The sequence below is a fragment of the Glandiceps talaboti genome, chromosome 19, assembly GCF_964340395.1.
Source record: "Glandiceps talaboti chromosome 19, keGlaTala1.1, whole genome shotgun sequence".
In the NCBI taxonomy this organism is placed as follows: Eukaryota; Metazoa; Hemichordata; class Enteropneusta; family Spengelidae; genus Glandiceps; species Glandiceps talaboti.
The window spans coordinates 1,540,056-1,828,413 of NC_135567.1; the positions used below are offsets into that span (position 1 = coordinate 1,540,056).

A 288,358-nucleotide genomic window follows, 5' to 3' on the forward strand; every position below is an offset into this window, starting at 1 on the left:
CTCGGGCCTTCGGCCCTCGACCTCGGGCCTTCGGCCCTCAATTTGCGATTAGACTAGTGTTGCGCAGGATCGGAGTTTAGATAAAACTTTGGGCAAAAAAGGCGCGAGCGACTGTCGACAGTCTAGTAAACAACCTGTTTCTGTACTGCTGATGTGCGATAATAGCGCCCTCAATGGTGATCAATATTTCAACCTATTTCTATATTGCTGATATGTGATACTTTACAATGTCTAATTATTGGCAGTGAATATATTATGGTTGTCTGATTATTACTATGTCAAGTTTTAACAAATAATATTTGACAGATTCAAAACCAAGTTTTAGCTCAATATTTAAACTTTTCACTAGACCTATGGATAATATTAATCATTAATTAACGAATACAATGTCTTTTTATAAGTACTTTACAATTTTTCAGTGAATATATTTTGGGTTATTTGATGATAACAGTGCCTAGTTCATTACAGTTAGTTCACTTAACACTATACTATAAACTACACATAGGATAATTCATTTAAAATCACAGATTTGGATAAAATCTACTGTCTAAAATGTAGTTTAAAAAACTAAATAAATGTTAAATATTTTGTTGTTGTATGTAGTATGAGATGTTACATGTGTGTCCACCAATGGAACCACCCAGAGTGCTACAGTCCAGCACTTTATCAGACTCTACTGGATTTATGGATGTTGTCAAGGAAACCTGTCAACATAAACAATATCCCAATGTATTTGGGATTGGAGATTGTACAAATATTCCAACTTCTAGAACAGCAGCTGCTGTAGGTAAGTATATAGTTATGATATATTTAGATATAGAGTATATAGTTATGATATATTTATATATAGAGTATATAGTTATGATATATTTAGATATACATAGGTTAGTATATAGTTATGATATATTTAGATATACATGGGTAAGTCTATAGTTGTGATATATTTAGATATACATAGATTAGTATATAGTTATGATATATTTAGATATACATGGGTAAGTATATAGATATGATATATTTAGATATACATAGATTAGTATATAGTTATGATATATTTAGATATACATAGATTAGTATATAGTTATGATATATTTAGATATACATAGATTAGTATATAGTTATGATATATTTAGATATACATAGATTAGTATATAGTTATGATATATTTAGATATACATAGATTAGTATATAGTTATGATATATTTAGATATACATAGATTAGTATATAGTTATGATATATTTAGATATACATAGATTAGTAGATAGTTATGATATATTTAGATATACATAGGTTAGTATATAGATATGATATATTTAGATATACATACCCCGATAGGTTCGTATATTCAATTTTGCAATCTGTGTTTTTATCTGCTGTAGCTGGACAATGTGGTGTTCTTGACCAATCATTGAAAGCTGTTATGAAAGGCAAGTCTCCAAAACCACAGGTATGTAATGGTATGAGAGATGTGATTGGTTGAGACATTACAGTAATTAATGTGATTGGTTTAGACATCACAGTAAATTGGTATAGAGAGATGTGATTGGTTTAGACATCACATTAACTACATGTGTATTGTATTATTTGGCAGTCAATTATTCTAAGTATGGGTCATACCTATAGCACCCCCCCCCCCCCCCTTCCATTTTTGTTAGTCCCCGTTGGACGAAGTCCGGGACGGGGACTTATGGATTGGGTTCCGTGCGTCCTTGCGTCTGTGCGTCCGTCCGTCCGCAGCCGTTTCTTGGAGATGCCTTGACCGATTTTTTTCAAACTTGGTACAGGGGCAACATACAATGGCATACATATGCACGTCAATTTGTTTCATGATACGATCCAATATGGCCACCTAGCAGCCATTTTGTTTGTGAATTTTCCATGTCCAAAGCTATAACTCAGACATGCTTGAAGAGATCTCATTCAAAGTTGGTATTAGGACAGTGTTCTAAGACATACATGTGCATATCCATTTTCATCGTGATACGATCCAATATGGCCGCCTGGCAGCCATTTTGTTTGCGAATTTTCCATGTCCAAAGCCATAACTCAGACATGCTTGAACAGATCTCATTCAAAGTTGGTATTAGGACAGTGTTTTATGACATACATGTGCATATTCATTGTTGTTGTGATACGATCCAATATGGCCGCCTGGCAGCCATTTTGTTTGCGATTTTTCTATGTCCAAAGCCATAACTCAGACATGCTTGAACAGATCTCATTCAAAGTTGGTATTAGGACAGTGTTCTATGACATACATGTGCATATTCATTGTTGTCGTGATACGATCCAATATGGCCGCCTGGCAGCCATTTTGTTTGCGATTTTTCTATGTCCAAAGCCATAACTCAGACATGCTTGAACATATCTCATTCAAAGTTGGTATTAGGACAGTGTTCTATGACATACATGTGCATATCCATTTGTTGTCGTGATACGATCCAATATGGCCGCCTAGCAGCCATTTTGTTTGCGAATTTTCCATGTCCAAAGCCATAACTCAGACATGCTTGAACAGATCTCATTCAATGTTGGTATTAGGACAGTGTTCTATGACATACATGTGCATATCCATTTGTTGTCGTGATACGATCCAATATACCTGCCTGGCAGCCATTTTGTTTGCGAATTTTCCATGTCCAAAGCCATAACTCAGACATGCTTGAACAGATCTCATTCAATGTTGGTATTAGGACAGTGTTCTATGACATACATGTGCATATCCATTTTCGTCGTGATACGATCCAATATACCTGCCTGGCAGCCATTTTGTTTGCGAATTTTCCATGTCCAAAGCCATAACTCAGACATGCTTGAACAGATCTCATTCAAAGTTGGTATTAGGACAGTGTTCTATGACATACATGTGCATATCCATTTTCTTCGTGATACGATCCCCCATACCCAACCCATCCTTTATTGTTGTAGGCATGTTCCATGTCCAACAAGCAGACACAACATATCTAAGTCTGTTTGATTTAGGTTCACAAGTGTTGTTGCGTGATCAGAGTAGTGATAATTCCTTAAAACCCAAACATAGCGGGGACTATGTCATTCTCAATGACTTGTTGTTGTTGGATCATAGTATGTATGCCATTCATTCTGGAAGGTTCTCAAAGTACTCAACAAATGTAAATGCAAGGAGCTTGAGATATATATGAACATACCGAAATCAATCTGCCAGGCTGTACATGTGATGAGCCCTTGGCATATGTCCAGACTTACAGTGATTGGTATAATGTCTCTAAAAATTACAAATTGCTGTTTATATTACAGTATGGTGGTTACACTTCATGTCCACTAATTACTGGCTATGTTTATATTACAGTATGATGGTTATACTTCATGTCCACTAATTACTGGCTATGGTAAACTAATTCTTGCTGAGTTTGACTTTAATGGTGATCCATTAGAAACCTTCCCACTAATAGACCAGGGTAAAGAAAGTCGCTTGATGTATCACCTTAAACAAGATGTGATGCCGACACTTTATTGGCAAGCACTCGTCAAGTACGTACTCACCACTATTATTTGTCTATATGTAAATAATGATATCATCAGTTTTTACAAAATAAATGCTTGTCATAAATAGGCAATATTTTAAAAGATATCGGTAGGGACTTGCTGGGCAGGGTTGGACAAAGTAGTTGACACAAGGCAGGGTTGGATAAAGTAGTTGACACTAGGCAGGGTTGGACAAAGTAGTTGACACTGGGCAGGGTTGGACAAAGTAGTTGACACTAGGCAGGGTTGGACAAAGTAGTTGACACTAGGCAGGGTTGGACAAAGTGGTTGACACTGGGCAGGGTTAGACAAAGTAGTTGACACTAGGCAGGGTTGGACAAAGTAGTTGACACTGGGCAGGGTTGGATAAAGTAGTTGACACTAGGCAGGGTTGGACAAAGTGGTTGACACTGGGCAGGGTTGGACAAAGTAGTTGACACTAGGCAGGGTTGGATAAAGTAGTTGACACTAGGCAGGGTTGGACAAAGTGGTTGACACTGGGCAGGGTTGGACAAAGTAGTTGACACTAGGCAGGGTTGGACAAAGTAGTTGACACTGGGCAGGGTTGGACAAAGTAGTTGACACTAGGCAGGGTTGGACAAAGTAGTTGACACTGGGCAGGGTTAGACGAAGTAGTTGACACTGGGCTGGGTTGTACAAAGTAGGTGACACTGGGCAGGGTTGGACAAAGTAGTTGACACTAGGCAGGGTTGGACAAAGTAGTTGACACTAGGCAGGGTTGGACAAAGTAGTTGACACTAGGCAGGGTTGGACATAGTAGTTGACACTGGGCAGGGTTAGACGAAGTAGTTGACACTAGGCAGGGTTGGACATAGTAGTTGACACTGGGCAGGGTTGGACAAAGTAGTTGACACTAGGCAGGGTTGGACAAAGTGGTTGACACTAGGCAGGGTTGGACAAAGTAGTTGACACTAGGCAGGGTTGGATAAAGTAGTTGACACTAGGCAGGGTTGGACAAAGTGGTTGACACTGGGCAGGGTTGGACAAAGTAGTTGACACTAGGCAGGGTTGGACAAAGTAGTTGACACTGGGCAGGGTTGGACAAAGTAGTTGACACTAGGCAGGGTTGGACAAAGTAGTTGACACTGGGCAGGGTTAGACGAAGTAGTTGACACTGGGCTGGGTTGTACAAAGTAGGTGACACTGGGCAGGGTTGGACAAAGTAGTTGACACTAGGCAGGGTTGGACAAAGTAGTTGACACTAGGCAGGGTTGGACAAAGTAGTTGACACTAGGCAGGGTTGGACATAGTAGTTGACACTGGGCAGGGTTAGACGAAGTAGTTGACACTAGGCAGGGTTGGACATAGTAGTTGACACTGGGCAGGGTTGGACAAAGTAGTTGACACTGGGCAGGGTTAGACGAAGTAGTTGACACTAGGCAGGGTTGGACATAGTAGTTGACACTGGGCAGGGTTGGACAAAGTAGTTGACACTGGGCAGGGTTGGACAAAGTAGTTGACACTGGGCTGGGTTGGACAAAGTAGGTGACACTGGGCAGGGTTGGACAAAGTGGTTGACACTGGGCAGGGTTGGACAAAGTAGTTGACACTGGGCAGGGTTGGACAAAGTAGTTGACACTGGGCAGGGTTGGACAAAGTAGTTGACACTGGGCAGGGTTGGACAAAGTAGTTGACACTGGGCAGGGTTGGACAAAGTAGTTGACACTGGGCAGGGTTGGACAAAGTAGTTGACACTGGGCTGGGTTGGACAAAGTAGTTGACACTGGGCAGGGTTGGACAAAGTGGTTGACACTGGGCAGGGTTGGACAAAGTAGTTGACACTGGGCAGGGTTGGACAAAGTAGTTGACACTGGGCTGGGTTGGACAAAGTAGTTGACACTGGGCAGGGTTGGACAAAGTGGTTGACACTGGGCAGGGTTGGACAAAGTAGTTGACACTAGGCAGGGTTGGACAAAGTAGTTGACACTGGGCAGGGTTGGATAAAGTAGTTGACGCTGGGCAGGGTTGGACAAAGTAGTTGACACTGGGCAGGGTTGGACAAAGTAGTTGACACTGGGCACGGTTGGACAAAGTAGTTGACACTGGGCTGGGTTGGACAAAGTAGTTGACACTGGGCAGGGTTGGACAAAGTGGTTGACACTGGGCAGGGTTGGACAAAGTAGTTGACACTGGGCAGGGTTGGACAAAGTAGTTGACACTGGGCTGGGTTGGACAAAGTAGTTGACACTTGGCAGGGTTGGACAAAGTGGTTGACACTGGGCAGGGTTGGACAGAGTAGTTGACACTAGGCAGGGTTGGACAAAGTAGTTGACACTGGGCAGGGTTGGATAAAGTAGTTGACGCTGGGCAGGGTTGGACAAAGTAGTTGACACTGGGCAGGGTTGGACAAAGTAGTTGACACTGGGCACGGTTGGACAAAGTAGTTGACACTGGGCAGGGTTGGACAAAGTAGTTGACACTGGGCAGGGTTGGACAAAGTAGTTGACACTGGGCAGGGTTGGACAAAGTAGTTGACACTGGGCAGGGTTGGACAAAGTAGTTGACACTGGGCAGGGTTGGACAAAGTGGTTGACACTGGGCAGGGTTGAGCAGAGTAGTTGACACTAGGCAGGGTTGGACAAAGTAGTTGACACTGGGCAGGGTTGGATAAAGTAGTTGAAACTGGGCACGGTTGGACAAAGTAGTTGACACTGGGCAGGGTTGGACAAAGTAGTTGACACTGGGCAGGGTTGGACAAAGTAGTTGACACTGGGCAGGGTTGGACAAAGTGGTTGACACTGGGCAGGGTTGGACAGAGTAGTTGACACTAGGCAGGGTTGGACAAAGTAGTTGACACTGGGCAGGGTTGGACAAAGTAGTTGACACTGGGCAGGGTTGGACAAAGTAGTTGACACTGGGCAGGGTTGGACAAAGTAGTTGACACTGGGCAGGGTTGGACAAAGTAGTTGACACTGGGCAGGGTTGGACAAAGTAGTTGACACAGTTTTTGCTAGAATTTAGTTCATTGTTAGAAAGGCTCGTGGTCACGACAAAGCACCTCTACCTTGTTGGAGATTTTAACATTCACATGGATGATTTGCAAGACCCTACCACCAAGAAATTGAAGTATTTATTCGATACCTTCAGTCTTCTACAATGGGTAGCGGAACCAACTCATGTGAAAGGCCACATTTTAGACCTCATCATCTCTAACCAATCAAACTGCATTTCATCAATTTCTGTTGACTCTCAAATAATATCAGATCATAATCCTGTTCATGCTAAGATTATGCTGGAGAAACCACCACTATTACGCCGCAAGATAGTTTACCGCAAAATATCCTCAATCTCAACTGATGATTTCATGAAGGACACTGGATCCGTAACAGATTTCAGACAACCACCATCCGACTTAGACTTTGCCGTATTAGCGTATAATACTCATCTCTCGGAGATTCTGGATAAACATGCACCCTTAAAGCAATGTACAATTACAGTAAGGCCTAATACTAAATGGTATACACCTGAGATTGATGAAGCAAAAAAGAGACGAAGATCAGCTGAGCGTCGATGGCGCAACACAAAACTAGAAGTTCACAAACAAATTTTCCTTGAGAAAGGCAAAGATGTACATCAACTCCTACAGAAAGCAAAGCAGACATACTACAACAAACTGATACTTGTAAACTCAAAACAACCAGAAGACTCTGTTTCAGATATTTTTCCACTCTGTCCAGTAACTCTCAAAAAGATGACCTACCAGATCACACTTCAGTCAACGATATCACTGAGAAATTCAGTCAATATTTTATTGACAAAATAAGAAATATCCGCCTTAACTTTGACAATTCACAACCAACACCTGCATTTGACTCTCTGGAAACCCATACTTCGTCTTCTCTGTCTGTCTTCAACCCAGTGAATGCAGATGATATCAGCAAAATTATTAACAGCACGCCGTCAAAAACCTGTTCCCTCGATCCTATCCCCACATCGCTTCTGAAACAGTGCCAAGAACACTTGTGGACCATTCTGTCTTTCATCATTAACTCATCTCTTACTCATGGTAATGTTCCAGAATCACTCAAGTCAGCCGTCATTAAACCAATTCTCAAGAAATCCTCACTTGATACCAATGTATTCAAGAACTACAGACCTGTCTCCAATCTACCATTCCTTTCTAAAATAATGGAGAAAATCGTTGCAGCCCAACTAACCGCATACCTTACAGCTAATTCATTACTAGAGCCACTACAATCTGCCTACAGGAAACACCACAGCACAGAGACAGCACTCATCCAAGTAAACAACGACATCTGTATAGCACTTGACAAAGGACAATGTGTACTACTTGTTCTTCTAGATTTGTCAGCTGCTTTCGATACAATAGACCACAACATACTCATTTCAAGATTATCAAACCTCGGCATTACCGGCATCCCACTGCAATGGTTTAAATCATACCTACAGAACCGACATCAATCAGTATTGATATCAGGCAACACCTCCAAAGCACAACATCTACAATATGGCGTACCCCAGGGCTCTGTGCTAGGCCCACTGCTATTTTGCATCTACATTTCTCCACTTGCCACCCTATTAAGACGTCATTGAATTTTATACAATATGCTGATGACAATCAACTATATGAAGGCTTTGCTTTGGCTGACACATCCACCACTGTTGCCAAGATGGAGACTGCAGTACTGGACATAAAATCATGGATGACACAAAACAAACTTCAACTAAATGATGGTAAAACTGAGGTACTACTCATTAGGTCTCAGTTTATGCGCATACCCCGTCCCATTGACAGTATAAACATTGGATCATGTTCTGTTGACTTGGTTAACTATGCACGCAATATTGGTGTAACCTTCGATGATAAACACACTCTTAGGAAGCACATTACCATAACATGCAATTCGATCTATTACAATCTTCGAAAAATTGGTCGCATTCGTCACTATCTGACAAGTGAAGCATGTGAAAATCTAGTCCATGCTCTTGTCTCATGCAAACTGGATTACTGTAATGGACTCTTATATGGTTTAGCATCTAAAGACATTACTCATCTACAACACGCTCAAAACACAGTGGCCAGAATTGTTTCACGCCGCAAGAAATCAGATCATATCTCCCCAGTTCTCAAGGATCTACATTGGCTACCAGTCTACTACAGAATACATTACAAAATACTCTTGATGACCTACAAAGCTCTCAACAATGCTGCACCTAGTTACATATCGGATCTGATCAGTTATAAGCATGCTCCACGTGTACTTCGCTCTAACAACAAAGGTCTATTACACATCCCACCCTGCAAACTTAAATCCTATGGTGAACATGCTTTTTCACGAGCTGCCCCGCAATTATGGAACAGTCTTCCGGTTGCTCTGCGTCAATCACCAACCCTGGACAAGTTCAGGAAAGACATTAAGACTCATCTTTTTATGAGAGCATTTTGATAAGAACTATTTTTAGTGTCCTGTAAAGTGCCTTTGAACATTCTGAGTAATGGATTCAGGCGCTATATAAATTGTTTGATTGATTGATTGATTGGGCAGGGTTGGACAAAGTAGTTGACACTGGGCAGGGTTGGACAAAGTAGTTGACACTGGGCAGGGTTGGACAAAGTGGTTGACACTGGGCAGGGTTGGACAGAGTAGTTGACACTAGGCAGGGTTGGACAAAGTAGTTGACACTGGGCAGGGTTGGACAAAGTGGTTGACACTAGGCAGGGTTGGATAAAGTAGTTGACACTAGGCAGGGTTGGACAAAGTGGTTGACACTAGGCAGGGTTGGACAAAGTGGTTGACACTGGGCACGGTTGGACAAAGTAGTTGACACTGGGCAGGGTTGGACAAAGTAGTTGACACTGGGCAGGGTTGGACAAAGTGGTTGACACTGGGCAGGGTTGGACAAAGTAGTTGACACTGGGCAGGGTTGGACAAAGTAGTTGACACTGGGCAGGGTTGGACAAAGTAGTTGACACTGGGCAGGGTTGGACAAAGTAGTTGACACTGGGCAGGGTTGGACAAAGTAGTTGACACTGGGCAGGGTTGGACAAAGTAGTTGACACTGGGCAGGGTTGGACAAAGTGGTTGACACTGGGCAGGGTTGGACAGAGTAGTTGACACTAGGCAGGGTTGGACAGAGTAGTTGACACTGGGCAGGGTTGGACAAAGTGGTTGACACTGGGCAGGGTTGGTCAAAGTAGTTGACACTGGGCAGGGTTGGACAAAGTGGTTGACACTGGGCAGGGTTGGACAAAGTAGTTGACACGGGCAGGGTTGGACAAAGTAGTTGACACTGGGCAGGGTTGGACAAAGTAGTTGACACTGGGCAGGGTTGGACAAAGTGGTTGACACTGGGCAGGGTTGGACATAGTAGTTGACACTAGGCAGGGTTGGATAAAATAGTTGACATTTGCTGTATGAACAGCTATGGTCAGTTAACAATATTACACTGAGCACACATAGGACTGGTTGTTTTAAATTTTAATATATTTTTATTTCCTGTATAAATAATGAGGAACGAGATGACATTATAAAACTAAAAGGAGGGAAATACAGAAAGAAAATAGATCACTTACATCCAAAGATGGTGATCTTCTTTGATAAAAATTCCCTAGTTTTATATTCATTTTAGCACAAATTGATCCAAGGGTAGCCACATCAAACAACCTTATCAGTAGTCTAAGGTACGCCATGACGGGACGCCCTCACACATAGGCCAACCCCTCCCGGTGAGGACGGAACGTCACAACGTATCTTACAGTCAACCTTATCAGTAGTCTGTAAGGTACGCAAAGACGGGGCGCCATCACACATTGGCCAACCCCTCCCGGTGAGGACAGAATGTCACGACGTATCGTATCAGGAGGTTTAGTTTATTACTATGTAATATTTATAATTCTATTGACTTATTCAGTGCTAGGCTATAAATGACAAGGGAAATAATGTGTTTAAACACAAAATGTTTATGATGTATGTAACTAAAAGATAACAAATCAGACTATTAATACACATTACATTATAACTATATTTCGAAGTTATCAAAAATTGATGATTTTTAATTTTTAATCCCGCCGGATGAAGTCCGGGACGGGGACTTATGGATTGGGTTCCGTCCGTCCGTGTGTGCGTCCATCCATCCATCCAGAGTGGTTTCTTGGAGATGCCTGGACCGATTTTTTTCCAAACTTGGTACAGGGGCAACATACAATAGCATACATATGCACATCAATTTGTTTCATGATACAATCCAATATGGCCGCCTAGCAGCCATTTTGTTTGCAAATTTTCCCTGTCTAAAGCCATAACTCAGACATGCTTGAACAGATCTCATTCAAAGTTGGTATTAGGACAGTATTCTATGACATACATGTGCATATTCATTGTTGTCGTGATATGATCCAATATGGCCGCCTAGCAGCCATTTTGTTGGCGCAGTTTTCATGCCCAAAGCCATAACTCAGACATGCTTGAACAGGTTCCCCCAATGACTTGTTTTTTTTAAATAAATATCAAAGTATTCTAAAAAGTGAGTTTATTCTGAATATGGAATTAAACCAATCAAAGGTAAATATATGTAAAAAACAATGTCTGGGAGAGTTTTCTAAACCTGCTATCCTCAAAGCTTCCTGACGGTCCCAGCCACCCCCTCAGTTTTTTGTTAACTAAGACTATTACTTTTACTGAAAACTTTAAAACATTGAAAGTACTAATTTACAAAAAAATATTCCATTTTCTTCACAGAGGCCTTTGGAATGGTCCAGGAATTTGGCGAAAAGTGATGCATTTTGGGATGTCAAAATAGGCAGCATATGACATGTCACTCACGATGTCAGATCATGTCACTCATGATGTCAGATCCTGTCACTCATGATGTCAGATCCTGTCACTCATGATGTCAGATCCTGTCACTCATGATGTCAGATCCTGTCACTCATGATGTCAGATCCTGTCACTCATGATGTCAGATCCTGTCACTCATGGTGTCAGATCCTGTCATCGGACAAATTCTGTATATCATTTAAAGACTAAGAATGCCTTCATCAATCAAATGTCTTCCTGACAATTGAAAATTAAAATACATTTGTCAATTGTATAGAATAGTACAAGTGATGTGATTTTTTATCTGTGATGTTTTAGTACAATTACCTTAACCATAGAATGAAGATGTATGCTTTAAAAGTTTATCATTGCTAGACATAGCCACTGAACAATGGAGTAATGATATACACTGAACAATGGAGTAATGATATACACTGAACAATGGAGTAATGATATACACTGAACAATGGAGTAATGATATACACTGAACAATGGAGTAATGATATACACTGAACAATGGAGTAATGATATACACTGAACAATGGAGTAATGATATACACTGAACAATGGAGTAATGATATACACTGAACAATGGAGTAATGATATACACTGAACAATGGAGTAATGATATTGATTGTAAGTGTGTTCTACATTCTATCATTCACTTGCACTTATTTTGATGCAGGTTTTATTTTCTTCAAAGTAAAGTGGGGGTTGATATGAAACAAAACCATTCGATGGAAATTGACTTGACCCTTAATAAACGTAATGTTAGCCACTTCCAAATCCAATATGGCCACTATTTTTCAAGATGGCTGCCAATTTGTAAGTGCCAATGTAGAATACATTGGGAAATGAGTGTTTGTGGTAACCTCTATAGTGACTAGGTAAAAATACCATGACTACTGACTAGGATACTCACACTTCATGTGATTTAGTTATTATTACATTATTATATGTTGGAGATGAAACAAAACATTTAATACAAATAGAAGACTGATTACCTGATTATCTGTACATGGAATGATTATCTGTACATGGACTTTCTCTATGAAAGTACTGAAAATACTGCAGGCATTCATACAAAGTACTACCACAGAGAATACTGCAGGCATTCATACAAGTACTACCACAGAGAATACTGCAGGCATTCATACAAAGTACTACCACAGAGAATACTGCAGCCATTCATACAAAGTACTACCACAGAGAATACTGCAGGCATTCATACAAAGTACTACCATAGAGAATACTGCAGGCATTCATACAAAGTACTACCACAGAGAATACTGCAGCCATTCATACAAAGTACTACCACAGGGAATATTGCAGGCATTCATACAAAGTACTACCACAGAGAATACTGCAGGCATTCATACAAAGTACTACCACAGAGAATACTGCAGGCATTCATACAAAGTACTACCACAGAGAATACTGCAGGCATTCATACAAAGTACTACCACAGAGAATACTGCAGGCATTCATACAAATATCCTAATTATGCCACACTGGAACTTGCACATCATTGGTACTTTTATAATAAACCCTGAAATGAAATTCACTGCAAAGAAAAGTTCTCAAAATCAAACTTTGCTATTTGTCAGCTTGCTTCTACTCTTCTTGAAATAATAAACGATATTTCAATAAACGATAGTCTTGTTTCTTGTATTTTCCGATAATTGGTGGCCATATCGGATTTGGTGGCCATATTGGATTTGGTAGCCATATTGGATTTGATGGCCATATGTTGATATCATTTTGACATCTATTTCAAGAATTTGTACTGTGGACTATGTCTGAAAAAAAGTACCAGCAAACAGTTTATTTCTGAGATATATTTAATATTAACATTGAATTGGCCATGTGTCATTTAGCTAGTAGTGACACCATCTTTATAAAGCTGTGTCAGTTAGGATACATTAGTAAAATTGGCTGAATAATAAAGTTAGTTCAATTTTTGGATATACACAAGACTGGTATACTCTCAGTTTTATTACATGGTAAATGTGTGCCATGTAGATGGTGTATGCCATGTAGATGGTGTGTGTAGTGCATGCCATGTAGATGGCATGTGAAGTGTATGCCATGTAGATGGTGTGTGTAGTGTATGCCATGTAGATGGTGTGTGTAGTGTATGCCATGTAGATGGTGTGTGTAGTGTATGCCATGTAGATGGCATGTGAAGTGTATGCCATTAGATGGTGTGTGTAGTGTATGCCATGTAGATGGTGTGTGTAGTGTATGTCATGTAGATGGTGTGTGTAGTGTATTCCATGTAGATGGTGTATGTAGTGTATGCCATGTAGATGGTGTATGTAGTGTATGCCATGTAGATGGTGTGTGTAGTGTATGCCATTAGATGGTGTATGTAGTGTATGCCATGTAGATGGTGTATGTAGTGTGTGTCATGTAGATGGTGTGTGTAGTGTATGCCATGTAGATGGTGTATGTAGTGTATACCATGTAGATGGTGTATGTAGTGTGTGTCATGTAGATGGTGTGTGTAGTGTATGCCATGTAGATGGTGTATGTAGTGTATACCATGTAGATGGTGTATGTAGCGTATGCCATTAGATGGTGTATGTAGTGTATGCCATGTAGATGGTGTATGTAGTGTGTGTCATGTAGATAGTGTGTGTAGTGTATACCATGTAGATGGTGTATGTAGTGTATGCCATGTAGATGGTGTATGTAGTGTATGCCATGTAGATGGTGTATGTCATATAGATGGTGTGTGTAGTGTATACCATGTAGATGGTGTGTAGTGTATACCATGTAGATGGTGTATGTAGTGTATGCCATGTAGATGGTGTATGTCATATAGATGGTGTGTGTAGTGTATGCCATGTAGATGGTGTGTGTAGTGTATGCCATGTAGATGGTGTATGTAGTGTATACCATGTAGATGGTGTATGTAGTGTATGTCATATAGATAGTGTATGTAGTGTATGTCATGTAGATGGTGTGTAGTGTTTGCAATGTAGATGGTGTGTGTAGTGTATACCATGTAGATGGTGTATGTAGTGTATGTCATATAGATAGTGTATGTAGTGTATGTCATGTAGATGGTGTGTATAGTGTTTGCAATGTAGATGGTGTGTGTAGTGTATGTCCTGAAGATGGTGTATGTAGTTTATGCCCTGTAGATGGTGTGTAGTGTTTACCATGTACATGGTGTGTGTAGTGTATGCCATGTAGATGGTGTATGTAGTGTATTCCATGTAGATGGTGTGTGTAGTGTATGTCATATAGATGGTGTATGTAGTGTATGCCATGTAGATGGTGTGTGTAGTGTATGCCATGTAGATGGTGGGTGTAGTGTATGTCATGTAGATGGTGTGTGTAGTGTATGTCCTGTAGATGGTGTATGTAGTGTATACCATGTAGATGGTGTGTTTAGTGTATGCAATGTAGATGGTGTATGTAGTGTACATCATGTAGATGGTGTGTGTAGTGTATGTCCTGTAGATGGTGTATGTAGTGTTTACCATGTAGATGGTGTGTAGAGTGTATGCCATGTAGATGGTGTATGTAGTGTATGTCCTGTAGATGGTGTATGTAGTGTATACCATGTAGATGGTGTGTGTAGTGTATGTCATGTAGATGGTGTGTGTAGTGTATGGCATGTAGATGGTGTATGTAGTGTATGCCATTAGATGGTGCATGTAGTTTATACCATTTAGATGGTGTGTGTAGTGTATGCCATGTAGATGGTGCATGTAGTGTATACCATGTAGATGGTGCATGTAGCGTTTACCATGTAGATGGTGTGTGTAGTGTATGCCATGTAGATGGTGCATGTAGTGTATACCATGTAGATGGTGTGTGTAGTGTATACCATGTAGATGGTGTGTGTAGTGTATACCATGTAGATGGTGTGTGTAGTGTATGCCATGTAGATGGTGTGTGTAGTGTATGCCATGTCGATGGTGCATGTAGTGTATGCAATGTAGATGGTGTGTGTAGTGTTTACCATGTAGATGGTGTGTGTAGTGTATGCCATTAGATGGTGTATGTAGTGTTTACCATGTAGATGGTGTATGTAGTGTATGTCATATAGATGGTGTGTGTAGTGTATACCATGTAGATGGTGTATGTAGTGTATGCCATGTAGATGGTGTATGTAGAGTATGCCATGTAGATGGTGTGTGTAGTGTTTACCATGTAGATGGTGTGTGTAGTGTATGCCATTAGATGGTGTATGTAGTGTTTACCATGTAGATGGTGTATGTAGTGTATGTCATATAGATGGTGTGTGTAGTGTATGCCATGTAGATGGTGTGTGTAGTGTATGTCCTGTAGATGGTGTATGTAGTGTATGCCATGTAGATGGTGTGTGTAGTGTATGTCATATAGATAGTGTATGTAGTCTATGTCATTAGATGGTGTATGTAGTGTATGGCATATAGATGGTGTGTGTAGTGTATGCCATGTAGATGGTGTGTGTAGTGTATGTCCTGTAGATGGTGTATGTAGTGTATGCCATGTAGATGGTGTGTGTAGTGTATGTCATATAGATAGTGTATGTAGTCTATGTCATTAGATGGTGTATGTAGTGTATGGCATGTAGATGGTGTGTGTAGTGTATACCATGTAGATGGTGTATGTAGTGTATGCCTTGTAGATGGTGTGTGTAGTGTATGCCATGTAGATGGTGTATGTACTGTTTACCATGTAGATGGTGTATGTAGTGTATGTCATATAGATGGTGTGTGCAGTGTATGCCATGTAGATGGTGTGTGCAGTGTATGCCATGTAGATGGTGCATGTAGTGTATGCAATGTAGATGGTGTGTGTAGTGTATGACATGTAGATGGTGTGTGTAGTGTATGCCATGTAGATGGTGTGTGTAGTGTATGCCCTGCAGATGGTGCATGTAGTGTATGCCATTAGATGGTGCATGTAGTGTATACAATGTAGATGGTGCATGTAGTGTATACTATGTATATGGTGTGTGTAGTGTATGCCATGTACATGGTGTATATCGTGTATGCCATTAGATGGTGCATGTAGGGTATACCATGGAGATGGTGCATGTAGTGTATACCATGTATATGGTGTGTGTAGTGTATACCATGTACATGGTGTATATCGTGTATGCCATTAGATGGTGCATGTAGTGTATACCATGGAGATGGTGCATGTAGCGTTGACCATGTAGATGGTGTGTATAGTGTATGCCATGTAGATGGTGTGTGTAGTGTATGGCATGTAGATGGTGTGTGTAGTGTTTACCATGTAGATGGTGTGTGTAGTGTATGCCATTAGATGGTGTATGTAGTGTTTACCATGTAGATGGTGTATGTAGTGTATGTCATATAGATGGTGTGTGTAGTGTATGCCATGTAGATGGTGTGTGTAGTGTATGTCCTGTAGATGGTGTATGTAGTGTATGCCATGTAGATGGTGTGTGTAGTGTATGTCATATAGATAGTGTATGTAGTCTATGTCATTAGATGGTGTATGTAGTGTATGGCATATAGATGGTGTGTGTAGTGTATGCCATGTAGATGGTGTGTGTAGTGTATGTCCTGTAGATGGTGTATGTAGTGTATGCCATGTAGATGGTGTATGTAGTGTATGCCATGTAGATGGTGTGTGTAGTGTATGTCATATAGATAGTGTATGTAGTCTATGTCATTAGATGGTGCATGTAGCGTTGACCATGTAGATGGTGTGTATAGTGTATGCCATGTAGATGGTGTGTGTAGTGTATGGCATGTAGATGGTGTATGTAGTGTATGCCATTAGATGGTGCATGTAGTTTATACCATTTAGATGGTGTGTGTAGTGTATGCCATGTAGATGGTGCATGTAGTGTATACCATGTAGATGGTGTATGTAGTGTATACCATGTAGATGGTGTATGTAGTGTATGCCATGTATATGGTGCATGTAGTGTATACCATGTAGATGGTGTATGTAGTGTATGCCATGTATATGGTGCATGTAGTGTATACCATGTAGATGGTGTATGTAGTGTATACCATGTAGATGGTGTGTGTAGTGTATGCCATGTAGATGGTGTATGTAGTGTATGCCATTCAGATGGTGTGTGTAGTGTATGCCATGTAGATGGTGTATGTAGTGTATGCCATGTAGATGGTGTGTGTAGTGTATGCCATGTAGATGGTGTATGTAGTCTATGCCATTAGATGGTGTATGTAGTGTAAACCATGTAGATGGTGTATGTAGTGTATGCCATGTAGATGGTGTGTGTAGTGTATGCCATGTAGATGGTGTATGTAGTGTATGCCATTTAGATGGTGTGTTTAGTGTATGCCATGTACATGGTGTATGTAGTGTATACCATGTAGATGGTGTGTGTAGTGTATGGATGTAGATGGTGTGTGTAGTGTATGCCATGTACATGGTGTATGTAGTGTATACCATGTAGATGGTGTGTGTAGTGTATGCCATGTAGATGGTGTGTGTAGTGTATGCCATTAGGTGGTGTATGTAGTGTATGCCATGTAGATTGTGTATGTAGTGTATGCCATGTAGATGGTGTATGTAGTGTATACCATGTAGATGGTGTATGTAGTGTATGCCATGTAGATTGTTTGAGTAGTGTTTACCATGTAGATGGTGTGTGTAGTGTATGCCATTAGATGGTGTGTGTAGTGTATACCATGTAGATGGTGTATGTAGTGTATGCCATGTAGATGGTGTGTGTAGTGTATACCATGTAGATGGTGCATGTAGTGTATGCCATGTAGATGGTGTATGTAGTGTATACCATGTAGATGGTGTGTGTAGTGTATGCCATGTAGATGGTGTGTGTTGTGTATGGCATGTAGATGGTGTATGTAGTGTACACCATGTAGATGAAGTATGTAGTGTATACCATGTAGATGTTGTATGTAGTGTATGCCATGTAGATGGTGTATGTAGTGTATTCCATGTAGATGGTGTGTGTAGTGTATGCCATGTAGATGTTGTATGTAGTGTATGCCATGTAGATGGTGTATGTAGTGTATGCAATATAGATGGTGTATGTAGTGTATGCCATGTAGATGGTGTATGTAGTGTATGTCATGTAGATGGTGTGTGTAGTGTATGCCATGTAGATGGTGTGTGTAGTGTATGCCATGTAGATGGTGTATGTAGTGTATGCCATGTAGATGGTGTATGTAGTGTATGCAATATAGATGGTGTATGTAGTGTATTCCATGTAGATGGTGTATGTAGTGTATGCCATGTAGATGGTGTATGTAGTGTTTACCATGTCGATGGTGTATGTAGTGTATACCATGTAGATTGTGTATGTAGTGTATACCATGTAGATGGTGTATGTAGTGTATGCCATTAGATGGTGTATGTAGTGTATACCATGTAGATGGTGTATGTAGTGTATGCCATTAGATGGTGTATGTAGTGTATACCATGTAGATGGTGTATGTAGTGTATACCATGTAGATTGTGTATGTAGTGTATGCCATGTAGATGTATGTAGTGTATGCCATGTAGATGGTGTGTGTAGTGTATGCCATGTAGATGGTGTATGTAGTGTATGCCATGTAGATGGTGTGTGTAGTGTATGCCATGTAGATGGTGTATGTAGTGTATGCCATGTAGATGGTGTATGTAGTGTATACCATGTAGATGGTGTGTGTAGTGTATGCCATGTAGTTGGTGTATGTAGTGTATACCATGTAGATGGTGTGTGTAGTGTATATAATGTAGATGGTGTGTGTAGTGTATACCATGTAGATGGTGTGTGTAGTGTATACCATGTAGATGGTGTGTGTAGTGTATACCATGTAGATGGTGTATGTAGTGTATGCCATGTAGATGGTGTGTGTAGTGTATGGCATGTAGATGGTGTATGTAGTGTATGCCATGTAGATGGTGTGTGTAGTGTATGGCATGTAGATGGTGTATGTAGTGTATACCATGTAGATGGTGTATGTAGTGTATGCCATGTAGATGGTGTGTGTAGTGTATACCATGTAGATGGTGTATGTAGTGTATGCCATGTAGATGGTGTGTGTAGTGTATACCATGTAGATGGTGTATGTAGTGTATTCCATGTAGATGGTGTGTGTAGTTTATGCCATGTAGATGATGTGTGTAGTGTATACCATGTAGATGGTGTGTGTAGTGTATGCCATGTAGATGGTGTATGTAGTGTATACCATGTAGATGGTGTGTGTAGTGTATACCATGTAGATGGTGTATGTAGTGTATACCATGTAGATGGTGTGTAGTGTATACCATGTAGATGGTGTATGTAGTGTATACTATGTATATGGTGTGTGTAGTGTATACCATGTAGATGGTGTGTGTAGTGTATGCCATGTAGATGGTGTGTGTATTGTATGCCATATAGATGGTGTGTGTAGTGTATACCATGTAGATGGTGTATGTAGTGTATACTATGTATATGGTGTGTGTAGTGTATACCATGTAGATGGTGTGTGTAGTGTATGCCATGTAGATGGTGTGTGTAGTGTATGACATGTAGATGGTGTGTGTAGTGTATGCCATGTAGATGGTGTGTGTAGTGTATGCCATGTAGATGGTGTGTGTAGTGTATGCCATGTAGATGGTGTGTGTAGTGTATGCCATGTAGATGGTGTGTGTAGTGTATGCCATGTAGATGGTGTGTGTAGTGTATGCCATGTAGATGGTGTGTGTAGTGTATGCCATTAGATGGTGTGTGTAGTGTATGCCATTAGATGGTGTGTGTAGTGTATGCCATGTAGATGGTGTGTGTAGTGTATGCCATGTAGATGGTGTATGTAGTGTATGCCATGTAGATGGTGTATGTAGTGTATGCCATGTAGATGGTGTGTGTAGTGTATGCCATGTAGATGGTGTGTGTAGTGTATGCCATGTAGATGGTGTATGTAGTGTATGCCATGTATGCCATGTAGATGGTGTATGTAGTGTATACTATGTATATGGTGTGTGTAGTGTATACCATGTAGATGGTGTGTGTAGTGTATGCCATGTAGATGGTGTATGTAGTGTATACTATGTATATGGTGTGTGTAGTGTATACCATGTAGATGGTGTATGTAGTGTATGCCATGTAGATGGTGTGTGTAGTGTATACCATGTAGATGGTGTATGCCATGTAGATGGTGTATGTAGTGTATACCATGTAGATGGTGTATGTAGTGTATGCCATGTAGATGGTGTGTGTAGTGTATACCATGTAGATGGTGCATGTAGTGTATTCCATGTAGATGGTGTATGTAGTGTATACCATGTAGATGGTGTGCGTAGTGTATGCCATGTAGATGGTGTATGTAGTGTATGCCATGTAGATGGTGTATGTAGTGTATACCATGTAGATGGTGTATGTAGTGTATGCCATGTAGATGGTGTATGTAGTGTATACCATGTAGATGGTGTATGTAGTGTATGCCATGTAGATGGTGTATGTAGTGTATGCCATGTAGATGGTGTATGTAGTGTATGCTATTAGATGGTGTATGTAGTGTATACCATGTAGATGGTGTATGTAGTGTATGCCATGTAGATGTTGTATGTAGTGTATGCCATGTAGATGGTGTATGTAGTGTATGCCATGTAGATGGTGTGTGTAGTGTATGCCATGTAGATGGTGTATGTAGTGTATGCCATGTAGATGGTGTATGTAGTGTATGCCATGTAGATGGTGTATGTAGTGTATACCATGTAGATGGTGTGTGTAGTGTATGCCATGTAGATGGTGTATGTAGTGTATACCATGTAGATGGTGTGTGTAGTGTATATAATGTAGATGGTGTGTGTAGTGTATACCATGTAGATGGTGTGTGTAGTGTATACCATGTAGATGGTGTGTGTAGTGTATACCATGTAGATGGTGTATGTAGTGTATGCCATGTAGATGGTGTGTGTAGTGTATGGCATGTAGATGGTGTATGTAGTGTATACCATGTAGATGGTGTATGTAGTGTATGCCATGTAGATGGTGTGTGTAGTGTATGTCATGTAGATGGTGTATGTAGTGTATGCCATGTAGATGGTGTGTGTAGTGTATGCCATGTAGATGGTGTATGTAGTGTATTCCATGTAGATGGTGTGTGTAGTGTATGCCATGTAGATGGTGTGTGTAGTGTATACCATGTAGATGGTGTATGTAGTGTATGCCATGTAGATGGTGTATGTAGTGTATACCATGTAGATGGTGTATGTAGTGTATTCCATGTAGATGGTGTGTGTAGTGTATGCCATGTAGATGGTGTGTGTAGTGTATACCATGTAGATGGTGTATGTAGTGTATACCATGTAGATGGTGTATGTAGTGTATGCCATGTATATGGTGTGTGTAGTGTATGCCATGTAGATGGTGTGTGTAGTGTATACCATGTAGATGGTGTATGTAGTGTATACCATGTAGATGGTGTGTGTAGTGTATGCCATGTAGATGGTGTATGTAGTGTATACCATGTAGATGGTGTGTGTAGTGTATACCATGTAGATGGTGTATGTAGTGTATACCATGTAGATGGTGTGTGTAGTGTATACCATGTAGATGGTGTATGTAGTGTATACCATGTATATGGTGTGTGTAGTGTATACCATGTAGATGGTGTGTGTAGTGTATGCCATGTAGATGGTGTGTGTAGTGTATGCCATGTAGATGGTGTGTGTAGTGTATGCCATGTAGATGGTGTGTGTAGTGTATGCCATGTAGATGGTGTGTGTAGTGTATGCCATGTAGATGGTGTGTGTAGTGTATACCATGTAGATGGTGTATGTAGTGTATGCCATGTAGATGGTGTGTGTAGTGTATGCCATGTAGATGGTGTATGTAGTGTATGCCATGTAGATGGTGTGTGTAGTGTATACGATGTAGATGGTGTATGTAGTGTATGCCATGTAGATGGTGTGTGTAGTGTATGCCATGTAGATGGTGTATGTAGTGTATGCCATGTAGATGGTGTATGTAGTGTTTACCATGTAGATGGTGTGTGTAGTGTATGCCATGTAGATGGTGAGTGTAGTGTATGCCATGTAGATGGTGTGTGTAGTGTATGCCATGTAGATGGTGTATGTAGTGTATGCCATTAGATGGTGTATGTAGTGTATGCCATGTAGATGGTGTGTGTAGTGTATGCCATGTAGATGGTGTATGTAGTGTATGCCATGTAGATGGTGAGTGTAGTGTATGCCATGTAGATGGTGTGTGTAGTGTATGCCATGTAGATGGTGTATGTAGTGTATGCCATTAGATGGTGTATGTAGTGTATACCATGTAGATGGTGTATGTAGTGTATGCCATGTAGATGGTGTGTGTAGTGTATACCATGTAGATGGTGCATGTAGTGTATGCTATTAGATGGTGTATGTAGTGTATACCATGTAGATGGTGTATGTAGTGTATGCCATGTAGATGTTGTATGTAGTGTATGCCATGTAGATGGTGTATGTAGTGTATGCCATGTAGATGGTGTGTGTAGTGTATGCCATGTAGATGGTGTATGTAGTGTATGCCATGTAGATGGTGTATGTAGTGTATGCCATGTAGATGGTGTGTGTAGTGTATACCATGTAGATGGTGTATGTAGTGTATACCATGTAGATGGTGTATGTAGTGTATGCCATTAGATGGTGTATGTAGTGTATACCATGTAGATGGTGTATGTAGTGTATGCCATTAGATGGTGTATGTAGTGTATACCATGTAGATGGTGTATGTAGTGTATACCATGTAGATTGTGTATGTAGTGTATGCCATGTAGATGTATGTAGTGTATGCCATGTAGATGGTGTGTGTAGTGTATGCCATGTAGATGGTGTATGTAGTGTATGCCATGTAGATGGTGTGTGTAGTGTATGCCATGTAGATGGTGTATGTAGTGTATGCCATGTAGATGGTGTATGTAGTGTATACCATGTAGATGGTGTGTGTAGTGTATGCCATGTAGATGGTGTATGTAGTGTATACCATGTAGATGGTGTGTGTAGTGTATATAATGTAGATGGTGTGAGTAGTGTATACCATGTAGATGGTGTGTGTAGTGTATACCATGTAGATGGTGTGTGTAGTGTATACCATGTAGATGGTGTATGTAGTGTATGCCATGTAGATGGTGTGTGTAGTGTATGGCATGTAGATGGTGTATGTAGTGTATGCCATGTAGATGGTGTGTGTAGTGTATGGCATGTAGATGGTGTATGTAGTGTATACCATGTAGATGGTGTATGTAGTGTATGCCATGTAGATGGTGTGTGTAGTGTATACCATGTAGATGGTGTATGTAGTGTATGCCATGTAGATGGTGTGTGTAGTGTATACCATGTAGATGGTGTATGTAGTGTATTCCATGTAGATGGTGTGTGTAGTGTATGCCATGTAGATGATGTGTGTAGTGTATACCATGTAGATGGTGTGTGTAGTGTATGCCATGTAGATGGTGTATGTAGTGTATACCATGTAGATGGTGTGTGTAGTGTATACCATGTAGATGGTGTATGTAGTGTATACCATGTAGATGGTGTGTGTAGTGTATACCATGTAGATGGTGTATGTAGTGTATACTATGTATATGGTGTGTGTAGTGTATACCATGTAGATGGTGTGTGTAGTGTATGCCATGTAGATGGTGTGTGTATTGTATGCCATATAGATGGTGTGTGTAGTGTATACCATGTAGATGGTGTATGTAGTGTATACTATGTATATGGTGTGTGTAGTGTATACCATGTAGATGGTGTGTGTAGTGTATGCCATGTAGATGGTGTGTGTAGTGTATGACATGTAGATGGTGTGTGTAGTGTATGCCATGTAGATGGTGTGTGTAGTGTATGCCATGTAGATGGTGTGTGTAGTGTATGCCATGTAGATGGTGTGTGTAGTGTATGCCATGTAGATGGTGTGTGTAGTGTATGCCATGTAGATGGTGTGTGTAGTGTATGCCATGTAGATGGTGTGTGTAGTGTATGCCATTAGATGGTGTGTGTAGTGTATGCCATTAGATGGTGTGTGTAGTGTATGCCATGTAGATGGTGTGTGTAGTGTATGCCATGTAGATGGTGTATGTAGTGTATGCCATGTAGATGGTGTATGTAGTGTATGCCATGTAGATGGTGTGTGTAGTGTATGCCATGTAGATGGTGTGTGTAGTGTATGCCATGTAGATGGTGTATGTAGTGTATGCCATGTATGCCATGTAGATGGTGTATGTAGTGTATACTATGTATATGGTGTGTGTAGTGTATACCATGTAGATGGTGTGTGTAGTGTATGCCATGTAGATGGTGTATGTAGTGTATACTATGTATATGGTGTGTGTAGTGTATACCATGTAGATGGTGTATGTAGTGTATGCCATGTAGATGGTGTGTGTAGTGTATACCATGTAGATGGTGTATGCCATGTAGATGGTGTATGTAGTGTATACCATGTAGATGGTGTATGTAGTGTATGCCATGTAGATGGTGTGTGTAGTGTATACCATGTAGATGGTGCATGTAGTGTATTCCATGTAGATGGTGTATGTAGTGTATACCATGTAGATGGTGTGCGTAGTGTATGCCATGTAGATGGTGTATGTAGTGTATGCCATGTAGATGGTGTATGTAGTGTATACCATGTAGATGGTGTATGTAGTGTATGCCATGTAGATGGTGTATGTAGTGTATACCATGTAGATGGTGTATGTAGTGTATGCCATGTAGATGGTGTATGTAGTGTATGCCATGTAGATGGTGTATGTAGTGTATGCTATTAGATGGTGTATGTAGTGTATACCATGTAGATGGTGTATGTAGTGTATGCCATGTAGATGTTGTATGTAGTGTATGCCATGTAGATGGTGTATGTAGTGTATGCCATGTAGATGGTGTGTGTAGTGTATGCCATGTAGATGGTGTATGTAGTGTATGCCATGTAGATGGTGTATGTAGTGTATGCCATGTAGATGGTGTATGTAGTGTATACCATGTAGATGGTGTGTGTAGTGTATGCCATGTAGATGGTGTATGTAGTGTATACCATGTAGATGGTGTGTGTAGTGTATATAATGTAGATGGTGTGTGTAGTGTATACCATGTAGATGGTGTGTGTAGTGTATACCATGTAGATGGTGTGTGTAGTGTATACCATGTAGATGGTGTATGTAGTGTATGCCATGTAGATGGTGTGTGTAGTGTATGGCATGTAGATGGTGTATGTAGTGTATACCATGTAGATGGTGTATGTAGTGTATGCCATGTAGATGGTGTGTGTAGTGTATGTCATGTAGATGGTGTATGTAGTGTATGCCATGTAGATGGTGTGTGTAGTGTATGCCATGTAGATGGTGTATGTAGTGTATTCCATGTAGATGGTGTGTGTAGTGTATGCCATGTAGATGGTGTGTGTAGTGTATACCATGTAGATGGTGTATGTAGTGTATGCCATGTAGATGGTGTATGTAGTGTATACCATGTAGATGGTGTATGTAGTGTATTCCATGTAGATGGTGTGTGTAGTGTATGCCATGTAGATGGTGTGTGTAGTGTATACCATGTAGATGGTGTATGTAGTGTATACCATGTAGATGGTGTATGTAGTGTATGCCATGTATATGGTGTGTGTAGTGTATGCCATGTAGATGGTGTGTGTAGTGTATACCATGTAGATGGTGTATGTAGTGTATACCATGTAGATGGTGTGTGTAGTGTATGCCATGTAGATGGTGTATGTAGTGTATACCATGTAGATGGTGTGTGTAGTGTATACCATGTAGATGGTGTATGTAGTGTATACCATGTAGATGGTGTGTGTAGTGTATACCATGTAGATGGTGTATGTAGTGTATACCATGTATATGGTGTGTGTAGTGTATACCATGTAGATGGTGTGTGTAGTGTATGCCATGTAGATGGTGTGTGTAGTGTATGCCATGTAGATGGTGTGTGTAGTGTATGCCATGTAGATGGTGTGTGTAGTGTATGCCATGTAGATGGTGTGTGTAGTGTATACCATGTAGATGGTGTATGTAGTGTATGCCATGTAGATGGTGTGTGTAGTGTATGCCATGTAGATGGTGTATGTAGTGTATGCCATGTAGATGGTGTGTGTAGTGTATACGATGTAGATGGTGTATGTAGTGTATGCCATGTAGATGGTGTGTGTAGTGTATGCCATGTAGATGGTGTATGTAGTGTATGCCATGTAGATGGTGTATGTAGTGTTTACCATGTAGATGGTGTGTGTAGTGTATGCCATGTAGATGGTGAGTGTAGTGTATGCCATGTAGATGGTGTGTGTAGTGTATGCCATGTAGATGGTGTATGTAGTGTATGCCATTAGATGGTGTATGTAGTGTATGCCATGTAGATGGTGTGTGTAGTGTATGCCATGTAGATGGTGTATGTAGTGTATGCCATGTAGATGGTGAGTGTAGTGTATGCCATGTAGATGGTGTGTGTAGTGTATGCCATGTAGATGGTGTATGTAGTGTATGCCATTAGATGGTGTATGTAGTGTATACCATGTAGATGGTGTATGTAGTGTATGCCATGTAGATGGTGTGTGTAGTGTATACCATGTAGATGGTGCATGTAGTGTATTCCATGTAGATGGTGTATGTAGTGTATACCATGTAGATGGTGTGCGTAGTGTATGCCATGTAGATGGTGTATGTAGTGTATGCCATGTAGATGGTGTATGTAGTGTATACCATGTAGATGGTGTATGTAGTGTATGCCATGTAGATGGTGTATGTAGTGTATACCATGTAGATGGTGTATGTAGTGTATGCCATGTAGATGGTGTATGTAGTGTATGCCATGTAGATGGTGTATGTAGTGTATGCTATTAGATGGTGTATGTAGTGTATACCATGTAGATGGTGTATGTAGTGTATGCCATGTAGATGTTGTATGTAGTGTATGCCATGTAGATGGTGTATGTAGTGTATGCCATGTAGATGGTGTGTGTAGTGTATGCCATGTAGATGGTGTATGTAGTGTATGCCATGTAGATGGTGTATGTAGTGTATGCCATGTAGATGGTGTGTGTAGTGTATACCATGTAGATGGTGTATGTAGTGTATACCATGTAGATGGTGTATGTAGTGTATGCCATGTATATGGTGTGTGTAGTGTATGCCATGTAGATGGTGTGTGTAGTGTACACCATGTAGATGGTGTATGTAGTGTATACCATGTAGATGGTGTGTGTAGTGTATGCCATGTAGATGGTGTATGTAGTGTATACCATTCAGCTGGTGTGTGTAGTGTATACCATGTAGATGGTGTATGTAGTGTATACCATGTAGATGGTGTGTGTAGTGTATGCCATGTAGATGGTGTATGTAGTGTATACCATGTATATGGTGTGTGTAGTGTATACCATGTAGATGGTGTGTGTAGTGTATACCATGTAGATGGTGTGTGTAGTGTATGCCATGTAGATGGTGTGTGTAGTGTATGCCATGTAGATGGTGTGTGTAGTGTATGCCATGTAGATGGTGTGTGTAGTGTATGCCATGTAGATGGTGTGTGTCGTGTATACCATGTAGATGGTGTATGTAGTGTATGCCATGTAGATGGTGTGTGTAGTGTATGCCATGTAGATGGTGTATGTAGTGTATGCCATGTAGATGGTGTGTGTTGTGTATACCATGTAGATGGTGTATGTAGTGTATGCCATGTAGATGGTGTGTGTAGTGTATGCCATGTAGATGGTGTATGTAGTGTATGCCATGTAGATGGTGTATGTAGTGTTTACCATGTAGATGGTGTGTGTAGTGTATGCCATGTAGATGGTGAGTGTAGTGTATGCCATGTAGATGGTGTGTGTAGTGTATGCCATGTAGATGGTGTATGTAGTGTATGCCATTAGATGGTGTATGTAGTGTATGCCATGTAGATGGTGTGTGTAGTGTATGCCATGTAGATGGTGTATGTAGTGTATGCCATGTAGATGGTGAGTGTAGTGTATGCCATGTAGATGGTGTGTGTAGTGTATGCCATGTAGATGGTGTATGTAGTGTATGCCATTAGATGGTGTATGTAGTGTATACCATGTAGATGGTGTATGTAGTGTATGCCATGTAGATGGTGTGTGTAGTGTATACCATGTAGATGGTGCATGTAGTGTATTCCATGTAGATGGTGTATGTAGTGTATACCATGTAGATGGTGTGCGTAGTGTATGCCATGTAGATGGTGTATGTAGTGTATGCCATGTAGATGGTGTATGTAGTGTATACCATGTAGATGGTGTATGTAGTGTATGCCATGTAGATGGTGTATGTAGTGTATGCCATGTAGATGGTGTGTGTAGTGTATACCATGTAGATGGTGTATGTAGTGTATACCATGTAGATGGTGTATGTAGTGTATGCCATGTATATGGTGTGTGTAGTGTATGCCATGTAGATGGTGTGTGTAGTGTATACCATGTAGATGGTGTATGTAGTGTATACCATGTAGATGGTGTGTGTAGTGTATGCCATGTAGATGGTGTATGTAGTGTATACCATGTAGATGGTGTGTGTAGTGTATACCATGTAGATGGTGTATGTAGTGTATACCATGTAGATGGTGTGTGTAGTGTATACCATGTAGATGGTGTATGTAGTGTATACCATGTATATGGTGTGTGTAGTGTATACCATGTAGATGGTGTGTGTAGTGTATGCCATGTAGATGGTGTGTGTAGTGTATGCCATGTAGATGGTGTGTGTAGTGTATGCCATGTAGATGGTGTGTGTAGTGTATGCCATGTAGATGGTGTGTGTAGTGTATGCCATGTAGATGGTGTGTGTAGTGTATACCATGTAGATGGTGTGTGTAGTGTATGCCATGTAGATGGTGTGTGTAGTGTATGCCATGTAGATGGTGTGTGTAGTGTATGCCATGTAGATGGTGTATGTAGTGTATGCCATGTAGATGGTGTATGTAGTGTATGCCATGTAGATGGTGTATGTAGTGTTTACCATGTAGATGGTGTGTGTAGTGTATGCCATGTAGATGGTGAGTGTAGTGTATGCCATGTAGATGGTGTGTGTAGTGTATGCCATGTAGATGGTGTATGTAGTGTATGCCATTAGATGGTGTATGTAGTGTATGCCATGTAGATGGTGTGTGTAGTGTATGCCATGTAGATGGTGTATGTAGTGTATGCCATGTAGATGGTGAGTGTAGTGTATGTCATGTAGATGGTGTGTGTAGTGTATGCCATGTAGATGGTGTATGTAGTGTATGCCATTAGATGGTGTATGTAGTGTATACCATGTAGATGGTGTATGTAGTGTATGCCATGTAGATGGTGTGTGTAGTGTATACCATGTAGATGGTGCATGTAGTGTATTCCATGTAGATGGTGTATGTAGTGTATACCATGTAGATGGTGTGCGTAGTGTATGCCATGTAGATGGTGTATGTAGTGTATGCCATGTAGATGGTGTATGTAGTGTATACCATGTAGATGGTGTATGTAGTGTATGCCATGTAGATGGTGTATGTAGTGTATACCATGTAGATGGTGTATGTAGTGTATGCCATGTAGATGGTGTATGTAGTGTATGCCATGTAGATGGTGTATGTAGTGTATGCTATTAGATGGTGTATGTAGTGTATACCATGTAGATGGTGTATGTAGTGTATGCCATGTAGATGTTGTATGTAGTGTATGCCATGTAGATGGTGTATGTAGTGTATGCCATGTAGATGGTGTGTGTAGTGTATGCCATGTAGATGGTGTATGTAGTGTATGCCATGTAGATGGTGTATGTAGTGTATGCCATGTAGATGGTGTGTGTAGTGTATACCATGTAGATGGTGTATGTAGTGTATACCATGTAGATGGTGTATGTAGTGTATGCCATGTATATGGTGTGTGTAGTGTATGCCATGTAGATGGTGTGTGTAGTGTACACCATGTAGATGGTGTATGTAGTGTATACCATGTAGATGGTGTGTGTAGTGTATGCCATGTAGATGGTGTATGTAGTGTATACCATGTAGATGGTGTGTGTAGTGTATACCATGTAGATGGTGTATGTAGTGTATACCATGTAGATGGTGTGTGTAGTGTATGCCATGTAGATGGTGTATGTAGTGTATACCATGTATATGGTGTGTGTAGTGTATACCATGTAGATGGTGTGTGTAGTGTATACCATGTAGATGGTGTGTGTAGTGTATGCCATGTAGATGGTGTGTGTAGTGTATGCCATGTAGATGGTGTGTGTAGTGTATGCCATGTAGATGGTGTGTGTAGTGTATGCCATGTAGATGGTGTGTGTAGTGTATACCATGTAGATGGTGTATGTAGTGTATGCCATGTAGATGGTGTGTGTAGTGTATGCCATGTAGATGGTGTATGTAGTGTATGCCATGTAGATGGTGTGTGTTGTGTATACCATGTAGATGGTGTATGTAGTGTATGCCATGTAGATGGTGTGTGTAGTGTATGCCATGTAGATGGTGTATGTAGTGTATGCCATGTAGATGGTGTATGTAGTGTTTACCATGTAGATGGTGTGTGTAGTGTATGCCATGTAGATGGTGAGTGTAGTGTATGCCATGTAGATGGTGTGTGTAGTGTATGCCATGTAGATGGTGTATGTAGTGTATGCCATTAGATGGTGTATGTAGTGTATGCCATGTAGATGGTGTGTGTAGTGTATGCCATGTAGATGGTGTATGTAGTGTATGCCATGTAGATGGTGAGTGTAGTGTATGCCATGTAGATGGTGTGTGTAGTGTATGCCATGTAGATGGTGTATGTAGTGTATGCCATTAGATGGTGTATGTAGTGTATACCATGTAGATGGTGTATGTAGTGTATGCCATGTAGATGGTGTGTGTAGTGTATACCATGTAGATGGTGCATGTAGTGTATTCCATGTAGATGGTGTATGTAGTGTATACCATGTAGATGGTGTGCGTAGTGTATGCCATGTAGATGGTGTATGTAGTGTATGCCATGTAGATGGTGTATGTAGTGTATACCATGTAGATGGTGTATGTAGTGTATGCCATGTAGATGGTGTATGTAGTGTATGCCATGTAGATGTTGTGTGTAGTGTATACCATGTAGATGGTGTATGTAGTGTATACCATGTAGATGGTGTATGTAGTGTATGCCATGTATATGGTGTGTGTAGTGTATGCCATGTAGATGGTGTGTGTAGTGTATACCATGTAGATGGTGTATGTAGTGTATACCATGTAGATGGTGTGTGTAGTGTATGCCATGTAGATGGTGTATGTAGTGTATACCATGTAGATGGTGTGTGTAGTGTATACCATGTAGATGGTGTATGTAGTGTATACCATGTAGATGGTGTGTGTAGTGTATACCATGTAGATGGTGTATGTAGTGTATACCATGTATATGGTGTGTGTAGTGTATACCATGTAGATGGTGTGTGTAGTGTATGCCATGTAGATGGTGTGTGTAGTGTATGCCATGTAGATGGTGTGTGTAGTGTATGCCATGTAGATGGTGTGTGTAGTGTATGCCATGTAGATGGTGTGTGTAGTGTATGCCATGTAGATGGTGTGTGTAGTGTATACCATGTAGATGGTGTATGTAGTGTATGCCATGTAGATGGTGTGTGTAGTGTATGCCATGTAGATGGTGTATGTAGTGTATGCCATGTAGATGGTGTGTGTAGTGTATACCATGTAGATGGTGTATGTAGTGTATGCCATGTAGATGGTGTGTGTAGTGTATGCCATGTAGATGGTGTATGTAGTGTATGCCATGTAGATGGTGTATGTAGTGTTTACCATGTAGATGGTGTGTGTAGTGTATGCCATGTAGATGGTGAGTGTAGTGTATGCCATGTAGATGGTGTGTGTAGTGTATGCCATGTATATGGTGTGTGTAGTGTATACCATGTAGATGGTGTGTGTAGTGTATGCCATGTAGATGGTGTGTGTAGTGTATGCCATGTAGATGGTGTGTGTAGTGTATGCCATGTAGATGGTGTGTGTAGTGTATGCCATGTAGATGGTGTGTGTAGTGTATGCCATGTAGATGGTGTGTGTAGTGTATACCATGTAGATGGTGTGTGTAGTGTATGCCATGTAGATGGTGTGTGTAGTGTATGCCATGTAGATGGTGTGTGTAGTGTATGCCATGTAGATGGTGTATGTAGTGTATGCCATGTAGATGGTGTATGTAGTGTATGCCATGTAGATGGTGTATGTAGTGTTTACCATGTAGATGGTGTGTGTAGTGTATGCCATGTAGATGGTGAGTGTAGTGTATGCCATGTAGATGGTGTGTGTAGTGTATGCCATGTAGATGGTGTATGTAGTGTATGCCATTAGATGGTGTATGTAGTGTATGCCATGTAGATGGTGTGTGTAGTGTATGCCATGTAGATGGTGTATGTAGTGTATGCCATGTAGATGGTGAGTGTAGTGTATGTCATGTAGATGGTGTGTGTAGTGTATGCCATGTAGATGGTGTATGTAGTGTATGCCATTAGATGGTGTATGTAGTGTATACCATGTAGATGGTGTATGTAGTGTATGCCATGTAGATGGTGTGTGTAGTGTATACCATGTAGATGGTGCATGTAGTGTATTCCATGTAGATGGTGTATGTAGTGTATACCATGTAGATGGTGTGCGTAGTGTATGCCATGTAGATGGTGTATGTAGTGTATGCCATGTAGATGGTGTATGTAGTGTATACCATGTAGATGGTGTATGTAGTGTATGCCATGTAGATGGTGTATGTAGTGTATACCATGTAGATGGTGTATGTAGTGTATGCCATGTAGATGGTGTATGTAGTGTATGCCATGTAGATGGTGTATGTAGTGTATGCTATTAGATGGTGTATGTAGTGTATACCATGTAGATGGTGTATGTAGTGTATGCCATGTAGATGTTGTATGTAGTGTATGCCATGTAGATGGTGTATGTAGTGTATGCCATGTAGATGGTGTGTGTAGTGTATGCCATGTAGATGGTGTATGTAGTGTATGCCATGTAGATGGTGTATGTAGTGTATGCCATGTAGATGGTGTGTGTAGTGTATACCATGTAGATGGTGTATGTAGTGTATACCATGTAGATGGTGTATGTAGTGTATGCCATGTATATGGTGTGTGTAGTGTATGCCATGTAGATGGTGTGTGTAGTGTACACCATGTAGATGGTGTATGTAGTGTATACCATGTAGATGGTGTGTGTAGTGTATGCCATGTAGATGGTGTATGTAGTGTATACCATGTAGATGGTGTGTGTAGTGTATACCATGTAGATGGTGTATGTAGTGTATACCATGTAGATGGTGTGTGTAGTGTATGCCATGTAGATGGTGTATGTAGTGTATACCATGTATATGGTGTGTGTAGTGTATACCATGTAGATGGTGTGTGTAGTGTATACCATGTAGATGGTGTGTGTAGTGTATGCCATGTAGATGGTGTGTGTAGTGTATGCCATGTAGATGGTGTGTGTAGTGTATGCCATGTAGATGGTGTGTGTAGTGTATGCCATGTAGATGGTGTGTGTAGTGTATACCATGTAGATGGTGTATGTAGTGTATGCCATGTAGATGGTGTGTGTAGTGTATGCCATGTAGATGGTGTATGTAGTGTATGCCATGTAGATGGTGTGTGTTGTGTATACCATGTAGATGGTGTATGTAGTGTATGCCATGTAGATGGTGTGTGTAGTGTATGCCATGTAGATGGTGTATGTAGTGTATGCCATGTAGATGGTGTATGTAGTGTTTACCATGTAGATGGTGTGTGTAGTGTATGCCATGTAGATGGTGAGTGTAGTGTATGCCATGTAGATGGTGTGTGTAGTGTATGCCATGTAGATGGTGTATGTAGTGTATGCCATTAGATGGTGTATGTAGTGTATGCCATGTAGATGGTGTGTGTAGTGTATGCCATGTAGATGGTGTATGTAGTGTATGCCATGTAGATGGTGAGTGTAGTGTATGCCATGTAGATGGTGTGTGTAGTGTATGCCATGTAGATGGTGTATGTAGTGTATGCCATTAGATGGTGTATGTAGTGTATACCATGTAGATGGTGTATGTAGTGTATGCCATGTAGATGGTGTGTGTAGTGTATACCATGTAGATGGTGCATGTAGTGTATTCCATGTAGATGGTGTATGTAGTGTATACCATGTAGATGGTGTGCGTAGTGTATGCCATGTAGATGGTGTATGTAGTGTATGCCATGTAGATGGTGTATGTAGTGTATACCATGTAGATGGTGTATGTAGTGTATGCCATGTAGATGGTGTATGTAGTGTATGCCATGTAGATGTTGTGTGTAGTGTATACCATGTAGATGGTGTATGTAGTGTATACCATGTAGATGGTGTATGTAGTGTATGCCATGTATATGGTGTGTGTAGTGTATGCCATGTAGATGGTGTGTGTAGTGTATACCATGTAGATGGTGTATGTAGTGTATACCATGTAGATGGTGTGTGTAGTGTATGCCATGTAGATGGTGTATGTAGTGTATACCATGTAGATGGTGTGTGTAGTGTATACCATGTAGATGGTGTATGTAGTGTATACCATGTAGATGGTGTGTGTAGTGTATACCATGTAGATGGTGTATGTAGTGTATACCATGTATATGGTGTGTGTAGTGTATACCATGTAGATGGTGTGTGTAGTGTATGCCATGTAGATGGTGTGTGTAGTGTATGCCATGTAGATGGTGTGTGTAGTGTATGCCATGTAGATGGTGTGTGTAGTGTATGCCATGTAGATGGTGTGTGTAGTGTATGCCATGTAGATGGTGTGTGTAGTGTATACCATGTAGATGGTGTATGTAGTGTATGCCATGTAGATGGTGTGTGTAGTGTATGCCATGTAGATGGTGTATGTAGTGTATGCCATGTAGATGGTGTGTGTAGTGTATACCATGTAGATGGTGTATGTAGTGTATGCCATGTAGATGGTGTGTGTAGTGTATGCCATGTAGATGGTGTATGTAGTGTATGCCATGTAGATGGTGTATGTAGTGTTTACCATGTAGATGGTGTGTGTAGTGTATGCCATGTAGATGGTGAGTGTAGTGTATGCCATGTAGATGGTGTGTGTAGTGTATGCCATGTAGATGGTGTATGTAGTGTATGCCATTAGATGGTGTATGTAGTGTATGCCATGTAGATGGTGTGTGTAGTGTATGCCATGTAGATGGTGTATGTAGTGTATGCCATGTAGATGGTGAGTGTAGTGTATGCCATGTAGATGGTGTGTGTAGTGTATGCCATGTAGATGGTGTATGTAGTGTATGCCATTAGATGGTGTATGTAGTGTATACCATGTAGATGGTGTATGTAGTGTATGCCATGTAGATGGTGTGTGTAGTGTATACCATGTAGATGGTGCATGTAGTGTATTCCATGTAGATGGTGTATGTAGTGTATACCATGTAGATGGTGTGCGTAGTGTATGCCATGTAGATGGTGTATGTAGTGTATGCCATGTAGATGGTGTATGTAGTGTATACCATGTAGATGGTGTATGTAGTGTATGCCATGTAGATGGTGTATGCAGTGTATACCATGTAGATGGTGTATGTAGTGTATGCCATGTAGATGGTGTATGTAGTGTATGCCATGTAGATGGTGTATGTAGTGTATGCTATTAGATGGTGTATGTAGTGTATACCATGTAGATGGTGTATGTAGTGTATGCCATGTAGATGTTGTATGTAGTGTATGCCATGTAGATGGTGTATGTAGTGTATGCCATGTAGATGGTGTGTGTAGTGTATGCCATGTAGATGGTGTATGTAGTGTATGCCATGTAGATGGTGTATGTAGTGCATGCCATGTAGATGGTGTATGTAGTGTATACCATGTAGATGGTGTGTGTAGTGTATGCCATGTAGATGGTGTATGTAGTGTATACCATGTAGATGGTGTGTGTAGTGTATATAATGTAGATGGTGTGTGTAGTGTATACCATGTAGATGGTGTGTGTAGTGTATACCATGTAGATGGTGTGTGTAGTGTATACCATGTAGATGGTGTATGTAGTGTATGCCATGTAGATGGTGTGTGTAGTGTATGGCATGTAGATGGTGTATGTAGTGTATACCATGTAGATGGTGTATGTAGTGTATGCCATGTAGATGGTGTGTGTAGTGTATGTCATGTAGATGGTGTATGTAGTGTATGCCATGTAGATGGTGTGTGTAGTGTATGCCATGTAGATGGTGTATGTAGTGTATTCCATGTAGATGGTGTGTGTAGTGTATGCCATGTAGATGGTGTGTGTAGTGTATACCATGTAGATGATGTATGTAGTGTATGCCATGTAGATGGTGTATGTAGTGTATACCATGTAGATGGTGTATGTAGTGTATTCCATGTAGATGGTGTGTGTAGTGTATGCCATGCAGATGGTGTGTGTAGTGTATACCATGTAGATGGTGTATGTAGTGTATACCATGTAGATGGTGTATGTAGTGTATGCCATGTATATGGTGTGTGTAGTGTATGCCATGTAGATGGTGTGTGTAGTGTATGCCATGTAGATGGTGTATGTAGTGTATACCATGTAGATGGTGTGTGTAGTGTATGCCATGTAGATGGTGTATGTAGTGTATACCATGTAGATGGTGTGTGTAGTGTATACCATGTAGATGGTGTATGTAGTGTATACCATGTAGATGGTGTGTGTAGTGTATACCATGTAGATGGTGTATGTAGTGTATACCATGTATATGGTGTGTGTAGTGTATACCATGTAGATGGTGTGTGTAGTGTATGCCATGTAGATGGTGTGTGTAGTGTATGCCATGTAGATGGTGTGTGTAGTGTATGCCATGTAGATGGTGTGTGTAGTGTATGCCATGTAGATGGTGTGTGTAGTGTATGCCATGTAGATGGTGTGTGTAGTGTATACCATGTAGATGGTGTATGTAGTGTATGCCATGTAGATGGTGTGTGTAGTGTATGCCATGTAGATGGTGTTTGTAGTGTATGCCATGTAGATGGTGTGTGTAGTGTATACCATGTAGATGGTGTATGTAGTGTATGCCATGTAGATGGTGTGTGTAGTGTATGCCATGTAGATGGTGTATGTAGTGTATGCCATGTAGATGGTGTATGTAGTGTTTACCATGTAGATGGTGTGTGTAGTGTATGCCATGTAGATGGTGAGTGTAGTGTATGCCATGTAGATGGTGTGTGTAGTGTATGCCATGTAGATGGTGTATGTAGTGTATGCCATTAGATGGTGTATGTAGTGTATGCCATGTAGATGGTGTGTGTAGTGTATGCCATGTAGATGGTGTATGTAGTGTATGCCATTAGATGGTGTGTGTAGTGTATGCCATGTAGATGGTGTGTGTAGTGTATGCCATGTAGATGGTGTGTGTAGTGTATGCCATGTAGATGGTGTGTGTAGTGTATGCCATGTAGATGGTGTGTGTAGTGTATGCCATGTAGATGGTGTGTGTAGTGTATACCATGTAGATGGTGTGTGTAGTGTATGCCATGTAGATGGTGTATGTAGTGTATGCCATTAGATGGTGTGTGTAGTGTATGCCATGTAGATGGTGTGTGTAGTGTATGCCATGTAGATGGTGTATGTAGTGTATGCCATTAGATGGTGCATGTAGTTTATACCATTTAGATGGTGTGTGTAGTGTATGCCATGTAGATGGTGCATGTAGTGTATACCATGTAGATGGTGTATGTAGTGTATACCATGTAGATGGTGTATGTAGTGTATGCCATGTATATGGTGCATGTAGTGTATACCATGTAGATGGTGTATGTAGTGTATGCCACGTATATGGTGCATGTAGTGTATACCATGTAGATGGTGTATGTAGTGTATACCATGTAGATGGTGTGTGTAGTGTATGCCATGTAGATGGTGTATGTAGTGTATGCCATTCAGATGGTGTGTGTAGTGTATGCCATGTAGATGGTGTATGTAGTGTATGCCATGTAGATGGTGTGTGTAGTGTATGCCATGTAGATGGTGTATGTAGTCTATGCCATTAGATGGTGTATGTAGTGTAAACCATGTAGATGGTGTATGTAGTGTATGCCATGTAGATGGTGTGTGTAGTGTATGCCATGTAGATGGTGTATGTAGTGTATGCCATTTAGATGGTGTGTGTAGTGTATGCCATGTACATGGTGTATGTAGTGTATACCATGTAGATGGTGTGTGTAGTGTATGGATGTAGATGGTGTGTGTAGTGTTTGCCATGTACATGGTGTATGTAGTGTATACCATGTAGATGGTGTGTGTAGTGTATGCCATGTAGATGGTGTGTGTAGTGTATGCCATTAGGTGGTGTATGTAGTGTATGCCATGTAGATTGTGTATGTAGTGTATGCCATGTAGATGGTGTATGTAGTGTATACCATGTAGATGGTGTATGTAGTGTATGCCATGTAGATTGTTTGAGTAGTGTTTACCATGTAGATGGTGTGTGTAGTGTATGCCATTAGATGGTGTGTGTAGTGTATACCATGTAGATGGTGTATGTAGTGTATGCCATGTAGATGGTGTGTGTAGTGTATACCATGTAGATGGTGCATGTAGTGTATGCCATGTAGATGGTGTATGTAGTGTATACCATGTAGATGGTGTGTGTAGTGTATGCCATGTAGATGGTGTGTGTTGTGTATGGCATGTAGATGGTGTATGTAGTGTACACCATGTAGATGGTGTATGTAGTGTATACCATGTAGATGTTGTATGTAGTGTATGCCATGTAGATGGTGTATGTAGTGTATTCCATGTAGATGGTGTGTGTAGTGTATGCCATGTAGATGTTGTATGTAGTGTATGCCATGTAGATGGTGTGTGTAGTGTATGCCATGTAGATGGTGTGTGTTGTGTATGGCATGTAGATGGTGTATGTAGTGTACACCATGTAGATGGTGTATGTAGTGTATACCATGTAGATGTTGTATGTAGTGTATGCCATGTAGATGGTGTATGTAGTGTATTCCATGTAGATGGTGTGTGTAGTGTATGCCATGTAGATGTTGTATGTAGTGTATGCCATGTAGATGATGTGTGTAGTGTATGCAATATAGATGGTGTATGTAGTGTATGCCATGTAGATGGTGTATGTAGTGTATGTCATGTAGATGGTGTGTGTAGTGTATGCCATGTAGATGGTGTGTGTAGTGTATGCCATGTAGATGGTGTATGTAGTGTATGCCATGTAGATGGTGTATGTAGTGTATGCAATATAGATGGTGTATGTAGTGTATTCCATGTAGATGGTGTATGTAGTGTATGCCATGTAGATGGTGTATGTAGTGTTTACCATGTCGATGGTGTATGTAGTGTATACCATGTAGATTGTGTATGTAGTGTATACCATGTAGATGGTGTATGTAGTGTATGCCATTAGATGGTGTATGTAGTGTATACCATGTAGATGGTGTATGTAGTGTATGCCATTAGATGGTGTATGTAGTGTATACCATGTAGATGGTGTATGTAGTGTATACCATGTAGATGGTGTATGTAGTGTATGCCATGTAGATGTATGTAGTGTATGCCATGTAGATGGTGTGTGTAGTGTATGCCATGTAGATGGTGTATGTAGTGTATGCCATGTAGATGGTGTATGTAGTGTATACCATGTAGATGGTGTATGTAGTGTATGCCATGTAGATGGTGTGTGTAGTGTATGCCATGTAGATGGTGTATGCCATGTAGATGGTGTATGTAGTGTATACCATGTAGATGGTGTATGTAGTGTATGCCATTAGATGGTGTATGTAGTGTATACCATGTAGATGGTGTATGTAGTGTATACCATGTAGATGGTGTATGTAGTGTATGCCATGTAGATGTATGTAGTGTATGTCATGTAGATGGTGTGTGTAGTGTATACCATGTAGATGGTGTATGTAGTGTATGCGATGTAGATGGTGTGTGTAGTGTATACCATGTAGATGGTGTATGCCATGTAGATGGTGTATGTAGTGTATACCATGTAGATGGTGTATGTAGTGTATGCCATGTAGATGGTGTGTGTAGTGTATACCATGTAGATGGTGCATGTAGTGTATTCCATGTAGATGGTGTATGTAGTGTATACCATGTAGATGGTGTGCGTAGTGTATGCCATGTAGATGGTGTGTGTAGTGTATGCCATGTAGATGGTGTATGTAGTGTATGCCATGTAGATGGTGTATGTAGTGTATTCCATGTAGATGGTGTATGTAGTGTATGCCATTAGATGGTGTATGTAGTGTATGCCATGTAGATGTATGTAGTGTATACCATGTAGATGGTGTGTGTAGTGTATGCCATTAGATGGTGAGTGTAGTGTATGCCATGTAGATGTATGTAGTGTATACCATGTAGATGGTGTATGTAGTGTATGCCATTTGATGGTGTATGTAGTGTATGCCATGTAGATGGTGTGTGTAGTGTATGCCATGTAGATGTATGTAGTGTATACCATGTAGATGGTGTATGTAGTGTATGCCATTAGATGGTGTATGTAGTGTATGCCATGTAGATGTATGTAGTGTATACCATGTAGATGGTGTATGTAGTGTATGCCATTAGATGGTGTATGTAGTGTATGCCATGTAGATGTATGTAGTGTATGCCATGTAGATGTATGTAGTGTATACCATGTAGATGGTGTATGTAGTGTATGCCATTAGATGGTGTATGTAGTGTATGCCATGTAGATGTATGTAGTGTATACCATGTAGATGGTGTGTGTAGTGTATACCATGTAGATGGTGCATGTAGTGTATGCCATGTAGAGTGTGTATGTAGTGTAAACCATGTAGATGGTGTATGTAGTGTATGTCATGTAGATGGTGTATGTAGTGTATACCATGTAGATGGTGTATGTAGTGTATGCCATGTAGATGGTGTGTGTAGTGTATACCATGTAGATGGTGTATGCCATGTAGATGGTGTATGTAGTGTATACCATGTAGATGGTGTATGTAGTGTATGCCATGTAGATGGTGTGCGTAGTGTATGCCATGTAGATGGTGTATGTAGTGTATGCCATGTAGATGGTGTATGTAGTGTATGCCATGTAGATGGTGTGCGTAGTGTATGCCATGTAGATGGTGTATGTAGTGTATACCATGTAGATGGTGTATGTAGTGTATGCCATGTAGATGGTGTATGTAGTGTATGCCATGTAGATGGTGTATGTAGTGTATGCTATTAGATGGTGTATGTAGTGTATACCATGTAGATGGTGTATGTAGTGTATGCCATGTAGATGGTGTATGTAGTGTATGCCATGTAGATGGTGTATGTAGTGTATGCCATGTAGATGGTGTGTGTAGTGTATGCCATGTAGATGGTGTATGTAGTGTATGCCATGTAGATGGTGTATGTAGTGTATGCCATGTAGATGGTGTATGTAGTGTATACCATGTAGATGGTGTGTGTAGTGTATGCCATGTAGATGGTGTATGTAGTGTATACCATGTAGATGGTGTGTGTAGTGTATATAATGTAGATGGTGTGTGTAGTGTATACCATGTAGATGGTGTGTGTAGTGTATACCATGTAGATGGTGTGTGTAGTGTATACCATGTAGATGGTGTATGTAGTGTATGCCATGTAGATGGTGTGTGTAGTGTATGGCATGTAGATGGTGTATGTAGTGTATACCATGTAGATGGTGTATGTAGTGTATGCCATGTAGATGGTGTGTGTAGTGTATACCATGTAGATGGTGTATGTAGTGTATGCCATGTAGATGGTGTGTGTAGTGTATACCATGTAGATGGTGTATGTAGTGTATACCATGTAGATTGTGTATGTAGTGTATACCATGTAGATGGTGTATGTAGTGTATGCCATTAGATGGTGTATGTAGTGTATACCATGTAGATGGTGTATGTAGTGTATGCCATTAGATGGTGTATGTAGTGTATACCATGTAGATGGTGTATGTAGTGTATACCATGTAGATGGTGTATGTAGTGTATGCCATGTAGATGTATGTAGTGTATGCCATGTAGATGGTGTGTGTAGTGTATGCCATGTAGATGGTGTATGTAGTGTATGCCATGTAGATGGTGTATGTAGTGTATACCATGTAGATGGTGTATGTAGTGTATGCCATGTAGATGGTGTGTGTAGTGTATGCCATGTAGATGGTGTATGCCATGTAGATGGTGTATGTAGTGTATACCATGTAGATGGTGTATGTAGTGTATGCCATTAGATGGTGTATGTAGTGTATACCATGTAGATGGTGTATGTAGTGTATACCATGTAGATGGTGTATGTAGTGTATGCCATGTAGATGTATGTAGTGTATGTCATGTAGATGGTGTGTGTAGTGTATACCATGTAGATGGTGTATGTAGTGTATGCGATGTAGATGGTGTGTGTAGTGTATACCATGTAGATGGTGTATGCCATGTAGATGGTGTATGTAGTGTATACCATGTAGATGGTGTATGTAGTGTATGCCATGTAGATGGTGTGTGTAGTGTATACCATGTAGATGGTGCATGTAGTGTATTCCATGTAGATGGTGTATGTAGTGTATACCATGTAGATGGTGTGCGTAGTGTATGCCATGTAGATGGTGTGTGTAGTGTATGCCATGTAGATGGTGTATGTAGTGTATGCCATGTAGATGGTGTATGTAGTGTATTCCATGTAGATGGTGTATGTAGTGTATGCCATTAGATGGTGTATGTAGTGTATGCCATGTAGATGTATGTAGTGTATACCATGTAGATGGTGTGTGTAGTGTATGCCATTAGATGGTGAGTGTAGTGTATGCCATGTAGATGTATGTAGTGTATACCATGTAGATGGTGTATGTAGTGTATGCCATTTGATGGTGTATGTAGTGTATACCATGTAGATGGTGTGTGTAGTGTATGCCATGTAGATGGTGTATGTAGTGTATACCATGTAGATGGTGTGTGTAGTGTATACCATGTAGATGGTGTATGTAGTGTATACCATGTAGATGGTGTGTGTAGTGTATACCATGTAGATGGTGTATGTAGTGTATACCATGTATATGGTGTGTGTAGTGTATACCATGTAGATGGTGTGTGTAGTGTATGCCATGTAGATGGTGTGTGTAGTGTATGCCATGTAGATGGTGTGTGTAGTGTATGCCATGTAGATGGTGTGTGTAGTGTATGCCATGTAGATGGTGTGTGTAGTGTATGCCATGTAGATGGTGTGTGTAGTGTATACCATGTAGATGGTGTATGTAGTGTATGCCATGTAGATGGTGTGTGTAGTGTATGCCATGTAGATGGTGTTTGTAGTGTATGCCATGTAGATGGTGTGTGTAGTGTATACCATGTAGATGGTGTATGTAGTGTATGCCATGTAGATGGTGTGTATAGTGTATGCCATGTAGATGGTGTATGTAGTGTATGCCATGTAGATGGTGTATGTAGTGTTTACCATGTAGATGGTGTGTGTAGTGTATGCCATGTAGATGGTGAGTGTAGTGTATGCCATGTAGATGGTGTGTGTAGTGTATGCCATGTAGATGGTGTATGTAGTGTATGCCATTAGATGGTGTATGTAGTGTATGCCATGTAGATGGTGTGTGTAGTGTATGCCATGTAGATGGTGTATGTAGTGTATGCCATTAGATGGTGTGTGTAGTGTATGCCATGTAGATGGTGTGTGTAGTGTATGCCATGTAGATGGTGTGTGTAGTGTATGCCATGTAGATGGTGTGTGTAGTGTATGCCATGTAGATGGTGTGTGTAGTGTATGCCATGTAGATGGTGTGTGTAGTGTATACCATGTAGATGGTGTGTGTAGTGTATGCCATGTAGATGGTGTATGTAGTGTATGCCATTAGATGGTGTATGTAGTGTATGCCATGTAGATGGTGTGTGTAGTGTATGCCATGTAGATGGTGTATGTAGTGTATGCCATTAGATGGTGCATGTAGTTTATACCATTTAGATGGTGTGTGTAGTGTATGCCATGTAGATGGTGCATGTAGTGTATACCATGTAGATGGTGTATGTAGTGTATACCATGTAGATGGTGTATGTAGTGTATGCCATGTATATGGTGCATGTAGTGTATACCATGTAGATGGTGTATGTAGTGTATGCCACGTATATGGTGCATGTAGTGTATACCATGTAGATTTTGTATGTAGTGTATACCATGTAGATGGTGTGTGTAGTGTATGCCATGTAGATGGTGTATGTAGTGTATGCCATTCAGATGGTGTGTGTAGTGTATGCCATGTAGATGGTGTATGTAGTGTATGCCATGTAGATGGTGTGTGTAGTGTATGCCATGTAGATGGTGTATGTAGTCTATGCCATTAGATGGTGTATGTAGTGTAAACCATGTAGATGGTGTATGTAGTGTATGCCATGTAGATGGTGTGTGTAGTGTATGCCATGTAGATGGTGTATGTAGTGTATGCCATTTAGATGGTGTGTGTAGTGTATGCCATGTACATGGTGTATGTAGTGTATACCATGTAGATGGTGTGTGTAGTGTATGGATGTAGATGGTGTGTGTAGTGTATGCCATGTACATGGTGTATGTAGTGTATACCATGTAGATGGTGTGTGTAGTGTATGCCATGTAGATGGTGTGTGTAGTGTATGCCATTAGGTGGTGTATGTCGTGTATGCCATGTAGATTGTGTATGTAGTGTATGCCATGTAGATGGTGTATGTAGTGTATACCATGTAGATGGTGTATGTAGTGTATGCCATGTAGATTGTTTGAGTAGTGTTTACCATGTAGATGGTGTGTGTAGTGTATGCCATTAGATGGTGTGTGTAGTGTATACCATGTAGATGGTGTATGTAGTGTATGCCATGTAGATGGTGTGTGTAGTGTATACCATGTAGATGGTGCATGTAGTGTATGCCATGTAGATGGTGTATGTAGTGTATACCATGTAGATGGTGTGTGTAGTGTATGCCATGTAGATGGTGTGTGTTGTGTATGGCATGTAGATGGTGTATGTAGTGTACACCATGTAGATGGTGTATGTAGTGTATACCATGTAGATGTTGTATGTAGTGTATGCCATGTAGATGGTGTATGTAGTGTATTCCATGTAGATGGTGTGTGTAGTGTATGCCATGTAGATGTTGTATGTAGTGTATGCCATGTAGATGATGTGTGTAGTGTATGCAATATAGATGGTGTATGTAGTGTATGCCATGTAGATGGTGTATGTAGTGTATGTCATGTAGATGGTGTGTGTAGTGTATGCCATGTAGATGGTGTGTGTAGTGTATGCCATGTAGATGGTGTATGTAGTGTATGCCATGTAGATGGTGTATGTAGTGTATGCAATATAGATGGTGTATGTAGTGTATTCCATGTAGATGGTGTATGTAGTGTATGCCATGTAGATGGTGTATGTAGTGTTTACCATGTCGATGGTGTATGTAGTGTATACCATGTAGATTGTGTATGTAGTGTATACCATGTAGATGGTGTATGTAGTGTATGCCATTAGATGGTGTATGTAGTGTATACCATGTAGATGGTGTATGTAGTGTATGCCATTAGATGGTGTATGTAGTGTATACCATGTAGATGGTGTATGTAGTGTATACCATGTAGATGGTGTATGTAGTGTATGCCATGTAGATGTATGTAGTGTATGCCATGTAGATGGTGTGTGTAGTGTATGCCATGTAGATGGTGTATGTAGTGTATGCCATGTAGATGGTGTATGTAGTGTATACCATGTAGATGGTGTATGTAGTGTATGCCATGTAGATGGTGTGTGTAGTGTATGCCATGTAGATGGTGTATGCCATGTAGATGGTGTATGTAGTGTATACCATGTAGATGGTGTATGTAGTGTATGCCATTAGATGGTGTATGTAGTGTATACCATGTAGATGGTGTATGTAGTGTATACCATGTAGATGGTGTATGTAGTGTATGCCATGTAGATGTATGTAGTGTATGTCATGTAGATGGTGTGTGTAGTGTATACCATGTAGATGGTGTATGTAGTGTATGCGATGTAGATGGTGTGTGTAGTGTATACCATGTAGATGGTGTATGCCATGTAGATGGTGTATGTAGTGTATACCATGTAGATGGTGTATGTAGTGTATGCCATGTAGATGGTGTGTGTAGTGTATACCATGTAGATGGTGCATGTAGTGTATTCCATGTAGATGGTGTATGTAGTGTATACCATGTAGATGGTGTGCGTAGTGTATGCCATGTAGATGGTGTGTGTAGTGTATGCCATGTAGATGGTGTATGTAGTGTATGCCATGTAGATGGTGTATGTAGTGTATTCCATGTAGATGGTGTATGTAGTGTATGCCATTAGATGGTGTATGTAGTGTATGCCATGTAGATGTATGTAGTGTATACCATGTAGATGGTGTGTGTAGTGTATGCCATTAGATGGTGAGTGTAGTGTATGCCATGTAGATGTATGTAGTGTATACCATGTAGATGGTGTATGTAGTGTATGCCATTTGATGGTGTATGTAGTGTATGCCATGTAGATGGTGTGTGTAGTGTATGACATGTAGATGTATGTAGTGTATACCATGTAGATGGTGTATGTAGTGTATGCCATTAGATGGTGTATGTAGTGTATGCCATGTAGATGTATGTAGTGTATACCATGTAGATGGTGTATGTAGTGTATGCCATTAGATGGTGTATGTAGTGTATGCCATGTAGATGTATGTAGTGTATGCCATGTAGATGTATGTAGTGTATACCATGTAGATGGTGTATGTAGTGTATGCCATTAGATGGTGTATGTAGTGTATGCCATGTAGATGTATGTAGTGTATACCATGTAGATGGTGTGTGTAGTGTATACCATGTAGATGGTGCATGTAGTGTATGCCATGTAGAGTGTGTATGTAGTGTAAACCATGTAGATGGTGTATGTAGTGTATGTCATGTAGATGGTGTATGTAGTGTATACCATGTAGATGGTGTATGTAGTGTATGCCATGTAGATGGTGTGTGTAGTGTATACCATGTAGATGGTGTATGCCATGTAGATGGTGTATGTAGTGTATACCATGTAGATGGTGTATGTAGTGTATGCCATGTAGATGGTGTGCGTAGTGTATGCCATGTAGATGGTGTATGTAGTGTATGCCATGTAGATGGTGTATGTAGTGTATGCCATGTAGATGGTGTGCGTAGTGTATGCCATGTAGATGGTGTATGTAGTGTATACCATGTAGATGGTGTATGTAGTGTATGCCATGTAGATGGTGTATGTAGTGTATGCCATGTAGATGGTGTATGTAGTGTATGCTATTAGATGGTGTATGTAGTGTATACCATGTAGATGGTGTATGTAGTGTATGCCATGTAGATGGTGTATGTAGTGTATGCCATGTAGATGGTGTATGTAGTGTATGCCATGTAGATGGTGTGTGTAGTGTATGCCATGTAGATGGTGTATGTAGTGTATGCCATGTAGATGGTGTATGTAGTGTATGCCATGTAGATGGTGTATGTAGTGTATACCATGTAGATGGTGTGTGTAGTGTATGCCATGTAGATGGTGTATGTAGTGTATACCATGTAGATGGTGTGTGTAGTGTATATAATGTAGATGGTGTGTGTAGTGTATACCATGTAGATGGTGTGTGTAGTGTATACCATGTAGATGGTGTGTGTAGTGTATACCATGTAGATGGTGTATGTAGTGTATGCCATGTAGATGGTGTGTGTAGTGTATGGCATGTAGATGGTGTATGTAGTGTATACCATGTAGATGGTGTATGTAGTGTATGCCATGTAGATGGTGTGTGTAGTGTATACCATGTAGATGGTGTATGTAGTGTATGCCATGTAGATGGTGTGTGTAGTGTATACCATGTAGATGGTGTATGTAGTGTATGCCATGTAGATGGTGTGTGTAGTGTATGCCATGTAGATGGTGTATGTAGTGTATGCCATGTAGATGGTGTATGTAGTGTTTACCATGTAGATGGTGTGTGTAGTGTATGCCATGTAGATGGTGAGTGTAGTGTATACCATGTAGATGGTGTGTGTAGTGTATACCATGTAGATGGTGTGTGTAGTGTATACCATGTAGATGGTGTATGTAGTGTATGCCATGTAGATGGTGTGTGTAGTGTATGGCATGTAGATGGTGTATGTAGTGTATACCATGTAGATGGTGTATGTAGTGTATGCCATGTAGATGGTGTGTGTAGTGTATACCATGTAGATGGTGTATGTAGTGTATGCCATGTAGATGGTGTGTGTAGTGTATGCCATGTAGATGGTGTATGTAGTGTATTCCATGTAGATGGTGTGTGTAGTGTATGCCATGTAGATGGTGTGTGTAGTGTATACCATGTAGATGGTGTATGTAGTGTATGCCATGTAGATGGTGTATGTAGTGTATACCATGTAGATGGTGTATGTAGTGTATTCCATGTAGATGGTGTGTGTAGTGTATGCCATGTAGATGGTGTGTGTAGTGTATACCATGTAGATGGTGTATGTAGTGTATACCATGTAGATGGTGTATGTAGTGTATGCCATGTATATGGTGTGTGTAGTGTATGCCATGTAGATGGTGTATGTAGTGTATACCATGTAGATGGTGTGTGTAGTGTATGCCATGTAGATGGTGTATGTAGTGTATACCATGTAGATGGTGTGTGTAGTGTATGCCATGTAGATGGTGTATGTAGTGTATATCATGTAGATGGTGTGTGTAGTGTATACCATGTAGATGGTGTATGTAGTGTATACCATGTAGATGGTGTGTGTAGTGTATACCATGTAGATGGTGTATGTAGTGTATACCATGTATATGGTGTGTGTAGTGTATACCATGTAGATGGTGTGTGTAGTGTATGCCATGTAGATGGTGTGTGTAGTGTATGCCATGTAGATGGTGTGTGTAGTGTATGCCATGTAGATGGTGTGTGTAGTGTATGCCATGTAGATGGTGTGTGTAGTATATGCCATGTAGATGGTGTGTGTAGTGTATACCATGTAGATGGTGTATGTAGTGTATGCCATGTAGATGGTGTGTGTAGTGTATGCCATGTAGATGGTGTATGTAGTGTATGCCATGTAGATGGTGTGTGTAGTGTATACCATGTAGATGGTGTATGTAGTGTATGCCATGTAGATGGTGTGTGTAGTGTATGCCATGTAGATGGTGTATGTAGTGTATGCCATGTAGATGGTGTATGTAGTGTTTACCATGTAGATGGTGTGTGTAGTGTATGCCATGTAGATGGTGAGTGTAGTGTATGCCATGTAGATGGTGTGTGTAGTGTATGCCATGTAGATGGTGTATGTAGTGTATGCCATTAGATGGTGTATGTAGTGTATGCCATGTAGATGGTGTGTGTAGTGTATGCCATGTAGATGGTGTATGTAGTGTATGCCATTAGATGGTGTGTGTAGTGTATGCCATGTAGATGGTGTGTGTAGTGTGACTTTACTATTTTGGTAGAAATAGATGTTAATACTTTGTTAGAATCACACACTGGTGGTAAGATTACTTTGATTGGAACAACTTCCCAACTGGACACCCAAAGTAATACACCCACCAAATATCATGGCAATCAGTTCAGTGGTTTTTGACTTTAAGTCGTTTACACACACACACAGACACACATCCATAGTCACACAAACCCAGTCCCATACACACACTGATATAGACACAAACCCAGTCCCATACACACACTGATATAGACACAAACCCAGTCCCATACACACACTGATATAGACACAGACACAGACACACTTTTGCATGCCTATAGCATTACTGAATCAAATGTACTTCTGAATAAGTTTTGCTAAAAATACTGATTCAGAAATGACTCACAATAGTTTGGTAGAGACTTTAATAAAGATTATAGCAATATATAATGGATTCATAGGTACATGAATAAATTAAATTAATATGTTCACGACAGCTCTACAATGATGATCTCTACAATGACGACCTCTGAGACATTAGCCCCATCTAGACGGCACTAAATATCCTACCAGAGGCAGGACTAAGGAGAGTTTGAACCCTGTGTAGATAGATGTAAACGTGTCCTGAAACCGTCCTAAAACCGTCCTGACTGAGGACACTTTTGAAAGGTTTCCTGAAACCCTGACTTTGTCATATGTACTGTCAGGATGGAGTCAGGAGGGAATGTGTGACATCTACACCGCAGCCTTCCTACATGCAGACACAAACCTATCCTACCTCAGGTAGGACTTGGGACTGCCTCAGGTAGGATGACATACGTCGAGACGGGGCTATTGTCTGATTGGTTGCAGCACAAATTCACTGTTGTGTTTTTCAAAGCAAACAATGGATACAGACTTTACAAGCAGGTGAAGAATTTCTTGTTTATTTCAATTTTTGTCTAAACTGGACAAATTGTGCTGAAATTTTACACACTACTATAATACAGAAAAATGATATCATCTTAGACTTGGAATTCAGATATCCACAAGTATTAAACTGATCTGATACTGACTTCATTTTATTGTTCTCTTCTGATTTGTCCTGATAACAAGCTACCAATGTTTTACTGTAATCAGTAATCTGACTTGATATCTAATCAAATAAATAAATACAAATAAAGTCAGCTCATCAGATGTTATAGCAATATTATGAAATGGGGACATACACATAACTTACAAAGCTGAGATATCATGTCGGGTGTCAAGCGATAAACAAACTAATATTATACCGATAACTTTACTCTAGAAGGCAATGTCTTGTAAGTGTTCATGTATAGCATTGTAATATAGCGGTAACTCTTCTCTAGAAGGCAATGTCTTGTAAGTGTTCATGTATAGCATTGTAATAATAGCTCTTTTGTACACTTCACTTGTCAGTTTTAGGTTTCGTTGTCTTCTTCAAGTGGTGATAGTTGGGTAGAATCTTCATCAGGAAGTCTAACTGTAATGTTTGTTGCTGAAAGACAGAGAGGAAAAACAAACTGATTACAATACTAAGATTAATTTATCTACATTCTGTTTAGAAGTAAACCTCTGTTGACCCAGATATATATATTAACCAATGAAATAACGCCAATAGCACTGTAGCACAACATATTTGGCTGTTGCTATGGGCATGGTCTTGTTGCTAGGCATATTTGTAAACATTTTTTGAATGTTTATTTGCTTGCCTATTAATCACTTATTATTTTTATGATGTATCTGGACGTTGCTAAGGATGTAGTCTTGTTGCTAGGCATATTTGCAAACATTTTTTGAATATCTATTTGCTTGCCTATTAATCACTTATTATTTTTATGATGTATCTGGACGTTGCTAAGGATGTAGTCTTGTTGCTAGGCATATTTGCAGACATTTTTGGAATCTTTCTTCACTTGGCAACCCTTCCTAGTTTTCATCTTGGCAATTTAAACCACAATTTGGCTGTTGCTATGGGTTTGGTCTTGTTGCTAGGCATATTTACATACCCTTTTTATCCTTTATTCACTTACCTACCTATTCCTGTCATCTTTCTAATATGCATCATCATTTTACTGTTGCTAAGGGTGTGATCATGGTTGCTAGGGCCAGTTGTGTCAAAATATTTTGAACAATAACTGCAGATAACACCTCCAGAAATATGCCTACCAAATTTCAGGCCAATTCACAATGTAGTTTTCAAGACATAAGTTTTTGACCAAACTTGAGATTTTTAGACCTGATTTGCATATTACTGATGGGATGATCATGTTGTGACTACACCTTCACCTACACATCCCTACAGGCATCCCTGTTAAATTTCATCCCAATCTGTTTAGTAGTTTTGAAATAATAGATATATGACGACTTGAACATTTTCAGCGTTAATTTGCATATCATTGATGGGATCATTATGTCATGAATACTTCTTAATCTAAACACCAGATACACAAGCTAGGCCATACACTCTAAGACATGACATATACACAAGCTAGGCCATACACTGTAAGACATGACATATACACAAGCTAGGCCATACACTCTAAGACATGACATATACACAAACTAGGCCATACACTGTAAGACATGACATATACACAAACTAAGCCATACACTATAAGACATGACATATACACAAGCTAGGCCATACACTCTAAGACATGACATATACACAAGCTAGGCCATACACTGTAAGACATGACATATACACAAGCTAGGCCATACACTCTAAGACATGACATATACACAAACTAGGCCATACACTGTAAGACATGACATATACACAAACTAGGCCATACACTGTAAGACATGACATATACACAAACTAGGCCATACACTGTAAGACATGACATATACACAAGCTAGGCCATACACTCTAAGACATGACATATACACAAACTAGGCCATACACTGTAAGACATGACATATACACAAGCTAGGCCATACACTCTAAGACATGACATATACACAAGCTAGGACATACACTCTAAGACATGACATATACACAAGCTAGGCCATACACTGTAAGACATGACATATACACAAACTAGACCATACACTGTAAGACATGACATATACACAAACTAGACCATACACTCTAAGACATGACATATACACAAGCTAGGCCATACACTCTAAGACATGACATATACACAAGCTAGGCCATACACTCTAAGACATGACATATACACAAACTAGGCCATACACTGTAAGACATGACATATACACAAACTAGGCCATACACTCTAAGACATGACATATACACAAACTAGACCATACACTGTAAGACATGACATATACACAAACTAGACCATACACTCTAAGACATGACATATACACAAACTAGACCATACACTATAAGACATGACATATACACAAGCTAGGCCATACACTCTAAGACATGACATATACACAAACTAGACCATACACTATAAGACATGACATATACACAAGCTAGGCCATACACTCTAAGACATGACATATACACAAACTAGGCCATACACTGTAAGACATGACATATACACAAACTAGGCCATACACTCTAAGACATGACATATACACAAACTAGACCATACACTGTAAGACATGACATATACACAAACTAGACCATACACTCTAAGACATGACATATACACAAACTAGACCATACACTATAAGACATGACATATACACAAGCTAGGCCATACACTGTAAGACATGACATATACACAAACTAGGCCATACACTGTAAGACATGACATATACACAAACTAGGCCATACACTGTAAGACATGACATATACACAAACTAGGCCATACACTCTAAGACATGACATATACACAAACTAGGCCATACACTATAAGACATGACATATACACAAGCTAGGCCATACACTCTAAGACATGACATATACACAAACTAGACCATACACTCTAAGACATGACATATACACAAGCTAGGCCATACACTCTAAGACATGACATATACACAAACTAGACCATACACTGTAAGACATGACATATACACAAACTAGGCCATACACTGTAAGACATGACATATACACAAGCTAGGCCATACACTCTAAGACATGACATATACACAAACTAGACCATACACTCTAAGACATGACATATACACAAGCTAGGCCATACACTCTAAGACATGACATATACACAAGCTAGGCCATACACTATAAGACATGACATATGCACAAACTAGACCATACACTGTAAGACATGACATATACACAAACTAGGCCATACACTTTAAGACATGACATATACACAAACAAGACCATACACTGTAAGACATGACATATACACAAGCTAGGCCATACACTCTAAGACATGACATATACACAAACTAGACCATACACTCTAAGACATGACATATACACAAACTAGGCCATACACTCTAAGACATGACATATACACAAACTAGGCCATACACTGTAAGACATGACATATACACAAGCTAGGCCATACACTCTAAGACATGACATATACACAAACTAGACCATACACTCTAAGACATGACATATACACAAACTAGGCCATACACTCTAAGACATGACATATACACAAGCTAGGCCATACACTGTAAGACATGACATATACACAAACTAGACCATACACTCTAAGACATGACATATACACAAACTAGACCATACACTGTAAGACATGACATATACACAAACTAGGCCATACACTCTAAGACATGACATATACACAAACTAGGCCATACACTGTAAGACATGAAATATACACAAACTAGACCATACACTCTAAGACATGACATATACACAAACTAGGCCATACACTCTAAGACATGACATATACACAAGCTAGGCCATACACTATAAGACATGACATATACACAAACTAGACCATACACTTTAAGACATGACATATACACAAACTAGGCCATACACTGTAAGACATGACATATACACAAACTAGGCCATACACTCTAAGACATGACATATACACAAGCTAGGCCATACACTGTAAGACATGACATATACACAAACTAGGCCATACACTCTAAGACATGACATATACACAAACTAGACCATACACTCTAAGACATGACATATACACAAACTAGGCCATACACTATAAGACATGACATATACACAAACTAGACCATACACTCTAAGACATGACATATACACAAACTAGGCCATACACTGTAAGACATGACATATACACAAACTAGACCATACACTCTAAGACATGACATATACACAAGCTAGGCCATACACTGTAAGACATGACATATACACAAACTAGACCATACACTGTAAGACATGACATATACACAAACCAGACCATACACTCTAAGACATGACATATACACAAACTAGGCCATACACTTTAAGACATGACATATACACAAACTAGGCCATACACTATAAGACATGACATATACACAAACTAGGCCATACACTCTAAGACATGACATATACACAAACTAGGCCATACACTGTAAGACATGACATATACACAAGCTAGGCCATACACTGTAAGACATGACATATACACAAACTAGACCATACACTGTAAGACATGACATATACACAAACTAGACCATACACTCTAAGACATGACATATACACAAACTAGGCCATACACTTTAAGACATGACATATACACAAACTAGGCCATACACTCTAAGACATGACATATACACAAACTAGGCCATACACTCTAAGACATGACATATACACAAACTAGGCCATACACTGTAAGACATGACATATACACAAGCTAGGCCATACACTCTAAGACATGACATATACACAAACTAGACCATACACTCTAAGACATGACATATACACAAACTAGGCCATACACTATAAGACATGACATATACACAAACTAGGCCATACACTCTAAGACATGACATATACACAAACTAGGCCATACACTATAAGACATGACATATACACAAACTAGGCCATACACTCTAAGACATGACATATACACAAACTAGGCCATACACTCTAAGACATGACATATACACAAGCTAGGCCATACACTGTAAGACATGACATATACACAAACTAGGCCATACACTGTAAGACATGACATATACACAAACTAGGCCATACACTCTAAGACATGACATATACACAAGCTAGGCCATACACTGTAAGACATGACATATACACAAGCTAGGCCATACACTGTAAGACATGACATATACACAAACTAGGCCATACACTCTCAGACATGACATATACACAAACTAGGCCATACACTGTAAGACATGACATATACACAAGCTAGGCCATACACTCTAAGACATGACATATACACAAACTAGGCCATACACTGTAAGACATGACATATACACAAACTAGGCCATACACTGTAAGACATGACATATACACAAACTAGGCCATACACTGTAAGACATGACATATACACAAACTAGGCCATACACTCTAAGACATGACATATACACAAACTAGACCATACACTGTAAGACATGACATATACACAAGCTAGGCCATACACTCTAAGACATGACACATACACAAGCTAGGCCATACACTCTAAGACATGACATATACACAAACTAGGCCATACACTGTAAGACATGACATATACACAAACTAGGCCATACACTGTAAGACATGACATATACACTAACAAGTCATTGAGAATATGATTGGGTTTTAAGGAATTATCACTACTCTGATCACGCAACAACACTTGTGAACCTAACAGACTTAGATATGTTGTGTCTGCTTGTTGGACATGGAACATGCCTACAACAATAAAGGATGGGTCTGGTATGGGGGATCGTATCACAATGAAAACGGATATGCACATGTATGTCATAGAACACTGTCCTAATACCAACTTTGAATGAGATCTGTTCAAGCACGTCTGAGTTATGGCTTTGGACATGGAAAATTTGCAAACAAAATGGCTGCCAGACAGCCATATTGGATCGTATCACGACGAAATGGATATGCACATGTATGTCATAGAACACTGTCCTAATACCAACTTTGAATGAGATCTGTTCAAGCATGTCTGAGTTATGGCTTTGGACATGGAAAATTCACAAACAAAATGTCTGCTAGGCGGCCATATTGGATCGTATCATGACAACAATGAATATACACATGTATGTCATAGAACACTGTCCTAATACCAACTTTGAATGAGATCTGTTCAAGCATGTCTGAGTTATGGCTTTAGACAGGGAAAATTTGCAAACAAAATGGCTGCCAGGCGGCCATATTGGATCGTATCATGAAACAAATTGACATGCATATGTATGCCATTGTATGTTGCCCCTGTACCAAGTTTGAAAAAAATCGGTCCAGGCATCTCCAAGAAACGGCTGCGGACGGACGGACAGATGCACGGACAGACGGAACCCAATCCATAAGTCCCCGTCCCGGACTTCGTCCGGTGGGGACTAACTAGGCCATACACTGTCAGACATGACAGATGTTGTGTATTATTATTTCAGTGTGTCTCATAAACGATTGATGACAGTACTGATTTTATGGTTCGTATCGTTTTGACAGATAATAACTTACTGGTGGTCTTTCAGCTTGAAGTCTCCGATTACAACTACGTCCAAATATTACAGTATTTTCAGATAAAACCTCTTGACTTGTGACTTCACAGTCAGCTCCAATGATACATCCATTACTTAGTTCTGTATTCCTACCAACAACCGCTATAAATAAACACACAATGATACATCCATTACTAAGTTCTGTACTCCTACCAACAACCGCTATAAATAAACATACAATGATACATCCATTACTAAGTTCTGTACTCCTACCAACAACCGCTATAAATAAACACACAATGATACATCCATTACTAAGTTCTGTATTCCTACCAACAACCGCTATAAATAAACACACAATGATACATCCATTACTAAGTTCTGTATTCCTACCAACAACCGCTATAAATAAACACACAATGATACATCCATTACTAAGTTCTGTACTCCTACCAACAACCGCTATAAATAAACACACAATGATACATCCATTACTAAGTTCTGTACTCCTACCAACAACCGCTATAAATAAACACACAATGATACATCCATTACTAAGTTCTGTACTCCTACCAACAACCGCTATAAATAAACACACAATGATACATCCATTACTAAGTTCTGTACTCCTACCAACAACCGCTATAAATAAACACACAATGATACATCCATTACTAAGTTCTGTACTCCTACCAACAACCGCTATAAATAAACACACAATGATACATCCATTACTAAGTTCTGTACTCCTACCAACAACCGCTATAAATAAACACACAATGATACATCCATTACTAAGTTCTGTACTCCTACCAACAACCGCTATAAATAAACACACAATGATACATCCATTACTAAGTTCTGTACTCCTACCAACAACCGCTATAAATAAACACACAATGATACATCCATTACTAAGTTCTGTACTCCTACCAACAACCGCTATAAATAAACACACAATGATACATCCATTACTAAGTTCTGTATTCCTACCAACAACCGCTATAAATAAACACACAATGATACATCCATTACTAAGTTCTGTACTCCTACCAACAACCGCTATAAATAAACACACAATGATACATCCATTACTAAGTTCTGTACTCCTACCAACAACCGCTATAAATAAACACACAATGATACATCCATTACTAAGTTCTGTATTCCTACCAACAACCGCTATAAATAAACACACAATGATACATCCATTACTAAGTTCTGTATTCCTACCAACAACCGCTATAAATAAACACACAATGATACATCCATTACTAAGTTCTGTACTCCTACCAACAACCGCTATAAATAAACACACAATGATACATCCATTACTAAGTTCTGTATTCCTACCAACAACCGCTATAAATAAACACACAATGATACATCCATTACTAAGTTCTGTATTCCTACCAACAACCGCTATAAATAAACACACAATGATACATCCATTACTAAGTTCTGTATTCCTACCAACAACCGCTATAAATAAACACACAATGATACATCCATTACTAAGTTCTGTACTCCTACCAACAACCGCTATAAATAAACACACAATGATACATCCATTACTTAGTTCAGTACTCCTACCAACAACCGCTATAAATAAACACACAATGATACATCCATTACTAAGTTCTGTACTTCTACCAACAACCGCTATAAATAAACACACAATGATACATCCATTACTAAGTTCTGTACTCCTACCAACAACCGCTATAAATAAACACACAATGATACATCCATTACTAAGTTCTGTACTCCTACCAACAACCGCTATAAATAAACACACAATGATACATCCATTACTAAGTTCTGTATTCCTACCAACAACCGCTATAAATAAACACACAATGATACATCCATTACTAAGTTCTGTATTCCTACCAACAACCGCTATAAATAAACACACAATGATACATCCATTACTAAGTTCTGTATTCCTACCAACAACCGCTATAAATATACACACAATGATACATCCATTACTTAGTTCTGTATTCCTACCAACAACCGCTATAAATAAACACACAATGATACATTCATTACTAAGTTCTGTATTCCTACCAACAACCGCTATAAATAAACACACAATGATACATCCATTACTAAGTTCTGTACTCCTACCAACAACCGCTATAAATAAACACACAATGATACATCCATTACTAAGTTCTGTATTCCTACCAACAACCGCTATAAATAAACACACAATGATACATCTATTACTAAGTTCTGTACTCCTACCAACAACCGCTATAAATAAACACACAATGATACATCCATTACTAAGTTCTGTATTCCTACCAACAACCGCTATAAATAAACACACAATGATACATCCATTACTAAGTTCTGTACTCCTACCAACAACTGCTATAAATTAACACACAATGATACATCCATTACTAAGTTCTGTACTCCTACCAACAACCGCTATAAATAAACACACAATGATACATCCATTACTAAGTTCTGTACTCCTACCAACAACCGCTATAAATAAACACACAATGATACATCCATTACTAAGTTCTGTATTCCTACCAACAACCGCTATAAATAAACACACAATGATACATCTATTACTAAGTTCTGTACTCCTACCAACAACTGCTATAAATTAACACACAATGATACATCCATTACTAAGTTCTGTACTCCTACCAACAACCGCTATAAATAAACACACAATGATACATCCATTACTAAGTTCTGTACTCCTACCAACAACCGCTATAAATAAACACACAATGATACATCCATTACTAAGTTCTGTATTCCTACCAACAACCGCTATAAATAAACACACAATGATACATCCATTACTAAGTTCTGTACTCCTACCAACAACCGCTATAAATAAACACACAATGATACATCCATTACTAAGTTCTGTACTCCTACCAACAACCGCTATAAATAAACACACAATGATACATCCATTACTAAGTTCTGTACTCCTACCAACAACCGCTATAAATAAACACACAATGATACATCCATTACTTAGTTCTGTACTCCTACCAACAACCGCTATAAATAAACACACAATGATACATCCATTACTAAGTTCTGTACTCCTACCAACAACCGCTATAAATAAACACACAATGATACATCCATTACTAAGTTCTGTATTCCTACCAACAACCGCTATAAATAAACACACAATGATACATCCATTACTAAGTTCTGTATTCCTACCAACAACCGCTATAAATAAACACACAATGATACATCCATTACTTAGTTCTGTACTCCTACCAACAACCGCTATAAATAAACACACAATGATACATCCATTAATAAGTTCTGTATTCCTACCAACAACCGCTATAAATAAACACACAATGATACATCCATTACTTAGTTCTGTATTCCTACCAACAACCGCTATAAATAAACACACAATGATACATCCATTACTTAGTTCTGTACTCCTACCAACAACCGCTATAAATAAACACACAATGATACATCCATTACTAAGTTCTGTATTCCTACCAACAACCGCTATAAATAAACACACAATGATACATCCATTACTAAGTTCTGTACTCCTACCAACAACCGCTATAAATAAACACACAATGATACATCCATTACTAAGTTCTGTACTCCTACCAACAACCGCTATAAATAAACACACAATGATACATCCATTACTTAGTTCTGTACTCCTACCAACAACCGCTATAAATAAACACACAATGATACATCCATTACTAAGTTCTGTACTCCTACCAACAACCGCTATAAATAAACACACAATGATACATCCATTACTAAGTTCTGTACTTCTACCAACAACCGCTATAAATAAACACACAATGATACATCCATTACTAAGTTCTGTACTCCTACCAACAACCGCTATAAATAAACACACAATGATACATCCATTACTAAGTTCTGTACTCCTACCAACAACCGCTATAAATAAACACACAATGATACATCCATTACTAAGTTCTGTATTCCTACCAACAACCGCTATAAATAAACACACAATGATACATCCATTACTAAGTTCTGTATTCCTACCAACAACCGCTATAAATAAACACACAATGATACATTCATTACTAAGTTCTGTATTCCTACCAACAACCGCTATAAATAAACACACAATGATACATCCATTACTAAGTTCTGTACTCCTACCAACAACCGCTATAAATAAACACACAATGATACATCCATTACTAAGTTCTGTATTCCTACCAACAACCGCTATAAATAAACACACAATGATACATCTATTACTAAGTTCTGTACTCCTACCAACAACCGCTATAAATAAACACACAATGATACATCCATTACTAAGTTCTGTATTCCTACCAACAACCGCTATAAATAAACACACAATGATACATCCATTACTAAGTTCTGTACTCCTACCAACAACTGCTATAAATTAACACACAATGATACATCCATTACTAAGTTCTGTACTCCTACCAACAACCGCTATAAATAAACACACAATGATACATCCATTACTAAGTTCTGTACTCCTACCAACAACCGCTATAAATAAACACACAATGATACATCCATTACTAAGTTCTGTATTCCTACCAACAACCGCTATAAATAAACACACAATGATACATCCATTACTAAGTTCTGTATTCCTACCAACAACCGCTATAAATAAACACACAATGATACATCCATTACTAAGTTCTGTACTCCTACCAACAACTGCTATAAATTAACACACAATGATACATCCATTACTAAGTTCTGTACTCCTACCAACAACCGCTATAAATAAACACACAATGATACATCCATTACTAAGTTCTGTACTCCTACCAACAACCGCTATAAATAAACACACAATGATACATCCATTACTAAGTTCTGTATTCCTACCAACAACCGCTATAAATAAACACACAATGATACATCTATTACTAAGTTCTGTACTCCTACCAACAACTGCTATAAATTAACACACAATGATACATCCATTACTAAGTTCTGTACTCCTACCAACAACCGCTATAAATAAACACACAATGATACATCCATTACTAAGTTCTGTACTCCTACCAACAACCGCTATAAATAAACACACAATGATACATCCATTACTAAGTTCTGTATTCCTACCAACAACCGCTATAAATAAACACACAATGATACATCCATTACTAAGTTCTGTACTCCTACCAACAACCGCTATAAATAAACACACAATGATACATCCATTACTAAGTTCTGTACTCCTACCAACAACCGCTATAAATAAACACACAATGATACATCCATTACTAAGTTCTGTACTCCTACCAACAACCGCTATAAATAAACACACAATGATACATCCATTACTAAGTTCTGTATTCCTACCAACAACCGCTATAAATAAACACACAATGATACATCTATTACTAAGTTCTGTACTCCTACCAACAACCGCTATAAATAAACACACAATGATACATCCATTACTAAGTTCTGTACTCCTACCAACAACCGCTATAAATAAACACACAATGATACATCCATTACTAAGTTCTGTACTCCTACCAACAACCGCTATAAATAAACACACAATGATACATCCATTACTTAGTTCTGTACTCCTACCAACAACCGCTATAAATAAACACACAATGATACATCCATTACTAAGTTCTGTACTCCTACCAACAACCGCTATAAATAAACACACAATGATACATCCATTACTTAGTTCTGTACTCCTACCAACAACCGCTATAAATAAACACACAATGATACATCCATTACTAAGTTCTGTACTCCTACCAACAACCGCTATAAATAAACACACAATGATACATCCATTACTAAGTTCTGTACTCCTACCAACAACCGCTATAAATAAACACACAATGATACATCCATTACTAAGTTCTGTACTCCTACCAACAACCGCTATAAATAAACACACAATGATACATCCATTACTAAGTTCTGTATTCCTACCAACAACCGCTATAAATAAACACACAATGATACATCCATTACTAAGTTCTGTATTCCTACCAACAACCGCTATAAATAAACACACAATGATACATCCATTACTAAGTTCTGTACTCCTACCAACAACCGCTATAAATAAACACACAATGATACATCCATTACTAAGTTCTGTACTCCTACCAACAACCGCTATAAATAAACACACAATGATACATCCATTACTAAGTTCTGTACTCCTACCAACAACCGCTATAAATAAACACACAATGATACATCCATTACTAAGTTCTGTATTCCTACCAACAACCGCTATAAATAAACACACAATGATACATCCATTACTAAGTTCTGTATTCCTACCAACAACCGCTATAAATAAACACACAATGATACATCCATTACTAAGTTCTGTATTCCTACCAACAACCGCTATAAATAAACACACAATGATACATCCATTACTAAGTTCTGTACTCCTACCAACAACCGCTATAAATAAACACACAATGATACATCCATTACTAAGTTCTGTATTCCTACCAACAACCGCTATAAATAAACACACAATGATACATCCATTACTAAGTTCTGTATTCCTACCAACAACCGCTATAAATAAACACACAATGATACATCCATTACTAAGTTCTGTATTCCTACCAACAACCGCTATAAATAAACACACAATGATACATCCATTACTAAGTTCTGTATTCCTACCAACAACCGCTATAAATAAACACACAATGATACATCCATTACTAAGTTCTGTACTCCTACCAACAACCGCTATAAATAAACACACAATGATACATCCATTACTAAGTTCTGTATTCCTACCAACAACCGCTATAAATATACACACAATGATACATCCATTACTTAGTTCTGTATTCCTACCAACAACCGCTATAAATAAACACACAATGATACATCCATTACTTAGTTCTGTATTCCTACCAACAACCGCTATAAATAAACACACAATGATACATCCATTACTTAGTTCTGTATTCCTACCAACAACCGCTATTAATAAACACACAATGATACATCCATTACTAAGTTCTGTATTCCTACCAACAACCGCTATAAATAAACACACAATGATACATCCATTACAAAGTTCTGTATTCCTACCAACAACCGCTATAAATAAACACACAATGATACATCCATTACTAAGTTCTGTATTCCTACCAACAACCGCTATAAATAAACACACAATGATACATCCATTACTAAGTTCTGTATTCCTACCAACAACCGCTATAAATAAACACACAATGATACATCCATTACTAAGTTCTGTACTCCTACCAACAACCGCTATAAATAAACACACAATGATACATCCATTACTAAGTTCTGTACTCCTACCAACAACCGCTATAAATAAACACACAATGATACATCCATTACTAAGTTCTGTATTCCTACCAACAACCGCTATAAATAAACACACAATGATACATCCATTACTAAGTTCTGTATTCCTACCAACAACCGCTATAAATAAACACACAATGATACATCCATTACTAAGTTCTGTACTCCTACCAACAACCGCTATAAATAAACACACAATGATACATCCATTACTAAGTTCTGTACTCCTACCAACAACCGCTATAAATAAACACACAATGATACATCCATTACTAAGTTCTGTACTCCTACCAACAACCGCTATAAATAAACACACAATGATACATCCATTACTAAGTTCTGTATTCCTACCAACAACCGCTATAAATAAACACACAATGATACATCCATTACTAAGTTCTGTATTCCTACCAACAACCGCTATAAATAAACACACAATGATACATCCATTACTAAGTTCTGTACTCCTACCAACAACCGCTATAAATAAACACACAATGATACATCCATTACTAAGTTCTGTACTCCTACCAACAACCGCTATAAATAAACACACAATGATACATCCATTACTAAGTTCTGTACTCCTACCAACAAAAGCTATAAATAAACACACAATGATACATCCATTACTAAGTTCTGTATTCCTACCAACAACCGCTATAAATAAACACACAATGATACATCCATTACTAAGTTCTGTACTCCTACCAACAACCGCTATAAATAAACACACAATGATACATCCATTACTAAGTTCTGTACTCCTACCAACAACCGCTATAAATAAACACACAATGATACATCCATTACTAAGTTCTGTACTCCTACCAACAACCGCTATAAATAAACACACAATGATACATCCATTACTAAGTTCTGTATTCCTACCAACAACCGCTATAAATATACACACAATGATACATCCATTACTTAGTTCTGTACTCCTACCAACAACCGCTATAAATAAACACACAATGATACATCCATTACTAAGTTCTGTATTCCTACCAACAACCGCTATAAATAAACACACAATGATACATCCATTACTAAGTTCTGTATTCCTACCAACAACCGCTATTAATAAACACACAATGATACATCCATTACTAAGTTCTGTATTCCTACCAACAACCGCTATAAATAAACACACAATGATACATCCATTACAAAGTTCTGTATTCCTACCAACAACCGCTATAAATAAACACACAATGATACATCCATTACTAAGTTCTGTATTCCTACCAACAACCGCTATAAATAAACACACAATGATACATCCATTACTAAGTTCTGTATTCCTACCAACAACCGCTATAAATAAACACACAATGATACATCCATTACTAAGTTCTGTACTCCTACCAACAACCGCTATAAATAAACACACAATGATACATCCATTACTAAGTTCTGTACTCCTACCAACAACCGCTATAAATAAACACACAATGATACATCCATTACTAAGTTCTGTATTCCTACCAACAACCGCTATAAATAAACACACAATGATACATCCATTACTAAGTTCTGCACACTGGTCCTCACATTCTACCCTCACCCTCTTCCCTCACATTCTACCCTCACATTCTACCCTAACATTCTACCCTCACCCTCTACCCGCACATTCTACCCTCACCCTCTACCCTCACATTCTACCCTCACCCTCTACTCTCACCCTCTGCCCTCACCCTCTGCCCTCACCCTCTGCCCTCACATTCTACCCTCACCCTCTACCCTCACATTCTACCCTCACCCTCTGCCCTCACATTCTACCCTCACCCTCTGCCCTCACATTCTACCCTAACATTCTACCCTTACCCTCTACCCGCACCCTCTAACCTCACATTCTACCCTCACCCTCTACTCTCACCCTCTGCCCTCACATTCTACCCTCACCCTCTACCATCACATTCTACCCTCACATTCTACCCTCACCCTCTGCCCTCACATTCTACCCTCACATTCTACCCTCACCCTCTACCCTCACCCTCTGCCCTCACATTCTACCCTCACCCTCTGCCCTCACCCTCTACCCTCACATTCTACCCTCACATTCTACCCTCACCCTCTGCCCTCACATTCTACCCTCACATTCTACCCTAACATTCTACCCTCACCCTCTGCCCTCACATTCTACCCTCACATTCTTCCCCCAACATCACCCTCATTCATCAGAGAAAGCCATACCAAACCCAACTGTTCTTACCTTTAGCCTCTACTACATTGTTGTTACCAACTTTGAAAGCTTCACATCCTGACAGCAGTTAAGTTAAGGTATAGCATAACACTAACACCAGACTAACTCAGTGCTAACACTAGGCTGACACTAACACCTCACCAGTATGTGTTAGCAACTGGAAGGGTTAATGTCTGTACCAGTCCTATGTTAACACCAGACTAACTCAGTGCTAACACTAGGCTGACACTAACACCTCACCAGTATATGTTACCAACTGGAAGGGTTAATGTCTACACCAGTCCTATGTTAACACCAGACTAGGTCAGTGCTAACACTAGGCTGACACTAACACCTCACCAGTATGTGTTAGCAACTGGAAGGGTTAATGTCTGTACCAGTCCTATATTAACACCAGACTAGGTCAGTGCTAACACTAGGCTTACACTAACACCTCACCAGTATGTGTTACCAACTGGAAGGGTTAATGTCTACACCAGTCCTATGTTAACACCAGACTAGATCAGTGCTAACACTAGGCTGACACTAACACCTCATCAGTACGTGTTAGCAACTGGAAGGGTTAATGTCTGTACCAGTCCTATGTTAACACCAGACTAGGTCAGTGCTAACACTACGCTGGCACTAACACCTCACCAGTATGTGTTAGTAACTGGAAGGGTTAATGTCTGTACCAGTCCTATGTTAACACCAGACTAGGTCAGTGCTAACACTAGGCTTACACTAACACCTCACCAGTATGTGTTACCAACCGGAAGGGTTAATGTCTACACCAGTCCTATGTTAACACCAGACTAGATCAGTGCTAACACTAGGCTGACACTAACACCTCATCAGTACGTGTTAGCAACTGGAAGGGTTAATGTCTGTACCAGTCCTATGTTAACACCAGGCTAGATCAGTGCTAACACTAGGCTGACACTAACACCTCATCAGTACGTGTTAGCAACTGGAAGGGTTAATGTCTGTACCAGTCCTATGTTAACACCAGACTAGGTCAGTGCTAACACTACGCTGACACTAACACCTCACCAGTATGTGTTAGTAACTGGAAGGGTTAATGTCTGTACCAGTCCTATGTTAACACCAGGCTAGCTCAGTGCTAACACTAGGCTGACACTAACACATCACCAGTATGTGTTAGCAACTGGAAGGGTTAATGTCTACACCAGTCCTATGTTAACAACAGACTAACTCAGTGCTAACACTAGACTGACACTAACACCTCACCAGTATGTGTTAGCAACTGGAAGGGTTAATGTCTACACCAGTCCTATGTTAACACCAGACTAACTCAGTGCTAACACTAGGCTGACACTAACACCTCACCAGTATGTGTTAGTAACTGGAAGGGTTAATGTCTGCACCAGTCCTATGTTAACACCAGACTAGGTCAGTGCTAACACTAGGCTGACACTAACACCTCACCAACAAATAATTAGTAATTACGTTTACTGCATTCAAACCAATGGCATTGTAGCATAACTGTACATTTTTAAGATTGTTTACCCACTTGCTGATTCATACACTAGGTATATGTGTTCATTTGCTGAATGTTTTTCCAGTTGCCTATCCAACCCTGTTGTTATCACGATCATTTGGCTGTTGCTATGGGCATGGTCTTATTTCTAGGCACATTCCATTTTTTGGAATGTTTGTTTACTTGTCTATTACTCCCTGTTGTTATCTTTGTGAAATACACAATTGTTTGGCTGTTGCTATGGGTGTGGTTATGGTTGCTAGGGATATTTGCATATATTTTAAAATGTTTATTCACCTACCTACAGATGTTGTTAATTTAGCAAAATATACTGGCATTTGGTTGTTGCTAAGGGTGTGGTCAGTTGCTAGGGCCAATTGTGTCAAAATGTTTTAAAGAAAATCTGCAGAATAACACCTCTAGAATCATCTCACCAAGTTTCAGTCTCATTGACCAAGTACTTTTTGAGATATAAGCTTTTGACCAAAAATCACATTTTTACACCTTATTTGCATATCATGGATGAGATCATTAACATTATATTTTCTTCATCTATACACCAAGCTGCATCCCCATTAAATTTCAACATAACCTGCTCAGTAGTTTTGGAATTAAATATTTTTGACCAAAAAGACACATTTCTAGCCCTAATTTGAATATTACTGATGAAATCATTGTTATGAACGAATCTTAATTTACACACCTATAAGAACATTCAAACCAAATTTCAGACCAATCTGCTCAGTAGTTTTTTAGTTTAAGTTTTTGACCAAAAATGACATTTTTGACCCATATCACATATCTGTAATGCAATCATTTTACTTTGAACAATTTCCCAACTAGAAAACAACAGTAAAATAAATACATTACTATGACAACAGTGAAAAAGACAAGAATACTACTAATGTGAGGACAATGTTACTATGACAACAAAACATGAAAACTAATGTGAGGGTAATATTGTTACTACGACAACAGTGAAACTGCTATATGAGAAAAGGATACGACATCCAACTTCAAAGACATTGTGAGATCCTATCGTCATGACAGCACTATTTTTATCAATTTTGGCTCCAACTTTCCTGAAGAAAGAAAGAAAGATAAAAAGTATGTTTGTTATATTATAATATTCAGGGTGAGTGATTCCAATTATACCTGGGGATTAGGGTGTGTGGTGCCATTTATACCTGGGGATTAGGGTATATGATTCCAATTATACCTGGGGATTAGGGTGTGTGGTGCCATTTATACCTGGGGATTAGGGTATATGATTCCAATTATACCTGGGGATTAGGGTGTGTGGTGCCATTTATCCCTGGGGATTAGGAATGTGGGATTTAATTAAACCCAGGGGAAAAAGTGAGGTCATTGTGTGTACTTCAGCTGTTTTAGAAGATGAATGTTTTGTAAAACCGGCGTGATATTCCAGGTATGACATTACAAGGAAATACCATTGCAGAGGTGAACAAATCCACTGGTCCTGGGTCTGGGGCTAGCGGGTTTTTGGGGGGCGGACCACACAAATTTTACCATGTCTGGTCCGTTGGACCAGTACCTTACTGTTAATAACTATCTTAAAAAGTCGTCTGAATATACAGATTCATAGGTAAGATTTAATGTTTCACCTTAGCAGGACCTGGGACCACTAATTCTTTCAGCGGGACCACTGAATTTTTTAAGGCACTGGTCCAGGGACCACCAGTTCACAAAATGATTTGTTCACCCCTGCCATTCATGGAAGTAAAGGCATCTTCTTACACTCTGAGTTCTAAGACATTTCATCACTTCATATCATATAAATTTACATGCAATAGACAATAAACAGCATATTAATATTTGTTTAACATTTACTGGTCTATGTAAACATAACACATAATAACAAGTGGACTTACGGATTAATTATGAATGCCTGTTCTTCAATGAGATTACATTCTCCAATTATGATAGGTCCTCCTTCAGCAACTATCCTGGCTTTAGGGTGTATAACAGTCCTTGGTCCTAGTATAAACAATTGTATGTATTTATAGGATGTATAACAGTCCTTGGTCCTAGTATAAACAATTGTATGTATTTATAGGATGTATAACAGTCCTTGGTCCTAGTATAAACAATTGTATGTATTTATAGGATATATAACAGTCCTTGGTCCTAGTATAAACAATTGTATGTATTTATAGGATATATAACAGTCCTTGGTCCTAGTATAAACAATTGTATGTTTTTATAGGATGTATAACAGTCCTTGGTCCTAGTATAAACAATTGTATGTATTTATAGGATATATAACAGTCCTTGGTCCTAGTATAAACAATTGTATGTATTTATAGGATATATAACAGTCCTTGGTCCTAGTATAAACAATTGTATGTATTTATAGGATATATAACAGTCCTTGGTCCTAGTATAAACAATTGTATGTATTTATAGGATATATAACAGTCATTGGTCCTAGTATAAACAATTGTATGTATTTATAGGATATATAACAGTCCTTGGTCCTAGTATAAACAATTGTATGTATTTATAGGATATATAACAGTCCTTGGTCCTAGTATAAACAATTGTATGTATTTATAGGATGTATAACAGTCCTTGGTCCTAGTATAAACAATTGTATGTATTTATAGGATATATAACAGTCCTTGGTCCTAGTATAAACAATTGTATGTATTTATAGGATATATAACAGTCCTTGGTCCTAGTATAAACAATTGTATGTATTTATAGGATATATAACAGTCCTTGGTCCTAGTATAAACAATTGTATGTATTTATAGGATGTATAACAGTCCTTGGTCCTAGTATAAACAATTGTATGTATTTATAGGATATATAACAGTCCTTGGTCCTAGTATAAACAATTGTATGTATTTATAGGATATATAACAGTCCTTGGTCCTAGTATAAACAATTGTATGTATTTATAGGATATATAACAGTCCTTGGTCCTAGTATAAACAATTGTATGTATTTATAGGATATATAACAGTCCTTGGTCCTAGTATAAACAATTGTATGTATTTATAGGATATATAACAGTCCTTGGTCCTAGTATAAACAATTGTATGTATTTATAGGATATATAACAGTCCTTGGTCCTAGTATAAACAATTGTATGTATTTATAGGATATATAACAGTCCTTGGTCCTAGTATAAACAATTGTATGTATTTATAGGATATATAACAGTCCTTGGTCCTAGTATAAACAATTTTATGTATTTATAGGATATATAACAGTCCTTGGTCCTAGTATAAACAATTGTATGTATTTATAGGATGTATAACAGTCCTTGGTCCTAGTATAAACAATTGTATGTATTTATAGGATGTATAACAGTCCTTGGTCCTAGTATAAACAATTGTATGTTTTTATAGGATGTATAACAGTCCTTGGTCCTAGTATAAACAATTGTATGTATTTATAGGATGTATAACAGTCCTTGGTCCTAGTATAAACAATTGTATGTATTTATAGGATATATAACAGTCCTTGGTCCTAGTATAAACAATTGTATGTATTTATAGGATATATAACAGTCCTTGGTCCTAGTATAAACAATTGTATGTATTTATAGGATATATAACAGTCCTTGGTCCTAGTATAAACAATTGTATGTATTTATAGGATATATAACAGTCCTTGGTCCTAGTATAAACAATTGTATGTATTTATAGGATATATAACAGTCCTTGGTCCTAGTATAAACAATTGTATGTATTTATAGGATATATAACAGTCCTTGGTCCTAGTATAAACAATTGTATGTATTTATAGGATATATAACAGTCCTTGGTCCTAGTATAAACATCTCTACAGACACTATACCTAGTGTAACACACTACTTACCTATAGTGACATCTCCTCTGATCTCTGCTTCTACACACACAACAGCTCCTGCACCAATCTTCACACTAAATAAAAACAATAACAGGATATTAAAATAAATAAATAAATGAAATATAAACAAATTCAGATAACAAAAATAAGCTACACTTTCAATGAAACATATGATACAAATATACAAAATGAATACAAAAGAAATACACAATTGTTATCTGATGTTGACTATGCAAATAGTTCAGCGGAACTAGTCTTGTCCATGGCCTGTACATTTTTCTACATTTCAAATTGATAACGGGACGCAGAAGAGAAATGAATCAAAAGTACACACACACACACAGCTCTATATACATACATACATACATACATGCATACACCTCTATATACATAACTTAATAATGTAAAGTGTTCAAAATTGAAACAAATGTACTCAATCATATAAACACACACACATCAATAATACACATGTATGTAAACTCAAAAAATGAAAAGTGCTTATAATACAAGGACAGTACAGACGGAAGTGAGAAGCAATACAAATACAAGTAAATCAAGAAATGTTACTAGTATAATATACTAGTATATGTTATATATCCTATGTACCAAAATCTTGTGTATACCCGCCTTCGACTAGTGTATGGTAATGTATCTTAACATAAGAATACACTAGTATATGGTAATGTATCTTAACATGAGAATAGACTAGTGTGTGGTAATGTATCTTAACATAAGAATAGACTAGTATATGGTAATGTATCTTAACATAAGAATAGACTAGTGTATGGTAATGTATCTTAACATAAGAATACACTAGTATATGGTAATGTATCTTAACATGAGAATAGACTAGTGTGTGGTAATGTATCTTAACATGAGAATAGACTAGTGTATGGTAATGTATCTTAACATGAGAATAGACTAGTGTATGGTAATGTATCTTAACATGAGAATAGACTAGTGTATGGTAATGTATCTTAACATAAGAATAGACTAGTATATGGTAATGTATCTTAACATGAGAATAGACTAGTGTATGGTAATGTATCTTAACATAAGAATAGACTAGTATATGGTAATGTATCTTAACATAAGAATACACTAGTATATGGTAATGTATCTTAACATGAGAATAGACTAGTATATGGTAATGTATCTTAACATAAGAATACACTAGTATATGGTAATGTATCTTAACATGAGAATAGACTAGTGTATGGTAATGTATCTTAACATGAGAATAGACTAGTGTATGGTAATGTATCTTAACATAAGAATACACTAGTATATGGTAATGTATCTTAACATGAGAATAGACTAGTGTGTGGTAATGTATCTTAACATGAGAATAGACTAGTGTATGGTAATGTATCTTAACATGAGAATAGACTAGTGTATGGTAATGTATCTTAACATGAGAATAGACTAGTGTATGGTAATGTATCTTAACATAAGAATAGACTAGTATATGGTAATGTATCTTAACATGAGAATAGACTAGTGTATGGTAATGTATCTTAACATAAGAATAGACTAGTATATGGTAATGTATCTTAACATGAGAATAGACTAGTGTATGGTAATGTATCTTAACATAAGAATAGACTAGTGTATGGTAATGTATCTTAACATGAGAATAGACTAGTGTATGGTAATGTATCTTAACATAAGAATACACTAGTGTGTGGTAATGTATCTTAACATAAGAATAGACTAGTATATGGTAATGTATCTTAACATAAGAATAGACTAGTATATGGTAATGTATCTTAACATAAGAATAGACTAGTGTATGGTAATGTATCTTAACATGAGAATAGACTAGTGTATGGTAATGTATCTTAACATAAGAATAGACTAGTATATGGTAATGTATCTTAACATGAGAATAGACTAGTGTATGGTAATGTATCTTAACATGAGAATAGACTAGTGTATGGTAATGTATCTTAACATAAGAATAGACTAGTGTATGGTAATGTATCTTAACATAAGAATAGACTAGTATATGGTAATGTATCTTAACATAAGAATAGACTAGTGTATGGTAATGTATCTTAACATGAGAATAGACTAGTGTATGTTAATGTATCTTAACATAAGAATAGACTAGTGTATGGTAATGTATCTTAACATGAGAATAGACTAGTGTGTGGTAATGTATCTTAAAATGAGAATAGACTAGTATATGGTAATGTACCTTAACATGAGAATAGACTAGTGTGTGGTAATGTATCTTAACATAAGAATAGACTAGTGTATGGTAATGTATCTTAACAGAATAGACTAGTGTATGGTAATGTATCTTAACATATTCATAAGAATACACTAGTATATGGTAATGTATCTTAACATAAGAATAGACTAGTGTATGGTAATGTATCTTAACATAAGAATAGACTAGTGTATGGTAATGTATCTTAACATAAGAATAGACTAGTGTATGGTAATGTATCTTAACAGAATAGACTAGTATATGGTAATGTATCTTAACATGAGAATAGACTAGTATATGGTAATGTATCTTAACATAAGAATAGACTAGTGTGTGGTAATGTATCTTAACATGAGAATAGACTAGTGTGTGGTAATGTATCTTAACATAAGAATAGACTAGTGTATGGTAATGTATCTTAACATAAGAATAGACTAGTATATGGTAATGTATCTTAACAGAATAGACTAGTGTATGGTAATGTATCTTAACATAAGAATAGACTAGTGTATGGTAATGTATCTTAACAGAATAGACTAGTGTATGGTAATGTATCTTAACATATTCATAAGAATACACTAGTATATGGTAATGTATCTTAACATAAGAATAGACTAGTATATGGTAATGTATCTTAACATAAGAATAGACTAGTGTATGGTAATGTATCTTAACATAAGAATAGACTAGTGTATGGTAATGTATCTTAACATAAGAATAGACTAGTGTGTGGTAATGTATCTTAACATAAGAATACACTAGTGTATGGTAATGTATCTTAACATAAGAATAGACTAGTCTGTGGTAATGTATCTTAACATAAGAATAGACTAGTGTATGGTAATGTATCTTAACATAAGAATACACTAGTGTATGGTAATGTATCTTAACATGAGAATAGACTAGTGTATGGTAATGTATCTTAACATAAGAATAGACTAGTATATGGTAATGTATCTTAACATGAGAATAGACTAGTGTATGGTAATGTATCTTAACATAAGAATAGACTAGTGTATGGTAATGTATCTTAACATAAGAATAGACTAGTGTATGGTAATGTATCTTAACATAAGAATAGACTAGTGTATGGTAATGTATCTTAACATGAGAATAGACTAGTGTTTGGTAATGTATCTTAACATAAGAATAGACTAGTATATGGTAATGTATCTTAACATAAGAATAGACTAGTGTATGGTAATGTATCTTAACATAAGAATAGACTAGTGTATGGTAATGTATCTTAACATAAGAATAGACTAGTGTGTGGTAATGTATCTTAACATAAGAATACACTAGTGTATGGTAATGTATCTTAACATAAGAATAGACTAGTCTGTGGTAATGTATCTTAACATAAGAATAGACTAGTGTATGGTAATGTATCTTAACATAAGAATACACTAGTGTATGGTAATGTATCTTAACATGAGAATAGACTAGTGTATGGTAATGTATCTTAACATAAGAATAGACTAGTATATGGTAATGTATCTTAACATGAGAATAGACTAGTGTATGGTAATGTATCTTAACATAAGAATAGACTAGTGTATGGTAATGTATCTTAACATAAGAATAGACTAGTGTATGGTAATGTATCTTAACATAAGAATAGACTAGTGTATGGTAATGTATCTTAACATGAGAATAGACTAGTGTTTGGTAATGTATCTTAACATAAGAATAGACTAGTGTATGGTAATGTATCTTAACATGAGAATAGACTAGTGTGTGGTAATGTATCTTTACATAAGAATAGACTAGTGTGTGGTAATGTATCTTAACATAAGAATAGACTAGTGTGTGGTAATGTATCTTAACATAAGAATAGACTAGTGTATGGTATATGTATCTTAACATAAGAATAGACTAGTGTGTGGTAATGTATCTTAACATAAGAATAGACTAGTGTGTGGTAATGTATCTTAACATAAGAATAAACTAGTGTGTGGTAATGTATCTTAACATAAGAATAGACTAGTGTATGGTAATGTATCTTAACATGAGAATAGACTAGTCTGTGGTAATGTATCTTAACATAAGAATAGACTAGTGTATGGTAATGTATCTTAACATAAGAATAGACTAGTGTATGGTAATGTATCTTAACATATTCATAAGAATAGACTAGTGTATGGTAATGTATCTTAACATGAGAATAGACTAGTGTATGGTAATGTATCTTAACATAAGAATAGACTAGTGTATGGTAATGTATCTTAACATATTCATAAGAATAGACTAGTGTATGGTAATGTATCTTAACATGAGAATAGACTAGTGTATGGTAATGTATCTTAACATGAGAATAGACTAGTGTATGGTAATGTATCTTAACATAAGAATAGACTAGTGTATGGTAATGTATCTTAACATAAGAATAGACTAGTGTATGGTAATGTATCTTAACATAAGAATAGACTAGTGTATGGTAATGTATCTTAACATAAGAATAGACTAGTGTATGGTAATATATCTTAACATAAGAATAGACTAGTGTATGGTAATGTATCTTAACATGAGAATAGACTAGTGTGTGGTAATGTATCTTTACATAAGAATAGACTAGTGTATGGTAATGTATCTTAACATAAGAATAGACTAGTGTGTGGTAATGTATCTTTACATAAGAATACACTAGTGTATGGTAATGTATCTTAACATGAGAATAGACTAGTGTATGGTAATGTATCTTAACATAAGAATAGACTAGTGTGTGGTAATGTATCTTAACATGAGAATAGACTAGTATATGGTAATGTATCTTAACATGAGAATAGACTAGTCTGTGGTAATGTATCTTAACATGAGAATAGACTAGTGTATGGTAATGTATCTTAACATAAGAATAGACTAGTGTATGGTAATGTATCTTAACATAAGAATAGACTAGTGTGTGGTAATGTATCTTAACATAAGAATAGACTAGTGTATGGTAATGTATCTTAACATAAGAATAGACTAGTGTATGGTAATGTATCTTAACATAAGAATAGACTAGTGTATGGTAATGTATCTTAACATAAGAATAGACTAGTATATGGTGATGTATCTTAACATGAGAATAGACTAGTGTGTGGTAATGTATCTTAACATAAGAATAGACTAGTGTATGGTAATGTATCTTAACATAAGAATAGACTAGTGTATGGTAATGTATCTTAACAGGAGAATAGACTAGTGTATGGTAATGTATCTTAACATAAGAATACACTAGTATATGGTAATGTATCTTAACATGAGAATAGACTAGTATATGGTAATGTATCTTAACATGAGAATAGACTAGTATATGGTAATGTATCTTAACATGAGAATAGACTAGTGTGTGGTAATGTATCTTAACATAAGAATAGACTAGTGTATGGTAATGTATCTTAACATAAGAATAGACTAGTGTATGGTAATGTATCTTAACATAAGAATAGACTAGTATATGGTGATGTATCTTAACATGAGAATAGACTAGTGTGTGGTAATGTATCTTAACATAAGAATAGACTAGTGTATGGTAATGTATCTTAACATAAGAATAGACTAGTGTATGGTAATGTATCTTAACAGGAGAATAGACTAGTGTATGGTAATGTATCTTAACATAAGAATAGACTAGTGTATGGTAATGTATCTTAACATAAGAATAGACTAGTGTATGGTAATGTATCTTAACATAAGAATAGACTAGTATATGGTGATGTATCTTAACATGAGAATAGACTAGTGTGTGGTAATGTATCTTAACATAAGAATAGACTAGTGTATGGTAATGTATCTTAACATAAGAATAGACTAGTGTATGGTAATGTATCTTAACAGGAGAATAGACTAGTGTATGGTAATGTATCTTAACATAAGAATACACTAGTATATGGTAATGTATCTTAACATGAGAATAGACTAGTATATGGTAATGTATCTTAACATGAGAATAGACTAGTATATGGTAATGTATCTTAACATGAGAATAGACTAGTGTATCCTAATTATTGTTATCTATTTAGTTTGTCACATTTGGTAATTTTCTGTTGTGCAGACACTAGGAAAATCTTCAAAATGTTGAAGGTGGGCAGTCATGAGAGAAAATAATCTGGTGCTATATCCATATCATTGAGTCTGAAGATCTCTCATTCGATGCTTCGATAATACCAAGGATCACGGGTACTTGGTTTAGTTTAGTGTGGTTGAATCACAGGGACTGATTCGAGTGTCTGTGCCACGGATAGTCCTGGGATCGGTAGACTACATACATGCTAGATATTAGTATCATGGAAGTAGGGGTTATAGTCCTGGGATCGGTAGACTACATACATGCTAGATATTAGTACAATGGAAGTAGGGGTTATAGTTCCATGTTATTGTTAGTACACTATGATCCATCCACAATGTAAAGTCCATGAATAAAACTCAAAATATTGTTAGTTTTATTTTTCTATAAAAAATATTAAAATATATTGTTAGCTATTTCTATTAGAACGTGAACGTTTTAATCTGTAGCTATATATATTTTCTGATGGTAACAGTATTTTGAATATCGATAAAATATAAAATTTGTATGCATTTACCTTGGTTTGTGTCCGTGAGTCGTCGCCATATTGTAAATTGCGCCCTCTCGACATAAAAAGAGATCGTCGAGTGATGTTCGGCTTTTTTCGGCCACTTCCGGTGATTGTTTCGTCATTAGAGATTTTCGAGTAAACTCAGAGCCAAAGGAGCGGCCGTTTTACCTCATTTGGATGATTGATAAGTGGAAAGAGTCCACGGAGTTGATACCGATGGTGCTTATGTCACATAATACGAACAGTGTAGACCATAATTTTATAGAAAATGAAGAAGAAACGACGAAAAAATCAAGAAGTAGTCTCGAAGCAAGTCAGGGGCTTCCTTTATCCTCAACAAATCTGTAAGTATGGAAGGCTGTTGTTGGCGTTGCGTAAGCAAATTTTGCCACGCAGCCGGGTTTTTCTATGGTATTGAGTGTGACCACTTCAAATTTGAAACAAGACTGGTTTGTCCGGTTGTCTTGTCGGTACGATCCTGCTAAAAACATAGCCTGTTAATGGCGTAAACATTTGTTATTTTCGCCGGATCGTCAAATCGACACAGTTCGCCATTGTTGATGATATCTCGTTCACGTCTTTTCTGACTCAGTGAGGCGACAATTTTTTTCACGATCTAAGCGGAAATACTCCAGATTTTTCCGACGAATTAGGCAAAATCGGTCACTTACATGCTTATAATCAGATCATTTTATTATTAAGCTCTCAATCATCGCCTAAAAAGTTACGTATGTCAAAAAAATTGTTTTGTTTATCTGTGTGTGAGGCGGTGACGGTGACTAGTGTACCCAGTACAGTAGTCAGCTGACGTTATCGTCAATATGCTAATTCTCCCAAGGCGAGGGAGTGGCCGTCCATACAGGAGTTTCATGCAATTATCTCTATCATATCAGAGAATATTGAATAAAGTCCTATCCTACTGTTAAATAACAAAGTGTGAATACGGCTTTTAAAAGGTATCAATAATTAATTAGTGCTGGAACATTTTGTTTTGAGGGAAGTTGAAATCAATATTACAACATATTGTAACTACATTTTCATTGTATTGCATTTAAAGTGAAAACCAGATAATGTCAACAATTGGGCAATCCATGGGAAAACTTGATGATTCGATAAAACACGTTTCACACATTTTTAGTCCTGCTTGCATACGGAGTAAGTTATCCCTTCCTTCTCCGTCCTGCAAAGAGAAAGCTGTAAAACCAGGGCTTACCAGAATTACTGGTAACTAAAGAATTAACACACACTGTGGTTAAATATTTAGCAATAAATCAATTATTTAGTCATTTTACCTCGCCATGGCTACAAAAGTCCCAGTTCAGATGACCAAAAAACCTGAAATCACAAGTTCAATCGTTATTCAATTCCTGTAATTTAAGGCTTCATGCCTCCTTATGTACGATGCCCTATTGGATGTCGCGATCAAATATGGTGACATTTATAAAGTGGGCCATTTAAAATTACAAATGGAACTGGAAAAGATCCGATTGCCTTTTTTTGTTCGGATGTTTAACCCGAATCAAATGCTACAATTCCTGTAATGTAAACGCAAATAGTAGCACCACCTTCAGATCGGAATCGCAAAGTTGGGTGGGTTTTTCTGCTTACTTACCTGCCAAAAAATCAGACATTTCCTAACGCCAGCATTAATTACGGAACCTTCAAGCCCCAAGAAGTATTCAGGAGGTACAGCAATTCCGTCAAATCAGGAAATGTACCAATGCATACAGCATTTTGAAACGGGTAGTACGCTGACATCTTGTCCCAGGAATCAGGAAACATTTGATCTCTGTAAAGACCATGATTCAGTGAATAATTTGGTATATTTTAGCAATGATGAGAATTTTGTGTAATGTAAAATCATGAAATTATTCTCTAGAACCCAATGTTTATGAAAATGTCTTTGTTCCCCTAATTAAACCAATTAATTCCTGCAATTTTATCGACAGTTACACACATTTACTATGTATAATTGTTATTTTTTTGCACACCTAGGGAGCCCAGTAAACACTATCTTATTACCCTTGGTCGAGGGCCTGGGTGGTATTCCTGATGTCCCTACTAATGAGATTGTAGAAACAGAACCTCAGGCAGGCCAAGATGGTTCAATGGTTGAGACACTCTTTGGTGTAAGTATATAATCTACTCTTTTCTACAATTTCTACAGGTTAAGTTTTCATTTTAAAAACCTTTCAATGTCACTATTGTAATATGTGTGGAAACATTTCTAAACATTACATTTGTAATAACTATGTGTAGAAACTTTACTAAACATTACATTTGTAATAACTATGTGTAGAAACTTTACTAAACATTACATTTGTAATAACTATGTGTCTTTATTTGTAGGAGGATTGTCTAGATAACCTGCCTGTGACGTCATTGCGTTTCCAGCACCACCTTACAGATAAACTGTGTGTGTCTTGGGACGCTGTACTGTGGCAATGCAAACTATTGGTGGAATTACCCAAAGGTAATTTACCTGAAGGGAGTAGAGACAGTTTTGTGGCACTGCTAGAGTATGCAGAAGAAAAACTAGCCTGTACTCATGTTATTGTCTGCTTTGACAAGGCAAGGTATGACAGAGGTAAGTTGAACTATTTATTCTAATAACACTCTTCTAATGCCACCAAATTTTGGCTATCTTTGTCCCCATCATGTTAACATGGTATGGTCATGTGACATACTTGGTAAGATCTGGTATAAATGCGTGTACCAGGGATTGCACTAGACTTTGAAATCAGTGAGTCCCAGGGACCCATCACTGCTGAAAATATGGGGTCCTATTTTACTATCATTTATTATCACTCATATCCACAATGTCTTCATAAACATTCATTCATAATAAATCCACACATACACATCATCATATCATGTACACTATGTAAATACCTTTTATTTTGAATGCATGTGTTGTAACTTGTATGTATTCATCAGTACAATGATGCACACTAAAATTACATACTCTCCAATACACATTCCAAGACATACTGTGTTATATATTTAAGACTTCATTCTCACAAACCAGAGCTGTTATTTCTTCCTCGAACTAATGGACGGTGCCATAAAAGAGGCCGTGGTTTGCAACGCTAATTTAGTTATCAACTGGAGGTATAAGAATTACTTCACACATGGAAGTTCCGGTTGACGTTTCACTATGTGATCATGGAGGCGGCCATATTTGTTTACATTCTCACTACTGTAAAAAAACCTCTTGTCAGCATCATCAGGAACTTTACAAAACAGTCTTACAAAACATATAAACATTCATAAAAATGCAGTACTAAAGTTGATTTGTGTTGGTCATGCGTGTAAAAGTCCAAACCCACTATTGAAAGAAATTTCTTCCCTAAAAAATGACAAATTATTGAAATGTGACAAAGTACATTTATTTGTGTTTTGAAATTGAAATTCATCTGTGTTTGTAAACCATTGTACTGACAAAGACTGAAGTGTGCAATCAAATATTTGAGGTCAAATTTTTCAAATTGTGTTTGGAACAAAAGTGAAATTGAGTACTAATTGTGTGTTTGTTATTTATTTTGACAGCTGTATTGGTACGTACATTTATGTTTCTTGGATTCCAGGCCATTCCACCAGGTCATCCTGAAATACCAAACAAACCTGACTACATGTTCCTTGCCTACAAGATAGAGTAACACAGATCTTGTCACATGATTGTCACATGTTATCTCAGTGATATATTAACATCAGAGAATTCAGGATTTTTTAGACATCTTCTGTCTTGAAATAAATGTGTATATACATCCCTTGTATAACCCATGTTGATGTCATTTTACCAAAGTCTTCTTGTTTTTATCTTGTATTAGTTATATCTATCAAAACACCATTAGATGGGCACAATAAAAGCACCATAACAACTTTAACTGGCACAAACTGAGTTTATAAGCTTTTTAATCCATGTCAAAATACTTACAAATAACTTGGATTAAATTATTGTAGTATAATGTTTATGTCAATGTATACCTTCTATGACATTACACTTTGTGTTCTGCTAATGTTAGAATTGTTGATTGCACAGTAGTGAGTGTCTGTATATTCAGATCATTCATAAGTTATATCGTAATACCAGGTCAGTTACTTGCAAGTGATGGTTAAGTATACATCAGTAAGTACAATATTGTGAGTAACTTTGAAATATGCAGAAAAAGTTATAGCCTAAAAACATATAAACTCAGCGTGTGCCAGTTTAAAGGGTGTATGTTAGGGGGTCTAATCCTATTCCTTCCCCTTACCCAAACCCCCTAACTTGATCACATATGTGACATATAGTGTTCACTTGTGAACCAATCAAATTTGGTGTTACTGGTATAGTGTTCACTTATGAACCAATCAAATTTGGTGTTACTGGTTGTTCAGTGGTCTATTCCATAGGCCTATCTATAACTCCCTTTCTTGATGCAGCTAGTTACAAATCACTAAGACTCCCTAGTTTGGTTACATATAGTCACAAATCCTTTTAAACTCTCTAGTTTGGTTACAAATCTCATGTACAAGTCTTTATTTTTTTGCCCATCAGTTTGAGATAATAGGTTAGGGTAAGTTTTTTCATTTCATTATTTTGTAGTTTTGATAAAATCACTTGATTGTCAGTTGTCAATACATGAATGTTAAAATCACATGGTTGTCTGTCAAACAAAAACTACTAATGTCCACTTGATGGGAGAGTGGATGTCTTAGTTTGCATGGGAGAGTGGATGTCTTAGTTTGCATGGGAGAGTGGATGTCTTAGTTTGCATGGGAGAGTGGATGTCTTAGTTTGCATGGGAGAGTGGATGTCTTAGTTTGCATGGGAGAGTGGATGTCTTAGTTTGCATGGGAGAGTGGATGTCTTAGTTTGCATGGGGAAAATTACCTGATGAAAGAAGAGATAAAACTTTGTTGACAGGACATTAGTGAGAGGTCAAAGTTCAGCTGATGTGTTTGTTGGTAGGTGTACTACTCCAATGATGTATCTATACATTACAGCTGTTAAAAAGACTTTAGTGTTATTTAAAAGCTTGTAGAAGTAATATTTGACAATGTGTGAGAAATGGGACATTTCCTGTAGTCCCTCCCTTATGGTATGATTTCTTGTTGGACTGCTTTTCTTCTGGTGTTATAGTGATTTTTAGAATATGAGAACCTGAGGCTAAAAATATAGACTAGCCTCATTGTCCTCTAATGTGAATCTGAATCTGATGCTGAATCTGAAACCAACTTTATACTCTAGACAAACAAACAACCATTAAGTTGATGTGTAGACAACTAACAATCCTGTGTAGCTCATTTTTAAGTAAACATTTCACCTATTTACTGTGAAGGATTCAAATTTAGTTACCTTACTTACCATTCTTCATAAATAAATTACAGTTGTACAAGAAGTCAATTTTGACCCAGATTGCCAATTTATCTTTGTTTTTGTCATTAAATTAATGACCATTGTTGTTGTTTCCTCCAATGATTATGGTTAAATTTGTGACCAATATCAAAACATATTGTTACTGGAGATAGGACTTAAGTCTAGCTTACCTCGTTACACAAAACATTTCATGGTTCCTATCCCAAAATGAAGATAAAATTATTAATTACTATTTAATTAGTCATTACAATGGTTTTACTTCATTCCAAGGTCATTTCGTTTCATCAAAATATTTGAACCAAAACTAAAACTGAATTTTCTTTTTTTTTTGTGACAAAGTCTTTTCAGGATTGATAACAGAATGTTTATGTTCTTTTTTGAAAAGTTTAGTTTGTATTTGTGATGTATATAAGTTTGCAGATATTTGACAGACTTTGACTTTGATGGTTATTTTGAATGAGGAACATTTCTATACTTAGACAACTATACAAAGTTAGAATGTTTGAAGTGTTATACCTTGATGGCCAATCAGATGCAACGTTATACATTCATATCCTTGCTGGCCAATCAGATGAAGTATTATATATTCATGACCTTGCTGGCCAATCAGAAGCAAATTTTGGACTGAAAAGAAGGTATACAAATTTAGGTAGTTTCTTTATCCACTAGACTTTGTCGTCCATATTTAAAAACGTGATATTTAAAAGCACAAGTTAATTCTTCACATTTTGTGAAAACACTGTAAAAGACTCAACTGTTCAAAAAACAAGCCTGCCACCATGACAAAAATACCCATCTGGTTACAAAGAATACCATGCTAATTAATATTGCTGACAAAAATACCCATCTGGTTACAAAGAATACCATGCTAATTAATATTGCTGACAGTGAAGGAATGGATTGACAGAGTATTATTTTGTAAGTATTGACAAATGAATTATTTGTAATATTTTAGTCAGTAAACTGTCTACAGATGACTGCATTCCCTACACCTGGGAGTAAAATTGAATAAATTAGCATAACATTATCATTTTAATTGTCCTTGTTTGGAAAGTTATGTGACCCTGTTGTAGTATTTATATGAATAAAACATCAACAAACATGTCTTATTGTGTGTTGTAGGTTTTTATCTGAGCACTGAGGTAGTTCAGTTACCAACATTTGGTAAAGTTTAGTGTGAGAGGTAAAAATGAAAGAAGCAACGTCAGATAGTAGAGGATTGGATACAGTAATTTACCTTGGAGGTACAAGATACAATCAATCTGATTATAATCCGATGTAGATGTCGGCTAATCGTTCATTGCTATTTTAGCTTCGTTATTTTGCCTGAATTGACCTTGGTACATGTTTACATTTTTTAGCCTGATCGCCGCCTCTACGAGGAGAGGAGGCGATCATGCTAAAAAATGTAAACATGTACCAAGAAGGTCAATTCAGGCAAAATAACGAAGCTAAAATAGCAATGAACAATTAGCCGACATCTACATAGGATTTTAATCAGATTGAAGATACAATGTACCTCCATACACAGGGGTCTATTTAAATAACAGTGGATACAGTAATTTACCTTGGAAGTTCAAGACATTTACTCTAACTGACAGAGATGTTATAATGCTGAAAGGAGGGAATACAAGTTACTCCAACTGACAGAGAAAGCATTAATAAACTTTGGGTGTGGTCGCCATCAAATATATGTTGGCACTTAGTTATTAAAAGGAATGCTCACATTCATTATTTGCTATTTTGCTAGACGACATGTTTGTGAAACATATTCTGGTTTTAAAACTTTAAAAAAGCGTCTGCAAACACCTTAAAATGACCTTTTTTCAGTCAGTTCCCTTCGGATTTACTTCGAGAGTTTTCAGGTATTTTCGGTTCCTTATAGACCACGCTTATTTTGTGACGTCATAGGGAGACTGGCATTCAGGCAATCAGGCTATGACGAGTGTAGTCAACATGTGAATAAAACTAAACAATGTTGTGAAAAAAATACATTGCTGATGGTTGTAATAGACATCAGTAAACAAAAACTACAGTCTACACATCTTAACCAAACCTTTACTGATGTTAACCCACACTACCTGACTGTCATCTGTGTCTGTAGGTGGCAATACAGACATTTAGTAATTTGAAGTTTCATAAGATGTCCCCTTACGTTAGAAATGGAAAATAATACGCCGTATTCCGGTTATCGAAGAAGCCCCGAAAAGATAAAAGATATGATTGTTTGGCCACTAGGGGCGCTGTTTTAGAACCGGAAGTGAGGGCCAGAATTGTAGAGCATTGTTGCAAAGCATAGAGTCTATAGGCATCGTAACCACTGACTAAAGATTTTCTGTCATTCCCCGTAACTTTACGCTATAATATTGCATTATCGCCCATCAAATAACGAAATAGCAAATTAACCTCTTGTTCTCCTAATATTTCGCGTAAGTTTGGCTCTGCAATTCGACCGTGAGGAAAACCCAAAAGTAGCAACATTTTGAAACGGGTAGTACACTGACATCTCACTCACGTTTTCAGTGTGACCTCGTCCATTTGCGTTACCGTTGGAGAAATTGTAGCGATTGCTTCCAGTCAAACATCGGAATGGAAAAAGGTACAAAAACAGAGGAAAGAACCCTCAAAATCACAATATAGTACGCTACAGTTACTAGACTGAAAACTACTAGACTTGCTACACATAAATAGTTGTAATTTTGGGGTGTTTCAGTCAATGACTTTTATTTATCTGATTTTTACAATAGTTAGGTTTCCAGGGTTGTATCTCACTGGTCAATACATTCACACACAGTAAATCACATACAGTAATAACTGATATCGGTAGTTAGGTTTCCAGGGTTGTATCTCACTGGTCAATACATTTACACACAGTAAATCACATACAGTAATAACTGATATCGGTAGTTAGGTTTCCAGGGTTGTATCTCACTGGTCAATACATTTACACACAGTAAATCACATACAGTAATAACTGATATCGGTAGTTTGGTTTCCAGGGTTGTATCTCACTGGTCAATACATTCACACAGTAAATCACATACAGTAATAACTGATATCGGTAGTTTGGTTTCCAGGGTTGTATCTCACTGGTCAATACATTTACACACAGTAAATCACATACAGTAATAACTGATATCGGTAGTTAGGTTTCCAGGGTTGTATCTCACTGGTCAATACATTTACACACAGTAAATCACACAGTAATAACTGATATCGGTAGTTTGGTTTCCAGGGTTGTATCTCACTGGTCAATACATTCACACAGTAAATCACATACAGTAATAACTGATATCGGTAGTTTGGTTTCCAGGGTTGTATCTCACTGGTCAATACATTTACACACAGTAAATCACATACAGTAATAACTGATATCGGTAGTTTGGTTTCCAGGGTTGTATCTCACTGGTCAATACATTCACACACATACATACACACACACACACACAGACTATCACCTGACAGCTAGGTTTCCAGGGTTGTATCTCACTGGTTAATACATTCACACACACACACACACACACACACACACACACACAGACTATCACCTGACAGCTAGGTTTCCAGGGTTGTATCTCACTGGTCAATACATTCACACACACACACACACACAGACTATCACCTGACAGCTAGGTTTCCAGGGTTGTATCTCACTGGTTAATCCATACACACACAGTATCATAATTGAAAAAAAAACAGACAACTTTTTATTACAATATTAGGTCAAATGTTGTACAAGTCTTAGTGCATTGTGGTACCCCCCCCCCCCCATCTACACTGGAGTCAACAATCAACAAACTATCATTCTGGAAGAGCTACAATATTGGAACAGCCATTGTCTTAAAAGTGAAAAAAAACATGTACACAGATTTATTTCACAAAATTCTGTAAAAATAGTTGGCTTCATTTGAGGATATATTACAAAAGGTAGAAGTGCCATTTTATGTTACAGTGTTAGACACATGATTTTGGTAGATACAGTACTAGCAGTCTGTCAGGTTTGTTTGGTGTAGTGTTGTCAGTCACGTATACTATAGTGTTGTGTCCGTCTCAGTGTATCATATAATGTAGTGTCATGTCAGTCTGGTGTAGTGTAATGTCATGTCATGTCCATATAAGAGTGTCTAGACATTATGTAGAAATATCTGTAAGATAGAACCATGTCATTGTTACAAATCAGTGTTGTGTATTTTATCAGAGTCATGTAGAATTCACACTTGGCATACAACAACAACAACAACAACAACAACAACGACAACGACGTCAGACAGATTTCTATGTCCTGGCATTCAACAGACAGATTTCTATGTCCTGGCATTCAACTGACAGATTTCTATGTCCTGACATTCAAGTGACAGATTTCTATGTCCTGGCATTCAACAGACAGATTTCTATGTCCTGGCATTCAACTGACAGATTTCTATGTCCTGGCATTCAACTGACAGATTTCTATGTCCTGGCATTCAACAGACAGATTTCTATGTCCTGGCATTCAACAGACAGATTTCTATGTCCTGGCATTCAACTGACAGATTCCTATGTCCTGGCATTCAAGTGACAGATTTCTATGTCCTGGCATTCAACAGACAGATTTCTATGTCCTGGCATTCAACAGACAGATTTCTATGTCCTGGCATTCAACAGACAGATTTCTATGTCCTGGCATTCAACTGACAGATTTCTATGTCCTGGCATTCAACAGACAGATTTCTATGTCCTGGCATTCAACAGACAGATTTCTATGTCCTGGCATTCAACAGACAGATTTCTATGTCCTGGCATTCAACTGACAGATTTCTATGTCCTGGCATTCAACAGACAGATTTCTATGTCCTGGCATTCAACAGACAGATTTCTATGTCCTGGCATTCAACAGACAGATTTCTATGTCATGGCATTCAACTGACAGATTTCTATGTCCTGGCATTCAACAGACAGATTTCTATGTCCTGGCATTCAACAGACAGATTTCTATGTCCTGGCATTCAACAGACAGATTTCTATGTCCTGGCATTCAACAGACAGATTTCTATGTCCTGGCATTCAACAGACAGATTTCTCCGTCCTGGCATTCAAGTGACAGATTTCTATGTCCTGGCATTCAAGTGACAGATTTCTATGTCCTGGCATTCAACAGACAGATTTCTCCGTCCTGGCATTCAAGTGACAGATTTCTATGTCCTGGCATTCAAGTGACAGATTTCTATGTCCTGGCATTCAACAGACAGATTTCTCCGTCCTGGCATTCAACAGACAGATTTCTATGTCCTGGCATGCAAGTGACAGATTCCTATGTCCTGGCATTCAAGTGACAGATTTCTATGTCCTGGCATTCAACTGACAGATTTCTATGTCCTGGCATTCAACAGACAGATTTCTCCGTCCTGGCATTCAACAGACAGATTTCTCCGTCCTGGCATTCAACAGACAGATTTCTATGTCCTGGCATTCAACAGACAGATTTCTATGTCCTGGCATTCAACAGACAGATTTCTATGTCCTGGCATTCAACAGACAGATTTCTATGTCCTGGCATTCAACAGACAGATTTCTATGTCCTGGCATTCAACAGACAGATTTCTATGTCCTGGCATTCAACAGACAGATTTCTATGTCCTGGCATTCAACAGACAGATTTCTATGTCCTGACATTCAAGTGACAGATTTCTATGTCCTGGCATTCAACAGACAGATTTCTATGTCCTGACATTCAAGTGACAGATTTCTATGTCCTGACATTCAACAGACAGATTTCTATGTCCTGGCATTCAACAGACAGATTTCTATGTCCTGGCATTCAACTGACAGATTTCTATGTCCTGGCATTCAACTGACAGATTTCTATGTCCTGGCATTCAACAGACAGATTTCTATGTCCTGGCATTCAAGTGATAAAGGTTCTATTTTGCTGTCCAATAAGAAATGGATATTATAGATGAATAAAACGAAGACATAACACAGGAATTATTGATGTCAAATACAGTATGACATAATCCGTTACCATAGTGACACTAATAAGTTATAAAAAATCCAATCATTTTGTCTCTACATGGTAGGTATATATATCTGTACATACAAATACTCATTTTGTGTAATGAAATCTGAACCCTTCCCAATAGCAGAAGTGATAACACCCCCCCCCCCCCCACAGCAGTAGTGGTACCATCCATTTACCCCCCCCCCCCCCCAGCAGTAGTGATATCACTCATAATCAAACCCCTCCTCCATTTGCTGGTAGTGTTAGGGCACCCCCCCCCCCCCCAGGTATAAATCAATAGACCTGTACAGTAGACTGTTATACCAGTTCCAAGATACACCTTGTGTCTCCCCCCTTACAATGGCCTGTTTTCTGTAAATCCAGGGACGGATGTTTACACACACACTACTCACAGGATGTTATTATCTGACTCTACCCTGGGTTTACACACACACTACTCACAGGATGTTATTATCTGACTCTACCCTGGGTTTACCCGTAAAATCCATCTCTGTCATTGATGGCATTTAGTCTTTCTTCTATAAAATCACTCATAATCAAAGAGGTCAACATGTCTTTCCATCATTTCACCATGACAATATGAATTCAAACGTAATTAAAGACAAAACAGGCCTATATGTAAAAATATAGTGATATCATACCATACAATAACAATGCATCATGGGAATCACAGATATCAATAATAAAACAACTACCAGTAACATTTTCATCACCCCTCCCCCTCCATCCCCTGTATTAGTAGTGGTATCACCCAGCCTCTCCTACTGCTTGTAGCGGTATCATCCAACCCCTTTTACTGCTTTTAGTGGCATCACCCAGTCCCTTGAACTGCTTGTTGTGGTATCATCCAACCCCTCCAAATGCTTGATGTGGCATCACCCAACCCTATCCAATCATATTTCAGATGGCATAGTAAGACAATGTCTACATTGTAGCATATTTACAATACTTGATAGTGATTGGTCAAGTCAGGAAGTGAAATAATGGCAGTGTGGTGTCCAGCCTGACCAAAGCAAACAACAAAATATACATCTGTAGGAATTGAAATGTTGACTATGATACATGACAATGTCTGCAAAGTCTATAATGAATTAGAAGTCTGTACAAACAACAAAAACAGGTGATTATTGTTGTCTAGGAAACATGCACTGGTTGCTGGGCAACAAATCACTTTGCATCTTTCAGAATGAATGTGAATTTAATAACACATTGCAGAGGTCGGAGGTCAATCACTTACAAAAGTAAGTTCCTGATACTGGTTTCAACCTTGACACATGACAATGTGACCCCTGACCTTTGACCCCAACTGACATAACAGGTAAAACCAGTCTCTATGTTATGAGATTTGATCCTTAGGATAGTCCACATGATACCGACAATAATCAAAACATGGTGTTTTCACTATCGTTTCTATGGTTTCACAATCCTTGATGTCTTCAAATCGTCCTAGCAACCAGTCTTTGCATGCAGCACGTTGTTCTTGCGAGATATTGTCTTCTTCCCAGGTACAAAGCCACCGTCTGAATCGTTTGTGTAGCTTTGAAGAAATGACTGGATGGGACTGTGTGGAAATGAAAACAAATCACAACATTTTAACACCAGATGTAAAGGACATTACATTATGTTTGTTAAATGTTTACTTCAATAATTGTTGTTTACCTCACTTGCCTTCTTGAGTGCAGATCATGTTTGTAATTTTATGTTTGTTAAATGTTTACTTCAATAATTGTTGAGTTTACCTCTCTTGCCTTCTTGAGTGCAGATTGTGTTTGTAATTTTATGTTTGTTAAATGTTTACTTCAATAAATGTTGTTTACCTCACTTGCCTTCTTGAGTGCAGATCGTGTTTGTAATTTTATGTTTGTTAAATGTTTACTTCAATAATTGTTGAGTTTACCTCACTTGCCTTCTTGAGTGCAGATTGTGTTTGTAATTTTATGTTTGTTAAATGTTTACTTCAATAATTGTTGTTTACCTCACTTGCCTTCTTGATTGCAGATCGTGTTTGTAATTTTGTTTGTTAAATGTTTACTTCAATAATTGTTGAGTTTACCTCTCTTGCCTTCTTGAGTGCAGATCATGTTTATAATTTTATGTTTGTTAAATGTTTACTTCAATAATTGTTGTTTACCTCACTTGCCTTCTTGAGTGCAGATCGTGTTTGTAATTTTATGTTTGTTAAATGTTTACTTCAATAATTGTTGAGTTTACCTCTCTTGCCTTCTTGAGTGCAGATCATGTTTGTAATTTTATGTTTGTTAAATGTTTACTTCAATAATTGTTGTTTACCTCACTTCCCTTTTTGAGTGCAGATCATGTTTGTAATTTTATGTTTGTTAAATGTTTACTTCAATAATTGTTGAGTTTACCTCTCTTGCCTTCTTGAGTGCAGATCATGTTTGTAATTTTATGTTTGTTAAATGTTTACTTCAATAATTGTTGTTTACCTCACTTGCCTTCTTGAGTGCAGATTGTTTGTAATTTTATGTTTGTTAAATGTTTACTTCAATAATTGTTGTTTACCTCACTTGCCTTCTTGAGTGCAGATTGTTTGTAATTTTATGTTTGTTAAATGTTTACTTCAATAATTGTTGTTTACCTCACTTGCCTTCTTGAGTGCAGATTGTTTGTAATTTTATGTTTGTTAAATGTTTACTTCAATAATTGTTCTTTACCTCACTTGCCTTCTTGAGTGCAGATCGTGTTTGTAATTTTATGTTTGTTAAATGTTTACTTCAATAATTGTTGAGTTTACCTCTCTTGCCTTCTTGAGTGCAGACCGCCTGTACATGTAGTCCTCCGAGTTGACAACATACACCATCTTGTAAGAATTGAGATTAAATTTACATTCCATATTACTGGCCATTTCAACACCTGGCATGTCTTTCTCTTTCTCTTTGCTATTTGTCTCGTCTTCTTTGACCTTACTGGGTTTCTTATCTTTGTCGATATCTTCACTTGCTGAGTCTGTGTCACTACCAGCTTTCTGTTGACGACCTCTTCTCACATTTCTAAAACAAAAAGTTAATTACAACCATCATCACTGTGATTTCAAAATTCATTTTATCGGTGATAGTTCATTTAAACTGACTTCCCAAGAAGTTTTTTCCCTTATCACATGATCAAACTAACAAAAATTATCAAAAAAGTCAATTACAACCATTATCCGTGTGATTTGAGATGTCTGTTATCACAATACAGTTTTATCAGTGGTGGATAATTACAACTGACATTGAAGGTGCCGACAAGTCTTATCCTCACCACATCAAACTAAAACAAATTCTGTCACCGACAAACATGGCCACACGGATATGCTTCTCAGTTATGATACAAACTGTGAAGGTTTAAAACAAACATGGCCGCCATTTGGCCATATCTGACTTGATTGTAAAACATAATGATGTACACATGTCTTGCATAGTATCTTACATTTGTCTGGTTGAAATCAGTTGATAGAAGGTATGAGGTGTGAGGTGTGAGATAGGAGGTGTGAGGTAGGAGGTGTGAGGTGTGAGGGTGAACACACAGATATATAGATAGATAGAACCTGATGTAGTAATCCCCTCCAGGTGGTGCCCGTCGGGGCTAAACATTTCACATACCTTGGTAAGAAGACAGGTTTCCGTGACAACGCTTCTCTGAGTTCAGGTGTAGTATTTTCATTGCCAACAAATCTCTCCACATAATCGGACCATTTCTCTACTTCTACAGGGTCATCACTGTGATCTTCATCCGTATCTAGTAACTCTAGTGTCATCTTGTTACCCTTTTTACACTAGTAAACACAAATATATATTCTAGTAACTCTAGTGTCATCTTGTTACCCTTTTTACACTAGTAAACACAAATATATATTAAACAACAAGAAGTGCAGAATAACATAAAACCTAGATTCAACTATTCTAGTAAAGTTTAAATGCTTAGGTTTGTTAGTACAGTCTATATACTAAGTCTGTACAACATTCACCCTGGGTTTGTTAGTACAGTCTATATACTAAGTCTGTACAACATTCACCCTGGGTTTGTTAGTACAGTCTATATACTAAGTCTGTACAACATTCACCCTAGGTTTGTTAGTACAGTCTAGATACTAAGTCTGTACAACATTCACCCTGGGTTTGTTAGTACAGTCTATGTACTAAGTCTGTACAACATTCACCCTGGGTTTGTTAGTACAGTCTATACACTAAGTCTGTACAACATTCACCCTGGGTTTGTTAGTACAGTCTATGTACTAAGTCTGTACAACATTCACCCTGGGTTTGTTAGTACAGTCTATATACTAAGTCTGTACAACATTCACCCTGGGTTTGTTAGTACAGTCTATGTACTAAGTCTGTACAACATTCACCCTGGGTTTGTTAGTACAGTCTATATACTAAGTCTGTACAACATTCACCCTGGGTTTGTTAGTACAGTCTATGTACTAAGTCTGTACAACATTCACCCTGGGTTTGACATGGCTGAGTGGTAAGCCCGCTGTCACCAAGTTTTAAAAGTTGATGAAGTAAGGAATTGAATGTCTCTGTAGATAAGTTGGAGATATATACTTACATGGGTAACTTTGAAGACATTCTGGTCATCAGATAGTGTTTGTTCAGCTTTGCGTTGATACATGGCTTCTGCCTGACTTCTAGCAGTCTGACTACCTACACTACCTCCACACCCACCACTCTTCTTCTCTGACAGATACATCTCCATCAAATTTATATTTAAATCTTCTGTTACTATGTGTTGTAACTGTCAAAATAACAAGTTTGTTACTATAGTTACTATTATTACATGTTACTATAGTAACCCATAGCAATATATCAATTATTGTATATTGTATCAAAATGACATTACTATAGTTACTCAAAATAACACAAATGTATGTTTGTCTACGAGTGTCTACAATCTCTAATAGTCTACATGTTATAGTTCACAATCTATGTTCTCTACACCAATCTATGTTCTCTACACCAGTCTATGTTATCTACACCAGTCTATGTTATCTACACCAGTCTATGTTCTCTACACCAGTCTATGTTATCTACACCAATCTATGTTATCTACACCAGTCTATGTTCTCTACACCAGTCTGTTATTTACACCAATCTATGTTATCTACACCAGTCTATGTTATCTACACCAATCTATGTTCTCTACACCAGTCTATGTTCTCTACACCAGTCTATGTTCTCTACACCAATCTATGTTCTCTATACCAGTCTATATTCTCTACACCAGTCTATGTTCTCTACACCAGTCTATGTTCTCTACACCAATCTGTTATCTACACCAGTCTATGTTCTCTACACCAGTCTATATTCTATACACCAGTCTATGTTCTCTACACCAGTCTATGTTCTCTACACCAATCTATGTTCTCTACACCAGTCTATGTTCTCTACACGGGTCTATATTCTCTACTGCAGTCTACTTTCTTTACTAGTCTATGTTCTCTACTAGTCTATACATTGTAACTCACTTGTCTATATTCTCTACTAAAGTCTATATTCTCTATTAATCTATACATTGTAACTCACCTGTCTATATTCTCTACTAGTCTATATTCTCTATTAGTCTAAACATTGTAACTCGCTTGTCTATATTCTCTACTAGTCTATATTCTCTACTACATTCTATACACTGGAACTCACTTGTCTATATTCTCTACTACAGTCTATATTCTCTACTCGTCTAAACATTGTAACTCACCTGTCTATATTCTCTACTATAGTCTATATTCTCTACTAGTCTAAACATTGCAACTCACTTGTCTATATTCTCTACTAGTCTAAACATTGTAACTCACTTGTCTATATTCTCTACTACAGTCTATATTCTCTACTCGTCTAATCATTGTAACTCACCTGTCTATATTCTCTACTATAGTCTATATTCTCTACTAGTCTAAACATTGTAACTCACTTGTCTATATTCTCTACTACATTCTATACATTTTAACTCGCCTGTCTATACTCTCTACTACAGTCTATATTCTCTACTCGTCTAAACATTGTAGCTCACTTGTCTATATTCTCTACTACTCGTCCAAACATTGTAACTCACTTGTCTATATTTTCTACTAGTCTAAACATTGTAGCTCACTTGTCTATATTCTCTACTACTCGTCTAAACATTTTAACTCACTTGTCTATATTCTCTACTACAGTCTATATATTTTAACTCGCCTGTCTATATTCTCTACTACAGTCTATACATTTTAACTCACTTGTCTATATTCTCTACTACAGTCTATATTCTCTACTCATCCGTACATTGTAACTCACCTGTCTTACAATATTCTGGACCACTTTGTCCATAGTAAATGAGATATATGCATGTATTCCGTACATTTCTCTCATTTGATCTTCATACGTAGTACTCTCTATGTTGCCATCCAGTAAATTACGTACCATTTCAAGGAATGCTGGGTAATACTCCTCAGGTTCCAACTCATCTGGAAACATTAATATATACATTGTCAATATAATATCATATAATATTTAGCATTTTGCAGTGTCAAATCACACACTGATACAGACAGATACACACACACACACCCACATCCATAGACACAGACACACACAAACATCCATCCACACACACACACATACACACACACATACATCCACACACACACACACACACACACACACACACACACACACACACACACACACACACACTCACACACACACACACACACACACACACACACACACATACACATACACACACACACACATACACACACACACACACACACACACACACACACATACACACACACACACACACACACACACACACACACACACACACACATACACACACACACACTTTATATAAACAGACACATTGTCAATTATTTCTTTTACTTTCTTGATTTTCTATGATGGAAAAATCTCAAGAATTTTGAAAGGTATCTTCAACCAATCAGCGCACTTCTTTCAAAATCGTTCGGAGAGATAGCGACATCACTGACAGTTGTGCCGTCAGTGCAATCCTCCATGTGTATGTTTATTTGTTGTTGTTTTTTTCAATTTCTCCAGTGTGCGCGGCTGCCAACATAAGTAACGCTCATCCTGATTGGCTACTCAAAAGTCTGATTCAAATGAGATTTTTTATTACACAGGGTCAGTTGTGGGAAGGCAGCTATAACCCGTAACAAAACATATGATACAAAATGATGGAAATAGAGGTAAATAAAGATATCTAGCTGCCCTCGCTACAACAGATTTTAATCAGATTGGCATAGATACATACATAAATGCATGCAAACATACGTATGCACATACATACATACATACATACGTACGTACACACATACACAAACAAACACATCAAAATATGTCACGTTTCACTGATGCTATCACTCATTTAAAGTGTTAGTTAGTTAACTTACTTGGAGGTCGTAGTCTCATTGACGCTATCACTCATTTAAAGTGTTAGTTAGTTAACTTACTTGGAGGGTGTAGTCTCATTGACGCTATCACTCATTTAAAGTGTTAGTTAGTTAACTTACTTGGAGGGCGTAGTCTCATTGACACTATCACTCATTTAAAGTGTTAGTTAGTTAACTTACTTGGAGGGTGTAGTCTCATTGACACTATCACTCATTTAAAGTGTTAGTTAGTTAACTTACTTGGAGGGCATAGTCTCATTGACGCTATCACTCATTTAAAGTGTTAGTTAACTTACTTGGAGGTCGTAGTTTCATTGACGCTATCACTCATTTAAAGTGTTAGTTAGTTAACTTACTTGGAGGGCGTAATCTCATTGACACTATCACTCATTTAAAGTGTTAGTTAGTTAACTTACTTGGAGGGTGTAGTCTCATTGACGCTATCACTCATTTAAAGTGTTAGTTAGTTAACTTACTTGGAGGGCGTAGTCTCATTGACACTATCACTCATTTAAAGTGTTAGTTAGTTAACTTACTTGGAGGGTGTAGTCTCATTGACGCTATCACTCATTTAAAGTGTTAGTTAACTTACTTGGAGGGCATAGTCTCAGTTAGTTAACTTACTTGGAGGTCGTAGTCTCATTGACGCTATCACTCATTTAAAGTGTTAGTTAACTTACTTGGAGGGCGTAGTCTCATTGACAATATCACTCATTTAAAGTGTTAGTTAGTTAACTTACTTGGAGGGTGTAGTCTCATTGACGCTATCACTCATTTAAAGTGTTAGTTAGTTAACTTACTTGGAGGGTGTAGTCTCATTGACACTATCACTCATTTAAAGTGTTAGTTAACTTACTTGGAGGTCGTAGTCTCATTGACACTATCACTCATTTAAAGTGTTAGTTAGTTAACTTACTTGGAGGGCGTAGTCTCATTGACGCTATCACTCATTTAAAGTGTTAGTTAGTTAACTTACTTGGAGGTCGTAGTCTCATTGACACTATCACTCATTTAAAGTGTTAGTTAGTTAACTTACTTGGAGGGCGTAGTCTCATTGACGCTATCACTCATTTAAAGTGTTAGTTAGTTAACTTACTTGGAGGGCGTAGTCTCATTGACACTATCACTCATTTAAAGTGTTAGTTAGTTAACTTACTTGGAGGTCGTAGTCTCATTGACACTATCACTCATTTAAAGTGTTAGTTAGTTAACTTACTTGGAGGGTGTAGTCTCATTGACACTATCACTCATTTGAAGTGTTAGTTAGTTAACTTACTTGGAGGGCGTAGTCTCATTGACGCTATCACTCATTTAAAGTGTTAGTTAGTTAACTTACTTGGAGGTCGTAGTCTCATTGACACTATCACTCATTTAAAGTGTTAGTTAGTTAACTTACTTGGAGGGTGTAGTCTCATTGACGCTATCACTCATTTAAAGTGTTAGTTAACTTACTTGGAGGGTGTAGTCTCATTGACACTATCACTCATTTAAAGTGTTAGTTAGTTAACTTACTTGGAGGGTGTAGTCTCATTGACACTATCACTCATTTAAAGTGTTAGTTAGTTAACTTACTTGGAGGGCGTAGTCTCATTGACGCTATAACTCATTTAAAGTGTTAGTTAGTTAACTTACTTGGAGGGCGTAGTCTCATTGACGCTATCACTCATTTAAAGTGTTAGTTAACTTACTTGGAGGTCGTAGTCTCATTGACGCTATCACTCATTTAAAGTGTTAGTTAGTTAACTTACTTGGAGGTCGTAGTCTCATTGACACTATCACTCATTTAAAGTGTTAGTTAGTTAACTTACTTGGAGGGTGTAGTCTCATTGACGCTATCACTCATTTAAAGTGTTAGTTAGTTAACTTACTTGGAGGGCGTAGTCTCATTGACGCTATCACTCATTTAAAGTGTTAGTTAGTTAACTTACTTGGAGGTCGTAGTCTCATTGACACTATCACTCATTTAAAGTGTTAGTTAGTTAACTTACTTGGAGGGGGTAGTCTCATTGACGCTATCACTCATTTAAAGTGTTAGTTAGTTAACTTACTTGGAGGTCGTAGTCTCATTGACGCTATCACTCATTTAAAGTGTTAGTTAGTTAACTTACTTGGAGGGTGTAGTCTCATTGACACTATCACTCATTTAAAGTGTTAGTTAGTTAACTTACTTGGAGGGCGTAGTCTCATTGACGCTATCACTCATTTAAAGTGTTAGTTAGTTAACTTACTTGGAGGGTGTAGTCTCATTGACGCTATCACTCATTTAAAGTGTTAGTTAGTTAACTTACTTGGAGGGTGTAGTCTCATTGACACTACCACTCATTTAAAGTGTTAGTTAACTTACTTGGAGGGCGTAGTCTCATTGACACTATCACTCATTTAAAGTGTTAGTTAGTTAACTTACTTGGAGGGTGTAGTCTCATTGACACTATCACTCATTTAAAGTGTTAGTTAGTTAACTTACTTGGAGGTCGTAGTCTCATTGACGCTATCACTCATTTAAAGTGTTAGTTAGTTAACTTACTTGGAGGTCGTAGTCTCATTGACACTATCACTCATTTAAAGTGTTAGTTAGTTAACTTACTTGGAGGGCGTAGTCTCATTGACGCTATCACTCATTTAAAGTGTTAGTTAGTTAACTTACTTGGAGGTCGTAGTCTCATTGACACTATCACTCATTTAAAGTGTTAGTTAGTTAACTTACTTGGAGGGCGTAGTCTCATTGACAATATCACTCATTTAAAGTGTTAGTTAGTTAACTTACTTGGAGGGCATAGTCTCATTGACGCTATCACTCATTTAAAGTGTTAGTTAACTTACTTGGAGGGTGTAGTCTCATTGACACTATCACTCATTTAAAGTGTTAGTTAGTTAACTTACTTGGAGGTCGTAGTCTCATTGACGCTATCACTCATTTAAAGTGTTAGTTAGTTAACTTACTTGGAGGGTGTAGTCTCATTGACGCTATCACTCATTTAAAGTGTTAGTTAGTTAACTTACTTGGAGGTCGTAGTCTCATTGACACTATCACTCATTTAAAGTGTTAGTTAGTTAACTTACTTGGAGGTCGTAGTCTCATTGACGCTATCACTCATTTAAAGTGTTAGTTAACTTACTTGGAGGGTGTAGTCTCATTGACGCTATCACTCATTTAAAGTGTTAGTTAGTTAACTTACTTGGAGGGTGTAGTCTCATTGACGCTATCACTCATTTAAAGTGTTAGTTAGTTAACTTACTTGGAGGTCGTAGTCTCATTGACACTATCACTCATTTAAAGTGTTAGTTAGTTAACTTACTTGGAGGTCGTAGTCTCATTGACGCTATCACTCATTTAAAGTGTTAGTTAGTTAACTTACTTGGAGGTCGTAGTCTCAATACTACTGCTGTACTCTCTTTGTTAGACTTGTGGGTGGAACCTTCTTGTTGAGCTATTAGCATTGCTTGTCTGTACATTTTATCAAGTCTTTCACACAGGATTTGATGAAGACGGAAAAACAAGTACCAATGATTGTTGACAAAAAACAAATTATACACATCATCCTGTAAATATACAATAACAATTTGTACATTTAGTTATGGACACACGTCAAATATAAATATATGAGAATTAATGTAGGTTAGTCTATTTACAGAGCTGAATGACTGATGTCTGTATACTCTATAATACCATTCACCATACAGGTTGTACTTACTGTGACTGTCATGTCTGTATTCTCACTAATACCATTCACCATACAGGTTGTACTTACTGTGACTGTCATGTCTGTATTCTCACTAATACCATTCACCATACAGGTTGTACTTACTGTGACTGTCATGTCTGTATTCTCACTAATACCATTCACCATACAGGTTGTACTTACTGTGACTGTCATGTCTTTATTCTCACTAATACCATTCACCATACAGGTTGTACTTACTGTGACTGTCATGTCTGTATTCTCACTAATACCATTCACCATACAGGTTCGGCTTCTGTTTACTTTCTTATTTGAATTGCTTCCTTGCTGTGAATTATCCGTCTCCATATCTGTCAATTTAAATAACATCACATGATATCATCCAATCAAATACAATGTACCATGTCATCCAATCAAATACAATGTACCACGTCATCCAATCAAATACAATGTATCACGTCATCCAATCAAATACAATGTACCATGTCATCCAATCAAATACAATGTACCACGTCATCCAATCAAATACAATGTACCACGTCATCCAATCAAATACAATGTACCACGTCATCCAATCAAATACAATGTACCATGCCATCCAATCAAATACAATGTATCATGTCATCCAATCAAATACAATGTATCACATCATCCAATCAAATACAATGTATCACGTCATCCATTCAAATACAATGTATCACGTCATCCAATCAAAAGAGATAACTAATGAAATCAAAAGAAATGAGAACTGATGAGATGTGACCAATTAAGACAAATGTAAAATTGGTTCCCACAGCAACTGATGGTAAAGTTGTTACCATAACAACTGATGGTAAAGATGTTACCTACCGTCATCATCCTCATCATCTGAAAGTTCACCACGTGGGAAAAACATAAAATCTGGTAGAAAATGTAGAAGAAGCTGTTTAATTTTCTGTTTGTCTTCTTTGTGGATTCCTACAAAAAAAAAAAAGAAGAAAAAAGTTGAACTTAGAAGTTGATAAGAGTTAGGTTCTATGAGAACTCCCTACAGCAACAGATAACCCTTGTAAATTGTCAGTAAAGGATACCTTACCCCTCCCACCCGTTAAAGGACACCTTACCCTCCTACATATTAAAGGACATCTCAACACCCAAACCCCACTCATTAATGGACATCCCACACCTCCTACCCAATCAAAGTTTATCCTAGAGAGTTTCCATTGTAGACAATCCAGCAAAAGTTGACATTTGTGATACACTTGAGTGAACATGTTTGCATTGAGGCCCATCTAGCCAAACTATCACCATGGTTACTGTTTGCCATTGTCTGTTGCCATTGACAACAACCCTTCAATTTCAATGTTTACTTTTGTGGTATGTATAAGACTTGACTCCCTTGTAGACACAGTTCCCACCAACATCAGCCCCCACCCCCACCCTCCCCCCACCCTCCCCCCACTAAGTACATAAGAGAACTGACCAGTTTGTCTTTTTACGTGATGAATGATTAATGCCGCTGCATCTTCTACAATAGCAGGATCACTGAATGTAAAAACAAGATGTGGTGTACTACCATCACCATTAGTTTCCTCTTGTCGCTGTCAAATACAATCATACCAAATCATACATTAAATCATATCAAATCATATCTATCCAATTATATCTATTAAATCATATCAAATCATATCTATTAAATCATATATTCACAAACCTTATAAGTGTGTCATCACCGATTTCAATGACTTGTCTGTCAAATCATATATTAAATCATATCAAATCACATCATCTTAAATCATATCAAATCATATAACATCACATTAAATGTCTCAATCAATAATTATAATAACTTTACACAAAGTATGGTGTATGTGCTGTTATTAATAATACTTACCTCATCAAATATTGTTTCTATATCATTGATAAGACTTTTAGATCGAAGTGCTTTAGTGTCGGTTTGTTTAAAATTAATTCCTTGATGGTCCAAAGACTTCAAATAATACTTCTCGTTTTGATCTCTCCAGATTTTATTAAATCCTCTCTGCGCTTCTCTCCATTCCTCCTCCTTAGCTTTCAGTCTGAAATATACAATATATTATAGTTTGATATCAACTGATGGCTATCAGTGTTTCGTTACTAAGGTGATATGTGAAATATACAATATATTATAGTTTGATATCAACTGATGGCTATCAGTGTTTCGTTACTAAGGTGATATGTGAAATATACAATATATTATAGTTTGATATCAACTGATGGCTATCAGTGTTTCGTTACTAAGGTGATATGTGAAATATACAATATATTATAGTTTGATATCAACTGATGGCTATCAGTGTTTCGCTACTAAGGTGATATGTGAAATATACAATATATTATAGTTTGATATCAACTGATGGCTATCAGTGTTTCGTTACTAAGGTGATATGTGAAATATACAATATATTATAGTTTGATATCAACTGATGTCTATCAGTGTTTCGTTACTAAGGTGATATGTGAAATATACAATATATTATAGTTTGATATCAACTGATGGCTATCAGTGTTTCGTTACTAAGGTGATATGTGAAATATACAATATATTATAGTTTGATATCAACTGATGTCTATCAGTGTTTCGTTACTAAGGTGATATGTGAAATATACAATATATTATAGTTTGATATCAACTGATGGCTATCAGTGTTTCGTTACTAAGGTGATATGTGAAATATACAATATATTATAGTTTGATATCAAGTGATGGCTATCAGTGTTTCGTTACTAAGGTGATATGTGAAATATACAATATATTATAGTTTGATATCAACTGATGTCTATCAGTGTTTTGTTACTAAGGTGATATGTGAAATATACAATATATTATAGTTTGATATCAACTGATGGCTATCAGTGTTTCGTTACTAAGGTGATATGTGAAATATACAATATATTATACAGTGGGCCCTCGCTAACTCGCGCCTCGGTAAGTCGCGGATTCGGCCAAGTCGCGGGTGTCACCTTGGATCCCATTTTTTCTTTAGTTTTCCTATTGTTTTCGGAACTCCTCTTTGTGTATTTTTTTAAACAAATGGCACGCCTGCCAATTTCAAACTCGTTGGTGTTTCGATGAAGGTGTCGCGGTTTGACTTTGATGTTAGCAATCGCCTTCTATTTATTCGGACTGCTCCACATTCACAGGTTCCTTATGCACTTCTCGGCTAGTCAACAAACACGTCGTCTGGCTGGTGAACGGTGCATTGATCGTGTTAGATTCGAGTCGCAGGATTCGTCAGTCGAATTCGAACATTGTCCACAAAAACAAATTAATAACTAAAGCTTGTCTCGCATTAATATATCGTTTGATTTGATTGATTTAGAAGTCACCTAAAAACATTTTGTTTCTTCAAAATTTTGAGGAAAACGTCATTTATATAACGAAATTTCGGTCTACGATCAACTGAATTCATTCATCACTTGCGTCTTTATGTTTATATATCTACCGACATCATGCATCACGCCACGTGTTGCCGAACCTTGCGATTTCTCAACTCAACCTCATCATTTAGGAATGTTACTGTACTGAGAAACATAAAAAAATAGTTGTTGTTTTAGAATATTTAAAACAAATCCCGTTATTCGATGGTATAAAAGTCAAAACTGCACTTCCGCAACCCGGAAATTCAACAGCATTTCTTGGCCCTACCATGGCCACCAGGCGTGAGCTTGTAAGTTGTACTGTTAGTTTGTCGACCGTGCAAAAAACAAAAAAGAAAGTCTTGCCGCGATTGATGCTTTGAGAGTCACACAATTGTACGATAATCTTCCTCAAAGATTTACTGTTAACCCAGGACTGTTACAATATTACGTCCATGCGTCCATCACAATAAATTTCGAATACATACCGTCATGTTCGTGAACTGAAAAGATTTACCCTGGATTTACTGAATATTGAAACTTTGATTTCGTGCGTATCTTATTTTTTTTTATGAATATCGCCAATGAACTTGCACTCATAAAACATGTACTGTACTAGTTTCATCTGCACATTACTGAAGAATGAAGAAAAGCTGACGTGTGACGTGTGTTAATGTGTGGTTATGAATATATAATGAGCACCTCGCTAAGTCGCGGCCCTCGCTAAGTCGCGGGTTTCTTGATGGACCCGGACACCCGCGAGTTAGCGAGGGTCTACTGTAGTTTGATATCAACTGATGTCTATCAGTGTTTCGTTACTAAGGTGATATGTGAAATATACAATATATTATAGTTTGATATCAACTGATGGCTATCAGTGTTTCGTTACTAAGGTGATATGTGAAATATACAATATATTATAGTTTGATATCAACTGATGTCTATCAGTGTTTCGTTACTAAGGTGATATGTGAAATATACAATATATTATAGTTTGATATCAACTGATGTCTATCAGTGTTTCGTTACTAAGGTGATATGTGATGTCATATTTTACCCAACGTAATGTACGTATTTGATGTGATATGTCACATGTTACACAATCGATGGTACTTCGGCAATGTTATTATGACAATGTTATTATGACAATGTTATTATGGCAATGTTATTAACATACCTTCTTAGAACTAGTGGTACTGCTACAGCAGGGTTTTTCTTGAGACCTTCTATAATGTCTGATGCCTTATCACCATATATTCTTTGTATAGCTCTACGATGAACTACTTCTGATGTACCACCCACACAATTGTCAAGACGTAACTTGGCTGCCTCCTCTGAAGACATACGTGATAGCTTCTTTTGAACTCCTTCTAGTACTCTGATAGTTGCAAGATTGGTTTCCAAGACGATATCAAGCTGTAAAACAAACAAACAAACTAATGATTAGTTTCAAAGATCATCTGTGCAGACATTAAAGACACACACATAACCACACATTATATTAAAACCCTGTATTGAGTTGAGTACAAATACCTCCTAAGGAGAAAGAGGATAAACTTTCTGAAAACTTCCATCCTACAACTACTCTCAGACAACTATTGGTAGTCTAAATATCACCCTACAACCATTGGTACGTCCTAAATATCACCCTACAACTATTGGTATGTTCTAAATATCACCCTACAACTATTGGTACGTCCTAAATATCACCCTACAACTATTGGAATGTCCTAAATATCACCCTACAACTATTGGTACGTCCTAAATATCACCCTACAACTATTGGTACGTCCTAAATATCACCCTACAACTATTGGTACGTCCTAAATATCACCCTACAACTATTGGTACGTCCTAAATATCACCCTACAACTATTGGAATGTCCTAAATATCACCCTACAACTATTGGTACGTTCTAAATATCACCCTACAACTATTGGAATGTCCTAAATATTACCCTACAACTATTGGTACGTTCTAAATATCACCCTACAACTACTCTCAGACAACTATTGGTAGTCCTAAATATCACCCTACAACTATTGGTACGTCCTAAATATCACCCTACAACTATTGGTACGTCCTAAATATCACCCTACAACTAGTTTGTTTGGGGAATCAAAAAGCTATTTAAATCATAACATTACAACTTTTTCTTAAGTAAAGACAAAGGTCAATACACTTTACAAGTTGACTGGGACAGTATAAATAACATGAAATTCACTTCTCCCTGTCAAGAAGACCTGAGGACTCAGGCTGAAAGCTTGGATTTCTCAAGTATTTTGATGCAGAACTAAGTTTGAATTTATTTGAAACATAGAAAACTGAGTAACTCACCTCGTACAGATAACTGAGTTACTCACCTCGTACAGATAACTGAGTAAATCACCTCGTACAGATAACTGAGTTACTCACCTCGTACAGATAACTGAGTAAATCACCTCGCATAGATAACTGAGTTACTCACCTCATACAGATAACTGAGTAAATCACCTCGTACAGATAACTGAGTTACTCACCTGGTACAGATAACTATGTAACTCACCTCGTATCTTTCATCCTCACATCTGTAAATATGTTCCTCAAACTGAGTTTTTCTGGACGTTACAAACTGTGAGTCTTCAGACCAAGATGGGAAAGACACCCATGTATCATTTAACACTTCTTTACACAGAGCTGTTCTTCCTGTACATTTAGGCTGTGTGTAACTTTTAGGCAGTGCTCTGTAACTTGCACCATACCGCTTACAAGAAGAAAAGTCTTGCAAGAGAACACAAAGTTTTCATAATTAACAACATGTCTAATAATCCAAAATGTACAGTTACCCCAGACCACAGTACATTAAGTTTATACCCCTAGACCACAGTACACTGGGTTTGTACCCCAGACCACAGTGCACTGGGTTTGTACCCCAGACCACAGTGCACTGGGTTTGTACCCCAGACCACTGGGTTTGTACCCCAGACCACAGTACACTGGGTTTGTACCCCAGACCACAGTGCACTGGGTTTGTACCCCAGACCACTGGGTTTGTACCCCAGACCACAGTACACTGGGTTCGTAGCCCAGACCACAGTACACTGGGTTTGTACCCTAGACCACAGTACACTGGGTTTGTACCCCAGACCACTGGGTTTGTACCCCAGACCACAGTACACTGGGTTCGTAGCCCAGACCACAGTGCACTGGGTTTGTACCCCAGACCACAGTACACTGGGTTCGTAGCCCAGACCACTGGGTTTGTACCCTAGACCACAGTACACTGGGTTTGTACCCCAGACCACTGGGTTTGTACCCTAGACCACAGTACACTGGGTTCGTAGCCCAGACCACTGGGTTTGTACCCTAGACCACAGTACACTGGGTTCGTAGCCCAGACCACTGGGTTTGTACCCTAGACCACAGTACACTGGGTTCGTAGCCCAGACCACTGGGTTTGTACCCTAGACCACAGTACACTGGGTTCGTAGCCCAGACCACAGTGCACTGGGTTCGTAGCCCAGACCACTGTACACTGGGTTCGTAGCCCAGACCACAGTACACTGGGTTTGTACCCCAGACCACAGTACACTGGGTTCGTAGCCCAGACCACTGTACACTGGGTTTGTACCCCAGACCACTGTACACTGGGTTCGTAGCCCAGACCACAGTACACTGGGTTTGTACCCCAGACCACAGTACACTGGGTTCGTAGCCCAGACCACAGTACACTGGGTTTGTACCCCAGACCACAGTACACTGGGTTTGTACCCCAGACCACTGTACACTGGGTTTGTACCCCAGACCACTGTACACTGGGTTCGTAGCCCAGACCACAGTACACTGGGTTTGTACCCCAGACCACAGTACACTGGGTTCGTAGCCCAGACCACAGTACACTGGGTTCGTAGCCCAGACCACAGTACACTGGGTTCGTAGCCCAGACCACTGTACACTGGGTTCGTAGCCCAGACCACAGTACACTGGGTTTGTACCCCAGACCACAGTACACTGGGTTCGTACCCCAGACCACAGTACACTGGGTTCGTACCCCAGACCACAGTACACTGGGTTCGTACCCCAGACCACAGTACACTGGGTTCGTACCCCAGACCACAGTACACTGGGTTCGTACCCCAGACCACAGTACACTGGGTTCGTAGCCCAGACCACAGTACACTGGGTTTGTAGCCCAGACCACAGTACACTGGGTTCGTAGCCCAGACCACAGTACACTGGGTTCGTAGCCCAGACCACAGTACACTGGGTTCGTAGCCCAGACCACAGTACACTGGGTTTGTACCCCAGACCACTGGGTTTGTACCCTAGACCACAGTGCACTGGGTTCGTAGCCCAGACCACAGTACACTGGGTTCGTAGCCCAGACCACAGTACACTGGGTTCGTAGCCCAGACCACAGTACACTGGGTTCGTAGCCCACACAGACAGAGAAAGTAAACAACTGAACTGGATTAATAACACTTAATTTCTATTTCTTAAATCTATACTGGATAGTTCTTTTAAGTATATAAACACTTGTCTCCCAAGAAGTCCAGTGAGGGCCATCCCTCATGAGTTCAGTGTTAATGCAGGAGGAAACCGGAGTACCCAGGGAAAACCTGCATTGATCAGTAGAGACAAACTGAATGACACTCTGCTTACTTACAGTGTGGTAAACTTAATCAAACCCAGAATGGGGTTGGAACCCCGACAGCAGTGGTAAGAGGCAAATGATAATATTAGGATACTAAGTGAATGGAACCACAATTGCTTCACACTATCTTACTATAACTCAAATCTATCACATGAAAATGTTTAAAAAAATATCTTACCTATTTCCATGGCGAGTTCACTACTGCTACGTTCTTTCGTTGGAGGCGCTGCATCTATCCTGTCTGTTTCCTTGTAACCAAGGAATTCTTTGAACCACTTGAAGAGTTCTGGAAACTTCCTAAAAATATGAACAAATGCCAATCAGTATCAGTCTTGTCTATTGACCATAGCCGATCAGTATCAGTCTTGTATATTGACCATAGCCAATCAGTATCAGTCTTGTATATTGACCATAGCCAATCAGTATCAGTCTTGTCTATTGACCATAGCCAATCAGTATCAGTCTTGTATTCTGACCATAGCCAATCAGGATCAGTTTTGTACATTGCCAATAATTTGAAGTGGAGTGGGTGATGACTTGTACCATGACATATCCTAACAGTGGGTTCACTAACTATCAATTCACCATGACTTATCCTAACAGTGGGTTAACTAACTATCAATTCACCAAGACTTACCCTAACAGTGGGTTAACTAACTGTACCAATTCACCACGAGATATTACTTCTTGGTTAAACAGGACCAAACAACGTAAAAAGTTTTCATAAACTTCTTGACTCTTTAGAGCTTTTCGCACCTGAAAAATATTGATAATTATATTTGATTAGATAACAGAATTGTGTGGTCATCCCACACACATATGTACACACACATACACAGACAGATATACACATACACACACATATGTATACACACACAAACACACATACATACATAGACATACACACATTCATAGACAGATACACATACACACACATACCCACACACACCCACCCACACACACACACACACACACACACACACACACACACAAAAGATAAAACATTATCTCACCTTATCAAAGAATGAGAACTCACTCAGACTTCCATGTTTACTGGACTCGGACAATGAGGGATCTTTTATTGACCTCGACTTTTTCTGTCAACAAATCAATAAATTAATGTCAGTACTTTTTCTGTCAACAAGTCATTGAGAATGACATAGTCCCCGCTATGATTGGGTTTTAAGGAATTATCACTACTCTGATCACGCAACAACATTTGTGAACCTAAAACAAACAGACTTAGATATGTTGAGTGTGCTTGTTGGACATGGAATATGCCTCCAACAATAAAGGATTGGTTGGGTATGGGGGATCATATCACAATGAAATTGGACATGGAAAATTCACAAACAAAATGGCTGCCAGGCAGCCATATTGGATCGTATCACAACGAAAATGGATATGCACATGTATGTCATAGAACACTGTCCTAATACCAACTTTGAATGAGATCTGTTTAAGCATGTCTGAGTTATGGCTTTGGACATGAAAATTCGCAAACAAAATGGCTGCCAGGCAGCCATATTGGATCGTATCACAACGAAAATGGATATGCACATGTATGTCATAGAACACTGTCCTAATACCAACTTTGAATGAGATCTGTTTAAGCATGTCTGAGTTATGGCTTTGGACATGGAAAATTCACAAACAAAATGGCTGGCAGGCAGCCATATTGGATCGTATCACAACAAAAATGGATATACACATGTATGTCATAGAACACTGTCCTAATACCAACTTTGAATGAGATCTGTTCAAGCATGTCTGAGTTATGACTTTGGACATGAAAATTCGCAAACAAAATGGCTACCAGGCAGCCATATTGGATCGTATCACAATGAAAATGGATATGCACATGTATGTCATAGTATGTTGCCCCTGTACCAAGTTTGAAAAAAATCGGTCCAGGCATCTCTAAGATACAGCTGCGGACGGACGGACGGACAGACGGAACCCAATCCATAAGTCCCCGTTCCGGACTTCGTCCGCGGGGACTAATAAAGGATGGGTCGGGTATGGGGGATCATATCACAACGAAAATGGATATGCACATGTATGTCATAGAACACTGTGCTAATACCAACTTTGAATGAGATCTGTTCAAGCATGTCTGAGTTAATTGCTTTGGACATGGAAAATTTGCAAACAAAATGGCTGCTAGGCAGCCATATTGGATCATATCATGACAACAATGAAGTGCACATGTATGTCATAGAACACTGTCCTAATACGAACTTTGAATGAGATCTGTTCAAGCATGTCTGAGTTATGGCTTTAGATAGGGAAAATTTGCTAACAAAATGGCTGCTAGGCGGCCATATTGGATCGTATCATGAAACAAATGTGTATGCCATAGTATGTTGCCCCTGTACCAAGTTTGAAAAAAATCGGTCCAGGCATCTCCAAGAAACGGCTCTGGATGGAGGGACAGACGGAACCCAATCTATAAGTCCTCGTCCCGGATTTCGTCCAGCGGGGACTAACAAATTAATAAATTAATGTCAGTACTTTTTGTCCGCAATGTCAACAGGGATGGTCAATGAACACCACACAAGCTAAGGATAAGAAAGTTCTTCACTTAAGAGTGTTTGATTCCTTAGTTTTTACTTCCATTGCTGAGTGTCAGTGTCAGCTATCAATAGTTGTGATGATTGACTATTTCACAAAATGTTGTTGTTTCAAAGTTGACTTTGATTTACCTACCTTTGACACTCCTGATGACTGGCCAGACAAACTGGAACGTTTCAAGTGTGAACTTCTGTTGTTGTTTTTACTAGCCATACCTGGTTTCTTGACAGCTGTGCTATGGTCATTATGTACACCAGTACTACTTTGCTTCAGATCCTACATCAAATCAAACCAGATTACTGATTTACCTAGTGACAAATTACTACAATAATGTACACTTCAACAACACAAAATATTCAACATTCAATACCTATCATATACTGACACCCCCCTGTGATAGTGTTGTCACCTTATTATATTGACACTGTGAGTGTTGTCACCCTATTATACTGACACCCCCGTGATAGTGCTGCCACCCTATAATACAACTACCCCCCTGTACTCCAACTGCCACCCTATAATACAACTGAAAGCACTGACAAAGTTAGCTGCTTACTTTGCACTATTTGTAGCACGTAATACAACATACCTTAGAGAATGCACTGACAAAGTTAGCTGCTTGCTGTGCACTGTTTGCGTCTGGTAAAAACTGTCCAAACTCTTGCAATAAATCTTCTTGATTCTGAAATAACTTTGCAACCTGTGCATACACTTCGGCCTCAGATAGACTTGGCTGATAACTACCACCGGACTCCTTAACAGACCTCTGTTCTTTCTGATATGTGTGTAGGATTTCAAGGAATGCCTTGTAGATATCTGGTTGCCCTTGGAAACGATTCTGTAAATAAATAAAAGATTTCATATGTAGATATATGCACAGATATACATACACATACACACACATGAACAAACGCACAAAACACACATGCACATGCTCACATACACACACACATACACACACATACACATACACATACACACACATACACATACACACATACACACCCATACATATACACACATACACACACACATCCACACACCCACACTGATAAGTACCTTAATTTTGTTGACATAGTTGATGGCATGATTAAACTCAACAGGCTGACTGACTTGTTGTGATGCTTGGTTGCCATGGTTACCATGTTGTGGTGAGGACACTGGTTGTGGTAGTTGCTGAGATGGTTGTTGTGGGTAGGGTTGTCCTGACGATGGTTGCCCATGACTACCATGGCTTGATGAAACATTCTGACTTGTCGGCTGCTGAAGGGAAAAATAAAATATGATCAAATGTAATTAATTTCTGAATATTGGCCAATCCACAAAATGAGACATTTTCATAAACTATGTGTTCTGAAGTCATTTCATAATTTTACATCACTTACAATTACTTGCGATTTCAAAACATCAAGTTGATCTTGTGCCCTGACAGAATATCTTTACTGAGTCAGCTCAAATAATGTGTGAAGCTGCACACCTAATATTCATGAGAGCTGTCTTACACTGTTAGGGTATAGGCACTAAAGATTTATGAATATTCATGAGAACTGTTGTCCACTGTTAGGGTATAGGCACTAAAGATTCATGAATATTCATGAGAGCTGTAGTCCACTGTTAGGGTATAGGCACTAAAGATTCATGAATATTCATGAGAGCTGTAGTCCACTGTTAGGGTATAGGCACTAAAGATTCATGAATATTCATGAGAGCTGTAGTCCACTGTTAGGGTATAGGCACTAAATATTCATGAATATTCATGAGAGCTGTAGTCCACTGTTAGGGTATAGGCACTAAAGATTCATGAATATTCATGAGAGCTGCCTTACACTGTTAGGGTATAGGCACTAAATATTCATGAATATTCATGAGAGCTGTAGTCCACTGTTAGGGTATAGGCACTAAAGATTCATGAATACATGAGAGCTGTAGTCCACTGTTAGGGTATAGGCACTAAAGATTCATGAATATTCATGAGAGCTGTAGTCCACTGTTAGGGTATAGGCACTAAAGATTCATGAATATTCATGAGAACTGTAGTCCACTGTTAGGGTATAGGCACTAAAGATTCATGAATATTCATGAGAGCTGTAGTCCACTGTTAGGGTATAGGCACTAAAGATTCATGAATATTCATGAGAACTGTAGTCCACTGTTAGGGTATAGGCACTAAAGATTCATGAATATTCATGAGAGCTGTAGTCCACTGTTAGGGTATAGGCACTAAAGATTCATGAATATTCATGAGAGCTGTAGTCCACTGTTAGGGTATAGGCACTAAAGATTCATGAATATTCATGAGAGCTGTAGTCCACTGTTAGGGTATAGGCACTGAAGATTTATGAATATTCATGAGAACTGTAGTCCACTGTTAGGGTATAGGGACTTGGTTATAAAGGCACAAAATATGTTTTTCTTATATCACAAGTAAATTTGAAATGACTTTCCAGAACCCATAGTTTATGATAATATCTACGATTGCCCTTTTAAGTGTACATGATATACTCTTACCTTTTGAACTGATCCAGGCTGGGGTTGTGTAGGTGCTGCTTGTTGTGTTTGTTGTGGTTGAGAAGGGCCTTGATGCTGTGTTTGTTGTTGTTGTTGCTGCGGTTGTTGCTGCGGTTGTGGTGCAGCAGCTGATGTTGGTGGTTGCTGTGGTAGTGGTGGTGTTGGAAGCATTGTAATGGTGCTAGGAGTAGCTTGACCTGGTATACTGACATTGACCTGTGTTCCATCCACACCTTGTACCTCAATCTTATAGCCAGGTGGTAAGAAGGTATTGAAGCCAACTATCAAATCAGGATGGCCTTTGAACAGATTAGACACTCGATTGATAACGCCAGGTGTATCAATACTGGAATCAATAAAACAAGTCAATCTGAATACTACATTAATATGACCAGGTGTATCAAACATACATGTATCAATGTACCAATCAGGACACTTGGTTGATAACGCCAGGTGTATCAATACTAGAATCAATAAAACAAGTCAATCTAAATACTACATTAATATGACCAGGTGTATTAAACATACATGTATCAATGTACCAATCAGGACACTTGGTTGATAACGCCAGGTGTATCAATACTGGAATCAATAAAATAAGTCAATCTGAATACTACATTAATATGACCAGGTGTATTAAACATACATGTATCAATGTACCAATCAGGACACTTGGTTGATAACGCCAGGTGTATCAATACTAGAATCAATAAAACAAGTCAATCTGAATACTACATTAATATGACCAGGTGTATTAAACATACATGTATCAATGTTACCAATCAGGACACTTGGTTGATAACACCAGGTGTATCACTACAAATACATAAATGTAACCAATCAGGACACTTGGTTGATAACACCAGGTGTATCACTACAAATACCAATCAGGATACTCGGTTGATAACACCGGGTGTATCTTACCTTTGAGATTTGAATTCTTTCATGATGTCCAGGAAGTCATTGTAGACCTGTGGTTGATTACCAAACTGTAACTTAACTTGGTCTAAGTAAGACAATGCATCTTCCACTTTCAACCTTTGAAACTGTTGTTGACCCTGTACCTGGGCAGCATGGGCCTGAATAGGAAATGTATGTATAATCACCAAATCAGTACAAATCACATCTAATCAGTACAATTCACATCAAACCAGTACAAATCACATCAAACCAGTACAAATCACATCAAATCAGTACACATATCAAATATGAGTCTCTGTATGTGTATTCAATGTACATGTGTATATATGTATGTATGTATGCATGCATGTATGTATGTATATATGTATGCATGTATGTATGTATGTATGTATGTATGTATGTACTGTATGTATGTATGTATGTATGTATGCATGCATGTATGTATGTACATGTGTATGCATGTATGTATGTATGTATGTATGTATGTATGTATGTACTGTATGTATGTATGTATGTATGCATGCATGTACATACGTACGCATATTTTTCATGTTCAAGTCATAACAATCATGCGTAAATGATACAATATATTGCACCATGCAAAACCCAGTATGTATGCTTACATGTAAATGATAAGTGTAACATAAGACAAAGTTATTTGACGATATTTGACATATATACCTGTGCATGAGTATGTGACTGATGTACACCTTGTTGATGTGCTTGACCACTACCTCCATGGTGATGTGGATGATGGACGTTACCATGGTGACTCGTGCCTTGGTTTACAGATGATACCCTGGAAGAAAACCAAAATATTAACATAAGAAACCTGATGCATTACTTCCTAGCATTTTGTTAAATGCCAAGTGAGGCCGTAATTTTATGGTTGCTATGGTTACTTCCTTTTCATATTAAAATACACACTAGTACTGTTACACCACTGTTAGCACCTGAGATGACATCTATGGCTAGGACCTGATATGACACTTATTACTGACATCTGACAGGACATTTTGCAGGACTCTCTTAATAACAAATTAACAACAGACTGTTACAAATACTCTTTACATGTATAACAAGTCATTGAGAATGACATAGTCCCCGCTATAATTGGGTTTTAAGGAATTATCACTACTCTGATCATGCAACAACATTTGTGAACCTAAAACAAACAGACTTAGATATGTTGTGTGTGCTTGTTGGACATGGGATATGCCTCCAACAATAAAGGATTGGTTGGGTATGGGGGATCATATCACGATGAAAATGGAGTCTGAGTTATGGCTTTGGACATGGAAAATTCACAAACAAAATGGCTGCCAGGCAGCCATATTGGATCGTATCACGACGAAAATGGATATGCAGATGTATGTCATAGAACACTGTCCTAATACCAACTTTAAATGAGATCTGTTCAAGCATGTCTGAGTTATGGCTTTGGACATGAACATTCGCAAACAAAATGGCTGCCAGGCAGCCATATTGGATCGTATAACGACGAAAATGGATATACACATGTATGTCATAGAACACTGTCCTAATACCAACTTTGAATGAGATCTGTTCAAGCATGTCTGAGTTATGGCTTTGGACATGAAAATTCCCAAACAAAATGGCTACCAGACAGCCATATTGGATCGTATCACAATGAAAATGGATATGCACATGTATGTCATAGAACACTGTCCTGATACCAACTTTGAATGAGATCTGTTAAAGCATGTCTTAGTTATGGCTTTAGACAGGGAAAATTCGCAAACAAAATGGTTGCTAGGCGGCCATATTGGATTGTATCATAAAACAAATTGACGTGCATATGTATGCCATAGTATGTTGCCCCTGTACCAAGTTTGAAAAAAATCGGTCCAGGCATCTCCAAGAAACAGCTGCGGACGGACGGACAGACGGAACCCAATCCATAAGTCCCCGTTCCGGACTTCGTCTGCGGGGACTAACTACACAACATACCTCAGACACACTACACAAGGTAGTACCCCAGACACACTGTAAACCACTGGCTAAATTCATACTTAATGGTACCCTTGTATGGTCTGAAACTGTAAACCACTGGCTAAACTCATACTTACTGGTACCCTTGTACGGTCTGAAACTGTAAACCACTAGCTAAATTCTCAGCCACTCCTTCATACACTGATGGTGGTGCTGGGGCCAGTAATCTCTGGTTATAAGTATCTGGTCCTTGCACTCGTTGTCGTGGAAACACATTCTCCTGGTTTTCAAGAGTGCGTTTCATGGTGCTCATAATCACACTGTGATTCTACGATGGGTTGACCACCAGCCTCCCTGCAATGAAAAGTATCAGGTTATGTATCTTGTATCAATGTTTCACACTGGATATCTTGTATCTATGTTTCACACTGGATATCTTGTATCTATGTTTCACACTGAATATCTTGTATCTATGTTTCACACTGGATATCTTGTATCTATGTTTCACGTTGGATATCTTGTATCTATGTTTTACACTGGATATCTTGTATCTATGTTTCACACTGAATATCTTATATCTATGTTTCACACTGAATATCTTGTATCTATGTTTCACACTGAATATCTTGTATCTATGTTTTACACTGGATATCTTGTATCTATGTTTTACACTGGATATCTTGTATCTATGTTTCACACTGGATATCTTGTATCTATGTTTCACACTGGATATCTTGTATCTATTTTTACAATGGATATCTTGTATCTATGTTTCACACAGGATATCTTGTATCTATGTTTCACATTGGATATCTTGTATCTATGTTTCACAATGGATATCTTGTATCTATGTTTCATATTGGATATCTTGTATCTATGTTTCATATTGGATATCTTAGCTTTGAAGTTCTGGACTGGAGTCAGAAACAGGAGAACTGAACTATCTACATGTACTCTGGTAGACCAGGATGGGCTATGAGAAGCCCAGGCCCTTGTATTACAATTCTACATGTACTCTGGTAGACCAGGATGGGCTATGAGAAGCCCAGGCCCTTGTATTACAATTCTACAAGTACTCTGGTAGACCAGGATGGGCTATGAGATGCCCAGGCCCTTGTATTACAATTCTACAAGTACTCTGGTAGACCAGGATGGGCTATGAGATACCCAGGCCCTTGTATTACAATTCTACAAGTACTCTGGTAGACCAGGATGGGCTATGAGAAGCCCAGGCCCTTGTATTACAATTCCACAAGTACTCTGGTAGACCAGGATGGGCTATGAGAAGCCCAGGCCCTTGTATTACAATTCTACAAGTATTCTGGTAGACCAGGGTGGGCTATGAGATGCCCAGGCCCTTGTATTACAATTCTACAAGTATTCTGGTAGACCAGGATGGGCTATGAGAAGCCCAGGCCCTTGTATTACAATTCTACAAGTTTTCTGGTAGACCAGGATGGGCTATGAGAAGCCCAGGCCCTTGTATTACAATTCTACAAGTACTCTGGTAGACCAGGATGGGCTATGAGAAGCCCAGGCCCTTGTATTACAATTCTACAAGTACTCTGGTAGACCAGGATGGGCTATGAGAAGCCCAGGCCCTTGTATTACAATCCTACAAGTATTCTGGGAGACCAGGGTGGGCTATGAGATGCCCAGGCCCTTGTATTACAATTCTACAAGTATTCTGGTAGACCAGGATGGGCTATGAGAAGCCCAGGCCCTTGTATTACAATTCTACAAGTATTCTGGTAGACCAGGATGGGCTATGAGAAGCCCAGGCCCTTGTATTACAATTCTACAAGTATTCTGGTAGACCAGGATGGGCTATGAGAAGCCCAGGCCCTTGTATTACAATTCTACAAGTATTCTGGTAGACCAGGATGGGCTATAAGAAGCCCAGGCCCTTGTATTACAATTCTACAAGTATTCTGGTAGACCAGGATGGGCTATGAGAAGCCCAGGCCCTTGTATTACAATTCTACAAGTAAAGTAAAATGTGCTGCATCATTTGAATAGTTAGTGTATAATATACCGTGGGCAAATTTATGTAAATATATGCAAATCAGTATGCTAATATTTCTGCAAATTAGCTATCCCCTTATTTTTTTTCATCTGTGGAGAGCACTACAATATTTCTTATATTGTTTCACGTTTGAATATCTTGTTACAAAGTTATTTGTTATATACATGTACCATCATGTTTATCATATATCCTGTACCAATGTATCATATATCCTGTACCAATGTATCATATATCCTGTACCAATGTATCATATATCCTGTACCATCATGTTTATCATATATCCTGTACCAATGTATCATATATCCTGTACCATCATGTTTATCATATATCCTGTACCAATGTATCATTTTATAAGGCACAAATTATGTTACAGTATATCATATTACATGTTACAATGTGTCACATTATATGTTACAATGTGTCATATTACATGTTACAATGTGTCATATTACATGTTACAATGTGTCATATTACATGTTACAATGTGTCATATTACATGTTACAATGTGTCATATTACATGTTACAATGTGTCACATTACATGTTACAATGTGTCACATTACATGTTACAATGTGTCATATTACATGTTACAATGTGTCATATTATATGTTACAATGTGTCATATTACATGTTACAATGTGTCATATTATATGTTACAATGTGTCATATTACATGTTACAATGTGTCACATTACATGTTACAATGTGTCATATTATATGTTACAATGTGTCATATTACATGTTACAATGTGTCACATTACATGTTACAATGTGTCATATTATGTTACAATGTGTCATATTACATGTTACAATGTGTCACATTATATGTTACAATGTGTCATATTATATGTTACAATGTGTCATATTACATGTTACAATGTGTCACATTACATGTTACAATGTGTCACATTACATGTTACAATGTGTCATATTATGTTACAATGTGTCATATTACATGTTACAATGTGTCACATTATATGTTACAATGTGTCATATTACATGTTACAATGTGTCACATTACATGTTACAATGTGTCATATTATGTTACAATGTGTCATATTACATGTTACAATGTGTCACATTATATGTTACAATGTGTCATATTATATGTTACAATGTGTCATATTACATGTTACAATGTAATCATAGCCACAGGAATTGGTTTGGATTTCACATTCACCTCAGTGCATTTGATAGAGGTTAGCATTAACAAATAGTGAATTGTTTTACGCTATTGATGTTATATGGTGGGGGAGGGGAGGCTGAGGTGTGTGTGTGGGGGTAATCCCTCAATGTATTACAGTGTGCTTGGAAAGGGAGGGGAACTGGGTCGAGAATGAGTTACTGATAATTCCAATATTTACACCAAATGTTTGTATCTAGACCCAGGTTGAATGCTAGCAATTATCCCAAAGGGTATTAAGTTTGAATGTTAGCAATTATCCCAAAGGGTACTAAGTTTGAATGTTAGCAATTATCCCAAAGGGTATTAAGTTTGAATGCTAGCAATTATCCCAAAGGGTATTAAGTTTGAATGCTAGCAATTATCCCAAAGGGTACTAAGTTTGAATGTTAGCAATTATCCCAAAGGGTATTAAGTTTGAATGCTAGCAATTATCCCAAAGGGTATTAAGTTTGAATGTTAGCAATTATCCCAAAGGGTATTAAGTTTGAATGCTAGCAATTATCCCAAAGGGTATTAAGTTTGAATGTTAGCAATTATCCCAAAGGGTATTAAGTTTGAATGCTAGCAATTATCCCAAAGGGTACTAAGTTTGAATGTTAGCAATTATCCCAAAGGGTATTAAGTTTGAATGCTAGCAATTATCCCAAAGGGTATTAAGTTTGAATGTTAGCAATTATCCCAAAGGGTACCAAGTTTGAATGTTAGCAATTATCCCAAAGGGTACTAAGTTTGAATGTTAGCAATTATCCCAAAGGGTATTAAGTTTGAATGTTAGCAATTATCCCAAAGGGTATTAAGTTTGAATGCTAGCAATTATCCCAAAGGGTACCAAGTTTGAATGCTAGCAATTATCCCAAAGGGTACTAAGTTTGAATGTTAGCAATTATCCCAAAGGGTACCAAGTTTGAATGTTAGCAAGTATTTGGCTAAAAGGGGCTTTATCATTTGAGATTTGTTTACATCTGGTAATGGTATAAACAACATTTGTTTACATCTGGTAATGGTATAAACAAGATTTTGTTTACATCTGGGAAGTGTAAGATTTGTTTACACATGGTAACAGTACATACAATATTTGTTTACATCTAACAACAGTATATAATGGCAATATTTGTTTACATCTGGTAATATAGATTATGACTAATATCTCATTGTAGTCTATAACAGAGAAGACAACATTTGTTTACATCTGTAATAGTATGGACAACATTTATTTACATCTGGTAATGGTATAAACAACATTCATTTGCATCTGTAACAATACGGACATTTGTTTACATCTGGTAATGGTATAAACAACATTTGTTTATATCTGTAACAGTATGGACAACAATATTTGATTACACCAGACAAGATGACCTACAAGATTGTTTATATCTGGGGTTATTATTATAGCTATGCATCTAATACAAAATAGAATGACTGTGTACATGCATAATGGCTCTTTGTGTAGCTGTACTGTACTGTGCACTAATACTGTAAATGTACTATGTACTATAAAGTAGACATCTATGCCTGCAGTCTACTAACAGTCTGTTTCAATTTGATAGTTGGCAGAAATTCACCACCAGACACTCACTGTGATCAAAGTTTTCAAGTGCAAAATGTGAGTTATGTGGTCATTGCAACAGCCACACTATGTACATTGTACAGCTAGCTAAGCACAACAGTAACGTAGGGAGTTTCAACCAGCTAACTCAGTAATAAACAGAAATATGGCTGCCTAGAATATACCATTCAATGTCGTAGGCGGCAAATCAAAAACCCCGAAAAAATGCACGGTCGAGTTCTCGAAAATCGCTGGTAATATTTTCATATTTTATAGTTGACCTGTACTTATAATGTATAAATGAGGCAATGAAATAACGTTCTTGTAAATATGATGCGAGACACTGAATCGATAGTGCACACACACCCTTAAGAGTTCATAAAATGGAATCGTCCGATAAACAATTATTATTGTCATTGAAAAAACCAGGAAGAGCCTGGTTTGTGAAATAACAGTTAACTTTAATCTACTGTGTGAAATATACCGATCTAAAATTAATAAAACTTCCACCAAGGCGAGTGTGGTTATCTGTTAGTATTTTGGTATCGAATCAGTCAAGTTTCACCTATTACAAATAGATAAATCGAACGTTGAAACGAGTCAATGTTGGCATTGCAGATAATGGCTACGGATAGTATTCGCTGGCGAGGGTAAGAGTCACGATAAATGAAAATCAACGCTATCTTCAGTGTTCAATTAGTGAATTATATCGGACGGAATTCACATCACTTTGGTTCATTCAAATGAACGTTCCCTATATACATTTGTGTCAGAAACCAGCGTTCGTCGGGTGAGAAATCTGAGGTACGTTTTACGTTAGTGTTTTCGTCAAAACAACAAGGCAATCGAAGGCCCTTGATAGTACGGGGACTGTTATGCGAACAGAGCTAGAGACCACCGTGTGACGTTCGGTAACAAAACTGAGTAACACACAGACATTTCTAGTAAATGTAACCACGATCTTTAAGATTCGTCGACTGTGTTGTAAACTCATATAACTGGCAGTGTTCACATCACAATCAATCACAACACAGAGACTGGCGTTCATTTTCAACGGAACAACCGATCGCCGACGACTACCTACAACCGAGTACATAACAAGGGCAAATAATCGTATAATTGGACAATCGTTCCCACATTCACAATTAATATACCTACAGTATTACACAGACTGATAAAAAACATCGTCCAGATCAGGACCTACCTCTTTCAAATTTCGGATGTTCGTGATACGAATAGATTTTCACGGCGATAGTTGCAGTAGCGTATGTGTACGTTTTCCTAGGGATGTTTAGCATACAGATTTACAGGTCAATCGCAATATCATGACATCATTGCTATTTACCACTGGATTGACCAATCAAAATCCCGTTTTCATTTTGAACACTACGCGCGAAGACACAAGTCACGTGATTAAACGCCCCCGCTTCCGGAATTCAATTTCCGGTTGCTGTCAACGACAACAAAGGTTTCGTAATCTGGCGACGCGCCAGAGCCAACAGTACACTCTAACCATACGTTGTGAGGGTGTACAGAATTCAAGTGTATCTTTGTAGGTATAGGTATAAGTACATACGGAATACATTTTTTGAGGAACCAGTGTCAGCATGATTTGCGCCAGGCGCTGAATTTGGCCCGACTTACCCGTCTGGCAAGCTAGCAAGTAATAGGCTACGTGCATTTTATATTAGCAGGCAGTAGTACTAGTAGTAACTCACTGTGGTGGACAGTACGTATACTGTAACCTCACACACAGGACACCCAGGCTTAGTTAGTTATGTTTACGAAAAAACAAAATAAATAAACCAGCAAACAATAAATAATAAATAAATACTGACAAGCATCAACATAAGAGTACTTACAAAATATTATTAACAAGTGAACAAGAATTACTAAATTATATATTTTTTCCTAAAAATGTGAAATGGTCACAATTGTACATACCCCACTGTGAGAATTCACATATAGGAAAACATATAGTAATTCTTGTAAGTGATAATGATTAATTTTGTAATTACTCTCTTGTTGGTGATTGTCAATATTTATTTATTTATTGTTTGTTTGTTTGTTTTTGCAAATGTAACTAAGCCTGAGTGTCCCATGCACAGACAGGTAGAAATTTTGTACCTTGCATACTAGACCATAGCCTAGACAAGGAATCTGTACCTCACATAATAGACCATAGCACAGACAAGGAATCTGTACCTCACATAATAGACCATAGCCCAGACAAGGAATCTGTACCTCACATAATAGACCATAGCCCAGACAATGAATCTGTACCTCACATAATAGACCATAGCACAGACAAGGAGTCTGTACCTCACATACTAGACCATAGCACAGACAAGGAATCTGTACCTCACATAATAGACCATAGCACAGACAAGGAATCTGTACCTCACATAATAGACCATAGCACAGACAAGGAATCTGTACCTCACATAATAGACCATAGCACAGACAAGGAATCTGTACCTCACATAATAGACCATAGCACAGACAAGGAATCTGTACCTCACATACTAGACCATAGCACAGACAAGGAATCTGTACCTCACATACTAGACCATAGCACAGACAAGGAATCTGTACCTCACATACTAGACCATAGCACAGACAAGGAATCTGTACCTCACATACTAGACCATAGCACAGACAAGGAATCTGTACCTCACATACTAGACCATAGCCCAGACAAGGAATCTGTACCTCACATAATAGACCATAGCACAGACAAGGAATCTGTACCTCACATACTAGACCATAGCACAGACAAGGAATCTGTACCTCACATAATAGACCATAGCCTAGACAAGGAATCTGTACCTCACATAATAGACCATAGCCCAGACAAGGAATCTGTACCTCACATAATAGACCATAGCACAGACAAGGAATCTGTACCTCACATAATAGACCATAGCACAGACAAGGAATCTGTACCTCACATACTAGACCATAGCCCAGACAAGGAATCTGTACCTCACATAATAGACCATAGCACAGACAAGGAATCTGTACCTCACATAATAGACCATAGCCCAGACAATGAATCTGTACCTCACATAATAGACCATAGCACAGACAAGGAATCTGTACCTCACATAATAGACCATAGCACAGACAAGGAATCTGTACCTCACATACTAGACCATAGCCCAGACAAGGAATCTGTACCTCACATAATAGACCATAGCACAGACAAGGAATTGTATTTCAATAGTATACAGGCCTGTAAATACAATTATAGATAGTTATGCATTTCAATAGTATACAGGCCTGTAAATACATATATACAATTATAGATAGTTATGAATTTCAATAGTATACAGGCCTGTAAATACATATATACTATTATAGATAGTAATGTATTTCAATAGTATAAAGGCCTGTAAATACATATATACAATTATAGATAGTTATGAATTTCAATAGTATACAGGCCTGTAAATACATATATACAATTATAGATAGTAATGCATTTCAATAGTATACAGGCCTGTAAATACATATATACAATTATAGATAGTTATGAATTTCAATAGTATACAGGCCTGTAAATACATATATACTATTATAGATAGTAATGCATTTCAATAGTATACAGGCCTGTAAATACATATATACAATCATAGATAATTATGAATTTCAATAGTATACAGGCCTGTAAATATATATATACAATTATAGATAGTTATGTATTTCAATAGTATACAGGCCTGTAAATACATATATACAATTATAGATAGTAATGTATTTCAATAGTATACAGGCTTGTAAATACATATATACAATTATAGATAGTAATGTATTTCAATAGTATACAGGCCTGTAAATACATATATACAATTATAGATAGTAATGTATTTCAATAGTATACAGGCCTGTAAATACATATATACAATTATAGATAGTAATGTATTTCAATAGTATACAGGCTTGTAAATACATGTATACTATTATAGATAGTTATGTATTTCAATAGTATACAGGCCTGTAAATACATATATACAATTATACATAGTTATGTATTTCAATAGTATACAGGCCTGTAAATACATATATACTATTATACATAGTTATGCATTTCAATAGTATACAGGCCTGTAAATACATATATACAATTATAGATAGTTATGCATTTCAATAGTATACAGGCCTGTAAATACATATATACAATCATAGATAGTTATGTATTTCAATAGTATACAGGCCTGTAAATACATATATACAATTATAGATAGTTATGCATTTCAATAGTATACAGGCCTGTAAATACATATATACAATTATAGATAGTTATGTATTTCAATAGTATACAGACCTGTAAATACATATATACAATCATAGATAGTTATGTATTTCAATAGTATACAGGCCTGTAAATACAGATATACAATTATAGATAGTTATGTATTTCAATAGTATACAGGCCTGTAAATACATATATACAATTATAGATAGTTATGTATTTCAATAGTATACAGGCCTGTAAATACAGATATACAATTATAGATAGTAATGCATTTCAATAGTATACAGGCCTGTAAATACATATATACAATTATAGATAGTTATGTATTTCAATAGTATACAGGCCTGTAAATACAGATATACAATTATAGATAGTTATGTATTTCAATAGTATACAGGCCTGTAAATACATATATACAATTATAGATAGTTATGTATTTCAATAGTATACAGGCCTGTAAATACATATATACTATTATAGATAGTTATGTATTTCAATAGTATACAGGCCTGTAAATACATATATACAATCATAGATAGTTATGTATTTCAATAGTATACAGGCCTGTAAATACATATATACAATTATACATAGTTATGCATTTCAGTAGTATACAGGCCTGTAAATACATATATACAATTATAGATAGTTATGTATTTCAATAGTAAACAGGCTTGTAAATACATATATACAATTATAGATAGTTATGTATTTCAATAGTATACAGGCCTGTAAATACATATATACAATTATAGATAGTTATGTATTTCAATAGTATACAGGCCTGTAAATACATATATACAATCATAGATAGTTATGTATTTCAATAGTATACAGGCCTGTAAATACATATATACTATTATAGATAGTTATGTATTTCAATAGTATACAGGCCTGTAAATACATATATACTATTATAGATAGTTATGTATTTCAATAGTATACAGGCCTGTAAATACATATATACAATTATAGATAGTTATGTATTTCAATAGTATACAGGCCTGTAAATACATATATACAATTATAGATAGTTATGTATTTCAATAGTATACAGACCTGTAAATACATATAATTTTTTATATACAATTATAGATAGTTATGTATTTCAATAGTATACAGGCCTGTAAATACATATATACAATTATAGATAGTTATGTATTTCAATAGTATACAGGCCTGTAAATACATATATACTATTATAGATAGTTATGCATTTCAATAGTATACAGGCCTGTAAATACATATATACAATCATAGATAGTTATGTATTTCAATAGTATACAGGCCTGTAAATACATATATACAATTATAGATAGTTATGTATTTCAATAGTATACAGGCCTGTAAATACAGATATACAATTATAGATAGTTATGTATTTCAATAGTATACAGGCCTGTAAATACAGATATACAATTATAGATAGTTATGTATTTCAATAGTATACAGGCCTGTAAATACAGATATACAATTATAGATAGTTATGTATTTCAATAGTATACAGGCCTGTAAATACAGATATACAATTATAGATAGTTATGCATTTCAATAGTATACAGGCCTGTAAATACATATATACAATTATAGATAGTTATGCATTTCAATAGTATACAGGCCTGTAAATACATATATACTATTATAGATGGTTATGTATTTCAATAGTATACAGGCCTGTAAATACATATATACAATCATAGATAGTTATGTATTTCAATAGTATACAGGCCTGTAAATACATATATACAATTATACATAGTTATGCATTTCAATAGTATACAGGCCTGTAAATACAGATATACAATTATAGATAGTTATGTATTTCAATAGTATACAGGCCTGTAAATACATATATACTATTATAGATAGTTATGTATTTCAATAGTATACAGGCCTGTAAATACAGATATACTATTATAGATAGTTATGTATTTCAATAGTATACAGGCCTGTAAATACATATATACAATCATAGATAGTTATGTATTTCAATAGTATACAGGCCTGTAAATACATATATACTATTATAGATAGTTATGTATTTCAATAGTATACAGGCCTGTAAATACAGATATACAATTATAGATAGTTATGTATTTCAATAGTATACAGGCCTGTAAATACATATATACTATTATAGATAGTTATGTATTTCAATAGTATACAGGCCTGTAAATACAGATATACAATTATAGATAGTTATGCATTTCAATAGTATACAGGCCTGTAAATACATATATACTATTATAGATAGTTATGCATTTCAATAGTATACAGGCCTGTAAATACATATATACAATCATAGATAGTTATGTATTTCAATAGTATACAGGCCTGTAAATACATATATACAATTATAGATAGTTATGTATTTCAATAGTATACAGGCCTGTAAATACATATATACAATTATAGATAGTTATGTATTTCAATAGTATACAGGCCTGTAAATACATATATACAATTATAGATAGTTATGTATTTCAATAGTATACAGGCCTGTAAATACATATATACTATTATAGATAGTTATGTATTTCAATAGTATACAGGCCTGTAAATACATATATACAATTATAGATAGTTATGTATTTCAATAGTATACAGGCCTGTAAATACATATATACAATTATAGATAGTTATGTATTTCAATAGTATACAGGCCTGTAAATACATATATACAATTATAGATAGTTATGTATTTCAATAGTATACAGGCCTGTAAATACATATATACAATTATAGATAGTTATGTATTTCAATAGTATACAGGCCTGTAAATACATGTATACTATTATAGCTGGTTATGTATTTCAATAGTATACAGGCCTGTAAATACATATATACAATTATAGATAGTTATGTATTTCAATAGTATACAGGCCTGTAAATACATATATACAATTATAGATAGTTATGTATTTCAATAGTATACAGGCCTGTAAATACATATATACTATTATAGATAGTTATGCATTTCAATAGTATACAGACCTGTAAATACATATAATTTTTTATATACAATTATAGATAGTTATGTATTTCAATAGTATACAGGCCTGTAAATACATATATACAATTATACATAGTTATGCATTTCAATAGTATACAGGCCTGTAAATACATATATACAATTATAGATAGTTATGCATTTCAATAGTATACAGGCCTGTAAATACATATATACAATTATAGATAGTTATGTATTTCAATAGTATACAGACCTGTAAATACATGTATACAATCATAGATAGTTATGTATTTCAATAGTATACAGGCCTGTAAATACAGATATACTATTATAGATAGTTATGTATTTCAATAGTATACAGGCCTGTAAATACAGATATACAATTATAGATAGTTATGCATTTCAATAGTATACAGGCCTGTAAATACATATATACTATTATAGATAGTTATGCATTTCAATAGTATACAGGCCTGTAAATACATATATACAATTATAGATAGTTATGTATTTCAATAGTATACAGGCCTGTAAATACATATATACAATTATAGATAGTTATGTATTTCAATAGTATACAGGCCTGTAAATACATATATACTATTATAGATAGTTATGTATTTCAATAGTATACAGGTCTGTAAATACAGATATACAATTATAGATAGTTATGCATTTCAATAGTATACAGGCCTGTTAATACATATATACTATTATAGATAGTTATGCATTTCAATAGTATACAGGCCTGTAAATACAGATATACAATTATAGATAGTTATGTATTTCAATAGTATACAGGCCTGTAAAGACATGTATACTATTATAGATAGTTATGCATTTCAATAGTATACAGGCCTGTAAATACATATATACAATTATAGATAGTTATGTATTTCAATAGTATACAGGCCTGTAAATACATATATACAATTATAGATAGTTATGCATTTCAATAGTATACAGGCCTGTAAATACATATATACTATTATAGATAGTTATGTATTTCAATAGTATACAGGCCTGTAAATACATATATACAATTATACATAGTTATGCATTTCAATAGTATACAGGCCTGTAAATACATATATACAATTATAGATAGTTATGCATTTCAATAGTATACAGGCCTGTAAATACATGTATACAATTATAGATAGTTATGTATTTCAATAGTATACAGGCCTGTAAATACATGTATACAATTATAGATAGTTATGTATTTCAATAGTAAACAGGCTTGTAAATACATATATACAATTATAGATAGTTATGCATTTCAATAGTATACAGGCCTGTAAATACATATAATTTTTTATACACAATTATAGATAGTAATGTATTTCAATAGTATACAGGCCTGTAAATACATATATACAATTATAGATAGTTATGCATTTCAATAGTATACAGACCTGTAAATACATATATACAATTATAGATAGTTATGTATTTCAATAGTATACAGGCCTGTAAATACATATATACTATTATAGATAGTTATGTATTTCAATAGTATACAGGCCTGTAAATACATATATACAATTATAGATAGTTATGTATTTCAATAGTATACAGGCCTGTAAATACATATATACTATTATAGATAGTTATGTATTTCAATAGTATACAGGCCTGTAAATACAGATATACAATTATAGATAGTTATGTATTTCAATAGTATACAGGCTTGTAAATACATGTATACTATTATAGATAGTTATGTATTTCAATAGTATACAGACCTGTAAATACATATATACAATCATAGATAGTTATGTATTTCAATAGTATACAGGCCTGTAAATACATATATACAATTATACATAGTTATGCATTTCAGTAGTATACAGGCCTGTAAATACAGATATACTATTATAGATAGTTATGTATTTCAATAGTATACAGGCCTGTAAATACAGATATACAATTATAGATAGTTATGCATTTCAATAGTATACAGGCCTGTAAATACATATATACAATTATAGATAGTTATGCATTTCAATAGTATACAGGCTTGTAAATACATATATACAATCATAGATAATTATGAATTTCAATAGTATACAGGCCTGTAAATACATATATACAATTATAGATAGTAATGTATTTCAATAGTATACAGGCCTGTAAATACATATATACTATTATAGATAGTTATGTATTTCAATAGTATAAAGGCCTGTAAATACAGATATACAATTATAGATAGTTATGTATTTCAATAGTATACAGGCCTGTAAATACATATATACTATTATAGATAGTTATGTATTTCAATAGTATACAGGCCTGTAAATACATATATACAATTATAGATAGTTATGTATTTCAATAGTATACAGGCCTGTAAATACATATATACAATTATACATAGTTACATGATCATTGGGGGAAAACAAAAAGTCACTGCCCCCCCCCCCCCCCCATCTGTAAAACCAAAAACAGGCTGACCCCCTTATCAATTAATTATAAAACATGATGACTCCCCCCCAACCCCTATATATATATATATATATATATATATATATATATATATATATATATATATATATATATATATATATATATATATATATATATATATACACATGACACATATTCACATGACAGGTATTTGTGATTGTGACTCAGTGTGGCCTGCTTGACTGTCTTGCATCTACTTTATAAGATCCCGAGTTAGCACTATCATAATTATAATTATTGACTACACAGGGTAAATATATTCCAAAAGGAGTTTAATAGCATCTTGTCAGTGAAAGGTATGGGAAAGCTTGAGCAGGGAATATGTATATCTCTTATGGGGGGTCCTAGGGGGTCTCTCCCTAGAAGCCCTTTTTTACTCTGAAAAGTAATTTTTGAGATTATTCAGGCCCTTTCAGACAATAATTTCCAAGCTTTACAAGACAGCACCAACATGTAAAAAGCAACTACATAGAGTTGAAATACTTTTGAAATTTACTTTGATAGCATCTTGACAGTAAGAGGGGAAGAGCATGAGACTGGGATATGTCCACCTCATGTGGGGGGTCCAAGGGGGTCTCCCTCTAGTAGCCATGGAGGATTTTTACTCTTAAAGCCGATATTTAGGCTACTCAGACCCTTTCAAGCAATAAATCAATCCATGCTTTACAAAACAGCACCATCAAGTATCAGAAACTATTCTTTATAACTTACACTAAGGGTTGAAATATGTTCTTAAAAAGTTTAAATGGCATCATTATATACATGTAGGTCAGCACATCTAATGGTAGTATCATTGGTAGGGGAGATTTGGAGTTTAAGGCAATTTTAGACTACCTTGGCAAACATTTCACATCTTTAAAAGACAATATCATCTCAAATTGGAATTGGGTGAAAATATTTAAGAAAAGTTTAATACCATTATGACAGTAAAAAGGTTGGTGCATCTGATTGTTGGTTGAATGCATGAGTGACCGCTGGGGGTAAGGGAGTCCTTGGGGGTTCCCCCTGGCAGATCTGCAGTTTTTTGCTTCTATAAAGACAATGTTTAGGTTATTCATAGCATTTGTTTGAGGTAATATTTCCAAGCTTTGAATAGATAACGTAAATGTAAGTTTTAAATGAGTTTCCCATGTCACATAAAAATGGCCCCATAACATTGGTATAGTGGCATTATATTAATATTGCATTTATAGTAAAGTCACTGGTATGTTAGAGAACTTTAGGTGTATAGAGATATACATATACAACAGAGTCACTGGTATGTTAGAGAACTTTAGGTGTATAGAGATATACATAAACAACAGAGTCACTGGTATGTTAGAGAACTTTAGGTGTATAGAGATATACATATACAACAAAGTCACTGGTATGTTAGAGAACTTTAGGTGTACATAGATATACATATACAACAGAGTCACTGGTATGTTAGAGAACTTTAGGTGTACATAGATATACATATATAACAGAGTCACTGGTATGTTAGAGAACTTTAGGTGTATAGAGATATACATATACAACAGAGTCACTGGTATGTTAGAGAACTTTAGGTGTATAGAGATATACATATATAACAGAGTCACTGGTATGTTAGAGAACTTTAGGTGTATAGAGATATACATATATAACAGAGTCACTGGTATGTTAGAGAACTTTAGGTGTATAGAGATATACATATACAACAGAGTCACTGGTATGTTAGAGAACTTTAGGTGTATAGAGATATACATATATAACAGAGTCACTGGTATGTTAGAGAACTTTAGGTGTATAGAGATATACATATACAACAAAGTCACTGGTATGTTAGAGAACTTTAGGTGTACATAGATATACATATACAACAGAGTCACTGGTATGTTAGAGAACTTTAGGTGTATAGAGATATACATATACAACAGAGTCACTGGTATGTTAGAGAACTTTAGGTGTATAGAGATATACATATACAACAGAGTCACTGGTATGTTAGAGAACTTTAGGTGTATAGAGATATAGATATACAACAAAGTCACTGGTATGTTAGAGAACTTTAGGTGTATAGAGATATACATATACAACAGAGTCACTGGTATGTTAGAGAACTTTAGGTGTATAGAGATATACATATACAACAGAGTCACTGGTATGTTAGAGAACTTTAGGTGTATAGAGATATAGATATACAACAAAGTCACTGGTATGTTAGAGAACTTTAGGTGTATAGAGATATACATATATAACAGAGTCACTGGTATGTTAGAGAACTTTAGGTGTATAGAGATATACATATACAACAGAGTCACTGGTATGTTAGAGAACTTTAGGTGTACATAGATATACATATACAACAGAGTCACTGGTATGTTAGAGAACTTTAGGTGTATAGAGATATATATATACAACAGAGTCACTGGTATGTTAGAGAACTTTAGGTGTATAGAGATATACATATACAACAGAGTCACTGGTATGTTAGAGAACTTTAGGTGTATAGAGATATATATATACAACAGAGTCACTGGTATGTTAGAGAACTTAAAGTGTATAGAGATATACATATACAACAGAGTCACTGGTATGTTAGAGAACTTTAGGTGTATAGAGATATATATATACAACAGAGTCACTAGTATGTTAGAGAACTTTAGGTGTATAGAGATATACATATATAACAGAGTCACTGGTATGTTAGAGAACTTTAGGTGTATAGAGATATAGATATATAACAGAGTCACTGGTATGTTAGAGAACTTTAGGTGTACATAGATATACATATACAACAGAGTCACTGGTATGTTAGAGAACTTTAGGTGTATAGAGATATATATATACAACAGAGTAACTGGTATGTTAGAGAACTTTAAGTGTATAGAGATATACATATACAACAGAGTCACTGGTATGTTAGAGAACATTAGGTGTATAGAGATATACATATACAACAGAGTCACTGGTATGTTAGAGAACTTTAGGTGTATAGAGATATATATATACAACAGAGTCACTGGTATGTTAGAGAACTTTAGGTGTATAGAGATATACATATACAACAGAGTCACTGGTACGTTAGAGAACTTTAGGTGTATAGAGATATACATATATAACAGAGTCACTGGTATGTTAGAGAACTTTAGGTGTACATAGATATACATATACAACAAAGTCACTGGTATGTTAGAGAACTTTAGGTGTATAGAGATATACATATACAACAAAGTCACTGGTATGTTAGAGAACTTTAGGTGTATAGAGATATACATATACAACAAAGTCACTGGTATGTTAGAGAACTTTAGGTGTATAGAGATATATATATACAACAGAGTCACTGGTATGTTAGAGAACTTTAGGTGTACATAGATATACATATACAACAGAGTCACTGGTATGTTAGAGAACTTTAGGTGTATAGAGATATAGATATATAACAGAGTCACTGGTATGTTAGAGAACTTTAGGTGTATAGAGATATAGATATACAACAAAGTCACTGGTATGTTAGAGAACTTTAGGTGTATAGAGATATACATATATAACAGAGTCACTGGTATGTTAGAGAACTTTAGGTGTATAGAGATATAGATATATAACAGAGTCACTGGTATGTTAGAGAACTTTAGGTGTATAGAGATATAGATATACAACAAAGTCACTGGTATGTTAGAGAACTTTAGGTGTATAGAGATATACATATATAACAGAGTCACTGGTATGTTAGAGAACTTTAGGTGTATAGAGATATAGATATATAACAGAGTCACTGGTATGTTAGAGAACTTTAGGTGTATAGAGATATAGATATATAACAGAGTCACTGGTATGTTAGAGAACTTTAGGTGTATAGAGATATAGATATACAACAAAGTCACTGGTATGTTAGAGAACTTTAGGTGTATAGAGATATACATATATAACAGAGTCACTGGTATGTTAGAGAACTTTAGCTGTATAGAGATATAGATATATAACAGAGTCACTGGTATGTTAGAGAACTTTAGGTGTATAGAGATATAGATATACAACAAAGTCACTGGTATGTTAGAGAACTTTAGGTGTATAGAGATATACATATATAACAGAGTCACTGGTATGTTAGAGAACTTTAGGTGTATAGAGATATAGATATATAACAGAGTCACTGGTATGTTAGAGAACTTTAGGTGTATAGAGATATACATATATAACAGAGTCACTGGTATGTTAGAGAACTTTAGGTGTATAGAGATATACATATACAACAAAGTCACTGGTATGTTAGAGAACTTTAGGTGTACATAGATATACATATACAACAGAGTCACTGGTATGTTAGAGAACTTTAGGTGTATAGAGATATACATATACAACAAAGTCACTGGTATGTTAGAGAACTTTAGGTGTATAGAGATATACATATACAACAGATAAAGACAGCCATTGTCACATATCAGATACAATGTACAAAGGAAACAGAGGTAAATAAAAATGATTTTTTCAGTCGGTGGCCGAGAGATTAAACCACTTGCCTCTAACTACTGTGGAGTTCGGTGGCCGAGAGGTTAAACCACTTGCCTCTTACAACTGCGGTCAGGGTTCGAACCCATTCAGGGTTTGATTAAAATTTACAACTCTGTAAGTAAGAAAAGTGTCATTCAGTTTGACTTTACTGAACAACGCAGGTTTTCCCTGGGTACTCCGGTTTCCTCCTGCACTAAAACTGAATCTTCCTCCTGTTATTGGCCAATGACTATTGGATGCTTTACTAAATAAATATAATTAAATAAAAATAAATAAAAATAAACAAATTCCAAATGACACATAATTTTCACAAATTGTACTTTTCATTTATTTAACACAGCCAAAGTTACATCACTCATCTGGTTTCCATGGTAACTAGTGCATTGCATATAAAAATAAGAAAACATATTACATGTTATAAATAACTGATAAAGTCAATATTTTCACAACTCAGATTTCTTGGTTTTCTTCTTAGTGTCTTTTACTTTGCCTTTCCTAGCGATCTGTGCAGCACCAGGAAAGTTTTGGTTTTCAAAGGAGACTTCCTCACATCGTTCCTGCTGAATGAGGAAATCTTTAATCTCCCAGGCTTTACTTCCATCATTTAGTACAATCAGTATTCTATCATCACCTATCACATATCTGAAATCAATAAAAAAAAGTTACACTTAGAATGCCTTGCACTGAACATCATTGAATGTCATGTAGTGAATGCCCTTGAATGCCTTTTAGTAAATGCTCTTAGAATACCTGGTAGTGAATGTCGTGTAGTAAATGCTCTTAGAATGCCTTTTAGTAAATGCTCACAGAATGCCTGATAGTGAATGTTGTGTAGTAAATGCTCTTAGAATGCCTTTTAGTAAATGCTCACAGAATGCCTGATAGTGAATGTCGTGTAGTAAATGCTCTTAGAATGCCTTTTAGTAAATGCTCACAGAATGCCTGATAGTGAATGTTGTGTAGTAAATGCTCTTAGAATGCCTTTTAGTAAATGCTCACAGAATGCCTGATAGTGAATGTCGTGTAGTAAATGCTCTTAGAATGCCTTTTAGTAAATGCTCACAGAATGCCTGATAGTGAATGTTGTGTAGTAAATGCTCTTAGAATGCCTTTTAGTAAATGCTCTTAGAATACCTGGTAGTGAATGTCGTGTAGTAAATGCTCTTAGAATGCCTTTTAGTAAATGCTCTTAGAATGCCTGATAGTGAATGTTGTGTAGTAAATGCTCTTAGAATGCCTTTTAGTAAATGCTCACAGAATGCCTGATAGTGAATGTCATGTAGTGAATGCCCTTGAATGCCTTTAGTAAATGCTCTCAGTATTCATTGATATTGTTAATTTGTACACTAAAAGTAGCAAACTTTAACCTGAGCTGACACACTCAAATCGTGCATGGTAATGTTGTACATGCAAGTATGTAATAACAGATTCACATACGTATGTACGTATGCCAGATTCACATACGTACGTACGTATGCCAGATTCTAACAGACTCTACTCCTATTCCGCCTAAGACAACATGAGACAAGTGTGTCGTTTGTCTGAGTTGCGGTCCAATAACTTGATTATGTAGAATTTACTTGAATTTTACTTTCAGAAGAAAATCATGTTGCGTTTTTTTTTTTTTTTAATGAAATCAATTGCTTATATTTTCCCGTAATAAGGATGATATGGTGTGGTGTGACCAGTCGTCAGTATGATTTCCTGACATCATGTACATAGCCGGATATTAGAACTTAAGGTGTCCGTCAAACAAGTGAAACATGAAAAGTGCTGATCTATACAAACAAAAACAACAAAATTGTAAGTTTTCCTGCATACTTATTAAAGACTTTCCCCATTTTTATCATAAATATTATTTAGGTTTGTCGGCAATTTTATTATCAAAATGTGCTCATACGTACGTATCACTGGGTTTACTTGAACTCTGACATAATTTTGATAACTTGGTCCATCCTTGCCCATCTTGGTAAGAACAGTAAAAGTATATAATATTTTTTTTAACATTTATAAATAAAGATTGATAATAAGAAAACAAATTGTTCATCGTTCGTGAATGTTTTCATTTAAATGCATGAATGTCTGACAAGTTCATACTATTATATCAGTATGATTAACTGGAGGAATCATCTAATACTGTAAATAGTAACTGTAATTACACCTTTTCCTCACACGTCTACTTCTAATCATGGTAAAAACCACGGCAAAAAAAACTTAAACAATATAAATGCAAATCCTCTGTATTCAGCAAATGATATGACGTCAAATAAACAAGGAGATGGGGTGGGGGTACATATGGGGATAGGGGTAGGGGTACATATGGGGATAGGGGTAGGGGTACATATGGGGGTGGGGGTACATATGGGGATAGGGGTAGGGGTACATATGGGGGTGGGGGTACATATGGGGATAGGGGTAGGGGTACATATGGGGGTGGGGGTACATATGGGGATAGGGGTGGGGGTACATATGGGGGTGGGGGTACATATGGGGTTGGGGTACATATGGGTATAAATACACGACACCTTGTTGATTACTACAAACCATGCTCAGGACGTCAAAAGTTAGACATTACGTACTCACTCTCTATGACTTCAAAAAGAAGAATCCTATAACATTCCAAGTGCCAGTTATTTTGACAGTGAAGTCAGAAAATTAACGTTTTACATTTTGAACATTTGAAGATTGCTCTCACTCAGGTTGCCAGAACTGTTTTCCTACATTCATTTTGTGTCTCAAAAATGTCCTCCAATCAAACTCACCTTACTCACAGCTATCATTGGGTCTAGTGTGATGTCTCGTTTGAAAATGCACCCGTGAATTTTTATCTAAATTGGATATAAAGTCTACCAAAAAGTCATCTACCAGGGATATCCCCAAACTGGTGTTTGTGTAATTTTAGAGAAGTTTATTTACAGACAAAACAGTGAGTCACCCTAGACCTTGTATTCAGATTGTAGCAATGTCAGTGGGCACTTTCACATCCAAGGTGATAGTACAGCATTGTAATGGTCATCAAAAAAACCCTCCTGCTTCAAAGGGGCGAGATGAAATATTCCCAGTGTGCAAATATGTGACTTTTGAAATATTCCAACTACTGGCAGTGTGCCAAGATGTGACATTTGAAATATTCCAACTACTGGCAGTGTGCCAAGATGTGACATTTGAAATATTCCAACTACTGGCAGTGTGCCAAGATGTCACATTTCAAAAAATCCCGCTACTGGCAGTGTGCCAAGATGTGACATTCGAAATATTCCAACTACTGGCAGTGTGCCAAGATGTGACATTTCAAATATTCCCGCAACCGGCGGTGTGCCAAGATGTGACATTCGAAATATTCCAACTACTGGCAGTGTACCAAGATGTGACATTTCAAATATTCCCGCTACTGGCAGTGTGCCAAGATGTGAAATTTATAATATCCCCACTACTGGCAGTGTACCAAGATGTGACATTTCAAATTTTCCCGCTACTGGCAGTGTGCCAAGATGTGACATTTGAAATATTCCCAGTGTCCCAAGATGTGACATTTGAAATATTCCATCTACTGGCAGTGTGCCAAGATGTGACATTTGGAATATCCCCACTGCTGGCAGTGTACCAAGATGTGACATTTCAAATATTCCTGCTACTGGCAGTGTGCCAAGATGTGACATTTGAAATATCCCCACTACTGGCAGTGTACCAAGATGTGACATTTCAAATTTTCCCGCTACTGGCAGTGTGCCAAGATGTGACATTTGAAATATCCCCACTACTGGCAGTGTACCAAGATGTGACATTTGAAATATTCCAACTACTGGCAGTGTGCCAAGATGTGACATTTGAAATATCCCCACTACTGGCAGTGTGCCAAGATGTGACATTTGAAATATTCCAACTACTGGCAGTGTGCCAAGATGTGACATTTGAAATATTCCCACTACTGGCAGTGTACCAAGATGTGACATTTGAAATAATCCCACTCCTGGCAGTGTGCCAAGATGTGACATTTGAAATATTCCCACTACTGGCAGTGTGCCAAGATGTGACATTTGAAATATTCCAACTACTGGCAGTGTACCAAGATGTGACATTTGAAATATTCCCACTCCTGGCAGTGTGCCAAGATGTGACATTTGAAATATTCCCACTACTGGCAGTGTGCCAAGATGTGACATTTGAAATAATCCCACTCCTGGCAGTGTGCCAAGATGTGACATTTGAAATATCCCCACTACTGGCAGTGTGCCAAGTCATGACATTTGAAATATTCCCACTACTGGCAGTGTACCAAGATGTGACATTTGAAATAATCCCACTCCTGGCAGTGTGCCAAGATGTGACATTTGAAATATTCCAACTACTGGCAGTGTGCCAAGATGTGACATTTGAAATATTCCCACTACTGGCAGTGTGCCAAGATGTGACATTTGAAATATTCCCACTGCCCAAACCATCAAATATAATGATACACTTTATAGAATTCATCAAAAAACAAAAGTTTCAAATAATTTGGCCACTAGGTGCAATGAGGTAAGGGCCACTAGGTGCAATGAGGTAAGGGCCACTAGGAGCAATGAGGTGAGGGCCACTAGGAGTAATGAGGTGAGGGCCACTAGGTGCAATGAGGTAAGGGCTACTAGGTGCAATGAGGTAAGGGCCACTAGGTGCAATGAGGTAAGGGCCACTAGGTGCAATGAGGTAAGGGCCACTAGGTGCAATGAGGTAAGGGCCACTAGGAGTAATGAGGTAAGGGCCACTAGGTTCAATGAGGTAAGGGCCACTAGGAGTAATGAGGTAAGGGCCACTAGGTGCAATGAGGTAAGGGCCACTAGGTGTAATGAGGTAAGGGCCACTAGGTGCAATGAGGTAAGGGCCACTAGGTGCAATGAGGTAAGGGCCACTAGGAGTAATGAGGTAAGGGCCACTAGGAGCAATGAGGTAAGGGCCACTAGGAGTAATGAGGTGAGGGCCACTAGGTGCAATGAGGTAAGGGCCACTAGGTGTAATGAGGTAAGGGCCACTAGGTGCAATGAGGTAAGGGCCACTAGGTGTAATGAGGTAAGGGCCACTAGGTGCAATGAGGTAAGGGCCACTAGGAGCAATGAGGTGAGGACCACTAGGAGCAATGAGGTGAGGGCCACTAGGTGCAATGAGGTAAGGGCCACAAGGTGCAATGAGGTAAGGGCCACTAGGTGCAATGAGGTAAGGGCCACAAGGTGCAATGAGGTAAGGGCCACTAGGTGCAATGAGGTAAGGGCCACTAGGTGCAATGAGGTGAGGGCCACTAGGAGTAATGAGGTAAGGGCCACTAGGAGTAATGAGGTGAGGGCCACTAGGTGCAATGAGGTCAGGGCCACTAGGTGCAATGAGGTAAGGGCTACTAGGAGTAATGAGGTAAGGGCCACTAGGAGTAATGAGGTGAGGGCCACTAGGAGTAATGAGGTGAGGGCCACTAGGTGCAATGAGGTGAGGGCTACTAGGTGCAATGAGGTGAGGGCTACTAGGAGCAATGAGGTGAGGGCCACTAGGTGCAATTGGGTAAGGGCTACTAGGTGCAATGAGGTGAGGGCCACTAGGAGTAATGAGGTGAGGGCCACTAGGAGTAATGAGGTAAGGTCTACTAGGTGCAATGAGGTGAGGGCTACTAGGAGTAATGAGGTGAGGGCCACTAGGAGTAATGAGGTAAGGGCTACTAGGTGCAATGAGGTAAGGGCTGCTAGGAGTAATGAGGTAAGGGCCACTAGGAGTAATGAGGTAAGGGCCACTAGGAGTAATGAGGTGAGGGCCACTAGGAGTAATGAGGTGAGGGCCACCAGGAGTAATGAGGTAAGGGCTACTAGGAGTAATGAGGTGAGGGCCACTAGGAGTAATGAGGTAAGGGCTACTAGGTGCAATGAGGTAAGGGCTACTAGGAGTAATGAGGTAAGGGCTACTAGTAGTAATGAGGTGAGGGCCACTAGGAGTAATGAGGTAAGGGCTACTAGGTGCAAAGAGGTAAGGGCTACTAGGAGTAATGAGGTAAGGGCCACTAGGAGTAATGAGGTAAGGGCCACTAGGAGTAATGAGGTGAGGGCCACTAGGTGCAATGAGGTAAGGGCCACTAGGTGCAATGAGGTGAAGGCCACTAGGAGTAATGAGGTAAGGGCTACTAGGAGTAATGAGGTGAGGGCCACTAGGAGTAATGAGGTAAGGGCCACTAGGTGCAATGAGGTGAGGGCCACTAGGTGCAATGAGGTAAGGGCCACTAGGTGCAATGAGGTAAGGGCCACTAGGTGCAATGAGGTGAAGGCTACTAGGAGTAATGAGGTAAGGGCCACTTGGAGTAATGAGGTGAGGGCCACTAGGAGTAATGAGGGTAGGGCCACTAGGAGTAATGAGGTGAGGGCCACTAGGTGCAATGAGGTGAGGGCTACTAGGTGCAATGAGGTGAGGGCCACTAGGAGTAATGAGGTAAGGGCCACTAGGTGCAATGAGGTGAGGGCCACTAGGTGCAATGAGGTAAGGGCCACTAGGTGCAATGAGGTGAGGGCCACTAGGAGTAATGAGGTAAGGGCCACTAGGTGCAATGAGGTAAGGGCCACTAGGAGTAATGAGGTAAGGGCTACTAGGTGCAATGAGGTAAGGGCTACTAGGTGCAATGAGGTAAGGGCCACTAGGAGTAATGAGGTAAGGGCCACTACGTGCAATGAGGTAAGGGCCACTAGGAGGAATGAGGTGAGGGCCACTAGGAGTAATGAGGTAAGGGCCACTAGGTGCAATGAGGTAAGGGCCACTAGGAGTAATGAGGTGAGGGCCACTAGGTGCAATGAGGTAAGGGCTACTAGGAGTAATGAGGTAAGGGCCACTAGGTGCAATGAGGTAAGGGCTACTAGGAGTAATGAGGTAAGGGCCACTAGGAGTAATGAGGTAAGGGCCACTAGGTGCAATGAGGTAAGGGCTACTAGGAGCAATGAGGTGAGGGCCACTAGGTGCAATGAGGTAAGGGCTACTAGGTGCAATGAGGTAAGGGCTACTAGGTGCTATGAGGTAAGGGCTACTAGGAGTAATGAGGTAAGGGCCACTAGGAGTAATGAGGTGAGGGCCACTAGGAGTAATGAGGTAAGGGCCACTAGGTGCAATGAGGTAAGGGCCACTAGGAGTAATGAGGTGAGGGCCACTAGGTGCAATGAGGTAAGGGCCACTAGGTGCAATGAGGTTAGGGCCACTAGGTGCAATGAGGTAAGGGCTACTAGGTGCAATGAGGTAAGGGCTACTAGGTGCAATGAGGTAAGGGCTACTAGGAGCAATGAGGTGAGGGCCACTAGGTGCAATGAGGTTAGGGCCACTAGGTGCAATGAGGTAAGGGCTACTAGGTGCAATGAGGTAAGGGCTACTAGGTGCAATGAGGTAAGGGCTACTAGGAGTAATGAGGTAAGGGCCACTAGGAGTAATGAGGTGAGGGCCACTAGGAGTAATGAGGTAAGGGCCACTAGGAGTAATGAGGTAAGGGCCACTAGGAGTAATGAGGTAAGGGCCACTAGGTGCAATGAGGTAAGGGCCACTAGGTGCAATGAGGTGAGGGCCACAAATGTTGAATGTCAGAGCTTACTTCGAAAAATTTCTCATTTTACAATTACTCAAGGCTATGCTATTTGCAGTCTGTCCAAAATAGTTGTTATTTTATTTTCACAGATGTGACTTTCAGAAACTAACCCAGCTGCCTTGGAAGAATTTTCAATGACTGCTTCATGTGAGTATGTCTGAGGTTGCCATTTGAATGGTTTGTGATTGTCACATGATTGGCTGTGATTGTCATAGAATTGGCTATGATTGTCACGTGATTGTCATGTGATTGGCATGTGGTGGCTATGATTGTCGTGTGATTGGCTGTAATTGCCATTTGATTGGCGGTGATTGTCATGTCACGGTGACTATGATTGTCATGTGATTGGTTGTGATTGGCTATGACTGTCTTGTGATTGGCTGTTATTGCCACGTGGTGGCTATGATTGCCATGTGATTTGCTGGGATTGCCATGTGCTGGCTATGATCGCCATGTGATTGGCTGTGATTGTCATGTGATTTGCTGTGATTGCCATGTGCTGGCTATGATTGCCATGTGATTGGATATGATCGTCATGTGATTGGCTGTGATTGTCATGTGATTTGCTGTGATTGCCATGTGCTGGCTAAGATCGCCATGTGATTGGCTGTGATTGTCATGTGATTTGCTGTGATTGCCATGTGCTGGCTATGATTGCCATGTGATTGGATATGATCGTCATGTGATTGGCTGTGATTGTCATGTGATTTGCTGTGATTGCCATGTGCTGGCTAAGATCGCCATGTGATTGGCTGTGATTGTCATGTGATTGGCTGTGATTGCCATGTGCTGGCTATGATCGCCATGTGATTTGTTGTGATTGCTATGTGATTGGCTGTGATTGTCATGTGATTTGCTGTGATTGCCATGCGGTGGCTGTGATTGCCATGTGATTGGCTGTGATTGCCATGTGCTGGCTATCATTGTCATGTGATTGTCTATGGTTGTCATGTGATTGGCTATGGTTGTCATGTGATTGATTCACAGTGGGTAACTGGAATATGGGTCTTGCTGATCATATCCTTCCACCTCGAGAATATAACCCAATATCATGGCAAAAATATATATATACATGTATGTAAATGACATGCAAATGAGAGTGTGCATGAAATCACATGATCACAGTGTGACTTTGGGCAAATTTGCTGTGAGCCAAATCACAGTGTGGATACTGAGAGCTTTATTTACACTCATGCTTGCAGACAGAGCTCAAGATCTGTAATTTCTTACCATGTCATTTCATAGTGTCTATTAAATAGTATAGATTGTCATAATGTAGTAATTTCTTACCGTGTCAATTCATAGTGTCTATTAAATAGCATAGATTGTCATAATGTAGTAATTTCTTACCGTGTCAATTCATAGTGTGCATTAAATAGAATAGATTGTCATAATGTAGTAATTTCTTACCGTGTCAATTCATAGTGTGCATTAAATAGAATAGATTGTCATAATGTAGTAATTTCTTACCGTGTCATTTCATAGTGTCTATTAAATAGTATAGATTGTCATAATGTAGTAATTTCTTACCGTGTCAATTCATAGTGTCTATTAAATAGAATAGATTGTCATAATGTAGTAATTTCTTACCGTGTCATTTCATAGTGTCTATTAAATAGCATAGATTGTCATAATATAGTAATTTCTTACCGTGTCATTTCATAGTGTCTATTAAATAGCATAGATTGTCATAATGTAGTAATTTCTTACCGTGTCATTTCATAGTGTCTATTAAATAGCATAGATTGTCATAATGTAGTAATTTCTTACCGTGTCATTTCATAGTGTCTATTAAATAGTATAGATTATCATAATGTAGTAATTTCTTACCGTGTCATTTCATAGTGTCTATTAAATAGCATAGATTGTCATAATGTAGTAATTTCTTACCGTGTCAATTCATAGTGTCTATTAAATAGCACAGATTGTCATAATGTAGTAATTTCTTACCGTGTCATTTCATAGTGTCTATTAAATAGCATAGATTGTCATAATGTAGTAATTTCTTACCGTGTCATTTCATAGTGTCTATTAAATACCATAGATTGTCATAATATAGTAATTTCTTACCGTGTCATTTCATAGTGTCTATTAAAAAGTATAGATTGTCATAATGTAGTAATTTCTTACCGTGTCATTTCATAGTGTCTATTAAATAGCATAGATTGTCATAATGTAGTAATTTCTTACCGTGTCATTTCATAGTGTCTATTAAATAGCATAGATTGTCATAATGTAGTAATTTCTTACCGTGTCATTTCATAGTGTCTATTAAATAGCATAGATTGTCATAATGTAGTAATTTCTTACCGTGTCATTTCATAGTGTCTATTAAATAGTATAGATTGTCATAATGTAGTAATTTCTTACCGTGTCATTTCATAGTGTCTATTAAATAGCATAGATTGTCATAATGTAGTAATTTCTTACCGTGTCAATTCATAGTGTCTATTAAATAGAATAGATTGTCATAATGTAGTAATTTCTTACCGTGTCATTTCATAGTGTCTATTAAATAGCATAGATTGTCATAATGTAGTAATTTCTTACCGTGTCATTTCATAGTGTCTATTAAATAGTATAGATTGTCATAATGTAGTAATTTCTTACCGTGTCATTTCATAGTGTCTATTAAATAGCATAGATTGTCATAATGTAGTAATTTATTACCGTGTCAATTCATAGTGTGCATTAAATACCATAGATTGTCATAATGTAGTAATTTCTTACCGTGTCATTTCATAGTGTCTATTAAATAGTATAGATTGTCATAATGTAGTAATTTCTTACCGTGTCATTTCATAGTGTCTATTAAATAGTATAGATTGTCATAATGTAGTAATTTCTTACCGTGTCAATTCATAGTGTCTATTAAATAGCATAGATTGTCATAATGTAGTAATTTCTTACCGTGTCATTTCATAGTGTCTATTAAATAGCATAGATTGTCATAATGTAGTAATTTCTTACCGTGTCATTTCATAGTGTCTATTAAATAGCATAGATTATCATAATGTAGTAATTTCTTACCGTGTCATTTCATAGTGTCTATTAAATAGCATAGATTGTCATAATGTAGTAATTTCTTACCGTGTCATTTCATAGTGTCTATTAAATAGTATAGATTGTCATAATGTAGTAATTTCTTACCGTGTCATTTCATAGTGTCTATTAAATAGTATAGATTGTCATAATGTAGTAATTTCTTACCGTGTCAATTCATAGTGTCTATTAAATAGAATAGATTGTCATAATGTAGTAATTTCTTACCGTGTCATTTCATAGTGTCTATTAAATAGCATAGATTGTCATAATATAGTAATTTCTTACCGTGTCATTTCATAGTGTCTATTAAATAGCATAGATTGTCATAATGTAGTAATTTCTTACCGTGTCATTTCATAGTGTCTATTAAATAGCATAGATTGTCATAATGTAGTAATTTCTTACCGTGTCATTTCATAGTGTCTATTAAATAGTATAGATTATCATAATGTAGTAATTTCTTACCGTGTCATTTCATAGTGTCTATTAAATAGCATAGATTGTCATAATGTAGTAATTTCTTACCGTGTCAATTCATAGTGTCTATTAAATAGCACAGATTGTCATAATGTAGTAATTTCTTACCGTGTCATTTCATAGTGTCTATTAAATAGCATAGATTGTCATAATGTAGTAATTTCTTACCGTGTCATTTCATAGTGTCTATTAAATACCATAGATTGTCATAATATAGTAATTTCTTACCGTGTCATTTCATAGTGTCTATTAAAAAGTATAGATTGTCATAATGTAGTAATTTCTTACCGTGTCATTTCATAGTGTCTATTAAATAGCATAGATTGTCATAATGTAGTAATTTCTTACCGTGTCATTTCATAGTGTCTATTAAATAGCATAGATTGTCATAATGTAGTAATTTCTTACCGTGTCATTTCATAGTGTCTATTAAATAGCATAGATTGTCATAATGTAGTAATTTCTTACCGTGTCATTTCATAGTGTCTATTAAATAGTATAGATTGTCATAATGTAGTAATTTCTTACCATGTCATTTCATAGTGTCTATTAAATAGCATAGATTGTCATAATGTAGTAATTTCTTACCGTGTCAATTCATAGTGTCTATTAAATAGAATAGATTGTCATAATGTAGTAATTTCTTACCGTGTCATTTCATAGTGTCTATTAAATAGCATAGATTGTCATAATGTAGTAATTTCTTACCGTGTCAATTCATAGTGTCTATTAAATAGCATAGATTGTCATAATGTAGTAATTTCTTACCGTGTCAATTCATAGTGTCTATTAAATAGCATAGATTGTCATAATGTAGTAATTTCTTACCGTGTCATTTCATAGTGTCTATTAAATAGCATAGATTGTCATAATGTAGTAATTTCTTACCGTGTCATTTCATAGTGTCTATTAAATAGTATAGATTGTCATAATGTAGTAATTTCTTACCGTGTCATTTCATAGTGTCTATTAAATAGCATAGATTGTCATAATGTAGTAATTTATTACCGTGTCAATTCATAGTGTGCATTAAATACCATAGATTGTCATAATGTAGTAATTTCTTACCGTGTCATTTCATAGTGTCTATTAAATAGTATAGATTGTCATAATGTAGTAATTTCTTACCGTGTCATTTCATAGTGTCTATTAAATAGTATAGATTGTCATAATGTAGTAATTTCTTACCGTGTCAATTCATAGTGTCTATTAAATAGCATAGATTGTCATAATGTAGTAATTTCTTACCGTGTCATTTCATAGTGTCTATTAAATAGCATAGATTGTCATAATGTAGTAATTTCTTACCGTGTCATTTCATAGTGTCTATTAAATAGCATAGATTATCATAATGTAGTAATTTCTTACCGTGTCATTTCATAGTGTCTATTAAATAGTATAGATTGTCATAATGTAGTAATTTCTTACCGTGTCATTTCATAGTGTCTATTAAATAGTATAGATTGTCATAATGTAATAATTTCTTACCGTGTCATTTCATAGTGTCTATTAAATAGTATAGATTGTCATAATGTAGTAATTTCTTACCGTGTCATTTCATAGTGTCTATTAAATAGCATAGATTGTCATAATGTAGTAATTTCTTACTGTGTCATTTCATAGTGTCTATTAAATACCATAGATTGTCATAATGTAGTAATTTCTTACCGTGTCAATTCATAGTGTCTATTAAATAGAATAGATTGTCATAATGTAGTAATTTCTTACTGTGTCAATTCATAGTGTCTATTAAATAGCATAGATTGTCATAATGTAGTAATTTCTTACCGTGTCATTTCATAGTGTGCATTAAATACCATAGATTGTCATAATGTAGTAATTTCTTACCGTGTCAATTCATAGTGTCTATTAAATAGCATAGATTATCATAATGTAGTAATTTCTTACCGTGTCATTTCATAGTGTCTATTAAATAGCATAGATTGTCATAATGTAGTAATTTCTTACCGTGTCAATTCATAGTGTCTATTAAATAGTATAGATTGTCATAATGTAGTAATTTCTTACCGTGTCAATTCATAGTGTGCATTAAATACCATAGATTGTCATAATGTAGTAATTTCTTACCGTGTCATTTCATAGTGTCTATTAAATAGCATAGATTGTCATAATGTAGTAATTTCTTACCGTGTCAATTCATAGTGTCTATTAAATAGCATAGATTGTCATAATGTAGTAATTTCTTACCGTGTCAATTCATAGTGTGCATTAAATACCATAGATTGTCATAATGTAGTAATTTCTTACCGTGTCATTTCATAGTGTCTATTAAATAGTATAGATTGTCATAATGTAGTAATTTCTTACTGTGTCATTTCATAGTGTCTATTAAATAGTATAGATTGTCATAATGTAGTAATTTCTTACCGTGTCATTTCATAGTGTGCATTAAATACCATAGATTGTCATAATGTAGTAATTTCTTACCGTGTCATTTCATAGTGTCTATTAAATAGTATAGATTGTCATAATGTAGTAATTTCTTACCGTGTCATTTCATAGTGTCTATTAAATAGTATAGATTGTCATAATGTAGTAATTTCTTACCGTGTCAATTCATAGTGTCTATTAAATAGAATAGATTGTCATAATGTAGTAATTTCTTACCGTGTCATTTCATAGTGTCTATTAAATAGCATAGATTGTCATAATGTAGTAATTTCTTACCGTGTCAATTCATAGTGTCTATTAAATAGCATAGATTGTCATAATGTAGTAATTTCTTACCGTGTCATTTCATAGTGTCTATTAAATAGCATAGATTGTCATAATGTAGTAATTTCTTACCGTGTCATTTCATAGTGTCTATTAAATAGTATAGATTGTCATAATGTAGTAATTTCTTACCGTGTCATTTCATAGTGTCTATTAAATAGCATAGATTGTCATAATGTAGTAATTTATTACCGTGTCAATTCATAGTGTGCATTAAATACCATAGATTGTCATAATGTAGTAATTTCTTACCGTGTCATTTCATAGTGTCTATTAAATAGTATAGATTGTCATAATGTAGTAATTTCTTACCGTGTCATTTCATAGTGTCTATTAAATAGTATAGATTGTCATAATGTAGTAATTTCTTACCGTGTCAATTCATAGTGTCTATTAAATAGCATAGATTGTCATAATGTAGTAATTTCTTACCGTGTCATTTCATAGTGTCTATTAAATAGCATAGATTGTCATAATGTAGTAATTTCTTACCGTGTCATTTCATAGTGTCTATTAAATACCATAGATTGTCATAATGTAGTAATTTCTTACCGTGTCATTTCATAGTGTCTATTAAATAGTATAGATTGTCATAATGTAGTAATTTCTTACCGTGTCATTTCATAGTGTCTATTAAATAGTATAGATTGTCATAATGTAGTAATTTCTTACCGTGTCATTTCATAGTGTCTATTAAATAGTATAGATTGTCATAATGTAGTAATTTCTTACCGTGTCATTTCATAGTGTCTATTAAATAGCATAGATTGTCATAATGTAGTAATTTCTTACCGTGTCATTTCATAGTGTCTATTAAATACCATAGATTGTCATAATGTAGTAATTTCTTACCGTGTCATTTCATAGTGTCTATTAAATAGCATAGATTGTCATAATGTAGTAATTTCTTACTGTGTCAATTCATAGTGTCTATTAAATAGCATAGATTGTCATAATGTAGTAATTTCTTACCGTGTCATTTCATAGTGTGCATTAAATACCATAGATTGTCATAATGTAGTAATTTCTTACCGTGTCAATTCATAGTGTCTATTAAATAGCATAGATTATCATAATGTAGTAATTTCTTACCGTGTCATTTCATAGTGTCTATTAAATAGCATAGATTGTCATAATGTAGTAATTTCTTACCGTGTCAATTCATAGTGTCTATTAAATAGTATAGATTGTCATAATGTAGTAATTTCTTACCGTGTCAATTCATAGTGTGCATTAAATACCATAGATTGTCATAATGTAGTAATTTCTTACCGTGTCATTTCATAGTGTCTATTAAATAGCATAGATTGTCATAATGTAGTAATTTCTTACCGTGTCAATTCATAGTGTCTATTAAATAGCATAGATTGTCATAATGTAGTAATTTCTTACCGTGTCAATTCATAGTGTGCATTAAATACCATAGATTGTCATAATGTAGTAATTTCTTACCGTGTCATTTCATAGTGTCTATTAAATAGTATAGATTGTCATAATGTAGTAATTTCTTACTGTGTCATTTCATAGTGTCTATTAAATAGTATAGATTGTCATAATGTAGTAATTTCTTACCGTGTCATTTCATAGTGTGCATTAAATACCATAGATTGTCATAATGTAGTAATTTCTTACCGTGTCATTTCATAGTGTCTATTAAATAGTATAGATTATCATAATGTAGTAATTTCTTACCGTGTCATTTCATAGTGTCTATTAAATAGTATAGATTGTCATAATGTAGTAATTTCTTACCGTGTCATTTCATAGTGTCTATTAAATAGCATAGATTTTCATAATGTAGTAATTTCTTACCGTGTCATTTCATAGTGTCTATTAAATAGAATAGATTGTCATAATGTAGTAATTTCTTACCGTGTCATTTCATAGTGTCTATTAAATAGTATAGATTATCATAATGTAGTAATTTCTTACCGTGTCATTTCATAGTGTCTATTAAATAGCATAGATTGTCATAATGTAGTAATTTCTTACCGTGTCATTTCATAGTGTCTATTAAATAGTATAGATTGTCATAATGTAGTAATTTCTTACCGTGTCATTTCATAGTGTCTATTAAATAGCATAGATTGTCATAATGTAGTAATTTCTTACCGTGTCATTTCATAGTGTCTATTAAATAGCATAGATTGTCATAATGTAGTAATTTCTTACCGTGTCATTTCATAGTGTCTATTAAATAGTATAGATTGTCATAATGTAGTAATTTCTTACTGTGTCATTTCATAGTGTCTATTAAATAGTATAGATTGTCATAATGTAGTAATTTCTTACCGTGTCATTTCATAGTGTGCATTAAATACCATAGATTGTCATAATGTAGTAATTTCTTACCGTGTCATTTCATAGTGTCTATTAAATAGTATAGATTGTCATAATGTAGTAATTTCTTACCGTGTCATTTCATAGTGTCTATTAAATAGCATAGATTGTCATAATGTAGTAATTTCTTACCGTGTCAATTCATAGTGTCTATTAAATAGAATAGATTGTCATAATGTAGTAATTTCTTACCGTGTCATTTCATAGTGTCTATTAAATAGCATAGATTGTCATAATGTAGTAATTTCTTACCGTGTCAATTCATAGTGTCTATTAAATAGCATAGATTGTCATAATGTAGTAATTTCTTACCGTGTCATTTCATAGTGTCTATTAAATAGCATAGATTGTCATAATGTAGTAATTTCTTACCGTGTCATTTCATAGTGTCTATTAAATAGTATAGATTGTCATAATGTAGTAATTTCTTACCGTGTCATTTCATAGTGTCTATTAAATAGCATAGATTGTCATAATGTAGTAATTTATTACCGTGTCAATTCATAGTGTGCATTAAATACCATAGATTGTCATAATGTAGTAATTTCTTACCGTGTCATTTCATAGTGTCTATTAAATAGTATAGATTGTCATAATGTAGTAATTTCTTACCGTGTCATTTCATAGTGTCTATTAAATAGTATAGATTGTCATAATGTAGTAATTTCTTACCGTGTCAATTCATAGTGTCTATTAAATAGCATAGATTGTCATAATGTAGTAATTTCTTACCGTGTCATTTCATAGTGTCTATTAAATAGCATAGATTGTCATAATGTAGTAATTTCTTACCGTGTCATTTCATAGTGTCTATTAAATACCATAGATTGTCATAATGTAGTAATTTCTTACCGTGTCATTTCATAGTGTCTATTAAATAGTATAGATTGTCATAATGTAGTAATTTCTTACCGTGTCATTTCATAGTGTCTATTAAATAGTATAGATTGTCATAATGTAGTAATTTCTTACCGTGTCATTTCATAGTGTCTATTAAATAGTATAGATTGTCATAATGTAGTAATTTCTTACCGTGTCATTTCATAGTGTCTATTAAATAGCATAGATTGTCATAATGTAGTAATTTCTTACCGTGTCATTTCATAGTGTCTATTAAATACCATAGATTGTCATAATGTAGTAATTTCTTACCGTGTCATTTCATAGTGTCTATTAAATAGCATAGATTGTCATAATGTAGTAATTTCTTACTGTGTCAATTCATAGTGTCTATTAAATAGCATAGATTGTCATAATGTAGTAATTTCTTACCGTGTCATTTCATAGTGTGCATTAAATACCATAGATTGTCATAATGTAGTAATTTCTTACCGTGTCAATTCATAGTGTCTATTAAATAGCATAGATTATCATAATGTAGTAATTTCTTACCGTGTCATTTCATAGTGTCTATTAAATAGCATAGATTGTCATAATGTAGTAATTTCTTACCGTGTCAATTCATAGTGTCTATTAAATAGTATAGATTGTCATAATGTAGTAATTTCTTACCGTGTCAATTCATAGTGTGCATTAAATACCATAGATTGTCATAATGTAGTAATTTCTTACCGTGTCATTTCATAGTGTCTATTAAATAGCATAGATTGTCATAATGTAGTAATTTCTTACCGTGTCAATTCATAGTGTCTATTAAATAGCATAGATTGTCATAATGTAGTAATTTCTTACCGTGTCAATTCATAGTGTGCATTAAATACCATAGATTGTCATAATGTAGTAATTTCTTACCGTGTCATTTCATAGTGTCTATTAAATAGTATAGATTGTCATAATGTAGTAATTTCTTACTGTGTCATTTCATAGTGTCTATTAAATAGTATAGATTGTCATAATGTAGTAATTTCTTACCGTGTCATTTCATAGTGTGCATTAAATACCATAGATTGTCATAATGTAGTAATTTCTTACCGTGTCATTTCATAGTGTCTATTAAATAGTATAGATTATCATAATGTAGTAATTTCTTACCGTGTCATTTCATAGTGTCTATTAAATAGTATAGATTGTCATAATGTAGTAATTTCTTACCGTGTCATTTCATAGTGTCTATTAAATAGCATAGATTTTCATAATGTAGTAATTTCTTACCGTGTCATTTCATAGTGTCTATTAAATAGAATAGATTGTCATAATGTAGTAATTTCTTACCGTGTCATTTCATAGTGTCTATTAAATAGTATAGATTATCATAATGTAGTAATTTCTTACCGTGTCATTTCATAGTGTCTATTAAATAGCATAGATTGTCATAATGTAGTAATTTCTTACCGTGTCATTTCATAGTGTCTATTAAATAGTATAGATTGTCATAATGTAGTAATTTCTTACCGTGTCATTTCATAGTGTCTATTAAATAGCATAGATTGTCATAATGTAGTAATTTCTTACCGTGTCATTTCATAGTGTCTATTAAATAGCATAGATTGTCATAATGTAGTAATTTCTTACCGTGTCATTTCATAGTGTCTATTAAATAGTATAGATTGTCATAATGTAGTAATTTCTTACCGTGTCATTTCATAGTGTCTATTAAATAGTATAGATTGTCATAATGTAGTAATTTCTTACCGTGTCATTTCATAGTGTCTATTAAATAGTATAGATTGTCATAATGTAGTAATTTCTTACCGTGTCATTTCATAGTGTCTATTAAATAGTATAGATTGTCATAATGTAGTAATTTCTTACCGTGTCATTTCATAGTGTCTATTAAATAGCATAGATTGTCATAATGTAGTAATTTCTTACCGTGTCATTTCATAGTGTCTATTAAATAGAATAGATTGTCAAAATGTAGTAATTTCTTACCATGTCATTTCATAGTGTCTATTAAATAGCATAGATTGTCATAATGTAGTAATTTCTTACCGTGTCATTTCATAGTGTCTATTAAATAGAATAGATTGTCATAATGTAGTAATTTCTTACCGTGTCATTTCATAGTGTCTATTAAATAGTATAGATTGTCATAATGTAGTAATTTCTTACCGTGTCATTTCATAGTGTCTATTAAATAGAATAGATTGTCATAATGTAGTAATTTCTTACCGTGTCATTTCATAGTGTCTATTAAATAGCATAGATTGTCATAATGTAGTAATTTCTTACCGTGTCAATTCATAGTGTCTATTAAATAGCATAGATTGTCATAATGTAGTAATTTCTTACCGTGTCATTTCATAGTGTCTATTAAATAGCATAGATTGTCATAATGTAGTAATTTCTTACCATGTCATTTCATAGTGTCTATTAAATAGCATAGATTGTCATAATGTAGTAATTTCTTACCGTGTCATTTCATAGTGTCTATTAAATAGTATAGATTGTCATAATGTAGTAATTTCTTACCATGTCATTTCATAGTGTCTATTAAATAGCATAGATTGTCATAATGTAGTAATTTCTTACCGTGTCATTTCATAGTGTCTATTAAATAGCATAGATTGTCATAATGTAGTAATTTCTTACCGTGTCAATTCATAGTGTCTATTAAAAAGTATAGATTGTCATAATGTAGTAATTTCTTACCGTGTCATTTCATAGTGTGCATTAAACAGCATAGATTGCCATAATGTAGTAATTTCTTCAGTTTCTGCCCTTGTAGGATTACCAGATACTGTAACAAACACCATCAGAGTTCTGCCTTTCTTTGTAGTTTTAATCAAACTCTCTGGATCCTTAGCATCTAATTTACTCAAGTCAAGCGGCTCTTTTGGTCTCAAGTGTTCCGGTAAATCATCAGGGTCCTGCTCGTCTTCATTTTCCTAGTTATGGGGTAATAATAATGTAATAATAGTGATGGGGTAATAATAATGTAATAATAGTGATGGGGTAATAATGTAATAATAGTGATGGGGTAATAATAATGTAATAATAGTGATGGGATAATAATAATGTAATAATGGTGATGGGGTAATAACGATGTAATAATAGTGATGGGATAATAATAATGTAATAATAGTGATGGGATAATAATAATGTAATAATAGTGATGGGGTAATAATAATGTAATAATAGTTATAGGGTAATAATAATGTAATAATAGTGATAGGGTAATAATAATGTAATAATAGTGATGGGGTAATAATAATGTAATAATAGTGATGGGGTAATAATAATGTAATAATAGTGATGGGGTTAATATAATAATGTAATAATAGTTAAAGGGTAATAATAATGTAATAATAGTGATAGGGTAATAATGTTATAATAGTAATATAATAATGTAATAATAGTTAAAGGGTAATAATAATGTAATAATAGTGATAGGGTAATAATGTTATAATAGTAATAGGGTAATAATAATGTAATAATAGTTATAGAGTAATAATAATGTAATAATAGTGATAGGGTAATAATAATGTAATAATAGTTATAGGGTAATAATAATGTAATAATAGTTATAGAGTAATAATAATGTAATAATAGTGATGGGATAATAAATGTAATAATAGTTATAGGGTAATAATAATGTAATAATAGTGATAGAGTAATAATAATGTAATAATAGTTAAAGGGTAATAATAATGTAATAATAGTGATAGGGTAATAATGTTATAATTGTAATAGGGTAATAATAATGTAATAATAGTTATAGAGTAATAATAATGTAATAATAGTGATAGGGTAATAATAATGTAATAATAGTTATAGGGTAATAATAATGTAATAATAGTTATAGAGTAATAATAATGTAATAATAGTGATGGGATAATAAATGTAATAATAGTGATTGGGTAATAATAATGTAATAATAGTTATAGGGTAATAATAATGTAATAATAGTTATAGGGTAATAAATGTAATAATAATGATGGGATAATAATAATGTAATAATAATGATGGGATAATAATAATGTAATAATAATGATGGGATAATAATAATGTAATAATAATGATGGGATAATAATAATGTAATAATAATGATGGGGTTAATATAATAATGTAATAATAGTTAAAGGGTAATAATAATGTAATAATAGTGATAGGGTAACAATAATGTAATAATAGTGATAGGGTAATAATAATGTAATAATAGTTATAGAGTAATAATAATGTAATAATAGTGATAGGGTAATAATAATGTAATAATAGTGATAGGGTAATAATAATGTAATAATAGTTATAGGGTAATAAATGTAATAATAATGATGGGATAATAATAATGTAATAATAATGATGGGATAATAATAATGTAATAATAGTGATGGGATAATAATAATGTAATAATAGTTATAGGGTAATAATAATGTAATAATAGTGATGGGATAATAATAATGTAATAATTGTACTGTATACATATTGTATATAGAACTGTACTGAGTGTACATGTATATTGTACTGTATACATTGTATATAGAACTGTACTGGGTGTACATGTATATTGTACTGTATACATTGTATATAGAACTGTACTGAGTGTACATGTATATTGTACTGTATACATTGTATATAGAACTGTACTGGGTGTACATGTATATTGTACTGTATATATTGTATATAGAACTGTACTGGGTGTACATGTATATTGTACTGTATATATTGTATATAGAACTGTACTGAGTGTACATGTATATTGTACTGTATACATTGTATATAGAACTGTACTGGGTGTATATGTATATTGTACTGTATACATTGTATATAGAACTGTACTGGGTGTACATGTATATTGTACTGTATACATTGTATATAGAACTGTACTGGGTGTACATGTATATTGTACTGTATATATTGTATATAGACCTGTACTGAGTGTACATGTATATTGTACTGTATATATTGTATATAGAACTGTACTGGGTGTACATGTATATTGTACTGTATACATTGTATATAGAACTGTACTGGGTGTACATGTATATTGTACTGTATACATATTGTATATAGAACTGTACTGGGTGTACATGAATATTGTACTGTATACACATTGTATATAGAACTGTACTGGGTGTACATGTATATTGTACTGTATATATTGTATATAGAACTGTACTGGGTGTATATGTATATTGTACTGTATACATTGTATATAGAACTGTACTGGGTGTACATGTATATTGTACTGTATACATTGTATATAGAACTGTACTGGGTGTATATGTATATTGTACTGTATACATTGTATATAGAACTGTACTGGGTGTACATGTATATTGTACTGTATACATTGTATATACAACTGTACTGGGTGTACATGTATATTGTACTGTATACATTGTATATACAACTGTACTGGGTGTACATGTATATTGTACTGTATACATTGTATATACAACTGTACTGGGTGTACATGTATATTGTACTGTATACATTGTATATAGAACTGTACTGGGTGTACATGTATATTGTACTGTATACATTGTATATAGAACTGTACTGGGTGTACATGTATATTGTACTGTATACATTGTATATAGAACTGTACTGGGTGTACATGTATATTGTACTGTATATATTGTATATAGAACTATACTGGGTGTACATGTATATTGTACTGTATACATATTGTATATAGAACTGTACTGGGTGTACATGTATATTGTACTGTATACATTGTATATAGAACTGTACTGGGTGTACATGTATATTGTACTGTATACATTGTATATAGAACTGTACTGGGTGTATATGTATATTGTACTGTATATATTGTATATAGAACTGTACTGGGTGTATTTTATTATGTATATTGTACTGTATACATTGTATATAGAACTGTACTGGGTGTACATGTATATTGTACTGTATACATATTGCATATAGAACTGTACTGGGTGTACATGTATATTGTACTGTATACATTGTATATAGAACTGTACTGGGTGTATATGTATATTGTACTGTATACATTGTATATAGAACTGTACTGGGTGTATATGTATATTGTACTGTATACATTGTATATACAACTGTACTGGGTGTACATGTATATTGTACTGTATACATTGTATATAGAACTGTACTGGGTGTACATGTATATTGTACTGTATACATTGTATATAGAACTGTACTGGGTGTACATGTATATTGTACTGTATATATTGTATATAGAACTGTACTGGGTGTACATGTATATTGTACTGTATACATTTTATATAGAACTGTACTGGGTGTACATGTATATTGTACTGTATACATTGTATATAGAACTGTACTGGGTGTACATGTATATTGTACTGTATATATTGTATATAGAACTGTACTGGGTGTACATGTATATTGTACTGTATACATATTGTATATAGAACTGTACTGGGTGTATATGTATATTGTACTGTATATATTGTATATAGAACTGTACTGGGTGTATATGTATATTGTACTGTATACATTGTATATAGAACTGTACTGGGTGTACATGTATATTGTACTGTATACATTGTATATAGAACTGTACTGGGTGTACATGTATATTGTACTGTATACATTGTATATAGAACTGTACTGGGTGTACATGTATATTGTACTGTATACATTGTATATAGAACTGTACTGGGTGTACATGTATATTTTACTGTATACATTGTATATAGAACTGTACTGGGTGTACATGTATATTGTACTGTATACATTGTATATAGAACTGTACTGGGTGTATATGTATATTGAACTGTATACATTGTATATACAACTGTACTGGGTGTACATGTATATTGTACTGTATACATATTGTATATAGAACTGTACTGGGTGTACATGTATATTTTACTGTATACATTGTATATAGAACTGTACTGGGTGTACATGTATATTGTACTGTATACATTGTATATAGAACTGTACTGGGTGTATATGTATATTGTACTGTATACATTGTATATAGAACTGTACTGGGTGTACATGTATATTGTACTGTATACATTGTATATAGAACTGTACTGGGTGTATATGTATATTGTACTGTATACATTGTATATAGAACTGTACTGGGTGTACATGTATATTTTACTGTATACATTGTATATAGAACTGTACTGGGTGTACATGTATATTGTACTCTATACATTGTATATAGAACTGCACTGGGTGTATATGTATATTGTACTGTATACATTGTATATACAACTGTACTGGGTGTACATGTATATTGTACTGTATACATATTGTATATAGAACTGTACTGGGTGTATATGTATATTGTAGTGTATACAACTGTACTGGGTGTACATGTATATTGTACTGTATACATATTGCAAATAGAACTGTACTGGGTGTACATGTATATTGTACTGTATACATTGTATATAGAACTATACTGGGTGTACATGTATATTGTACTGTATATATTGTATATAGAACTGTACTGGGTGTATATGTATATTGTACTGTATATATTGTATATAGAACTGTACTGGGTGTACATGTATATTGTACTGTATACATTGTATATAGAACTGTACTGGGTGTACATGTATATTGTACTGTATACATTGTATATACAACTGTACTGGGTGTACATGTATATTGTACTGTATACATATTGTATATAGAACTGTACTGAGTGTACATGTATATTGTACTGTATACATTGTATATAGAACTGTACTGGGTGTACATGTATATTGTACTGTATATATTGTATATAGAACTGTACTGGGTGTATATGTATATTGTACTGTATATATATTGCATATAGAACTGTACTGGGTGTACATGTATATTGTACTGTATATATTGTAAGAACTGTACTGGGTGTACATGTATATTGTACTGTATACATTGTATATAGAACTGTACTGGGTGTATATGTATATTGTACTGTATACATATTGTATATAGAACTGTACTGGGTGTACATGTATATTGTACTGTATATATTGTATATAGAACTGTACTGGGTGTATATGTATATTGTACTGTATACATTGTATATACAACTGTACTGGGTGTACATGTGTATTGTACTGTATACATATTGTATATAGAACTGTACTGGGTGTACATGTATATTGTACTGTATACATATTGTATATAGAACTCTACTGGGTGTACATGTATATTGTACTGTATATATTGTATATAGAACTCTACTGGGTGTACATGTATATTTTACTGTATACATTGTATATAGAACTGTACTGGGTGTACATGTATATTTTACTGTATACATTGTATATAGAACTGTACTGAGTGTATATGTATATTGTACTGTATACATTGTATATAGAACTGTACTGGGTGTATATGTATATTGTACTGTATACATTGTATATAGAACTGTACTGGGTGTACATGTATATTGTACTGTATACATATTGTATATAGAACTGTACTGGGTGTACATGTATATTGTACTGTATACATTGTATATAGAACTGTACTGGGTGTATATGTATATTGAACTGTATACATTGTATATACAACTGTACTGGGTGTACATGTACATTGTACTGTATACATATTGTATATAGAACTGTACTGGGTGTACATGTACATTTTACTGTATACATATTGTATATAGAACTGTACTGGGTGTACATGTATATTGTACTGTATACATATTGTATATAGAACTGTACTGGGTGTACATGTATATTTTACTGTATACATTGTATATAGAACTGTACTGGGTGTACATGTATATTGTACTGTATACATTGTATATAGAACTGTACTGGGTGTATATGTATATTGTACTGTATACATTGTATATAGAACTGTACTGGGTGTACATGTATATTGTACTGTATACATTGTATATAGAACTGTACTGGGTGTATATGTATATTGTACTGTATACATTGTATATAGAACTGTACTGGGTGTACATGTATATTTTACTGTATACATTGTATATAGAACTGTACTGGGTGTACATGTATATTGTACTCTATACATTGTATATAGAACTGCACTGGGTGTATATGTATATTGTACTGTATACATTGTATATGGAACTGTACTGGGTGTACATGTATATTGTACTGTATACATATTGTATATAGAACTGTACTGGGTGTATATGTATATTGTAGTGTATACAACTGTACTGGGTGTACATGTATATTGTACTGTATACATATTGCAAATAGAACTGTACTGGGTGTACATGTATATTGTACTGTATACATTGTATATAGAACTGTACTGGGTGTACATGTATATTGTACTGTATACATTGTATATAGAACTGTACTGGGTGTACATGTATATTGTACTGTATATATTGTATATAGAACTGTACTGGGTGTATATGTATATTGTACTGTATACATTGTATTACAATGTATATAGAACTGTACTGGGTGTACATGTATATTGTACTGTATACATATTGCATATAGAACTGTACTGAGTGTACATGTATATTGTACTGTATATATTGTAAGAACTGTACTGGGTGTACATGTATATTGTACTGTATACATTGTATATAGAACTGTACTGGGTGTATATGTATATTGTACTGTATACATATTGTATATAGAACTGTACTGGGTGTACATGTATATTGTACTGTATACATATTGTATATAGAACTGTACTGGGTGTACATGTATATTGTACTGTATACATATTGTATATAGAACTGTACTGGGTGTATATGTATATTGTACTGTATACATTGTATATAGAACTGTACTGGGTGTACATGTATATTGTACTGTATACATTGTATATAGAACTGTACTGGGTGTACATGTATATTGTACTGTATATATTGTATATAGAACTGTACTGGGTGTACATGTATATTGTACTGTATACATATTGTATATAGAACTGTACTGGGTGTACATGTATATTGTACTGTATACATTGTATATAGAACTGTACTGGGTGTACATGTATATTGTACTGTATACATATTGTATATAGAACTGTACTGGGTGTACATGTATATTATACTGTATATATTGTATATAGAACTGTACTGGGTGTATATGTATATTGTACTGTATACATTGTATATAGAACTGTACTGGGTGTACATGTATATTGTACTGTATACATTGTATATAGAACTGTACTGGGTGTACATGTATATTGTACTGTATATATTGTATATAGAACTGTACTGGGTGTACATGTATATTGTACTGTATACATTGTATATAGAACTGTACTGGGTGTACAAGTATATTGTACTGTATACATATTGTATATAGAACTGTACTGGGTGTATATGTATATTGTACTGTATACATTGTATATAGAACTCTACTGGGTGTACATGTATATTGTACTGTATACATTGTATATAGAACTGTACTGGGTGTACATGTATATTGTACTGTATATATTGTATATAGAACTGTACTGGGTGTACATGTATATTGTACTGTATACATATTGTATATAGAACTGTACTGGGTGTACATGTATATTGTACTGTATATATTGTATATAGAACTGTACTGGGTGTACATGTATATTATACTCTATATATTGTATATAGAACTGTACTGGGTGTATATGTATATTGTACTGTATACATTGTATATAGAACTGTACTGGGTGTACATGTATATTGTACTGTATACATTGTATATAGAACTGTACTGGGTGTATATGTATATTGTACTGTATACATATTGTATATAGAACTGTACTGGGTGTACATGTATATTGTACTGTATATATTGTATATAGAACTGTACTGGGTGTACATGTATATTATACTCTATATATTGTATATAGAACTGTACTGGGTGTATATGTATATTGTACTGTATACATTGTATATAGAACTGTACTGGGTGTACATGTATATTATACTCTATATATTGTATATAGAACTGTACTGGGTGTATATGTATATTGTACTGTATACATTGTATATAGAACTGTACTGGGTGTACATGTATATTGTACTGTATATATTGTATATAGAACTGTACTGGGTGTACATGTATATTGTACTGTATACATTGTATATAGAACTGTACTGGGTGTACATGTATATTGTACTGTATACATTGTATATAGAACTGTACTGGGTGTACATGTATATTGTACTGTATATATTGTATATAGAACTGTACTGGGTGTACATGTATATTGTACTGTATACATTGTATATACAACTGTACTGAGTGTACATGTATATTGTACTGTATACATTGTATATAGAACTGTACTGGGTGTACATGTATATTGTACTGTATATATTGTATATAGAACTGTACTGGGTGTACATGTATATTGTACTGTATACATTGTATATAGAACTGTACTGGGTGTACATGTATATTATACTGTATATATTGTATATAGAACTGTACTGGGTGTATATGTATATTGTACTGTATACATTGTATATAGAACTGTACTGGGTGTACATGTATATTGTACTGTATACATTGTATATAGAACTGTACTGGGTGTACATGTATATTGTACTGTATATATTGTATATAGAACTGTACTGGGTGTACATGTATATTGTACTGTATACATTGTATATAGAACTGTACTGGGTGTACATGTATATTGTACTGTATACATTGTATATGGAACTGTACTGGGTGTACATGTATATTGTACTGTATACATATTGTATATAGAACTGTACTGGGTGTACATGTATATTATACTGTATATATTGTATATAGAACTGTACTGGGTGTACATGCATATTGTACTGTATATATTGTATATAGAACTGTACTGGGTGTATATGTATATTGTACTGTATACATTGTATATAGAACTGTACTGGGTGTACATGTATATTGTACTGTATACATTGTATATAGAACTGTACTGGGTGTACATGTATATTGTACTGTATATATTGTATATAGAACTGTACTGGGTGTACATGTATATTGTACTGTATACATTGTATATAGAACTGTACTGGGTGTACATGTATATTGTACTGTATACATATTGTATATAGAACTGTACTGGGTGTATATGTATATTGTACTGTATATATTGTATATAGAACTGTACTGGGTGTATATGTATATTGTACTGTATACATATTGTATATAGAACTGTACTGGGTGTATATGTATATTGTACTGTATACATTGTATATAGAACTGTACTGGGTGTATATGTATATTGTACTGTATACATATTGTATATAGAACTGTACTGGGTGTACATGTATATTGTACTGTATATATTGTATATAGAACTGTACTGGGTGTACATGTATATTGTACTGTATATATTGTATATAGAACTGAACTGGGTGTATATGTATATTGTACTGTATACATTGTATATAGAACTGTACTGGGTGTATATGTATATTGTACTGTATACATATTGTATATAGAAGTTAACTGTACTGGGTTTACATGTATATTGTACTGTATACATTGTATATAGAACTGTACTGGGTGTACATGTATATTGTACTGTATATATTGTATATAGAACTGTACTGGGTGTACATGTATATTGTACTGTATATATTGTATATAGAACTGTACTGGGTGTACATGTATATTGTACTGTATACATTGTATATAGAACTGTACTGGGTGTACATGTATATTGTACTCTATACATTGTATATAGAACTGTACTGGGTGTACATGTATATTGTACTGTATACATTGTATATAGAACTGTACTGGGTGTACATGTATATTGTACTGTATACATTGTATATAGAACTGTATTGAGTGTACATGTATATTGTACTGTATATATTGTATATAGAACTGTACTGGGTGTACATGTATATTGTACTGTATACATTGTATATAGAACTGTACTGAGTGTACATGTATATTGTACTGTATACATTGTATATAGATCTGTACTGGGTGTACAATGTATATTGTACTGTATACATTGTATATAGAACTGTACTGGGTGTACATGTATATTGTACTGTATACATTGTATATAGAACTGAACTGGGTGTACATGTATATTGTACTGTATACATTGTATATAGAACTGTACTGGGTTTACATGTATATTGTACTGTATACATATTGCATATAGAACTGTACTGGGTGTACATGTATATTGTACTGTATACATTGTATATAGAACTGTACTGAGTGTACATGTATATTGTACTGTATACATATTGTATATAGAACTGTACTGGGTGTACATGTATATTGTACTGTATATATTGTATATAGAACTGTACTGGGTGTACATGTATATTGTACTGTATATATTGCATATAGAACTGTACTAGGTGTACATGTATATTGTAGTGTATACATTGTATATAGAACTGTACTGGGTGTATATGTATATTGTACTGTATATATTGTATATAGAACTGTACTGGGTGTACATGTATATTGTACTGTATACATTGTATATAGAACTGTACTGAGTGTACATGTATATTGTACTGTATACATTGTATATAGAACTGTACTGGGTGTACATGTATATTGTACTGTATACATTGTATATAGAACAGTACTGGGTGTACATGTATATTGTACTGTATACATTGTATATAGAACTGAACTGGGTGTACATGTATATTGTACTGTATACATTGTATATAGATCTGTACTGGGTGTACATGTATATTGTACTGTATATATTGTATATAGAACTGAACTGGGTGTACATGTATATTGTACTGTATACATTGTATATAGAACTGTACTGGGTGTACATGTATATTGTACTGTATACATTGTATATAGAACTGTACTGGGTTTACATGTATATTGTACTGTATACATATTGCATATAGAACTGTACTGGGTGTACATGTATATTGTACTGTATACATTGTATATAGAACTGTACTGAGTGTACATGTATATTGTACTGTATACATGTTGTATATAGAACTGTACTGGGTGTACATGTATATTGTACTGTATACATTGTATTATATAGAACTGTACTGGGTGTACATGTATATTGTACTGTATACATATTGCATATAGAATTGTACTGAGTGTACATGTATATTGTACTGTATACATTGTATATAGAACTGTACTGGGTGTACATGTATATTGTACTGTATACATTGTATATAGAACTGTACTGGGTGTACATGTATATTGTACTGTATACATTGTATATAGAACTGTACTGAGTGTACATGTATATTGTACTGTATACATGTTGTATATAGAACTGTACTGGGTGTACATGTATATTGTACTGTATACATTGTATTATATAGAACTGTACTGGGTGTACATGTATATTGTACTGTATACATATTGTATATAGAACTGTACTGGGTGTATATGTATATTGTACTGTATACATTGTATATAGAACTGTACTGGGTGTACATGTATATTGTACTGTATACATTGTATATAGAACTGTACTGGGTGTACATGTATATTGTACTGTATACATTGTATATAGAATTGTATTGGGTGTACATGTATATTGTACTGTATACATTGTATATAGAACTGTACTGGGTGTACATGTATATTGTACTGTATACATTGTATATACAACTGTACTGGGTGTACATGTATATTGTACTGTATACATATTGTATATAGAACTGTACTGGGTGTATATGTATATTGTAGTGTATAGAACTGTACTGAGTGTACATGTATATTGTACTGTATACATATTGTATATAGAACTGTACTGGGTGTACATGTATATTGTACTGTATATATTGTATATAGAACTGTACTGGGTGTATATGTATATTGTACTGTATACATTGTATATAGAACTGTACTGGGTGTACATGTATATTGTACTGTATACATTGTATATACAACTGTACTGGGTGTACATGTATATTGTACTGTATATATTGTATATAGAACTGTACTGGGTGTACATGTATATTGTACTGTATATATTGTATATAGAACTGTACTGGGTGTATATGTATATTGTACTGTATACATATTGTATATAGAACTGTACTGGGTGTACATGTATATTGTACTGTATATATTGTATATAGAACTGTACTGGGTGTATATGTATATTGTACTGTATACATTGTATATAGAACTGTACTGGGTGTACATGTATATTGTACTGTATACATTGTATATACAACTGTACTGGGTGTACATGTATATTGTACTGTATATATTGTATATAGAACTGTACTGGGTGTACATGTATATTGTACTGTATACATTGTATATACAACTGTACTGGGTGTACATGTATATTGTACTGTATATATTGTATATAGAACTGTACTGGGTGTATATGTATATTGTACTGTATACATTGTATATAGAACTGTACTGGGTGTACATGTATATTGTACTGTATACATTGTATATAGAACTGTACTGGGTGTACATGTATATTGTACTGTATATATTGTATATAGAACTGTACTGGGTGTATATGTATATTGTACTGTATATATTGTATATAGAACTGTACTGGGTGTACATGTATATTGTACTGTATATATTGTATATAGAACTGTACTGGGTGTATATGTATATTGTACTGTATACATTGTATATAGAACTGTACTGAGTGTACATGTATATTGTACTGTATACATATTGTATATACAACTGTACTGGGTGTACATGTATATTGTACTGTATATATTGTATATAGAACTGTACTGGGTGTACATGTATATTGTACTGTATATATTGTATATAGAACTCTACTGGGTGTACATGTATATTGTACTGTATACATTGTATATGGAACTGTACTGGGTGTACATGTATATTGTACTGTATATATTGTATATAGAACTCTACTGGGTGTACATGTATATTGTACTGTATACATTGTATATGGAACTGTACTGGGTGTACATGTATATTGTACTGTATATATTGTATATAGAACTGTACTGGGTGTACATGTATATTGTACTGTATATATTGTATATAGAACTGTACTGGGTGTATATGTATATTGTACTGTATATATTGTATATAGAACTGTACTGGGTGTACATGTATATTGTACTGTATACATTGTATATAGAACTGTACTGGGTGTACATGTATATTTTACTGTATACATTGTATATAGAACTGTACTGGGTGTACATGTATATTGTACTGTATACATTGTATATAGAACTGTACTGGGTGTACATGTATATTGTACTGTATATATTGCATATAGAACTGTACTGGGTGTACATGTATATTGTACTGTATACATTGTATATAGAACTGTACTGGGTGTACATGTATATTGTACTGTATACATATTGTATATAGAACTGTACTGGGTGTACATGTATATTGTACTGTATACATTGTATTATATAGAACTGTACTGGGTGTACATGTATATTGTACTGTATACATTGTATATACAACTGTACTGGGTGTACATGTATATTGTACTGTATACATATTGTATATAGAACTGTACTGGGTGTATATGTATATTGTAGTGTATACAACTGTACTGGGTGTACATGTATATTGTACTGTATACATTGTATATAGAACTGTACTGGGTGTACATGTATATTGTACTGTATATATTGTATATAGAACTGTACTGGGTGTATATGTATATTGTACTGTATACATTGTATATAGAACTGTACTGGGTGTACATGTATATTGTACTGTATACATATTGCATATAGAACTGTACTGGGTGTATATGTATATTGTAGTGTATACAACTGTACTGGGTGTACATGTATATTGTACTGTATACATATTGCATATAGAACTGTACTGAGTGTACATGTATATTGTACTGTATACATTGTATATAGAACTGTACTGGGTGTACATGTATATTGTACTGTATACATTGTATATAGAACTGTACTGAGTGTACATGTATATTGTACTGTATACATTGTATATAGAACTGTACTGGGTGTATATGTATATTGTACTGTATACATTGTATATAGAACTGTACTGAGTGTACATGTATATTGTACTGTATATATTGTATATAGAACTGTACTGGGTGTACATGTATATTGTACTGTATACATTGTATATAGAACTGTACTGGGTGTATATGTATATTGTACTGTATACATTGTATATAGAACTGTACTGAGTGTACATGTATATTGTACTGTATACATATTGCATATAGAACTGTACTGGGTGTATATGTATATTGTACTGTATACATTGTATATAGAACTGTACTGGGTGTATATGTATATTGTACTGTATACATTGTATATAGAACTGTACTGAGTGTACATGTATATTGTACTGTATATATTGTATATAGAACTGTACTGGGTGTATATGTATATTGTACTGTATATATTGTATATAGAACTGTACTGGGTGTATATGTATATTGTACTGTATACATTGTATATAGAACTTACTGGGTGTATATGTATATTGTACTGTATACATTGTATATAGAACTGTACTGGGTGTATATGTATATTGTACTGTATACATTGTATATACAACTGTACTGGGTGTACATGTATATTGTACTGTATATATTGTATATAGAACTGTACTGGGTGTACATGTATATTGTACTGTATACATATTGTATATAGAACTGTACTGGGTGTATATGTATATTGTACTGTATATATTGTATATAGAACTGTACTGGGTGTATATGTATATTGTACTGTATACATTGTATATAGAACTGTACTGGGTGTACATGTATATTGTACTGTACATATTGTATATAGAACTGTACTGGGTGTATATGTATATTGTACTGTATACATTGTATATAGAACTGTACTGGGTGTACATGTATATTTTACTGTATACATTGTATATAGAACTGTACTGGGTGTACATGTATATTGTACTGTATACATTGTATATAGAACTGTACTGGGTGTATATGTATATTGTACTGTATACATTGTATATACAACTGTACTGGGTGTACATGTATATTGTACTGTATACATATTGTATATAGAACTGTACTGGGTGTATATGTATATTGTAGTGTATACAACTGTACTGGGTGTACATGTATATTTTACTGTATACATTGTATATAGAACTGTACTGGGTGTATATGTATATTGTACTGTATACATATTGCAAATAGAACTGTACTGGGTGTACATGTATATTGTACTGTATACATTGTATATAGAACTGTACTGGGTGTACATGTATATTGTACTGTATACATTGTATATACAACTGTACTGGGTGTATATGTATATTGTACTGTATACATATTGCAAATACAACTGTACTGGGTGTACATGTATATTGTACTGTATACATTGTATATAGAACTGTACTGGGTGTACATGTATATTGTACTGTATATATTGTATATAGAACTGTACTGGGTGTATATGTATATTGTACTGTATACATTGTATATACAACTGTACTGGGTGTACATGTATATTGTACTGTATACATATTGTATATAGAACTGTACTGGGTGTATATGTATATTGTACTGTATACATTGTATATAGAACTGTACTGGGTGTACATGTATATTGTACTGTATACATATTGCATATAGAACTGTACTGAGTGTACATGTATATTGTACTGTATATATTGTATATAGAACTGTACTGGGTGTACATGTATATTGTACTGTATACATTGTATATAGAACTGTACTGGGTGTATATGTATATTGTACTGTATACATTGTATATAGAACTGTACTGGGTGTATATGTATATTGTACTGTATACATTGTATATACAACTGTACTGGGTGTACATGTATATTGTACTGTATACATTGTATATAGAACTGTACTGGGTGTACATGTATATTGTACTGTATATATTGTATATACAACTGTACTGGGTGTACATGTATATTGTACTGTATAGAACTGTACTGGGTGTACATGTATATTGTACTGTATATATTGTATATAGAACTGTACTGGGTGTACATGTATATTGTACTGTATACATATTGTATATAGAACTGTACTGGGTGTATATGTATATTGTACTGTATATATTGTATATAGAACTGTACTGGGTGTACATGTATATTGTACTGTATATATTGTATATAGAACTGTACTGGGTGTATATGTATATTGTACTGTATATATTGTATATAGAACTGTACTGGGTGTATATGTATATTGTACTGTATATATTGTATATACAACTGTACTGGGTGTACATGTATATTGTACTGTATATATTGTATATACAACTGTACTGGGTGTACATGTATATTGTACTGTATATATTGTATATAGAACTGTACTGGGTGTATATGTATATTGTACTGTATATATTGTATATAGAACTGTACTGGGTGTATATGTATATTGTACTGTATATATTGTATATAGAACTGTACTGGGTGTACATGTATATTGTACTGTATATATTGTATATACAACTGTACTGGGTGTACATGTATATTGTACTGTATAGAACTGTACTGGGTGTACATGTATATTGTACTGTATATATTGTATATAGAACTGTACTGGGTGTATATGTATATTGTACTGTATATATTGTATATAGAACTGTACTGGGTGTACATGTATATTGTACTGTATATATTGTATATAGAACTGTACTGGGTGTATATGTATATTGTACTGTATATATTGTATATAGAACTGTACTGGGTGTATATGTATATTGTACTGTATACATATTGCATATAGAACTGTACTGTCACCTTGCAGTTTCACGATATAAGTTTTTGACCAATACAGCTTCATCTACAAATTCCCAGATGCATCCCTATTTTATTTTCAGCCCAATCTGCTCAGTATTTTTGGAACTATATATTTTTGACAAAAAGACACATTTTTAGACCTAATTTGCATATCACTGATGGGATCATCATGTTATGAACACTTCTTAATATAAACACTCTGAAGAACGTGCAGACCACATTTTCAGATTGATCTGCTGAATAGTTTTTGAGTTAAGTTGTTTGACCAAAAAATCACATTTTTTTACCTAAATCACACATTGGTGGTAAGATCATTTTGATTTGAACAATTTCCCAAGTAGACACCAAAGGTAATAGACCCACTAAATATCAAAAATTAGTTTGGTGGTTTTTGACTTCACAAGTTGTTTACACACACACACACACACACACACACACACACACACACACACACACACACACACACACACACACACACACACCACACACCACACACACCCACACACACACACCACACCATACCTATAGCACTATTGAACCTTATCAATTCACTCTGAGTTCAGTTGTGCTAAAAACTAATTCATTGGTAATCATTAGACTTTTGTAGTTTAATTTATTTTAGAGATAAATTTTAAATTTTGTAGTGCACTCAATAAATACCCAAGATAAATCCTAACTTTCAACCTGTCATCAAAATTTATATTATAACCTACCTGTAGTTTATGCAATGTATGTATTACCATGATGATATTAATCAAACTAAGTCTCTGTGGTTGTCATGCAATGTATGTATTACCATGACGATATTAATCAAACCAAGTCTCTGTGGTTGTCATGCAATGTATGTATTACCATGACGATATTAATCAAACCAAGTCTCTGTGGTTGTCATGCAATGTATGTATTACCATGACGATATTAATCAAACCAAGTCTCTGTGGTTGTCATGCAATGTATGTATTACCATGACGATATTAATCAAACCAAGTCTCTCTGGTTTTCATGCAATGTATGTATTACCATGACAATATTAATCAAACTAAGTCTCTGGTTGTCATGCAATGTATGTATTACCATGACGATATTAATCAAACTAAGTCTCTGTGGTTGTCATGCAATGTATGTATTACCATGACGATATTAATCAAACTAAGTCTCTGTGGTTGTCATGTAATGTATGTATTACCATGACGATATTAATCAAACTAAGTCTCTGTGGTTGTCATGTAATGTATGTATTACCATGACAATATTAATCAAACTAAGTCTCTGTGGTTGTCGATATTAATCAAACTAAGTCTCTGTGGTTGTCATGCAATGTATGTATTACCATGACGATATTAATCAAACTAAGTCTCTGGTTGTCATGCAATGTATGTATTACCATGACAATATTAATCAAACTAAGTCTCTGTTGTCGTCATGCAATGTATGTATTACCATGACGATATTAATCAAACTAAGTCTCTGGTTGTCATGTAATGTATGTATTACCATGACGATATTGATTTCTTTGAAATGTATACATATGTACATACGTTCATTCTTTTGTATTTGATGAATTCAATGATTCAAATCAATAATATATGCATAGTTGAATTTATTTTTGTTTGTTGATGTAGTTTTATTCTTACATTTACTAAACAAATAAATACAGTGGACTTCAGTAGATCAGTATAATATAGGAGACCATATTGGTAGAACCCCCTGGAGGTAACAAATCAAAGCTGTACCAACCAACCAATCAACTTTCCCCACATCATTATATTACAGTACAATGGTACGTGTACACGTAGTAGAACTGTTGTACCGCAATGGTAACACACAGTCTGTCATTTCTATAGTTTCCTCTCAGCTCAATCTATTCATTCTTAATCTGGTAAAACCATGTACACCAGTGAATCACAACTAATCTACGGATAATCGCCTATCAATCTTTATATTGCATTATGTAACGTACATCTAGAAACACTTTCCCCCGAGTCCCCGGATAAGCTTACCTCCCATTGGTCGAAGAGTCGTTGAATATCTGCCTCGCTGTAATCGCGTACGTCTTTCTTTTTCCAATTATCTGCCGCCTGACAGTGTAGACAGGTCCATACAGATACGATCAAACAGAACACAAGAAATCGATGCTGTTCGTTGGGTGCCATGTTGTTGAATGCGTGCATGATGAACCCGGAAGTACCAGGTCGACTAATCATACAAAAATCACGTGTTTCATTCAAACTAAGAGGTCAAAATGGGGTCAAAACGCCCACGTAGAACAATGTTTATGCCAAACAGAATTAAGCACTGTCGACGTTTTTGAGTCGTTTGTTATCGTAGCATATATGAGAATAGCAAAGTACCACTTCAAAACTCTTTGACTATATTTACAGTTTTGTTATAAGAGGGCGCTTTCGTGTTCAAAGCAGAGTACAAATATATTTCAATGCTCCGTTAAACTGGTGATGATTGGGTCGCGTTTACACAGTTTAGCAGTGTCAACCAATTACAAACAGTTTTATAAGTTGACCGTAGAATGGTCACCTCGTCTTAATACCGTTCAAAATGTGATGACTTTGTAGTTTGTAAATATTAAGTAACAATTATTACATTATTTATAAGTACACTGTTACACAAGAAAGTACATTTCATATTTGTCATGCATAGCAAATATAGTTTCCCCATCGCATGCCTTCAGTCGAGAACCTTTTGTGCGTGTAATATGTAAATATCTGTAATAGTGACCACACCCACTGGCTGTATGCGATTCTCGGAGAGATATGCACACAGCTGACATAACTGAAATGAAATAGTGTCTGATAGACTTTATGTGACAAATATGTGATGTTGACGTCATCACTCGATTGTCTGGAACAGTGAAATTGGAGTTAATTCAACGGTGAGGTCACGACATGTGCTAGTACACTGTGTAAGGTCATGTGAATATCGTTTGCACTGCGGTCAAAGTTTACAGTGAGCTAACGTTATAACTGGAGTATCAGTCGTATGTTGTCATTTATGTTTCGTGTTTTTCTACGTCTTGGCAATCACACCCAACTGATATTTTCGCCGGATTTTACCAACACATGGGACAATGTGGACGGTCGGTTTATTGCCGTACCATGGATGTAGCAATTCGGGTTGGTCGATGATTGCATTTGTTGCTGGGGGCACAGAATGGTTGAAATTGGCATGGCCGCCAGCGAGGCAGTTATCTCTCTAGCAGTACTGGGCGAGGAATGTGCAGCTAGGATGCAAGCTGTGGCCGATTTGTTGTTATTAACGAGCGATGTAAGACCCGTTAACACAGAAAGTCTGTCGGTGTTTGGAGAGTCCTATGCTAAATGTCGAGATACCATCATCGCTCGAACCAAAGGTTTATCTGTTCTGACAAGAGATATCCTGCAACAAATACGGACATCTCTGTACAGAGAATGTGGAGATACTTTGAAAGAAATATGCGGTATGGTTGTTAGCTTAACAGAGTGTTCGGCACATGCCGCATATTTAGCAGCGACCAGTGAACCTGGAGCAATTAAGTCGATTCCTGGCATTATTGATAAATACAAGGTATCGAGAGCGAAATTTGATATAGAACACTGTTGTAATCAGATACAACACACGCCCATAATTGAATTGTCACCGCTTCGTGTTGTAAACATATCGGGAGAAATCTCCAAAAACCTTCATGTGTTAACAATGGCGTGTGTTCTCGCCAGCGATGCTAGTGAAGACTCGTTTGATAAAGAACAATTCCGACTGTGTGTAAAGAGTATGACAGCATGTGCCACAGCCTTGCTGTCAGCCATTAAACGCTATAAACATACACTTGATGAAAAAAATAGAACCCGTTGTGTTGTATTTAGTAAGCCACTAGTGTTGGCATGTCAAGCACTTGTAGAATACGCCACAGAGAGTGAACACCTTGGTACGGCTGCACAGCTGTCGGATGCTGGGAAAAAAGTACAAACAGCTATACTAGGGGGATGTATGAGTGTTGTAAGCCCATGTGTACAGTTATGTTTATGTATACATTCACTTTCACATAATGTAAGCAGTGCTGAGTTACAAAGGAAAACAATCTCATGTAGTTCAGCCATTACTGACGGTGCTAATCTCTTGTCACAAGCACTCAGACAAAAATCGTCACCGAGGACATCATATGTAGACGCTTCCCCATAACTACACACTACGTTTTAATAACATTCTAGAATTTCAATAACAGTGAAACAGACTTTTCAATAGCTGCCATGGAAACAACTTAAATAGTGAGTGGCAGTGTAAACGTTACCATGGTTATTTACTGTTTACAACTCAACCACTTCTTCATATTGTAAGTCTAGTCACATACGAAACAAAACATGTCCAGTACTTGTAGCCTAACTCAGAGTAACTAGTCAAATAATTACATTGTGAAATTTATGATTGAAGCTGCCCTTTTATTTAGTTATTTGCAACAATGTTGCTGTTTACAATTACTTGCAACAATGTTTCTGTATTCAGTTTTTTGCAACAATGTTTGTTTGCATATACTTGCAACTGTTTCTGTATTCACATTTTTGCAACAGTGTTCCTGTATTCAATTTTTTGCAACAATGTTTCTGTTTGCAATTTTCCTTGCAACAATGTTTCTGTATTGTTTGCAACAATGTTTCTGTTTGCAATTACTTGTTATTATGTTTCTCTCTGCAATTTCCTCATTAGTGTTTCTCTTAAATGTATTTATTAGTTACAGTGTTCCACAGAATGTATCTATCTCTTACAACATGCTAACAAACCTGACAAAACACATCTTAAATATATGATAATATGTTAGGGGTGAGATCAGTAGTCCAATGTAGGATAAAACACTAAGACCTCAGACCCCACCCCCACCCATACCCCACCCCCACCCATACCCCACCCCCCACCCATACCCACCCCCACCCATACCCCACCCCAGTGTAAAAGAATTGTTTTGTCCTACATTGAGCCATTGATCTTGGCCGATAGAGGTTAATAGAAAAGTTGAAGGATAAGATTTGATAGATGTTAGTAGAGTTGAACGACGGAAGAGTTCTCTATCAAACTCTGACTGACTTAGAAGTCTACCATTGGTTGGTTACATTATTGAATGCATCAGTATTATTATATGGAGTCCATAGACTAGTTTGATGTGCACCAGTGTTACTTGTATGCATTTTTAGTCTGTCATTGCATTGTTAGCCGGTTGGTGCATTGTTAGTCTGTCCGTGCATTGTTAGCTAGTCATGCATTGTTAGTCTGTCCGTGCATTTGGTCGGTGCATTGTTAGTCTGTCAGTGCATTGTTAGTCTGTCTGTGCATTGTTAGTCTGTCAGTGCATTGTTACCCTGTCAGTGCATTGTTAGTCAGTGCATTGTTAGTCTGTCAGTGCATTGTTAGTCTGTCAGTGCATTGTTACCCTGTCAGTGCATTGTTAGTCAATGCATTGTTAGCCTGTCAGTGCATTGTTAGTCAGTGCATTGTTAGCCTGTCAGTGCATTGTTACCCTGTCAGTGCATTGTTAGTCAGTGCATTGTTAGTCAGTGCATTGTTAGTCTGTCAGTGCATTGTTACCCTGTCAGTGCATTGTTAGTCAGTGCATTGTTAGTCTGTCAGTGCATTGTTACCCTGTCAGTGCATTGTTAGTCAGTGCATTGTTAGTCTGTCAGTGCATTGTTACCCTGTCTGTGCATTGTTAGTCAGTGCATTGTTAGCCTGTCAGTGCATTGTTAGTCAGTGCATTGTTAGTCTGTCTGTGCATTGTTAGTCTGTCAGTGCATTGTTACCCTGTCAGTGCATTGTTACCCTGTCAGTGCATTGTTAGTCTGTCTGTGCATTGTTAGCCAGTTGGTGCATTGTTAGTCTGTCTGTGCATTGTTACCCTGTCTGTGCATTGTTAGTCTGTCTGTGCATTGTTAGCCAGTTGGTGCATTGTTAGTCTGTCAGTGCATTGTTACCCTGTCAGTGCATTGTTACCCTGTCAGTGCATTGTTAGTCTGTCTGTGCATTGTTAGTCTGTCAGTGCATTGTTAGCCTGTCTGTGCATTGTTAGCCTGTCTGTGCATTGTTAGTCAGTGCATTGTTAGCCTGTTGGTGCATTGTTAGTCTGTCAGTGCATTGTTAGTCTGTCAGTGCATTGTTAGTCTGTCAGTGCATTGTTAGTCTGTCTGTGCATTGTTAGTCTGTCAGTGCATTGTTAGTCTGTCAGTGCATTGTTAGTCAATGCATTGTTAGCCTGTCTGTGCATTGTTACCCTGTCAGTGCATTGTTAGCCAGTTGGTGCATTGTTAGTCAATGCATTGTTAGTCTGTCAGTGCATTGTTACCCTGTCTGTGCATTGTTAGCCAGTTGGTGCATTGTTAGTCAATGCATTGTTAGTCTGTCTGTGCATTGTTAGCCAGTTGGTGCATTGTTAGTCAATGCATTGTTAGTCTGTCAGTGCATTGTTAGTCAATGCATTGTTAGTCAATGCATTGTTAGCCTGTCTGTGCATTGTTACCCTGTCTGTGCATTGTTAGCCAGTTGGTGCATTGTTAGTCAATGCATTGTTAGTCTGTCTGTGCATTGTTAGCCAGTTGGTGCATTGTTAGTCAATGCATTGTTAGTCTGTCTGTGCATTGTTAGTCTGTCGGTGCATTGTTAGTCAATGCATTGTTAGTCTGTCTGTGCATTGTTAGTCTGTCTGTGCATTGTTAGTCAGTGCATTGTTAGTCAATGCATTGTTAGCCTGTCTGTGCATTGTTAGTCGGTGCATTGTTAGTCTGTCTGTGCATTGTTAGTCAGTGCATTGTTAGTCAGTGCATTGTTAGTCAGTGCATTGTTAGCCTGTCTGTGCATTGTTAGTCTGTCGGTGCATTGTTAGCCAGTTGGTGCATTGTTAGCCTGTTGGTGCATTTTTAGTCTGTCGGTGCATTGGGATGGCATAAAGCTTACATGGCCATTGTTCTACTACTCTCTGTAAGACACTTTCTCCATAAAATCTAAAATTGTAGCAACTGAGCTAGAAAGGTTTATATTGGTAGATACATCGTGGGTCAACCGAGTTTGAGTACTAGAAAGATTTATATTGGTAACCACATGTACTAAATGCAATGAAATCCAGTCAGTGGATGTGTAAGAAAATGAGCACTTCATTTGGTGGTTTGTGTATTGACTGCTCACTTGTGTTTATTACTGTTATCAACTTCAGATGTTTAGTGGTCTGTGTTGATTACTGCTATCAACGTCAGATGTTTGGTGGTCTGTGTTCATTACTGTTATCAGTCAGATGTTTAGTGGTCTGTGTTGATTACTGCTGTCAACTTCAGATGTTTAGTGGTCTGTGTTGATTACTGCTGTCAACTTCAGATGTTTAGTGGTCTGTGTTGATTACTGCTGTCAACTTCAGATGTTTAGTGGTCTGTGTTGATTACTGCTGTCAACTTCAGATGTTTAGTGGTCTGTGTTGATTACTGCTGTCAACTTCAGATGTTTGGTGGTCTGTGTTGATTACTGCTGTCAACTGCAGATGTTTGGTGGTCTGTGTTGATTACTGCTGTCAACTTCAGATGTTTGGTGGTCTGTGTTGATTACTGCTGTCAACTTCAGATGTTTGGTGGGCTGTGTTGATTACTGTTATCAACGTCAGATGTTTGGTGGTCTGTGTTGATTACTGTTATCAACGTCAGATGTTTAGTGGTCTGTGTTGATTACTGTTATCAACGTCAGATGTTTGGTGGGCTGTGTTGATTACTGTTATCAACGTCAGATGTTTGGTGGGCTGTGTTGATTACTGTTATCAACGTCAGATGTTTGGTGGGCTGTGTTGATTACTGTTATCAACATCAGATGTTTGGTGGGCTGTGTTGATTACTGCTGTCAACTTCAGATGTTTGGTGGTCTGTGTTGATTACTGCTGTCAACTTCAGATGTTTAGTGGTCTGTGTTGATTACTGCTGTCAACTTCAGATGTTTGGTGGTCTGTGTTGATTACTGCTGTCAACTGCAGATGTTTGGTGGTCTGTGTTGATTACTGCTGTCAACTTCAGATGTTTGGTGGTCTGTGTTGATTACTGCTGTCAACTTCAGATGTTTGGTGGGCTGTGTTGATTACTGTTATCAACGTCAGATGTTTGGTGGTCTGTGTTGATTACTGTTATCAACGTCAGATGTTTAGTGGTCTGTGTTGATTACTGTTATCAACGTCAGATGTTTGGTGGGCTGTGTTGATTACTGTTATCAACGTCAGATGTTTGGTGGGCTGTGTTGATTACTGTTATCAACGTCAGATGTTTGGTGGGCTGTGTTGATTACTGTTATCAACATCAGATGTTTGGTGGGCTGTGTTGATTACTGCTGTCAACTTCAGATGTTTGGTGGTCTGTGTTGATTACTGCTGTCAACTTCAGATGTTTGGTGGTCTTTGTATTGACTAAAATATAATTTCCATGATATAATAACTGATTGAAATTTGAAATTGTTTACAGAAGCCCACTGCACTTGACGTGCTCAGCAACATCCTGCAAAGCATTATGGTCAATCTCAGCCCACTACGCTCAGCCTCTGATAATGGCATGGTGATTAACCTAATCTCATTGTCATGACAACTGCAAGTGTATTAAAAGCAGAAATAACCCTGTTTTTTTATAGGAACTCAAGCTGAATTTATTTTGTTGGGTAACATTTGCTGAATAGGCCTTTGCAGACTGCAAACTGGAAATTGAGAAAACAGCGCCCTCGCTCAAATTGGGGGTATCATTACCTCATAGTACAAAATTTGCTACATTCGTCATTATCTCACCAAATCTACCTGTCAGAAACTGGTTCAAGCAATTCTCTCTTCCAAATTTGACTACGGAAATCAGGGTTCGCACGGTCCTGGAAAACCCTGGAAAACCCTGGAATTTCAAACCCTCCCTGGAAAGCCCTGGAAAACCCTGGAAAAATGCGCCCTACCCCTGGAAAACCCTGGAAAATGATCATGTTCAATCGATCGATTAATATTGACGATCGTCATGTCTGTGCTCGAGCCACCCATTCATATGATTCTGAATCTTGTAAATGTGAAATCGCAAAAATATTTTCAAAGTCTTTCGCCACGGTGATGACTCAAAATTCACGCCGATTGAACCCAGACAGTCAAGCGATCGTTCCACGAGACACTTTGCCCCACAGACCGTTCCTATGATTAGTTGAATGGGTGCCGCAGTGTTTCTTTCGATCTTGCGTATATTGCTACTCCGTTCATCTCCCAGTCGTCATTTCAGGGACATGATATTGTAACAGTCCCGGCCGGGGGTAACATGTACAGTAGGTCTGTTAACAAGATTATCGTAACACTATAGCGAGTATGAAAGCATCATCAACCTCGATTAGAAATTGTTACAAGTTCGGCGCACGAGTCGACATACTATTACTACAAGCTCAGGCACTAGGCATGGCAATACTAGGGCCATGGAAGTATAAACCATGCTAGGGCTTAGGGAAGTGCAGTTGAATTTCCGGGTTGTGACTTTTATGTCATCGATAAATGGGTATTTGTGTTACATGTTCTAAAAGAATAAACTACTGTTTTATGTTGTCGGTACAGTAACATTCGTCAATGGTCAAGTTGAGTTGAGAAATCGCGATGTTCCGCAACTCGTGGCATCCGTACATAAACATCGAGACGCAAGCGATGAATGTATTCAGTTATTCATAGCTCGAAATTTCGTTACGTAAATGACGTTTTTATTTAAAATTTTGAAGAAAAAAATTATTTTAGGTGACTTATAAATCTAGTAACATCAAACCATACAATAACGAGGACAAACTTTAGTTTTTGATTTATTTTTCTGGATATGTCTGAATTAGACTGACGAATGCTGCGACTCAATCTTACACGATCAATGGACCAGCTTGACGAAACGGCTACTTTGGGGGTAGGACAGAGGTTTCTCCGTTAATCTTAGCATGTAAATGTGGTTTTGAAACCAATATCTTGCATAGTGTGGATTGTCTTTAGAATGTTTTGTGACATATGGGAACTGTTGTTGATTTTTCTCGTCCACATCAGACAATTAGATGTCATTCAAAAAATATACTTTAGTGTCAACACCCCTGGAAAATGGCCAAAATCAATATGAATACCCCTGGAAAACTGACGAAAAACCCCTGGAAAGTCCTGGAATTTTGTTTTGCTTTAAGTGTACGAACCCTGGGAAATGCATTGTTTTATTGCCTACCTAATGCACATATGAAACCACTACAACACGCACGAAACACTGCAGCAAGGATCATCATGTTAATCATAGAGCACTGCTGCTTTTTTCAATGTCTGAATTAACAATATGAAAAAACATCCCTGATTTACACTTCTACAGAATACCAAGGGACAAAGCATACACATCCTTGAAATCAGGTGATAACCAACAGTCATGTGACTTGTCTAAAATTCTATTCAAAGATGGTCATGATACTATTTTAAAATAAATGGTATTTACGAATATTCCAGGACTTGTGAGCTAATATTCAAAATATGTATTATGTTTAGGAGTAGACACTGGTAACGGCTATTTTGTGTTTTTGAAATATTGGTAAATACTTAATGACATCATTATTTTGTATGATGACATCATCGATGACCATCCTTGAATAGAATATTAGCTGACATACGGTGGGAGCCACTCAAAGAATTGAAAACTGTCAGTGAACCTGTACGAGAGTGACGTGGCAACTGATAAATGTCAAATTAAATTGACTATTCTGTGACAAGTTGAATGTTGTCACTCATACTTTCCATGGCTGAACGAAGAAAAATATTGTCATCATAATATAACTGTCTTTTTATCAATTAGTAGCCAATTAGTTAGGGTTACCTGCGTTGTACCGTGTCATTCTTGTACTCAACAAACAATATTCCTAGAACTAGGATATTCCTTCAAAGCTAGAACTAGGATATTCCTTCAAAGCTAGAACTGGGATATTCCTTCAAAGCTAGAACTGGGATATTCCTTCAAAGCTAGAACTGGGATATTCCTTCAAAGCTAGAACTAGGATATTCCTTCAAAGCTAGAACTAGGATATTCCTTCAAAGCTAGAACTGGGATATTCCTTCAAAGCTAGAACTGGGATATTCCTTCAAAGCTAGAACTGGGATATTCCTTCAAAGCTAGAACTGGGATATTCCTTCAAAGCTAGAACTGGGATATTCCTTCAAAGCTAGAACTGGGATATTCCTTCAAAGCTAGAACTGGGATATTCCTTCAAAGCTAGAACTAGGATATTCCTTCAAAGCTAGAACTGGGATATTCCTTCAAAGCTAGAACTAGGATATTCCTTCAACGCTAGAACTGGGATATTCCTTCAAAGCTAGAACTGGGATATTCCTTCAAAGCTAGAACTGGGATATTCCTTCAACGCTAGAACTAGGATATTCCTTCAACGCTAGAACTGGGATATTCCTTCAAAGCTAGAACTGGGATATTCCTTCAAAGCTAGAACTGGGATATTCCTTCAAAGCTAGAACTGGGATATTCCTTCAAAGCTAGAACTGGGATATTCCTTCAAAGCTAGAACTGGGATATTCCTTCAAAGCTAGAACTAGGATATTCCTTCAAAGCTAGAACTGGGATATTCCTTCAAAGCTAGAACTAGGATATTCCTTCAAAGCTAGAACTGGGATATTCCTTCAAAGCTAGAACTGGGATATTCCTTCAAAGCTAGAACTAGGATATTCCTTCAAAGCTAGAACTGGGATATTCCTTCAAAGCTAGAACTGGGATATTCCTTCAAAGCTAGAACTAGGATATTCCTTCAAAGCTAGAACTGGGATATTCCTTCAAAGCTAGAACTGGGATATTCCTTCAAAGCTAGAACTGGGATATTCCTTCAAAGCTAGAACTGGGATATTCCTTCAAAGCTAGAACTGGGATATTCCTTCAAAGCTAGAACTGGGATATTCCTTCAAAGCTAGAACTAGGATATTCCTTCAAAGCTAGAACTGGGATATTCCTTCAAAGCTAGAACTGGGATATTCCTTCAAAGCTAGAACTGGGATATTCCTTCAAAGCTAGAACTGGGATATTCCTTCAAAGCTAGAACTGGGATATTCCTTCAAAGCTAGAACTAGGATATTTTTTTCATTAAGTAACCAACTGATATATTCACTTAAATTTAATCAATTACTGCCGACCCTAAACATTTTTTTTACATATTCAAGAAAAAATAATAAAATCCACGAAAATTGTGAAGTTTTGCAAGAAATAGTGGATGTGGAAACTGACATCAACCATAGACCCTCCGGTGGTCTATACATCAACTTAAAAAGACAATATAGAACTTTTCTTCCAATCTGTATGTTTTTACATCTAATGAGAAGAAACCAATAACACAGATACCATCATGAAAACAACAGAAACATAACTACCTGAACTAGACTCTTAGAGAGAGAGAGAGAGAGAGAGAGAGAGAGAGAGAGAGAGAGAGAGAGAGAGAGAGAGAGAGAGAGAGAGAGAGAGAGAGAGAGAGAGAGAGAGAGAGAGAGAGAGAGAGAGAGAGAGAGAGAGAGAGAGGGAGGGAGGGAGGGAGGGAGGGAGGGAGAGAGAGAGAGATAATATAATAAAATTGAGAATCGGAACCACACCATTTTTTTTATTAGACCTTATTAACAAGTCATTGTATCTGTTTGTTTCCAATTACTATCCAAAGGTAGTCTATTGACAATACTAAATCTTGAGGGAAAGCCTGGTTTTCAATCTGTCACCATGTTCAAACTGCACTAGTTTGTAACTGTAGTGTCATTTTACGATCAGACGGCCACAATCTGTTCCCTAAAAAATTATCAAAGTACCAATAGTTAGATAATCAACATATTAATCAGTCGTTGATCTTATCGACGGTAAGTGGTGCAGTAAAAGGTGTAATTCGTGATGACCGTTGAGGGCGCTAAATTGTGTGCGGACAAAAAAATTGAACTGATTTGATTTATTGTTACATCATATATCATATCATATCATATCATATCATATACACAACTACAATAAAAAAACATTTCCACACTTATATTATCGAAAACTATTCAGGATGTATGATATTATGAGAAAACATACTAGTGCATTTTTCAATTTGAGGACGACATGTTTTAGAAATAATTCTCTTCAAACAGATTCATTAAACTAAAATCACTTTCATAGGATGAGAACTACCCCCCCCCCCCCGTAAAAAGAATTTAGTTCTTATCCCAGATTGAACATTTGATCTCACCCACATAGTCATTGACTCATATGACAACTTTAAGGACAAATAAACAAATAAAATATCTTTGTACGATGTATGACCAAATGTTTCTTCTATTCAGTACAGTCGCATTTTTCGGACAGGGTTGTGTTATTCGACGATTACTATTGGATAAACACTGCAAAAAGTAACACCCATACTTTGAATGTGACATCTTTTCGGCAACTACTTTCAAAGATACAACATTAGGTCAGAAATATTTCAAAAGCTGTTCAACGGACCCGAACAACCCATATTTTTGGCATTTCAATATATTGTGTTTGGTGATGGGTAATATATCCTAGAAATGCACACTTTATTTCAAAATTAAGGAGATTTCTTTATATTATCTGAGTAGTATATGTAACAATATACATTTGAATATATTCCATATTATATAATATCTTATACAGTGGTTTACTTGGCACTGATGATGCATTCAAGCTTGAATTGAGATCAAATTAAGTTGTTGCATATGATATCCATCGTGCACTATAAAAAAAAAAAAGAAGAAAAGAATTGAGCAAACGTTTACGGCCATGGGAAGTGGGTTGAGCAGTCAATTGGGCCATCAAAAGTCTGAAAGTTTTGAAATGTTTTGCTCTTTATTCGGGATTTTTTGGAACCAAATCAAACTTCAGGAGAAGTCATTTACCAAGTGCACACCCGCAAAATATCAGCTTTGCCACAATAAAATACACTAAGTCTTCCATATGTACTACATAGCATAATTATCTCTCAATTCTGTTATTTCATTACCATATTCAAGGATTGTAAGACTTTAAATTATGTCTATGGATTGATATTCTATGCCTATAAATGACCTCCTACACTGTCTTATTTTTTTCACCTAGGAGTTGTCTCCTTCTAATCAGTAGCAATCAAGGTGATAATTGTCTTTCTCCCTAAACAAGATGGATGGTGTCTGGCTAAGTACCTCCCTGTATAGGTTAGAGCTAATTAAGACATCTCTTTATGCATGTGAAATTCTACATCCTGTGGAAAATAATCTCGTTCGGAGTATCATTGTAGTTGGCTATCACTGTTATTTTAATGCATCATTGTACCATATAATTTTATATCTTCACTGTAATGTAGATGACAAGGGATGGCTAAAATAATTCCTGAGTTTCATATGGCGGTGCTTAACATTTTTTGAGAAGAGAGGGTGATGAGAGGAGCTACAACATTTGTTTAACCGTGAATTGTGTACATTTCCTAATTGTAGAACTGATGGAAATCGATTGCCATGAGACAAATTGCAAGAGATAAAATCAAAATGACTGAATAAGTACTCTATAAACTCAACTTGAAATGTTTTGCTATCATTATATATGGTTTGTTTTTACATCCTGTTAACGACCTACCTACCCAATGTGATGGGTTAGGTTGCCCACTGAACAGCTTTTGTATTTTTTCTGGCCTTACATATCATATTTAATTGCGTATGCTAAAATTGATATTATGTAAATTGTATGTAAATGTATATAAATTAGCCACCTTTCTAAATTTAAAATGCATGATTGCACCAAGACAAAGTTCTGCCCCCCCCCTCCCCGGCAATTTGGTCAGGCTACGGCCCTGCGGTTACACTAAAGTTGATTGTTTTTGCGAAGGAATTTAATATCATGAACACTATCCTACGACCGAATTCGACCCGGGATTCGATCAGAGTTCATGGGCCGCTTGGCAATCTATGTCTTTGGCACGCAAACGTGAACACTGTCCGATATCTGAGACAATTATTTGCTCCAGAGAAGTACCATATTTTCGTTTAACAAACATCCAGATTTCGTGGAAAATGTCATCTAGTTTGAACTTACCCCTTGGAGAAAAATGTTACTGAAATATTTGTAGATTTAAATAAGAGTGAATTGATATTGAAGTGATTTTGTAACATTTCCACGTACTTTGCTGTAGCGAAAACACTGACAACTACGGCAGTGTTTTCACATATATGGTAACTTTCTGATCGCCAATATTAGTGCTCTGAAAACAATTAGTCACATCAAATATCGCAAACCAGCAAGCAAGATACTTTCAAGTTGGAAAAAAAACCCCGCAGAATCCCTTGAATACGAATACATCAATTCCGAATATGAATGAAACAACAACAACTTCACTTTTTACTAGTAAATCTAATTCCGGGAAATTTGTACCTTCCTAAGTTATCATCGGACCTAAAGTTGACTCTGATTCAAGATGGATATGCGTGTAAACACCGCTAAGCCTTGCTACATATTAAACGTCCAAGCCAGGGTTGCGATGATCGATGATCGCGGGATACTCATTGTCGCAAACCACGGTATGGAGCGTAATCCACGTCAAAAGTCGAACTCGTCAAGTGATAAGTCAGGTACATCAAGTGACAAGTCAGGTACATCAAATGACAAGTCAGGAGCGTCAAGTGATAAGTCAGGTCCGTCAATTGACAAGTCAGGAACGTCAAGTGATAAGTCAGGTCCGTCAATTGACAAGTCAGGAGCGTCAAGTGATAAGTCAGGTCTGTCAATTGACAAGTCAGGAACGTCAAGTGATAAGTCAGGTCCGTCAATTGACAAGTCAGGAACGTCAAGTGATAAGTCAGGTCCGTCAAATGACAAGTCAGGAACATCAAGTAATAAGTCAGGTCTGGATGATAGTCAAACTCTTGAAAAAACGACAAGTCAATGCATCTGGCGGATGAATCAATCTATACTATTACCAAACTGGTACCCCTTAGGATGGCTGATTGTCAACTCAACTACGTCACGACGCGTCATACCCTACGTCATATTTCGTCATAGAAGTTTTCTTCAGATTCTAACAAGTAAGCTGAGGATCACAACGGTAATCGACCCGGAAGCAGTAAGACATGCACCACGACAGTGACGATACGTCTTGTGTACCATCCCTACTGGAACGAGAGGAACTTAGGAAGGTGGGACTGGGCACGCGAAAAATAACGTTTGATGGGGATGGTGGTTTCGAACATTTGCAGGAAACTCTATACCGTCATTATCCTAAACTGGCAGATGGTGGTGGATTTATAATATACAGGAACATGCATGCTGGTGGCAAACTACTAACCCCTCTACCCATGCCTAGCAGTGGCTATTCGGTACCTTATTTTAGGGACGAGTCCGTGTTAAAGCACGCTGTAGCTTATGTGAGACCCCTGCAAAAGAATATGCAGATAGATCACAGCGCTAGCAGCGCTCACTGTGAGGTAAGTGGAATTTGTGAAATGAATAATAGGTATTAACAAGGAAATAGATTTTAAAACAAATTTATACAAAGAAAGACTAATACATAAGGGGCACATAGCTAACATATACAGATTGATCTTATGATAGGTTGAAGCTTTGAAAATACTGGAATGATGATTTATTTTTCTTAGACACTCATTTCAGCACACATCAGATTTGGCAAAAGAGATATTTTATTTGGTTTGTGTGTATCGATTATATTTTAACTGACCTTGGCCATATCCCGGTGTTTAAGGTATGGGAACCCCAGCAATAGAAAGGTGGAAAGCTGGTAAAACTGGCACAAAATGACAAGAGAACTTGTGTACCTTTTACATACATACCACCTTAAAAAAATTGATATCAGCATTTAACAAATACTAATATATACTAATATAAAAACTTTTATTGCCAGAAATTTATAGACTTACAAAATACTCTAAATTTATCCACAAATATACAAAATATCAAAATTTACACAAAATGGATATTGTAAAAATAGTTCCTAGGAACTAGTCAAGCTTGTGGCCCTAAGGAAGACCTGTATAGCTTGATAAATGTTTGTAACTACTGTTTTTTAATTAAACATTAAATAATCAAGTAAGATTTAATTATTTGTATTTTTTTTTCTGCTTTAGGAAGAGCGAGAAAGTAAGGCAGCCAAAGTATCCTGTGTGAATTGTGGAAAGGAAGTTACTATAGGCTGTTTGGAAAATCATCAAAAAGTTTGTAATGTAGATGTTGATAATCTGTCCATCAGTGAAGTGAGGACCAATCTGACGTTGAACCAAACACTGGAGTTATTGACATGGAGGTACTGTATGAATTTAAGCTGTTGGTTTCATGTTTTTTGTCACCTTTAATGTTATTTGGGTACTATTGAACACATATTGCCTGGCCATGAGGGCTATAGCACCCGTTTATTACACCCGAGGGACTGTGAGTTACCAGAATCACATGCTATTTCCCGAGGCCAAAGGCCGAGGGAAATAGCATGTGATTCTGGTAACTCACAGTCACGAGGGGGTAATGAACGGGTGCTATAGCCCGAATATAGGCCAGGCAATATGTGTTTTATAATATACCTCATGCTGTGAACTCGCGGTGGCAGACGACATCGTCAGAAGCTGCCATTTTGACCTGATGTGAACGCGCGGTGGTCACGTGACCATGTAAAAATTGATGGGACTATTTCCCCAAGGGAAGTAGTCATTCTATTTTCCTATCACGTGACTGATTCTAGCGAATCATGGCACAGCATTATCACTAGGTATATTATAAACATTAATAGTAATACAGCTTTACCATACATAGTACTAGACATAGTAGTACAGCTGTACCATGCATAGTACTATAATAGTACAGCTGTACCATACATAGTACTAGACATAATAGTAGTACAGCTGTACCATACATAGTACTATAATAGTACAGCTGTACCATACATAGTACTACTAGTATACATAGTAGTACAGCTGTACCATACATAGTACTACTAGTATACATAGTAGTACAGCTGTACCATACATAGTACTGTAATAGTAGTACAGCTGTACCATACATAGTACTATAATGATACAACTGTACCATACAGAGTACCATACATAGTAGTACAGCTGTACCATACAGAGTACCATACATAGTAGTACAGCTGTACCATACAGAGTACCATACATAATAGTACAGCTGTACCATACAGAGTACCATACATAGTAGTACAGCTGTACCATACAGAGTACCATACATAGTAGTACAGCTGTACCATACAGAGTACCATACATAATACTACAGCTGTACCATACATAGTACCATACATAGTAGTACAGCTGTACCATACAGAGTACCATACATAGTAGTACAGCTGTACCATACAGAGTACCATACATAGTAGTACAGCTGTACCATACAGAGTACCATACATAGTAGTACAGCTGTACCATACAGAGTATCATACATAGTAGTACAGCTGTACCATACAGAGTACCATACATAGTAGTACAGCTGTACCATACAGAGTACCATACATAGTAGTACAGCTGTACCATACAGAGTACCATACATAATAGTACAGCTGTACCATACAGAGTACCATACATAGTAGTACAGCTGTACCATACAGAGTACCATACATAGTAGTACAGCTGTACCATACAGAGTACCATACATAGTAGTACAGCTGTACCATACATAGTACTATAATAGTAGTACAGCTGTACCATACATATAGTACTATAATGATACAACTGTACCATACAGAGTACCATACATAATAGTACAGCTGTACCATACAGAGTACCATACATAGTAGTACAGCTGTACCATACATAGTAGTACAGCTGTACCATACAGAGTACCATACATAGTAGTACAGCTGTACCATACAGAGTACCATACATAGTAGTACAGCTGTACCATACAGAGTACCATACATAGTAGTACAGCTGTACCATACAGAGTACCATACATAGTAGTACAGCTGTACCATACAGAGTACCATACATAGTAGTACAGCTGTACCATACAGAGTACCATACATAGTAGTACAGCTGTACCATACAGAGTACCATACATAGTAGTACAGCTGTACCATACAGAGTACCATACATAGTAGTACAGCTGTACCATACAGAGTACCATACATAATAGTACAGCTGTACCATACAGAGTACCATACATAGTAGTACAGCTGTACCATACAGAGTACCATACATAGTAGTACAGCTGTACCATACATAGTAGTACAGCTGTACCATACAGAGTACCATACATAGTAGTACAGCTGTACCATACATAGTACTATAATAGTAGTACAGCTGTACCATACAGAGTACCATACATAATAGTACAGCTGTACCATACAGAGTACCATACATAGTAGTACAGCTGTACCATACAGAGTACCATACATAGTAGTACAGCTGTACCATACATAGTAGTACAGCTGTACCATACAGAGTACCATACATAGTAGTACAGCTGTACCATACATAGTACTATAATAGTAGTACAGCTGTACCATACAGAGTACCATACATAGTAGTACAGCTGTACCATACATAGTACTATACATAGTAGTACAGCTGTACCATACAGAGTACCATACATAGTAGTACAGCTGTACCATACAGAGTACCATACATAGTAGTACAGCTGTACCATACAGAGTACCATACATAATAGTACAGCTGTACCATACAGAGTACCATACATAGTAGTACAGCTGTACCATACAGAGTACCATACATAGTAGTACAGCTGTACCATACATAGTAGTACAGCTGTACCATACAGAGTACCATACATAGTAGTACAGCTGTACCATACATAGTACTATAATAGTAGTACAGCTGTACCATACAGAGTACCATACATAATAGTACAGCTGTACCATACAGAGTACCATACATAGTAGTACAGCTGTACCATACAGAGTACCATACATAGTAGTACAGCTGTACCATACATAGTAGTACAGCTGTACCATACAGAGTACCATACATAGTAGTACAGCTGTACCATACATAGTACTATAATAGTAGTACAGCTGTACCATACAGAGTACCATACATAGTAGTACAGCTGTACCATACAGAGTACCATACATAGTAGTACAGCTGTACCATACAGAGTACCATACATAGTAGTACAGCTGTACCATACATAGTACTATAATAGTAGTACAGCTGTACCATACAGAGTACCATACATAATAGTACAGCTGTACCATACAGAGTACCATACATAGTAGTACAGCTGTACCATACATAATAGTACAGCTGTACCATACATAGTACTATAATAGTAGTACAACTGTACCATACAGAGTACCATACATAATAGTACAGCTGTACCATACAGAGTACCATACATAGTAGTACAGCTGTACCATACATAGTAGTACAGCTGTACCATACAGAGTACCATACATAGTAGTACAGCTGTACCATACAGAGTACCATACATAGTAGTACAGCTGTACCATACAGAGTACCATACATAGTAGTACAGCTGTACCATACAGAGTACTATACATAGTAGTACAGCTGTACCATACAGAGTACTATACATAATAGTACAGCTGTACCATACATAGTACTATACATAGTAGTACAGCTGTACCATACATAGTACTATACATAGTAGTACAGCTGTACCATACAGAGTACCATACATAATAGTACAGCTGTACCATACAGAGTACCATACATAGTAGTACAGCTGTACCATACATAGTACCATACATAGTAGTACAGCTGTACCATACAGAGTACCATACATAGTAGTACAGCTGTACCATACAGAGTACTATACATAATAGTACAGCTGTACCATACATAGTACTATACATAGTAGTACAGCTGTACCATACAGAGTACCATACATAATAGTAGTACAGCTGTACCATACAGAGTACCATACATAATAGTACTGCTGTATAGCATGAGTTATAATACCAGTTTGAAACTTGTTTCACATTCACTCACCAAGCATTTGTCTTGAGTTGCCTCAAGGGCCTAAGTAGAAGTACATTTATGATAGATGAATAATAAATTCACTACTTCTTGCCTCAAAGCATGCAGTTGCCAAAAAAAGAGCTCAGTTTAATTGATTATTACAGTGGGTCTGTTAGTCCGTCCATAATGCATTTCTCAGACATGCAATATCCAGTTACTTTTAAGCCAGGCGCAAAGATGACTTGTCATATGGGACATGTGCAAGTCACTTCAGTTCACAACATACACAAGTGTCCAAGTGGCATGCCAGCCATGTTTGTTGTTAACAATGACTATTTATGGCATAACTCGAAAACTTGAATACATAGAGACTACATTATAGTGTCTATCCCTAAATTATTAGGTGTAAACTTTCATTGGAGACCCTGACCTTTGACCTTGGCCAAATGGGTCAATTATCTAAATCCAGTCCTATCCCGCATGTCGCAGACACTTTTATAATACATATAAAATTTATTAAAATTTTTTCCTATTTATTACTAATGTCATTTAAAATCATGATAGAAGTAAAGCATGTGAGGGAGTGCATTTTTGATGAAGACTTGTGAGTCCAAACTTAATGTCATTTTTTGCTTTTGATACAGTAATTGGGTCATTGGCTCATATATCAGGTACAAATGTATATTATTCACAAACACAAGTTCTCTTTGACAACTTTGATTGAAATACAGACATGCTTTGAACAAATAACCTTTACATCTCCAGTTTATTCAAATTTTGATCATTCTGTCAGATCCGGTTTAACTGAAGAAGGATATGTCAAGTGATTAGTTCAAAACATGCCTGTTTCAGATTCTAAAGTGGAAGAAGAAAACTTGTGTTTGAATCGCCATGCTTCTATGATGAACATACACTTATGTCATTGTCATTACACATCATCACCCTTCAACTAGTAAGGACCAATGGCTATATGGGCTCATATGCTCCTTCCTGGAAGGTAATGGGTTCTGAAATAGCATAGGTTAAGTACCAATATAGCCAGACTTAACATAATCATGGAGTATTGGTTAATTGTGGGCAACCGTAAGGACTAAGAGAGCTAGTTTATTCAGAAATTAGTTAACATATCATAAAAAACTGTTGCATATAACATATTTTATTCTCTTTTTTCCCAGATACCAAACCCTCTATCCATGATGTTTTGCAGTGTATAACAGGCGACAGGAATATGCCCTGGAAAATTTTCATATGGTTCAGTAGCATACCAATATCTACATTGCCAGACCCTGGTGTTTGTACCAAGGAAGTGCAGCTTCATGTCAGCCATGAGTCTTACCAAACTTTGAAAAACTCCTTTGATACAACTGTCACATTCCAATGTGTAGGTTTTGGGTGGTATTAACACATATTTTCTTGATCTACTTTTCAGCTGTGGAATTAATATGTTAAGATGATTTTCAGACAACATACACATGCAAAGAATGCTAGTAAGGTGCTGATTAAAAATATGCCTCATTTTGTGGTAAAATTCTTTAAATATTCACGGGTGCAACTTTAATCACAGTTGTAGTAAGTTACCAGAAATAGTGTATTCACTGGACTGGTGTAAGTTTAACCACAGTTGTACTAAGTTACCAGAAATAGTGTATTCACTGGACTGGTGTAAGTTTAACCACAGTTGTACTAAGTTACCAGAAATAGTGTATTCACTGGACTGGTGTAAGTTTAATCACAGTTGTACTAAGTTACCAGAAATAGTGTATTCACTGGACTGATGTAAGTTTAACCACAGTTGTACTAAGTTACCAGAAATAGTGTATTCACTGGACTGGTGTAAGTTTAACCACAGTTGTACTAAGTTACCAGAAATAGTGTATTCACTGGACTGGTGTAAGTTTAATCACAGTAGGTAGTAAGTTGCCAGAAATGTAATTTTGCATCATTTTTAGAAACATAGATTGCAAGAGGATTGCATTAGTTGTTTTCATAATTTCTAACATTATCTTTTTTTCTCTACAACACACAAAACTCAATCCAGTGTCTACCTATGATCAATGTAACCTTAGAAATTTAGTTGTGTTTTCTCCAATTCAATGTATTGCATAAACCTGAAGTATCTTTCCATTTTTGATGTCATCAATCCTCTCTAATGCTTCTCACTACACTGATTACAGATTAGATTTAGGGGCTAAGTGACAATATCTTGGAAACAACAAAGGGTTACTGCTTCGGTTCTACATTAAGAAGTCCAGAGAGTCGATTCATATGCTGCTAAAAATTATATCATTGCACTTTGTTTTAGAACAGGTGTGAAAACTTATGATTGAGGTGACAACTTCTGATGATGAGTTACTTGTCAAAGACTTTAATCAGTTAGATAGTTGGGACAAAATTAGCCTTAACTTTGATGCATTTAATAGGTTAATTTCAGTAAGTCCTTTCAAAAAGTATTTAGTTTTTTGAGAAGTTTTGAGAAATTTTGAGCTTACTTATAATAAAAATGTTCTCAGAAAATTCTTGTGTCCTGTACTGTCATAATAATTTTAGGATACTGACTTACAGGGAATGAAAACATTACATGTACTCCAAAGCTTGCACTATGAAATCAAAACATACATACATCTGCAAGTTATACTTGGTCATCATGAAATGTTTATTCATTTTATTAAAATATACATGTATACCATGATACATTTTTGTTAAAATAATGGTACATGTTCACAATAAATGACATGACAGCACTATCACAAAGTACAATTACTATCCGTGGTACTATATCACTGTCAAAGCCATCTATAGACCTGACGTCAGTCCAAACCCCCCAAAAGCATCAAATTCTATGAATATCTAGATCGATATAGGATCATATCACAATGACTGCGCGATAAACCTGCACAGATCTTCTGCTGCATTGAATGTCGTAAGGTAAGCCCCCTAGGTGCCCTATGAGAGTAACGACACATAAAGATCTGAATCCACTTTTTTGGCTGAAATACTGAAAGCAATATTTTTGCCTGAGAGTTGTGCATAATCATTGATAAGGTTGGACAGAATATAGGTCAATAAGAATTGCACACAACACTTTTCGTGATTGTTCAAGAGTTACCACTTCGTTCCATTACTGTATCAGACAGCTGAATACAATAATATATTCATATTTCCCTGTCTTTTTGTTGTCCTTCAGTCAGTGTCTTGACATCAAACATAACATGACCTTGACCTTTTTGAATACTCCATTAATTTGTAACCAATATTCAACCATTGGTACTTTATCATGACAGGAAAGAGTTAACTATGTTAACTACATATATATATCAATCCCATTACTTGATGATTCTGCAAGTGGGTCGATCAACATGCACAATTCTCTATATTTCTCCTCTTCAAGTGGTATTGTCACATCAGGAATTGTTACACTTAAAAGTTCTGGTACATTTGTTAGAGTTGGGCCTTCCCAATCAACACCATATTCCAAATCCTGTCAAATGAAAATTGAAAATGAGATAATGGAAACCTGACTGCCCCCAAACTTACTGTTGCAAAAGAATTTGGTCTAAATAGAAGAAAATTAAGTTAATAGTTTCAATAATACAACCCTGCCAATAGGTGTTGTTCTGTCCATATGTATGTAGGACGGTACTGTATATGAATGTCAATACTACATACTTATCAAAAATAATAAAACAATTATAGTAAAACAACTCACTGGATATATGACACAGAAGTGTTGCAAATAAAGAATTAATAAAGATTTCTGCACATCATGAAGTATTGAGGCAAAACAATTGAATTCCATCACACATACAATCTATATTTCAATACTTAATTAGCAAACTGAGACTGTGACAGAAAAGTAGGTGTGAGTATCTAGGAACATTTTGAAGGAATAATATGTGAGATTGAAATACATGCAGGATTAAATGTTATGCCAACTAACATATGCAATATTACATAGGAACATTGTATATCATGTCCATGTTGCAGGGTATGTTTTGCTACTGCTCTTCCACATGGTTGTCAAAAGTATACCTACTACACAGATATGCATTTCATCTCTATGCATAGACTGTTATACACATCTCTGAACCATAGATGCATGTATGTTTTGTTGAAATACAAGTTGCTAAACAGGTTGAATTAAAGTATGTCTCAAGTCTTGTGCACACCAAAGCAGTTATTGGGATATGTTATCCAAAGCTGCTACAACAACTATGGGCTAATACAGTTATGTCTACAACCCTGTATTAGGTATGTGTGTGGCTATACCACCAAAGGGCTAATACAGTTATGTCTACAACTCTGTACTAGGTATGTGTGTGGCTATACCACCACAGGGCTAATACAGTTATGTCTACAAATCTGTACTAGGTATGTGTGTGGCTATACCACCACATCGCTAATACAGTTATGTCTACAAATCTGTACTAGGTATGTGTGTGGCTATACCACCACATGGCTAATACAGTTATGTCTACAAATCTGTACTAGGTATGTGTGTGGCTATACCACCACATGGCTAATACAGTCATGTCCACAACCCTGTACAGGATATATGTGTGGCTATACCACCACAGGGCTAATACAGTTATGTCTACAACCCTGTATTAGGTATGTGTGTGGCTATACCACCAAAGGGCTAATACAGTTATGTCTACAACTCTGTACTAGGTATGTGTGTGGCTATACCACCACATCGCTAATACAGTTATGTCTACAAATCTGTACTAGGTATGTGTGTGGCTATACCACCAAAGGGCTAATACAGTCATGTCCACAACCCTGTACAGGATATATGTGTGGCTATACCACCACAGGGCTAATACAGTTATGTCTACAACTCTGTACTAGGTATGTGTGTGGCTATACCACCACATCGCTAATACAGTTATGTCTACAAATCTATACTAGGTATGTGTGTGGCTATACCACCACATGGCTAATACAGTTATGTCTACAAATATGTACTAGATATGTGTGTGGCTATACCACCACATGGCTAATACAGTCATGTCCACAACCCTGTACAGGATATATGTGTGGCTATACCACCACAGGGCTAATACAATTATGTCTACAACCCTGTATTAGGTATGTTTTGTCAGTTTCCCAAAGTAGTCTTATTAACACACTAACACTAACAGGGTTGTATAGATATATTTATACTTACTTGTTCTGTGGATAGGAAGACCTCCCTTCCAACTGTACCACTGGAATTTGCAAAGGCTAAAAGACCACTGGCCCATACAGTTTAAAAACATGACTTTTCTGGAGTAACCATCAATTCCTCCATGAATAATAAAACGCCACCTATAAGTATATAACACAATAATGGCTTGATTGAAATACTCAAAATTATGTAAAGGAACACTAAAATGGATCATAAATGCTAAGCAAGAATACATATTGCACAAAAACACCACTAGCATACATGATATAGATATAAATGCTAGGGCAAATAGATGTAAATACTAGGGCAATCAATTGGGCGGCTTTTGCATTCAAGTCACACACACACACACACACACACACACACACACACACACACACACACTGACAGACAGACAGACAGACAGACAGACAGACAGACACCACACCATGATATAGCACTAGCAATTGTTCAGTTGTGCTAACAAGTGACTAAAATCATCACTACAAAATATTCTTCCCAATGTTTTTGACTTCTAAGTTTCTTTAAATTTAAGTCAACCACACATATAGGCAGACAGACAGATATTCATGGGCAAGACTATTTATCATGTCTGTAGCATGAATGCACCTGTTTTAATCATAGACAGTGTCTATGATTTAATTCAGCTGTGCTAAAATTTCCAAGCAACCGCAAACCAAGGTTAAACTTTATGCATTGACACATTGACATTGAGATGTTAAGTAGCCCACAACAGATTTAAACGACATTAATAAAACAATAACTAACCTTTCATTTCTAGGCCTGGTCAAGGCATTTTCCCACACCATGAATCACATTTTTTGACCCAAAATTCACATCTCTGTTGTGACCATTTTCATTTGAACAATTTGCAATCTACACACCCTGACCACCAAATACTAGGCCCATCAGTCTGTCAGTTTTCAATTTTATGTCATTTACACACACACACACACACACACACACACACACACACACACACACACATTTCACCATGCTCATAAGTTATAGCACAAGTGAACCTCTGTTCAGTAATGCTAATAATTAAATATTAAATAATAATAATACATACACACACTATATATGTATATATATTGAACACATATTGCCTGGCCATGAGGGCTATAGCACCAGTTTATTACACCAAGGAGACTGTGAGTTACCAGAATCACATGCTATTTCCTGAGGCTGAAGGGCGAGGGAAATAGCATATGATTCTGGTAACTCACAGTCATGAGGGGATAATGAATGGGTGCTATAGCCCGAATATAGGCCAAGCAATATGTGTTTTGTAATATACCTCTTGCTGTGAACTCGCAGTGGCAGACGACATCATCAGAAGCTGCCATTTTGACCTGCGATGGTCATGTGACCATGTAATAGCTGATGGAACTATTTCCCTAGGGAAATAGTCATTCTATTTTCCTATCACGTGACTGATTCTAGTGAATCATGGCGCAGCAATATCACAAGGTATATTATAAATATAATTATACACTTTACATATATATATTTAAATGAACAGTTAGAGTGTGTAAGAGGACAAGAGAGAATGAGAGAGAGAGAGAGAGAGAGAGAGAGAGAGAGAGAGAGAGAGAGAGAGAGAGAGAGAGAGAGAGAGAGAGAGCCTAACACAGTTTGTATGTTTTCTCTCTCTATGTTTATAATAATAATAATTAATAATCATCATCATCATCATCATCAAGACACAACAAAACCATAAAAACTATGTATCAAAAATAATTCCACAATAAACAATAAAGTAATATTTTAAAACTTACCGAATAAGTTTGTGATTTCCATCAATGTGTCATAGAGCTAAAGGTGAGTGCACGTGATATGGCAAGCTTCTGCGTACTGAACGTACCTCAAGTGCCCATATCAGAACAACATGCGTATCAACTCTGTGGCATCTCTAACCCTTCTTTGTTGTACACGAAGATTTCTCGAGCGAAGAAAACCAATCATTCGTCTACAGCCACACCTCACAGTTAGGAAAATCTCTTTGTATTTTACGGATTTTCTCGTCTAATTCTTCATCAGTTAATAGTCCTGAGTCGGCTTGAAATCAGTGTGGAATGATACAGTTCGTTGGCCATGGTATTCTTGAATGAGTTGGACAACTTCGTTATTACACATACCTATGGCATTCAACTGACACAGTAGACATACACGACTTTGAACTCGGCCTACTACTTCAACATCGTTTTGAAGTAATTCCGCAAAATGCCTAAACTGGCAAAGATATGCGAGCGCACACATGATTACTGGATGTAAGACGGGTAATGTTTTTTTTCCGGGTCATGACCTAGGTCATATAACTTGTCACGAGCATACCTAGCTTTGTAGACATTGGTATTACGATTTCCAAATGCGTTCTGTAAAGTAGTCGTCAGTTGACGTGTATTCACTTCCAAGCAAGCTGGGGTGCTTTGTGCAAACTTCAACGTACGCTTTGATTTAACTGCACGCTATGAATTGTCAACTGTCCACATTGAATTATCAATTGCCAAAAATGATACAACGTTCGTACAAATTGACTTATCACTTGATGTTCCTGACTTGTCAATTGACGGACCTGACTTATCACTTGACGTTCCTGACTTGTCAATTGACGGACCTGACTTATCACTTGACGTTCCTGACTTGTCAATTGACGGACCTGACTTATCACTTGACGTTCCTAACTTGTCAATTGACGGACCTGACTTATCACTTGACGTTCCTGACTTGTCAATTGACGTTCCTGGCTTGTCATTTGATGTACCTGACTTGTCACTTGATGTACCTGACTTGTCACTTGATGTACCTGACTTATCACTTGACGAGTTCGACTTTTGACGTGGATTACGCTCCATACCACGGCCTGTTTTACGGCAACGTTCTTAACGAGCCTCTCACATTTGCTCTCATAAAATAAAAAAAAGTATTATCACATAGAAATAATAACTCTGGCTTGCGAGATCGAATGGGATGCTGGGACATTGCCGAGCTGTGAACGAATATGAATCCAAAGAATATGACACTGAATATAAATGTGACAACAACGTTAAATGAGAAAACAACTTCCGGTATGAGTAAACTGTGATTACCTGACCGTAGATTCGTCGGATAGCTAGCCAGGTTGTCCTTGGTGAGTAAAACGATTGTCTATCGCAATATTTAGCTCGTCCATGATGTCGACTTCAGATCTATTGAGTTTTGGTAGTCATGATTTGATCAGATATTACCATCGAATTCCTAGTGCTGTGGTACAGTGCCGGAAGTAACGATGGAAGTTATCTGATATAGATAGTTATTACATCAAATATAAAAATATAGATATAGAATTATAGATGTAGTATAGATATAGAATTATAGATGTAGTATAGATATAGAATTATAGATGTAGTATAGAATTATAGATGTAGTATAGATATAGAATTATAGATGTAGTATAGATGTAGAATTATAGATGTAGTATAGATATAGAATTATAGATATAGTATAGATATAGAATTATAGATGTAGTATAGATATAGAATTATAGATGTAGTATAGGTATAGAATTATAGATGTAGTATAGATATAGAATTATAGATGTAGTATAGATATAGAATTATAGATATAGTATAGATATAGAATTATAGATGTAGTATAGATATAGAATTATAGATATAGTATAGATATAGAATTATAGATGTAGTATAGATATAGAATTATAGATATAGTATAGATGTAGAATTATAGATGTAGTATAGATATAGAATTATAGATATAGTATAGATATAGAATTATAGATGTAGTATAGATGTAGAATTATAGATGTAGTATAGATATAGAATTATAGATGTAGTATAGATATAGAATTATAGATGTAGTATAGATATAGAATTATAGATGTAGTATAGATATAGAATTATAGATGTAGTATAGATGTAGAATTATAGATATAGTATAGATATAGAATTATAGATGTAGTATAGATATAGAATTATAGATATAGTATAGATATAGAATTATAGATGTAGTATAGATATAGAATTATAGATGTAGTATAGATATAGAATTATAGATATAGTATAGATATAGAATTATAGATGTAGTATAGATATAGAATTATAGATGTAGTATAGATATAGAATTATAGATGTAGTATAGATATAGAATTATAGATGTAGTATAGATATAGAATTATAGATGTAGTATAGATGTAGAATTATAGATATAGTATAGATATAGAATTATAGATGTAGTATAGATATAGAATTATAGATATAGTATAGATATAGAATTATAGATGTAGTATAGATATAGAATTATAGATGTAGTATAGATATAGAATTATAGATATAGTATAGATATAGAATTATAGATGTAGTATAGATATAGAATTATAGATGTAGTATAGATATAGAATTATAGATGTAGTATAGATATAGAATTATAGATGTAGTATAGATGTAGAATTATAGATATAGTATAGATATAGAATTATAGATATAGTATAGATATAGAATTATAGATGTAGTATAGGTATAGAATTATAGATGTAGTATAGATGTAGAATTATAGATGTAGTATAGATGTAGAATTATAGATGTAGTATAGATATAGAATTATAGATATAGTATAGATATAGAATTATAGATGTAGTATAGATATAGAATTATAGATGTAGTATAGATATAGAATTATAGATGTAGTATAGATATAGAATTATAGATGTAGTATAGATATAGAATTATAGATGTAGTATAGGTATAGAATTATAGATGTAGTATAGATGTAGAATTATAGATATAGTATAGATATAGAATTATAGATATAGTATAGATATAGAATTATAGATGTAGTATAGATATAGAATTATAGATATAGTATAGATATAGAATTATAGATGTAATATAGGTATAGAATTATAGATGTAGTATAGATATAGAATTATAGATGTAGTATAGATGTAGAATTATAGATATAGTATAGATATAGAATTATAGATGTAGTATAGATATAGAATTATAGATATAGTATAGATATAGAATTATAGATGTAGTATAGATATAGAATTATAGATGTAGTATAGATATAGAATTATAGATATAGTATAGATATAGAATTATAGATGTAGTATAGATATAGAATTATAGATGTAGTATAGATATAGAATTATAGATGTAGTATAGATATAGAATTATAGATGTAGTATAGATGTAGAATTATAGATATAGTATAGATATAGAATTATAGATATAGTATAGATATAGAATTATAGATGTAGTATAGATATAGAATTATAGATGTAGTATAGATATAGAATTATAGATGTAGTATAGATGTAGAATTATAGATATAGTATAGATATAGAATTATAGATGTAGTATAGATATAGAATTATAGATGTAGTATAGATGTAGAATTATAGATATAGTATAGGTATAGAATTATAGATGTAGTATAGATATAGAATTATAGATGTAGTATAGATATAGAATTATAGATGTAGTATAGATGTAGAATTATAGATATAGTATAGATATAGAATTATAGATGTAGTATAGATATAGAATTATAGATGTAGTATAGATGTAGAATTATAGATATAGTATAGATATAGAATTATAGATGTAATATAGATATAGAATTATAGATGTAGTATAGATATAGAATTATAGATGTAGTATAGATATAGAATTATAGATGTAATATAGATGTAGAATTATAGATGTAGTATAGATGTAGTATAGATATAGAATTATAGATGTAGTATAGATGTAGTATAGATATAGAATTATAGATGTAGTATAGATATAGAATTATAGATGTAATATAGATGTAGAATTATAGATGTACTATAGATATAGAATTATAGATGTAGTATAGATGTAGTATAGATATAGAATTATAGATGTAATATAGATATAGAATTATAGATGTAGTATAGATATAGAATTATAGATGTAGTATAGATGTAGAATTATAGATGTACTATAGATATAGAATTATAGATGTACTATAGATATAGAATTATAGATGTACTATAGATATAGAATTATAGATGTACTATAGATGTAGAATTATAGATGTAGTATAGATGTAGAATTATAGATGTAGTATAGGTATAGAATTATAGATGTAGTATAGATATAGAATTATAGATGTAGTATAGAATTATAGATGTAGTATAGATATAGAATTATAGATGTACTATAGATGTAGAATTATAGATGTAGTATAGATGTAGAATTATAGATGTAGTATAGGTATAGAATTATAGATGTAGTATAGATATAGAATTATAGATGTACTATAGATGTAGAATTATAGATGTAGTATAGATATAGAATTATAGATGTACTATAGATATAGAATTATAGATATAGTATAGATATAGAATTATAGATGTACTATATAGAATTATAGATATAGTATAGATATAGAATTATAGATGTAGTATAGAATTATAGATGTAGTATAGATATAGAATTATAGATGTAGTATAGGTATAGAATTATAGATGTAGTATAGATGTAGAATTATAGATATAGTATAGATGTAGAATTATAGATATAGTATAGATATAGAATTATAGATGTAGTATAGGTATAGAATTATAGATGTACTATAGATATAGAATTATAGATGTACTATAGATATAGAATTATAGATGTAGTATAGATATAGAATTATAGATGTAGTATATAGAATTATAGATATAGTATAGATATAGAATTATAGATATAGTATAGATATAGAATTATAGATGTACTATAGATATAGAATTATAGATATAGTATAGATATAGAATTATAGATGTACTATATAGAATTATAGATATAGTATAGATATAGAATTATAGATGTAGTATAGGTATAGAATTATAGATATAATCTATGTATAGATTTATAGATGTAATATTGAATTATACTAGAATTATAGACGTATTGCCATGGTAATATAGATGTAATATAGGTATACTAGAATTATAGATATATCACCATGGTAATATGGCAGTTGTGAATTACTTGATCCTATCTGAGTGCAACACTGATTTGGTTTAGAGTATTTAACCTGTTTTTTTAAAATGCTCCTAATTTGTATATTTGGGTGGTTTTTTTTACAGGTAATGTAATATAGAGAGAAGACAATACAGTGTTAACATGCCATTCATTGAAGGTATTGGTGATGAAGTCACCATAGCAGCGGTTGTCATGACACTAACGATATCGGTGTTAATAGCATGGTGGTCAACATTTGTAGGAGACCATCCTGTACACATTCGTATAATTAGAAGGAGAAATAACCGCTTAACGGCACAACAAGTACAACAACTACGAAGTCAACATGTCATTCAACAACAAAATGATAATGTGAACAACATAGAAAATAGCAACACTAGCGCTGATAGCAATCATCATGTAACACATAGCAGTACACCAAGGGACACAACATTACAGACAGCAAGGGTAACAGAAGATATGACATCTCAAGATACAATAACCCAAACAACAGGAGTGACAAATGACAATTCAGTACCCCTGACAACTGGGGTGACATCTGACAATTCAGTACCCCTGACAACTGGGGTGACATCTGACAATTCAGTACCCCTGACAACTGGGGTGACATCTGACAATTCAGTACCCCTGACAACTGGAGTAACATGTAATGATTCACCAGTTGTGAAAACTTGTAGTGGTAGCCGTGTCCAAACTGTGATGTCACCTGAGATGACAATTAGAAATAGGAAGACGGGACAAACACTTGACACAGATAAACCAAGAGATCTTATCTCAGAAATAAACACTGGAAATGATGACATCACAGAAATCAACACTGGAAGTGATGACATCACAGAGATTAACACTGGCAATGATGACATCACAGAGATCAATATTGGAAGTGATAATATCACAGAAATTGACACTGAAAATGATGACATCAGAGAAGTAAACACTGGAAATGATGACATCACAGACATTGACACTGAAAAGGATGACATTACAGAAATTAACACTCCAAATGATGACATCACCAATATTTACACTGGAAATGATAACATCACAGATGTCAGCTCTTCAAATGATGACATCACAGTATTGAATTCTACAAGTGATCACAACACTAGAGATGATTTTGGTAACCATAGTAACAGGACTGACATACAAGAAGAGACCTCAGATATAAGTAATGAACAAATGAATTCAAGTAGTGGACAGTTTAGAATTAGATTAAAGTTTTTAAATGAAAGTGAAAGAATAGTAGTGGCTAGTCCTCAGGATACTCTAGGACAATTTAGAAGGTATGTATTATATGTAAATGTAACATCCATATAAGGTGTGTATGTATTATATGTAAATGTAACATCCATATAAGGTGTGTATGTATTATATGTAAATGTAACATCCATATAAGGTGTGTATGTATTATATGTAAATGTAACATCCATATAAGGTGTGTATGTATTATATGTAAATGTGACATCCATATAAGGTGTGTATGTATTATATGTAAATGTGACATCCATATAAGGTGTGTATGTATTATATGTAAATGTGACATCCATATAAGGTGTGTATGTATTATATGTAAATGTGACATCCATATAAGGTGTGTATGTATTATATGTAAATGTGACATCCATATAAGGTGTGTATGTATTATATGTAAATGTGACATCCATATAAGGTGTGTATGTATTATATGTAAATGTAACATCCATATAAGGTGTGTATGTATTATATGTAAATGTAACATCCATATAAGGTGTGTATGTATTATATGTAAATGTAACATCCATATAAGGTGTGTATGTATTATATGTAAATGTAACATCCATATAAGGTGTGTATGTATTATATGTAAATGTGACATCCATATAAGGTGTGTATGTATTATATGTAAATGTGACATCCATATAAGGTGTGTATGTATTATATGTAAATGTGACATCCATATAAGGTGTGTATGTATTATATGTAAATGTGACATCCATATAAGGTGTGTATGTATTATATGTAAATGTAACATCCATATAAGGTGTGTATGTATTATATGTAAATGTAACATCCATATAAGGTGTGTATGTATTATATGTAAATGTAACATCCATATAAGGTGTGTATGTATTATATGTAAATGTAACATCCATATAAGGTGTGTATGTATTATATGTAAATGTAACATCCATATAAGGTGTGTATGTATTATATGTAAATGTAACATCCATATAAGGTGTGTATGTATTATATGTAAATGTAACATCCATATAAGGTGTGTATGTATTATATGTAAATGTAACATCCATATAAGGTGTGTATGTATTATATGTAAATGTAACATCCATATAAGGTGTGTATGTATTATATGTAAATGTAACATCCATATAAGGTGTGTATGTATTATATGTAAATGTGACATCCATATAAGGTGTGTATGTATTATATGTAAATGTGACATCCATATAAGGTGTGTATGTATTATATGTAAATGTGACATCCATATAAGGTGTGTATGTATTATATGTAAATGTAACATCCATATAAGGTGTGTATGTATTATATGTAAATGTAATATCCATATAAGGTGTGTATGTATTATATGTAAATGTAACATCCATATAAGGTGTGTATGTAAATGATGTACTACTGTAACATATAATATAAGGTTTGTATGTAAATGATGTACTACTGTAACATCCATATAAGGTGTGTATGTAAATGATGTACTACTGTATCATCCATATAAGGTGTGTATGTAAATGATGTACTACTGTAACATCTATATATGGTGTGTATGTAAATAATGTACTACTGTAACATCCATATAAGGTGTGTATGTAAATGATGTACTACTGTAACATCTATATAAGGTGTGTATGTAAATGATGTACTACTGTAACATCTATATAAGGTTTGTATGTAAATGATGTACTACTGTAACATCCATATAAGGTATGTATGTAAATGATACATTAACTGTACAGAGTATGGCAGGTAATAATGTTATGTGTTTTGACTTACAGAGACAAGTTTACTGGCGATGTAAGTGATGGCAGGACAGTTCGGTTTATCTTCAATGGTCACCTCTTACAAGATGACAACTCTACACTTCAAGATTATAACATAACTGATAATAGTGTTTTACATTGCCATGTATCACAGACAAGTCACACACAAAGAGAAAACTTAGACGTACTTGGTAATTCTGACCTTGATCTTGGTCGGTTCATGGTTCCATTGTTTGGATTCATCTTAGTTACAGTGTGGTATCTACGATGGCAATACAGGTATATGTTTAATGCAACATCTACTATTGCACTCATAGCTGTCACACTCTTGTTTGTTTTAGCCGTTCTAGCAGCTTGGAGGTCATAGTCACTGTGATGTCTGTGCACAAGTCAAAGGTCACTGTGATGTCATTGTGGATAGGTTAAAGGTCACTGTGATGTCATTGTGGATAGGTTAAAGGTCACTGTGATGTCATAGGGGATAGGTAAAGGTCACTGATGTCATAGGGGATAGGTTAAAGGTCACTGTGATGTCATAGGGGATAGGTTAAAGGTCACTGTGATAGGGGATAGGTTAAAGGTCACTGTGATGTCATAGGGGATAGGTTAAAGGTCACTGTGATGTCATAGGGGATAGGTTAAAGGTCACTGTGATGTCATAGGGGTAGGTAATATAATATAGCGATCATTCTGGAAAGTTAAGGAATTTTAAAGAACTCCTTACAACTCCTTAGAACTCCTTAACTGTTGAGGAATTTTAAAGGACTCCTTAGAACTCCTTAGAACTCCTGGACAATTGAGGAATTTCAATGGACTCCCTAGAAATCTTGGAAATGCATTAAAAGTAGGTTTTCACATGATTGCTAAAAACACACCAAATAGAAATTAGTTTCCCATTCACAGTGGGTCATCATTTCCCAGCCAGCATGGATGTTAACAGACATATGTATTAGATGTACAATAAATATTCATGACTTTATCTGAAGGTAATAAGGATTTACGAGTCATGAAAATTCATTGTCCATCTAATACCTATGTATGTTTTCTGATTCCCATGATGCAACAGTGGATAACTGCTCAGACTGTCACATGATCAATGTGAAACAAGATTTAGTTTACGCAATGTTTATATGATGTAAAATCATGAAATGACTAGAAATCAAAATGTACAAAAAATGCCTTATTCTGAATCCTGGAGTGGTGTTTTCATTTTAACCTGGGGTAGGTATAAAGGGAGTGTTATCTTTTAACGAGACAAAAATTAATATATTCATTGAATATAGTTGAAATAATCTATAACTAATTATGTATATGTTAATTAGAGGTAGAAGTAACTCAGTAACATGTTGATATTATGATTATATTGAGGTACAGATTTTTGGGTGCAGACTCCGAAATTAATTGGATTCAATTTATTGTCCATACACAGGGAACCTTGTACATCCTAGCAGGATGTGTACATCATATTGATAGGATGTGACCACATCCTAGTGCTAGGAAGAAGAGCACAGCTATGTACCACCTATGTGCCTCACAATCCCTTGAAAGGGTAAATGTTTCCACAGCCCTGGTACATGGTTGTAAAATATATACATGTTGCATAGATGTGGAATACTGCCTCTGTGCCACAACTGTTTTGCACATCCCAGTACCATAGCTGTGTACTGCATACCTAGCACACAGTTGTGCACATACATGTAACAGCTATGGTGGAATAATACCCTGTAGTAACCCTTTTGTTCATATCTGACTAGCATTGCTCACATAGCTGGTACATGGCTGTAGGAAATACCTATGTTACAGCTATGCTAACATGGCTGTGGGGAAAAACTCTTGTACATGGATGTAAAAACCTATGCTGCATTGCTATTTTTCACATCCATGCATGTTACATTGATGTTGGCATACCGACTACACATCTGTCAAATCTAGGTATGTTACACCCAGTGTGTTGGCCAGAGCTGTTGCAGGGATATAGTGCACATAGCTGGTACAGTCTATGTGGCTCCACTATGTGCACAACCCTGTCCTAGGCATGTGAATGTTACACAGGTGTGCAAGGTTCCCTGTTTATTATGTGTAGACAAGCCTATATATTTACCCACAGTAGATTTATACAGTAAGTCATTGTAACTTCCATCTCTATCTTGACAAGTAAGTCATTGTATCTGATAAATTACTTTCAAAAGATGTTTCAGATACAGTTACCTAGGTTGATTTCTGATTATTCAAAATAAAATAAAAGACTTGTTATGACTAGAACTAAAACTAATGTGTGTTGTTTTGTAAAGTGTATAATTACTTACCAGTATGTGAATTTTCAGAATAAAAAAAATTGTGTGGTTCCGGTTAAACTCAATTTTAGAATAGGTGGGGTAGGTAGATTTTTCATTTTATTGTATTGTTTTTATTTTTCTTGTGTGAGTGTCTAGTTCAGATTTTCCATTGTTTTTCAAATGGTCTCTGTGTTGTTTGTCGGTGGCCGAGTGGTTAAGCCACTTGCCTCTTACCACTGCGGTCAGGGTTCGAACCCCATTCAGGGTTTGATTAAATTTACCACGCTGTAAGTAAGAAGAGTGTCGTTCAGGTTGACTCTACCGAACAACACAGGTTTTCCCCAGGTACTCCGGTTTCCTCCTGCATTAACACTGAACCCATGAGGGATGGCCCTCACTGGACTTCTTGGGAGACAAGTGTTTATATACTTAAAGAACTATCCAGTATAAATAAAGATTATTATTATTATTATTTCTTCCTATCAGATGAACAGCCATTACAGATTGGAAGAACAGTTTTATATTGTCTTTTTAAGTTCATGTCAGTTTTTGCATCCACCATTTCTCGTGAGACTTCACAATTTTTACAATTTTAATATTTTTTTCTTGAATACATAAAAAAAAGTTTAGGATTGGTAATGAAAAGCTAGGTAGGGTCGGGTAACCGGAACCAAACAATTATTTTTTAAGGCCTTATTTGCCATCAATTAAATTCTTTGTTTGCTATCCATGTATTGGTAGATTAGGGGTAGATTAAGGGGTGGATTTAGGGGTGGATTTAGGGAAGAAGTAAAGTTTATATTGTTTGCGAGCTTTACTGTTTTGTAAGAATTTATGTAATTTATGATAACAGAACCACTTTAATTAATTAGAGAGTGTCAATTTGGTAGACAGTACGATACGCCATGTCATTCCACCCTCACTGGGGAGGGGTTGACCAATGTGTGAGGGCGCCTTATCACAGCGTACCTTACAGACTACAGTTTGTTTATACAGGACATTTTGACTTGTACTTGCAGTTCTTTCAATGAACTCAGGAAAGTCTGACTGTCGAGTACTTAAAAAACTGAAATGAGTCTGAAAGTTAGTCAGGATATTTGTAGAGATGAGTCTGAAAGTTAGTCAGGATATTTGTAGAGGTGAATCTGAAAGTTAGTCAGGATATTTGTAGAGGTGAGTCTGAAAGTTAGTCAGGATATTTGTAGAGATGAGTCTGAAAGTTAGTCAGGATATTTGTAGAGGTGAATCTGAAAGTTAGTCAGGATATTTGTAGAGGTGAGTCTGAAAGTTAGTCAGGATATTTGTAGAGGTGAGTCTGAAAGTTAGTCAGGATATTTGTAGAGGTGAGTCTGAAAGTTAGTGGGGATATTTGTAGAGGTGAGTCTGAAAGTTAGTCAGGATATTTGTAGAGGTGAGTCTGAAAGTTAGTGGGGATATTTGTAGAGATGAGTCTGAAAGTTAGTGGGGATATTTGTAGAGGTGAATCTGAAAGTTAGTTAGGATATTTGTAGAGGTGAGTCTGAAAGTTAGTGGGGATATTTGTAGAGGTGAGTCTGAAAGTTAGTGGGGATATTTGTAGAGGTGAGTCTGAAAGTTAGTCAGGATATTTGTAGAGGTGAGTCTGAAAGTTAGTGAGGATATTTGTAGAGATGAGTCTGAAAGTTAGTCAGGATATTTGTAGAGATGAGTCTGAAAGTTAGTCAGGATATTTGTAGAGGTGAGTCTGAAAGTTAGTTAGGATATTTGTAGAGATGAGTCTGAAAGTTAGTGGGGATATTTGTAGAGGTGAGTCTGAAAGTTAGTGGGGATATTTGTAGAGGTGAATCTGAAAGTTAGTTAGGATATTTGTAGAGGTGAGTCTGAAAGTTAGTGGGGATATTTGTAGAGGTGAGTCTGAAAGTTAGTGGGGATATTTGTAGAGGTGAGTCTGAAAGTTAGTCAGGATATTTGTAGAGGTGAGTCTGAAAGTTAGTGAGGATATTTGTAGAGATGAGTCTGAAAATTAGTCAGGATATTTGTAGAGGTGAGTCTGAAAGTTAGTGGGGATATTTGTAGAGGTGAGTCTGAAAGTTAGTCAGGATATTTGTAGAGATGAGTCTGAAAGTTAGTGGGGATATTTGTAGAGGTGAATCTGAAATTTAGTCAGGATATTTGTAGAGGTGAGTCTGAAAGTTAGTCAGGATATTTGTAGAGGTGAGTCTGAAAGTTAGTCAGGATATTTGTAGAGGTGAGTCTGAAAGTTAGTCAGGATATTTGTAGAGGTGAGTCTGAAAGTTAGTCAGGATATTTGTAGAGGTGAGTCTGAAAGTTAGTGGGGATATTTGTAGAGATGAGTCTGAAAGTTAGTGAGGATATTTGTAGAGGTGAGTCTGAAAGTTAGTGAGGATATTTGTAGAGATGAGTCTGAAAGTTAGTCAGGATATTTGTAGAGATGAGTCTGAAAGTTAGTCAGGATATTTGTACAGGTGAGTCTGAAAGTTAGTGGGGATATTTGTAGAGGTGAGTCTGAAAGTTAGTGGGGATATTTGTAGAGGTGAGTCTGAAAGTTAGTCAGGATATTTGTAGAGGTGAGTCTGAAAGTTAGTGAGGATATTTGTAGAGATGAGTCTGAAAGTTAGTGAGGATATTTGTAAAGGTGAATCTGAAAGTTAGTCAGGATATTTGTAGAGGTGAGTCTGAAAGTTAGTCAGGATATTTGTAGAGGTGAGTCTGAAAGTTAGTCAGGATATTTGTAGAGGTGAGTCTGAAAGTTAGTGAGGATATTTGTAGAGATGAGTCTGAAAGTTAGTCAGGATATTTGTAGAGGTGAGTCTGAAAGTTAGTCAGGATATTTGTAGAGGTGAGTCTGAAAGTTAGTCAGGATATTTGTAGAGGTGAGTCTGAAAGTTAGTCAGGATATTTGTAGAGATGAGTCTGAAAGTTAGTCAGGATATTTGTAGAGATGAGTCTGAAAGTTAGTGGGGATATTTGTAGAGGTGAGTCTGAAAGTTAGTCAGGATATTTGTAGAGATGAGTCTGAATGTTAGTCAGGATATTTGTAGAGGTGAGTCTGAAAGTTAGTCAGGATATTTGTAGAGGTGAGTCTGAAAGTTAGTGGGGATATTTGTAGAGATGAGTCTGAATGTTAGTCAGGATATTTGTAGAGATGAGTCTGAATGTTAGTCAGGATATTTGTAGAGGTGAGTCTGAAAGTTAGTCAGGATATTTGTAGAGGTGAGTCTGAATGTTAGTCAGGATATTTGTAGAGGTGAGTCTGAAAGTTAGTCAGGATATTTGTAGAGGTGAGTCTGAAAGTTAGTCAGAATATTTGTAGAGGTGAGTCTGAAAGTTAGTGAGGATATTTGTAGAGGTGAGTCTGAAAGTTAGTGGGGATATTTGTAGAGGTGAGTCTGAAAGTTAGTGGGGATATTTGTAGAGGTGAGTCTGAAAGTTAGTGGGGATATTTGTAGAGGTGAGTCTGAAAGTTAGTGGGGATATTTGTAGAGGTGAGTCTGAAAGTTAGTGGGGATATTTGTAGAGGTGAGTCTGAAAGTTAGTGGGGATATTTGTAGAGGTGAGTCTGAAAGTTAGTCAGGATATTTGTAGAGGTGAGTCTGAAAGTTAGTCAGGATATTTGTAGAGGTGAGTTTGAAAGTTAGTGGGGATATTTGTAGAGGTGAGTCTGAAAGTTAGTCAGGATATTTGTAGAGGTGAGTCTGAAAGTTAGTGGGGATATTTGTAGAGGTGAGTCTGAAAGTTAGTCAGGATATTTGTAGAGGTGAGTCTGAAAGTTAGTGGGGATATTTGTAGAGATGAGTCTGAAAGTTAGTGGGGATATTTGTAGAGGTGAATCTGAAAGTTAGTTAGGATATTTGTAGAGGTGAGTCTGAAAGTTAGTGGGGATATTTGTAGAGGTGAGTCTGAAAGTTAGTGGGGATATTTGTAGAGGTGAGTCTGAAAGTTAGTCAGGATATTTGTAGAGGTGAGTCTGAAAGTTAGTGAGGATATTTGTAGAGATGAGTCTGAAAGTTAGTCAGGATATTTGTAGAGATGAGTCTGAAAGTTAGTCAGGATATTTGTAGAGGTGAGTCTGAAAGTTAGTTAGGATATTTGTAGAGATGAGTCTGAAAGTTAGTGGGGATATTTGTAGAGGTGAGTCTGAAAGTTAGTGGGGATATTTGTAGAGGTGAATCTGAAAGTTAGTTAGGATATTTGTAGAGGTGAGTCTGAAAGTTAGTGGGGATATTTGTAGAGGTGAGTCTGAAAGTTAGTGGGGATATTTGTAGAGGTGAGTCTGAAAGTTAGTCAGGATATTTGTAGAGGTGAGTCTGAAAGTTAGTGAGGATATTTGTAGAGATGAGTCTGAAAATTAGTCAGGATATTTGTAGAGGTGAGTCTGAAAGTTAGTGGGGATATTTGTAGAGGTGAGTCTGAAAGTTAGTCAGGATATTTGTAGAGATGAGTCTGAAAGTTAGTGGGGATATTTGTAGAGGTGAATCTGAAATTTAGTCAGGATATTTGTAGAGGTGAGTCTGAAAGTTAGTCAGGATATTTGTAGAGGTGAGTCTGAAAGTTAGTCAGGATATTTGTAGAGGTGAGTCTGAAAGTTAGTCAGGATATTTGTAGAGGTGAGTCTGAAAGTTAGTCAGGATATTTGTAGAGGTGAGTCTGAAAGTTAGTGGGGATATTTGTAGAGATGAGTCTGAAAGTTAGTGAGGATATTTGTAGAGGTGAGTCTGAAAGTTAGTGAGGATATTTGTAGAGATGAGTCTGAAAGTTAGTCAGGATATTTGTAGAGATGAGTCTGAAAGTTAGTCAGGATATTTGTACAGGTGAGTCTGAAAGTTAGTGGGGATATTTGTAGAGGTGAGTCTGAAAGTTAGTGGGGATATTTGTAGAGGTGAGTCTGAAAGTTAGTCAGGATATTTGTAGAGGTGAGTCTGAAAGTTAGTGAGGATATTTGTAGAGATGAGTCTGAAAATTAGTCAGGATATTTGTAGAGGTGAGTCTGAAAGTTAGTGGGGATATTTGTAGAGGTGAGTCTGAAAGTTAGTCAGGATATTTGTAGAGATGAGTCTGAAAGTTAGTGGGGATATTTGTAGAGGTGAATCTGAAATTTAGTCAGGATATTTGTAGAGGTGAGTCTGAAAGTTAGTCAGGATATTTGTAGAGGTGAGTCTGAAAGTTAGTCAGGATATTTGTAGAGGTGAGTCTGAAAGTTAGTCAGGATATTTGTAGAGGTGAGTCTGAAAGTTAGTCAGGATATTTGTAGAGGTGAGTCTGAAAGTTAGTGGGGATATTTGTAGAGATGAGTCTGAAAGTTAGTGAGGATATTTGTAGAGGTGAGTCTGAAAGTTAGTGAGGATATTTGTAGAGATGAGTCTGAAAGTTAGTCAGGATATTTGTAGAGATGAGTCTGAAAGTTAGTCAGGATATTTGTACAGGTGAGTCTGAAAGTTAGTGGGGATATTTGTAGAGGTGAGTCTGAAAGTTAGTGGGGATATTTGTAGAGGTGAGTCTGAAAGTTAGTCAGGATATTTGTAGAGGTGAGTCTGAAAGTTAGTGAGGATATTTGTAGAGATGAGTCTGAAAGTTAGTCAGGATATTTGTAGAGGTGAGTCTGAAAGTTAGTCAGGATATTTGTAGAGGTGAGTCTGAAAGTTAGTCAGGATATTTGTAGAGGTGAGTCTGAAAGTTAGTCAGGATATTTGTAGAGGTGAGTCTGAAAGTTAGTCAGGATATTTGTAGAGATGAGTCTGAATGTTAGTCAGGATATTTGTAGAGGTGAGTCTGAAAGTTAGTCAGGATATTTGTAGAGGTGAGTCTGAAAGTTAGTGAGGATATTTGTAGAGATGAGTCTGAAAGTTAGTCAGGATATTTGTAGAGGTGAGTCTGAAAGTTAGTCAGGATATTTGTAGAGGTGAGTCTGAAAGTTAGTCAGGATATTTGTAGAGGTGAGTCTGAAAGTTAGTCAGGATATTTGTAGAGATGAGTCTGAAAGTTAGTCAGGATATTTGTAGAGATGAGTCTGAAAGTTAGTGGGGATATTTGTAGAGGTGAGTCTGAAAGTTAGTCAGGATATTTGTAGAGATGAGTCTGAATGTTAGTCAGGATATTTGTAGAGGTGAGTCTGAAAGTTAGTCAGGATATTTGTAGAGGTGAGTCTGAAAGTTAGTGGGGATATTTGTAGAGATGAGTCTGAATGTTAGTCAGGATATTTGTAGAGATGAGTCTGAATGTTAGTCAGGATATTTGTAGAGGTGAGTCTGAAAGTTAGTCAGGATATTTGTAGAGGTGAGTCTGAATGTTAGTCAGGATATTTGTAGAGGTGAGTCTGAAAGTTAGTCAGGATATTTGTAGAGGTGAGTCTGAAAGTTAGTCAGAATATTTGTAGAGGTGAGTCTGAAAGTTAGTGAGGATATTTGTAGAGGTGAGTCTGAAAGTTAGTGGGGATATTTGTAGAGGTGAGTCTGAAAGTTAGTGGGGATATTTGTAGAGGTGAGTCTGAAAGTTAGTGGGGATATTTGTAGAGGTGAGTCTGAAAGTTAGTGGGGATATTTGTAGAGGTGAGTCTGAAAGTTAGTGGGGATATTTGTAGAGGTGAGTCTGAAAGTTAGTGGGGATATTTGTAGAGGTGAGTCTGAAAGTTAGTCAGGATATTTGTAGAGGTGAGTCTGAAAGTTAGTCAGGATATTTGTAGAGGTGAGTTTGAAAGTTAGTGGGGATATTTGTAGAGGTGAGTCTGAAAGTTAGTCAGGATATTTGTAGAGGTGAGTCTGAAAGTTAGTGGGGATATTTGTAGAGGTGAGTCTGAAAGTTAGTCAGGATATTTGTAGAGGTGAGTCTGAAAGTTAGTGGGGATATTTGTAGAGATGAGTCTGAAAGTTAGTGGGGATATTTGTAGAGGTGAATCTGAAAGTTAGTTAGGATATTTGTAGAGGTGAGTCTGAAAGTTAGTGGGGATATTTGTAGAGGTGAGTCTGAAAGTTAGTGGGGATATTTGTAGAGGTGAGTCTGAAAGTTAGTCAGGATATTTGTAGAGGTGAGTCTGAAAGTTAGTGTGGATATTTGTAGAGATGAGTCTGAAAGTTAGTCAGGATATTTGTAGAGATGAGTCTGAAAGTTAGTCAGGATATTTGTAGAGGTGAGTCTGAAAGTTAGTTAGGATATTTGTAGAAATGAGTCTGAAAGTTAGTGGGGATATTTGTAGAGGTGAGTCTGAAAGTTAGTGGGGATATTTGTAGAGGTGAATCTGAAAGTTAGTTAGGATATTTGTAGAGGTGAGTCTGAAAGTTAGTGGGGATATTTGTAGAGGTGAGTCTGAAAGTTAGTGGGGATATTTGTAGAGGTGAGTCTGAAAGTTAGTCAGGATATTTGTAGAGGTGAGTCTGAAAGTTAGTGAGGATATTTGTAGAGATGAGTCTGAAAATTAGTCAGGATATTTGTAGAGGTGAGTCTGAAAGTTAGTGGGGATATTTGTAGAGGTGAGTCTGAAAGTTAGTCAGGATATTTGTAGAGATGAGTCTGAAAGTTAGTGGGGATATTTGTAGAGGTGAATCTGAAATTTAGTCAGGATATTTGTAGAGGTGAGTCTGAAAGTTAGTCAGGATATTTGTAGAGGTGAGTCTGAAAGTTAGTCAGGATATTTGTAGAGGTGAGTCTGAAAGTTAGTCAGGATATTTGTAGAGGTGAGTCTGAAAGTTAGTCAGGATATTTGTAGAGGTGAGTCTGAAAGTTAGTGGGGATATTTGTAGAGATGAGTCTGAAAGTTAGTGAGGATATTTGTAGAGGTGAGTCTGAAAGTTAGTGAGGATATTTGTAGAGATGAGTCTGAAAGTTAGTCAGGATATTTGTAGAGATGAGTCTGAAAGTTAGTCAGGATATTTGTACAGGTGAGTCTGAAAGTTAGTGGGGATATTTGTAGAGGTGAGTCTGAAAGTTAGTGGGGATATTTGTAGAGGTGAGTCTGAAAGTTAGTCAGGATATTTGTAGAGGTGAGTCTGAAAGTTAGTGAGGATATTTGTAGAGATGAGTCTGAAAGTTAGTCAGGATATTTGTAGAGGTGAGTCTGAAAGTTAGTCAGGATATTTGTAGAGGTGAGTCTGAAAGTTAGTCAGGATATTTGTAGAGGTGAGTCTGAAAGTTAGTCAGGATATTTGTAGAGGTGAGTCTGAAAGTTAGTCAGGATATTTGTAGAGATGAGTCTGAAAGTTAGTCAGGATATTTGTAGAGATGAGTCTGAAAGTTAGTGGGGATATTTGTAGAGGTGAGTCTGAAAGTTAGTCAGGATATTTGTAGAGATGAGTCTGAATGTTAGTCAGGATATTTGTAGAGGTGAGTCTGAAAGTTAGTCAGGATATTTGTAGAGGTGAGTCTGAAAGTTAGTCGGGATATTTGTAGAGATGAGTCTGAATGTTAGTCAGGATATTTGTAGAGATGAGTCTGAATGTTAGTCAGGATATTTGTAGAGGTGAGTCTGAAAGTTAGTCAGGATATTTGTAGAGGTGAGTCTGAATGTTAGTCAGGATATTTGTAGAGGTGAGTCTGAAAGTTAGTCAGGATATTTGTAGAGGTGAGTCTGAAAGTTAGTCCGAATATTTGTAGAGGTGAGTCTGAAAGTTAGTGAGGATATTTGTAGAGGTGAGTCTGAAAGTTAGTGGGGATATTTGTAGAGGTGAGTCTGAAAGTTAGTGGGGATATTTGTAGAGGTGAGTCTGAAAGTTAGTGGGGATATTTGTAGAGGTGAGTCTGAAAGTTAGTGGGGATATTTGTAGAGGTGAGTCTGAAAGTTAGTGGGGATATTTGTAGAGGTGAGTCTGAAAGTTAGTGGGGATATTTGTAGAGGTGAGTCTGAAAGTTAGTCAGGATATTTGTAGAGGTGAGTCTGAAAGTTAGTCAGGATATTTGTAGAGGTGAGTTTGAAAGTTAGTGGGGATATTTGTAGAGGTGAGTCTGAAAGTTAGTGGGGATATTTGTAGAGCTGAGTCTGAAAGGTAGTGGGGATATTTGTAGAGGTGAATCTGAAAGTTAGTCAGGATATTTGTAGAGGTGAGTCTGAAAGTTAGTGGGGATATTTGTAGAGGTGAGTCTGAAAGTTAGTGGGGATATTTGTAGAGGTGAGTCTGAAAGTTAGTCAGGATATTTGTAGAGGTTAATCTGAAAGTTAGTCAGGATATTTGTAGAGGTGAGTCTGAAAGTTAGTCAGGATATTTGTAGAGATGAGTCTGAAAGTTAGTCAGGATATTTGTAGAGGTGAGTCTGAAAGTTAGTCAGGATATTTGTAGAGATGAGTCTGAATGTTAGTCAGGATATTTGTAGAGATGAGTCTGAATGTTAGTCAGGATATTTGTAGAGGTGAGTCTGAAAGTTAGTCAGGATATTTGTAGAGGTGAGTCTGAATGTTAGTCAGGATATTTGTACAGGTGAGTCTGAAAGTTAGTCAGGATATTTGTAGAGGTGAGTCTGAAAGTTAGTCAGAATATTTGTAGAGGTGAGTCTGAAAGTTAGTGAGGATATTTGTAGAGGTGAGTCTGAAAGTTAGTGGGGATATTTGTAGAGGTGAGTCTGAAAGTTAGTGGGGATATTTGTAGAGGTGAGTCTGAAAGTTAGTGGGGATATTTGTAGAGGTGAGTCTGAAAGTTAGTGGGGATATTTGTCGAGGTGAGTCTGAAAGTTAGTGGGGATATTTGTAGAGGTGAGTCTGAAAGTTAGTGGGGATATTTGTAGAGGTGAGTCTGAAAGTTAGTCGGGATATTTGTAGAGGTGAATCTGAAAGTTAGTGGGGATATTTGTAGAGATGAGTCTGAAAGTTAGTCAGGATATTTGTAGAGGTGAGTCTGAAAGTTAGTCAGGATATTTGTAGAGGTGAGTTTGAAAGTTAGTGGGGATATTTGTAGAGGTGAGTCTGAAAGTTAGTGGGGATATTTGTAGAGCTGAGTCTGAAAGGTAGTGGGGATATTTGTAGAGGTGAATCTGAAAGTTAGTCAGGATATTTGTAGAGGTGAGTCTGAAAGTTAGTGGGGATATTTGTAGAGGTGAGTCTGAAAGTTAGTGGGGATATTTGTAGAGGTGAGTCTGAAAGTTAGTCAGGATATTTGTAGAGGTGAATCTGAAAGTTAGTCAGGATATTTGTAGAGGTGAGTCTGAAAGTTAGTCAGGATATTTGTAGAGATGAGTCTGAAAGTTAGTGGGGATATTTGTAGAGGTGAATCTGAAAGTTAGTGGGGATATTTGTAGAGGTGAGTCTGAAAGTTAGTCAGGATATTTGTAGAGATGAGTCTGAAAGTTAGTGGGGATATTTGTAGAGGTGAGTCTGAAAGTTAGTCAGGATATTTGTAGAGGTGAGTCTGAAAGTTAGTGGGGATATTTGTAGAGATGAGTCTGAAAGTTAGTCAGGATATTTGTAGAGATGAGTCTGAAAGTTAGTCAGGATATTTGTACAGGTGAGTCTGAAAGTTAGTGGGGATATTTGTAGAGGTGAGTCTGAAAGTTAGTGGGGATATTTGTAGAGGTGAGTCTGAAAGTTAGTCAGGATATTTGTAGAGGTGAGTCTGAAAGTTAGTGAGGATATTTGTAGAGATGAGTCTGAAAGTTAGTGAGGATATTTGTAAAGGTGAATCTGAAAGTTAGTCAGGATATTTGTAGAGGTGAGTCTGAAAGTTAGTCAGGATATTTGTAGAGGTGAGTCTGAAAGTTAGTCAGGATATTTGTAGAGGTGAGTCTGAAAGTTAGTCAGGATATTTGTAGAGGTGAGTCTGAAAGTTAGTCAGGATATTTGTAGAGATGAGTCTGAAAGTTAGTCAGGATATTTGTAGAGATGAGTCTGAAAGTTAGTGGGGATATTTGTAGAGGTGAGTCTGAAAGTTAGTCAGGATATTTGTAGAGATGAGTCTGAATGTTAGTCAGGATATTTGTAGAGGTGAGTCTGAAAGTTAGTCAGGATATTTGTAGAGGTGAGTCTGAAAGTTAGTCGGGATATTTGTAGAGATGAGTCTGAATGTTAGTCAGGATATTTGTAGAGATGAGTCTGAATGTTAGTCAGGATATTTGTAGAGGTGAGTCTGAAAGTTAGTCAGGATATTTGTAGAGGTGAGTCTGAATGTTAGTCAGGATATTTGTAGAGGTGAGTCTGAAAGTTAGTCAGGATATTTGTAGAGGTGAGTCTGAAAGTTAGTCAGAATATTTGTAGAGGTGAGTCTGAAAGTTAGTGAGGATATTTGTAGAGGTGAGTCTGAAAGTTAGTCAGGATATTTGTAGAGGTGAGTCTGAAAGTTAGTCGGGATATTTGTAGAGATGAGTCTGAATGTTAGTCAGGATATTTGTAGAGATGAGTCTGAATGTTAGTCAGGATATTTGTAGAGGTGAGTCTGAAAGTTAGTCAGGATATTTGTAGAGGTGAGTCTGAATGTTAGTCAGGATATTTGTAGAGGTGAGTCTGAAAGTTAGTCAGGATATTTGTAGAGGTGAGTCTGAAAGTTAGTCAGAATATTTGTAGAGGTGAGTCTGAAAGTTAGTGAGGATATTTGTAGAGGTGAGTCTGAAAGTTAGTGGGGATATTTGTAGAGGTGAGTCTGAAAGTTAGTGGGGATATTTGTAGAGGTGAGTCTGAAAGTTAGTGGGGATATTTGTAGAGGTGAGTCTGAAAGTTAGTGGGGATATTTGTAGAGGTGAGTCTGAAAGTTAGTGGGGATATTTGTAGAGGTGAGTCTGAAAGTTAGTGGGGATATTTGTAGAGGTGAGTCTGAAAGTTAGTCAGGATATTTGTAGAGGTGAGTCTGAAAGTTAGTCAGGATATTTGTAGAGGTGAGTTTGAAAGTTAGTGGGGATATTTGTAGAGGTGAGTCTGAAAGTTAGTGGGGATATTTGTAGAGCTGAGTCTGAAAGGTAGTGGGGATATTTGTAGAGGTGAATCTGAAAGTTAGTCAGGATATTTGTAGAGGTGAGTTTGAAAGTTAGTGGGGATATTTGTAGAGGTGAGTCTGAAAGTTAGTGGGGATATTTGTAGAGCTGAGTCTGAAAGGTAGTGGGGATATTTGTAGAGGTGAATCTGAAAGTTAGTCAGGATATTTGTAGAGGTGAGTCTGAAAGTTAGTGGGGATATTTGTAGAGGTGAGTCTGAAAGTTAGTGGGGATATTTGTAGAGGTGAGTCTGAAAGTTAGTCAGGATATTTGTAGAGGTTAATCTGAAAGTTAGTCAGGATATTTGTAGAGGTGAGTCTGAAAGTTAGTCAGGATATTTGTAGAGATGAGTCTGAAAGTTAGTCAGGATATTTGTAGAGGTGAGTCTGAAAGTTAGTCAGGATATTTGTAGAGATGAGTCTGAATGTTAGTCAGGATATTTGTAGAGATGAGTCTGAATGTTAGTCAGGATATTTGTAGAGGTGAGTCTGAAAGTTAGTCAGGATATTTGTAGAGGTGAGTCTGAATGTTAGTCAGGATATTTGTAGAGGTGAGTCTGAAAGTTAGTCAGGATATTTGTAGAGGTGAGTCTGAAAGTTAGTCAGAATATTTGTAGAGGTGAGTCTGAAAGTTAGTGAGGATATTTGTAGAGGTGAGTCTGAAAGTTAGTGGGGATATTTGTAGAGGTGAGTCTGAAAGTTAGTGGGGATATTTGTAGAGGTGAGTCTGAAAGTTAGTGGGGATATTTGTAGAGGTGAGTCTGAAAGTTAGTGGGGATATTTGTCGAGGTGAGTCTGAAAGTTAGTGGGGATATTTGTAGAGGTGAGTCTGAAAGTTAGTGGGGATATTTGTAGAGGTGAGTCTGAAAGTTAGTCGGGATATTTGTAGAGGTGAATCTGAAAGTTAGTGGGGATATTTGTAGAGATGAGTCTGAAAGTTAGTCAGGATATTTGTAGAGGTGAGTCTGAAAGTTAGTCAGGATATTTGTAGAGGTGAGTTTGAAAGTTAGTGGGGATATTTGTAGAGGTGAGTCTGAAAGTTAGTGGGGATATTTGTAGAGCTGAGTCTGAAAGGTAGTGGGGATATTTGTAGAGGTGAATCTGAAAGTTAGTCAGGATATTTGTAGAGGTGAGTCTGAAAGTTAGTGGGGATATTTGTAGAGGTGAGTCTGAAAGTTAGTGGGGATATTTGTAGAGGTGAGTCTGAAAGTTAGTCAGGATATTTGTAGAGGTGAATCTGAAAGTTAGTCAGGATATTTGTAGAGGTGAGTCTGAAAGTTAGTCAGGATATTTGTAGAGATGAGTCTGAAAGTTAGTGGGGATATTTGTAGAGGTGAATCTGAAAGTTAGTGGGGATATTTGTAGAGGTGAGTCTGAAAGTTAGTCAGGATATTTGTAGAGATGAGTCTGAAAGTTAGTGGGGATATTTGTAGAGGTGAGTCTGAAAGTTAGTCAGGATATTTGTAGAGGTGAGTCTGAAAGTTAGTGGGGATATTTGTAGAGATGAGTCTGAAAGTTAGTCAGGATATTTGTAGAGGTGAGTCTGAAAGTTAGTCAGGATATTTGTAGAGGTGAGTCTGAAAGTTAGTGGGGATATTTGTAGAAGTGAGTCTGAAAGTTAGTCAGGATATTTGTAGAGGTGAATCTGAAAGTTAGTCAGGATATTTGTAGAGGTGAGTCTGAAAGTTAGTCAGGATATTTGTAGAGGTGAGTCTGAAAGTTAGTGGGGATATTTGTAGAGGTGAGTCTGAAAGTTAGTCGGGATATTTGTAGAGGTGAGTCTGAAAGTTAGTCAGGATATTTGTAGAGGTGAGTCTGAAAGTTAGTCAGGATATTTGTAGAGGTGAATCTGAAAGTTAGTGGGGATATTTGTAGAGGTGAGTCTGAAAGTTAGTCAGGATATTTGTAGAGGTGAATTTGAAAGTTAGTGGGGATATTTGTAGAGGTGAGTCTGAAAGTTAGTCAGGATATTTGTAGAGGTGAGTCTGAAAGTTAGTCAGGATATTTGTAGCGGCGAGTCTGAAAGTTAGTCAGGATATTTGTAGAGGTGAGTCTGAAAGTTAGTGGGGATATTTGTAGAGGTGAGTCTGAAAGTTAGTGGGGATATTTGTAGAGGTGAGTCTGAAAGTTAGTCAGGATATTTGTAGAGAAGAGTCTGAAAGTTAGTCAGGATATTTGTAGAGGTGAGTCTGAAAGTTAGTCAGGATATTTGTAGAGGTGAATCTGAAAGTTAGTGGGGATATTTGTAGAGGTGAGTCTGAAAGTTAGTGGGGATATTTGTAGAGGTGAGTCTGAAAGTTAGTCAGGATATTTGTAGAGGTGAGTCTGAAAGTTAGTCAGGATATTTGTAGAGGTGAATCTGAAAGTTAGTGGGGATATTTGTAGAGGTGAGTCTGAAAGTTAGTCAGGATATTTGTAGAGGTAAATTTGAAAGTTAGTGGGGATATTTGTAGAGGTGAGTCTGAAAGTTAGTCAGGATATTTGTAGAGGTGAGTCTGAAAGTTAGTCAGGATATTTGTAGCGGCGAGTCTGAAAGTTAGTGGGGATATTTGTAGAGGTGAATCTGAAAGTTAGTGGGGATATTTGTAGAGGTGAGTCTGAAAGTTAGTGGGGATATTTGTAGAGGTGAGTCTGAAAGTTAGTGGGGATATTTGTAGAGGTGAATCTGAAAGTTAGGATATTTGTAGAGGTGAATCTGAAAGTTAGTGGGGATATTTGTAGAGATGAGTCTGAAAGTTAGTGGGGATATTTGTAGAGATGAGTCTGAAAGTTAGTGGGGATATTTGTAGAGGTGAGTCTGAAAGTTAGTGGGGATATTTGTAGAGGTGAGTCTGAAAGTTAGTGGGGATATTTGTAGAGGTGAGTCTGAAAGTTAGTCGGGATATTTGTAGAGGTGAGTCTGAAAGTTAGTGGGGATATTTGTAGAGGTGAGTCTGAAAGTTAGTGGGGATATTTGTAGAGGTGAGTCTGAAAGTTAGTGGGGATATTTGTAGAGATGAGTCTGAAAGTTAGTGGGGATATTTGTAGAGGTGAGTCTGAAAGTTAGTCAGGATATTTGTAGAGGTGAATCTGAAAGTTAGTGGGGATATTTGTAGAGGTGAGTCTGAAAGTTAGTCAGGATATTTGTAGAGGTGAGTCTGAAAGTTAGTGGGGATATTTGTAGAGGTGAATCTGAAAGTTAGTGGGGATATTTGTAGAGGTGAGTCTGAAAGTTAGTCAGGATATTTGTAGAGGTGAGTCTGAAAGTTAGTGGGGATATTTGTAGAGGTGAATCTGAAAGTTAGTCAGGATATTTGTAGAGGTGAGTCTGAAAGTTAGTCAGGATATTTGTAGAGATGAGTCTGAAAGTTAGTCAGGTATTTGTAGAGATGAGTCTGAAAGTTAGTGGGGATATTTGTAGAGGTGAGTCTGAAAGTTAGTCAGGATATTTGTAGAGGTGAATCTGAAAGTTAGTGGGGATATTTGTAGAGGTGAGTCTGAAAGTTAGTGGGGATATTTGTAGAGGTGAGTCTGAAAGTTAGTGGGGATATTTGTAGAGGTGAATCTGAAAGTTAGTGGGGATATTTGTAGAGGTGAGTCTGAAAGTTAGTCAGGATATTTGTAGAGGTGAGTCTGAAGTTAGTGGGGATATTTGTAGAGGTGAGTCTGAAAGTTAGTCAGGATATTTGTAGAGGTGAGTCTGAAAGTTAGTCAGGATATTTGTAGAGGTGAGTCTGAAAGTTAGTCAGGATATTTGTAGAGGTGAGTCTGAAAGTTAGTGGGGATATTTGTAGAGGTGAGTCTGAAAGTTAGTGGGGATATTTGTAGAGGTGAGTCTGAAAGTTAGTGGGGATATTTGTAGAGGTGAGTCTGAAAGTTAGTGGGGATATTTGTAGAGGTGAGTCTGAAAGTTAGTTAGGATATTTGTAGAGGTGAGTCTGAAAGTTAGTGGGGATATTTGTAGATGTGAGTCTGAAAGTTAGTCAGGATATTTGTAGAGGTTAGTCTGAAAGTTAGTCAGGATATTTGTAGAGGTGAGTCTGAAAGTTAGTGGGGATATTTGTAGAGGTGAGTCTGAAAGTTAGTCAGGATATTTGTAGAGGTGAGTCTGAAAGTTAGTGGGGATATTTGTAGAGGTGAGTCTGAAAGTTAGTGGGGATATTTGTAGAGGTGAGTTTGAAAGTTAGTCAGGATATTTGTAGAGGCGAGTCTGCAAGTTAGTCAGGATATTTGTAGAGGTGAGTCTGAAAGTTAGTCAGGATATTTGTAGAGATGAGTCTGAAAGTTAGTCAGGATATTTGTAGACGTGAGTCTGAAAGTTAGGGGGGATATTTGTAGAGGTGAGTCTGAAAGTTAGTGAGGATATTTGTAGAGGTGAGTCTGAAAGTTAGTCAGGATATTTGTAGAGGTGAATCTGAAAGTTAGTGGGGATATTTGTAGAGGTGAGTCTGAAAGTTAGTCAGGATATTTGTAGAGGTAAATTTGAAAGTTAGTGGGGATATTTGTAGAGGTGAGTCTGAAAGTTAGTCAGGATATTTGTAGAGGTGAGTCTGAAAGTTAGTCAGGATATTTGTAGCGGCGAGTCTGAAAGTTAGTGGGGATATTTGTAGAGGTGAATCTGAAAGTTAGTGGGGATATTTGTAGAGGTGAGTCTGAAAGTTAGTGGGGATATTTGTAGAGGTGAGTCTGAAAGTTAGTGGGGATATTTGTAGAGGTGAATCTGAAAGTTAGGATATTTGTAGAGGTGAATCTGAAAGTTAGTGGGGATATTTGTAGAGATGAGTCTGAAAGTTAGTGGGGATATTTGTAGAGATGAGTCTGAAAGTTAGTGGGGATATTTGTAGAGGTGAGTCTGAAAGTTAGTGGGGATATTTGTAGAGGTGAGTCTGAAAGTTAGTGGGGATATTTGTAGAGGTGAGTCTGAAAGTTAGTCAGGATATTTGTAGAGGTGAGTCTGAAAGTTAGTGGGGATATTTGTAGAGGTGAGTCTGAAAGTTAGTGGGGATATTTGTAGAGGTGAGTCTGAAAGTTAGTGGGGATATTTGTAGAGATGAGTCTGAAAGTTAGTGGGGATATTTGTAGAGGTGAGTCTGAAAGTTAGTCAGGATATTTGTAGAGGTGAATCTGAAAGTTAGTGGGGATATTTGTAGAGGTGAGTCTGAAAGTTAGTCAGGATATTTGTAGAGGTGAGTCTGAAAGTTAGTGGGGATATTTGTAGAGGTGAATCTGAAAGTTAGTGGGGATATTTGTAGAGGTGAGTCTGAAAGTTAGTCAGGATATTTGTAGAGGTGAGTCTGAAAGTTAGTGGGGATATTTGTAGAGGTGAATCTGAAAGTTAGTCAGGATATTTGTAGAGGTGAGTCTGAAAGTTAGTCAGGATATTTGTAGAGATGAGTCTGAAAGTTAGTCAGGTATTTGTAGAGATGAGTCTGAAAGTTAGTGGGGATATTTGTAGAGGTGAGTCTGAAAGTTAGTCAGGATATTTGTAGAGGTGAATCTGAAAGTTAGTGGGGATATTTGTAGAGGTGAGTCTGAAAGTTAGTGGGGATATTTGTAGAGGTGAGTCTGAAAGTTAGTGGGGATATTTGTAGAGGTGAATCTGAAAGTTAGTGGGGATATTTGTAGAGGTGAGTCTGAAAGTTAGTCAGGATATTTGTAGAGGTGAGTCTGAAGTTAGTGGGGATATTTGTAGAGGTGAGTCTGAAAGTTAGTCAGGATATTTGTAGAGGTGAGTCTGAAAGTTAGTCAGGATATTTGTAGAGGTGAGTCTGAAAGTTAGTCAGGATATTTGTAGAGGTGAGTCTGAAAGTTAGTGGGGATATTTGTAGAGGTGAGTCTGAAAGTTAGTGGGGATATTTGTAGAGGTGAGTCTGAAAGTTAGTGGGGATATTTGTAGAGGTGAGTCTGAAAGTTAGTGGGGATATTTGTAGAGGTGAGTCTGAAAGTTAGTTAGGATATTTGTAGAGGTGAGTCTGAAAGTTAGTGGGGATATTTGTAGATGTGAGTCTGAAAGTTAGTCAGGATATTTGTAGAGGTTAGTCTGAAAGTTAGTCAGGATATTTGTAGAGGCGAGTCTGCAAGTTAGTGGGGATATTTGTAGAGGTGAGTCTGAAAGTTAGTCAGGATATTTGTAGAGGTGAGTCTGAAAGTTAGTCAGGATATTTGTAGAGATGAGTCTGAAAGTTAGTCAGGATATTTGTAGACGTGAGTCTGAAAGTTAGGGGGGATATTTGTAGAGGTGAGTCTGAAAGTTAGTGAGGATATTTGTAGAGGTGAGTCTGAAAGTTAGTCAGGATATTTGTAGAGATGAGTCTGAAAGTTAGTGGGGATATTTGTAGAGGTGAGTCTGAAAGTTAGTCAGGATATTTGTAGAGGTGAGTCTGAAAGTTAGTCAGGATATTTGTAGAGGTGAGTCTGAAAGTTAGTGGGGATATTTGTAGAGGTGAGTTTGAAAGTTAGTCAGGATATTTGTAGAGGCAAGCCTGAAAGTTAGTGGGGATATTTGTAGAGGTGAGTCTGAAAGTTAGTCAGGATATTTGTAGAGGCGAGTCTGAAAGTTAGTCAGGATATTTGTAGAGGTGAATCTGAAAGTTAGTGGGGATATTTGTAGAGGTGAGTCTGAAAGTTAGTCAGGATATTTGTAGAGGTGAGTCTGAAAGTTAGTGGGGATATTTGTAGAGGTGAATCTGAAAGTTAGTCAGGATATTTATAGAGGTGAGTCTGAAAGTTAGTCAGGATATTTGTAGAGATGAATCTGAAAGTTAGTCAGGATATTTGTAGAGGTGAGTCTGAAAGTTAGTCAGGATATTTGTAGAGGTGAGTCTGAAAGTTAGTCAGGATATTTGTAGAGGTGAGTCTGAAGTTAGTGGGGATATTTGTAGAGGTGAGTCTGAAAGTTAGTCAGGATATTTGTAGAGGTGAGTCTGAAAGTTAGTCAGGATATTTGTAGAGGTGAATCTGAAAGTTAGTCAGGATATTTGTAGAGGTGAGTCTGAAAGTTAGTGGGGATATTTGTAGATGTGAGTCTGAAAGTTAGTGGGGATATTTGTAGAGGTGAGTCTGAAAGTTAGTGGGGATATTTGTAGAGGTGAGTCTGAAAGTTAGTGGGGATATTTGTAGAGGTGAGTCTGAAAGTTAGTGGGGATATTTGTAGAGGTGAGTCTGAAAGTTAGTGGGGATATTTGTAGATGTGAGTCTGAAAGTTAGTCAGGATATTTGTAGAGGTGAGTCTGAAAGTTAGTCAGGATATTTGTAGAGATGAGTCTGAAAGTTAGTGGGGATATTTGTAGAGGTGAGTCTGAAAGTTAGTCAGGATATTTGTAGAGGTGAGTCTGAAAGTTAGTGGGGATATTTGTAGAGGTGAGTCTGAAAGTTAGTGGGGATATTTGTAGAGGTGAGTTTGAAAGTTAGTCAGGATATTTGTAGAGGCGAGTCTGAAAGTTAGTGGGGATATTTGTAGAGGTGAGTCTGAAAGTTAGTCAGGATATTTGTAGAGGTGAGTCTGAAAGTTAGTCAGGATATTTGTAGAGATGAGTCTGAAAGTTAGTCAGGATATTTGTAGACGTGAGTCTGAAAGTTAGTGGGGATATTTGTAGAGGTGAGTCTGAAAGTTAGTCAGGATATTTGTAGAGGTGAGTCTGAAAGTTAGTCAGGATATTTGTAGAGGTGAGTCTGAAAGTTAGTCAGGATATTTGTAGAGGTGAGTCTGAAAGTTAGTCAGGATATTTGTAGAGATGAGTCTGAAAGTTAGTGGGGATATTTGTAGAGGTGAGTCTGAAAGTTAGTCAGGATATTTGTAGAGGTGAGTCTGAAAGTTAGTGGGGATATTTGTAGAGGTGAGTTTGAAAGTTAGTCAGGATATTTGTAGAGGCGAGCCTGAAAGTTAGTCAGGATATTTGTAGAGGTGAGTCTGAAAGTTAGTCAGGATATTTGTAGAGGTGAATCTGAAAGTTAGTCAGGATATTTGTAGAGATGAGTCTGAAAGTTAGTGAGGATATTTGTAGAGGTGAGTCTGAAAGTTAGTGGGGATATTTGTAGAGGTGAATCTGAAAGTTAGTGGGGATATTTGTAGAGGTGAGTCTGAAAGTTAGTGGGGATATTTGTAGAGCTGAGTCTGAAAGGTAGTGGGGATATTTGTAGAGGTGAATCGAAAGTTAGTCAGGATATTTGTAGAGGTGAGTCTGAAAGTTAGTGGGGATATTTGTAGAGGTGAGTCTGAAAGTTAGTGGGGATATTTGTAGAGGTGAGTCTGAAAGTTAGTCAGGATATTTGTAGAGGTGAGTCTGAAAGTTAGTCAGGATATTTGTAGAGATGAGTCTGAAAGTTAGTGAGGATATTTGTAGAGGTGAATCTAAAAGTTAGTGAGGATATTTGTAGAGGTGAATCTGAAAGTTAGTCAGGATATTTGTAGGGGTGAGTCTGAAAGTTAGTGGGGATATTTGTAGGGGTGAATCTGAAAGTTAGTCAGGATATTTGTAGAGGTGAGTCTGAAAGTTAGTCAGGATATTTGTAGAGGTGAGTCTGAAAGTTAGTGGGGATATTTGTAGAGGTGAGTCTGAAAGTTAGTGGGGATATTCTACAGGTTGTAGTACAGGTATTTCTGATGATCCATTGACATGTCAGTTGATACAATGCTCTCAGGTAGGCTGTCTGCAGTCAATATTGAGATGTCCATCATTGACCTCAGTATTTGGATTTTATTTCTGTCTCTTTACTGTTTGTTCTTTCTTTTACATGCACTACTCCTAGATGTTCATGATGGAAGCAAAAGTGATGATATTTGCTGCCAAATTGTACCAATTTTGCTGATCTGAAATAAATATCAAAATATGCCAATCAGTATTTTTATGTGTATTAAAGTTTCTGTAAAATGTCAAGAATAAAATTTGGTTGTCACTTCTACTTAAGTTAATTTCACTGGTTTTAATAAGAGATGGGGTAAAGACTGTTTTCAATAGTGTATCAATTCCTTAGCCTCACCTGTCAACTGATGTGGATTTATATAGTGGATGACTCAGGACATTGAGTAGTATTAGTATTTAGTCATTAACTTTATTTCTAATGAGATTTGCTCATATATCTATTTTGACCAATAAAATTGGGGGGGGGGGGGGGGGGGCGGTGGATTCTTAAATCGGGCCGACAAAAAGTTACTGACCCCCCCTATCTGTAAAACCCAAAACAGGCTGACCCCCCCCCATCACTTAATTCTAAAACATGATGACCCCCCCCCCCATATATGATATTCCCATGAGTGACAGGTATTTTTTTTACAACATGTAAAAAACAACTACATAGGGTTGAAATACTTTTGAAATATACTTTGATAGCATCTTGACAGTAAGAGGGGAAGAGCTTGAGACTGGGATATGTCCACCTCATGCGGGGGGTCTGAGGGGGTCTCCCTCTAGAAGCCCTGAAGGATTTTTACTCTTATAGCCAATATATACCCTATTTAGACCCTTCAAGCAATAACTTAATCCATGCTTTACAAGACAGCAAGTATCAGAAACTATTCTTTATAACTTACACTATGGGTTGAAATATGTTCTTAAAAAGTTAAATGGCATCATTATATACATGTAGGTCAGCACATCTAATGGTAGTATCATTGGTAGGGGAGATTTGGAGATTAAGGCAATTTTAGACTATCTTGGCAAACATTTCACATCTTGAAAAGACAATATCATCTCAAATTAGAATAGGGTGAAAATATTTAAGAAAAGTTTAATACCATTATGACAATAAAAAGGTTGTTGGTGCATCTGATTATTGGTTGAATGCATGAGTGACCTCTGGGGGTGAGGAACCGAAGTCCTTGGGGTTTTCCCAAGTTTTTTGCTTGAGATACTAAGGCAATGTTTAGGTTATTCATAACCTTTGAGGTAATATTTCCAAGCTTCGAAAAGCTAACCTAAATGTACGTTTTAAATGAGTTTCCTATATCACATAAAATAGACATGTAACATTAGTATAGGGGCATTAATATATGTATAATAAAGTCACCGGTATGTTAGAGAACTTTAGGTGGTCATACCTAGTGTATAATAGAAACTGGAATCTGATGAGATGTGGTGATTTGTAGTGTCAATAACATGACGAGTAGAACAATTTAGATTAACTTCATTTATAAACTATCTATGAAAATTGCCATTACGAAACCTTCAAGTCACAAGTTCACTTTTGCCCCAAACTGCAATATAAGTGAAGCATTGATTGTGAAACAGCCAAGCATTTACATGAGGTGAGTCTGAAAGTTAGTGGGGATATTTGTAGAGGTGAGTCTGAAAGTTAGTGGGGATATTTGTAGAGGTGAGTCTGAAAGTTAGTGGGGATATTCTACAGGTTGTAGTACAGGTATTTCTGATGATCCATTGACATGTCAGTTGATACAATGCTCTCAGGTAGGTTGTCTGCAGTCAATATTGAGATGTCCATCATTGACCTCAGTATTTGGATTTTATTTCTGTCTCTTTACTGTTTGTTCTTTCTTTTACATGCACTACTCCTAGATGTTCATGATGGAAGCAAAAGTGATGATATTTGCTGCCAAATTGTACCAATTTTGCTGATCTGAAATAAATATCAAAATATGCCAATCAGTATTTTTATGTGTATTAAAGTTTCTGTAAAATGTCAAGAATAAAATTTGGTTGTAACTTCCACTTAAGTTAATTTCACTGGTTTTAATAAGAGATGGGGTAAAGACTGTTTTCAATAGTGTATCAATTCCTTAGCCTCACCTGTCAACTGATGTGGATTTATATAGTGGATGACTCAGGACATTGAGTAGTATTAGTATTTAGTCATTAACTTTATTTCTAATGAGATTTGCTCATATATCTATTTTGACCAATAAAATTGGGGGGGGGGGGGGCGGTGGATTCTTAAATCGGGCCGACAAAAAGTTACTGACCCCCCCTATCTGTAAAACCCAAAACAGGCTGACCCCCCCCCATCACTTAATTCTAAAACATGATGACCCCCCCCCCATATATGATATTCCCATGAGTGACAGGTATTTTTTTTACAACATGTAAAAAACAACTACATAGGGTTGAAATACTTTTGAAATATACTTTGATAGCATCTTGACAGTAAGAGGGGAAGAGCTTGAGACTGGGATATGTCCACCTCATGCGGGGGGTCTGAGGGGGTCTCCCTCTAGAAGCCCTGAAGGATTTTTACTCTTATAGCCAATATATACCCTATTTAGACCCTTCAAGCAATAACTTAATCCATGCTTTACAAGACAGCAAGTATCAGAAACTATTCTTTATAACTTACACTAAGGGTTGAAATATGTTCTTAAAAAGTTAAATGGCATCATTATATACATGTAGGTCAGCACATCTAATGGTAGTATCATTGGTAGGGGAGATTTGGAGATTAAGGCAATTTTAGACTATCTTGGCAAACATTTCACATCTTGAAAAGACAATATCATCTCAAATTAGAATAGGGTGAAAATATTTAAGAAAAGTTTAATACCATTATGACAATAAAAAGGTTGTTGGTGCATCTGATTATTGGTTGAATGCATGAGTGACCTCTGGGGGTGAGGAACCGAAGTCCTTGGGGTTTTCCCAAGTTTTTTGCTTGAGATACTAAGGCAATGTTTAGGTTATTCATAACCTTTGAGGTAATATTTCCAAGCTTCGAAAAGCTAACCTAAATGTACGTTTTAAATGAGTTTCCTATATCACATAAAATAGACATGTAACATTAGTATAGGGGCATTAATATATGTATAATAAAGTCACCGGTATGTTAGAGAACTTTAGGTGGTCATACCTAGTGTATAATAGAAACTGGAATCTGATGAGATGTGGTGATTTGTAGTGTCAATAACATGACGAGTAGAACAATTTAGATTAACTTCATTTATAAACTATCTATGAAAATTGCCATTACGAAACCTTCAAGTCACAAGTTCACTTTTGCCCCAAACTGCAATATAAGTGAAGCATTGATTGTGAAACAGCCAAGCATTTACATGAGGTGAGTCTGAAAGTTAGTGGGGATATTTGTAGAGGTGAGTCTGAAAGTTAGTGGGGATATTTGTAGAGGTGAGTCTGAAAGTTAGTGGGGATATTCTACAGGTTGTAGTACAGGTATTTCTGATGATCCATTGACATGTCAGTTGATACAATGCTCTCAGGTAGGTTGTCTGCAGTCAATATTGAGATGTCCATCATTGACCTCAGTATTTGGATTTTATTTCTGTCTCTTTACTGTTTGTTCTTTCTTTTACATGCACTACTCCTAGATGTTCATGATGGAAGCAAAAGTGATGATATTTGCTGCCAAATTGTACCAATTTTGCTGATCTGAAATAAATATCAAAATATGCCAATCAGTATTTTTATGTGTATTAAAGTTTCTGTAAAATGTCAAGAATAAAATTTGGTTGTCACTTCCACTTAAGTTAATTTCACTGGTTTTAATAAGAGATGGGGTAAAGACTGTTTTCAATAGTGTATTAATTCCTTAGCCTCACCTGTCAACTGATGTGGATTTATATAGTGGATGACTCAGGACATTGAGTAGTATTAGTATTTAGTCATTAACTTTATTTCTAATGAGATTTGCTCATATATCTATTTTGACCAATAAAATTGGGGGGGGGGGGGCGGTGGATTCTTAAATCGGGCCGACAAAAAGTTACTGCCCCCCCCCTATCTGTAAAACCCAAAACAGGCTGACCCCCCCCATCACTTAATTCTAAAACATGATGACCCCCCCCCCCCATATATGATATTCCCATGAGTGACAGGTATTTTTTGATCGTGACACAGTATGGACTGCTTGACTGTCTTGCATCTACTTTATAAGATCCCGGGTTAGCACTATCATAATTATAATTATTGACTACACAGGGTAAATATATTTGAAAAGGAGTTTAATAGCATCTTGACAGTGAACGGTAGGGGGAAAGCTTGAGAAGGGAATATGTACAGCTGTCATGGGGTGTCCTAGGGGGTCTCCCCCTAGAAGCCCAGGAGGTTTTTAACTTTGAAAAGTCAATTTTGAGACTATTCAGACATTTTTAGAAAATCATTTCCAAGCTTTACAAGACAGCACCAACATGTAAAAAGCAACTACATAAGGTTGAAATATATTTGAAATATAGTTTGATTGGATCTTGACAGTAAGAGGTAGGGGAGAGATCTTGAGACTGGGATGTGTACACCTCATGGGGGGGGGGGGGGGTCCTAGGGGGTCTCCCCCTAGAAGCCCTGGAGGTTTTTTCCCTGAAAAGTCAATTTTGAGACTATTCAGACCCTTTCAGACAATAATTTCCAAACCTTACAAGACAACACCAACATGTAAAAAACAACTACATAGGGTTGAAATACTTTTGAAATATACTTTGATAGCATCTTGACAGTAAGAGGGGAAGAGCTTGAGACTGGGATATGTCCACCTCATGCGGGGGGTCTGAGGGGGTCTCCCTCTAGAAGCCCTGAAGGATTTTTACTCTTATAGCCAATATTTACCCTATTTAGACCCTTCAAGCAATAACTTAATCCATGCTTTACAAGACAGCAAGTATCAGAAACTATTCTTTATAACTTACACTAAGGGTTGAAATATGTTCTTAAAAAGTTAAATGGCATCATTATATACATGTAGGTCAGCACATCTAATGGTAGTATCATTGGTAGGGGAGATTTGGAGATTAAGGCAATTTTAGACTATCTTGGCAAACATTTCACATCTTGAAAAGACAATATCATCTCAAATTAGAATAGGGTGAAAATATTTAAGAAAAGTTTAATACCATTATGACAATAAAAAGGTTGTTGGTGCATCTGATTATTGGTTGAATGCATGAGTGACCTCTGGGGGTGAGGAACCGAAGTCCTTGGGGTTTTCCCAAGTTTTTTGCTTGAGATACTAAGGCAATGTTTAGGTTATTCATAACCTTTGAGGTAATATTTCCAAGCTTCGAAAAGCTAACCTAAATGTACATTTCAAATGAGTTTCCTATATCACATAAAATAGACATGTAACATTAGTATAGGGGCATTAATATATGTATAATAAAGTCACCGGTATGTTAGAGAACTTTAGGTGGTCATACCTAGTGTATAATAGAAACTGGAATCTGATGAGATGTGGTGATTTGTAGTGTCAATAACATGACGAGTAGAACAATTTAGATTAACTTCATTTATAAACTATCTATGAAAATTGCCATTACGAAACCTTCAAGTCACAAGTTCACTTTTGCCCCAAACTGCAATATAAGTGAAGCATTGATTGTGAAACAGCCAAGCATTTACATGACATGTTCTGTAACTAGTGTGGTAGCTAGGTAATACATGTATATGTATATGTATATGTATAGTTATGTTTGAACTAATAAGTAATGTTAAAGAATTCATGTAAGAAACAGGGACAAGAACAAATATTGACATGTACCACATTTCAGACAAGGCTATATGCCATTATAGAAAGGATTTTTTTCTTCCATCACAATTTAAAACACAATGACCCCCCTATCCACAAGTTTCAAAACAGCATGACCCCCCCCTACTGCCAATTTCAAAAACAGGGTGACCCCCCTACCAATCCCCCCCCCCAGGCCAAAGTAACTGACCGGTCCTCAACACTATTCCTTGCAAAGTATGGTGCATCACTGCAGAATGAAAAATATTCACCAGACAAAGGAAATAGTCAATTCTAGTCAGTGGCTAATCATATTATTAGCTACATTCTAAAATTTTACCCTGACTTAATCAGATGGAGTTCAATCTTACCACCAGTTAAAAAAGAAAGTAAGGCAGAAATTGTGTAATAAATATTTAGATTGCTTAGAGAAAAAAAATTATTCGGTGAATTACAAGGAAAGATGGAAGTGATAACAAATTATGTACTTTAATAGTATTTTCAAGAATACATTTAAGTTTGAAGACTTTTACACATAATGTAAAAATTTCTCTGGAGAAATTTAGGCTAAGTGATCATAATTTGGGTATAGAAATGGGAAGAAAAAGTAAACCAAGATTACCTACGAAGGAAAGAGTTTTCACAGATACAAGAATAATGTGAGTTTCACTTGTTAGTTTCATGTAAGGAGCACAGATTTGATGGAATTATTTTGTTCCAGATTTGTAATTTCAATACTTCTACTTTTTCCATTATCTCACATACAGAAAACGTCTTTAAAATGGCAATGGAATACAATTATTTAGACCTTCCACACGGGTATTTTTAAGAAACACTGTTATGTGTTGTGCTCTCTGGTAACTCCATGCAACAGATAAAAGTTGCTTGTATACAATGTATACTTGTTTATGCTCTTCCCTGTAGTTTTTCAAATAGTCTTTTCATGAATTGTACCCTACCACACACCGTCGGGTAGTGTGTGTTGATGAGTAATATATATAGTAACAATTAACTGATTTCAATGAGCGTCATATGGATATACTAAATACCCTCTGTACTGAGTGACCCGACTGATGAAAAACATAAATTAAAATAATACCAGTATATCATAGTTGTGCATTGATAGTACATGAATCAGGGTAAAATACACATAGTATCACTTTCGCAGGCAACTTTACAAATCTGGTTATTGACAAAAAACGTATCTCTTTATTTGTAATCAGTGCATATTTTCATACTTATTTAACACTGAAACATAATTTCAGAATAGGTAAATATCAAATGAAAGCATGTATTTTTAACTCCAAAACATACTTATATGATTGTATGTCAACACCAAAATATTGCAGTGTGAATGAAAACAGTTAAGTGTTGGAACCTGGAGGAGTTGATGATTTCAAATTCCTTAATTGGTTAAATGGGTTCATACATGTATATGGCAATATTTTATAAATGCAACATTTTTAAATTTGAGTGGGAGATATTACATTTAAAGATAAATTTAAGATGAAACTTTTAACGTGTTATCTCCCACTCAAATTTTAAAATGTCACATTCCGTCTGAGTTCACAGATTTGCATAGTAAATATAGAACTAGAAGAAATTGGTCTATAAATCAGGTTGGGTCAGAAAACTAGAAGACATCTTATAATTTGTGTCTGTTTTTAGTAATCATGCTACAAGACTTAATATACCAGGTTTAAAGACACTGCCTTCTGCCTAATAGTATTGTATTTATACACAAACTAATCATATTCAACTACAGTTGTAGCATCATCATGTATAAATGCATGCAATATCAATATTATGCAATGCAATACCTTACCTGGCCTGATTGTTTTTTGATGTACGTACAACTAGGTCTGGCTGTTTCCAGCTGATGAGTTGACAGCTTCAAGCTTCAGCTACATGATCCATGCAGGGTATAAACTAGTTGTTGGGACATTGAATGAATATTCAAAATATTCCATAAATATGACAGGGACCATTGCCACTAATCATGAAACTGAGTGTTATTCAAGTAGTTCAAAATGTTCTCAAGCATGGCTATGACAATTGTGCTTTTACACGTATTTTCCCATCACAGTTATCAGCATTTCATATTGCATCATTTTCTCAAATCCCTGGTGTGCAAGGAAGTACAGAGTTCGCTCCGTGGAATCTTTTCATTAGCAATATATACTTTCAAGTTTCACCTTCTTTGCATGGTATCCCTAGTCTTGCTGCTAGACGTTCGGGCTTTCTTTCGATGCTATAAGCGAACGAAGTTCGCAGTGAGGGCTTGCCCGAACAGTCTAGCTAATGTCATTTTCAGACCGGACATTCCATTGAGATTAGTGGGTTGGGCCATGTATGCATATATATACTTTAATATATTCAATCTCTGCATGCAGGTGTTGACAAACACATTTATGTCATTACTATGTCTTATCAGTTTATGGTAATTGTGTTTGATGAGTGTGTAGACGTTGTCATTCACACATTCTAGTTAACGCATTGGTGGTTATTTTTACAAGCCCCTCCTTAAGATGAATATGCATGAAAAATTAGCTATTGTCCTCTGTTTGTGCCTGTTGCTAATACGGTTCTCTGATTGGCAGTTATTTATATCCTGATGACATTTGCTTCTGTACAGATCCACAGATCGTTCGTCAGTGGGACCTTGGATGCGGATATACATGTATAGGGACACATCCAGTGGTTTGCATGGCCTGTTTAGGGCGTTTGCGGTATATTCCGTTCAACATATAATACGGTATGACAGATTAAGCGGAATATACCGCGAGCTCCATAAAAAGGCCATGGTTTTCTAAACTCGAATACAACTTTTTTTATGTTTACAATTGTAATTAATATTTTAGCAGGTCACTTTTGTTCTGATTTGAAGCATTAGTTGGTCAATACAATAGTTGGTGAATATCCAATCTGATTAAAATCCGATGTAGATGTCGGCTAATCGTTCATTGCTATTTTACTTTCGTTATTTTGCCTGAATTGACTTTCTTGGTACATGTTTACATTTTTTAAATGTAAACATGTACAGAGTGTCGGTATGTGACTTACTTGTGAACAGATTTATGCTAGTCAGTAGTGCTGGTATGTGTGACTTACTTGTGAACAGATTTATGCTAGTCAGTAGTGCTGGTATATGTGACTTACTTGTGAACAGATTTATGCTAGTCAGTAGTGCTGGTATATGTGGCTTACTTGTGAACAGATTTATGCTAGTCAGTAGTACTGGTATATGTGACTTACTTGTGAACAGATTTATGCTAGTCAGTAGTACTGGTATGTGTGACTTACTTGTGAACAGATTTATGCTAGTCAGTAGTGTCGGTATGTGACTTACTTGTGAACAGATTTATGCTAGTCAGTAGTACTGGTATGTGTGACTTACTTGTGAACAGATTTATGCTAGTCAGTAGTGCTGGTATGTGACTTACTTGTGAACAGATTTATGCTAGTCAGTAGTACTGGTATGTGTGACTTACTTGTGAACAGATTTATGCTAGTCAGTAGTGCCGGTATGTGTGGCTTACTTGTGAACAGATTTATGCTAGTCAGTAGTGCTGGTATATGTGGCTTACTTGTGAACAGATTTATGCTAGTCAGTAGTGCCGGTATGTGTGACTTACTTGTGAACAGATTTATGCTAGTCAGTAGTGCCGGTATATGTGACTTACTTGTGAACAGATTTATGCTAGTCAGTAGTACTGGTATATGTGGCTTACTTGTGAACAGATTTATGCTAGTCAGTAGTACTGGTATATGTGGCTTACTTGTGAACAGATTTATGCTAGTCAGTAGTGCTGGTATATGTGACTTACTTGTGAACAGATTTATGCTAGTCAGTAGTGCTGGTATATGGCTTACTTGTGAACAGATTTATGCTAGTCAGTAGTACTGGTATGTGTGACTTACTTGTGAACAGATTTATGCTAGTCAGTAGTACTGGTATGTGTGGCTTACTTGTGAACAGATTTATGCTAGTCAGTAGTGCTGGTATATGGCTTACTTGTGAACAGATTTATGCTAGTCAGTAGTGCTGGTATATGGCTTACTTGTGAACAGATTTATGCTAGTCAGTAGTGCTGGTATATGGCTTACTTGTGAACAGATTTATGCTAGTCAGTAGTACTGGTATGTGTGACTTACTTGTGAACAGATTTATGCTAGTCAGTAGTACTGGTATATGTGGCTTACTTGTGAACAGATTTATGCTAGTCAGTAGTGCTGGTATATGTGACTTACTTGTGAACAGATTTATGCTAGTCAGTAGTGCTGGTATGTGACTTACTTGTGAACAGATTTATGCTAGTCAGTAGTACTGGTATGTGTGACTTACTTGTGAACAGATTTATGCTAGTCAGTAGTGCCGGTATGTGTGGCTTACTTGTGAACAGATTTATGCTAGTCAGTAGTGCTGGTATATGTGGCTTACTTGTGAACAGATTTATGCTAGTCAGTAGTGCCGGTATGTGGCTTACTTGTGAACAGATTTATGCTAGTCAGTAGTGCTGGTATGTGACTTACTTGTGAACAGATTTATGCTAGTCAGTAGTGCTGGTATATGTGGCTTACTTGTGAACAGATTTATGCTAGTCAGTAGTGCTGGTATATGTGGCTTACTTGTGAACAGATTTATGCTAGTCAGTAGTACTGGTATATGTGGCTTACTTGTGAACAGATTTATGCTAGTCAGTAGTACTGGTATATGTGGCTTACTTGTGAACAGATTTATGCTAGTCAGTAGTACTGGTATATGTGGCTTACTTGTGAACAGATTTATGCTAGTCAGTAGTACTGGTATATGTGACTTACTTGTGAACAGATTTATGCTAGTCAGTAGTACTGGTATATGTGGCTTACTTGTGAACAGATTTATGCTAGTCAGTAGTACTGGTATGTGGCTTACTTGTGAACAGATTTATGGTAGTCAGTAGTACTGGTATGTGGCTTACTTGTGAACAGATTTATGGTAGTCAGTAGTACTGGTATGTGGCTTACTTGTGAACAGATTTATGCTAGTCAGTAGTGTCGGTATGTGTGACTTACTTGTGAACAGATTTATGCTAGTCAGTAGTACTGGTATGTGGCTTACTTGTGAACAGATTTATGGTAGTCAGTAGTACTGGTATGTGGCTTACTTGTGAACAGATTTATGGTAGTCAGTAGTACTGGTATGTGGCTTACTTGTGAACAGATTTATGCTAGTCAGTAGTGTCGGTATGTGTGACTTACTTGTGAACAGATTTATGCTAGTCAGTAGTACTGGTATATGGCTTACTTGTGAACAGATTTATGCTAGTCAGTAGTGCTGGTATATGTGACTTACTTGTGAACAGATTTATGCTAGTCAGTAGTGCTGGTATGTGTGACTTACTTGTGAACAGATTTATGCTAGTCAGTAGTGCTGGTATGTGTGACTTACTTGTGAACAGATTTATGCTAGTCAGTAGTACTGGTATGTGACTTACTTGTGAACAGATTTATGCTAGTCAGTAGTGCTGGTATGTGTGACTTACTTGTGAACAGATTTATGCTAGTCAGTAGTGCTGGTATGTGTGACTTACTTGTGAACAGATTTATGCTAGTCAGTAGTACTGGTATATGGCTTACTTGTGAACAGATTTATGCTAGTCAGTAGTGCTGGTATGTGTGGCTTACTTGTGAACAGATTTATGCTAGTCAGTAGTGCTGGTATATGTGGCTTACTTGTGAACAGATTTATGCTAGTCAGTAGTACTGGTATATGGCTTACTTGTGAACAAATTTATGCTAGTCAGTAGTGCTGGTATATGTGACTTACTTGTGAACAGATTTATGCTAGTCAGTAGTACTGGTATATGGCTTACTTGTGAACAGATTTATGCTAGTCAGTAGTGCTGGTATGTGTGACTTACTTGTGAACAGATTTATGCTAGTCAGTAGTACTGGTATATGGCTTACTTGTGAACAGATTTATGCTAGTCAGTAGTGCTGGTATGTGTGGCTTACTTGTGAACAGATTTATGCTAGTCAGTAGTGCTGGTATATGTGGCTTACTTGTGAACAGATTTATGCTAGTCAGTAGTACTGGTATATGGCTTACTTGTGAACAAATTTATGCTAGTCAGTAGTGCTGGTATATGTGACTTACTTGTGAACAGATTTATGCTAGTCAGTAGTACTGGTATATGTGGCTTACTTGTGAACAGATTTATGCTAGTCAGTAGTACTGGTATATGTGGCTTACTTGTGAACAGATTTATGCTAGTCAGTAGTACTGGTATATGTGGCTTACTTGTGAACAGATTTATGCTAGTCAGTAGTGCCGGTATATGTGGCTTACTTGTGAACAGATTTATGCTAGTCAGTAGTGTCGGTATATGTGGCTTACTTGTGAACAGATTTATGCTAGTCAGTAGTACTGATATGTGGCTTACTTGTGAACAGATTTATGCTAGTCAGTAGTACTGGTATATGTGGCTTACTTGTGAACAGATTTATGCTAGTCAGTAGTGCCGGTATGTGTGACTTACTTGTGAACAGATTTATGCTAGTCAGTAGTACTGGTATGTGTGGCTTACTTGTGAACAGATTTATGCTAGTCAGTAGTGCCGGTATGTGTGACTTACTTGTGAACAGATTTATGCTAGTCAGTAGTGCTGGTATATGTGGCTTACTTGTGAACAGATTTATGCTAGTCAGTAGTGCCGGTATGTGTGACTTACTTGTGAACAGATTTATGCTAGTCAGTAGTACTGGTATGTGTGGCTTACTTGTGAACAGATTTATGCTAGTCAGTAGTGCTGGTATATGTGGCTTACTTGTGAACAGATTTATGCTAGTCAGTAGTACTGGTATGTGTGGCTTACTTGTGAACAGATTTATGCTAGTCAGTAGTGCTGGTATGTGTGGCTTACTTGTGAACAGATTTATGCTAGTCAGTAGTGCTGGTATATGTGGCTTACTTGTGAACAGATTTATGCTAGTCAGTAGTACTGGTATATGTGGCTTACTTGTGAACAGATTTATGCTAGTCAGTAGTGCTGGTATATGTGGCTTACTTGTGAACAGATTTATGCTAGTCAGTAGTGTCGGTATGTGGCTTACTTGTGAACAGATTTATGCTAGTCAGTAGTGCTGGTATGTGGCTTACTTGTGAACAGATTTATGCTAGTCAGTAGTACTGGTATGTGGCTTACTTGTGAACAGATTTATGCTAGTCAGTAGTACTGGTATATGGCTTACTTGTGAACAGTTTTATGCTAGTCAGTAGTGTCGGCATGTGACTTACTTGTGAACAGATTTATGCTAGTCAGTAGTACTGGTATGTGGCTTACTTGTGAACAGATTTATGCTAGTCAGTAGTACTGGTATATGTGACTTACTTGTGAACAGATTTATGCTAGTCAGTAGTACTGGTATATGTGGCTTACTTGTGAACAGATTTATGGTAGTCAGTAGTACTGGTATGTGGCTTACTTGTGAACAGATTTATGGTAGTCAGTAGTACTGGTATGTGGCTTACTTGTGAACAGATTTATGCTAGTCAGTAGTACTGGTATGTGGCTTACTTGTGAACAGATTTATGCTAGTCAGTAGTACTGGTATATGTGGCTTACTTGTGAACAGATTTATGCTAGTCAGTAGTGTCGGCATGTGACTTACTTGTGAACAGATTTATGCTAGTCAGTAGTACTGGTATATGTGGCTTACTTGTGAACAGATTTATGCTAGTCAGGAGTACTGGTATATGTGGCTTACTTGTGAACAGATTTATGCTAGTCAGTAGTGCTGGTATATGTGGCTTACTTGTGAACAGATTTATGCTAGTCAGTAGTGCTGGTATATGTGGCTTACTTGTGAACAGATTTATGCTAGTCAGTAGTGCTGGTATATGTGGCTTACTTGTGAACAGATTTATGCTAGTCAGTAGTGCCGGTATGTGTGGCTTACTTGTGAACAGATTTATGCTAGTCAGTAGTACTGGTATATGTGGCTTACTTGTGAACAGATTTATGCTAGTCAGTAGTGCCGGTATGTGTGGCTTACTTGTGAACAGATTTATGCTAGTCAGTAGTGCTGGTATGTGTGGCTTACTTGTGAACAGATTTATGCTAGTCAGTAGTGCCGGTATGTGTGACTTACTTGTGAACAGATTTATGCTAGTCAGTAGTGCCGGTATATGGCTTACTTGTGAACAGATTTATGCTAGTCAGTAGTGCTGGTATATGTGACTTACTTGTGAACAGATTTATGCTAGTCAGTAGTGCTGGTATGTGTGGCTTACTTGTGAACAGATTTATGCTAGTCAGTAGTGCCGGTATGTGTGACTTACTTGTGAACAGATTTATGCTAGTCAGTAGTGCCGGTATATGGCTTACTTGTGAACAGATTTATGCTAGTCAGTAGTGCCGGTATGTGTGACTTACTTGTGAACAGATTTATGCTAGTCAGTAGTGCCGGTATATGGCTTACTTGTGAACAGATTTATGCTAGTCAGTAGTGCCGGTATATGGCTTACTTGTGAACAGATTTATGCTAGTCAGTAGTGCCGGTATGTGTGACTTACTTGTGAACAGATTTATGCTAGTCAGTAGTGCTGGTATATGTGACTTACTTGTGAACAGATTTATGCTAGTCAGTAGTACTGGTATATGTGGCTTACTTGTGAACAGATTTATGCTAGTCAGTAGTGCCGGTATGTGTGACTTACTTGTGAACAGATTTATGCTAGTCAGTAGTGCTGGTATATGTGGCTTACTTGTGAACAGATTTATGCTAGTCAGTAGTGCTGGTATATGTGACTTACTTGTGAACAGATTTATGCTAGTCAGTAGTGCTGGTATATGTGACTTACTTGTGAACAGATTTATGCTAGTCAGTAGTGCTGGTATATGTGGCTTACTTGTGAACAGATTTATGCTAGTCAGTAGTGCTGGTATATGTGGCTTACTTGTGAACAGATTTATGCTAGTCAGTAGTGCTGGTATATGTGACTTACTTGTGAACAGATTTATGCTAGTCAGTAGTGCTGGTATATGTGGCTTACTTGTGAACAGATTTATGCTAGTCAGTAGTGCTGGTATATGTGACTTACTTGTGAACAGATTTATGCTAGTCAGTAGTGCTGGTATATGTGGCTTACTTGTGAACAGATTTATGCTAGTCAGTAGTGCTGGTATATGTGGCTTACTTGTGAACAGATTTATGCTAGTCAGTAGTGCCGGTATATGGCTTACTTGTGAACAGATTTATGCTAGTCAGTAGTGCTGGTATATGTGACTTACTTGTGAACAGATTTATGCTAGTCAGTAGTGCTGGTATATGTGACTTACTTGTGAACAGATTTATGCTAGTCAGTAGTGCCGGTATGTGTGACTTACTTGTGAACAGATTTATGCTAGTCAGTAGTGCCGGTATATGGCTTACTTGTGAACAGATTTATGCTAGTCAGTAGTGCTGGTATATGTGACTTACTTGTGAACAGATTTATGCTAGTCAGTAGTGCTGGTATGTGTGGCTTACTTGTGAACAGATTTATGCTAGTCAGTAGTGCCGGTATGTGTGACTTACTTGTGAACAGATTTATGCTAGTCAGTAGTGCCGGTATATGGCTTACTTGTGAACAGATTTATGCTAGTCAGTAGTGCCGGTATGTGTGACTTACTTGTGAACAGATTTATGCTAGTCAGTAGTGCCGGTATATGGCTTACTTGTGAACAGATTTATGCTAGTCAGTAGTGCCGGTATATGGCTTACTTGTGAACAGATTTATGCTAGTCAGTAGTGCCGGTATGTGTGACTTACTTGTGAACAGATTTATGCTAGTCAGTAGTGCTGGTATATGTGACTTACTTGTGAACAGATTTATGCTAGTCAGTAGTACTGGTATATGTGGCTTACTTGTGAACAGATTTATGCTAGTCAGTAGTACTGGTATATGTGGCTTACTTGTGAACAGATTTATGCTAGTCAGTAGTACTGGTATATGTGGCTTACTTGTGAACAGATTTATGCTAGTCAGTAGTACTGGTATATGTGGCTTACTTGTGAACAGATTTATGCTAGTCAGTAGTGCTGGTATATGTGACTTACTTGTGAACAGATTTATGCTAGTCAGTAGTGCTGGTATATGTGGCTTACTTGTGAACAGATTTATGCTAGTCAGTAGTGCTGGTATATGTGGCTTACTTGTGAACAGATTTATGCTAGTCAGTAGTGCTGGTATATGTGACTTACTTGTGAACAGATTTATGCTAGTCAGTAGTACTGGTATATGTGGCTTACTTGTGAACAGATTTATGCTAGTCAGTAGTGCTGGTATATGTGACTTACTTGTGAACAGATTTATGCTAGTCAGTAGTGCTGGTATATGTGACTTACTTGTGAACAGATTTATGCTAGTCAGTAGTACTGGTATATGTGACTTACTTGTGAACAGATTTATGCTAGTCAGTAGTGCTGGTATATGTGGCTTACTTGTGAACAGATTTATGCTAGTCAGTAGTGCTGGTATATGTGGCTTACTTGTGAACAGATTTATGCTAGTCAGTAGTGCTGGTATATGTGACTTACTTGTGAACAGATTTATGCTAGTCAGTAGTGCTGGTATATGTGACTTACTTGTGAACAGATTTATGCTAGTCAGTAGTGCTGGTATATGTGGCTTACTTGTGAACAGATTTATGCTAGTCAGTAGTGCTGGTATATGTGGCTTACTTGTGAACAGATTTATGCTAGTCAGTAGTGCTGGTATATGTGACTTACTTGTGAACAGATTTATGCTAGTCAGTAGTGCTGGTATATGTGGCTTACTTGTGAACAGATTTATGCTAGTCAGTAGTGCTGGTATATGTGACTTACTTGTGAACAGATTTATGCTAGTCAGTAGTGCCGGTATATGTGGCTTACTTGTGAACAGATTTATGCTAGTCAGTAGTGCTGGTATATGTGGCTTACTTGTGAACAGATTTATGCTAGTCAGTAGTGCCGGTATATGGCTTACTTGTGAACAGATTTATGCTAGTCAGTAGTGCTGGTATATGTGACTTACTTGTGAACAGATTTATGCTAGTCAGTAGTGCTGGTATATGTGACTTACTTGTGAACAGATTTATGCTAGTCAGTAGTACTGGTATATGTGGCTTACTTGTGAACAGATTTATGCTAGTCAGTAGTACTGGTATATGTGGCTTACTTGTGAACAGATTTATGCTAGTCAGTAGTACTGGTATATGTGACTTACTTGTGAACAGATTTATGCTAGTCAGTAGTACTGGTATATGTGGCTTACTTGTGAACAGATTTATGCTAGTCAGTAGTACTGGTATGTGGCTTACTTGTGAACAGATTTATGCTAGTCAGTAGTACTGGTATATGTGGCTTATATGTGAACAGATTTCTGCAAATTCTATTGTTTGTGGCATAGCAACTAGAGTTGTTGATGTGGAAGAGCCTGTTGATCGAGATGGAACTTTGTTTTTCTTGTTCGGCATTGTGATGAGCACAGATGTTTACATTACAAAATGACACATTGACTATAGAAAATAGACAGCAGCTAAATACTGATGACATTGAGCATGCATAATTAAGTTGAACTTGAACTAATGCTAGATTCTGCACGGTGGCTTCTACAGTTGATCAAGAATGTCATCTCACATTTGTTGATAAATATGGTAACTTTCCACCGAACCCGTTGTTATATAGTTACTCGCTCCAGTCCTTTGGATGCTTGATACATAAACATTTGATGAGGGAAATTGCCAAATATACAGTGAAATTTTGGCCTGTAACCGGAGACGATGTATCGATACTTCACACTCAGGAACAGCGCCCTCAGTACTCATATCTGTGCCCACTACACACACACACACACACACACATATATATATATATATATATATATATATATATATATATATATATATATATGTATATATTACCCCTATATAATTTAGCCCTATATATGTGTCACTTTCATATTGCATCATTTGCCTGAAGGGCACGTCATTTATTTTTTGGTTCACCATTTACCTTAGTCTGTAAGGTACGCCATGACGGGGCGCCCTCACACATGTGAGAGTAGGCCGGTGAGGACGGAACATCATGTCGTACCTTATACATATGTAATCTTAGTACGTTTACCTTAATGCATGTCATTTATTTTCATATATTCGTCATTTACTTTAATATATACATCATTTGCCTGGTGTCAATTTTTACATGGCACATCTGTCTTGTGTGTAATTTGATACAAGGTACATCAGTTATCTTGTGTTATTTATTTTTATGATGCACCATGCATGTGTAGCTTATTTTCAATTTTTCATCATTTACCTTTATGTGTGCACAATTTATATTCATAGTGCATTACTTGCCTTATGTGTGTTAGTTATTTCCATATGCGAGTCATTTACCCTTATGTGTGTGTTATTTGTTCTCACAGATGCCTAATTTACATTTATATGTCACTTACGTTAGCATGTATAAAACAGTTATTTTGCATTCATCATTGTCGCACATCGAATGTAGAAGAATAACAAACAGTAAGTAACTTATAGATGACACTTACCGCTCTTAGCCATCAGGTGTAGGTGTAGATATTGCCTTGAATGACAGCCACAAAAGGCAGATGATAGTACTTTCAGTTGATCAGTATATGTATAGATAACTTACGGTATAATTTATTTAAATTCTCATCCTTCAAGACCAAATAGGAATTTACTGTGAAGACTGTAAACAGCTGCAGGTTATGATATGGCAAGTCTGGCAAAAAGGTCCCCTGAACGTTAGACTATTTCTAACAGTCTAACGTTCATATTATCTAGTCAATGCTAGGGGTGTCATCGCTGCCAAGCAATTCTTTGTCGCCTTTTTTGAGTTGCCATAACATATCCAAGAGGGGGTGGGGTGGCAAGTTCACACACACACACACACACACACACACACACACACACACACACACACACACACACACACACACACACACACACAGATACACACTGCTTGACTGTGAATAATGTCAAGGGCACTCTCAAACATACAAACATAGTTTGTATGTTTGGTGTAAAAATAACTTGAATATGATACTTGTCGGAGATGACGAACGCAGATGGAAACGCGGTGAGGATAACAAATACGGACGGTTGCAGTGAAATTGGAGACGGCGGCAGAACTGTGAAATTTGTGTCTGTGGATGTTAGGTATGAGAGAAAGGCCATAGACAGGCAAGTGAAAATACTACCGACCAACCGACCAACCGGTCACCAACCAAACCTAGCCTGAGGACAACCAAAAATCAGAAGAAAGAGAAAAAGATGAAATGTTTGTGTATATGTAATACCGACAGCGAAAAAGGACCGAGACGCGAGGTAGTTGACGATGGCGACGACGACGACGACGACGACGATGACGACGACGACGAAAACGATGATATTATTATTTTTAATGTGGAGATTGGGAAAGAGAAAGGGGAAGGGATATAGAAACAAGTCACTCATTCATTCATTCAATCAATCATATTTAAAAAAGAAAAACATTACAATTTCATCCACTTTTAATAATCACATTCTTGGGTCTTCATATTCATCCTGGGTCCATCCTAAAGTGAATTAATCAAAACAACACCCATTTGAATTGTAATATTTACTAAATCCTTAAATAAAATTGCTAACATCTAATATTCCAGTGTGTAATGTGGTTCATATAATGAATGAGCATCACTCTACATCATAGCATTGAGACATTATTTCACAAGTTTCTATGTCATTCATTCTCCAGTGTTCTACATACGAGCCAAAACACTCAAAAATGCTTGAACTTCGCCCGAGCTCTAAAAAATATTACTGCTGATAATATCCTGATTGAAAATATACAATACAAAATACATTTACCTATTGAATGATTATGTTTACATTCAAAATTACAACTACTCACTCTGACCTGCTTGTCATGTGCTTAGTACTGACAAAAGACCCTTTAGTTTACTTGTACTTTCCATTGGTGAAGGAAAAATAATATTGGGCAACAAAACCTAATGACCATTTTCAGTAATTTTACAATGCCAAAATCTTCACTTACTTCTTCTGCTTCTTGATTGGCTGTCTGATCTTCATCTGTCATCTGTGTTCGTGCCATCTTCCTTGGCCTTGGAGTTCCATCCTGAAAGGAATGAATCAAATAATACAGTATAAACTTATTGATGGAATGAAATAAAAGTCATTTAGATTCTAAAATTTACACCTAAAGTTGCCACTACTCAAATTAACCTCTTTGAAAAGATATCACCACTAATAATAAAATTATGCTAATCTCCAAAATATTACTTCATTCAGCTATAATCTACTTGTGACATAAGGTTGTCACTACTTGTCATGTGCTTAGTACTGACAAAAGACCCTTTACTTTACTTGTACTTTCCATTGGTGAAGGAAAAATAATATTGGGCAACAAAACCTAATGACCATTTTCAGTAATTTTACAATGCCAAAATCGTCACTTACTTCTTCTGCTTCTTGATTGGCTGTCTGATCTTCATCTGCCATCTGTGTTCGTGCCATCTTCCTTGGCCTTGGAGTTCCATCCTGAAAGGAATGAATCAAACAACACAGTATAAACTTATTGATGGAATGAAATAAAAGTCATTTAGATTCTAAAATTTACACTTAAAGTTGCCACTACTCAAATTAACCTCTTTGAAAAGATATCACCACTGATAATAAAATTATGCTAATCTCCAAAATATTACTTCATTCAGCTATAATCTACTTGTGACATAAGGTTGTCACTACTTGTCATGTGCTTAGTACTGACAAAAGACCCTTTAGTTTACTTGTACTTTCCATTGGTGAAGGAAAAATAATATTGGGCAACAAAACCTAATGACCATTTTCAGTAACTTTACAATTCCAAAGTCTTCACTTACTTCTTCTGCTTCTTGATTGGCTGTCTGATCTCCATCTGCCATCTGTGTTCGTGCCATCTTCCTTGGCCTTGGAGTTCCATCCTGAAAGGAATGAATCAAACAATATAGTATAAACTTATTGATGGAATGAAATAAAAGTCATTTACATTCTAAAATTTACACTTAAAGTTGCCACTACTCAAATTAACCTCTTTGAAAAAATATTACCACTAATAATAAAATTATGCTAATCTCCAAAATATTACTTCATTCAGCTACAATCTACTTGTGACATAAGGTTGTCACTACTTGTCATGTGCTTAGTACTGACAAAAGACCCTTTAGTTAACTTGTACTTTCCATTGGTGAAGGAAAAATAATATTGGGCAACAAAACCTAATGACCATTTTCAGTACCTTTACAATTCCAAGATATTACCACTGATAATAAAATTGTGATAATCACCAAAATATTACTTCATTCAGCTATAATCTACTTGTGACATAAGGTTGTCACTACTTGTCATGTGCTTAGTACTGACACAAGACCCTTTAGTTTACTTGTACTTTCCATTGGTGAAGGAAAAATAATATTGGGCAACAAAACCTAATGACCATTTTCAGTAACTTTACAATTCCAAAGTCTTCACTTACTTCTTCTGCTTCTTGATTGGCTGTCTGATCTTCATCTGCCATCTGTGTTCGTGCCATCTTCCTTGGCCTTGGAGTTCCATCCTGAAAGGAATGAATCAAACAATACAGTATAAACTTATTGATGGAATGAAATAAAAGTCATTTACATTCTAAAATTTACACTTAAAGTTGCCACTACTCAAATTAACCTCTTTGAAAAGATATCACCACTAATAATAAAATTATGCTAATCTCCAACATATTACTTCATTCAGCTTCAATCTACTTGTGACATAAGGTTGTCACTACTTGTCATGTGCTTAGTACTGACAAAAGACCCTTTAGTTTACTTGTACTTTCCATTGGTGAAGGAAAAATAATATTGGGCAACAAAACCTAATGACCATTTTCAGTAATTTTACAATGCCAAAATCTTCACTTACTTCTTCTGCTTCTTGATTGATTGGCTGTCTGATCTTCATCTGCCATCTGTGTTCGTGCCATCTTCCTTGGCCTTGGAGTTCAATCCTGAAAGGAATGAATCAAACAACACAGTATAAACTTATTGATGGAATGAAATAAAAGTCATTTAGATTCTAAAATTTACACTTAAAGTTGCCACTACTCAAATTAACCTCTTTGAAAAGATATCACCACTGATAATAAAATTATGCTAATCTCCAAAATATTACTTCATTCAGCTATAATCTACTTGTGACATAAGGTTGTCACTACTTGTCATGTGCTTAGTACTGACAAAAGACCCTTTACTTTACTTGTACTTTCCATTGGTGAAGGAAAAATAATATTGGGCAACAAAACCTAATGACCATTTTCAGTAACTTTACAATTCCAAAATCTTCACTTACTTCTTCTGCTTCTTGATTGGCTGTCTGATCTTCTTCTGCCATCTGTGTTCGTGCCATCTTCCTTGGCCTTGGAGTTCCATCCTGAAAAAAATGAATCAAACAACACAGTATAAACTTATTGATGGAATGAAATAAAAGTCATTTACATTCTAAAATTTACACTTAAAGTTGCCACTACTCAAATTAACCTCTTTGAAAAGATATCAACACTGATAATAAAATTATGCTAATCTCCAAAATATTACTTCATTCAGCTATAATCTACTTGTGACATAAGGTTGTCACTACTTGTCATGTGCTTAGTACTGACAAAAGACCCTTTACTTTAGTTGTACTTTCCATTGGTGAAGGAAAAATAATATTGGGCAACAAAACCTAATGACCATTTTCAGTAACTTTACAATTCCAAAATCTTCACTTACTTCTTCTGCTTCTTGATTGGCTGTCTGATCTTCATCTGCCATCTGTGTTCGTGCCATCTTCCTTGGCCTTGGAGTTCCATCCTGAAAGGAATGAAAAAAACAATACAGTATAAACTTATTGATGGAATGAAATAAAAGTCATTTAGATTTTAATATTTACACCTAAAGTTGCCACTACTCAAATTAACCTCTTTGAAAAGATATTACCACTGATAATAAAATTGTGATAATCACCAAAATATTACTTCATTCAGCTATAATCTACTTGTGACATAAGGTTGTCACTACTTGTCATGTGCTTAGTACTGACACAAGACCCTTTAGTTTACTTGTACTTTCCATTGGTGAAGGAAAAATAATATTGGGCAACAAAACCTAATGACCATTTTCAGTAACTTTACAATTCCAAAGTCTTCACTTACTTCTTCTGCTTCTTGATTGGCTGTCTGATCTTCATCTGCCATCTGTGTTCGTGCCATCTTCCTTGGCCTTGGAGTTCCATCCTGAAAGGAATGAATCAAACAATACAGTATAAACTTATTGATGGAATGAAATAAAAGTCATTTACATTCTGAAATTTACACTTAAAGTTGCCACTACTCAAATTAACCTCTTTGAAAAGATATTACCACTAATAATAAAATTATGCTAATCTCCAAAATATTACTTCATTCAGCTACAATCTACTTGTGACATAAGGTTGTCACTACTTGTCATGTGCTTAGTACTGACAAAAGACCCTTTAGTTTACTTGTACTTTCCATTGGTGAAGGAAAAATAATATTGGGCAACAAAACCTAATGACCATTTTCAGTAACTTTACAATTCCAAAATCTTCACTTACTTCTTCTGCTTCTTGATTGGCTGTCTGATCTTCTTCTGCCATCTGTGTTCGTGCCATCTTCCTTGGCCTTGGAGTTCCATCCTGAAAGGAATGAATCAAACAATACAGTATAAACTTATTGATGGAATGAAATAAAAGTCATTTAGATTTTAATATTTACACCTAAAGTTGCCACTACTCAAATTAACCTCTTTGAAAAGATATTACCACTGATAATAAAATTGTGATAATCTCCAAAATATTACTTCATTCAGCTATAATCTACTTGTGACATAAGGTTGTCACTACTTGTCATGTGCTTAGTACTGACAAAAGACCCTTTACTTTACTTGTACTTTCCATTGGTGAAGGAAAAATAATATTGGGCAACAAAACCTAATGATCATTTTCAGTAACTTTACAATTCCAAAATCTTCACTTACTTCTTCTGCTTCTTGATTGGCTGTCTGATCTTCATCTGCCATCTGTGTTCGTGCCATCTTCCTTGGCCTTGGAGTTCCATCCTGAAAGGAATGAATCAAACAATACAGCATAAACTTATTGATGGAATGAAATAAAAGTCATTTAGATTCTAAAATTTACACTTAAAGTTGCCACTACTCAAATTAACCTCTTTGAAAAGATATTACCACTAATAATAAAATTATGCTAATCTCCAAAATATTACTTCATTCAGCTTCAATCTACTTGTGACATAAGGTTGTCACTACTTGTCATGTGCTTAGTACTGACAAAAGACCCTTTAGTTAACTTGTACTTTCCATTGGTGAAGGAAAAATAATATTGGGCAACAAAACCTAATGACCATTTTCAGTAACTTTACAATTCCAAAATCTTCACTTACTTCTTCTGCTTCTTGATTGGCTGTCTGATCTTCATCTGCCATCTGTGTTCGTGCCATCTTCCTTGGCCTTGGAGTTCCATCCTGAAAGGAATGAATCAAACAATACAGTATAAACTTATTGATGGAATGAAATAAAAGTCATTTACATTCTAAAATTTACACTTAAAGTTGCCACTACTCAAATTAACCTCTTTGAAAAGATATTACCACTAATAATAAAATTATGCTAATCTCCCAAATATTACTTCATTCAGCTTCAATCTACTTGTGACATAAGGTTGTCACTACTTGTCATGTGCTTAGTACTGACAAAAGACCCTTTAGTTTACTTGTACTTTCCATTGGTGAAGGAAAAATAATATTGGGCAACAAAACCTAATGACCATTTTCAGTAACTTTACAATTCCAAAATCTTCACTTACTTCTTCTGCTTCTTGATTGGCTGTCTGATCTTCTTCTGCCATCTGTGTTCGTGCCATCTTCCTTGGCCTTGGAGTTCCATCCTGAAAGGAATGAATCAAACAATACAGTATAAACTTATTGATGGAATGAAATAAAAGTCATTTACATTCTAAAATTTACACTTAAAGTTGCCACTACTCAAATTAACCTCTTTGAAAAGATATTACCACTAATAATAAAATTATGCTAATCTCCCAAATATTACTTCATTCAGCTTCAATCTACTTGTGACATAAGGTTGTCACTACTTGTCATGTGCTTAGTACTGACAAAAGACCCTTTACTTTACTTGTACTTTCCATTGGTGAAGGAAAAATAATATTGGGCAACAAAACCTAATGACCATTTTCAGTAACTTTACAATTCCAAAATCTTCACTTACTTCTTCTGCTTCTTGATTGGCTGTCTGATCTTCATCTGCCATCTGTGTTCGTGCCATCTTCCTTGGCCTTGGAGTTCCATCCTGAAAGGAATGAATCAAACAATACAGTATAAACTTATTGATGGAATGAAATAAAAGTCATTTAGATTCTAAAATTTACACCTAAAGTTGCCACTACTCAAATTAACCTCTTTGAAAAGATATTACCACTAATAATAAAATTATGCTAATCTCCAAAATATTACTTCATTCAGATACAATCTACTTGTGACATAAGGTTGTCACTACTTGTCATGTGCTTAGTACTGACAAAAGACCCTTTAGTTTACTTGTACTTTCCATTGGTGAAGGAAAAATAATATTGGGCAACAAAACCTAATGACCATTTTCAGTAACTTTACAATTCCAAAATCTTCACTTACTTCTTCTGCTTCTTGATTGGCTGTCTGATCTTCATCTGCCATCTGTGTTCGTGCCATCTTCCTTGGCCTTGGAGTTCCATCCTGAAAGGAATGAATCAAACAATACAGTATAAACTTATTGATGGAATGAAATAAAAGTCATTTACATTCTAAAATTTACACTTAAAGTTGCCACTACTCAAATTAACCTCTTTGAAAAGATATTACCACTAATAATAAAATTATGCTAATCTCCCAAATATTACTTCATTCAGCTTCAATCTACTTGTGACATAAGGTTGTCACTACTTGTCATGTGCTTAGTACTGACAAAAGACCCTTTACTTTACTTGTACTTTCCATTGGTGAAAGAAAAATAATATTGGGCAACAAAACCTAATGACCATTTTCAGTAACTTTACAATTCCAAAATCTTCACTTACTTCTTCTGCTTCTTGATTGGCTGTCTGATCTTCATCTGCCATCTGTGTTCGTGCCATCTTCCTTGGCCTTGGAGTTCCATCCTGAAAGGAATGAATCAAACAATACAGTATAAACTTATTGATGGAATGAAATAAAAGTCATTTAGATTCTAAAATTTACACCTAAAGTTGCCACTACTCAAATTAACCTCTTTGAAAAGATATTACCACTAATAATAAAATTATGCTAATCTCCAAAATATTACTTCATTCAGATACAATCTACTTGTGACATAAGGTTGTCACTACTTGTCATGTGCTTAGTACTGACAAAAGACCCTTTAGTTTACTTGTACTTTCCATTGGTGAAGGAAAAATAATATTGGGCAACAAAACCTAATGACCATTTTCAGTAACTTTACAATTCCAAAATCTTCACTTACTTCTTCTGCTTCTTGATTGGCTGTCTGATCTTCTTCTGCCATCTGTGTTCGTGCCATCTTCCTTGGCCTTGGAGTTCCATCCTGAAAGGAATGAATCAAACAATACAGTATAAACTTATTGATGGAATGAAATAAAAGTCATTTAGATTCTAAAATTTACACCTAAAGTTGCCACTACTCAAATTAACCTCTTTGAAAAGATATTACCACTAATAATAAAATTATGCTAATCTCCAAAATATTACTTCATTCAGCTACAATCTACTTGTGACATAAGGTTGTCACTACTTGTCATGTGCTTAGTACTGACAAAAGACCCTTTAGTTTACTTGTACTTTCCATTGGTGAAGGAAAAATAATATTGGGCAACAAAACCTAATGACCATTTTCAGTAACTTTACAATTCCAAAATCTTCACTTACTTCTTCTGCTTCTTGATTGGCTGTCTGATCTTCTTCTGCCATCTGTGTTCGTGCCATCTTCCTTGGCCTTGGAGTTCCATCCTGAAAGGAATGAATCAAACAATACAGTATAAACTTATTGATGGAATGAAATAAAAGTCATTTAGATTTTAATATTTACACCTAAAGTTGCCACTACTCAAATTAACCTCTTTGAAAAGATATTACCACTGATAATAAAATTGTGATAATCACCAAAATATTACTTCATTCAGCTATAATCTACTTGTGACATAAGGTTGTCACTACTTGTCATGTGCTTAGTACTGACAAAAGACCCTTTACTTTACTTGTACTTTCCATTGGTGAAGGAAAAATAATATTGGGCAACAAAACCTAATGACCATTTTCAGTAACTTTACAATTCCAAAATCTTCACTTACTTCTTCTGCTTCTTGATTGGCTGTCTGATCTTCATCTGCCATCTGTGTTCGCGCCATCTTCCTTGGCCTTGGAGTTCCATCCTGAAAGGAATGAATCAAACAATACAGTATAAACTTATTGATGGAATGAAATAAAAGTCATTTAGATTCTAAAATTTACACTTAAAGTTGCCACTACTCAAATTAACCTCTTTGAAAAGATATTACCACTAATAATAAAATTATGCTAATCTCCAAAATATTACTTCATTCAGCTTCAATCTACTTGTGACATAAGGTTGTCACTACTTGTCATGTGCTTAGTACTGACAAAAGACCCTTTAGTTTACTTGTACTTTCCATTGGTGAAGGAAAAATAATATTGGGCAACAAAACCTAATGACCATTTTCAGTAACTTTAGAATTCCAAAATCTTCACTTACTTCTTCTGCTTCTTGATTGGCTGTCTGAACTTCTTCTGCCATCTGTGTTCGTGCCATCTTCCTTGGCCTTGGAGTTCCATCCTGAAAGGAATGAATCAAACAATACAGTATAAACTTATTGATGGAATGAAATAAAAGTCATTTAGATTCTAAAATTTACACCTAAAGTTGCCACTACTCAAATTAACCTCTTTGAAAAGATATTACCACTAATAATAAAATTATGCTAATCTCCAAAATATTACTTCATTCAGCTACAATCTACTTGTGACATAAGGTTGTCACTACTTGTCATGTGCTTAGTACTGACACAAGACCCTTTAGTTTACTTGTACTTTCCATTGGTGAAGGAAAAATAATATTGGGCAACAAAACCTAATGACCATTTTCAGTAACTTTACAATTCCAAAGTCTTCACTTACTTCTTCTGCTTCTTGATTGGCTGTCTGATCTTCTTCTGCCATCTGTGTTCGTGCCATCTTCCTTGGCCTTGGAGTTCCATCCTGAAAGGAATGAATCAAACAATACAGTATAAACTTATTGATGGAATGAAATAAAAGTCATTTAGATTTTAATATTTACACCTAAAGTTGCCACTACTCAAATTAACCTCTTTGAAAAGATATTACCACTGATAATAAAATTGTGATAATCACCAAAATATTACTTCATTCAGCTATAATCTACTTGTGACATAAGGTTGTCACTACTTGTCATGTGCTTAGTACTGACAAAAGACCCTTTACTTTACTTGTACTTTCCATTGGTGAAGGAAAAATAATATTGGGCAACAAAACCTAATGACCATTTTCAGTAACTTTACAATTCCAAAATCTTCACTTACTTCTTCTGCTTCTTGATTGGCTGTCTGATCTTCATCTGCCATCTGTGTTCGTGCCATTTTCCTTGGCCTTGGAGTTCCATCCTGAAAGGAATGAATCAAACAATACAGCATAAACTTATTGATGGAATGAAATAAAAGTCATTTAGATTCTAAAATTTACACTTAAAGTTGCCACTACTCAAATTAACCTCTTTGAAAAGATATTACCACTAATAATAAAATTATGCTAATCTCCAAAATATTACTTCATTCAGCTTCAATCTACTTGTGACATAAGGTTGTCACTACTTGTCATGTGCTTAGTACTGACAAAAGACCCTTTAGTTAACTTGTACTTTCCATTGGTGAAGGAAAAATAATATTGGGCAACAAAACCTAATGACCATTTTCAGTAACTTTACAATTCCAAAATCTTCACTTACTTCTTCTGCTTCTTGATTGGCTGTCTGATCTTCATCTGCCATCTGTGTTCGTGCCATCTTCCTTGGCCTTGGAGTTCCATCCTGAAAGGAATGAATCAAACAATACAGTATAAACTTATTGATGGAATGAAATAAAAGTCATTTAGATTCTAAAATTTACACCTAAAGTTGCCACTACTCAAATTAACCTCTTTGAAAAGATATTACCACTAATAATAAAATTATGCTAATCTCCAAAATATTACTTCATTCAGATACAATCTACTTGTGACATAAGGTTGTCACTACTTGTCATGTGCTTAGTACTGACAAAAGACCCTTTAGTTTACTTGTACTTTCCATTGGTGAAGGAAAAATAATATTGGGCAACAAAACCTAATGACCATTTTCAGTAACTTTACAATTCCAAAATCTTCACTTACTTCTTCTGCTTCTTGATTGGCTGTCTGATCTTCATCTGCCATCTGTGTTCGTGCCATCTTCCTTGGCCTTGGAGTTCCATCCTGAAAGGAATGAATCAAACAATACAGTATAAACTTATTGATGGAATGAAATAAAAGTCATTTACATTCTAAAATTTACACTTAAAGTTGCCACTACTCAAATTAACCTCTTTGAAAAGATATTACCACTAATAATAAAATTATGCTAATCTCCAAAATATTACTTCATTCAGCTTCAATCTACTTGTGACATAAGGTTGTCACTACTTGTCATGTGCTTAGTACTGACAAAAGACCCTTTAGTTTACTTGTACTTTCCATTGGTGAAGGAAAAATAATATTGGGCAACAAAACCTAATGACCATTTTCAGTAACTTTAAAATTCCAAAATCTTCACTTACTTCTTCTGCTTCTTGATTGGCTGTCTGATCTTCATCTGCCATCTGTGTTCGTGCCATCTTCCTTGGCCTTGGAGTTCCATCCTGAAAGGAATGAATCAAACAATACAGTATAAACTTATTGATGGAATGAAATAAAAGTCATTTACATTCTAAAATTTACACATAAAGTTGCCACTACTCAAATTAACCTCTTTGAAAAGATATTACCACTAATAATAAAATTATGCTAATCTCCAAAATATTACTTCATTCAGCTTCAATCTACTTGTGACATAAGGTTGTCACTACTTGTCATGTGCTTAGTACTGACAAAAGACCCTTTAGTTTACTTGTACTTTCCATTGGTGAAGGAAAAATAATATTGGGCAACAAAACCTAATGACCATTTTCAGTAACTTTACAATTCCAAAATCTTCACTTACTTCTTCTGCTTCTTGATTGGCTGTCTGATCTTCATCTGCCATCTGTGTTCGTGCCATCTTCCTTGGCTTTGGAGTTCCATCCTGAAAGGAATGAATCAAACAATACAGTATAAACTTATTGATGGAATGAAATAAAAGTCATTTACATTCTAAAATTTACACTTAAAGTTGCCACTACTCAAATTAACCTCTTTGAAAAGATATTACCACTAATAATAAAATTATGCTAATCTCCCAAATATTACTTCATTCAGCTTCAATCTACTTGTGACATAAGGTTGTCACTACTTGTCATGTGCTTAGTACTGACAAAAGACACTTTACTTTACTTGTACTTTCCATTGGTGAAGGAAAAATAATATTGGGCAACAAAACCTAATGACCATTTTCAGTAACTTTACAATTCCAAAATCTTCACTTACTTCTTCTGCTTCTTGATTGGCTGTCTGATCTTCATCTGCCATCTGTGTTCGTGCCATCTTCCTTGGCCTTGGAGTTCCATCCTGAAAGGAATGAATCAAACAATACAGTATAAACTTATTGATGGAATGAAATAAAAGTCATTTAGATTCTAAAATTTACACCTAAAGTTGCCACTACTCAAATTAACCTCTTTGAAAAGATATTACCACTAATAATAAAATTATGCTAATCTCCAAAATATTACTTCATTCAGATACAATCTACTTGTGACATAAGGTTGTCACTACTTGTCATGTGCTTAGTACTGACAAAAGATCCTTTAGTTTACTTGTACTTTCCATTGGTGAAGGAAAAATAATATTGGGCAACAAAACCTAATGACCATTTTCAGTAACTTTACAATTCCAAAATCTTCACTTACTTCTTCTGCTTCTTGATTGGCTGTCTGATCTTCATCTGCCATCTGTGTTCGTGCCATCTTCCTTGGCCTTGGAGTTCCATCCTGAAAGGAATGAATCAAACAATATAGTATAAACTTATTGATGGAATGAAATAAAAGTCATTTACATTCTAAAATTTACACTTAAAGTTGCCACTACTCAAATTAACCTCTTTGAAAAAATATTACCACTAATAATAAAATTATGCTAATCTCCAAAATATTACTTCATTCAGCTACAATCTACTTGTGACATAAGGTTGTCACTACTTGTCATGTGCTTAGTACTGACAAAAGACCCTTTAGTTAACTTGTACTTTCCATTGGTGAAGGAAAAATAATATTGGGCAACAAAACCTAATGACCATTTTCAGTACCTTTACAATTCCAAGATATTACCACTGATAATAAAATTGTGATAATCACCAAAATATTACTTCATTCAGCTATAATCTACTTGTGACATAAGGTTGTCACTACTTGTCATGTGCTTAGTACTGACACAAGACCCTTTAGTTTACTTGTACTTTCCATTGGTGAAGGAAAAATAATATTGGGCAACAAAACCTAATGACCATTTTCAGTAACTTTACAATTCCAAAGTCTTCACTTACTTCTTCTGCTTCTTGATTGGCTGTCTGATCTTCATCTGCCATCTGTGTTCGTGCCATCTTCCTTGGCCTTGGAGTTCCATCCTGAAAGGAATGAATCAAACAATACAGTATAAACTTATTGATGGAATGAAATAAAAGTCATTTACATTCTAAAATTTACACTTAAAGTTGCCACTACTCAAATTAACCTCTTTGAAAAGATATCACCACTAATAATAAAATTATGCTAATCTCCAAAATATTACTTCATTCAGCTTCAATCTACTTGTGACATAAGGTTGTCACTACTTGTCATGTGCTTAGTACTGACAAAAGACCCTTTAGTTTACTTGTACTTTCCATTGGTGAAGGAAAAATAATATTGGGCAACAAAACCTAATGACCATTTTCAGTAATTTTACAATGCCAAAATCTTCACTTACTTCTTCTGCTTCTTGATTGATTGGCTGTCTGATCTTCATCTGCCATCTGTGTTCGTGCCATCTTCCTTGGCCTTGGAGTTCAATCCTGAAAGGAATGAATCAAACAACACAGTATAAACTTATTGATGGAATGAAATAAAAGTCATTTAGATTCTAAAATTTACACTTAAAGTTGCCACTACTCAAATTAACCTCTTTGAAAAGATATCACCACTGATAATAAAATTATGCTAATCTCCAAAATATTACTTCATTCAGCTATAATCTACTTGTGACATAAGGTTGTCACTACTTGTCATGTGCTTAGTACTGACAAAAGACCCTTTACTTTACTTGTACTTTCCATTGGTGAAGGAAAAATAATATTGGGCAACAAAACCTAATGACCATTTTCAGTAACTTTACAATTCCAAAATCTTCACTTACTTCTTCTGCTTCTTGATTGGCTGTCTGATCTTCTTCTGCCATCTGTGTTCGTGCCATCTTCCTTGGCCTTGGAGTTCCATCCTGAAAAAAATGAATCAAACAACACAGTATAAACTTATTGATGGAATGAAATAAAAGTCATTTTGATTCTAAAATTTACACTTAAAGTTGCCACTACTCAAATTAACCTCTTTGAAAAGATATCACCACTGATAATAAAATTATGCTAATCTCCAAAATATTACTTCATTCAGCTATAATCTACTTGTGACATAAGGTTGTCACTACTTGTCATGTGCTTAGTACTGACAAAAGACCCTTTACTTTAGTTGTACTTTCCATTGGTGAAGGAAAAATAATATTGGGCAACAAAACCTAATGACCATTTTCAGTAACTTTACAATTCCAAAATCTTCACTTACTTCTTCTGCTTCTTGATTGGCTGTCTGATCTTCATCTGCCATCTGTGTTCGTGCCATCTTCCTTGGCCTTGGAGTTCCATCCTGAAAGGAATGAATCAAACAATTCAGTATAAACTTATTGATGGAATGAAATAAAAGTCATTTAGATTTTAATATTTACACCTAAAGTTGCCACTACTCAAATTAACCTCTTTGAAAAGATATTACCACTGATAATAAAATTGTGATAATCACCAAAATATTACTTCATTCAGCTATAATCTACTTGTGACATAAGGTTGTCACTACTTGTCATGTGCTTAGTACTGACACAAGACCCTTTACTTTACTTGTACTTTCCATTGGTGAAGGAAAAATAATATTGGGCAACAAAACCTAATGACCATTTTCAGTAACTTTACAATTCCAAAGTCTTCACTTACTTCTTCTGCTTCTTGATTGGCTGTCTGATCTTCATCTGCCATCTGTGTTCGTGCCATCTTCCTTGGCCTTGGAGTTCCATCCTGAAAGGAATGAATCAAACAATACAGTATAAACTTATTGATGGAATGAAATAAAAGTCATTTACATTCTAAAATTTACACTTAAAGTTGCCACTACTCAAATTAACCTCTTTGAAAAGATATTACCACTAATAATAAAATTATGCTAATCTCCAAAATATTACTTCATTCAGCTACAATCTACTTGTGACATAAGGTTGTCACTACTTGTCATGTGCTTAGTACTGACAAAAGACCGTTTAGTTTACTTGTACTTTCCATTGGTGAAGGAAAAATAATATTGGGCAACAAAACCTAATGACCATTTTCAGTAACTTTACAATTCCAAAATCTTCACTTACTTCTTCTGCTTCTTGATTGGCTGTCTGATCTTCTTCTGCCATCTGTGTTCGTGCCATCTTCCTTGGCCTTGGAGTTCCATCCTGAAAGGAATGAATCAAACAATACAGTATAAACTTATTGATGGAATGAAATAAAAGTCATTTAGATTTTAATATTTACACCTAAAGTTGCCACTACTCAAATTAACCTCTTTGAAAAGATATTACCACTGATAATAAAATTGTGATAATCACCAAAATATTACTTCATTCAGCTATAATCTACTTGTGACATAAGGTTGTCACTACTTGTCATGTGCTTAGTACTGACACAAGACCCTTTAGTTTACTTGTACTTTCCATTGGTGAAGGAAAAATAATATTGGGCAACAAAACCTAATGACCATTTTCAGTAACTTTACAATTCCAAAGTCTTCACTTACTTCTTCTGCTTCTTGATTGGCTGTCTGATCTTCATCTGCCATCTGTGTTCGTGCCATCTTCCTTGGCCTTGGAGTTCCATCCTGAAAGGAATGAATCAAACAATACAGTATAAACTTATTGATGGAATGAAATAAAAGTCATTTACATTCTAAAATTTACACTTAAAGTTGCCACTACTCAAATTAACCTCTTTGAAAAGATATTACCACTAATAATAAAATTATGCTAATCTCCAAAATATTACTTCATTCAGCTACAATCTACTTGTGACATAAGGTTGTCACTACTTGTCATGTGCTTAGTACTGACAAAAGACCCTTTAGTTTACTTGTACTTTCCATTGGTGAAGGAAAAATAATATTGGGCAACAAAACCTAATGACCATTTTCAGTAACTTTACAATTCCAAAATCTTCACTTACTTCTTCTGCTTCTTGATTGGCTGTCTGATCTTCTTCTGCCATCTGTGTTCGTGCCATCTTCCTTGGCCTTGGAGTTCCATCCTGAAAGGAATGAATCAAACAATACAGTATAAACTTATTGATGGAATGAAATAAAAGTCATTTAGATTTTAATATTTACACCTAAAGTTGCCACTACTCAAATTAACCTCTTTGAAAAGATATTACCACTGATAATAAAATTGTGATAATCACCAAAATATTACTTCATTCAGCTATAATCTACTTGTGACATAAGGTTGTCACTACTTGTCATGTGCTTAGTACTGACAAAAGACCCTTTAGTTAACTTGTACTTTCCATTGGTGAAGGAAAAATAATATTGGGCAACAAAACCTAATGACCATTTTCAGTAACTTTACAATTCCAAAATCTTCACTTACTTCTTCTGCTTCTTGATTGGCTGTCTGATCTTCATCTGCCATCTGTGTTCGTGCCATCTTCCTTGGCCTTGGAGTTCCATCCTGAAAGGAATGAATCAAACAATACAGCATAAACTTATTGATGGAATGAAATAAAAGTCATTTAGATTCTGAAATTTACACTTAAAGTTGCCACTACTCAAATTAACCTCTTTGAAAAGATATTACCACTAATAATAAAATTATGCTAATCTCCAAAATATTACTTCATTCAGCTTCAATCTACTTGTGACATAAGGTTGTCACTACTTGTCATGTGCTTAGTACTGACAAAAGACCCTTTAGTTTACTTGTACTTTCCATTGGTGAAGGAAAAATAATATTGGGCAACAAAACCTAATGACCATTTTCAGTAACTTTACAATTCCAAAATCTTCACTTACTTCTTCTGCTTCTTGATTGGCTGTCTGATCTTCATCTGCCATCTGTGTTCGTGCCATCTTCCTTGGCCTTGGAGTTCCATCCTGAAAGGAATGAATCAAACAATACAGTATAAACTTATTGATGGAATGAAATAAAAGTCATTTAGATTTTAATATTTACACCTAAAGTTGCCACTACTCAAATTAACCTCTTTGAAAAGATATTACCACTGATAATAAAATTGTGATAATCACCAAAATATTACTTCATTCAGCTATAATCTACTTGTGACATAAGGTTGTCACTACTTGTCATGTGCTTAGTACTGACACAAGACCCTTTAGTTTACTTGTACTTTCCATTGGTGAAGGAAAAATAATATTGGGCAACAAAACCTAATGACCATTTTCAGTAACTTTACAATTCCAAAGTCTTCACTTACTTCTTCTGCTTCTTGATTGGCTGTCTGATCTTCATCTGCCATCTGTGTTCGTGCCATCTTCCTTGGCCTTGGAGTTCCATCCTGAAAGGAATGAATCAAACAATACAGTATAAACTTATTGATGGAATGAAATAAAAGTCATTTACATTCTAAAATTTACACTTAAAGTTGCCACTACTCAAATTAACCTCTTTGAAAAGATATTACCACTAATAATAAAATTATGCTAATCTCCAAAATATTACTTCATTCAGCTACAATCTACTTGTGACATAAGGTTGTCACTACTTGTCATGTGCTTAGTACTGACAAAAGACCCTTTACTTTACTTGTACTTTCCATTGGTGAAGGAAAAATAATATTGGGCAACAAAACCTAATGACCATTTTCAGTAACTTTACAATTCCAAAATCTTCACTTACTTCTTCTGCTTCTTGATTGGCTGTCTGATCTTCTTCTGCCATCTGTGTTCGTGCCATCTTCCTTGGCCTTGGAGTTCCATCCTGAAAGGAATGAATCAAACAATACAGTATAAACTTATTGATGGAATGAAATAAAAGTCATTTAGATTCTAAAATTTACACCTAAAGTTGCCACTACTCAAATTAACCTCTTTGAAAAGATATTACCACTGATAATAAAATTGTGATAATCACCAAAATATTACTTCATTCAGCTATAATCTACTTGTGACATAAGGTTGTCACTACTTGTCATGTGCTTAGTACTGACACAAGACCCTTTAGTTTACTTGTACTTTCCATTGGTGAAGGAAAAATAATATTGGGCAACAAAACCTAATGACCATTTTCAGTAACTTTACAATTCCAAAGTCTTCACTTACTTCTTCTGCTTCTTGATTGGCTGTCTGATCTTCATCTGCCATCTGTGTTCGTGCCATCTTCCTTGGCCTTGGAGTTCCATCCTGAAAGGAATGAATCAAACAATACAGTATAAACTTATTGATGGAATGAAATAAAAGTCATTTACATTCTAAAATTTACACTTAAAGTTGCCACTACTCAAATTAACCTCTTTGAAAAGATATTACCACTAATAATAAAATTATGCTAATCTCCAAAATATTACTTCATTCAGCTATAATCTACTTGTGACATAAGGTTGTCACTACTTGTCATGTGCTTAGTACTGACAAAAGACCCTTTACTTTACTTGTACTTTCCATTGGTGAAGGAAAAATAATATTGGGCAACAAAACCTAATGACCATTTTCAGTAACTTTACAATTCCAAAATCTTCACTTACTTCTGATTCTTGATTGGCTGTCTGATCTTCATCTGCCATCTGTGTTCGTGCCATCTTCCTTGGCCTTGGAGTTCCATCCTGAAAGGAATGAATCAAACAATACAGTATAAACTTATTGATGGAATGAAATAAAAGTCATTTAGATTCTAAAATTTACACCTAAAGTTGCCACTACTCAAATTAACCTCTTTGAAAAGATATTACCACTAATAATAAAATTATGCTAATCTCCAAAATATTACTTCATTCAGATACAATCTACTTGTGACATAAGGTTGTCACTACTTGTCATGTGCTTAGTACTGACAAAAGACCCTTTAGTTTACTTGTACTTTCCATTGGTGAAGGAAAAATAATATTGGGCAACAAAACCTAATGACCATTTTCAGTAACTTTACAATTCCAAAATCTTCACTTACTTCTTCTGCTTCTTGATTGGCTGTCTGATCTTCTTCTGCCATCTGTGTTCGTGCCATCTTCCTTGGCCTTGGAGTTCCATCCTGAAAGGAATGAATCAAACAATACAGTATAAACTTATTGATGGAATGAAATAAAAGTCATTTAGATTCTAAAATTTACACCTAAAGTTGCCACTACTCAAATTAACCTCTTTGAAAAGATATTACCACTGATAATAAAATTGTGATAATCACCAAAATATTACTTCATTCAGCTATAATCTACTTGTGACATAAGGTTGTCACTACTTGTCATGTGCTTAGTACTGACACAAGACCCTTTAGTTTACTTGTACTTTCCATTGGTGAAGGAAAAATAATATTGGGCAACAAAACCTAATGACCATTTTCAGTAACTTTACAATTCCAAAGTCTTCACTTACTTCTTCTGCTTCTTGATTGGCTGTCTGATCTTCATCTGCCATCTGTGTTCGTGCCATCTTCCTTGGCCTTGGAGTTCCATCCTGAAAGGAATGAATCAAACAATACAGTATAAACTTATTGATGGAATGAAATAAAAGTCATTTACATTCTAAAATTTACACTTAAAGTTGCCACTACTCAAATTAACCTCTTTGAAAAGATATTACCACTAATAATAAAATTATGCTAATCTCCAAAATATTACTTCATTCAGCTACAATCTACTTGTGACATAAGGTTGTCACTACTTGTCATGTGCTTAGTACTGACAAAAGACCCTTTAGTTTACTTGTACTTTCCATTGGTGAAGGAAAAATAATATTGGGCAACAAAACCTAATGACCATTTTCAGTAACTTTACAATTCCAAAATCTTCACTTACTTCTTCTGCTTCTTGATTGGCTGTCTGATCTTCTTCTGCCATCTGTGTTCGTGCCATCTTCCTTGGCCTTGGAGTTCCATCCTGAAAGGAATGAATCAAACAATACAGTATAAACTTATTGATGGAATGAAATAAAAGTCATTTAGATTTTAATATTTACACCTAAAGTTGCCACTACTCAAATTAACCTCTTTGAAAAGATATTACCACTGATAATAAAATTGTGATAATCACCAAAATATTACTTCATTCAGCTATAATCTACTTGTGACATAAGGTTGTCACTACTTGTCATGTGCTTAGTACTGACAAAAGACCCTTTACTTTACTTGTACTTTCCATTGGTGAAGGAAAAATAATATTGGGCAACAAAACCTAATGACCATTTTCAGTAACTTTACAATTCCAAAATCTTCACTTACTTCTTCTGCTTCTTGATTGGCTGTCTGATCTTCATCTGCCATCTGTGTTCGTGCCATCTTCCTTGGCCTTGGAGTTCCATCCTGAAAGGAATGAATCAAACAATACAGTATAAATTTATTGATGGAATGAAATAAAAGTCATTTACATTCTAAAATTTACACTTAAAGTTGCCACTACTCAAATTAACCTCTTTGAAAAGATATTACCACTAATAATAAAATTATGCTAATCTCCAAAATATTACTTCATTCAGCTATAATCTACTTGTGACATAAGGTTGTCACTACTTGTCATGTGCTTAGTACTGACACAAGACCCTTTAGTTTACTTGTACTTTCCATTGGTGAAGGAAAAATAATATTGGGCAACAAAACCTAATGACCATTTTCAGTAACTTTACAATTCCAAAGTCTTCACTTACTTCTTCTGCTTCTTGATTGGCTGTCTGATCTTCATCTGCCATCTGTGTTCGTGCCATCTTCCTTGGCCTTGGAGTTCCATCCTGAAAGGAATGAATCAAACAATACAGTATAAACTTATTGATGGAATGAAATAAAAGTCATTTACATTCTAAAATTTACACCTAAAGTTGCCACTACTCAAATTAACCTCTTTGAAAAGATATTACCACTAATAATAAAATTATGCTAATCTCCAAAATATTACTTCATTCAGCTACAATCTACTTGTGACATAAGGTTGTCACTACTTGTCATGTGCTTAGTACTGACAAAAGACCCTTTAGTTTACTTGTACTTTCCATTGGTGAAGGAAAAATAATATTGGGCAACAAAACCTAATGACCATTTTCAGTAACTTTACAATTCCAAAATCTTCACTTACTTCTTCTGCTTCTTGATTGGCTGTCTGATCTTCTTCTGCCATCTGTGTTCGTGCCATCTTCCTTGGCCTTGGAGTTCCATCCTGAAAGGAATGAATCAAACAATACAGTATAAACTTATTGATGGAATGAAATAAAAGTCATTTAGAATCTAAAATTTACACCTAAAGTTGCCACTACTCAAATTAACCTCTTTGAAAAGATATTACCACTGATAATAAAATTGTGATAATCACCAAAATATTACTTCATTCAGCTATAATCTACTTGTGACATAAGGTTGTCACTACTTGTCATGTGCTTAGTACTGACACAAGACCCTTTAGTTTACTTGTACTTTCCATTGGTGAAGGAAAAATAATATTGGGCAACAAAACCTAATGACCATTTTCAGTAACTTTACAATTCCAAAGTCTTCACTTACTTCTTCTGCTTCTTGATTGGCTGTCTGATCTTCATCTGCCATCTGTGTTCGTGCCATCTTCCTTGGCCTTGGAGTTCCATCCTGAAAGGAATGAATCAAACAATACAGTATAAACTTATTGATGGAATGAAATAAAAGTCATTTACATTCTAAAATTTACACTTAAAGTTGCCACTACTCAAATTAACCTCTTTGAAAAGATATTACCACTAATAATAAAATTATGCTAATCTCCAAAATATTACTTCATTCAGCTACAATCTACTTGTGACATAAGGTTGTCACTACTTGTCATGTGCTTAGTACTGACAAAAGACCCTTTAGTTTACTTGTACTTTCCATTGGTGAAGGAAAAATAATATTGGGCAACAAAACCTAATGACCATTTTCAGTAACTTTACAATTCCAAAATCTTCACTTACTTCTTCTGCTTCTTGATTGGCTGTCTGATCTTCTTCTGCCATCTGTGTTCGTGCCATCTTCCTTGGCCTTGGAGTTCCATCCTGAAAGGAATGAATCAAACAATACAGTATAAACTTATTGATGGAATGAAATAAAAGTCATTTAGATTTTAATATTTACACTTAAAGTTGCCACTACTCAAATTAACCTCTTTGAAAAGATATTACCACTGATAATAAAATTGTGATAATCACCAAAATATTACTTCATTCAGCTATAATCTACTTGTGACATAAGGTTGTCACTACTTGTCATGTGCTTAGTACTGACAAAAGACCCTTTACTTTACTTGTACTTTCCATTGGTGAAGGAAAAATAATATTGGGCAACAAAACCTAATGACCATTTTCAGTAACTTTACAATTCCAAAATCTTCACTTACTTCTGCTTCTTGATTGGCTGTCTGATCTTCATCTGCCATCTGTGTTCGTGCCATCTTCCTTGGCCTTGGAGTTCCATCCTGAAAGGAATGAATCAAACAATACAGTATAAACTTATTGATGGAATGAAATAAAAGTCATTTAGATTCTAAAATTTACACCTAAAGTTGCCACTACTCAAATTAACCTCTTTGAAAAGATATTACCACTAATAATAAAATTATGCTAATCTCCAAAATATTACTTCATTCAGATACAATCTACTTGTGACATAAGGTTGTCACTACTTGTCATGTGCTTAGTACTGACAAAAGACCCTTTAGTTTACTTGTACTTTCCATTGGTGAAGGAAAAATAATATTGGGCAACAAAACCTAATGACCATTTTCAGTAACTTTACAATTCCAAAATCTTCACTTACTTCTTCTGCTTCTTGATTGGCTGTCTGATCTTCATCTGCCATCTGTGTTCGTGCCATCTTCCTTGGCCTTGGAGTTCCATCCTGAAAGGAATGAATCAAACAATACAGTATAAATTTATTGATGGAATGAAATAAAAGTCATTTACATTCTAAAATTTACACTTAAAGTTGCCACTACTCAAATTAACCTCTTTGAAAAGATATTACCACTAATAATAAAATTATGCTAATCTCCAAAATATTACTTCATTCAGCTTCAATCTACTTGTGACATAAGGTTGTCACTACTTGTCATGTGCTTAGTACTGACAAAAGACCCTTTAGTTTACTTGTACTTTCCATTGGTGAAGGAAAAATAATATTGGGCAACAAAACCTAATGACCATTTTCAGTAACTTTACAATTCCAAAATCTTCACTTACTTCTTCTGCTTCTTGATTGGCTGTCTGATCTTCTTCTGCCATCTGTGTTCGTGCCATCTTCCTTGGCCTTGGAGTTCCATCCTGAAAGGAATGAATCAAACAATACAGTATAAACTTATTGATGGAATGAAATAAAAGTCATTTAGATTTTAATATTTACACCTAAAGTTGCCACTACTCAAATTAACCTCTTTGAAAAGATATTACCACTGATAATAAAATTGTGATAATCACCAAAATATTACTTCATTCAGCTATAATCTACTTGTGACATAAGGTTGTCACTACTTGTCATGTGCTTAGTACTGACAAAAGACCCTTTAGTTAACTTGTACTTTCCATTGGTGAAGGAAAAATAATATTGGGCAACAAAACCTAATGACCATTTTCAGTAACTTTACAATTCCAAAATCTTCACTTACTTCTTCTGCTTCTTGATTGGCTGTCTGATCTTCATCTGCCATCTGTGTTCGTGCCATCTTCCTTGGCCTTGGAGTTCCATCCTGAAAGGAATGAATCAAACAATACAGCATAAACTTATTGATGGAATGAAATAAAAGTCATTTAGATTCTGAAATTTACACTTAAAGTTGCCACTACTCAAATTAACCTCTTTGAAAAGATATTACCACTAATAATAAAATTATGCTAATCTCCAAAATATTACTTCATTCAGCTTCAATCTACTTGTGACATAAGGTTGTCACTACTTGTCATGTGCTTAGTACTGACAAAAGACCCTTTAGTTTACTTGTACTTTCCATTGGTGAAGGAAAAATAATATTGGGCAACAAAACCTAATGACCATTTTCAGTAACTTTACAATTCCAAAATCTTCACTTACTTCTTCTGCTTCTTGATTGGCTGTCTGATCTTCATCTGCCATCTGTGTTCGTGCCATCTTCCTTGGCCTTGGAGTTCCATCCTGAAAGGAATGAATCAAACAATACAGTATAAACTTATTGATGGAATGAAATAAAAGTCATTTAGATTTTAATATTTACACCTAAAGTTGCCACTACTCAAATTAACCTCTTTGAAAAGATATTACCACTGATAATAAAATTGTGATAATCACCAAAATATTACTTCATTCAGCTATAATCTACTTGTGACATAAGGTTGTCACTACTTGTCATGTGCTTAGTACTGACACAAGACCCTTTAGTTTACTTGTACTTTCCATTGGTGAAGGAAAAATAATATTGGGCAACAAAACCTAATGACCATTTTCAGTAACTTTACAATTCCAAAGTCTTCACTTACTTCTTCTGCTTCTTGATTGGCTGTCTGATCTTCATCTGCCATCTGTGTTCGTGCCATCTTCCTTGGCCTTGGAGTTCCATCCTGAAAGGAATGAATCAAACAATACAGTATAAACTTATTGATGGAATGAAATAAAAGTCATTTACATTCTAAAATTTACACTTAAAGTTGCCACTACTCAAATTAACCTCTTTGAAAAGATATTACCACTAATAATAAAATTATGCTAATCTCCAAAATATTACTTCATTCAGCTACAATCTACTTGTGACATAAGGTTGTCACTACTTGTCATGTGCTTAGTACTGACAAAAGACCCTTTACTTTACTTGTACTTTCCATTGGTGAAGGAAAAATAATATTGGGCAACAAAACCTAATGACCATTTTCAGTAACTTTACAATTCCAAAATCTTCACTTACTTCTTCTGCTTCTTGATTGGCTGTCTGATCTTCTTCTGCCATCTGTGTTCGTGCCATCTTCCTTGGCCTTGGAGTTCCATCCTGAAAGGAATGAATCAAACAATACAGTATAAACTTATTGATGGAATGAAATAAAAGTCATTTAGATTCTAAAATTTACACCTAAAGTTGCCACTACTCAAATTAACCTCTTTGAAAAGATATTACCACTGATAATAAAATTGTGATAATCACCAAAATATTACTTCATTCAGCTATAATCTACTTGTGACATAAGGTTGTCACTACTTGTCATGTGCTTAGTACTGACACAAGACCCTTTAGTTTACTTGTACTTTCCATTGGTGAAGGAAAAATAATATTGGGCAACAAAACCTAATGACCATTTTCAGTAACTTTACAATTCCAAAGTCTTCACTTACTTCTTCTGCTTCTTGATTGGCTGTCTGATCTTCATCTGCCATCTGTGTTCGTGCCATCTTCCTTGGCCTTGGAGTTCCATCCTGAAAGGAATGAATCAAACAATACAGTATAAACTTATTGATGGAATGAAATAAAAGTCATTTACATTCTAAAATTTACACTTAAAGTTGCCACTACTCAAATTAACCTCTTTGAAAAGATATTACCACTAATAATAAAATTATGCTAATCTCCAAAATATTACTTCATTCAGCTACAATCTACTTGTGACATAAGGTTGTCACTACTTGTCATGTGCTTAGTACTGACAAAAGACCCTTTAGTTTACTTGTACTTTCCATTGGTGAAGGAAAAATAATATTGGGCAACAAAACCTAATGACCATTTTCAGTAACTTTACAATTCCAAAATCTTCACTTACTTCTTCTGCTTCTTGATTGGCTGTCTGATCTTCTTCTGCCATCTGTGTTCGTGCCATCTTCCTTGGCCTTGGAGTTCCATCCTGAAAGGAATGAATCAAACAATACAGTATAAACTTATTGATGGAATGAAATAAAAGTCATTTAGATTTTAATATTTACACCTAAAGTTGCCACTACTCAAATTAACCTCTTTGAAAAGATATTACCACTGATAATAAAATTGTGATAATCACCAAAATATTACTTCATTCAGCTATAATCTACTTGTGACATAAGGTTGTCACTACTTGTCATGTGCTTAGTACTGACAAAAGACCCTTTACTTTACTTGTACTTTCCATTGGTGAAGGAAAAATAATATTGGGCAACAAAACCTAATGACCATTTTCAGTAACTTTACAATTCCAAAATCTTCACTTACTTCTGCTTCTTGATTGGCTGTCTGATCTTCATCTGCCATCTGTGTTCGTGCCATCTTCCTTGGCCTTGGAGTTCCATCCTGAAAGGAATGAATCAAACAATACAGTATAAACTTATTGATGGAATGAAATAAAAGTCATTTAGATTCTAAAATTTACACCTAAAGTTGCCACTACTCAAATTAACCTCTTTGAAAAGATATTACCACTAATAATAAAATTATGCTAATCTCCAAAATATTACTTCATTCAGATACAATCTACTTGTGACATAAGGTTGTCACTACTTGTCATGTGCTTAGTACTGACAAAAGACCCTTTAGTTTACTTGTACTTTCCATTGGTGAAGGAAAAATAATATTGGGCAACAAAACCTAATGACCATTTTCAGTAACTTTACAATTCCAAAATCTTCACTTACTTCTTCTGCTTCTTGATTGGCTGTCTGATCTTCTTCTGCCATCTGTGTTCGTGCCATCTTCCTTGGCCTTGGAGTTCCATCCTGAAAGGAATGAATCAAACAATACAGTATAAACTTATTGATGGAATGAAATAAAAGTCATTTAGATTCTAAAATTTACACCTAAAGTTGCCACTACTCAAATTAACCTCTTTGAAAAGATATTACCACTGATAATAAAATTGTGATAATCACCAAAATATTACTTCATTCAGCTATAATCTACTTGTGACATAAGGTTGTCACTACTTGTCATGTGCTTAGTACTGACACAAGACCCTTTAGTTTACTTGTACTTTCCATTGGTGAAGGAAAAATAATATTGGGCAACAAAACCTAATGACCATTTTCAGTAACTTTACAATTCCAAAGTCTTCACTTACTTCTTCTGCTTCTTGATTGGCTGTCTGATCTTCATCTGCCATCTGTGTTCGTGCCATCTTCCTTGGCCTTGGAGTTCCATCCTGAAAGGAATGAATCAAACAATACAGTATAAACTTATTGATGGAATGAAATAAAAGTCATTTACATTCTAAAATTTACACTTAAAGTTGCCACTACTCAAATTAACCTCTTTGAAAAGATATTACCACTAATAATAAAATTATGCTAATCTCCAAAATATTACTTCATTCAGCTACAATCTACTTGTGACATAAGGTTGTCACTACTTGTCATGTGCTTAGTACTGACAAAAGACCCTTTAGTTTACTTGTACTTTCCATTGGTGAAGGAAAAATAATATTGGGCAACAAAACCTAATGACCATTTTCAGTAACTTTACAATTCCAAAATCTTCACTTACTTCTTCTGCTTCTTGATTGGCTGTCTGATCTTCTTCTGCCATCTGTGTTCGTGCCATCTTCCTTGGCCTTGGAGTTCCATCCTGAAAGGAATGAATCAAACAATACAGTATAAACGTATTGATGGAATGAAATAAAAGTCATTTAGATTCTAAAATTTACACCTAAAGTTGCCACTACTCAAATTAACCTCTTTGAAAAGATATTACCACTAATAATAAAATTATGCTAATCTCCAAAATATTACTTCATTCAGATACAATCTACTTGTGACATAAGGTTGTCACTACTTGTCATGTGCTTAGTACTGACAAAAGACCCTTTAGTTTACTTGTACTTTCCATTGGTGAAGGAAAAATAATATTGGGCAACAAAACCTAATGACCATTTTCAGTAACTTTACAATTCCAAAATCTTCACTTACTTCTTCTGCTTCTTGATTGGCTGTCTGATCTTCATCTGCCATCTGTGTTCGTGCCATCTTCCTTGGCCTTGGAGTTCCATCCTGAAAGGAATGAATCAAACAATACAGTATAAATTTATTGATGGAATGAAATAAAAGTCATTTACATTCTAAAATTTACACTTAAAGTTGCCACTACTCAAATTAACCTCTTTGAAAAGATATTACCACTAATAATAAAATTATGCTAATCTCCAAAATATTACTTCATTCAGCTATAATCTACTTGTGACATAAGGTTGTCACTACTTGTCATGTGCTTAGTACTGACACAAGACCCTTTAGTTTACTTGTACTTTCCATTGGTGAAGGAAAAATAATATTGGGCAACAAAACCTAATGACCATTTTCAGTAACTTTACAATTCCAAAGTCTTCACTTACTTCTTCTGCTTCTTGATTGGCTGTCTGATCTTCATCTGCCATCTGTGTTCGTGCCATCTTCCTTGGCCTTGGAGTTCCATCCTGAAAGGAATGAATCAAACAATACAGTATAAACTTATTGATGGAATGAAATAAAAGTCATTTACATTCTAAAATTTACACCTAAAGTTGCCACTACTCAAATTAACCTCTTTGAAAAGATATTACCACTAATAATAAAATTATGCTAATCTCCAAAATATTACTTCATTCAGCTACAATCTACTTGTGACATAAGGTTGTCACTACTTGTCATGTGCTTAGTACTGACAAAAGACCCTTTAGTTTACTTGTACTTTCCATTGGTGAAGGAAAAATAATATTGGGCAACAAAACCTAATGACCATTTTCAGTAACTTTACAATTCCAAAATCTTCACTTACTTCTTCTGCTTCTTGATTGGCTGTCTGATCTTCTTCTGCCATCTGTGTTCGTGCCATCTTCCTTGGCCTTGGAGTTCCATCCTGAAAGGAATGAATCAAACAATACAGTATAAACTTATTGATGGAATGAAATAAAAGTCATTTAGATTCTAAAATTTACACCTAAAGTTGCCACTACTCAAATTAACCTCTTTGAAAAGATATTACCACTGATAATAAAATTGTGATAATCACCAAAATATTACTTCATTCAGCTATAATCTACTTGTGACATAAGGTTGTCACTACTTGTCATGTGCTTAGTACTGACAAAAGACCCTTTAGTTTACTTGTACTTTCCATTGGTGAAGGAAAAATAATATTGGGCAACAAAACCTAATGACCATTTTCAGTAACTTTACAATTCCAAAATCTTCACTTACTTCTTCTGCTTCTTGATTGGCTGTCTGATCTTCATCTGCCATCTGTGTTCGTGCCATCTTCCTTGGCCTTGGAGTTCCATCCTGAAAGGAATGAATCAAACAATACAGTATAAATTTATTGATGGAATGAAATAAAAGTCATTTACATTCTAAAATTTACACTTAAAGTTGCCACTACTCAAATTAACCTCTTTGAAAAGATATTACCACTAATAATAAAATTATGCTAATCTCCAAAATATTACTTCATTCAGCTTCAATCTACTTGTGACATAAGGTTGTCACTACTTGTCATGTGCTTAGTACTGACAAAAGACCCTTTAGTTTACTTGTACTTTCCATTGGTGAAGGAAAAATAATATTGGGCAACAAAACCTAATGACCATTTTCAGTAACTTTACAATTCCAAAATCTTCACTTACTTCTTCTGCTTCTTGATTGGCTGTCTGATCTTCTTCTGCCATCTGTGTTCGTGCCATCTTCCTTGGCCTTGGAGTTCCATCCTGAAAGGAATGAATCAAACAATACAGTATAAACTTATTGATGGAATGAAATAAAAGTCATTTACATTCTAAAATTTACACTTAAAGTTGCCACTACTCAAATTAACCTCTTTGAAAAGATATTACAACTAATAATAAAATTATGCTAATCTCCAAAATATTACTTCATTCAGATACAATCTACTTGTGACATAAGGTTGTCACTACTTGTCATGTGCTTAGTACTGACAAAAGACCCTTTACTTTACTTGTACTTTCCATTGGTGAAGGAAAAATAATATTGGGCAACAAAACCTAATGACCATTTTCAGTAACTTTACAATTCCAAAATCTTCACTTACTTCTTCTGCTTCTTGATTGGCTGTCTGATCTTCATCTGCCATCTGTGTTCGTGCCATCTTCCTTGGCCTTGGAGTTCCATCCTGAAAGGAATGAATCAAACAATACAGTATAAACTTATTGATGGAATGAAATAAAAGTCATTTACATTCTAAAATTTACACTTAAAGTTGCCACTACTCAAATTAACCTCTTTGAAAAGATATTACCACTAATAATAAAATTATGCTAATCTCCAAAATATTACTTCATTCAGCTTCAATCTACTTGTGACATAAGGTTGTCACGACTTGTCATGTGCTTAGTACTGACAAAAGACCCTTTACTTTACTTGTACTTTCCATTGGTGAAGGAAAAATAATATTGGGCAACAAAACCTAATGACCATTTTCAGTAACTTTACAATTCCAAAATCTTCACTTACTTCTTCTGCTTCTTGATTGGCTGTCTGATCTTCTTCTGCCATCTGTGTTCGTGCCATCTTCCTTGGCCTTGGAGTTCCATCCTGAAAGGAATGAATCAAACAATACAGCATAAACTTATTGATGGAATGAAATAAAAGTCATTTAGATTCTAAAATTTACACTTAAAGTTGCCACTACTCAAATTAACCTCTTTGAAAAGATATTACCACTAATAATAAAATTATGCTAATCTCCCAAATATTACTTCATTCAGCTTCAATCTACTTGTGACATAAGGTTGTCACTACTTGTCATGTGCTTAGTACTGACAAAAGACCCTTTACTTTACTTGTACTTTCCATTGGTGAAGGAAAAATAATATTGGGCAACAAAACCTAATGACCATTTTCAGTAACTTTACAATTCCAAAATCTTCACTTACTTCTTCTGCTTCTTGATTGGCTGTCTGATCTTCATCTGCCATCTGTGTTCGTGCCATCTTCCTTGGCCTTGGAGTTCCATCCTGAAAGGAATGAATCAAACAATACAGTATAAACTTATTGATGGAATGAAATAAAAGTCATTTACATTCTAAAATTTACACTTAAAGTTGCCACTACTCAAATTAACCTCTTTGAAAAGATATTACCACTAATAATAAAATTATGCTAATCTCCAAAATATTACTTCATTCAGCTTCAATCTACTTGTGACATAAGGTTGTCACTACTTGTCATGTGCTTAGTACTGACAAAAGACCCTTTACTTTACTTGTACTTTCCATTGGTGAAGGAAAAATAATATTGGGCAACAAAACCTAATGACCATTTTCAGTAACTTTACAATTCCAAAATCTTCACTTACTTCTTCTGCTTCTTGATTGGCTGTCTGATCTTCATCTGCCATCTGTGTTCGTGCCATCTTCCTTGGCCTTGGAGTTCCATCCTGAAAGGAATGAATCAAACAATACAGTATAAACTTATTGATGGAATGAAATAAAAGTCATTTACATTCTAAAATTTACACTTAAAGTTGCCACTACTCAAATTAACCTCTTTGAAAAGATATTACCACTAATAATAAAATTATGCTAATCTCCCAAATATTACTTCATTCAGCTTCAATCTACTTGTGACATAAGGTTGTCACTACTTGTCATGTGCTTAGTACTGACAAAAGACCCTTTACTTTACTTGTACTTTCCATTGGTGAAGGAAAAATAATATTGGGCAACAAAACCTAATGACCATTTTCAGTAACTTTACAATTCCAAAATCTTCACTTACTTCTTCTGCTTCTTGATTGGCTGTCTGATCTTCATCTGCCATCTGTGTTCGTGCCATCTTCCTTGGCCTTGGAGTTCCATCCTGAAAGGAATGAATCAAACAATACAGTATAAACTTATTGATGGAATGAAATAAAAGTCATTTAGATTCTAAAATTTACACCTAAAGTTGCCACTACTCAAATTAACCTCTTTGAAAAGATATTACCACTAATAATAAAATTATGCTAATCTCCAAAATATTACTTCATTCAGATACAATCTACTTGTGACATAAGGTTGTCACTACTTGTCATGTGCTTAGTACTGACAAAAGACCCTTTAGTTTACTTGTACTTTCCATTGGTGAAGGAAAAATAATATTGGGCAACAAAACCTAATGACCATTTTCAGTAACTTTACAATTCCAAAATCTTCACTTACTTCTTCTGCTTCTTGATTGGCTGTCTGATCTTCATCTGCCATCTGTGTTCGTGCCATCTTCCTTGGCCTTGGAGTTCCATCCTGAAAGGAATGAATCAAACAATACAGTATAAACTTATTGATGGAATGAAATAAAAGTCATTTACATTCTAAAATTTACACTTAAAGTTGCCACTACTCAAATTAACCTCTTTGAAAAGATATTACCACTAATAATAAAATTATGCTAATCTCCAAAATATTACTTCATTCAGCTTCAATCTACTTGTGACATAAGGTTGTCACTACTTGTCATGTGCTTAGTACTGACAAAAGACCCTTTAGTTTACTTGTACTTTCCATTGGTGAAGGAAAAATAATATTGGGCAACAAAACCTAATGACCATTTTCAGTAACTTTACAATTCCAAAATCTTCACTTACTTCTTCTGCTTCTTGATTGGCTGTCTGATCTTCATCTGCCATCTGTGTTCGTGCCATCTTCCTTGGCCTTGGAGTTCCATCCTGAAAGGAATGAATCAAACAATACAGTATAAACTTATTGATGGAATGAAATAAAAGTCATTTACATTCTAAAATTTACACTTAAAGTTGCCACTACTCAAATTAACCTCTTTGAAAAGATATTACCACTAATAATAAAATTATGCTAATCTCCCAAATATTACTTCATTCAGCTTCAATCTACTTGTGACATAAGGTTGTCACTACTTGTCATGTGCTTAGTACTGACAAAAGACCCTTTAGTTTACTTGTACTTTCCATTGGTGAAGGAAAAATAATATTGGGCAACAAAACCTAATGACCATTTTCAGTAACTTTACAATTCCAAAATCTTCACTTACTTCTTCTGCTTCTTGATTGGCTGTCTGATCTTCTTCTGCCATCTGTGTTCGTGCCATCTTCCTTGGCCTTGGAGTTCCATCCTGAAAGGAATGAATCAAACAATACAGTATAAACTTATTGATGGAATGAAATAAAAGTCATTTACATTCTAAAATTTACACTTAAAGTTGCCACTACTCAAATTAACCTCTTTGAAAAGATATTACCACTAATAATAAAATTATGCTAATCTCCCAAATATTACTTCATTCAGCTTCAATCTACTTGTGACATAAGGTTGTCACTACTTGTCATGTGCTTAGTACTGACAAAAGACCCTTTACTTTACTTGTACTTTCCATTGGTGAAGGAAAAATAATATTGGGCAACAAAACCTAATGACCATTTTCAGTAACTTTACAATTCCAAAATCTTCACTTACTTCTTCTGCTTCTTGATTGGCTGTCTGATCTTCATCTGCCATCTGTGTTCGTGCCATCTTCCTTGGCCTTGGAGTTCCATCCTGAAAGGAATGAATCAAACAATACAGTATAAACTTATTGATGGAATGAAATAAAAGTCATTTAGATTCTAAAATTTACACCTAAAGTTGCCACTACTCAAATTAACCTCTTTGAAAAGATATTACCACTAATAATAAAATTATGCTAATCTCCCAAATATTACTTCATTCAGCTTCAATCTACTTGTGACATAAGGTTGTCACTACTTGTCATGTGCTTAGTACTGACAAAAGACCCTTTACTTTACTTGTACTTTCCATTGGTGAAGGAAAAATAATATTGGGCAACAAAACCTAATGACCATTTTCAGTAACTTTACAATTCCAAAATCTTCACTTACTTCTTCTGCTTCTTGATTGGCTGTCTGATCTTCATCTGCCATCTGTGTTCGTGCCATCTTCCTTGGCCTTGGAGTTCCATCCTGAAAGGAATGAATCAAACAATACAGTATAAACTTATTGATGGAATGAAATAAAAGTCATTTACATTCTAAAATTTACACTTAAAGTTGCCACTACTCAAATTAACCTCTTTGAAAAGATATTACCACTAATAATAAAATTATGCTAATCTCCAAAATATTACTTCATTCAGCTTCAATCTACTTGTGACATAAGGTTGTCACTACTTGTCATGTGCTTAGTACTGACAAAAGACCCTTTAGTTTACTTGTACTTTCCATTGGTGAAGGAAAAATAATATTGGGCAACAAAACCTAATGACCATTTTCAGTAACTTTACAATTCCAAAATCTTCACTTACTTCTTCTGCTTCTTGATTGGCTGTCTGATCTTCATCTGCCATCTGTGTTCGTGCCATCTTCCTTGGCCTTGGAGTTCCATCCTGAAAGGAATGAATCAAACAATACAGTATAAACTTATTGATGGAATGAAATAAAAGTCATTTACATTCTAAAATTTACACTTAAAGTTGCCACTACTCAAATTAACCTCTTTGAAAAGATATTACCACTAATAATAAAATTATGCTAATCTCCAAAATATTACTTCATTCAGCTTCAATCTACTTGTGACATAAGGTTGTCACTACTTGTCATGTGCTTAGTACTGACAAAAGACCCTTTAGTTTACTTGTACTTTCCATTGGTGAAGGAAAAATAATATTGGGCAACAAAACCTAATGACCATTTTCAGTAACTTTACAATTCCAAAATCTTCACTTACTTCTTCTGCTTCTTGATTGGCTGTCTGATCTTCTTCTGCCATCTGTGTTCGTGCCATCTTCCTTGGCCTTGGAGTTCCATCCTGAAAGGAATGAATCAAACAATACAGTATAAACTTATTGATGGAATGAAATAAAAGTCATTTACATTCTGAAATTTACACTTAAAGTTGCCACTACTCAAATTAACCTCTTTGAAAAGATATTACCACTAATAATAAAATTATGCTAATCTCCCAAATATTACTTCATTCAGCTTCAATCTACTTGTGACATAAGGTTGTCACTACTTGTCATGTGCTTAGTACTGACAAAAGACCCTTTACTTTACTTGTACTTTCCATTGGTGAAGGAAAAATAATATTGGGCAACAAAACCTAATGACCATTTTCAGTAACTTTACAATTCCAACATCTTCACTTACTTCTTCTGCTTCTTGATTGGCTGTCTGATCTTCATCTGCCATCTGTGTTCGTGCCATCTTCCTTGGCCTTGGAGTTCCATCCTGAAAGGAATGAATCAAACAATACAGTATAAACTTATTGATGGAATGAAATAAAAGTCATTTAGATTCTAAAATTTACACCTAAAGTTGCCACTACTCAAATTAACCTCTTTGAAAAGATATTACCACTAATAATAAAATTATGCTAATCTCCAAAATATTACTTCATTCAGATACAATCTACTTGTGACATAAGGTTGTCACTACTTGTCATGTGCTTAGTACTGACAAAAGACCCTTTACTTTACTTGTACTTTCCATTGGTGAAGGAAAAATAATATTGGGCAACAAAACCTAATGACCATTTTCAGTAACTTTACAATTCCAAAATCTTCACTTACTTCTTCTGCTTCTTGATTGGCTGTCTGATCTTCATCTGCCATCTGTGTTCGTGCCATCTTCCTTGGCCTTGGAGTTCCATCCTGAAAGGAATGAATCAAACAATACAGTATAAACTTATTGATGGAATGAAATAAAAGTCATTTACATTCTAAAATTTACACTTAAAGTTGCCACTACTCAAATTAACCTCCTTGAAAAGATATTACCACTAATAATAAAATTATGCTAATCTCCAAAATATTACTTCATTCAGCTTCAATCTACTTGTGACATAAGGTTGTCACTACTTGTCATGTGCTTAGTACTGACAAAAGACCCTTTAGTTTACTTGTACTTTCCATTGGTGAAGGAAAAATAATATTGGGCAACAAAACCTAATGACCATTTTCAGTAACTTTACAATTCCAAAATCTTCACTTACTTCTTCTGCTTCTTGATTGGCTGTCTGATCTTCATCTGCCATCTGTGTTCGTGCCATCTTCCTTGGCCTTGGAGTTCCATCCTGAAAGGAATGAATCAAACAATACAGTATAAACTTATTGATGGAATGAAATAAAAGTCATTTACATTCTAAAATTTACACTTAAAGTTGCCACTACTCAAATTAACCTCTTTGAAAAGATATTACCACTAATAATAAAATTATGCTAATCTCCCAAATATTACTTCATTCAGCTTCAATCTACTTGTGACATAAGGTTGTCACTACTTGTCATGTGCTTAGTACTGACAAAAGACCCTTTACTTTACTTGTACTTTCCATTGGTGAAGGAAAAATAATATTGGGCAACAAAACCTAATGACCATTTTCAGTAACTTTACAATTCCAAAATCTTCACTTACTTCTTCTGCTTCTTGATTGGCTGTCTGATCTTCATCTGCCATCTGTGTTCGTGCCATCTTCCTTGGCCTTGGAGTTCCATCCTGAAAGGAATGAATCAAACAATACAGTATAAACTTATTGATGGAATGAAATAAAAGTCATTTACATTCTAAAATTTACACTTAAAGTTGCCACTACTCAAATTAACCTCTTTGAAAAGATATTACCACTAATAATAAAATTATGCTAATCTCCAAAATATTACTTCATTCAGCTTCAATCTACTTGTGACATAAGGTTGTCACTACTTGTCATGTGCTTAGTACTGACAAAAGACCCTTTACTTTACTTGTACTTTCCATTGGTGAAGGAAAAATAATATTGGGCAACAAAACCTAATGACCATTTTCAGTAACTTTACAATTCCAAAATCTTCACTTACTTCTTCTGCTTCTTGATTGGCTGTCTGATCTTCATCTGCCATCTGTGTTCGTGCCATCTTCCTTGGCCTTGGAGTTCCATCCTGAAAGGAATGAATCAAACAATACAGTATAAACTTATTGATGGAATGAAATAAAAGTCATTTACATTCTAAAATTTACACTTAAAGTTGCCACTACTCAAATTAACCTCTTTGAAAAGATATTACCACTAATAATAAAATTATGCTAATCTCCCAAATATTACTTCATTCAGCTTCAATCTACTTGTGACATAAGGTTGTCACTACTTGTCATGTGCTTAGTACTGACAAAAGACCCTTTACTTTACTTGTACTTTCCATTGGTGAAGGAAAAATAATATTGGGCAACAAAACCTAATGACCATTTTCAGTAACTTTACAATTCCAAAATCTTCACTTACTTCTTCTGCTTCTTGATTGGCTGTCTGATCTTCATCTGCCATCTGTGTTCGTGCCATCTTCCTTGGCCTTGGAGTTCCATCCTGAAAGGAATGAATCAAACAATACAGTATAAACTTATTGATGGAATGAAATAAAAGTCATTTAGATTCTAAAATTTACACCTAAAGTTGCCACTACTCAAATTAACCTCTTTGAAAAGATATTACCACTAATAATAAAAATAATGCTAATCTCCAAAATATTACTTCATTCAGATACAATCTACTTGTGACATGAGGTTGTCACTACTTGTCATGTGCTTAGTACTGACAAAAGACCCTTTAGTTTACTTGTACTTTCCATTGGTGAAGGAAAAATAATATTGGGCAACAAAACCTAATGACCATTTTCAGTAACTTTACAATTCCAAAATCTTCACTTACTTCTTCTGCTTCTTGATTGGCTGTCTGATCTTCATCTGCCATCTGTGTTCGTGCCATCTTCCTTGGCCTTGGAGTTCCATCCTGAAAGGAATGAATCAAACAATACAGTATAAACTTATTGATGGAATGAAATAAAAGTCATTTACATTCTAAAATTTACACTTAAAGTTGCCACTACTCAAATTAACCTCTTTGAAAAGATATTACCACTAATAATAAAATTATGCTAATCTCCAAAATATTACTTCATTCAGCTTCAATCTACTTGTGACATAAGGTTGTCACTACTTGTCATGTGCTGAGTACTGACAAAAGACCCTTTAGTTTACTTGTACTTTCCATTGGTGAAGGAAAAATAATATTGGGCAACAAAACCTAATGACCATTTTCAGTAACTTTACAATTCCAAAATCTTCACTTACTTCTTCTGCTTCTTGATTGGCTGTCTGATCTTCTTCTGCCATCTGTGTTCGTGCCATCTTCCTTGGCCTTGGAGTTCCATCCTGAAAGGAATGAATCAAACAATACAGTATAAACTTATTGATGGAATGAAATAAAAGTCATTTACATTCTAAAATTTACACTTA

General features: G+C 36.0%; 8 protein-coding genes and 1 long non-coding RNA gene across 13 annotated transcripts in view; 5 read left to right on the plus strand and 4 right to left on the minus strand.

Moving 5' to 3' along the window:
- The window catches only part of LOC144450206 (sulfide:quinone oxidoreductase, mitochondrial-like), a 35,664-nt gene extending 24,340 nt beyond the window's left edge, over window positions 1-11,324 (plus strand). For all 3 annotated transcript variants that reach the window (XM_078140793.1, XM_078140795.1, XM_078140794.1), the window contains exons 6-9: window positions 604-787; window positions 1,381-1,448; window positions 3,330-3,511; window positions 11,227-11,324. In XM_078140793.1, the coding sequence (XP_077996919.1) occupies window positions 604-787; window positions 1,381-1,448; window positions 3,330-3,511; window positions 11,227-11,287 (495 nt within the window). In that variant the 3' untranslated portion in view covers window positions 11,288-11,324. The remainder of the gene's footprint in view (window positions 1-603; window positions 788-1,380; window positions 1,449-3,329; window positions 3,512-11,226) is intronic.
- Window positions 11,325-50,106: 38,782 nt separating this feature from the next.
- Window positions 50,107-79,068, minus strand: LOC144449904 (dynactin subunit 6-like). The gene is made up of 7 exons (XM_078140452.1): window positions 78,811-79,068; window positions 72,037-72,101; window positions 70,080-70,185; window positions 69,193-69,269; window positions 66,717-66,764; window positions 57,156-57,298; window positions 50,107-51,113 (listed from the first exon to the last, which is right to left on the minus strand). The coding sequence occupies exons 1-7, from the start codon at window positions 78,924-78,926 to the stop codon at window positions 51,024-51,026; spliced, it is 645 nt and encodes a 214-aa protein (XP_077996578.1). The 5' UTR covers window positions 78,927-79,068; the 3' UTR covers window positions 50,107-51,023.
- LOC144449905 (ornithine decarboxylase antizyme 1-like) lies at window positions 78,920-85,252 on the plus strand. Its single transcript, XM_078140453.1, has 4 exons — window positions 78,920-79,148; window positions 80,800-80,933; window positions 81,154-81,391; window positions 82,354-85,252. The coding sequence occupies exons 1-4, from the start codon at window positions 79,073-79,075 to the stop codon at window positions 82,461-82,463; spliced, it is 558 nt and encodes a 185-aa protein (XP_077996579.1). The 5' UTR covers window positions 78,920-79,072; the 3' UTR covers window positions 82,464-85,252.
- Window positions 85,253-90,443: 5,191 nt separating this feature from the next.
- LOC144450155 (paired amphipathic helix protein Sin3a-like) lies at window positions 90,444-123,268 on the minus strand. Of its 3 annotated transcripts, none has more exons than XM_078140729.1 (23): window positions 123,170-123,268; window positions 117,343-117,559; window positions 115,934-116,051; window positions 115,256-115,410; window positions 114,332-114,677; window positions 112,883-113,083; window positions 112,413-112,661; window positions 111,959-112,099; window positions 110,263-110,346; window positions 109,887-110,005; window positions 109,428-109,546; window positions 107,162-107,376; window positions 105,793-106,031; window positions 103,111-103,294; window positions 102,700-102,817; window positions 102,087-102,194; window positions 101,478-101,587; window positions 100,914-101,097; window positions 96,440-96,609; window positions 94,719-94,904; window positions 93,767-93,939; window positions 92,920-93,175; window positions 90,444-91,725 (listed from the first exon to the last, which is right to left on the minus strand). In XM_078140729.1, exons 2-23 carry the CDS (start codon window positions 117,516-117,518, stop codon window positions 91,501-91,503), a joined length of 3,876 nt encoding a protein of 1,291 aa, XP_077996855.1. In that variant the 5' UTR covers window positions 117,519-117,559; window positions 123,170-123,268; the 3' UTR covers window positions 90,444-91,500. The 3 variants fall into 3 exon arrangements, with proteins under 3 accessions (XP_077996855.1, XP_077996854.1, XP_077996856.1); XM_078140728.1 differs by having other exon boundaries at window positions 112,883-113,086; XM_078140730.1 differs by lacking the exons at window positions 115,934-116,051; window positions 117,343-117,559; window positions 123,170-123,268 and having other exon boundaries at window positions 112,883-113,086; window positions 114,332-114,701; window positions 115,256-115,275.
- A 13,195-nt stretch (window positions 123,269-136,463) lies between these two features.
- On the minus strand, window positions 136,464-175,005 carry LOC144450282 (LDLR chaperone boca-like). The gene is made up of 3 exons (XM_078140881.1): window positions 174,830-175,005; window positions 155,863-156,098; window positions 136,464-136,784 (listed from the first exon to the last, which is right to left on the minus strand). Exons 1-3 carry the CDS (start codon window positions 174,998-175,000, stop codon window positions 136,586-136,588), a joined length of 606 nt encoding a protein of 201 aa, XP_077997007.1. The 5' UTR covers window positions 175,001-175,005; the 3' UTR covers window positions 136,464-136,585.
- Window positions 175,006-175,622: 617 nt separating this feature from the next.
- On the plus strand, window positions 175,623-177,293 carry LOC144450249 (talin rod domain-containing protein 1-like). The gene has a single exon (XM_078140842.1). It carries the CDS (start codon window positions 175,995-175,997, stop codon window positions 176,997-176,999), a length of 1,005 nt encoding a protein of 334 aa, XP_077996968.1. The 5' UTR covers window positions 175,623-175,994; the 3' UTR covers window positions 177,000-177,293.
- An 11,565-nt stretch (window positions 177,294-188,858) lies between these two features.
- Window positions 188,859-196,248, plus strand: LOC144450229 (uncharacterized). The gene is made up of 3 exons (XM_078140820.1): window positions 188,859-189,261; window positions 189,919-190,094; window positions 194,910-196,248. Exons 1-3 carry the CDS (start codon window positions 188,908-188,910, stop codon window positions 194,929-194,931), a joined length of 552 nt encoding a protein of 183 aa, XP_077996946.1. The 5' UTR covers window positions 188,859-188,907; the 3' UTR covers window positions 194,932-196,248.
- Window positions 196,249-196,461: 213 nt separating this feature from the next.
- LOC144450293 (uncharacterized) lies at window positions 196,462-201,122 on the minus strand. Its single transcript, XR_013482217.1, has 3 exons — window positions 200,683-201,122; window positions 198,902-199,041; window positions 196,462-197,212 (listed from the first exon to the last, which is right to left on the minus strand). It is a non-coding gene; the product is annotated as an uncharacterized LOC144450293 (long non-coding RNA).
- An 853-nt stretch (window positions 201,123-201,975) lies between these two features.
- LOC144449958 (uncharacterized) lies at window positions 201,976-211,129 on the plus strand. Its single transcript, XM_078140525.1, has 3 exons — window positions 201,976-202,034; window positions 206,004-207,182; window positions 208,905-211,129. Exons 2-3 carry the CDS (start codon window positions 206,041-206,043, stop codon window positions 209,254-209,256), a joined length of 1,494 nt encoding a protein of 497 aa, XP_077996651.1. The 5' UTR covers window positions 201,976-202,034; window positions 206,004-206,040; the 3' UTR covers window positions 209,257-211,129.
- Window positions 211,130-288,358: the final 77,229 nt, after the last annotated feature.

Bases quoted from the DNA above. Each gene is read 5' to 3' on its own strand.
- LOC144449904 (XM_078140452.1), bottom strand. From the start codon at position 78,926: ATGACGAAACAATCACCGGAAGTGGCCGAAAAAAGCCGAACATCACTC. The intron at 66,765-69,192 runs GTATCCTTTTCT...AACTGCTGTCAG, and splicing joins TGTCTTTGAAGTTGGATGTC to GATGTGAAGCTTTCAAAGTT. The intron at 51,114-57,155 runs GTAAGTTATTAT...TCTGTCTTTCAG, and splicing joins TTCAAGCTGAAAGACCACCA to CAACAAACATTACAGTTAGA.
- LOC144449905 (XM_078140453.1), top strand. From the start codon at position 79,073: ATGAAGAAGAAACGACGAAAAAATCAAGAAGTAGTCTCGAAGCAAGTC. The intron at 79,149-80,799 runs GTAAGTATGGAA...TTGCACACCTAG, and splicing joins CCTTTATCCTCAACAAATCT to GGAGCCCAGTAAACACTATC. The intron at 81,392-82,353 runs GTAAGTTGAACT...TTATTTTGACAG, and splicing joins CAAGGCAAGGTATGACAGAG to CTGTATTGGTACGTACATTT.
- LOC144450155 (XM_078140728.1), bottom strand. From the start codon at position 117,518: ATGAGCACCATGAAACGCACTCTTGAAAACCAGGAGAATGTGTTTCCA. The intron at 106,032-107,161 runs GTGAGTTACATA...TTTGTTTTACAG, and splicing joins GTGAGGATGAAAGATACGAG to CTTGATATCGTCTTGGAAAC. The intron at 91,726-92,919 runs GTAAACTCAACA...ATTTCCACACAG, and splicing joins CACTCAAGAAGGCAAGAGAG to TCCCATCCAGTCATTTCTTC.
- LOC144450282 (XM_078140881.1), bottom strand. From the start codon at position 175,000: ATGCACGCATTCAACAACATGGCACCCAACGAACAGCATCGATTTCTT. The intron at 156,099-174,829 runs GTAAGCTTATCC...CCCCATAACTAG, and splicing joins GACTCTTCGACCAATGGGAG to GAAAATGAAGACGAGCAGGA. The intron at 136,785-155,862 runs GTAAGAAATTAC...TATTGATTTCAG, and splicing joins GCACACTATGAAATGACACG to ATATGTGATAGGTGATGATA.
- LOC144450249 (XM_078140842.1), top strand. From the start codon at position 175,995: ATGGTTGAAATTGGCATGGCCGCCAGCGAGGCAGTTATCTCTCTAGCA.
- LOC144450229 (XM_078140820.1), top strand. From the start codon at position 188,908: ATGCACCACGACAGTGACGATACGTCTTGTGTACCATCCCTACTGGAA. The intron at 189,262-189,918 runs GTAAGTGGAATT...TTTCTGCTTTAG, and splicing joins CTAGCAGCGCTCACTGTGAG to GAAGAGCGAGAAAGTAAGGC. The intron at 190,095-194,909 runs GTACTGTATGAA...CTTTTTTCCCAG, and splicing joins CTGGAGTTATTGACATGGAG to ATACCAAACCCTCTATCCAT.
- LOC144449958 (XM_078140525.1), top strand. From the start codon at position 206,041: ATGCCATTCATTGAAGGTATTGGTGATGAAGTCACCATAGCAGCGGTT. The intron at 207,183-208,904 runs GTATGTATTATA...TTTGACTTACAG, and splicing joins ACTCTAGGACAATTTAGAAG to AGACAAGTTTACTGGCGATG.